General features: G+C 37.4%; 1 protein-coding gene across 9 annotated transcripts; it reads left to right on the forward strand.

The window, feature by feature from the left end:
• Window positions 1-82,314: 82,314 nt before the first annotated feature.
• TLE4 (TLE family member 4, transcriptional corepressor) lies at window positions 82,315-225,565 on the forward strand. Of its 9 annotated transcripts, none has more exons than XM_081281002.1 (20): window positions 82,315-83,180; window positions 84,023-84,120; window positions 85,224-85,287; window positions 86,423-86,467; window positions 122,954-123,016; window positions 137,240-137,314; window positions 158,397-158,601; window positions 159,846-159,862; window positions 205,990-206,109; window positions 206,992-207,045; window positions 207,530-207,682; window positions 209,025-209,157; window positions 209,493-209,686; window positions 210,185-210,261; window positions 217,913-218,162; window positions 219,242-219,489; window positions 221,237-221,384; window positions 221,611-221,761; window positions 222,127-222,203; window positions 223,801-225,562. In XM_081281002.1, the coding sequence occupies exons 1-20, from the start codon at window positions 83,136-83,138 to the stop codon at window positions 223,906-223,908; spliced, it is 2,325 nt and encodes a 774-aa protein (XP_081137128.1). In that variant the 5' UTR covers window positions 82,315-83,135; the 3' UTR covers window positions 223,909-225,562. The 9 variants fall into 9 exon arrangements, with proteins under 9 accessions (XP_081137128.1, XP_081137129.1, XP_081137132.1 ...); XM_081281003.1 differs by having other exon boundaries at window positions 158,400-158,601; window positions 223,801-225,561; XM_081281004.1 differs by lacking the exon at window positions 82,315-83,180 and adding an exon at window positions 83,514-83,725 and having other exon boundaries at window positions 223,801-225,565.
• Window positions 225,566-288,358: the final 62,793 nt, after the last annotated feature.

Raw genomic sequence — 288,358 nt, forward strand, 5'->3', positions numbered from 1 at the left:
CAATATAAACTCCTTCTGAATTGATTTCAATAACTGTCAATTTCTTTTCTCTACTTTCTTTTCTTGTTAATCTAATCAATGGCAAGGTTAAGAAGGTATTTTTAAAAGTTGAAAAGGGAATTAAGTATATAGAACGAAACTTTACTATTATAAGGGTATGTCAGAGACTTATTAACTGGACTCCAAAACACCCTCTCTGTTTCTTTGAACATAGTACATGTCTTCAGAGTCCGAAGAACAACACAGGTCCTATACTGTCGGATTGTTCACATGTTCTTGGGTATTAATGTTATTGATTGGTCTGTCTTCTTAGCTACCAATTTTGGTGGAAGAAGGACTTTTGCACCAACAAATGTAAACTATCAAAAATGTGGATAACTTCTATAACAGCCCACTCATCCATCATTGGTTCATTCTCATATTTTATTCAGAATGTGTTTTATGCCTGGCCTTCTGCTAATAGGAAGAAATTCTCAGGTCCTGGTCCCCACTGTCAAGGGCTCACTCAATAATCCAGGGTGAACATCTCTAAAGTAATGTTTCCAAAACAAAGTGACAAATTGAACAGGGAATTCATTCGAATAAGGGAATTCTGCATACTCAAGATAATGATGAGAGGGTATAGGATGGTTCCCCCAAAAAAACTAATATATGGCCAGGATTGGCGGCAAACACCTGTAATCCCAGAGGCTCGGGAGGCTGAGGCTGAAGGATTGCGAGTTCAAAGCCAGTCTTAGCAAAAGCGAGGCATTAACCAACTCAATGAGACCCTGTCTATAAATAAAATACAAAAAATAGGGCTGGGAATGTGGCTCGGTGGCCAAGTGCCCCTGAGTTCTATCCCCGGTACCAAAAAAAAAAAAAAAAAAAAAAACCCACTAATATAACAGCTGTACCTCAATCAGTAAAAGGAAAAATAGTTGGGCAACAGTTGAAGGAAGACAACGAAAGAGCTAAAGAAGACAAATTTTTTGGAAGAAGTTGAAAAGTTTTCCACTATTTCACTCTTAAATTTAAAAAAAAAAAATGTGGCCAGGCGCAGTGCTGCAGGCCTATAATCCCAGCGGCTCAGGAGGCTGAGGCAGCAGGATCGTGAGTTCAAAGCCAGCCTCATCAACAGCAAGGCACTAAGCAATACACTGAGACCCTGTCTCTAAATCAAATAGAAAATAGGCCTGGGAATGTGGCTCAGTGGTTGAGTGCTCCTGAGTTCAATCCCCAGTACCAAAAAAAAAAAAAAAAAAGTGTATGTGAATTGTGAGTAAATACACAGATGTAAGGAAAATGCAAATTTTCATTTTCTAATACTGCTATGATTTTGATTTTCATGAGTACTGAGAGAAGGAAAGACTAACTGTAGTCTACTTCATTTTAAAATCTAGTCCAATCCAACATTGAAGCAGCCTCTTCAGGTTTGACTCATGCTCTTTGTGGTTATTAGTCTTCTAGAATGTTCTTCCTTTCTTTGATTTCTTTCCTTTCCAACCTTCTATTATAGGATCACATAACTCTACTACAGAGAAATTTTGACCTTTGTTTAGTGTTTCCCACATCTCAAGAGAAAACCAGACTTCTCAATCCATCCAATAAAACTGTAAAGATAGGAGGACTAGGAGCCATCCTGACTCAATCCCTCCACTTTCTCAGTCTGCCCTTTTCAAATCAATAGGCTGGAAGAAAGAGTCTTGCCTGAGCTGCTCATCCATTCTCCTTGTTTTCCAGAGGTATATGTGTCTATGTTATAGTGGGAGAGAACTGACTGAACTATCAAGGAAAATAAATTAAGAGAGCATATATAATATATTTGAATGTTCCCTTAATTTATATTATATATATATATATACATATATAATATACATTCAAATATATTTTATGTATATTTGAATCCTCTCTTAATTTATATTTTATATATACATATATAATTTATGAAATATATATTTTAAAACCATGCAAATAAAATGGTTCTTAGATATGTGACTTCACTTTCTAAAATTGCTCTTTGAGCACTACAGAGGTAACTAGGTCAAGTTTGTATCTTGTTCACATTTTAGATAATCAGCCTATACACAAGACACTTGTCATTGTTTTGAGTTTTTACTCCAAATTGACAGATGAGAAGAGGTTCATTCTATTGAAACATATCCTTTTCTATAGCACTGATGAGATGGCCATATAAAATTTACACCTGACACAAATAGAATAGCACCTAACATGAATGTACTTCATGCTAAATCTTTTTTCCCAATGCCCAATTTGTAATGCTTATCAGGTCAGTGAAAACATGGCACAAAACGTCACAAGTATAGCCACTCAGAAAGTAATAGCATTTTTTTGAAATAGAAGTTTCTAGAAAAGAAACTTTGGGACGCATGCAGCTCAGAAGCACTTGTGCTTTAAGTCCGTAAATACTCTGATCAACAAAGTGATCATGAAAGCTCGATGGAGCTCTTATCATTGTGCTCCATTAAAGTGAGGCTTTCCCCAGAAGATAAGGAAGACTGGTCTTGTCCTCCAGCTGTTTTTTAAGAGTCTGGGACAAATTTCTATTTTAATTTCTATTTAATTCCAATAACTTCAATAACTTCTACTTTAATTTCAATGATTTTATTGGCATTACAAGGCAGACAGCACCCAGCTAGGAATTGTTTTCATAACATTTCTTTGTCCACAAATTTAATAATGTCAACAATAATATTCATATAGGTAATATCTTTTTTCACTTGTTTTTATGGACATCTTCCAAATATGACTCTGACTTAATTTTCAATGTGTTTATATTATGTGTGCCTATTTAAAACACCCCCCCCAAAAAAAACCCCAGCAAAACTTTAACAGTGGTTTTCTCTGTAAGATGAGTTTAAATATTTATTTTCTTCATTGTTTTCTGATTTTTTGCAATTTTTATAATATCAGTGTGTGTTACTTATATGTTACTTTCATGTGGAGAAAAAATTTTTAAAAAACAAAGTAAACTGTATATCTACACCACTAAATACAATATACTGGTAGGTGAATTATGACATAGATACATTTAGCTACTTGAAATACTGGATGTGAGGCTGACACATGAAGTAAATGACATGTTTTAGGAACTTAAGGAGGAAAGAAATAAATGAAAAAAAAAGGAAAAACAAGAAGCACCAGAGACTCCAAATATCTGTGCTCTGTGGGGGCATTTATAATAATCTCTGCATAATAATTATCTCCCATAGACAGAGATCCTAGGAAAAAGACAGAATTAGATAGATTAGTTTCTTTATTTTTGTTTTCAAAAGCCTTCTAGAAATACAATTAAAGCTCCATAAATATTTGTTAACTGACAAATTATGTAGACTATACTCTAAAGAGGCTACCAGAGTGAGATACATACATACACACACATTTTATATGTATATATGTACGTGTATATATATATATATACACATATGTATATGTATATATAAAATTTAATAATTATACATATATGTATATATATACATATGTACAAGATATTTTTAAATATGAAATAACAGAAAGAAGTTATTAGTTAGATTTATGAGGATTAACAGAATATGCCAGTGCTCGTCTATAACCAGTTCTGGGAAAGGCTTTATGTAACATGAGTGTGTGCACATAGAATTATTATTATAATCTGCAGCAATGTTTGGGCCCAAATTCCTCCATAATAATACAGATTAAGGTATGCAATATAATAACTTTGGGAATAGCTCTATCATGAAACTGGATGTGTCCAGTGATTTTTATATGGCTCAGACCTCTTAAGGATTGTTTTCTCTAACACAATTTCTATAGCCTTATAAAACTTCTCCTATGTTTAATCTGTACATACAAGACCCACAAGATGAAAGTCCAATACTGCCAAGGTAGCAATTGCTTTCTCTATAAGGAAGACCACATGTTCCCATGAACTTTAAAGATAGAACATAATTTTACTGTTCTGTATTCTTCATGGGATATTTCTGATACTTAAGTGTACAACATTACCTAAGCACATTTGAGGTTCTTTTGAAAGCTACTCAAGGATAAAACTGAATTTACATGGAGACTCAAACAGTTGTGTGTGTTGAAGAAGGACTGGCTGTTCCGTCATAGATCACTGACTTATGTCTCATTGGCATATGTGTCTCTTGCTTTCACAAAGATGACTTGTAGGCAATTGAATAGAAACTATTTTCATTCTGACACTAGCAGATGAAGCCCTACCTACTTCTCCCAAAATAACTACTACACCATAGGAGACACCACTAGGCCTCTGCTCAGCCATGTCTGAATTGTAAGAATGGCTCAGAGCAGTTTGGTAGGAAAGACAGTGTTGCCAGTTAATTCAGTACATTTTTAATAAAATTCTTTCCGCCTTGATCAATCCATGCTCTTCAATTTAGAGCTGAGATTAATTTTCCAAGACATATTATGGTACAGTATTAACACTTGAAATCATCTTATAACTGCTTGCTTTCATATTTGGCATAACTATTGTACTACCTTAGAAACTGCTTCTATTGACCTTTAGATTAAAAATATGTTGGATTACCATGATTGACACTTTTAAAATGACTCATTCTTGCCAAACACAGCATAACAACTTTTTAACATTCCCTTTTCTTTACAACTGCCTCCACTTTTATTATGTGAAATATGGCTGTATTATACACCTCCTCTCTCATTGCCTAACATGGTATTTTTTTTTTTTTTTTTTTTGCCAGAGTTCAAGAAGATTTACATTTGGAGCTAAATGTTTCAGTGATTGCTCTGTTGGGTTTCATTATACCAGTGTAGTTAATCAAAGCAAGCCTAGCCTTGCTACCATGATTCATTGTATGGTTTTTTGAACTTAATCATTTACACAGAATGAATATACACATTATCACCAGGGCTGGATTTCTTTAACAGCCTGCATGACATGGTACTGTAAAGCCTTTGTCAACTGTTGGTTTCTAAGAACCCCACAGTTGCTAGTATTTTTGATAAGATATTTTATTGATGAGCTTTTGATTAGACAAAAAGGGAGATAGGAAGCTCCTAGGTGGAGCTGCAGAGAGCTGAGGAAATGCTGACTGCTTATCACCAAGTTGGGTTAACTGGGAATCCTTTCATTTGTACATAATGTTGCTTTTCATAGTGTGTGTGGTCTTCACAATCATAATTAACAAGCAACCTTTCTTCACTCTCATCCTTAATCCTGTCATAAATTATTGGCTGTTGGCATCTGGGTAGGGTTTGGCAGACCTTGAATTTTAAGGACAGCCTGAAAGAATTACAGGGATTGTTGCTTTAAAACTGAAGAAGCTAATTGTATAAGTATTAACATATGTGAACCAGGCCTGACAAGCCTGACTTCTGAGCAGCCAACAATGATGCTCCTTTAGACATCAGATTTGGAGGGGGCGGGGGTTGAGAAAGAACTAGTGGAATCCTGGAGCCTGTTCTGGATTCACGGAATGCATTCATCCATTTTTGAAAAAATATTTTTTAGTTGTACATGGACACAATGGCTTTACTTATTTATTTATTTATTTATTTATTTATTTATTTATTTATTTACTGTAGTGCTGAGGATCAAACCCAGTGCCTCACACATGCCAGGCAAGAGCTTTACCACTGAGCCACAACCCCAGCCCCCCACAATTGTCCATTTTTCAGAAATTTTATGAGGCACGTGTTAAACATACCCATTATTTAAAGTAAATTAAATAAATTATATATTTTTTAAAAGTTCAAATTTTCAAAATTCACTAACTAGTTCCCAAATAATTTGCTACACTGTAGTGTTACCTATTCTCTTAAGGTTGCCGTTATCTGTTTGTTGGAAATACTACACAAGGCATGTTCTGCACATCTCTTCACACCTCTACATTCAGTAATGTCATATTGGAAACCTGACATCAACCATGATGTATTTACACAGTGAAAATCACAAATGCTATAAACTTGGACTTTATTTGCTAGTTTGCTTCTCTTATATATAAGGGAAGTACAACTGATCCCCTATATTTCTATATTCCAGAGCCACAGGTTCCACATCTGCTGATACACTCAACCACCATCAGAAACCATGTAGTTATGCCTCCAAAGGTTGCACCTGTACTAAACATGTACAGACATTTCTTCTTGTCATTGTTCTCTAACAATGCAATATGTCCACTGTTTACATAGCATTTGCATTGCATTAGGTATCATAAGTAATCTTGAGATGATTTCAAATATACAGGAAGATATGTGTAGGTTATATGAAAATCCTGTGCCATTTTATACAAGAGTCTGGAACATCTGTGGATTTTGGTATCTGGAGTGGTCCTAGAACCAATGCTCTGTGGATACTGAAGAAAAACTGCACTGTTTCCTTTTACCTACCAAAACTCTAAGTCTCAGGGAAGTTCAATAAATGATCTGGTCCTAGGAATCCACTGTAAGGTTTTCGTTTTTCTAAATTTATTCTCTTTAAGTTTCAAATTCTATACTATTTTTAGTGGCCTTTCCTGACATCGTATCATATACACTCATAAAAGCCCTTAGTGGCGTTAACTAGTGTTTGATTGGTACGTTCACTGCATTCCTTGAGTAAGGTACAACTTAAGAACATTTAAGTACACATTTTTTATGAAGTGTCAGTTACACATTTACCAACACTTTTTGTCCTCTGGAATTGGGAGTTTCAATCGAAACAATTCTATCATTAGGAATGACCAGCTCACCTGTAGCACTGCCATTGTTCAACTTCCACATTTCCATTGCCTATTTTCCATACCATTTTGTAACCCAAGAACACAATGAAAAGTATTTCCTGGAAAAAAATATTTCCATTCATCAAAAAATCCAATTACTAGAATTTACAAATCGGCAAATGTCTCACGGCTCTTCTTCCACTATTCTGTAAGTCGCCATCACTACCACCAACTTGTTTTCTCACACCTCCCCAAATGTTCTCATTTAGTTTTAAAATATGCAACATGAAGTCTCCAGAATCTGAAATGTGTAAAGGAGGCAGTTGAACAGACATACAAAGAAGCACTAGCCCAGGTGCCCAGTCTTAGCAGGCTTTGAAAGAACAGGATCTTGGACAACCTAAGAACATCTTCTATGTCATTCAGATTTGCTTTCCACAGGGAAAACAGTCTCTCTATTGGGGAACGTAGAATAATTTTTCAACCAAATACTGCATTTCTGAGAAAGGATGAAGGAAATGAATGGCTCAGTAGCTGAGAGAGAAAACAAGCCTGACAAAATCACATTGGGCCTACCACTTCTGTTTCAAATTCCCATACCATTCTTTGTGAGACTATTCAAAAATAGAAGTAAAATTTTGTGCGCTCTCTCTCTCTCTCTCTCTCTTCTCTCTCTCTCTCTCTCTCTGTGTGTGTGTGTGTGTGTGTATGTCTGTGTGTGTGTGTGTGTGTGTGTGTGTGTGTGTATTTAAACATCTTACCAGCTTTATGATATTCAGTTTTTGTTTGGGGATGAGAACGAACCTGCTCTATTATCAGCATATCTCTAATGGATTGTTTAATTTCCACTCTTTTCATGAAGGTGTTTAAATGATGATCCAAAAACCTGACCTTCTAGCACATCTCAATCGTTTTCTAACTATTGGTACCATGCACAGCTAGAACTACCTTCAGCTTCACCATTAACCCTAGATGTCACAGATTTCTCACAACTTTATCTGCTATGGCATGAGGATTGTTTCTTCAAAACCATCAGTCACAGCAAATGCTTTCCTCATGTGTGCCTCCATTGACATTTTTGCCTGTATGGTAATTTCTAGTATAAAGAAACTGACAAATTTCTGCCTCACTCCTGTCTTAGAAATCATCTGGTGTGTTGCAGTTAAATACAAATCATACTCTTAACTTTCCAAGATGATTTGTTATAAAAGGCAAGAATATAAATTATAGCACCCCTCTTTATGTGCTATAAAATTTCTATGTAAAAGTTATATCAAAAAAAGAATTTACTTAACTGCAAAACTTAAAAATTAAAGAACTGAAGAAAGCTAGTCACCAAATTATGTCATTGTTGAAATTCTCTTTTTATCCACTCATTAAAAATGCACTATGGCACTAGCTTTTTTCTATACACGTGTACATTTTCCTTCTTTGTTGGACTAAGAATGAAGTATTGTGCAAACTTGAGGTGTGTGAAAACACTCGTCCACTGGCGACATTAAAAGCTGTGGGATTCTACAAATTGACCCATTAAGCAGCTGCTCCCACCTAAAAGTTTGTCCTATCAAAACTAAAATGCAAGGTTAGACGTCACACAGATTTGGTAATGACAAATTTCATCTAGTGTTTAAATTCATTATGTCAGAATTCTAGTCAGGTTATAGGAAGCTGGGAACATAAGAGCTGAGATACCTAAAGATTTGACCTTTCATTCTATTTTATAAAGGAAAGTTTCTAGATCACTTACCTTGAGGTTGAACTGGAAGAATAAAGAATAAGCACTGATTGCATGCTGTAAACCCCTAGGAGAAAAAAAAAAAGACAATGTGCTTTGCTGAAATTCAATTTAGTTGAATGAGCAATTTCCATTCTGGAGTTTGGCTTTAAATTGCAGATACATTCTGTGACTTTGGCCAAGTCACTTTGACTTATCCACTGTCATACCCATGAAAAAAAAGGAGAAAGAATGCTTCATCAGAAACTATCCCTAGTTACAGAAGATAAAGATTCTGGCCTTGATATTGACACATGTTCAGAGGGCTTAGGTTACAAAGTTTTAGTACATCCCTGGCTTGATGGCAATAGGGGAAAAGTCATTCTGAAGAAAACAGGCAGAGCTGCGGAGAGAAGCTTTCTCAGCACATAGCAAGATCCTGGCCACTTGAGTCTCCAAAACACTCAAATTCCCTGAACACAGATGAGGAGGAGGACTATATGTATTTATATATTGATCTGCATGCTGGGGTTTCAAATGTGATTCATTATGTACCATTTCCTTTACCCTAATCCATCTGCTAAGGTTTTCTTCGGCAGTACAGAAGGAATTTGAAAAAGAAATGCGACTTTAACTGAGAGTAACAGCATGACATAGTTAGCACCACCTGCACTAAGAAAGATTCAAGATGGTATTTGTCAAATATTGGAAGATGTGTGTCTGCTAGCTGAGGGATAACGGGATGTTTTCAGAGACTGTTTTAAAGTTCTATGGCCAAGAAAAAAAAAAAGCTGCATTTGCTTCTCATAATAGTGGTTATCATTTCTCTTGTGAAATGTTTATCTACTGATGATCTCACTATGGCTTCCTCTGGATTGTCTTCTTGTTTTATTTTCTCTCACTAGAAAAAGCAAACATCTTGGTTCCTTTCTCTTTCTATTATAAGTACTAAACATGTGCAAAGTTAAAACAAAGACTGCACACTTCCAAGGAAGTAGATAAGTAGTGTCAGGTGGATCCCAATGGAAACAGCATGGCACGGGCACTCAGTAACAAATACTTGTTGATTCTGAAAGAGGTAGAAGAAGAGATGGATGAAGAGGAGGAGGAGTAGGAGGGAGAGGAAAGAGAATGAAATATACATAAATGTGTAGCCACTTAGGGAGAGTCACTAAAGCATTAATCTGATCAAACTACGCTTGTCAACCGAGCTTTATGTCTACATCCTATCTAAATGTCATCGGTTGAAATGGGCTTGTCTTCAGCCAGGAATAAGCAAAATTGTGGATCATACCTATGTGGCCATTTAAATTTTTAATCATGTAATTTATTATCCATATATTTTAGAATATATTAACTTTGGCTTGATCGAAGTATTTTTTTGTAACTTTGTTTTTCCCTCTTATTCCCAACTCAAAAAAGAAATTTCTATCATTAAAGTATTTTAGCCCTGATACTAAAATTTTGAAAATAGAAAAAAATGAGAACAAAGAGCTATAAAGTAACCTGTGGCTATCATAAAAATATTGGTATGTGCCTTTTGGCTTTTTTTCTTGTTTGTTTTTCTTCTTTTACTTGCATTTTTACATAATTATAATTATTTACACTCTAATATTTTATCCTACCTATTCTCTACATTACATTTTCAGAAAATAAATTTTAAAAAATAATAATTAATGACTGCATATTATTTCCATGTAGATTATAATTTATTTATTTGGCATAGAATAGTTTATAGAATATTATTTATGTTACTTCAAAATCTGGGGTCCAAAAATAAATAGATTGAAATATACTTAGTTGGTAAAAGTCAATGATATTACTTTATAACAACTCCTCTACCATTTTACGTACAGTGAAGTTCCAGAAGTTTCAGTGTGCCCTCTTCTCAAAGTTAATTAAATGCCATTTTTACCATGGACAGCATACAACATTGGTTTTCCCCAGAGCGCACTTTGTAAAATTATAGTTTATTTTCTTATTGTTGAATAGCTAAGTTATAAAAAAAATTTCACTCTAGTAAATAAAGAACTTAACATGTATACAAACAAAACTTTTCCATATTTAGAATTATTACCTGAGGATAAATTCTCAGAAATTAAAGCAAAATAAAGCAAAGTAAAAATGTTTGTATATTTTTAAAAGGCTTTGATATATAGTGCCAAATTTGCTTTCCAATTGTTTTACCAGTATATTAAATATTCTTTTGACAAATATAATGTCAAAATCACTACTGCTCTTGGATTTTAGATTGAGTGAGGAAACAAACTAATTTATAATCAGCAATAAATTTTGACACTATCCCTAGGGACACACACTAGTCTCCTGATGCATATGCCCTCTGAGGCTTATGGACTTAAAGAGCTTCAAAGTAAGTGCTCTGGTTTGGGTATAATTGAAGTTTGTTCTCCAGTTTCATGGGCTGAAAGCTTGGTCCCCAGTGTGATAGTGTTGAGGTGGTGATCCAGTATAAGGTAGTTTGATCAAGGAGGTTTCGCCTTCATGAGTGAATTACTGTAGGTCTTAGATAGTGAGTTAGTTCCCAAGAAACTGGATTATTATAAAGTGAGGCCACACCATGCATTTTGGCTTCTTCTGCCCAGGGCCACTTCCCTTTCATTTCTTCACCATGTTGTGACACGGCCAGGGAACCCCTCACCAGGACACCAGAACCATGCATTTTGGAACCTACAGCCTCTAGAATTTTAAGTAATTAAACCTATTTATAACTTACCCTACCTCAGGTAATTTATTATAGTGAAACAACCTCCTTTTGACTCTGATGTACTCAGATTATAGACCAAAATTATTTTCTACTGGTCATAAAGAGGCTGATGATTGTAGAAGGATGTTTTGGCGTACCTAGAAAGTAACTGACACATGTTATATGCCTAGTAATTTACCGAATTAATTATTAAATGCATGAATTCATACACAGAAAATGTTTCCTGCTGACCACCTACTTTGTGATAGGCTCTGTTCCCATCACCCCCTTTTCTGGGCCTCACCATGGAGCACTTAGGTAATGATCCAGGTTTGTCATGGAATTTCAATATGGCTGACTGGTACTTGAAGTACTTAGAAATGCTCATTGAAGGCATTATGGGAACAACAGACCTTGGGAGTTATATGTCCTTGTTTAGTTCTATGACCTCTTAGACATCTCTGGGTTTCAAAATTTTCCTATAGGAAATAGAGATAATAATGCCCTTCCCTGGGTGTCTAGAAGCTCAAATAGAAAAAAAAAAATAGCACTTAGAAAGGTGAAAAATACACGATACAATTGTTATCACTTTTACCAGCCTCACAGTACCCATCCCAAACAGTGAGAAAAACAAGAGAATAGAGCACTAGGGGTTTGTAGATTACGAAAGAAAGGTAATAGAAGCCTTATGATTTCATTTTCCCTCAGGTGGCAGGTCTCAAGACAACATCATTGTTTTTCTTAGAACGAAAGTCTTCCTCCCTGCCAGGTTTCCAGATTCTTCAGAAGGTGCTAGAAGCCACAAACCTCAGAGTAATTTGCTGACTTAAAAATACATTGTTGACACTTGGGATTATATGGTATCTCTTTTATCCTAGACGTTGAGGTTCCCTAGTTTCATTGGGTTTTAATCATTGAGATGCTTTGAACCCTGGTGTTAAGCAATATAAATAAAGGTGAGGGGGAAATAACAGTAGTGTCATAAACCTAATAATAAATAAATGAAAATGTGGTGATAATTATGTGTATTTAGAGCAGACACCGGAGATTCATGAAGCATACAGGCAAAGACCTTTGGAATCCCCCAAATTGCAGTAAGAAAAGCCAGAGAATAGAGCACATGCATTTCTGTTAAGAGTCATGCATTTCTTGTACATAATTTCATATCAAAGTAATAATTATTTCAAACTTTTGAATTTAAATCTTGCTCTCAAGTAGTAATTTTGGCACTGTCTGGCATATTTTTGTGAATAGTTTCATGAATCTATTTTCCTGGTTCCTGTATAGAATTTATGATGCTCTTGTCTCTTGTTATCTACTTATGTCACTACCAAATAGATAGTACACTCATTTTCCCCAAAACTTCTAGTTATTATCCAAAAGCCCATTGTTCTTTAGTTTTTACAGCTCTTTGTTTGTTTGTGTTTGTTTAACAGCACTGGAGATTGAACCCAGAGGTGTCCTACTCTTTTTATTTTTTTTTCTTTTAATTTTGAAATAGAGTCTTACTAAGTTTCCAGGACCTCAATTTTGTGCTCTTCTTGCCTCAGCCTCCTGTGTAGCTGGAATTACAGACATGTGTCACTCCACCTGGCCTATTTTTTTTAAGTTTTACTGAGGTGTAATTGATATAGAGAAACTGCACATTTATATTTTGATGAATTTGGACATATACATATAACCATGATAACATACCCTTTATTACCACAGTCAAGGTAACACACATGTCCATTACCTCTAAGTTTCCTATATTCTTTTGTCTTTAATTTTTTTAACTCTTTCCATAGTAAGAACACAACATGAAATATGAAATATACCCTCTTGACAAATTTTAATGATACACCATCATAGTGCCAACTACAGGTGCCATGTTTTATGCACATATTAGAATTTATGCATCTTGTATAATTAGCTTCACACCCATAGAACAACTCCCCGTTTCTCTCCCCTATCCCCAGACAACTACCACTCTTTCTATATTTGCTCATTTTTTTCTCTCTCTGCCCCCCTTTCTTTCTCTATTCCTCTCTTTTTTTTCTATTTCTTCTTTTAAAAAAATATTGTTTAAATGTTTTATTTTATTTATTTATATGTGGTGCTGAGAATCAAAAACAGTGCCTCACACATGCTAGGCAAGAACTCTACCACTGAGCCACAATTTCTTTGATTCTTTTTTTCTTTCCGCTATAATCCTGAGACAACCCTGGGTATATATGCTGGCATATACCCAGTAAATATTTGTTGAGTGCTTTCTTACATTTCTTCACTTCCAAACTAAAACTAACAATTGATTTTTGAGAGAAAAAAAAATTATTTTTACTTCTTTACAAAGAAGTAAAGTGGGTTTGTTTTGGTTTTATTTGTTTTAATTAGTTCATGACAATTACTATATATTATTCCTATCTCTGATGTTCCTATCTACATGGAAAACCATAATAAAATAACACACTTTGGCCTCTCCCTTTTACTCTAGGATAGTGGTTCTCTACCAGGAGTGATTTTTTTCTCAGCAGTATCTGGAGATGGTTGTCACCACTGGGCAATAGGAGGGACACTATTATCATCTAGTAGATAGAGGCCCAAGATGCTCCTAACTGTGCACAGTGTCACGGTGTACAGCACAGTCCCCCAAACAACAAAGACTAATCTGACCATAAATGTCTATAGCACCAAGAATGAGAAACCCTGATCTAGGAAGAATAAGAATAATATTGAGCTTAGGACTGATTGAGGATTCTTAAGCCAGTCTCTTGCCTTTTCTTTTTCTATTTGAGATTTGCCCGCCTACAGAGAATCTGCTTCCATCTGTTTGCACTATTCCATGGGTTAAGTGTTAGTGGGGCAGGATCTGCTGCCTGCAGGAAGGTCTGCAGTTGGAGGGGGTGTGTTCAATTCAGAAGAGAATCAGTAAGTCCATACACATGAACTCTCTAAACCTTATTAGTTAAGAAGATGAAATTTTAATTTCCCTGTGCACTTGTGTACTGCCTCCCCCCTACACACACACACACACACACTCTCTCTCTCTCTCTCTCTCTCTCTCTCTCTCTCTCTCTCTCTCTCTCTCTTTCCATTCTAAACATGAGCAGGAAAGGTTACTATTTTTGAGGCTCCCTCAGGCTTCACAATTGTAATGAAGAAATGTAATGAAGAAACATGAGATATGAATACTTAGCGGCCAGCTGGGTTTACTGACTAGTTAAGGATCTTCCTTCCTCACACCAGCTCCACTAATTAAGAGTTGAAGTAGTAAAGGTTGTAACAATGATTGCTGAAGTTCTGACGGTTGGGAAAATTAAGATTCCATAGAGAGATCTAGATAAATTGAAGAGTCTATTTATATAAAAATGGAAGAATGACCATGAATGGAAACAAAATATAGACATGGTCCCCATGAGGGGAAGGCCTACTAGTACACCTATCCTCAACTTGGTCACTAAAGTGGACATGCTTCATTTTGGGTTGTCCATAATACATATTTTCACAGCAGAACTTACATTTCCCCTGGGGAATCTCCTTCCTACAGTCTTTGTACAGGGGGGCCAGCTCCACACCTGGCTTCAGGGGCAGTCATGAGACATAAACACTGCCCACTGCAATCTCATCTAACCTGGGTCTCTGTGAATGGATCAACAGTGGGCACAAACCCTAATCAAATCCAATAACAAAATTCTTCTGGAGCAAACAGAAAAGAGACTGCTATACTTGGGCTATGAGAATGTTAGCCTGAGCTGTCTAAATAAGATTCAGAAGATAGAAAACAACATAGAGAATTTATAGAGGTGCAGCCAATTTAGAAAGAAGTATGGAGATTCCTTGGAAATCTGGGAATGGAACCACCATTTGACCCAGCTATTCCTCTCCTCAGACTATACCCAAAGGACCTAAAAACAGCATACTACAGGGACACAGCCACATCAATGTTTATGGCAGCACAATTCACAATAGCTAAACTGTGGAGCTAACCTAGATGTCCTTCAGTGGATGAATGGATTAAAAATGTGGCATTTATACACAATGGAATATTACTCAGCACTAAAAAGAACAAAATCATGGCATTTGCAGGTAAATGGATGGTATTAGAGAAGATTGTGCTAAGTGAAGTTAGCCAATCCCCAAAAACCAAATGCCAAATGTTTTCTCTGATATAAGGGGGGAGGGGTGACTCAAAGTGGGGTAGGGAGGGAGAGCATGGGAGGAAGATTATTTCTAGATAGAGAAGGGGGGTGGGAGGGAAAGGGAGGGGGAAGGGGAATAGCAAGGATGGTGGAATGTGATGGTTATCATTATACAAAATACATGTATGAAGACTTGAATTTGGTGTCAACATACCTTATATACAGAGATACAAAAATTGTAGTATATATGTGTATTAAGAATTGTAATACAAAAAAAGAGTACATGTATAATGGCATAATTTGATGTGAACATACTTTATATACAGAGTTGTGAAAAAATTGTGCTGTATATGGGTAATAATGAGTGCAATGCATTCCACTATTGTCATATATTTTAAAAATAAATAAATAAATTGAAGCAAAAGAAACAAAAGAAGGAGGAGGAGGAGGAGGAGGAGGAGGAGGAGGAGGAGGAGGTAGAGGTAAAGAAGACTCCAGGTCCTAATGGCATTATTTGATCACTGAAATACAGTTATGCCTAAACCTTGGATTTCTCAGTTACATGAGGCAATAAATTCTAGCCCCCTTATCTTAAAAAAAAAGAAAAGAAAAGAAAAAAAAATAGGGCTGGGGTTGTGGCTCAGTGGTAGAGTGCTTGCCTAGAAGAATTGGGTTTGATCCCCTGCACCACATAAAAAAAACTAAATAAACAAAATAAAGGTATTGTGTCCATCTACAACTAAAAGTATTTAAAAACAAACAAATAAAAATGAAACTTTACAAAAGAAAAAGTCTTGAATGGTAGAGACATTACCTCTGGACTTCCCATTTCAATCTGTCCCTAAAAATTCCTCCCAATTCTGGATATTTACCTTAGTGGCTATCTTCCCAAATATAATGCTCTTGCTCTCCTTCTTAATTTCATTTGTTCAGCTGCTTTGGTTGCATTTGAAAATATATCCTGTTTGTCATAGATTCTCTCTGACACTCACAGTTAAACAGATGCCACAAACCAGGTTACAGGTGAAACGCCCCATAAAGAGGTGATCTCAGCACTTACCTGAACAAGCCCTTGAACAGACAGACTCACCTTAACCAAATGCTATTCTAAAACAATGATTCAAGTAACAACAGAGTAATTTTCCATAGGTCCTACCACTGATGAGCATTTTACCACTTTTCATATTCAGCCATCCCTCAGTACCCATTGAGTGATTGGTTCTGGACTCCCAGGATACTAAAATAAAAAAGCCCAAGTCCCTTCTATAAAATGACATAACTTATGCACATCCCCCCATATACTTTATTTTTATTTTAATATTTTTTTAAGTTGTTGATGGATCTTTGTTTTATTTGCTTATTATATGTGGTGTTGGGAATCAAACACAGTGCCTCACACACAAGAAGCAAGTGCTGTACGGCTGAGCTACAACTCCAGCCCCCCATATACTTTAAATCAGCTCTGGGTTACTTATAATACTGACAACAATGTAAGTGCTAGGTAAATAGTTGCTATAATGTATTGTTTAGGGAATCGTGACAAGAAATAAGTCTGTGCATGTTCAGAACAGACAGAATTTTGTTTCAAATTTTTCAAGCCATGTTTGGTTGGATCCGTGGATGAAGAACCTATTGCTGTAGGGAAGGCTCTATTGTGCTAAGTGCTTTCTACATTGTCTCATTTGATCCTTTTCTCAACCCTGTAATATAGTCTTCATTTTCCCATTTTAACAAGGAAGGATCTGAGGTACAGCAAGGTTCAGCATCTTCTCAGAGCTAGCACAGCTAACTGAAAGTGGGCAGTACTAAGAATCAGATGGGACTCCAGACCCTCTGGTCTTAACCATTCTTCTCTCCTAGTTCTCATGAATACCCACTGGGGAGTCTTTGCAGCAAGGTCTCACAGAAGTCAAATGATGGGAATCAATGGTAGGCACTCTGACTGGTCTTTCCCAGGACATTCCTTCATAAAGTGATTCCTTTTTGGCATCCTCAGAGAATGATTTTAAGATAAAAGATTTATGGGTGAAAAATACTGTAGGAAACATGATGCTCAAACAAAAGATGCAGATCCAAAGTCACTTATCATCAGCAGCCTGTAACTTTCATTCATCTCTAACTCTCTGTCTCCTGCACTCCAAATAGAAGAGGTTGCAGTAGCATGGAATGATAATGGTGATCATCGAGGACCTACCGTGTGCATTATACAGACTCTATATCTACTGACTTTAAGCAATTGCAAATGTCCTATTAGATTCCAAACTTCTGTAATTACAGACTCTATGAATTAAAATGTTTTTGATGTTAATCTTCTTCTCATGCTCTTCGTCCCTACTCTGTTCTTAGTTACTCTCCTTATATCAAAGAAGACATTTGGCATTTGTTTTTTAGGGATTGGCTGGCTTCACTTAGCATAATCTGCTCTAATGCCATCCATTTCCCTCCAAATTCTATGATTTTGTCATTTTTTAATGCAGAGTAATACTCCATTGTGTATAGATGCCACATTTTTTTTATCCATTCATCTATTGAAGGGCATCTAGGTTGGTTCCACAGTCTTGCTATTGTGAACTGTGCTGCTATGAACATCGATTAAACAGGGATTAAACAGGGATGAGAGGTGGGAGGGAAAGCGAGAGAGAAGGGAAATTGCATGGAAATGGAAGGAGACCCTCAGGGTTATACAAAATTACATACAAGAGGAAGTGAGGGGAAAAGGAAAAATAATACAAGGGGGAGAAATGAATTACAGTAGAGGGGGTAGAGAGAGAAGAGGGGAGGGGAGGGGAGGGGGGATAGTACAGGATAGGAAAGGCAGCATAATACAACAGACACTAGTATGGCAATATGTAAATCAATGGAAGTGTAACTGATGTGATTCTGCAATCTGTATGCGGGGTAAAAATGGGAGTGCATAACCCACTTGAATCAAAGTGTGAAATATGATATGTCAAGAACTATGTAATGTTTTGAACAACCAACAATAAAAAAAATAAAAAATAAATGTTTTTGAAAGGGACATGTGATAATATAAAAATACAACTAATTGAAAGAGTTTGATTAAAAATTCTGAATAATACAACCTCCAAAAAGTTAATTTTTGTCTTTATTCTTCACAGGGCAGCATTGTTTGTACTTGGCAAGTGCACACACTGCAGCCATTATCCTTGTTCTGGGGCAGCAACCAATGACTTTGGTGTGACTAAGAAATAAAGTGCTTAGAGCTGAGCTCTTGGTGGCCTCCTGAACCTTTTGGCTGAGTCCAGTTGCCCTGCTGACACCCAAATGGACTTGTGAGAAGCCAGAGTGTTTCGTGAATATGCAGAAATTTTCCCCAGGGGCACGAAAGGCCTCTATGACTCAAAGAAAATTAGGTTCCTCAGCAGTAAACTGCCCTTTAGGGGGGAAAAAAAAGAGAGCAAGAGAAATTCCAGAGAGAAGGGGAAAAAAATGAAACAATAAACTTCAACTACTCCTCCCAATTATAATTAAAACAACAAGGGCAGTAAATGACAACTGCAAATTTTAGATATTTGTCTGCCTCAGAGTCATCTTCCAACTGGTTTCCTCTGCATGTATTTATTTTTCTTTAAATATCCCAGGATGTGCACATGATTATCTTTGTGGACATCTTTAGTAAACAGGGAGCTTAGGCATGTTTGCATTGTTCTGGCTTGTTGCAGTTATTGACCTCATTGGATCATGCACTGCTTTGATCACTTAAAAATGAAAGCAGTTTTTACTGCAAATTGCACTGGAATGATTTGAAAACTAAACAAACCAAAAGGACATGTTCTATTTATTCTTTATTACTCACACATTTAGAAGAACATACAGCCTTCCTTCCGTCACTCCCCCAAATATGAATATGTTTACAGCATACTTTTAAAACCACCTTCTTTTTTCACATTCTAGGCAAAATCTTTGGAGGATGCTTGGCAACTTTGGTGTGGAAAAGCACACACAATTACTTCAGCAGACCCTCACTCAAACCCTGTGATACAGACTCAGATTTTTCTATCAACTCCAGCACTTTCTGGCCATGTGTTCTTGGGGATAAGAGCCAAACTGTGAGTTTCATTTTCCTCATCTTTAAAATGAAAAAAAAAAAAAAATAGCTCAAAGTGTTACTTAAAGAACTAAATTATCTAATGTAATGTAGGTGTTCAAGGAAACAATGGATACAATCTTTACTTTGTGCTGTTACTTACAATTTACAAAAGAGGAAATTGGATCCCAAAGAAACTGGGTGACTAACTTTCAGCTACTCACAGCTTACAAGTGGTAAAGCTCAAAGACAAACACAGTTCTTACACTTTAATTTCACTTGTTCCTCTCTTCATATAATAGAAATGTCTAAGCAAAAACTCTGTGCCTGCTCTACACACATGACTTTACAGTGAGTCCCTTGTCACCCCCATTAGATTGTCAACACAAAGTCCTTCAAATAAAGACATTCTAAAGCTGTCATTTTCTCTACCATATTTTTTCTATTAAAAAGTCCCCTAATTAAAAGATACTATCAGGAAAATGAATTGAGATGCAATGATTTTAAAACCACTATTTGCATAATGATGTATCTATTGCTGTAGTTGCCTTTTCTTGTCTTTTTGATCAACAGCAGTGATAGCCTTATCTGCTCAATGCTACAGTCATGAGGTTATTAAAAGGGACCAAATACCCTAACAGCCTGTACCTTTGATTTTCTGCCATACTCTCCAAGTTAATGAGTAAGAGGGTCAAGGGAATTTATTCCTGTGCTTTAGGAAATCTACAAACAATATTAAAAGAGAAGTTGGTGGCAGATTAAGAAACTTTTAATAACCTTGTGCAAACCTTCCAGACACTCATTACTCAGCTTTGGTTAGCACATATAGGTGATTGAAATATGCAATTTCAAAATATGCCGTGGGAGTTAGGAGAGAGCCAGCGGCTGACAGAGAGGTAGTTTGGGCAAGAAAAAAGGTTTCAGGGCCAAAGAGTTCAGTGAAGGAATCAGCTCTCCCCTCACCCCCACAATACTATTAATTAAAACAACCACATAAGGAAGAATATTGAAAGCCTTGAAGGGTCGTCCATGCATAGCATTTTGAAATCACTAAATAAAGACCATTGGTTAATATATCTGAGGTATATATGCTTGGGTTAAAAGAGAACATAGTATTTCTCTCTCTCTCTCTCTCTCTCTCTCTCTCTCTCTCTCTCTCTCTCCCTCCCTCCCTCCCTCCCTCCCTCCCTCTCTATTTCTCCTTAAGACACTAACTTCTTCAAGCAAACAAGTAGTTTCCTGTTCTATCAGTTCCAGCCTAAGAAATGGACATTCCATGATATTTTGCTATTCATCTTTGCACAACTCTTTTATCTTCCTAATGCTGTTTGTTAGAGCTAACTCTAGATTTGTACACCAGTAGAGATTATCAACTAGATTCCAACTCTTAACTTTGGATTCTTTAGCTCTTTCTGGGAACCTGAACCAGACACATAATGGTTTAATAATTTTATCCACATTTCACAGACAGAAATCTGAGGCTCAGAAAATTTAAGAGACTTGTCCAAAGTCACACAGCTCCTGAGTGACTCAGATCGAAGTCTTTGATACCAAGCTGCTTCCTGGCATCAGTTTCTTCTTTCTAAAGTCATCGTCATTATTGTTGTTGTTGTTTTCCTCCTCACCATCATCTCTGCTCCTCCTTCTCACAGAAATTTTGCAAAAATCAAGTGAATATTTATTTGACTTATAAGTGCTTTATAAATTCAATGTAGCAATGAACAAATGTGAAAGATTCAGAGAGTAGAAGAATGTCAATCATAGTGGGGGAAACCGCATGGAAAGACAGAATCATGCCTTAGATACAGTCAAGATCACACAGATGGCAATGGAGATTCACATGGCAGAGCAGAGGCAGCAAATATTTTGGTATAAAGGACCAGTGAGTAAATATAACAGGCTTTGCAGCCCATCTTTCGCATCTCAAATACTCAGCCCCATAAAAACAGACTTCACTAATACATAAATAAATGAGTGCAGATAAATTCCAATAAAACTTTATTTATGGACATGGACATTTGAATTTCATATCATTTTCATGTACACAAGACATTATTCTTCTTTTGACTTTTATTTTAAGCATTCAAAAATATAAAAACCATTTGTAACTTGTAAGCCATCCCAAAACAGGATAAATTTGGTCCACAGGACACAGTTTACAGATCCCTGCTATCAAACAATGGAAATGATAGGCAGTTCAGTGTTACTAACATTCCTTAGCAAGAAAATTACAAGACTATCTCAATTTGGAGTGCTTTGGGCTTCAAGGAGCCTCCCTGGACTATAAAGGAATTTATCATATACTTAATCTGACTATAGGGATTTCTGGGTCCATTTAGAAGTTTAAGTGTCATTAGAGATCCAGATTTTTCCATCCCTCTGTTCTTGATACCTTGGCCATATTTACATGTCATCTGAAGGTGTAATACAAGGATCCATAGCTCAGAGCATCAAGTCCTTGCAATATCAGTGTCATCATGAAAGACTACTGGCCAACAGTCTCCCTCTTATCAGTCTCTTTCTCAGGAACCAAATGCTTTCTTGGAAGCCCTACTTTAGACTACCCCTTTTAAATTGAGCCACATAATCAGATCCTTGCATTACAAAGGAAAAATGGAATTTTTTGTGATTGACTCACATTAATTATCAGTTATAATTTAATAAAATTGACCCAAATAAAACCGGAATTCCAGGAGCAATGAAGAAGTGAATCAATGGCTGTGGGAAAGTCCTTCATGAAAATTCTTATGGGAAATTGGGCTAAGAGGAGGTAGAATGAAATTTTAATTTTCCCACAATATCTCTATATTACCACTTACCACACATAATGGTATATATTAATTAATACTTCTGTTTTGTAAATCAACAAAAAAATTGCCAAAGACCAAGCCCATATCTTATTCATTATTATGGTCCTTTCCTTATCCCTCCCTCTCTCTCTCTCATGCATGCCTGCAATTCTTGAGGCTCCAAGAATATTTGACATGTTTAAATGTAAGGGCTATAGATAGTGTTAAATGAGTGTTCCAGTTTAAAGAAAAAACAGAAATAAAGGAAGGAAGGAAGGAAGGAAGGAAGGAAGGAAGGAAGGAAGGAAGGAGAAAGGAAGAAGATGAAATAAAGAAAAAAACAGAAAATAAAAAAAGGAAAGAGTCTGAAGGGAAAGAAAAAAGAATAAATGGAAATAAAAAAAAGGAATTTTTATGAATTGAGACACATGTGACCTTGACTTATCCCTGTGGGTGACACTGAAGTCCTTTCCCAGGGCTCCTGGTATTGTTATCTTCAAGGGGATGGAGAAGACTGAATGTATTTTTGCATCACAGTGAGCTAGCCCCCCCAAAGATATCAGTGTCCCACTGTGAAAGGGCCAAGGAAAAATCTAAATAGATCCAAAAGAAGTTTCAATAAAAATGAGAAGACTGACCATATTGTGGTTATTTCATCAGTAAACAATGGGAAACTAACTAGAGATTTCATTTTTCTGCTCCCTTGTTTTATGAGAGAGATTTATAAGAATATTATAGTCTCCTCTGACTTGTAAATTGGTGGCCTTGAACTCTGCACCCATGGCAACACCTAGTGAGTAAGGTAAGTAAGATTTTTACATGAGCATAATATGAACTCCTTTTGTGTCTAATTTTTGAAATCATATGGTGTAAATTCAATGTGTCATCAAATAAAAAGTATAACAAAGTTATGCCATTAATAATCTGCTCATTATTTGTCATGCTGCATGGGAAAAAGAGAAAAAATAGTTCATATACCTGGCCATAATTATTATTATCTTATGTAGGAAAGCCAATATTTCATAACTCGTGGTTAGTCTACCATTATCTCTAACTATGTCAATATTTATTACCTTCTCTAACATGTGTATTATTTTATCCCTATCACACAAGAGGACACATGTGTGTTCACAGCACAACTCATATCCAGTCACACACTCATTTATAGATGAATGTCTGAGTTCTGCCTCCTTCACAGCCAGAGTTTCCTTTGTGTTTCACCTTCTAAGCCTCGATGTTAAGGCCCCAGTTCCATGTACCCTCACATTCTTGGTTGCTTCTTGTACCCATCCCACTCTTCTCCATTTTCCATTTACCTCAAACAAGGATGACAAGGGAGACTTCTCTAGAATATAAATTCCAACTGAATGGTACTAGTTGCTGGGGGAGCTGTATTGAGTAAAAACTGAGCGATGTCTACTGTGGGTCTGGAAGGTAAAGAGGGTTGGTGGGTCTCAGAAGCTATCACTGGAGCCTCCTAAGAGCTAAGGAGAACCTACCTTCAGTGTGGTCATCAAGGGCTGCTGCAACCACAGGGGCATTCAGCTTTCAAGGAAATATTGCTTCTGACTGCTGGGGAGAGGCCACTGAACAACTTCAGACTGCAAGAAGGATGAAACAACAGTGTTCCCAAGCAGCAAGAACATCTATTCAGTCTGTGATGAGGAGGAGGAGGAGGAGGAGAGAGAGAGAGAAAGAAGGATGATGATGATGATGATGATGGTGGTGGTGGTGATGATGGTAGCCGAAGAATGGACTGAAAGCAAGTATGGATGGAAAGAACAGACAACTAAACGAATGGACTTGAGAAATAAGCAGATAAAAGAATGAGGAGCCATTTAAGCCAAAGGAACTCTTTTCAGACATGATGTCTGATGCCAGCAAAATCCAATCTCCATACTCATGATCTTTATGGGAACAACTCTTAAATAAACCAGTTATAAGAAAAAGACATTAGACACATATATATTACACATGCACACGTGCACACACACTTACACACCCACTCATTGAAACACGCACCTAGACACACATAGTCCGACCTCTCTGCACCATTCATGTTCCTTCAGCCGGATCCCCACCCTTCTTTGGAAGCATCATCATTTTCTTGGATTCCCCTGTCACCAAGGGGTACGTGTTATGCAGCCTGGAGTGAAAAACTTCAGCTATTTTCTTGACAGTATGCTGACCTGGCCTAGAGGTTTAGTTTTATTTTAGGTGCGTGTGTTTCCAGGAGAGAAGAGTGGGCAGCAGATTACAAATAGAGGCCTTAGGCCAAAGTAATGGAGGGCTGGTGCAATTGAAGAGGTGTCCAGCTTCCAGGAAACAGTGCTTCTGACTGTTGAGGAGAGGCCAGAAATTTGTTACTAGAAATGGGAAATGCAGACAATAGTCAATGACTTCCAACAGCATGTGTTAAACTCTCTGGGGAATCTATTTGGAAGATTGCATTCAAGTTAAAGTCCTACTCCTTTTTATGGTTTTAATAGTGCATTGTGATCACCCATGATAGTGGGATTCATTGTGACATATTCATACATGCACATAACATCATCTGATCACTCTCATTGCTCAGTACCTCTCCTTTTCCTCTGCTTCTCCCTCCCCTTGATCCCCTTCTTCTATTTTACTGGTCTCCCTTCTATCAATATTATTTGTTAAATTACTGCATCATAATTACTCATAACAGTGGGATGCATTGTGGTGTGTTGTACATGGAAATAGCATAATTTGGACAGTTTTGTTCCCCCAAACCTCCCCCTCTTGTCCCTCTCCCTTCCTCTCAATCCCCTTCCTCTGTTCCACTGGTCTCCTTTCTAATTGTGATACATGCATTTCAGTTTTTTAGATCAGTACAATTTAAATTTATAATAGCAAGTAATGGAATCAGCCTACATGTCCATAAACAGACAAATGAATAAGAAAATATGGTACATATACACAATGGGGTTTTATTCAGTCATAAAGAAGATTGAAATTATGTCATTTTCTGGTAAATGGATAGAGCTGGAGAACGTCATGCTAAGTGAAATAAACCAGACTCAGGAAGTCAAGGGTCAAATGTTTTCTCTCTTATGTAGGAACCAGAGAGAAAAAAAAATAAAGAATATAAAAGTTGAAGTCCTATTCTTGAAACTAACCCTAAGTATTACTAGTATTGATTGTGTAGCCCTTCCCCAGCAGTTTACCTGAGGTCATTTTAAATGCCACCCTCCCCAAAACCTCTTCCCATCCACTTACCTGTCATCATTGATCCCTGGAATTCTCAAAACAGAACCTAAAAACTTCAATTCAGTTCACATCCACGGGCCATGTGTATTGTGCTAGGTATGGGTGTTTGGGGAGATGAATTGTGCTTGCCCCAATGAGTTTACAGTCTGTAAAATTAGGGGGGGGGGCAGTATGAACTAGAAATTTAAAATTCTTTCTTAAATAGACACTAAGGTGTTTATTTCTGTCACCATCATAAATGTCCTCTTTGGTCAATATTGTGCAGTAATGAGAATGAACACATATGGTTCACCACAATCACAAAAACTTTTTTGGAAGAGTCAGGCCTTATGTCAGTGAATCTTAAGCAAGTGTGATTTTTCCCCCACCCCACCCCAGAGGAATGTGGCAATGTCTAGAGATACTGGACACGTACATCTAGTAGGAAGAGGCCGGGGTGCTGCTAAACATCCTAAAACACACAGGAGAGCCCCACACAACAAAGAACTATTCTGCTCCAAATGTCAAGTGCTGAAAAAGGTTGAGGGCTCCTGCTTCATACTAAAATTCAGGCAAATTTTGCATTCCACTCAATGTTCAGTATAATATTTTATATGTCTTATTTTTTTTCATTGAGTATAACTGACACTATAAGAAAATAAGTCATGTGTATCTGGCATTCTGACCTGGGGCTTGGCCCACAGCTGGGCACCATGTTTTAGAAAGGATGACCTATTTCTCTCTCGTCATTGATTGCACTCATCCCTCTGCCACCTCCTCTGAAAGACATACCAGAGGTTCACAGCTGAAAGTTATCATAATTTAGCAAATAAAAATGCAGATGGTTGGTTAAGTCTGAATTTCAGCAAATCAATAAATAATTTTTTGAAGAAATATGTCCCTGCAAAATCCAGGACAATTAACATTTAGAATTTGAATTAGAATTTGGAATTTAAACTTCAGATTAACACTAAATAGTTTTTTTTTAATGTAAATATGTTCTATGCCATATTTTGGATACAGTTAAACTAAAATCTAATCATTTATTTAAAAACCAAAATTTAACTTAAATTGAGTATCCCACATTTTACCTGGCAATCTTACCCCAGATTTAAGTGTTCCTTGTCTCCTTTCAATTCCTATTATTCATGACTTTTATTCCTCCTCCTATACTCACATTAATGACTCTGTATGATCAATTATCTATAAGTGAACATATTTTAACCCTCCAAGTAAAACTAAGTTTCATAAAAGCACATTTAGGCCCCACAAGTTTGAGGTCATTTTGCCTAGAAAAAAAAATGTCATGAACATTGCAAAAACTCAATGAACACTTTATGGATAATGCATCGTGTCATTTTAGTGCAGTACTGGGAAACTGGAAATGTAATCAGATATCATCCCATAATGGGCACTCATAAGAGCAGGATTATAGCAGTGGGTATAAAATATATTAGTTAAAATAGTGGCAGTGAATACCAACAAACAACAACAACAACAAAAAAAAGGTCATCATCCCTACTGTAATCGTGTGCTTCTCTCTTGTGTAAAAACAGGCTGGAGAACAACAGGGCAGAGCTGGTGTAGCTTCCATGGCCAGAGACCAAAGCTTTTACCACCTTCTCACTTTACCATCTTTTAGAGTGTGGTTCTTATCCTCCTGTGCCAAATGGTTGCTGGAGATCCAGCTCTCATACCTGTACTCCATAAACCAAAAGGGCAGATAAAAAGAAAGAGAAAAAGAAAGGCTCAACTTCTGAATTGAAAAACAATTTCTTCCACTTGCATCTCACTGATAGAATGGAGCTATATGGCTAAACAGCAGCTAGGAAGGTGACTAACAAATGTGGTCTGTATTCGGGGAAGAAGTGGGTCAGGTAAATATGGGGTTAATTCAAGAGTAAAGCAGAGAATGTATATTTGATGGGAAAGGAACAGACTTTGACACTTATTTCTTCCAGCCTCAGTCACTAACTTCATTATTGTTTGTGTCTTATATTCTGAAAGTTACTGGGAAACAGGCACTGGAAGAATTACTGACCCCATCAAAATTTTTCAGATCCTTGCCATTTATTTGTAAATGCCACCTCCTTCACTGAGTCTTCTCAGGTTCTTCCTCTTGCTTGTTTATCTTCCCTTTATGTACTATCCACGCACTTTGATGTGCCTTCCTTGGGTCCATTTTTAATATGCATCATAGTTATTTTATGTGAGTTTGTATTTTCCCACTGGATTATAGACATCTTGAGGACAGTCAGTCTTGAAATCATGTTTGCATTAATATTTCATGTGTTAATACATGCAAGGTGTTTAATATTGCATGGGTGACTGACTGCTTCACACTTCTGGGGGAGAAGTGACAACTTGGCACATGCACACAGGCATGCAGCGTAGACGTCCATGTTATCTTTAATGGTTGCAAAGATAACATATTGTGGAGATTATTTCATTTTGTTAAGCGGATTTGGTAAAGGGGGAAAATGAGTTTGTTTGGGGACTACAGGGAGTTTTTTAATATAACTGATGTGAAAGTCTCAACTTGGGATAAAATCCTACCCCAGCCTGCTCATGAAAGCCGAGTGTCTGCAAAACTCACCATTACTGAATGACATGGTGCAGAAAGGCTGTTAGGGAAGGCTAATGCCTATACAGCTGGTGCAATGAAGAAATGGGAGGTTTAGGTGCGGGAAACAGCAGCTCCAACAGAAGGGGCTGAAAAGATATAGATAAGATTAGTGACATATGTAAAGGCCCAGATACTGTGTGACAAAGTCTACCCAGCTGAATAGGCTGAAGCCAGAAGTAATAGGCAGGCCATGTTCTCCCTAATCCTCCAAGATAAGCTGTTCCATCCAGAATTATCAGCCAACAATCTTCAGGGTATCAGGCTGAAAATGAAGTTTCAGACTGCTTTGATTCCTCATCCATAAATGAGAAAGTGCCTGAAGGATCTTTATTTATTCTCGCTCCCACCGAAACACTCTTCAAAAAGTGCCAATATACTAGCAACAGATGCATAAAGCCTCCCTTCCTTTGATTGACAGAACATGATATAAAGCAACCCTCACTTGACATTTCAGTTTCATAAGGCTCCTAGCAGGGGAAAAAAAATCTTGGAAAAAAAATCCACTAGAAAATAAAGAAGATTTATGCAAACTCACATGAATGTTTTCAGAATCAAATTTAACAGTTTTCTTTCTCTGCAGCCCTTATTTGATGTTTTGGGTTGCAGATAAAGAATTTCAGCAGGAGTAATTTCAGCCATGTGCTTATTAGTGTTTATGGCTTATTAAAACAAAGTATTTACATGTTAATGTTTGTTGATTACTGGATGTTTAAGTTGCTTAGTTATAAATGATTGGGATATTCACTCTGGGGAGGAGATGTTTAATTTGGTGTTGTGTGTGCTTTGATTTAGATTTTGAAATAAGTAATTGAATAAGAAAATGTCATCCACACCTTTGCATTTCAGTTTTGAAAGGTCATCCTGTGGTTAGTTTGTACATTTTCAAATTCTTGTCACATTGCTCAGTAAGATATTAAAGTCAACTGTACCCCTCTACATATTTCTCACAATTGACATATAAATGTTCCATTTGAAATAAGAACTGAATTTCATACCTACATACATCTTAAAGAAAAAAGGTTGAAGAATTTTCCAGATGAGTCCTCAAGAAAGACACTAATTCTTTTTGCTTTATCAAAGGGATTGCTTTATATTTAATTTCTCTCTGAGTTTCTTCACAGGTTCTCTGGAGTTGAAGTTATTCATGCTCTGTGGAAACCATAGTGTACTAGAACTCCAACATTTTCCTGAAAAACATCAAAGCTACGTTGGATCCCAGGATTGACCGAGTGTCACTCAAAGAGCATTTCAAATGCTAATCTTCATACTGCAAGAAAAACTTGAGGTGAATAAGAGCAAAAGATAGAATATAACATACTTGGCAAAGTTTGGTGAGATGAAAGTCAGATTTATTTCAAAGACAATTTACTTCTCTGCATCCTTTTTTTGCTTGTCCCACTTTCCAATAAGCTGAATAGTAGAAAGCAAACAGGTGTTGCTAATAATCATATTATTTTGGACTGTAATACAAATAGTATTTATGGTTGATTTACCAGAAGGAAGTGGAAACTTGAGGAACCTAAGCATGACAATATTTCTAATATAGTGTCTTTGCTGGCACAAAGATCCTCTCAAAGAAGCCAGAGAAAAGTTATTGAATCATTCCTCTATCCCCCTTGTTTTGGTTGGATGAGAGATTGCTATTTCCAGCTGTCAACCAACTACCAAAAGGGCTCTAGGGATGGTTTAATGAAGAGCAATCTTCACCTCGGAAGAGGAAACCTTGTTTGAATTCCTACCGCAGGAAAGGGGGAATTAGATTGAAAAGCCTGGCCAGAAACTATAGAGATAGAAGTATTTATGTAAATTTAAAAAACTCATTTTAAAGATAGACTCCCACTCTCCTTCTCATTTAGCATTGAAATAGTCATCTTTGGTGCAAATTCAAATTAAACATGCAAATGAAAGGGAACGGGATGGAGTGGTGTACTGGGTCTATGTAATTAAGCCCCAGGAAAATTACGACTTAACTAAATTTTACACATAGTTCAACTACAGACCTCCAATCATAATAAATGGTTAAATTTTAAAGTATACATAAAACTAGTTCTTAAGAAGATCAAGGCTTCACTACCAATGACATCAATGATATTTCGATCTATATATTGGTTCACTTGTTGATCAAATAAACCACATCATGGCACAGAATATCTTCTCTCTATTTTAAACATGACTCTCAGAGACACCTAAGACGATACAGACCAGGAGAGGGAATGTGGCAACAGGAATTTCCATCCTCTCTGGGAACTATGAACATGTCCTACAGTATTTCAGAACTATTTCATCATAACCAGACTTTAAATAAGGAGAAACACTCAAATTCAGCAGACAGCATTAAAATAAATCTGGTTGCTATAGAAGTTTCTTCTGAAAAATAGTAGTCCTCTTTTTAATGCTCCTGATGTGACTAGAATTCCATATACTTTTATCTCATTGATATTTCACGATAACCCAGGAGATGAGTAATATTATTATCCCCATTTTACATAGAAGGAAACAGAGTCTTCTTTTTTAGCCTCACGAGCAAGGTTAGGTAAATTGCCCAAGATTACAAGTTGCCTGATCCTTTTGCACATTCAGTTTGTCTGGCTGCAAGCCTAGCTGTGGACACTACTTTATGTTGCTAATTACTGTCTCTTTTGGTTGGAAGTCACTTCTACACATCTTTTGCATAAATATTTACTTACTATTGTAATTTCTGTAAAAAGATTTCTGGATTTTTCAGGAATGATTAAAATATTTCAGAGCCTACAGCATGCAAAGAATTGTCACAATATGATTATATGGTATCAATTAGTGTGTGGGGTGTGTGTGTGTGTGTGTGTGTGTGTGTGCATGTGCACATGTACATGTTTAAAAGAGTCATTATATCATTCTAAAATATATTTCCCATGCATAAGAAAGTATGCTTTGCTAAAGGCAGCATGTCAGAATGACAATTATAATTTCAGGATAAGCACAAATTAAGTCTAACACTTAAAATGCAAAAACTTCAAATACATAGATTGGATTCCAAAAATGGCCATTTAACATAGAATTGTTGAATAATTCATGCTGTACTATATAGGCAAAGCTTGCACTCAGTTGGCATTGGTACAAGTCACGTATAAGCTTATGCACTCCTGGTTACTATTTATTGCCCAAATTTCTTACAAATGCATAATGTTGGTTATAGAGGCACCAGACAGAAGTGTGGATGAATCAGTCGTGACTTCCTTAACTCTCTTACCAGACTTTCTGTACAAGTCAGCAATAAATGATATTTATAAATAAAGACTATTTTTCTTAAAAAACGTAACTTTAATCATATATTCATTAAGCAGAGAAACATGTATCCTTGGAAAAACGAATGCTAAAGCAAATCAGTCCCATATATGTCCACTGTGGGATAGCCCCTGTGAAGCTGTGTCTCTAAAAGGCAGCTCAATCATCACTCGTGCCTAAGACAGGCCCTGTTCAAGAGCAGGTACTCAGCAAATAGTTGTTGAATGAATGAATGGATTGTTCATTCACTTCAACTCCCCTGAAGTCATTACATGCCTTTGTTTTGTTCGGCTTTTTCATCTCTATGAACAAAACACCTGACAAGAACAATTTAGAGGAGGAAAATTTTATTTGGGCTTACAATTTCAAAAGTTTGGTCCAAGGTCAGCTGACTCCATAACTCTGGGTCCAAGGTGAAGCAGAACATCATGGCAGAAGGGTGTGACAGAGGAAATCTGCTCAGGACACGGCAACTACCAAGCCAAAAGAGAACTCTACTTATCAGGGACAAAATATAAACCCTGAAGGCACACCTCCAGTGACCTACTTCCTCCAGTCATACTTACCTGCCTACTCCTACCTCCCAGTTAATCCACATCAGTGGATAATCCCCTGATTAGGTTACCTCTCACAATCTAAACATTTCACCTCTAAAATTCTTGTCTTGTCTCACACATCAGATTTGGGGGATACGTCATATCTAAACCTTAACCGACCTATCTCATGTACATATAGGCCACACGTTTTAGTCTGTCCTCCTGTCCACAGGGATATCTATCTGTCTTCCACAGATCCCTATTAGGGCCTGATTGTTACCTTCTGTTTCCCCATCTGTTGGCTTTCCCCTTGAGAGCACCTCAAGCCACCATCAACCTTAAACTTTCAAAATTCCATTTGATGGTCTTCCTTGCACAGTTGCCCCATCTCTGGAATGTTTACACACCTTCTGTCAGTCATTGGGGGTAAAGGTTGTTCTGCTGAACACAATGCCACAACAGAACTAGGGACTCAGAAGAGTCAACAAATTGACTGGCAAACACTTCAGGTTAAGGAATGGATCTTGTGATCTGTTCCCATTCACAGATGGCACAGAATGCCAATGCTCTCTTTATCTGTACCAGCCGCCCTGTCACAAGGGAATTGCATATTAATTATATTCCTCAGATCTTTAAGGAGAATATTATTGAAACAAAGAGTAATATAACAAATCAGTTGTGTAGGAGGCAGTCCTAAATGCATGCCTGTGTTCGATTTAGATAATAACAGATTTGCTCACTCTGTCATGGAAATACAGCATGCTTACCAGAAAGTGCACAAGCCTAAAATATATACTCTGATGACTCTCCCCAAAAGGGATGCACCCACTGTATGATCCAGATATAGATCATCACCAGAAAATAAGAACCCTCCCTCAAAACCCCCTGGAGTTATCACTTGCTCCTTTCCTACCTCACAACAAAGAAACTCTGGAATCTGTTACCAAGATCACTTTGCTTCTCTTTTTACCTATTATAAATATATACTGCAGGGTTGGTGTTGTGGCTCAGCAATAGAGTGCTCCCCTTGCACATATGCAGCCCTGGGTTCAATCCTCAGCACCACACAAAAATAAATAAATAAAATGAAGTTATTATGTTCAACTACAACTAAAAAATAAAAATATTAAATATATATATATACACACACTGCAGACCCTTTATATAGAGGGAACTCATCTGTGTCTTCTTTCACTCAATCTTTTATCTGTGAGAGTCATTCAGGTTGCTGCAGGAATATATATATATATATATATATATATATATATATATATATATATATATATATATATGTTTTAGTCAACTTTTTGATGCTGTGACCAAGGGATCTGATCAGAACAAATGTAGAGAAGGAAAAGTTGATTTGAGAGCCCATGATTTCAGAGGTCTTAGTCCATAGAAGGCCAGATCCATTCCTCGGGGCTCAAGGTGAGGCTGAACATCATGGCAAGAGAGGGTGTTGGAGGAAAGTAGCTCATATCATGGTGACCAGGAGACAGAGACAGAGTCTCCACTCTCAAGATACAAAATATATATTCCATAGCCTCGACCTCAATGAACCACTTCCTCCAGCCACAACCACCTCCTCCAGTCACCATTCAGTAAATCCCATCAGGCATTAATTCACTGATTAGGCTAAGACTCTCTCAACTCAATCATTTCTCCTCAGAACCTTCTTGTATTGCCTCACACATGAGCTTTTGGGGGATACCACAGCTAAACTATAACTGTGTGTGTGTGTGTGTGTGTGTGTGTGTGTGTGTGTGTGTGTATGAAATTATTGGGTTACAGGAAAAGCAGATTTTTAATTTTTAAAAGGTAGTGCCAAATAGTTTATCAAAGTTACGAGAATTCCAACAAATTTATACCCATCAAATCCTTGGTATATCATGGTATGATTTGGGGGTTTGTTTGTTGTTGGTGGTGGTGGTGGTTTTGGTCTTTTGTTTTGTTTTTGGCTTGAGGTGTAGTCTTTCTTGTGGATGTATAAAGGTATACATGTGGCTCTATATGCATTTCCCAAATACCCAACAGTGCTGGGCACCTTCGCATATGCTCATTGACCATTTAGATAGTAGTTTTCACAAAATGCCTGTTCAAATTATTACCCACTATATTGTTGGCTATTTTTTTCTTATTGATATACAAAAGATGGAAATATATCCCATTTAGGAAAATTTCCTAACTCAAGTAAAAACAAAAAATACTCTCATATCTTTTAAGAAGCTAGATGGCTTCAGCTTTCCCATTTAGTTCTTCATAATCTTTCTGGAATTGATTTTTGTGTATGGTGTGAATTAAAGGTCAAGATTTTTTTTATTTATTTTTTAAAGTTGGGATATTGAATTAATCTAGCAATTTTATTAATGAACATTGTTTTGCATTGTACTACAATGGCATATTTGCTTTAAGTATTATGTAAATATTTTTTCTATACTTTCTTATTTATAGTCATCTATTTGTCCACTTTTGCATCTATACTATTTTAATTAATGTAGGCATGGCAAATGTCTAATGAGGCCTCAATTGTTCTTCCTCTGATTCAAGATTTAGGCTCCTGAGTGGTTGCACCAATTTGCAGTCCCCACATCCCAACCAACATGTATTGTTGAGTTCTGAAAAAATTTCAGGAATATGAAGGGATCTGGGAACTGAAAAGTTTGGGAATTGCAGGTTTAATTGGTATGACACTCAAGTGATCTGATCACCAAGGACCTCCAAGAAAATGATTGTTTTGTGAAAGACAGTATGAATTTCTATCGATGAAATCTGTATCCACGTGTTCCTAGTCCTTAACAACAAAATAACTACGTTAAAGTAATCTTATTATACAGTGTTATGGAATCTTATTAACTAACATCCTGTAATATATCATTACTAGATGAACTGCTGATTCTCAAGATGATATTTATAAAGTGATACCTGCCAACCCTTTAACTTTGGGCAAAAATTTCAAAGCATTTGCCTGGAAGCTGAAACATTCAAACATCTCTAATGTTCCATAAACCCCAATGTTTAGTCAGTTATGGGCGAAACATTCTGGGTATTGAGTGAGCGTGGGGAGGGGTCCACAGCCAGAAGAGTTCTCATCCAATTATTTGGTTCCCCATAGACCCAGACTGAGCATTTTCCATTTTAATTGGAAAACTTTGCAGCCTCTTGTTTATAGCACAGGGGATAGGAAACCAGGTATCCTTAAGTGAAATAAAAATAGATTCAACTCCTCAATTTTAACTTCCACAGTTTTTTCTTTGAAATGTTGCCTACAGGTCTCTCCACCCAATTATTCTGCACTAGGACTGTTCAGCCACTGTCCAAGATGATCAAGTCTGAACCAGACTCCATGAAATATTCAATAACTCCACACCTTGGCCTGCTCTCTGGACACCAGGAGCACAGTATCTCCATTATGTTTTAATCTAATTTTCACTCTCATTTATAAAAGTAAAAGTAATGAGACTGCCAAAAATAAGAGATCAGCTACTCAGGAAAAGCTTCTTCAACATTCATTAAAAAAAAAAAAAATCCTAGGTTGGGCTGAGGATGTAACTCAGTGGTAAAGCAATTGCCTAGCATGCTCTAGGCCCTGGATTCCATCCCCAATATCACAAAAACAAATAAACAAACAAAAACAATTTCATCTTTCTGTCACTTTAAAACATCATCTATATAATCAACAACAAAAAAGAATCTCACTAAAATATTTTTTTTTAATTGAAAATAGCTGAGCACATTGGCTCATGCTTATAATTCCAGCTACTTGGGAGGTTGAGGCAGAAGAATTTCAAGTTACAGGACAACCCAGTGAGACCATGTCTCAAAATAAAAAAGGACTGGAGATGTAGCTCAGTGGCAGAGTTCCCTGGGTTCAATCCCCAAAATTGAAAAAAAATATTTTTAATATAAAAATAATTGAAAATAGCCACATACTTTAAATTGGCAAAATTTTATACCTAATCTGTTAACCTTTTTTTAATGTGCTATACTCTAAGAAACACAAATGATTCCACCATATTTTGCAAGAAGAAAAAATTATCATATTACTTTGAGAATTCTGTTTAAATTTAACCTTTTGCAAGATTTGAGCCTACTTTTCCTATTGTAAATATTCCCATGCATATTTATACAAGGTAATGTATATGAAAGTACTTTACACTATAAATTTATATACTAATATTATTAGTACAAGAAAGCAAAGTAAAATATGATCTGTTTAAATAAAAGCTGTTGACAATATTCCTACCTAATCCTCTCCATCAATCTGTAAGAGTGCCTTCCTGAATCCAAAGTCTCCTTTTCTTGACTAATAGAACACTTCTAGATTGACTCTTTCAAAAACATATGCCATTAAGAAATCAATTGGTAATTTGGAGTCTTCTTTGTTTAAAGATCACCAAGTGCTTTTTGAATACTAACTAATCTATTCCCAAAAGACTCTTTTAGCAAAGTTCTACAACATGCATTCCCCCATCTACCTGAGTATTGAAATTAAAATAACAGTTTGTGGATATTATAATGGACAATAACCAAACTTCTGTGTTATATTTATAATTACTTATACTAATTTTTTAAGTGTAATGTAAAGAGGCGAAGGTCTGCACAGAATTGCTTATGAGTGTTATAATTCTTTATTCAGCAAAGCTTCTATATCCCATCTTCATTTCCTTGATCATTCTAAAATGAAGAAATGGAAAGAGGAAAGATATTAAAATATTTTTTTTCTTTAATGTTGTACCATCCTCCACCAAACACTGTTGAGAATCTCACCCCTACTGAGAAGAAGAGGAAGAAGAGGAAAAGGAAGAAAGAAAATTAATCACAGATATCCTAGGGGTGACACTTCCTATCCTAAATTACATCATGCTTAGAAAGAAAGGTGCCGTTCTGAAGAAAATAGAGACAAACATGAAATTTCAAATTTTATCTTTACAACATATGTCATTTTTGCTTTAGAAGAGAAAGAAGAACCAAATAATTTCAAGAGCCTTTACCCATTCCTGCGAAGCAGTGGCAAGTGGCATGCCCTATACTGCCCAGCTTTAATAATTACAACAAAGAAATCGTATGTTTTGCCTGAATAAATTCATCTGTCAATCATACATGATAAGTTGTATTATGAAATTATCAGAACATAGCTAAATGCCATTTTTACAGCTGACAGGAATTTATATAAATGTTGACTAGCCCAAGAGCCTTATATAGCAAGAGAAATGTTGCATTTAGTATACATCAAACAAAATATTTAGGATTTTGTGGGTTTAATATTTGATGGCATCTGAACACTTTTTATTAACATTTCAGGTCTTTTGTTCTCCATCTTATCTCTAGTAAATGTTGCTAATGAACAATGAGCCTAAAGTACCTGATCTTCCCATTCCCCTGGTTGGAACTCAGAAATCAGTTGACAGAGTCAAGGGGATAGCAGCTATTGTCAGGTCTACAGATCAAGATATGGGCTACCTGGCGGGTATTGAAAAGATAAGGAAATAAAAAATACTGGGAAGCAAGTTTCTCAGTATTGAGGAGTTACAAACATGGAAAGAGTGAATGATTGAAATATCCCTGTGGTGCTAAATTGGAAATATCAGGTATAATAATGATTTTTAAACATATATAAACAAATAAAGCTGTAATTATCCATCTATGGTTGTTTATATCCATGCATGAATTCCCTACCTCTGTCTTCAGAAAGGGCCTAGATGTAACCACACTATGATACCAAGTATCCAAAGTATTCAGGACTTGATTTCTAAGTAGCATTCTGTACCAAAGGAAATCAAGAGTCCTGGGGATGTGGCTTGTTTTTGAAGGTGGGGCAACAAAACAAGATGAGCCTGGAACATCTAGTGCCAAAAAACAAGAAAATGTTCAAAAAATTGTGAGGACAAGTCAAAAGAACAAAAAATCCAGCGAGAAGGGGCTTGCATTGACAAAACTGGGGATAATTCAGCTATTAAAATATATCAATAATAGCAATAATAACAACAATGGCAGGTTGTAAATAATTGAGAAAAACGGGATTTTGAGTCAATATTTGTATAAATGGTAGGTAGATACATCAGATCTAGGTGGAAAGCTCTACCTTATACTAGAATAACAACAGAAAAGGAATGTGAGATCTTACAAAATCACCATTTGCCAACTATTATAGAAACAACTGATTTAGGCAAAAGTCAGCAAAGAATGGTAAAACTACTGAGCATGGTGAAGCATATTTGTAATCCCAGTTACTCAGGAGGCTGAAGCAGGAGGATGGAAAGTTTAAGGCCAGCCTGGACAACTTAACCAACCCTGTCTCAAAATAAAATTCTTTTAAAAAGGGTGGGGATGTAGCTTAGAGGCAGAATGCTACTGGGTTCCATCCCCAGAAAACACACACACACACACACGCACACACACACACACACACACACACACACACACAACATGGTAAAAACAGTGAGTAAAAATTTGATAAGGAATAAGATATACATGTACTGTCAAAGGATTCCCCACAAATTATTTAATTAAAAATTAATAGGTACAGGTACTCAGTAAGTAACTTTACAAGGAAGAAATCTGGAAAATACCCATGAAACTAAGGGTTAAAAATTATAAAACATTAATAATGAAACATACTGGCACCAGGTACCTCCTGAATGCATCACTTCTATGATGCTTCTGCCCCAAATTCACAAATCTCAAGAAAACATCAGATGAACCTAAACTTTGGGATATTTCACAAAATAAATTTTCCACAATTTTCAAAAATATCAAGGTCATAAAGACAAAGACTAAGGAACTGTTCCATATTGAATAAGACCAAAGAAACATGCCAACTAAATGTAATATGTTATCTTGGATTGAATCCCAGACTTTACAAAAGATGTTATCATTAGGACCATTGGCAAAATTTGAATGGGAATGGGATCCTAATGTGGATTAAATGGCAATATTTTATCATTGTCAACTCCTTGGTTTTAAAGGTTTAACTATGACTATGTAGGAGAATGTTCTTGTTTTAGGGAAATATACATTGAAGTATTAAGAGGTAATGAGATAACATCTGAAACTTATTCTCTATGTTTTAGATAAAATATGTAATATGTTTAATGTATATATGTATTTGTATTGTGTGAGACACAGAGGGGGAGAGCAGAGACAGGGAGGGAGAGATTGGCCAAACATATGTACTAAAATGACAATATTTGGGAATGTAATTAAAGGGTACTATGGTATGAATATTCTTTGTCCCCTCTGAAACCACATTGAAATCTGCTTGCCATTGTGTCAGTGTGGGATGTAGGGCCATTGGAGGTGATTGGTTCCTTAGGTGGGATTAATGCCTTCCAAAGGCAATGGAATTAGTAACTACAAAATCAGGCTATCCTGAAGCAAAATTGCCTCTGGTACTTGTCTCTTCCCCATACAATTGGCTATACTTCCACTTTTTTGCCATATATGATACAGCTTGAGGCCCTGGCCAGATGCAGCCCATTTAATCTTGGACTTCCAGCCTCCAGAACATTAAGCTAGATAAATATCCTTTATAAATTAGATAGCAACAGAAAATAGAGTAAGACAAAGGGTATTTCAGAGATCTTTGTTCTGGGTTGCACAATGTCAATAAATTTAAAATAATTTTAATATGAAAAGTTAATTCAAAAACTTAATTTTTATCACCCGTCAATAAAAGAACAATAAATCATGACTTAAAAAAAGATGAATGTACACACACACACACACACACACACACACACACACGAGAAGCAATGGCCCAGAGAGTCTACAGAAAATAATTCAGGGTTCTAATAACCTATCAAAACATAAAAAGGAAAAATACTTGTCATTTTTACACAGTTCTGTCTCCCAAAAGATGGATCTTAAAATTTGGGTTCCAAATTTATATCCACTTTTCTCTATTTCAATTTATTGATTTTCAGTTTCTCAGAGAATCATTTTGACAGACTGCATCCTTTCCAATCCTTCTCAGTGAGGCCACTTCCAAATATCCTGCCGAAGGCACTATAAATGTTGTCAAGATTAGCACATATAGGAAAATGAAGATTTCTAATTCCTGGACAATACCTAATATTTTAGTTTGAGGTATTGTGCCTGAAATTTTATCTTATCTTTTTTCCCCCTCTAGCATTTTTGAACTTAAAGGAGGGGGCCTGGATGGGAGGCAGGGAGGAGGTATATTATCACAGAGGCTTTTTTTCAGGAGAGAGGTTTTATAATACCATTTCATGTTTTTGCTGCAAATTTCTGTAATTATACAGATTCAGTTTCATGGTTAAAGCTTAAAACTATTTTCTGGAAACTTGTTTGTTTGTTTTTGGTTTTCTTAGAAGGGAATCTTGGTTTCAATAAGCAACTCTTAGTATCTTAGTATTCTGATGTTTAATATCATTAGTAACAATTGTGTTTTATGATGTTAAAAAATTTTCCCCCAAAGAAATTACATACTGTCATGGGAAGATGAAATAATTGAGTGTAGATAGAAATCCAGTATTTAAAGAAGTCCCAGCTAGAGTAATGATGGTCGTGGTGGTCGTGGTTATGATAATCATGAAAAAGCAGGTTTTGGAAGAATGGTGTTAATGATTTTATGTGCTAACATGTAAGAACTTACTTAGGTCCCACTTTAAGTCTCCCACATTCTCTTTCCATATTTAATTATTAAACAACTCTGTGAAGTAAGTATTGTCATTATGACCATTACACAAATGAAAGAAATGGATTCCAAAGACAGCAGGTAAGTTCCCAAAGGTCACAGAACAAACAAAAGGTAAACTCATGCTCCACACTCTGGTCAGTATGTCTCTCTCACACTAATATGCTGAATTAGGACTTGCCCTCTTTTCCTGTTCCCCTCTACCTACATAAACTGACTAGATACCTGAGATTTCATAGAACCCGGAATTTGAATGGTAAGTAATTATGTTCCTGTTTACTCTTGTAGTTCAGATGTACACATACCTGTCTGACATACGTGTGAGGCAGGGAGACTATGTAAGCAAGATTATAGACAGCAACCAAGTAGCCCGTGTGTGTGTGTGTGTGTGTGTGTGTGTGTGTGTGTGTGAGAGAGAGAGAGAGAGAGAGAGAGAGAGAGAGAGAGAGAGAGATTGAAATTCCCAAGTGAGCAGCCTGGTAACTGCTTGAGGGGAATGAGAACATTGGTTCACCACATAAAGGAGACACAGCACTAAATTTCACACTAACCCAGAGTCAGGTAGAGGTATAGCTCTCAGCCCTGGGAAGATGAACATTAAACTGCAAAACCAAAAGAAATGCAACTGAAGGTTCAAGAATTCTGACAAGTGGCCCTATTTCCCAGCATTGCAACTGACAAAGGGGACATGTTATAGAAAAGGCATTACCCAGACACAGGGGTTTAAAGCAAATGATGTGTCGGCACCAGAGCCTGGGTAGCCTAAGCAGATACTTATCATCAGAGAACCCAGCACTCCACCACCAAGAGGAACAGGTTGAGCAAGAACTATAGCCAAGGAAGATAGAAGTACTGCCGTGTACATTTTACACCAAGCATCTTTTTGGAAACCTGAACTGAGACCCAAGAAAACTCAAGGACCACAATTTTCTATTTGAGAGATGGAAGCTCTGGAGTTCTGTGACTTAGATATAAAATCTTAAAGTGACCATTTGTCATATCTACACATTCTCAGCACCAAAGGTCACCTAAGTTAACTCTAATATTGAAGAAGCTCCTCTATTTTAATAAGAATCTATATTTTCTATCATTACATTCTTAAGATCCCTACTTCTACTTCATAACTTTCTGCTGCTATAAAAGATGAGCCATGGAAAAACAAACTATGATTCTGAGTATTTTCCTGACAAATCATCCAAGCATCCAAATGTGAAAACTGATGCTTTGCTATCTTTCATGCTGCTCTTCCCACACACTGGTAAAAGCTTGTTTAGACATTTAAACAGATCTGATACACTACCATGACTTCACTCATTCTCTCATTCAGCAAATATTTGTTGAGTGTTAAGACTATGCCAAGTACTTGATATACACACAGTGAACAAAGCAAAGATTCCCAACTCTTGTGGAGTTTATACTCTGAGAACAGAGATCATTAACATAATACATAATCAATAAGTTAATTATTTGGGATATTAGCAGATACAACTGATATGGAGGAAAGAAAAAGTAAAGTGCAGTAAAAAGTATCAGGAATGGCAGATGAGGGCTGAAGTATCAAGGTTAAATATTAAGTAGTATGAATAGTTTTGAGGTTTCATAATGGGAACCAGCCTGAATTGTTTAATCTAACTCATTCCTAGGTTGCCTCCAAATTTCCTGCCAAATAAGTCATTATAAAGTTGGATGAGAATTTCCAATAGGAATACTCTAACTAAAATTATTTAAATTATTAGATTTAATCATGTAACCTTGTATATAATGACATATTTGAGTGATACATTATAGAACTGTGTATTTTTAGAAATTAAAAATTTTTAAAAAGGTCTAATTAGAAAACTACTGGCTTTTTATCCCATAGATAAGAAAATTAGACCCTGAGAGTTTAAGTGATTTGCCCAAAATCACTGAGCCAGTAAATGGCATACAGAGAATCAAAACATAGTGACATCAAAAAGATCTCTTTTATAAACACCATTTTCAATCTTTTTTGTAACAAGTTTCATCTTCGATTTCCTGTTTGCATTTTATTCTTCATTCCCACCCCAACCCCAAATCACTCTGTTCCTCCCTGTATTGCTTCTTAGCAGTGTGTGTGTGTGTGTGTGTGTGTGTGTGTGTGTGTGTTCCCTTTACATGTTTCTTTATTCAAGTACAAAAAAAAGAACAAAAATAGCATGTAAACACTGAATATACTTTGGTTTACTTAGTTGACTTTTTGAAGAAATCCCTTAGCTCCTCACCTAAATTCTCCAGTTTCTATCTTGTAGTGAAGGACATAATACTAACAATGATCTTTTCTTAGTGGAGATTGGGACTATGGAACAGAGTCCTTTAATCAAGGTTTCAGTTAGAAAGGACACAGTTTGACTTCAGATAACAGAAAACCTGATTTACAGAGACTCAAACAAATAGGCATTTTATTCTTCTCTTAGAACAGAACTCTGGAGGTAGGTGTTGCTGGCATTGAGTCAGCAGTTCAATGATGAATCAGGGGCCTGGATCTTGTTTTTTCATGCTACCGTTCTTGAAAGTTGGCATTTATTCTTTTGCATTTATCTTGCAATTGTAAAAGGCTATTGCGCCTTTTGGCTTTATCTATTTGGGAAAGTATGGGGAGGAATGGTATTAAAAGGTCGTTCCCCACCCCTTGAGCAGATTTGCATCATTATTCAGCTCTCCCTAACTCCTGACCAGAATTGAGTCATATACCCACTCCCAGACCAGTCATGGGGCAAGAGGAAAAGTATGTTGGCCCACATAAATCAATTAGCCTTAGGGGTTGAGGGTCAGATCCTATTCTCCCAGAGATCCAGGGATCTTGTCTGCTATCTGAGCAAAACAGGATTCTCCAGCCAGAAAAAAAGCCAGGAATAATGATTAGGTGGGCAACTGCCACGAGCTGCTAAAAGTCATGTGGATTTAGACCTACATCTAATATTATAAAATTGAATATTTTTAAAATCATGAGGGTCCTATTAGCTGTTAAGGTTATGTTATCTTCTCACAACCCAGCTCTTGTAAGTGTGTCACTTGGCTTTCTGTTACTGTATCAAATACTTGAGGTAATCAACTTCAAAAGAAGAAAGATTTATTTTAGCTGACAGTTTCAGAAGTCCTACTCCATGGGACTGTTGCTTTGGGCCTGTGGTGAGGCAGCACGTCATGGTAGAGAGTACATGGCAAAACAACCTACTCATCTCATGGCAGCCAGGAAACAAAGAGAGGAAGAGAAAGGGCCAGGGTTCCAATATCCGATTCAAGGGCATGCTTCCATATGACCCAAACACTTCCAAAGATTCCACCATCTCCCAAAAGTGTCCAGGGCTGGGGTTCAAGACTCCAATACATGGACCTTCAAGTACATTTATCCAATAGCAATTAGGTAACTTTGTTTTAATATGTATTTTCAAGGACACAAATTCTTAAAAATTAAGAGTAAAAAAATTCATGAAACAAGAAAATGAAATATTTGGAGAGGCATAATATCTCAGATAACATATGTGAGAAGAAGAAAGGAAAGCAGAGGTTCGGTATCTGGCTAGTTTGAGATCATCCCAAAGAACACTATAAGTGTGTGTGTGTGTGTGTGTGTGTGTGTGTGTGTGTGTACATACACACAACTTCTGAGCTCTGCTCTTTTTAATACTTACTAGCTATAAAGGAGAAACATTCACTTCGAAGAAACCTGGAAGATATCATCGTAATCAAGGGATCAAAGTTAACATTACCAGTAATGAGATAAATCAAAACCATGTGCCACTGAATGGAATGTAATGAGAAGAATATCTTGCCAAATAGGAATAACCTATATCTCATCATGAGGAAATGTAAGACAAGCTCAAATGAAGAACATTCTCCAAATTAGCTGATCTGAAATCATCAAAAGTATCAAGATCATATAGGTAAAGAAAATAGAGGAACAGTTTCAGGGTGAGCATGGAGACCAAAACTCAATGACAAGCTAAATGCAATGCATGATTCTGTACCATATGCTTTGGCTATAAAAGCATATTATTAAGATAATCACAAATCATGACAGGAGTCTCATAATTATATGGCAAGAATGAATTGATATTAATTTTCTGATTTTGACTATTGCATGTTTGTTTAGGTGTTATGTAGGAGAATGCCCTTTTTTGAAGGAAATATATACTGAAGTATCCAGAAGTGATACAGCAATATAACAACAGCTTATTCTCAAGTAGTTCCAGAAATTTTAAAAAAATTATTCTTGCAAGTTTTCTGTAAGTTGAGACTATTCCAAAGTATAAACTCCTTCATTGCTCACTTAATTATCTATAGAGATGCCAGTTACTTATAATAGGGGAATAGTATTCCATTATATGGAAATAGCTAGTTGTCTATTGATGGACATTTAGATTGTATTCAGTCTTAAACTATTGCCACCTATGCTGCAATGACTTCTTTCTCTTGACCTCTCTTTGTCCTTCTGCAATTGGATGACCCTGCAAGAAAATCCTGGCCAGGGGCCGGGGATGTGACCCAAGCAGTAGTGCACTCGCCTGGCATGCGTGCGGCCGGGTTCGATCCTCAGCACCACATACAAAGAAAGATGTTGTGTCTGCCAAAAACTAAAAAATAAATATTAAAAAATTCTCTCTCTCTCTCAAAAAAAAAAAAAAAAAAAAAAAAAAAACTTAAAAAAGTGAAAAGAGCCGGGGATGTGGCTCAGTGGTTAAATACCCCTGGGTTCATTCCTGGTATCATACTAGTAACAATAAAATAAAGTAACTAGCCGGGCACCAGTACTGTGGTGCACACCTGTAATCCCAGCATCTTAGGAGGCTGAGACCGGAGGATTGTGAGTTCAAAGCCAGCCTTGGCAATGGTGAGGCACTAAGCAACTCAGTGAGACCCTGTCTCTAAATAAAATACAAAATAGGGCTGGGGATGGGGTTCAGTGGTTAAGTGCCCCTGAGTTCAATCCCCAGTCCCATAAATAAATAAATAAAGTAACTGTCTAAAAAAAAAAAAAGAAAATCCTGGCCAGATTCTGTCCCCTCAATCTTATCCTTCTGAGCTTCCAGAACCATGAATCCATAAATTTTTGTTCATTATAAATTATCCAGCTGGGCATGGTGGCAAATGCCTATAATGCAAGTGGCTCAGGAGGCTGAGGCAGGAGGATCATGAATTCAAAGCCAGCCTCAGCCACTTAGTGAGGCACTAAGCAACTCAGTGAGACCCTGTCTCTAAATAAATTACAAAATAGGGATGGGGATGTGGCTCAGTGGTTGAGTGCCCCTGAGTTTAATCCTTGGTACCAAAAAATAAATAAATAAAAATAAGTAAATTACTCAATGTGTGATATTCTATTATTGCAGCTAAAATGAATTAAGACAGAAAGATAAATAGTGCACAATGTAACTTGATAAAATATTTACTAACGGTATATTAGGTTGATGGATCTGGTTTAATACTGTTTTCATTCATTAATTCAACTATTTTTTGTTTGCTACCATAGGGCAAGTTCTGCATTCATTCTATTAAGAAATAGAAAATGCTGAAATTGATTAATTTACTTATTCCAATTTAAGGTACATTCTAATATTGATAATTGTTATATTGAGGACAAAATAATTAAAAGCCCTTTTCCTCCTTAAGATGCATATAAATATTTTTTAATACAGGAAGACAAAGTTTTAGATACTTTACTACACATTTAACAGCTTTAGTGTTGCTATTAACATATCATTTTTTTCATTCTTATGGTGATTTCAAATAAGTCCAGTTTGCAGTTTGACATGTTGATTCCTCTGTTTTTATTCTACACTTTAAGGTTTCAGTGTGCTTTCCTGAATGTAAGTTTTGTCAACCACCTCCTAAAAGATACAGAACAATAGCCCATCTCTTAAAGAAAAAAATATTTTCAAGGTTGTTTTTGCACATATTTCCCCCAAAAAAATCAGAAGCAAAAACATTCATAAAAATATTTTAAACATAAGTGGAGGCCACTAAAGACACTCACTCCAGGAAATTGATACTTAAGAGAGCTGACAAATTGCATAAATGGCCTTTTATGGATATTGATACCAGCTGTGCAGACAGAGGAGGCTCTCCACTAAGAATTTATCAAGGAGATTCACAAAATAAATAATTGTATAAATCTCAGGATATGCCTAGCCAGCATTGTCAAGTAATAAATAATAACAAACAATTAAGGCACCAATTACAAGGAAACAAATCTCTTAAGGTCAAAAAAGCAATCGCTCTATTGAGGGCCTTTGAGTTGTATCTAGAGCTGTCATCCAAATTTGAAGTCAATCTCTGGTCTTCACAGGGCCAGGCCACTCACTGGTTGCAAAATATTACAGTGGTTGGAGCATAGTGATGGCTTTGGGTCATAGCCTCAGTAATTTATAGCTGAAGCATCCCACGAGTGAGTAAGTTGCCTTATCTAAGTCTCAGTTTTTTCAGCAAGTTGATAGAAGCAGACACTAACTTTTTTTGGGTGTGTGGAGGGAGTAATCAGAGATTGAACTCAGGGGCACTCAACCACTGAGCCAAATCCCCAACCCTATTTTTATTTTATTTAGAGACAGAGTCTCACTGAGTTGCTTAGTGTTTTGCTTTTGCTGAGGCTGGCTTTGAACTCTCCATCCTCCTGCCTCAGCCTCCTGAGTCCTTGGGATTACAGGTTTGTGCCAATATCTAAATTTTAAAAAATCTCCAGTGACCTCTAGATGGTTTGCAACATGTTGCAATTCACATGTTAGTGTGCAGTTTGATTTTTGTTGGGCTCCTTTGTTGGCATTATCACTATAGACCTTCCTGGACTGGCTGGACCCTGATTTTTCAGCCTCACCTCTCTTTATACCTGACCTGGCAAATAACACATAAGGAAAGGAAAAGTTCCCCACAATGCCTCACTGTAGTTCTCCATGATTTTTCTCATCTTCATTCTTTCTGGCTAGAATACCTTCTCTATTTTCTTCATGATCAGCTCAAGGGTAACATTCACAAATAAGCCATGCCTTGTTCACCACTGGCTTTCCCACTGGACCAAGTCAGGCATGTGCGCGGGTACCTGTGTGTGTTGGAAGTGGGAAGAGGAGGATAAAGGGATAGGAAAAGGAGGAGTGCAGCAAATGGAAGATGAAACAAAAGAAACCCTTTGGAGCCAGATTGAGAAGAATCTAATGTGTCATACTGTTATACCTAAACTTATGGACAAAATCTTATGGAAGATAAGGGGAATTTTAGCAGAGGAATGAGTAGATCAGATATATATATATATATATATATATATATATATATATATATATATATATATATATATATTTTATTTTGGAAGAACTGCAGCCACTAGTGAGGAGGAGAGATTAGAGAGTACAGTAATATCACAAATTCAAATGGAGCCTGCTTGATGATGAGAAAAATGTTCCTGCAAACCTCCTTCTCTTCTCTTTTGAGGTTTCCAGGAGTTGGTAGTTTGTTGTATGGGCCCATCGAGGGTGGTTTTAACAGAAAACCTAGAAACTTCTAAAGTGGGCTAGTGTCAAGATCCCTGAGGAGTGAGTTTGATTGTGGCAGGCTTGTCTGTCCCCAAGGTCTGTCTCAGCCCCTTTCCCCTATAACAGAAAAGAGAAGACAAAGGCCATACTAATATATCCTATAATGAAAAAGTAGAGGGAGAGTTAAAGAAGATAATAAGTGAAGAAGGAGCATCCTGGTCCACAAAGATACCACTTTTGCACATTGACTCCGTGCCAGGGGCTTTTCTTGTTTCAATGGATCTCAAATTTTAGCCTGCACAGTAATCCCCTGGAAGGCTCATTAAACTTAATTGTTCTGTAGGTCTGAGGTGGGGCTAATTCTTCGAATTTCTAAGAGATCCCTTAGGAGACTGATGGTGCTGTCCAAGGGCCACACTTTGGGAACCATTTTATCTTTTCTGAGCCTCTCAATAACCTGGCAAGATGGTATTGTTGCAATAAAAGTGGAAACAGTTATTAAAGATTAAGTAACCTGCCCTCTGCCCTAGGTCAATTAGTAAGTAGAAAACAAAACTTGAGCTCTATGTTCAAAAAGCCCACTTTTTTTCTACCTTTCACTTCCCTCCCTGCACAGCTGTCTTGAGTCTGTGCAAGACAGGCAGAGCACCTCCCAACTATTTCCTTTCTATCAGTGTCCAAATTGCCCATAGCTCCTGAGTGTGAGGGTGGAGTTTAAAGGAACATCTGTTCTTTTGAGAGATTTTTTCTTTAGAACCATTTCAATGCCTTGAGTTGCAGATCCTCATTCTGGCCTTAAAAGTGATGTTCAGACACTAGGTAAGCAGTTGAGTTGCTCATATAACATTTCCCCTAATTCAGATTCAGAATAAATGTCCAGCTTGTTCTCACGCAATATGATACATGGAAGTGTGCAATCTGCCCACATGCATCTTTCCTCAGATGCCTTTCCCTGTGAATTGAAGCCTCCCTAATGTTTGCATTATTTCCTCCACACACTACAACTTCCAAGTGGTTTTATATGGAATTGCTCCACTGTGCTCCTTGCAGCTCTTTCCCCTTTTTATATATTTCCATATGCGAAGAATGTCCTGCCAAACCCTGGTTCTAACTTTGGATCATTTGTTGGAGTGTCTTCACTTGAAGTCCACTTTTGGAGGAAAAAAAGGAAAGAGAGAGATGAAGGGGGGGGAGGCAGAAATGAAGAAAGGAAGGAAAGAAGAGGGAAGGAACAGAGCAAAACAAAACACCCAGGAAAAGCATTCATTTTTTTACCTACCTGTGCTTTGAAATTAATTATTTTCTCTGCAGGTAATAGCTATGTAAAATGCTACAATGCTTGTTTTTGACCAAAGGCAATACTTAACCCAATGTTTAATTTTCATTGTTTTCTAAAAGGTTTTCGACCTGTAAAGGGAGCAAGATTTGCTTGAGGAATCTTATAAATTCTGCTGTTTACAGTGTCTATTTCTCCATATTGCAATAATCTGAAAGTTGGTGTTTGGTTCGTTTTCTGTTGCTAAGAACAAACAAACAAGCAAAAAAAAAAAAAAAAACCACTGAGTAAGTTACAAAATGAAAGGTTTATTTTGGCTAATGATTCTAGTTCAAGCTTGAGGGTCTATATTGGGTGATAGCATTCTTGCTGGCAGGACATAACGTGGCAAGAGACAAAGAGCATGCCAGAGACATAACCAGACTGGCTTTTATAGAAAACCCATCCTGTAGATAACCCATGAATCCATTAATCTCATGTTCATAAGGGAAGAACCTTAATCATCTTTTAAAGACCCATCTGGTCCTACCTCTTTAATATCTCATAATGGGGATTAGTTTTTTAATAGAAGATTTAGAGGAGACAACCATATCCAAGCCATAGCAGTTAGTTCATTTGAGGTTTGTTGTTGTTGTTGTTATTGTTGTTGTTATTTTCTGCATGAGGTTTTGGTTTTAGTTTTTGTCTGAATAAAGTGGTAGTAAAAATTAAAAATAAATTTTGCCTACCTAACTCAAAAGAGAGAAAAAATTAAGGGGTTTGGGAGACCAGGAAAATGTCAACCTACGTAAGCACAAATACCTTGAGAACTATGGGGACACTGTGGGCCTGTTTAATTCTCATGTTGACCCTGAGATACACTGAAAGTAAAAGGTAATGTGGCTAAATGCCCAGATTGCCTTCTCTACTTTATCACCTAGTCAGTATCATGTATTGGAACTGAGTTCTGGAAAGCTGGAACTGAGTTTCAGAAGAAGATGACAGTGCTCTTTAATATCTCTGAGAGGAGAGAAGTCCATATCAACCTACCCTAGAAAACACCCAGGAAGGTGAGGTTGGGGAGTAGGGTATTGAAGAGGGTGTAAGGACATACTTCATTGAGGTGTCATAAGAATTAATGATATCACCGTGTCTGATATATGGTAAGTGCTCAATAAATGATAGCTATTGCTAATTTTTTTTTAAATGTGCTTTGTCAACCATAAAACACTATACAAATATTTATATTGTGTAATTTTTTAAAGTACTGTCATGATTAGATGCTGGTTCTTAAGGCTTGCAATCTACAACTCTTTGCAAAACGCCACACTAGCTTATTTCATGCGCTATTACTTTAAATTGAGCCGTTTTTCAATAAACTGCATTATATATACTTGTTCATAAACAATATTTTTGTGCATGGGTGCTGTGTATCTTTCAGATATTTCCATAATACATACACACAATGTAACATGGAAACAGATTTTTCTTTTAAAGAGCAAAGCTTCAGCAGTTTCTCTTGAATTTTATTCTGTCATTTGACTACATTATATTTTTGATGTTCAATTTGCACTGAGTACATTATGGACTTCTCTAGGGAACAGAAAGAATTTTTTTAAGTAAACATAAAATGCTTTGATAAGTCAAAACATGTGAATGAAATTTCTACAAAAATGTTCCAATCTGTTTTGAGGCTTGAAATAAAGCTTAGTCTTTAACATAATAAAGCCCCTTAACCTAAAGGCAATAACAAAATAACAACTTATTTATTATAGAAGTAATACACAGGGCATATTAAAGCTTAAATAACATACAAACAGAATGTTGCTGTAAATTAATTATAAAGAAACTTAAAAGCTGTTAAAGTCTGTGCTGCCTGATTTAAGCTAGTAATACATAAGTTGCTTGGAATCCATATATAATCACTTATATTATAAATTAGCCATAATGGCTCTCATACTTTAAAAAGTCAATCACATCTAAACATCATGGAATCTCGCCTCAGTGTTGGCTCTATAAGAGCAGGGTCCTTGTCTACCCCGTTTGCAGCTATATTACCAGAAACTAGAATAGTGCCTCTTATATTAGGGATAAACAGTGAACAATATACATAGAAATGTAGTGATTTAAGAAATCCCAATAATCAAAATTACAATTCAAAATTTTTTAAAAAAACCCTCAGGTAATTGGGGAATGATAATTGAAAATAAGGAAGAGTCCTGTAAGCATATAAGTTTGCTCCAAGTCAAAGTGTACTCAAATTGAAATCTTAAAATCTCACCTCAGCTAATTAACCAGATCTAATTTGTAAGCTACATAGCTGTGCCATTTAACTTCTTTCAGTGTCAGTTTCTTCATTCCTAAGTGACCCGAAGCAGTAGGTGATGGCTGGAATTAAAGATTCTAAGGCCCTTTTCATTCTAAACTTCTATGAAACTTCTATGAACTGTGAAATATTAAGCTCCACCCCAAGGCATCTGTTTGTATGTTTATTCATTTCTACCATCAAAATTGGCAATGTGTTAGACTATGTAGGTGTCCTTCAATACCTGTTCTCAGTTCTTCCTGTGCGCATTGTGAGGCTACATTTCCCATCCTCCTGTGCAACATGTTGCTACCATGTGTTCATCATATTCTATGGAATGGTACGTTAGTAAGTGATGTGCATTGCCTCCAAGTAATGCTCACAAAATCTCTCATGTATGTTACTCCAAACTCCTGCTCTTTCAGCTGTCTGAAATGACCCCACACATACATACACTGACTTGCTTTACAAATCATATGATGAACATGATAGAGTTGCCCTCAGTCCGAATAGTCTAAATTTCTAAATAGCTTTATGCAATAGGACACCTATTCTCTGACTTGCCCCAGAAAACTTCAGAGACAATCCAATAGTCACTCATTCATCTGTACATCCCATGAGCAGAAACATTAAATGCCTTCATTCTAGATTATCTTTTCAAGGACAGTTGTGTAGTGAACAACCTTGTAAGAATCTCCCTTAGATTCAAAGGGCAGGTTTGCTTATTGTCCAGAATAATAAAGATAATGCCTCCTTCCAGGGCAAAGGGCAGGTTTGCTTGCAGCTCATTATTATAATTTCTTTGTTCCCTAAATTCAAGGATCCTTAGCTCACTCCAGGAGCAACATTCACCAGGGATACTTCAAATCTCCTTTATGGGACTTGAGGACATACATACAAATGTGAAGCTCTTGTTGCTTTCTGGAATGAGTAATAAAGTCATTTGTCTCTGACCCAGGAATTTCATGTCTTTCTGCCAGCTTCCATGAAACTAGGATAGGCAAACTTGTGAATTTGCAAGTAGAATAAGGCCTAGGGCTGGGGTTGTGGCTTAGTGCTCACCTAGCGCGTGTGAGGCCCTGGGTTCAATCCTCAGCACCACATAAAAGTAAATAAATAAAACAAAGGTATTGTGTCCAACTACAACTAAATAGTAAATATTTTTTAAAAAAAGGATCTACAACATTCACAGTTCTTCACATTCACTCACTCTCCCACCTCAGAAATGCATAGGACTTTTATGTGAACAAGCCATTACATCTTAGATCTCTTTTTAAGCAATATAGTATAGTCAAATTTCTACTTTAAAAATCAATAAGTAATTAGAGTAAATCACTTATATTTATCAAATAAGAAGATGAAAATAAGAGACATGATTCTACTAAATGAGGTAATTGGGTTAAATAAATATTATCCAAAATGTATCATAGATACTACTATGGTTTGAATATATGTGCCCTTCTAAAAGTTATATGTAGAAATTGAATCTCCAATGCAATGGTATTAAGAGGTGAGGCTCTTAGGAGATGACTAGGTCATGAAGACTCTACTCTCATGAATGGAATTAGTGACTTTATAAATGGAGTCTAGGGAACCCATTTGATACATTTGCCTTTTATGACCTTCTGCCTTTCTGTCATGTGAAGACACAGCAACAGGCACCATCTCGGAAGCAGAGAGTTCTTCCCAGATACTGAACTTTCAAAAATATGAGAAATAAATTTCTATTATTTACAAATCATCCAGTTTAAGGTGTTTTCTTATAGCAGCCAGAATGGACTAAGATAGATACAGTAGTTGCAAAAGAGATCTAGAGAAAATAATGCTCATGTTCAGATATTTTGTAACACATTCACTATTTCATACCTTATCCCTCCTCCTTGGAAGTCAAAGATACATTAGTTTACTAATGATGCTGAGAAATCCTGTAGAAAAAAAAAAACTATTTGCATTATTTAAACAGCAACACTTCCTGAATTATACTGAATTTTTTCAGTATAATCCATATTGATATTCTATAAAATGAATGTTCCATGTAATGCAAAGTGGTAAATTCAGGGTTAGATTATTTCTAAAATAGCTTTATGATTCAACGGTATAAGAATATTTAAGAAACACATTTATCCATTTATTAGACAAATGTGAGTCTATTTTGGTGTTTGTTAAACCTTAATGCACAAACAGGTCACCTGGAAGCTGGGTGTGGTGGTGCGTGCCTGTAATCTCAGCAATTTGGGAGGCTGAGACAGGATTGCAAGTTCAGGCCAGACTCAACAATTTAGCAAGGCCCTGAGCAACTTAGTGAGATCCTGTCTCAAAATAAAAAATAAAAAGGACTGAGGTTGTAACTTAGTGGGAAAGCCCCCTAGGTTCAATCCCCAGTCAAAAGAAATAAACATATAACCAAAACCACAAATATGTCCCTTAGGAATCTGGTTAAAATTACAGATTCTGATTCAGAAAAATCTGTGTATGGCCTGATATTCTGCATTTCTTACAAGTTCCCAGGTGATGTTAACACTGCTTGGACCACAGACCATTTTTCAAGAACCCAGACAATTCAGGATCTAGAAAAATAATAGTCATACTTGTGATGATTGTGTTAGGACCTTTAGCAAATTGCTGGATAAAGATATGTTACTGCAAATAAGTTTTAATTATATATTTAAAGAAACATAGTTCTAGTGTGTTGTCTTATAGTGCACAGGTTGGGGGAGATTTCAGAATTTCTCAGTATTGCCTAATGAATTCAGGTACATTGTTACTTAAGTAGAAAAATGTATGAAAATAAGTTTGGGATTCTGCACCATCATGAAGCCTACTCTCAATTTAGAAGTTTGAACCGAGTCAGGGCTTCAATAAAGACACCGAGAAATATAGTTTGTGCGCTAATCCAACAGAGGTGACATATTGTTACTTACGTGCTCTGGACCAAAAGTGACTAAAATTTTATTCTCTCCAAAAAAGAAAGAAAGAAAAGAAAAAGTTGCGGGCTGGGATTGTGGCTCAGTGGTAGAGCATTTGCCTAGCACGTGTGAGGCACTGGTTTCAATCCTCCAGCACCCCATTAAAAAATAAAATTGTTTCCATCTTCGCCTAAAAATATATTTTTTTAAAAAAAGTTTTCCTCTTTTCTTTCTTTTGTTTTCTCTTAGATCAGCCTTGAACTTCCTTGGCCTTCATTTCAAAACCATCTTTTTCACTTTGCTCTAACAGTTCTATAGCAGAGTTTTTTCAATAAAATATAAAGATGTGTGAGATCAGGTAGAAAGGTTATAAGGAGGTGAGGCTCTGGGAGCATAAAAACTTAATATCAATGAAATGACTTCCAGGAATAAAAATAAAAGAAAGTTTGGCATGTGCTAATTAAAGAGTTTGATATGTGTGAATTTGTTTCCAATTATGAGATCTGAGTCCAATAATGAATTCTTTGAACCTGTTTCCAAAGTAACATATTTGGTGCTAGAATAAAATTTCATACCAATCCCTAAAAAAAAATAATAATAATAATTTGCAACCTTCATGATACGCAAGAGGAAAAAAAATGTCAAAGGTTCACTGCACACTCTCAATGGAAAAATAATAAAAAAACTAAAAATCATAAGCTAAAAGGAATACTCATGATATAATATTACATAAAATGAAAATGAAAGAAAATGCATCTTTCTCATCTGTAGACAATAAAAAAATGAAAGACGTATGTGCCGTCACTAAATCCTGATTCAATTTACCTTTGCAGTCACTAAATGCTGATTGAATTTACCTTTCATTTGGATTTCTTTATCTATCTATCTATGTAGATAGATAGATAGATATCTGCTATTATATAATTATTTCCACTATTAATGGACACTTATTTAAAATAAGTCTGTTAAGAGAGCTTTTGCTAATGAATCTATGGAAATAATGCTAGTAATGTCAATAATGCTAGTTATGTTGTTTTCTAATAACTGAATTGGAAGAAATTTGATTGATCAGCTTTTTGTCAGTATATGAGATCAAACTGTATGTAGTAAATAGATAAGAAGTGCAGCCAAAAAACAGATGACAAACCTAAAGTGAACACTTTAGGGGAGTTTAATAGACTATTTACAAAGACATGAACAGCAGTATCCCTGCTCCTTCTGATAATCCAAATTTCCCAGTTTTAAAGAAATCAGCAAAGAATTGGCAGCTCCAGATGGAAGGGAGGAAGCTGAGAAAGACTGCTACACTTGGGCTGAGAGGGGCAAAGTAGGAGCAGTCAGTGGAATGCAGGTTGGATTGCTTAAAGGAAAGGATTACCAAAGGGAGGGAAGTAGCTGATGAATGGCATCCTGACAGGGGGAGCCAAAAGAATAGATGCCCAACCTCATGTTTGTAGATCCCAACCAAAGTTTGCACCTGCTTAGTGCAGGTTAGCCTCCCAGTGCAGGGACAGAGAAGAGTGGAACGTGGAAGTGAAGGGACATGTGGTTGAGAGGTAGAACAGGTGTATAAGCAATGCAGAAAGAGCATCTGTGCTTTACACAGAGGTTCACAAAGGGCTTACTTATGCCAAGAACTTCAGGATAATGCTAATGAATAAAACTAAGGCTAATGGCATTTCTGAAAACCTAGAGCAGTGCATAAACATGTTTATTTCTCCTTATGTGCAAGAGTACCCATGCTGTGTTTGCTTGGCTGAAATAAAATGTTCCAAGACATCCTGCACTCTCCTTTGCATTAAGAGAAGTGCTAATACATCTTTGAAAGAAGGCAAGCATATCAGACCTTTGCTTAAAAATATCTCTTCTATGGCAAATTTTATATATAATGTATATATTATTTATAAATTGTCCTTATTTTCTCATGACTTTCTTGACTTCCAAATTTCCCCCCAAAAGATATCTTTTTTTTAAAAAAAAAAAAAAGAAAGTTGGGTGTTTTTTGTTTGGTTGGTTAGTTGGTTGGCTGGTTGGTAAAAGTATAAATTGTTGGGCTGAGAAAGGAACTTAGTGGTAGTATACTTGCCTAGCATGTAAGACCCCATGAGTTTAATCCCCAGTACTGGAAAAATAAACAAATAAAAAATGAATTGTTGGTGATGATGTTGATGTTGGTGACTATAGTGATTCACTTATTGAATATGAACTGTGTCAAAGTTCCTAAGAGGTAGGAACTATTGTTTCCTCCATTTTAACATTTTGTGGATGAAAAGCTAATTCTAAAAGAAGTCCATTAAGTTCTTCAAATCATATCACCAGAACAAAAAAAAAATCAAAGACAGTGTGAATTGAGCAGAGATGGCATACGAAAAAGATTCTAAACTGATTTCCATCTACATGCCAGCTCCTTTAATTTAATTAATAATCCTGTTCTGTTTTTTCATTTGAACTGGATGTTTGTCCTTACCTTTTCTGAATGATTGCTGTGATATTTAGGGGTTAAGTTTGATAAGTTGGTTGAATCTCTGTTAAAGCCCTACACACAAAGCTCAGAGCGGTTCAGCCACAGGACTGACGTTTATCTAATATCAGCTTTGTTCAGTGAAATTCTTAAAAATATGATGGAATTGTGTGATTTGTATATGGCCACATCATTTCTGTCACTGTAAACCTTTTTACACTAACATGTTAAAATAAGTTTTTATAAAGCAAAAGTCATTACTTAGCTTGAAAGGCCTAATCTGGCCTCTGCCTTAACTGGGAGGGAGCTTTAGGTGGGAAGTTGTCAGGATGCTGTGGCCTGCTTGAGAGGGAGCAGTTGTCTGACAATACTGCCTTGTGATCATTTCTAAAATCAGGAGTAAAATAAAATGGAAGATTAGAGACATGAAATAAATAGTTCAGAGACAACACTCTGGGAAATCTGGGTTATCAGAAGGAGTAGGGATACTGCTGTTCAAGGGATAGGTGAGTTTCCCTGTCCTTTGGTTCTTAAACCTGGTAGGAGTCAGGCAGAGAGCTAACCATGTGGTTGAGCCACCAGAGCTCACTCTGGAGAGCAGTGATGCTAATTCTACCTGGAAGTGGAAGGTAGGCCACTGCTGAATGCACTAACCCTGTTGATATTTACTCAAGAAAGCAGATGGTCCTGAGCCAGAGTCCATGAGCTCTTTGGTAACTTCAGCTGGAGGAGACAGAGTCAAATAAAACAAAGTCCTTGCCAACAGGTGCAGCCTGAGTTCCAGCCCCAGAATAGGTCACACGCACCGGCTTGGAGATGAACCCAGAGCTGGGCCTAAGTCCTTGGTTGGCTAATTGTATGACCTTAAGCAAAGGTTTAAGTTTATCTATACCTCAGTTTTTTCATCTAAAAAAAAAAAAATAGTTCTTTCCCCAGAATGGAACTTTGAGGATTAAAAGACAAATGTCAGACACTACTTTCCTATATGCATATATGAGCATACAACCAATGTAATTCCATCATGTACAAACAGAAGAATGGGAAGTTATATTCCTTATATGTATAATATGTCAAAATACATTCTAATGGGCTGGGAATGTGGCTTAGTGGTAGAGTACTTGCCTATCATGAGTGAGGCACTGGGTTCAATTCTCAGCATCGCATATAAATAAACAAAATAATGTCCATTGACAACTTAAAAAATATTTTTAAAAAATACATTCTACTGTTATATATAATAAGAGCAGGATGCTGGAGTTGTGGCTCAGTGGTAGAGCACTTGCCTGGCATGTGCAAGGTGCTGGGTTTGATTCTCAGCATCACATAAAAAAATAAATTAACTAAGTATACATTTGATGTTAAAAAAAAACTCTCTGATACCAGCTTGTATATTTAAAAAAAAATTTAAAAAACAAGACAAATGCCTGTCAAACATTTAGCACAGAGTACATTCTCAGTACATGCTATTTCACCCCCACCCCATACCCCTATATAGCAAATAAGCTGGATGAACCATTTCCTACACACACACACCCAGGGCTTTCCATGTTTACACATTCCATTTTCTCCATTTATATTTCCCTACTGAAATTCTACCCATCCATTAAGATTTAATTCAGAAGTCACTGCTTTCATGATGCCTTCCTCCCAACTAGATGGAATCTTTCCTTCAGCTCTGGCTCTTTGTAACACAAAGAAACCACATACAGGGCAGTGCTTCTTAATCCTGGCTGCATATTAGAACCACTTGGAAATCTATTAAAAATATTGATGCCTGGGCCCCAATCCCAGAAATTCTGATTTAATTGGTCTAGGGTGAGGCTCAAGCATCAATATGTTTAAAAAGCTCCCCAGGTGATTCTACTGTGCAGCCAAGATTTAGAGCTACTGATGGGTGAATGAGTATGTTCTTAAGTAATGTTTATCAACGAATTCAAGCTAAGATATTAATGGCTTAAAGTTTTAATAGACTAATCTTTAGAATACTTGCATTTTTATTAAAAGCAATGCAATACTGTGCTCCAAGAATACAAAGGTAAATAATATTTTTTAAATATCTAGCCTAAAGAAAGGAATCACAATTTAACTAGATAATATAGATACAGCTATGAGCACAGAATGTGATGTATGAATGGTGGTACCCTAGAAATGTGTCTAAAGCATATTAGGAACAAAGAGAGTAAAAGCCCACTAATACGGAGTTCGCAGGAAAAGGTCTTTGAAATAGTGGATGACATTGACCTGAGCATCAAAGGAGGTGTCAAAGTGCATGGCTGATTCCAATTCATATGTCTTCCTAACACAAAAAAATGAATTGCTAATAGAGGGGAATTGCAAACACAGTGAGAGTCTGCTCTGAGGCAGGATGGCTATTTCCCAAATCTCATATATACTAATCTACTTTGGTTGCAGTGGATCAGCTCCCAGCTTGAATTGTTTTGAAGGAGAGAAAGACCATTAAAATCAACTCACAGGAAGAATGGGTGTGACATGGTTCAGGGATAACTGAGAATGACCCCCAACACCCTATTCTCCCCTTGTCCGGGAACTGCTTTTCTCTAGTTGTCAAATTCTTTGTCATAGATTTGCTTTGTCCATGCTGCCATGGCTGATGCCAGTCTCTGAATTCATGGATTCTCACATCTTCCACTTATGCGTCTTGAGTGGCCTTAATTAGGCCTTGTCCATTCCTAGATCAAGCACTGAAACATAATATTGGGTAAGTTATTCTATTAGATTGAGATAGCTGTGGCAAGGAAATGGAGTCCATAGAAACTTTTCTACTCCCGTTTAAGTAAATCCTGTGTTTGAAATAAGTATTTCTTAGAAGAAAGGAGGTGTATGCTGCTTGTAAAATAATGGGAAAGAGGTGGGAAGATCTTAAAGATGACTCTCCACTGTCCATCTCTTGGACACCTAGTTCTCTCAAATACCGTCATCTTATTTAAATAATTTCCCATATGATTCTGTGGTTGATTGACTACAAAACTGTCTCCAATTCTCCACTTTTCCCTCTATCCACATCCTCTGCAATATGACTTTGCAGCAACTTCCACCAAGAGATAAAGTCTATTTCCCCACGCCTCTTGTGACTTGCTATGGCCAACAGAATAGAATACAAGGGATCATGAACCAGTTCTGAGCCTAGGCTTCAAGAGGCCCTACATGCTTCTGCTCTTCCTTTTAAAACCCTGCCATCAACGTTAGAACAAGCTCAGTCTAGTCTGTGGAAGATAAAAGATATTGTAGGCAGAGCCAGATTGTTCTAGGTGAGCCCATTCTAGGCTAGCCAGCCAGCAGCCAAACCACCAGTTGAGTCACAGTCCCATGAGTAAGCTCAGCCAAGATCAGCCAAGCCTACCCAAAAGTAGAGGAACTGCCCAACCAAGCCACAGACTTATGAGCTAAATAAATGGTTGTTGTTTTAAGCTACAGGATTTTGTGGCTACATGTTAACAGAATTTTTGTGGAAATAGATAACCAGTATAGCCACCAGTTTACAAAACACAATAATCCCACATATAACCACAGATATAATCAGCCCACCTCATGTCACTAGCTTCATATCCCGCATCAGAGGGTGAGGTCTGTACCTGTACTTTATGTGTAAATAATGGCTTTTTCTAATGCTAATATTTAATTCTGGCAAAAATAGGATAACATCAATCAACATTCTGCTTATAAATGGGGGGAAGAGAAGATATATGCAAGGGCAAATGCTATGATCAAATGCATTGATCAATCCCTATAGATCCTTGCCCCTGAGTGCTCCAGTTTCCTTTGGGAATTTCCCTCAGGCTCACTTGTTCTCTCCCTCCCTCCCTGTGTGTGTGTGTCTGTGTGCATAGGCATATATGAATGTGTGTGGTGTATCCTTGGCAAGGAGGTTGATTCCAGTCACCCCATCTACACACAAAAAATATTTTGCTGGACAAGGATAATAAGATAAACGATGGCTTTATTAGGTCTCATTGGCATCTATGTGTTGAATCATTGTCCTGGCAATATATTGAGTTCTTTAATTGGCCAATCTGGTAGCTCTGTTTCTGCCAGCTGGGTGGTTTTCCTCCTCCATTTTCTTCAGCTGAAACCCTGAGAGAAGGGAAAAGAGCTTTGGGAAGCTTAAACACCGCAACCCTTCAACTTACCTATAATTGATGCAGGGACCCTTAGAGGGCTAGGAATTTCCTTGGGGTTAAGCAATCGCTGGTTTCTATATTCAGGTTTGGGATTTCTTCTAGTCATCATTGGTAGAAATGTGGTCCAGCCTGATATTTGAACTATACATGAAATCATTTCTTTCTCCTAGCCTCTGTCTGCATGGGTCTTACTTTAAAGAATTAGATCTCTGCCTTTGGCTTATGTTTGAGAGGGTGGGTAGACAAAGCAGGCAAAACTAATCTCTCCTCTAGCCTCAGGTAATAATTGGGAGGGGCCTGGGGGATCAGACTTTCTAATTCCCCTGGTTTTCTCTGTTATCTCACTTCAGTTTGGGCTGAGAAATAATTTTTGCGATTTTCAAGTGCATGAATGCCAGACCTTTGGCAGGACAGGACCACTGCCGAAGCACAGGAACAGATTTATTTAACAATGCTATTTCTCTCCTGCTAGTCTGTTTGCTGCATGAGCAAAGTACATCTTTGTTTTGCAGCACCACACTGAATGCCCCAGAGGCAGGCCCACCCTCCACTCTCATGCCATTTTTCTACCACATCCTCCCAAACTTTAGCCTTGATGGACATGTGGTTTAAATTCCAAGAGACCACAGGCTACAGTTTAACCAACAGCTTCAAATCTACATAACCACCCAAGATTTGAACCATAAGCTTGAAAGACTGTTTCCCAAAGCAGAGTGCTCTTCTCAGAATACCAACATACTGGGTAAACAGAACAAATCCCTGACCACTACAACTCTATACTGACTAGTGCTTTAGAATTGCCAAGTCTGATTGATTGGTAGGGGCTGCATTCTATGCTACACTGAGAGGAATTTTGAGGCCATGTCTGGATTCTGTGCAAAAGAATGCCATGATTAATTAGTTATATCTGCTAAGATAAGAGGTAGGAAAATAGCAAGATATATGTCTTTTTTTGCCATTCTTCTTCTACACCAATTAAGCTTAAGATCAAGTCTCTTACGTGGCTTTTTTCTTTACAAAATAAGAATCTGGGAGTTTGATAAGCATTTGAGATAAAAATCTGAAAACAGACTAATATAAAAAACAATCACCTTAACTTCCCAATAGAAAGACTTCACTTCAGAAAACTAGTTCCCTTGTATATATAAATCAACACAGTTCACAGAAGATTTTGTTTGCACTTCAAATATGTCATAGTCATCCCCAGTTGAAATTGTCACATAAAGTTACACATCTTTTTCTTTTTAAATAAAAATTCATATAATAACAGAATACTTTATATTCTATAAAAACAATCTCGACTTTTTGAGGCTCAGATATAATACCTGCTCTGCCTGAATCTCAGTTTGGTGAAGATCAAATATGCTTTGAAAATGTTAAATTACGAAAAGAGTTTTTTTCCCCCCTGCTTTGGACTTTGAAAATTATAGTACTCTATGTAAATTGTTTTTGCCATCATTCACTTTTGTGTTTGGGGCTATCTAGCATTGATCCTTCTCCCCAGTGTGCTCTAATCTCCTTGAGAGGTTGTTCTCAGATATTGGGTGGCCTTGGTAGATTGGTGATTCTAGCACCCCATCCACAAAACCAGAGCCAGGGTGGAAGCATTGGATCCTGATTACACTCCTTCTCTGAAATTGCCTGTGTGTAGGCATGTGAAGAAGCTAGGCAGAATTTGATGCCTGCTCCTAAGATTCTGGCTTTCGAACATCGGCAGAAGTCAGCAGCAGCCCTAGATGTGATCACAGTCACAGTGGGGACTGTGATGGTGGCAGAGCCCTGGTTCTTACTCAACCATTCCTAGAAGTCACCCCTAGCTGTGCCTCTAGGTGCTTGGTCTCTTTGTCTTCCACCTGTCCTTCAAGTCACATTTTTCAGTCTCCCAGTAAACTTCTCTCCATCCAGTTTTTTTCTATGAATCCCTTTCCCCATTTTATATTTTATGCATTTGTTGCTTAAACCAGAAGTAATTTCTATTACAAACAGGAACTCTGAATCATACAATACCTGATAACAGTAATGAACACAGACACTTTATCCAGTCCTATGCACTAGACCTGATATGTAGCAGGTGTTCAATAAATAATTGTTGAATAAATGCAAACAAGGTATATGACTGGCCTCTGACCTCTGTACTGTAATCAGCGAATGAAGCTCCCAACCATGTGTCTAAACTCAAGGCAGGAAGGGACAGGCCTCCTGAGTCTCTTTTCTTTGATGAAGGAGGTAAAATCTTTTCCAGAAACCATCACCCAGTATTCTTTGGCTTACTCCTCTTTGACCACCTCCAGATGCCATGAGAGTTAGGAAATCATGTTTCTCATCTGGAGCTGGGTACTTTGTTGCCACAAAAAGACATGAAGTTCTGTTAGTAAGAAGTACTTGAATGGCCGGGCATGGTGACACACACCTGTAATCCCAGAGGCTCAGGTGGCTGAGGCAGAAGTACTGCAAGTACAAAGCCTGCCTCAGTAAAAGTGAGGCACTAACCAACTCAAGGAGACCCTGTCTCTAAAAAAAATACAAAAAAATAGGGCTGGGGATGTGGCTCAATGGCCGAGTGCCCTTGAGTTTCATCCCCAGTACCCCCCCCCCCAAAAAAAAAGTCGATGAATGAATTGGGCCTATGACTAATAGAATACCAACATACTGGGTAAACAGAACAAATCCCTGACCACTACAACTCTATACTGACTAGTGCTTTAGAATTGCCAAGTCTGATTGATTGGTAGGGGCTGCATTCTATGCTACATTGAGAGGAATTTTGAGGCCATGTCTGGATTCTGTGCAAAAGAATGCCATGATTAATTAGTTATATCTGCTAAGATCAAGAGGTAGGAAAATAGCAAGATATATGTCTTCTTTTGCCATTCAAATTAGACAATAATTCTGTCTCTTGAAGAATTAGAAATCATGGGAATCTGGACCATTAATCAACATGAGCCTTTGTCCCTGTAGTCCAGCCTCTCTAACCCAGGATAAGCATAGATGTCCCTACAGAGGACCTTTTAAACTTGAGGATGGGACCCTATCTTCAGATGCAAGCATGCAACATCTGCTGGAGTGAACTTGTTTATTTAGAGAAAACAGAATTACTACAAATGACCAAGGTCTTATAGGCCAAAGGAGTTCTACCTGAAGGCAGAGGTGGTCTTCAACTGTCCACAATGAAAGGCTCAAGTCTATGATGTATTTCAGTGATGCAGCATTCCTGGCCAACTATTTACTCCCTGTGCCACCAGAATCCGGCCAAATCCTATACTAGCTGCCTTATAGGGCTGCTCCAGGCTCCTGATGTGCCCTGGCCTTCTACTTTAGGATTCACAGTCCCATGAGACCCAACTAACCCAGCAATGACCCTTGCCCCTCTAACCTTTCTCTGAGCTCCTCATCTCTGACCACAAGAACTAAACAGTCTCATACTCTGCCCCATGAAGGCTCCAAACACTGGGCCCAAGGAGGAGCTAATTCGTTTTTTACAAGCCCAAGATAATCCAGACATTTAAATATTGATGTTCATTTCTGGGTAGCTATAAACACAGAATGGGGGGAAAGAGCATGTTTAACTGCTTCCTCTCATTCAGTCTCACCATGATAATGGCTTTGAGTCAATAAGCCCAGCTTTATGAAGAAGGGATTCATTTGAATACAAAGGGATGATCCAATATACTCTGCCTCATTATTACATAATGATCCATCCACTTGATCTCCTCCATTCTGTTCAACAACACACATCCCCACCCCTCCACCCACGCAAACTCTCTCATATACACATATAGCCACACGCTCACACATGTTTCGAAGTAGGAGGAGGGCAATGGGAATCCTGAATCTTGGACTGAAGGAAAAATAAAGCAGACTATATTCAATGCTCTATGAAGCATATCCCCCATGGCTGATGGGTCAATTCCAGATCAAGCTTGGTAGGCCATGGCTTTAGCTGTGAGGGGGACAGAGGTGGGCACTTAAGATGCCAGGGTTAGACCACTGAGCTGATATGACCAAGAAGGAACCACAGTGCCATTTCTATCTCTCTCCCAATCTGTTTATCTCCTCCAATATAGTCCTTCTATGCTTGCCTTGTTAGGTCCTCAAACACACTTTTTCCATAAGACCCTGACATCTGTTTATATTTTTTTCCTATTATTTCTTGAAAAGGCCCACCAACAAGCAGACAATATTTTGTTCCAGTGCTAATACTTCTGTTTTCATATGTATCTGGCTGTTATCACGAATGTTGTATAATCTACCCTTAGGATCTGCCTTCTTTCTAAACCAGGACAAGGCATAGCATTAAGATATAGTAACAATTGCTGGGCGCAATGGCGCATGCCTGTAATCCTTGCAGCTTGGGAGGCTGAGACAGGAGGATCACAAGTTCAAAGCCAGCCTCAGCAAAGTGAGGCTGTCTCTAAATAAAATATAAAATAGGGCTGGGGATGTGGCTCAGTGGTTGAGTGCCCTTGAGTTCAATCCCTGGTACTCAAAAAAAAAAAAAAAAAAAAAGAAAGAAAATATAGTAATAATCTTAATAATGTAGTATCCTTTGGTTCAATGAGAACTCTATTAATATTATAATACAGGTCACTGAATCACAATTTGTCTATGTATACATAATTGAAAGTTGATAATAGTTTATTTTATTTTTCTATTAACTGATAAACACCTAATTTTGCAGCAAGGAAAATTTTTTAAAATATTTTTTTAGTTGTCAATGAACTTTATTTATATGTGGTGGTGAGAATTGAACCCAGTGCCTCACACATGCTAGGCAAGCACTCTACCACTGAGCCACAATCCCAGCCCAGGGAAAATATTTTTTAAATTAAATTTATTTTTAATATTCAGGAAAATTTATCTTATTCATTTATGTTTACAGATTTTCTTCCAAACACTTGAACGATTTTGGAAGAAAAGCTCAGTCTTAGATTTCTGCTTTTGCTCCCTGTTCTTCCTCAGTATGGCTTCTGGGTACAGTGGTTTTATGGTAATAGTGGAGAGACAGGGTCTTTAGAAGAGCAGAGGCCACTCTGCATCCCGTGGCCTGCAGAAGATCCTTGGGCTCAGAACTAATGGCCATGGAAGGAGGTTTAGTAGTTCTGTTTTCAGGACATTCTGCTGGAAACTGATCCTGAAGTCTGGGCTTGTGTAAGTGATGGTCAGTATTCTCTTTCAGTTTGATTTAGAGCTGGTCATCTCTCTAGTGACTTAGTCCCATATGTGCCTTTGCGGGTGCCGAAAGCTCCCAAAAGCTCCTTGTCAGAAAGTCTACCTGACAGTCCTCTATTGCTGTTCCTAACACAGGGACAACTTCTTTTAGAAAGTTCCTACCAGATTCTTCATTAAGTTTTCAGACCTTTCTTAGGTATCTGGGTAGAATCTTGCTCATGCCACAGTAAAGAGATTGCAGAGAAGAAGTTCTCTGCTTTGGCTCACCTTGAGGTATATCTGAACTTATTTTGATGTGGCCATTCCTGGTTGCTGGGTCAAGTCACAGGCTCTTGTCTTCATAGAGCCCCAAGTGGAAAGAGAATAGAAGTTCCCTCTCTTCCTTTTTCTCTTCAATACAATACATTTCATTGACTCTATGATGCCACATTTCTTTTTATTTTCTTGTGTAACATTAAAGATAAATAACATTGCCTAGGAATCATGACACATCCTGATTCATCTTGATTTCAGAGATGGAAGAGTGTGGAAATACAGGTATATGAAAACAGTAAAATAATGTATGTGTCTAATATATGTTCCTACCCAAGGAACACTAAATCTAAGAGGAAAGATGGTAGCCTGACCACCACTAGCCTTTCTCTTGCTTCCTTTTCTTCAAAATCTCCCTGGGCCAGGGAAACTGGCTCTTCATAAAAGGGGAACCTAGCTCTTCATAAAATGATACAAAGGCTTTTCATTTCTTGTCATGGTTTCTCCCATTACCCCAAAGGAGCAAGCTGTATTTCCCCCACTGTGGAGGAAATTCAACTAGTGAGATTTTTTTTAGTATGAAGAGATTGAATCCAGAAGCACTTAGCCACTGAACCACCCATCCCTATTTTATATTTTACGTCTAGAGACAAGGTCTTGCTAAGTTGCTGAGAGCCTCCCTAAATTGCTGAGGCTGGCTTTGAACTTGCAATCCCCCTGCTTTAACCTCCAGGGCTGCTGGGATTACAGACATGTGCTGCCAGAATGCCTGGCCAGAACCTAGCTTGCTGAGAGCCATAGCCAAGTAGGAATGATGCATGGCATTTTTGGTTGAAAGGTGAAGCCAGTAAGCCATTGAGATGATAATGATTATGTTAAGATGTGCATTCAATTGGAGATTAGACCCCTGCTGTCCACCTCCACCTGCTACTTTGGAGCTCTGGCAGGACTCCTAGAGAGTTCCCATTGGTTGGGGAAGTGCGGTAGGAGGGAATTCCGGAGGAGGGATTTCCTGTTGGTGTAGTGTGTCCCGGGAGAAGGCCGCGTGCGTGGCATTCGCGGGAGTTTTGGAAATAAAGTTTGTTCCTGCTTGAGTGGCTCGTGATTTTGTGCCCAGCCAGACTGCAGCACTAGCTCTTCATAAAATGATACAAAGACTTTGAAAAGAACTCTCTGTTTTGACAGAGTCTGGCTTTCAAGACTACATGGACTTGAGGCCAGATGCCATAGTGCAGAGCTGTAATCCCAGTGATTTAGGGGGCTGAGACAGGAGAATCATAAATTTGAGGCAATTTAGTGAGGCCCTAAGAAATTTAGCAACCTATCTCAAACTTAAACAGAAAAGGTTGGGGTTGTAGCTCAGTGGTAAGATCCTCCTGGGTTTAATCTCCAATACCACCTCCCCCCCCCTCCCCCCCTCCCCGGCAAAAAAAGCATTGACTTGTGACAAAATTCTCTTTTGGATATCAGAAATCAAATAATAGTTGTGCTTTGGAACTGGAATGTCCCCCAAAGGCTCATGTGTTGAAGACTTGGTTCCTGATGCAGCAGTGTTCAGAGGTGGGACTTTGAGAAAGTGATTGGATCATGAAGATTCTGATTTCATCAATGGATTAATGTATTGATGGATTCATAGCTGAATGAACTATTGGGAGGTGGTAAAAATTACAGGAAGTAGGACCTAATTGAAGGGAATGGGCCATTGTGGGTGTGCCCTTGAGGTTTATATCTTGTCCCTGGAACCTTCCTGTCTAGTTTCTTCCAGGCTTCTATGAGGTAAGCAGCTTTACTCTACCATACCTTTCCCACTGTAATGTTCTATCTCACCATAGACCTGTGGCAATGGGGTCAAGCTACTATAAATCGAAACCAGTGAAACTGTGAGTCAAATTATATCTTTACTCCTTTAATTGTTTTTCTCAGGTATTTTGTTACAGCAATGGAAAACTGACTAACATATTAGTTTTTTGTTTTTGAAACATTTCTGTTACAATGCTAAATTTTTCTGAAGCATGTTTTTTGGATGCCTCTGGCAAAATGGGGAGGAGGATTCAGTTAAAGAAAATACAAACAAGGAAAAAAAAAAACTAAGGCACATTAAAATCTTACCAAAAAAATATATACTGTTTTGTTTTTATCTTTCCACAAGTCCTAGCATAGAGCAAGGAGCAAAATGGACATACAGTAAATTCTAGCTAAAAAACAAAGGACAAAAATATTTCAACTTGTTCCCTTAGTTTCTTTTTGTGAATAACTTGGAAGGCAGAATTCATATCATTGAATATTTTGATAATTTCACACAACAAAAGCATTATAGGTCTTGTTTTCAAGAGATTCAATGTGGATGCTGACTTAGTAGTTGACCCCTTTGCTATTTCCAAATTGATAATATCTCTCCCACCAAAAATAACTCTGAAACCCTGTACACTTTTGTATTCTTTCTGTTGCAATCTTTGGGTGAGGAGTGAACATTTGCTTCTTTTTGCTATTCTAGTATTGATATCTCTCACAGGCAGAACAGAGGTTATACATGAAAATTGATACTATTATCCTGTATGGATATTACTTTTTTAATATTATTTTGGAGCAATCCAAAAGGGAAACTCCAGGGGCAGATCTTATTGTACTGTAGAATTCTGGTCTGTGACCAAAGCTTTTTTCTTCCTGGCATTCTTTAAAAAAAAACCTTCACTGAGATGCCTGTTGAGTTTATAGGAGTGGCTTCTCTAGTCAGGACTTAACTGTTTGGATGAGGAACAGATATCTCATAAGGGCTTGGCTCTTTTGCTAACATGTTCTCTAGATACTAAAATCAAAATCTAATTCTAAAGTAATTGGCAGGTCAACAGTTGATAGTATTGCAAGTATTCAAAAAAGAACATAATATGATTGCATTGATATAAATTGGTAGCTGAAAGGAGAGAAAAACTTTCAGAATCCCCTGGAATTTTTCCTTCACATTTTTCTGCAGCAAAGCCTCATTCTTTCATACATTTTCAGGTGAAGTATTTTAATCATATAACTTGAATTTAAAATAAAATTTTGGGAAAACTATCATATATCTTTAATTGTGCATTTTGAAGTATATTTGCACAATATTCAGTGCAAAATTCTCTCTCTCTCTCTCTCTCTCTCTCTCTCTCTCTCTCTCTCTGTGTGTGTGTGTGTGTGTGTGTGTGTGTGTGTGTGTGTGTGTGAATGTGCATGCATGCAGCATTGTGTGCAGCAGTGAATCTCTACTAAACCTAAGTTTGATATGAAACTCATCAAGAGTGGAAGTGAAACTGGGCATGGTGATACACACCTGTAATTCCAGCAACTCAGGATGCTGAGGCAGGAGGATAACAAGTTTGAAGACAGCCTTAGCAACTTAGGCTCCAGATAAGAAAATAAAATACTGGGTATATAACTTCAGTGGTAAACTGTCCATGATTAAATTCCCAATACAAAAAAAAAAAAAAAAGAGTGAAAGTGAGTGGATATTTCTGAAATTCACTTTACAGATACAGATACCAATGATAATGCCAACTTATTACCAGTTTTGCAAACTGATTTTTAGAATCCTAAAAGAAAGAAAAATGTTAAGTTTGAAGATTTTTGTTATATACTGGAGAAATTACTGGAAAGGGAGCATTTCTTCTTAAAGTTACAAACTTTTTTAGCATCAAATGTGATCTAATATTTCCTCATCAGTTTTTCCTTCTGTTTGCAATAGTTCTGAGCAGGGTTTCCCACCAGCAGGTTAATAGGATGCAACACAGAAAAAGGGCCGGTGAATCTGTTTGTTACAGTCTACTTAGGAAAGCTATGGCTACAATGCTCAGTGCTGAAGTCAGGGGAAAAGCATCATCTAAACACAATCCAAGGAAAATGCAAGCTGATACAGCACAAAGATGCTTTGTTTAAGAATGGCAGAAATTTCCAGCAACTATCTGGAAAAAAAAATTTGCAGGATGGGAGGGAATGTAATCAAATAACAAAACAAACCCAAACTAAAAGAGAATCTTTATAAACCAGCACAAGGACACTTTGTTTTTAAGTGCACACAATGAATTTTAAAGATCTTTGTTCAGAAGGGAAATAAAGTATTATGAAGGACTGACACATTTGATGGATGGATGGTTTCTGAAAAACCACATTATCAATTACTTTTTCCTTGTTTGGCTCCAGTCCAGTAATTTTTATTTGAACAAGCCACATGCTAGCACAGTTTTGATTGCAGGAAGTGACTGGTTGTTGTTAGAGGATACTATTTCACTGGTGGGCTTATCTCTTCCTTACCCCCCCCCCCTACTTTCTGATGTGACTCTGATATGAAAGGCACAGCTTCAGTTGTTATAAACAGAGTCTGGGATTGTTTGATAGACCCACCCGTGTTTTGCTTTCAGTTCTGTGGTACAATCCAGACAATGTATTCAGCAGTGCTTCAGAAGACAAACACTTGAATTTGGTATATTTCTGTCCTCAATTATGATATGAAATTTTTATTTCTCTCAAGTTTGCATGTCATATAAATGTTAGCAAAAAAGAGTTGTGAATATTATACCATTAAAAAATACAGATTACATACTATCTCTACTGAAGAAAAAAGGATCATTATGAAATAATCAACCTAAAACTTATCAAGGATATTTTCAGACAATACAGTGCTTTGTTCTAACTTTGCTTGTTTTTTTTTTTAAATCTTATTAAAACAAGTGCATCAGAACACCATTTATTAGTGAAAATATAAGAAATACAGGTAATTATGTTATATTATTAAGTACTATCAGTTTTCCTCTGTAATTAAAGAAAGATTTAAGGGAAGTCATCAATGGGCAGGAAATTATCTATTTGCTCAATGGAGGAAATATAAATTAAGCAACCATTTATTGACTCATTGGTTCTTATCAAAATTCTTCTAAAGAAGAGCTCATAGCCCATATATATACATATAATACAATATCTATATATATTAGTAACTACAACTTATTCCCTGAAAATAAAATAAAGAAAACAATTATATCTAAATGTCTTATTTCTTTCTGGTATGGAAGAAAATGGCTTGGAAAATAGCAAAATAACTTTCTAGAAAAATAGTCTTGGGTTTGAATCTTACTCCGCAATTTGCTGATTGGGTGAATTTGGGCAAGTTAGGGAAACTGCCTTAGTTTCCATAGACTCCTCTGTAAAATGATAATGAGAAGGAGACTAAGGTATTATATTTAAGCATTTATATGACAGTATGTGGCACATTCAATGTTAGTTACTGACGGGGTAACTTGGGGGATAAACAGAGGTCATTTTCAGGATACAACAGAGCTCAATGTAGCAAGGGTCATCATCTGAACTTTTCAGTGCTCCAAGTCTTTACTCTTATAATGTCAACAACAAAATCACACATACCTTTTATCATTGTTAAGTTTCCCATTGAATTGACTAGTTAGAACTTGATTTGGCAACTCTTCCTTCTGAAGCTATATCTTTGTATATATTTGGTTTTAATAATTAGTAAAGTTCTAGTTGTTCATGCAGTAGCTTTACAGATAATAAAAATTTAATTAGAGTTACTTTGATGCAACTTTGATTATAATTTCCCTAAGCATTGCATAAATAATTCAAAAATGAATGTGACTAACATACTTCATTCAACACAAATCTAAAGTTCTCTTGAATTTTCAAAAGCTATGAGTTAAATGCAATTGTTTATGTTAGGGTATTGTAAACATTCTGCTCTCAAATTGATGGAAAATGTACAGTTAGCATACCTTGTGTGCAAGTACAATTGTTATTATACAGAGTTTTTATAGCTTAGAGCTGATCTCTGAATCTCACTAGTCTTTACAACACCATTCATATGTTTACTGTGTTCAGTGCAAATTGTTAGAGAATAATAATTGCTACATAGAAATCTAAATGCTATAAAAAGGTTGCTAGATTCATTTGCAAAAAAAAATGACGATTTTTTTATATTATCAAGTTTTTATTAAAACATTTATACAGGAAAATCACCAGCATAATAAATAATTTTATAAATGATTAATTATATCCTAAAAATTCAAAAAATAAGATCCTCCAAGGATTTAAAAATTCATTTAAGAAAACCTAAGTACCAAATTTCTAAAGCCTATAAAGGAAAAATCATCTCTACGGTATTGCTATTTAAGTCCTGGATGAATGTAATTCCTGGAAAGTATAAGATTATTTTCGGCACAACTTTCCTTTTAAAAACCTTAATTTCTCTTTAAATTCTCACTGGATAATTTACAAAAGGTGCCTTGGTTTGAATTACAAATTGAGAACGGAGAATAAGTGACTTATTTTTGCCTCTTTCCCTTTCATATAGATGTTGCAAAAAGTAGTCAGATTTAGAAATATACACTAAACCATAAAAACACTGCACAGTAGCAACTGCACTGGAAAACGTATGCCAATCATGCTAATCACAGATGTCCTATGAGATGAGGGTAAATGAAGAAAGGAGAGTTTTTAAACTGTTTAGTGGCTTTTGCCATCAAGCAATTCAAAGGGGTAGAGATAACCAAGGACAGGATAGTTAATATTACAATTTCAGCAAGTGCACTCTGATTTGTGACTCCCTCCATCACCCAAACTTTCAGTAAAAATGTTTATCACACACAGTTTGTGTCAAGGCACCTCTGAGAAGTAAAGATATCTAAACTGTAGTATGGGAAATGGGCAGATCGGCAGAGGCATGTGATGGAGATCAAGCTTTCCTCCCTCAGAAAAAAGAAATCACAGCCAGCAATGATTCAGAGAAACAGAGACCTCCCAGAATCCCTGGAGCTACTGAGAGGATATTGGGTTTCTGATCGTACATGGGTTGATGGTGAGTCATCCTTGTTTAAAGCTATAAAAACAAGAAATCCAGCAGTCTGGTAGATGAGGACATCCAATTAGCTGGGTTATGCTGATAATACTTCCTATTTTTTCTAAATGTAACTATCTTAAAATGTGAAATCATGATTTTATATGGCTATACCTATAAATTTACAGTCAATATATACTTATACTTACTCATGAGCTGGGCTAGTTACTTTTTTTCTGAAGTACACTTTTCACATTTATAAGATGGTCAAAACAACACCTGCTTTCCCTACCTAACAGGGTTTAGTAAGAAAGGAAGAGGTATTTGGAAACACTTTGTAGGACACAAAGCATTATAATTACTGTAAGGCATTAACATTAAAGAAGTGGATTCTGAAAACTCAAGGTTTTGATTCCCAACTTGTTCACTTACAGTCTGTATAATATTCAAGGGGCTATTGGTTTTTCTAAACCTCTGTTTCCTAGTCTATAAAATGGGGATTATAATAACCACCCTATCTCTTGGTGCCATTATATATTATCCAACATAATAATAAGTCATGGAACTATGTAAATACTTTGGTCTACACAGAAATAAGGTGTTAAATATTCTCTTTTTGCAGGCATTTAATAAAGAAAACAACCCCTATAATTAAAGCAATCAAATTTTGTTCTGTATAAAACCAAGCAGCAGATGCAGAAAGTGTTTCCATCAATGAAAACATCTCAGAATATCAAAGCCTTTTCTAAAAGTAGTAGTGCACTGGACTAGATAGTGAACTGTGAATGATGGCTCATTTACAGTGTTTTACACAGAATGCTATTAAAGGAAATCATGTGATTTGCCAGAATTGTTTCAAGATATATAATATTGAGAACAGCTTTTGAATTGAATAATAGCAATGAGAGCCCACATGCGACTAGAATTAAGATTATATTCCCTTAGAGTTTAGTTTACTTTATAAGATAACTGATCAATTTTCAACAAAAAGTTATCTGCAGCTGCTTTCCTCCAAACCATCTTCATTCCAGGGATTCATTTCTTGGGAAGTTTAAAAAGGTAGAAAGAAAAGGTCGTCAAGTTTAACAGATGATCTTGAATAAAAATCCTCTCCATTATGACTAATTCAACTCTGAGATATAAAAAATAGGCCAGAAGCAGTGGTACATACCTGTAATCCCAGCAACTGGGGTGACTGAGGTAAGAGGGTGGCAAGTTCAAGGCCAATCTCAGCAACTCAGTGTGACCCTCGTCAACTTAATGAGACCCTGGTTCAAATTCCAAAGTACAAAGTTCTGGGAATGTAGCTCAGTGTTAAAGGTAAAAGCTCAATCCCTAGTACCAAATAAATAAATAAATAATAATAATAATTGTAGAGATGCAAACTTTGCATTTAGGGTAGAAAAGGGTTTAGAGATTATACTTAGCTCCATTCTAGTTGAGTCACCATATAAATGAGATCAGAAAGTTTAAAGTTACCAAAGTTAACCAGATAATGGTAAATCACTACGTGGACTCCAGGTCCAGTGAAAATAACAGTGGACTTTCACGAGTTACTTTCTTGTACAAAGCAATACGATTTATAGTTATATGTTCCTACACACCTACCTAGTTCCCATGCTACCCATTTCAGAAAGTAAATATGCAGTTTTTCTCCTGTAATATCTGCCCTGCAGGCTGTTGTGATAGTTAGCAAGAGTGGGAGCTTGCATAAGGCACAGGGAGAGCAGCTGCATAGGTGTAAACCTGCTGTTCATTGAAAGTAAGAGGAATAGAACTTCAGCACCCTTCATCTCCCTTGAACCTCTTTTATCAGACCTTCAGACACTGCAGGATGGGGCTGGTTTGCTTGCTGCAGCCGTGGGAATCCTCAGGCTCAGCTTTTACCCAGAGGCAGCTGCAATACAAGTCATTCCCTGATCTACCCTCCGCCCCCATATCAGCAATAAAACATCTGCTTGAAAAGGCATGAACCAAGCAGGTAAGTTGAGTAGTGTTTAAATTACCTACTTTAATTGAATACACACTTGTGGAGTTCAGGTTCATGCAAGGTATGAAATAAGGAGGTAGACAGGAGTTCTGATCTCCCCTTCAGTACTTTCAAGCTGTAAAACCTTGGGCAAATAACTTCTTTCTGATCTTTAAAGTGGAATAATGATACCTTGTTTGTTTAAAGGCAGATAAATGAAACAGAAAAATCTCTTAGAGTTCTGCTCTAGATTCAAGGAAGGTAAAGATAATATGAGCTAATAGGAGCTTTTCTTATGGAAAGAAATCCTTTTTCTGTTTTTGTTTTCCTAAAATGGGGTCCTGTTGTACTGGCCTTAAATGTGCAAACTTCCTGCTTCAGCCTCCCAAGTAGCCAGCATTACAGGTATGCATTACTGTGCTGGGTGCCTGGTCCAAACACCTTTTTTTTTTTTTTTTTTTTTTTTAAAGAGAGAGTGAGAGAGAGAGAGAGAGGGAGAGAGGGAGAGAGAGAAAGAATTTTTTTAGTATTTATTTTTTAGTTCTTGGTGGACACAACATCTCACAACATCTTTGTTTGTACTTGGTGCTGAGGATCCAACCCGGGCCGCACGCATGCCAGGTGAGCGCGCTACTGCTTGAGCCACATCCCCAGCCCAACACCTTTTCTTTTTCTTCTTCTTTTTTATTTATTGATTTATTGATTTTTTAGTTTGTTTGTTTTTGGTATTGGGGCTTGAACTCAGTTTTAAATTTTTTTAGACAGGGTTTCACTAAATTGTTGAGACTAGACTCAAACTTGTGATCCTCCTGCCTCAACCTCTGGAGTTGCTGGGATTCCAAGGCCTGCACAACCATGCACAGCTTTTATTTATTTTTTTAATAGTGTCATTCTTGAAACAACTTCCTACATTCAGCATAGAATATAAATAAATTCACAGGTCTTTTTCACTATCTAAGACAATTGTTCAGACTAGTAAAAAGTCTAGGGTCTCCTTCGGGCCCAGAGAAGTAATGCTGACAGATGTGACTATTGATGACAGAGGTACCTATACACACCTTTATCATCCTCACACACTCAGTCATTTGTCCCATCTCAAAGCACCCCATCAGTGCTAATGTGATGAAGGTGAATTCCAAAAGGGAATTCCTACCTGCAACCAACAGATATTTCAGAATGAGAAAGACTCCCACTTCCTGTGTTGCAGCTAGTGGATCATCAGGTCGCAGGCCCATATTTATTCAAGTGAGTTCCAGATGGCCCTTCCTCCATTACACACGCCACTCCTGAGGGGGAGAGAAAGGCCTTAGTGTTCCTTCCAACAAGCAGACTTAACTGGGGACCATCTCAATGGTTTCAAATAATATAGCATTTCAGTAAAGAGGGTTCTTTTTTCTCTGAAGTCTTAGTTCATATATAAATTTTTCCATTCCACTTCCAAACCAATACCTTTCACGCTCTACCCACCCCAAAGCCAAAGGGTGCCCACTTGCCTTTTATCCACCAAGAAAGGACATTCAAACACATAAAAGTTTTGTCAGTCTCCACCACTAAACATAGAGGTAACTGGTGATGACAGCTCTATCTCATCAGATAAGTTTAGAAATTTGGCACTCTCTTAAGACACTGATGTAGTAAATCTTTTCCATCTTTTCTTTTTTAAATTATTAATTAATTAATTAATTTTAATTAGGTATATATGACAACAGAATGCATTTTGATTCATTGTACACAATTGCAGCACAACTCTTCAATTTTCTGGTTGTACACTATGTGGTGTCACACCATATGCGCAGTCACACATGTACCTAGGGTAATGATATCCATCTCATACTACCATCTTTCCTGCCCCCATGACCCCTTCCCACTCCTCCCTCCCCTTTGCCTAATAAAAGTTCCTCCATTTTTCCCACTCTCCCCCACTCCCCATTATGGATCAGCATCTACTTATCAGAGAGAACATTCGGCCTTTCGTCTTTTGGGACTGGCTTACTTCACTTAACATGATATTCTCCAACTCCATCCATTTACCTGCAAATGCCATAATTTTATTGTCTTTTATTGCTGAGTAATATTCCATTGTGTATATATACCACAGTTTCTTTATCCATTCATCTGTTGAAGGGCATCTATGTTGCTTCCACAGTTTAGCTATTGTGAATTGAGCTGCTATAATATTGATGTGGCTGCGTTATTATAGTATGCTGATTTTAAGTCCTTTTATCTTCATCTTTTCAGAGATGAAACAGTAACGAGTCAGCTACCAAGGAAGCCTACTACTGAACTAGAAATGGATCTGCATGTTCTTGATTTTCTATGACCATTGCTGTTTTAGTTGTATATTCAAAGCAGAGTCTGGCATTTCTGAATTGTGTACACAGCCTCTGTCTCAATTAAAAGTTTGCTATCAGTCATTAGTGGGTTGAGACAGTGGCAGAGCCAAAGGGATGTAGGGACGGGAGGGTGTGTGCCTCTAATCATCAGCTGCCCCAAAGTAAAAGAAAAAATAAAAAGATGGAAAAAGGATGCGTTCCTAATTTTAGGTTAGGAATGAATATGGGTTCCTTAGGACCCCTTTAAGATTGGTAATCATCCTGTCACTCTCTGCCTATAATCCTTTCTCCCTCCACAAGTGCTTTCTATTACACTCAGAACTGAAAATAAATGCCTTTATCACACATAACAAGTGATATGTGACCCAGAACTGTAGATGTGGTCAGGATTTAATCTTTTTTTTTTATTGGTTGTTCACAACATTACAAAGCTCTTGACATATCATATTTCATACATTAGATTGAAGTGGGTTATGAACCCCCAATTTTACCCCAAATGCAGATTGCAGAGGATTTAATCTTATATTACTCTGTCTTTGACATATACTAGTCTAAAAAAAAATTCCTCACAGTTATCAAAACCCTGAAATGGGGCCTTTGCATTCACCTGAAATTCGCTTCTTGGTATTTTTTCCATGGCTGACTCTTTCTTTGCATTCAATTCTCTGCTTAAATGTCACTTCCTCTGAGAAGCCTTCTATAACTTCCCATCTGAGCTATTTTCATCACTGCAGCACTTACCACCACCTTTATATAGTACCCCTACTTGCTTAAATCTCTCTCTCTCTCCATTAGAATGTAAGCTGCACAGTGCATGGTGACACTCCTCTATAATCCCAGCAGCTCAGGAGGCTGAGGCAGGAGGATCACAGATTCAAAGCCAAACTGCCAAATTCAGCAATTTACTGAGGTTCTAAGCAACCTAGGGAGACCCTGTCTCAAAATAAAAAAGGGCTGGGAATGTGGCTTGGTACTTAAATTCAATCCTTGATACAAAAAAAAAAAAAAAAAAAAAAAAAAAAAGGAATGTAAGCCCCAACAGGCTTGTATTATTTACTCTATCAGTGTCTGGGTACAATCAGGAGAGAAAATAATTTGAACAATAAAGTTCGGTGTAAAAAATTATCACCTATTTAGGGAACTGGAGCAAAGAAGGACTGGTAAATGGAAAGAACTCTAGAACATACAGAAATAGCAGATAACAGGAGCAACTGACCCTAGGGCTGAGATAGATTTACCCCCACAAAAGCTCTTTCAACATCCATACACATTCTAGGGCTGAGATTCAGATCCTATTGTAAGGACACAGCTGTAGCTCTCTGAATAATAGGCAGAAACTGCAGGAAACCTGCCTTGTGGAACTTGCCAGAAACCCACACTCCCGAACTCTCTGGAAATTCATTTTCTGCAGTGCAAGGGGGAAGATGTTCAGGGAGTTGTGGGGGTTCTGGAGGAAGCTACTGGGTGCTACATCATGGCATTTGTGCTTTAGGAAAATGCCTATCATGCATTCTACAACCAGGAAGCAAAACCTGTTCCTCCTGCAATGCCTCTCCAGTGCCCTCTATTGACAAAACTTTTGTTCAAAGATGGAAAATATTTCAAGGGCCCAGATCCATTTTCACTGAGCCAGAAAACAAGTTGAGTTTAGAGCTAAGAGGCAATAACTAAATAATACCCACATTTGTTGTTAAATTTCCATATTATGGCACATAATAGGTGCTCAGTAAATATTTTGGGAAGTAGGAAGTAATTTACAACATCTAACCCTGAGTAAAAAGTGTACCTGCTTGGCATATATCAGAGATTAGACATCCCCCAGGTCTAGCTCCAACTTGAATAATGCTGCTGGATCCCTCCCCCCAGTAGGAATATGACAAGTCTTCGAATGATTTCACAGTTTGGCTCAATAATTCATGGGCGCAGAAAAGGAGACAAAACAGTCATGAGCCCTACCCACCTGCTGTGTCTGGGCCAGAGCTGGGCATGGTTGCCTCACTTGGCATCTTTCTGAGACACTGCTATCAGTTATGTAGATCTACCACATGGCCAAAATGTGGAACATATCCAAGGACTGTAGTTTAAAACTGTACTTAAAAAAAAATTACTGATTTCTCTAACCACTTTTTTGTTGACATACAGTCAAGAGAGATTAGGGGAAAGGTCTCTATATAAGCTATTTGGTATTTCTTAACACAGTGTAATTTCTCTTCTGTTCATTAACCCTTTCAATAGCTTTCCAGGTTCTATAATTAGAATTCTCACTTCCTATCCTGGGAATTAAGTGCATAGAATTTCAATTAAAATGGTCCAAATAATGCAACAGCTTTCTATATTGACACAACATGGTATTATTCATTAATGCTATCAACAAATATTTACTGAGCACCTACTATGTGCCATTCATCATTCTGGGCATTTAGAGTGTAGTATTGAATACAACCAAGTTCCTTTTCTCATGGAACTTGCTAATATTCTGATTGAAATAAAGAACATGCAACTTCCTACAGAGGCACTATGATGATTTAACAAATTATTGTAAAGTTCCAGTGGGAATAAATAACCAACTTCAGAATGAAAGATGGTTGTTGGTATTCTTAGAAAATTGAATGTTTTACTGTATCACTCAATTTTTCTAACTTTTGATACTTGGGAATGTTTCAGAACAGCATTGTCCAGTGGACTATGTGAGCCACAGAAACCAACTTAAAAAAATTCTTTAGTGGCCAGGTTAAAAAAGTAAAAATGAGGCAAAATAAATTTAGAAATATATTTTGTTTAACTGATATATCCAAAATGTTATAATTTCAACGTGTAATCCTTATAAATTAATGAGGCACTTTATTATTATTATTATTATTATTTTTATTTTACCAATTCTTCAAAATTTCCTGTGTAATATGCACTGAAAACCCCTCTTGTTTTGAACTGACCACATTTCAACAGCCATACATGCCTATATTTGAGGTGGTGAAGGTTCTGAAAACAACCAAAATATTCCTTTATTCTCTTACTTTGGGGATAGAGGAGAAAATATTTGTTGAATTGCAACATTCTGCAAACGTCAGTTCTGGATTTTTAGGGGGAAACTGGAGGCAGGTGGAGGCCAGCTTAGCCCTCCTTTGCATTATCCTCCACAGTGACCAGCCCAGAAGTCCAATAGAATGTGATAGGTTAGACTTTAAATCCTTGATTCATCCGCTGAGGAAAGGATATCATTAAGCAAAATGGCTTTCCATTTTTGTTCTAACAACACCATCTCAGCCAAACTCAAGTTAGAGTAGGAAAAGGACGCTCAGAAATGGACGTCCGCAACCCGGTTCCATTAGCTAATCCTCTACTTGACTTTTTCTGAATCCTTCCGAGTCCCATTAGGGAAGGCTGTGGGCTCCAGGAGACTCTCCTTAAACTGAGAAGCTGCCCCCGGCTGGATGGGCACCAAGAGTGGCTTGGCCCTTTCCCTAAGGACGTCCTTCCTAGCTAAGGCTGATCCTACTTTCCTTTCTGCAGCCTTTGCCCACTCCCCTCCCTCCGGTAGCCCACCCTCCATCTTTCTGGGTCTTTCTGGGTCCCCCCGCTTTGTTTCAACTCTGCACGAACTTGACTTGCTCCTCTAAAGACCGGAAAAAAAAGAGGGCAGTCTTCCGACGGACCTTGGGGAGGGAAGAGCCAGGGGCTTACAGGGACGTTTTCTGTGTCCGACACCCAGCTTGCCTGCTGACCTTTAATCTGCGGGATTCGGGTGACCCTCGTGGCAAGGATTTTTTAGAAATGGGGCGACCCTCGCCCCCGTGCCTTTAGCCCCACAGAAGACTCCACGGTTAGGCTCGCGCGACCCCTGGGCAGAGAGTCTTGGTCGCTTTCTTCCTGAATCACTGGGGGAGGCAGCCCTGCTTCGGGGTTAATCTGCAAGCACAGACCCCTCGAGGCCAGGCAAAGGGGGAAAGCGGGGGACACGCTCCCCACCCTCGCCCCAGCTACCATCTAGCGACTCCGTCTTCGGCTCTAAACAAGAACAGGGGCCCGAGTCCGCGTTCACACGGAAAATTATGCCGGCTCCAGCGGCGCGTAAAATTGATGTGAACCGAACGAAGTGGGATCAGCGTGATCCTCCCTCTCTTGTCTCAACAGGGGTTTCGGCGCGTTACACAAGGCCGAGCTTGTCTCTTTAAGAAGACATTGGACCCTAATTAGTCTACCTTCCTGGAGCGGGCGCGGAGCGTGGGGCCGAGGGTGTTTGGGTTGGGTTGGTGGGAGGATGAGACTGGAAGATCTTCTGACCAGCCACCAGTCTCACCGCCCCTCCACCTTCTTTATTTTGCCGCCACCACCGCCACCAACACCTAGTTCTGAAGATGCAGCCAGGGCAGCAGCAACGGCAGCCGCGGCTGCTACTCCCGGCCCCACGTTACTTTGATTGACAGCTGAACAAATGTTTCCCCGGTTCGAACGCTCGCGCTAAGGAACGTCAGCCAAGGCGAAGCTCCGCCTTGGGCGGTCCGTCTCCTCCCTGCCTCCGCCAACTCCATCTCTTTTCGTTCATTGGTTAGAGCGACCCGCGACGCTCGGCCCCCACGTGGGTTTCAGCACGGTTGGCTCCTCCTCCCTGGCTTACCATTTGTCAGCAGTGAAATGATGGGCAGTAACACAGAACGGCGATTAATGTTCAGCCATCTCTGATTGGTTGCTGAAGACGCCTACCGTGCCTGGGGAGGGCGGGGCGCTTGGAAAGCGCCCCAGAGCAGTCGCTTGGCCGGCCGGTGATTGTAGTCAATCTGGCGGGCTATTCAGCCACGGTCGCTCAGGGAGGACTACATCTCCCGGGATGCTTCGCGGTCCCTCCGCGGAAGGTTGTGAATATGTATCAGAATGTTAATGATTAGCTGCTGCTAAATTTGGTCAAAGAAGTCACCTACACAGAGCGTGTTGTTAGAGCTGTTCTGAGCGGGTGTTTGGGCTGTTGGCTGCTTTCTACCCCCTCTCTTACACACTTGTATATTATTTTGAGGTGGTGTTCGCAGAGTTTGAAAGGAGAGAATTTTTTTAAAAAGCCGCAAGCGTTTCACTCTTTATTTTTATAATCCCCTTCAATTTGGGGTTAAAAAAAAAAGACAAGAAAACAGGAAGGAAGAAAAATAAGGAAATGAGATGTGGTAAAAGAAGCTAAAAGGTGCCTTTTAACATCGTTGTTCTGAACTGAAAAATTCTCCAGAGAAACCAAAAAAGCACCGCCGAGACCTCTTCCGAACCAAAGGAGTTTGTGTTTGCTTTTAGGGAAGAAGAGAGATCATTCATTCGGAGGAATAACAGCCAATTAAAAGACAAATAAAAAAAAAGTTTGGAGTGGGACGCAGAGCGAGCGGGCGGCGGTGCCGGCGGGCGGTGGGCGCAGAGCTCGCACTTTCCCGGCCGCAGCGCCGGGCTCGGCGGGCGCGCCTCGGCGGAGCGAACGTCGGAGCGTTGCCGCGGGAGACGCGCGCCGGACAATGCCCGTGGCGGGCCAGTGACGCCCGCGGGGAATGCGGAGCGGTCCGGCCGCCGGCACCCAGCCGCAGCGCGTTCCTACCGCCCGCGTCACGCGAGACCCGGCGGGGACCGGGACCGCCCGAGCCTCCCCTCGGACCCGGCCGTCCGCCGTCACTACCACCACCTCCACCACCGCCTCTTCCTCGGGGCCATTAAAGCCAATGAGCCGCGCGCCTCTGCCTAGCGCAGCCAACTAAATCGGTTTGGATGATTCGCGACCTGAGCAAGATGTACCCGCAGACCAGACACCCGGTGAGTGCGGCGGCCCAGGCGCGGGTGCGCCGGGGGATTCCCCGCGTCGCCCCCCTGCGCGCCGAGTTGTGTCTTTTGGCCGGAGGGGCGTGGAGAGCTGCCCGAAATGGGCACTAAGCTCCCGGGGCCGCCCGCCTACCACCAGGCCGCCACCACCCCTAACCTCCCCGGCTTGGTGGCACTCTCCGAAGGGGTGTAGAGAGGCAATTGAGTTGTGGCCATTTTCTTATTGTTGTCTTTGAAGCCCCTGGAAGCCGCGCGGAGCGGTTTGCCTTCTCCGCGCCTCGACTCCGGGGAGAGGGGGGGTGGGGGGCGTTCAGCTATGAAGGAGGCGCGACTCCACGCCTGGGCGGAGAGGGCGCCCTCGGCGGCGGCGCTGCTGGGCCGGCTGCGGCTCCGGAGTGCGGGGCGCTGGCCCCTCGCGCTGCGGGCCCCCGGGGCGAGTGAATGAGCCGCGAGGGTGGCAGCTGAGCCTTGCTGCCCCCGACTGACCGCGGCCCGACGCCATGGCGCGGGTCCCCCCGACGGGCCAGTTTCGATTGCGGGTGGGGAGGCAGTGGGCGCGGCGCCCCAGCCCCCCGGCGCCCGTCGTTGGCCAGGGAAGGGAGCCCGGCTCAGACCTGACGGGAGCGGGTGGCCGCGCGCCGCGTTGGGGGCTACCCCGAAACCAGCCCCTGCCGGGCTGAGGGGGCGACCAGAGTGGGCGGGAGGAGACTTTGGATCGTGTTCAGCCTGCCTTTGCGATTAACCCCCACCCCCTGCCAGCGCCGCTCGGAATGTTTTCTCCATCTCTGCTTCGCCTGTGATGTGGGCTAATTAAATATTTTATTGTTGTTCTTTAGGCACCGCATCAGCCTGCTCAACCCTTTAAATTTACAATTTCCGAATCCTGTGATCGGATTAAAGAAGAGTTTCAGTTTTTACAGGCTCAATACCACAGGTAACGATATTGACTTTAGCTGATCCTCCTGTTTGCTTAGCTCTTGTCGCCTACCCCCCGCATACACACACAAACACCCTCCTTCCTTTTTTTTTTTTTTTTTTTTTTGGCCTCCACAAAGGTATTATTATCATTTTTTCCCACTCTGGGCAGAAGGGCATGTCAAGGCCTTTTTTCCTTTAGGCAGGTGTAAAGAAATTAAGCGTATCTTTTTTTCTCCCATTTAAAAAAAAAAAAGGCAGAACAATCGAAACTGGGGAGTCTTGGAAAATGCTGAGACAAAACTTTCCATATTGATTTGTTGGAGCCAGGAGAATGGAACGTTGAGAAGATTCTGAGGCCTTTTGACTTCCTTGGTTCTTTATTACTCTAGGCTTGAATCCTTCTTTTTGCTACTCCTCCGAATAGCCAAGAGCTAGTGAGCGATTTCATTACTTTGATGCTGAACAAAATGTTTTCATCTTAGAGGCGATTATTAGACCTAGAGTGCCTTTGAGACGTATTTCTTTTGCTGGCTTTTTAATGATGCATAATTCTTATTTCATAAATTCAAGAACTAAAAACAAGTCACTGAACCAGATCAACACTTTGCCCCTGGGTGGTGGTATTCAACTTCTCTGTGTGTTTTGGAGGGAAAAAACAAGACATCATTCATAAGACTCCTTGATTCATATTTTCATTAATCTCTTCGTACAACATTAAAGAAAAAAAACTTCTTGTGAAATTTGGGAGGAATTATTTGTGTGTTTATGTGTAGTCATTACTGACGTTTATTTCCTTGTTCTTGTTTTATTAACTGAATTTAATGAACATTGAATTCTGGATGAAGTTCCAGAAATAAATTGACTCGAGGGTTTATTTCTTCAAAACTTATTTAAAAGGTCAAAAAGAAAAACCCACATTTGATCCTTACTGAAGGGGCATACATGTTCAGGCTGGTTCTAGTCTAACCTTTCTTTCCTCCCTTTCATAATGAGGTGATTTTTAAGATTGTTGATTTGGTGTTTGTAGGTGAGGATTCAGAGGAAAGCATGTGTATTTAGATTTGAAGGATGTAAATTAAGTTCTACACTGTACTTAAGATTTTCCTATGTCTCAAACAGTCTGAAGCTGGAGTGTGAGAAACTGGCCAGTGAGAAGACTGAGATGCAGCGGCATTATGTCATGGTAAGAAAACTATCACAGATTCTAAGTGTCTAGTAGTTTGGGATACCAAAAACGAGACTAGGTTGAAATTGCTAGAGGCTTCAGGATAGATCACAGTGGCCTTGCCAGTGTAGTTGAGGTTGTGGGAATGTGAACATTAGTAACCTGTAATTCTAGGATGTTAGAACTTGCTTTTGACAACCAGCTTTGATTTGAATTTTCAAAAAGTTCAGTTGCATAGGGTATAATTTTCTGTGCTTTGTTTTTACAAATTGAAACAAAACAAAACCAAACCTCATTTATGTTTTGTTCAGTTGCAAGCAAAATGTTTTTGTTAGTGGTTTTCTTTGTTGTTTTATTGCTCTTGCTCCAAACAATTTTAACCAGTTTTTCTATGTACTCTTATAAAATTTTAATGCCTTATTTTTAAAGAGTGATGGCTTAGACACTGAAACTATTCTCTAATTTTTGCCTCATTATTTGTTACTATTATGTGTGCATTTTTGTGTGTGTTTTCAATTTCTGTAGTGTTATATTGGTTTGAAAAGTGTTGATTTGTTCTGCCAGAATTTCTGTTATGCCAGTTACAATACATGTTCAAAAAAATTAGATCTGCTTTTACAAAAGTATCATGAAGCATATTTTTAAGATTGTTCCAAAAGGCACCAGAGTGATGCATTAATTCATTTTCTCTCAAGCTTTTTGCTTTGAATGTGTGAATGTGAGCAGTACCCTTAAAATGAGAAACAACTCTTCAGTAATAGTACCTTTTCTAATCATTCAGTGTTTGTACAAGACAAGATTTCTGCTGTACTTAGGAGTTAGTCGTATGGTACTGAATTATCAGATTTTTTTTTGATTCATCTGCTTATGATGTATAAAATAATTGCTGCCAAGAATGCTGTGTTTGAACATTAATTTTTTTTAGTTTTGAGTCGCTGTCTTAGAATCTGTGTCTTAAGGTGGCTTTTAGCTTATTAGGCTAAAGATAGTAATTGGGCATCTCTTTGACTTATTGGCATAAGAATTAGAGATCTTTTGGTTACATTAGGCTTTTATGTTTGTTGTTTGTTTTGAACGTACTTGGGGCATTTTGAACACGAGGCAGATTATTTGATGAAAGGCACAAATTTAATTGCTTTTCCTTCTTTGACAGTATTATGAAATGTCCTATGGGTTGAATATAGAAATGCACAAGCAGGTAAGTTATTATTTCTTTATAACCATTTTAAATGAGTAATACTGATGCACTTTGGAAACAAAATTTTGTTTTGTAGTTTTCTGCACATTGTTGTGGCTACCTGTATTTTAAAAGACTGGGTATTGGAGAGAACATTATTTGTTCACAAGTGGTTCCCCATCTTTCGTCTGCATTAACCTAATTTTAAGCATTTAAAATATCTTTACAAAATCTGAATACAGATTAAACTTTGTTCATTTTCAAGTCTGGATGCTAAATTTTAAAATATATCTTTATCTTTTGAGAGACTTGCTTTATGTATTTTGGTCATTGCAAACATGTCATATAGAAAACCTTTTCTTTGAAAATATTGAAAAGTAAAATTATAAATTATATATAGTCTTCATTGGCTTGGTGTAAAAGAATAGATACAGGGTGAGCAGGGAGGGTAAAAATGAAATCTGTGGAACTACAAAAGAAATTGATGTAAAATCCTTGTATTGGTCCCCTGAGGCTACTTAGTTGGGTCTTACCAGGAACTGTAACCGTTACTTCCAAATTTGTACAGAGTAAATGAGCTTGATAGGAGGATGTGATAATGTTCAACACTGGGTCTTGAAATCTAGCAATTAGTTCAGCCAAAAAAGGGTGTGGGGGGGAAGTTTATGATTAGTTGAAAGCATTGAAATATGTGACTCAAATAGGCTTTTTTTTTTTTCTTTTTTCTTTTTGCAGGAGAGCAAATGAAATAAATGGTTTACATTTTCTAGACAAAACGATACTGTGTGTGTGTGTGTGTATATATATGTATACGTGTCTGTATATGTGTATATCATGTAGGAGTAGTAATTCCTTTAGGAAAGTATTTATTTTTAGTGGTCTGCTAGTGAAACTGCCTCAGGTCTCATTAACCATTTCAGAATAGGTGTGTATATGTTTGCCTGCTGAGAAAAAGACAAGAGAAAAGTTCATGGTCTTTCTTATTTATGGTCAAGGTGATTTTCATTACCTTCTAAGTTTAGAAATGATGAAATGACCATATATCATTTAGTGTATCTTTAAAAGATGACTGATACACAGTATAGGCAATCATAGTATTTGAAAACAAAAATTTGAGGAAAAAATGTGATATTACTTACACTGGGGACTTTATTTCGGATACTCTTTTACTTTGCTATTTGGTTATGCTAATATTAGCATTATAATATAGTTTTCCAGGTGTTAAATTCTTATTTTGACATCTTTACCATTTTTGTTTAGATTAGTAATATAAATATCTCCTGCTTAAACAAAATCCATTCAAGCTTATGGATGGACTTAGCTCTACTTTACAGCAATAAATTACATGAGAGATATTGTTTGTTAATCATGCATTTAAGGTTTGGATCTTGTACATGTCTTTTTTGTTGGTGGTGGTGTTGTTCCTCAGTCCACCCCCTCCTCCCAGGATTAATTAAAGATCAAACCAGACTAATGTCCCTTTATTTCTCCTTCTGTACCTTGTTTACCCTAACCACTTAGTTTTCAGATCCCCTTGTACCACTTTTGTTTCTGAAGAGCACATAACTTGTATTTCTATATGTATGTATTTCTTTTTGCTGTTGGTGGGTTTGTGAGATCCCTTAATTTTACACATTTTGTACCTCTATAATTCTGTCATCTTCTTGTCCAGCTGGCCTCAAATGCTATCCATTTAAAATTGAGAAGAGAACATTTTCCCTTTTTTTCTCTTGCTTTTAAATTCAATCATATCAAGAATCCTGAGGGCAGTTTATCACATTATGAAATACAGACAGCCCTGCAAACCACCTACTTATTATATTTTCTTTCTTTCTCCCCTTAAGCACAGAGGCATATCTGTCTTTATTTGTTTTCCTAGGCAGACAGTCTTAGTTCCTCTTAGCCTCTCTTCCAGATGCACTCACTGGATACCCCTGTAATGGAAAGCAGCAATAATGCAGGGAAGTTGCCCTGCAGCATAATTGGGACTGTTCTCAAGATCGGGTTAGGCTTATTCACTTATTAGATTTGTGTCTCAAAGGGTTCAAGAGTAGGAGTCCCAGGAGTCCTTGGAAGTACCTTAGTAATTGGTGGCCCTGATATTTGAAACCTTTGTGTATTTTTTGGTTAACGTTCCTGTTCTTTAGGGCTGCAGCCAGCCACAGATTATTTATTTTTACAGAAAATTTTCACTAAAACAGAAAATGATGGTTGTGATGGATTCATGACTCTGTGACTTAGCAAATTGATAAAAAGAAAAGTATGACACAGTGACAAGGGGAGAGGGGCAAACATTTCTCCTCCCTCCCCTTTTGGTGTGATGCTCATCATCAGCCACCCTGTGTTGATTCTGATAGAGAACTATAAAGTGAAACCTATGGGGAATTTGTCATTCTGAAATGAAAGCTAATGTAATTAGTACCAATTAAAGTACATTTAGTAAATTGGATTTAATCTTAATTAAGCCTGCATAATGTTGCCAATTTTTAACAATTATGTTTGAGAACATAATTAATTTAAATTTTGGTAACTGAGTAAATAGCATTAGTCTGGTAGAATTAGTGGATTTTTTTCTTTTTAAAGGGGAATTCAGTGACATGACATGGAATTGGAGCATAAAATATGAATCTAATTTCTGGTAATCTTTAGTAGGATTGATAGAACTGAGCAGATGAATCTGGAAAGCAACCAGAAAAGTTAGGGTGAAGTATTCTAAGCTATAATTGGAATTAATGCTTCACCACTGTCTTAAGTTCTATTGTGAAAATGAAGATGATAAATAGTACATGGTTAAAATGGCATGTTTCATTATGATGTCTTCAAAATGGAATTTTTAAAAAGTGAAAGAACATTGGCTTTTATTCCTTAAGGATTTCCCTTAAGTGTGGGGTTTTGTTTTTTGTTTTGGATGAGACAGGGTTTAGTTGTTACTACCTTTTGCTGATTGTTCTTTATAAATATAGTGTGGCTTCTAAATGGGTCAGCCACTATGGACAGATCAGAGTGATGCATGCACTTGATACATTACTAAATGCTGCTTGTTTGCATCCTTCACCTGTAATTAAAAGACGGCCTCCCCAATGGAATCTGACAGCAGTGGTTACCACTCTAAAAAGTGAATATTGGATGTAGATTAGGAGCAATGGGTATGTGAATTCAACTTACGGAAATTAAACAGATGACCATGCTATATTTGAGAATGAGAGTATCTCCGGTTTTCTGTAGTCTGAGGTCTCTTTGCTTCTAAGTTTTTATTATGTTTAGTATATGAATTTTAGAAATCATTAGAAAATTTTAGAAATCTGTAACACTTAGAATCTAAAAGTGAGTGCTACACATTTATATATAAATATATATTTATGTGTATGTAGTCTGTGTGTTTGTGTGTATTATTTATTTAAAATCAAAGCAGGAAAACTCCTGTTTCACTCCAGGCCATGTAAATTTTATTACAAGACGGGCCACAACCATTTGAGTGCTGCTAAAATATTAATTGAATAGAAATGAAAGGGCCTTGCCAGCTGATAGGATATCATAATCATAGCCTCTTTGGTCGATGGTAAATGATGATAAATGACATTAGGAACCTTTTAGCAAACTGTAATAACTACAAGGAGGGAAGCAGTATGGATTTGCATTATATCTGATACCCTCTAGTACCAAGTGGATTGCCAATACTGCTTGTTTAGCATTTTCTAAGGGCAATAGGATATTGATTTCTGACTTACAAGGAACAGCTCTATTTTCACCATTGAAAAGTATTGCAGGTTGTTAAGAAGAAATTGACTTGAAGAGGCCGACTGCTGCCCATCATGGAGCAAATAAAGCAAAACTGCCGAAGCATGGTGGAGCAGCGAGACGGGCCCTCAGCAATTTGTTGCTATTAATTTACCATGCTCGACAGCAAATCAATCGGCATCTACTTCATCTGCTGGAGAAAATGCTGTCCAGGGCAGATAAAAGGCTCGGCATGGTACAGAGAATAGACTGGATTGGCCAAAAGGAGGCTGCAGATAATGTGTAAATAAGTGAAATCAAGGCCACTGTTGCAGAGGAAGCTGTTGTTAATTAGGTTGGTGCTTTTTAGTGAACTATTTTAGAAAGCAGCTGAGGATTTGGAAAATAAGAGACTTATTGAGGTTTAAGTAATATATGACTGGCATGACATTCCAGCCTTGAGTGTACTTGATTCAAGGATGCAGTAAATTTATTTGGGGGCAGTGCTTGCAGTGGAAGTCAATTCATTTAAAGTTCAATTTAGACCAGATTTTTCCTTAAGATAATTTTTTTTTTAAAGAGAGAGTGAGAGAGGAGAGAGAGAGAGAAAGAGAATTTTTAATATTTATTTTTTAGTTCTCGGCGGACACAACATCTTTGTTGGTATGTGGTGCTGAGGATCGAACCTGGGCCGCACGCATGCCAGGCGAGCGCGCTACTGCTTGAGCCACATCCCCAGCCCCATTAAGATAATTTTTTTGAGGGGAGCATTACTAACTTCTTGCACATGTCTTGTGTTGGAAGAGTACACGGAAAAGCAGGTGTTAAGAGTATATAGGCAAAAATGTTTTTTTACGTGGTGATTTTCTTTTCAGAAATGGATGTGTTTGAATTCTTGTATATTAATGAAAGGAAACTATTATCAGATGTGGATTCTTCTACTGAAAGTAACCCACAAACCAGTGAAAGTTTTGCTGTCTTAATTTCGCTTTGTTGTATAAACAGAATAATCTAGAGGGGCTGAACAGTGGTGGATACCACTGGATTGCACAAATCTCAAAAAGATAAGTGAAATTTTGATGAATGTATAGATTCTATAAAAAGTTAAAAGCTGGGTTTGTGTGTTTGATATGGGGGGTTTGTGTTTGTTTTGTTTTTTTTTTTTTTTTTTTAAGATTTAAAGCCACCAGTCAAAACACTACTTATCCTCTAATAATATTCCACAATTAATATTAACCAAATGGAGGTTTTCGGTGGTATTTTTTCCCTCTTACCTCTCATTTTGTTATTTTAGGTTAGGGGACAAACTTCACTTTCTTCACTAGATGTATGTGGATTTTAAATAATATCTGTCCCCAAACTGTCACAGGGTCTAGCATTAGGTGGTAGCTCTCGGCAAGACCCAGTGAGCTGTCTTATTAGTTGTCACAGGCCCTGAAAGAGAAGCAGATCTAGAGGAGGAAATGCAGCCTACCAGAGTGTGTATATATGTTAATGGGAAGTATTTTCTGAGTACTGTGTATTTCCCCTTTTCACATATTAGATTCTTAATGTCTTTCTTGAGGGTATTATAGGAGAATATCTGTCGATTTTTAACTTAAAGCAGTGATTATTGAGTAGAATTAGAGTTTTCTTCCAGTGGAAGGGAACATTTATTATATATCTGGCATGTGCTCGCCATGGATCTGGGCATAGTGCCAAAATTCTTTCTTTTACTTCTTACAGTGACCCTAAGAAAGGGATTATGTCCCGACAAAAGGTGATTAAACAGGGTCAGTTTTGTAAAAGGTGATATAGTTAATGGGTAGTAGATTTAGGACTCAGATGAATTTACCTGGGAGGTTGTCTCTTGGGAAATGTCACCCACAAAGTATAAATTTAGACCCCAACTCGTTCCTGGAATGAGGAAGCCCTGGGGGGCTGGGATAGCCTTTCAGTTTATCCTTGAGCCCCAGAATTTGGGGCTTATACCCAGCACCCCTGAGTGAGGGGGATTTTCTGTAAGGCCTGGAGTCTAGGACTAGAAGGCTGCTCTCAGTGGTTGAAAGGGGAGGGTGGCTTTTACTCTTTCCCACATGTGGGCTAAGAGGGCTGCTTACTTATCAAAACAATTTGTTTCCTCCCTAGGCAACCTATTTCTCATTTGTTTACAAAGTTGTTCTTCTATTTAACTTTTATCTTTTCCTTGTGGTTTCTAAGACTATGCCTAAAGACAAGGGGCTGTTTGTTAATCATCATCTTGTGGGTTTTGAAAGGAGAAGCTGGGAGGGGAAAATGTGATGTTTTGTGGCCTCTTTGTAGTTCAGAAAGAAGTTCATAGATGCAGGAAATCACAACTCAAACTTTTAAATGAAGGCAGATGTTTTGCTTGTAATGTCAAAAGAATTTCTTTGCAGCATTTAAACAAGGAATATTTCCTTCTAATGCCCCTCAATCCCTGCTACATATTATTTATCATTTTGATAAGTTCTTTGTATCTTAGTAGGTAATATTGCTCTGAGTAGTTTGGACTGATGGACTAAAGACGGAGCTGCATCTTTAGGAAATGTTTCTGTAGGCTTGAGGAAGGTAATAGTACAGGACCATTGTTTTTCATGTTTTTTCATTTACTCTTTCCTAGAATTTTGCTTTTTTTCCTCTCTTTGCACTATGTACCAAGTCAAGGAAGCCAGTTGGGAATTTAGTGTTAGAAATGTGCATTTGGAAGTTATTTGTGCCTTTTTTTTAAAAATACTTTTTAGTTGTTGATAATCCTTTATTTTATTTACTTATTTATATGTGGTGTTGAGAATCTAACCCAGTGCCTCACACATGCTAGGCAAGCACTTTACTGAAGAGCTATAACTCTAGCCCCTATTTGTTTTTAATGAGGAAATTTTTAATGTCTTTGATGTTACTTGATAATCTGGTTTGTCACTTCTGGACAGCAATAGAGTTATTTAGTGGCTTGAAAGAGAGTGAAAGACATGTGATTTCTAGAACATACTTTCCTCGATTCCTTCCCACACTGTTGAAAAAAATTGCAGTTATCTGGCAATGGTGACTTATCTAGTGGTCTTAAAAAAGGTAAGTTATTGTTGCAATCTATGAGAAACAGCAGGCTATATATTTCAGCATAGGCAACTGAGTACTCTGATAATGACAGTTTGCAAGGTTTATGATTTGTCAGAAGTAAGTACACTGTAAACAGTTTACAAAATTATTACTTTGTGGGGGAAGGGCCTCAGAAGTTTAAGTCAAAGTGAAAGAGCTGTTCTGATTTTGCTGTTTTAACAATGGTCAGTGGTAGTTGCTTTCTTTCTGTAAAGGGGAATAGCTGGCACTCGTCACTACAAATCTATATATCCTCTCTGTTTTCATTGGAATTGACCCAGTGTTGGTGCCAGGCACTTGCCATCTCTGTCAGTGAGCCAAAACTTAACCTCAAAAAGGTGCAGTATGTAACCTTTCCTCTGTCCAGGGGCATAAACAGACAAGGTGTGGATTTTCTTAGCTGGCTCATCAAAGAATAATACTCCAGGACATGTATGAGGTACTCTGTCCTCTGGTGAGTAATATTATCTTGTCATCCTTTTTGAAGATTTTGCTCACATACACTTCAAAATTTATACTGTGGGGAGAACATCGTCTACATTTCACAGAATGAAAGGATAACTTCTTCTCTTGTGGATACCAGATTATTTCTCTGACCTGGACTGATTGTGGTGCACTTGAATCTGCAGAGCCCTGTTTTTTGCAGGCAACCTAGGCAAAAGAGCTGTCAGGGGAAGGAAGAAGGATATTGGCTTTCTGATTTCTTAGCAGACTTGTTTTTCTTTATTGTAATCAAGTTTCATTTGTTATTGTTTTTTTAACTGCATTCTGCTTCTGAAGGTTTGTGGATTCTCTTAGTTACAGAATTTGGAAAGGTAAGGAAATATAACTAGGAAGAATAGTGATAGTAGAAATTATAAGCATGAGTTCTCTGTAACACCCTTTCTTTACAGAGAGCTTAAAGTATTTTATATGTTCTCCTTAATCTTCTTGATGTTCCTGTAAAGCAGGTAGCAAGCTTGGATCCATGTATTTATTTAAATAGCTTCTGTCAGTGAAGTACCCGACAGTTTGCCAAGCAGTGTCATTCCACTGGCCTCCTTTAACAGATGACACTGAGGCTTAAGGGCTTAAGAGACTAGCCCAGTGTCACAGTCAGGGAGGATCAGCATGTGGGCGGGGATACCACAGTTCACTTAGGTTGGTGAATATGCCGGAGGTCACATAGTGAGAGTCACTGACAGAAGAGGAAATAGTAGATTTCTTGTGTTCCCTTCCAGAGCTTCCTTCACTGACTGTGGCTGTGTTCAAACAGCAGACAATGCACTTGTTTCTGTGATGCTCTTAGCTTTCTGCAACATGAGGAGCATGGTAATGCTACTGGCAGTCCAAGGGTATTACACTGTCATCTCTAGTGAGAGATCTGATCTGTGTGTTTGTGTTTGAAGTACAGCTCCTCCCTCTACTTCACTCTACCCTCCAGTGCCAGTGCCCTGTCCAAAAGGAGTCTGGGATCTGCAAATTGAAATATAAAGCCAAGTTCCACTTTTAGCAAAGCATTTAATAAAACTGTCTGCTCCCTCATTCCTAAAATGTACTACTCAAACATACTATTCTAGATATATACTAATTTATTATTGCCTGTCTCCCCTCTCCAGCTAGAATGGAGCTTCATAAGAAATAGTTTTTTTTTTTTTAATTGTTTTTGGCTTTACTGGTGCTGAAAACTGTCACAAAGTTAGGTCTTGGCACTCATGAAATATTTGGTGAATAAGGGAATATTTGGATTCATGCAGAGCGAGGCAAAAACATTTGTGTGATTTAATGTTTTCAAGGTTGTATTGAAGTTGCAGGATAGAAAACCAGTGCTAAACCTTTAAGTATACTGAGGCATGTGTTACTGGGTAAATTTGTGGAAAATGACATGGGAAAATAGGAAGTAAAAGCAACTGAACTTAGGTATCTTTCAGGAATGAGTTAGGATAGTTAAAGTAGAATATATATATTTTGGCATGCTGAGTCTGCCTTTTTAAAGATAAAAATATAAATCTTTCCTAACTGAGTTTAATAAATTCAGTTTGAACATCACTTTTATCACTAGTCAGAATTCTGAAGAATTCTTTGCTATTAATAGGTCTGTGTACATGTAGTTTGAAAGATTGTGGGGAGATTTTGATCTTAACTATACTGTGGTGTGTTTAGCTAACTTCCAAATCAGTAAAATGCAAGCTTTTAGTTCTTTTAAAGGGACAAGGAACTTTGAAGATACCATAGCTTTTTCATTAGTAGAGATGGCCTTGTGTTATTGAAGAGAATCATAATATTAAGCAGTTTTAAAGAGCTTATTGTGCAGGTAATAGTTTACTTATTCTCACAACATGATTATGAAATTACAGCATTGTTATTATTTATTTCCATTTTACATATGAGGAGCCTGAGGTACAGAGAGCTTAAATAACTTGTTTTGAGATCAGTCAGTTAAATAGATCCTGGATTTGATTCAAGGTCAGAATGCTGGTGTGATAAATGCACCTGCCTAATTCCAAATTCTGTTTGTAATACTATACTGCCTTCCCCAAAGTACTTGACCAAGTAAGGAGCCTCAGATTATAATTCTGTCCTTGCTAATAACCGGTGACATGAGATGAAAAGCACCTTAACTTATCAGGGCCTTACTTTTCATAGCTTAAAATTTGAGTGTCAGTGAATGCCTATTGCTTTTAGACTATTTTGATCTAACATGATAGTGAACCAGAATTAAGACTTGTCCTTTCTTTTTAGTTTCAGAAAGTTTCTTTTACAACTTTGAGATTTTTAAATCCATAATTGCCTAATGGAGCTAAAAGTAGAAATGTGTATTTATTAAGAACTTTTTATTTTAAGAAAGTACTGTCATATTCACTTTTCACTTATGCTTCAATAATGTCAGTAAAACATCCCTATCTTATGCATCAATAAAATGGGACTCAGATTTTATGTGACAAAAGTTCCACAGTTAATTAGTAGATGATTCAGAATTCACCAGTTCTTTTAGGGCCGGTATTCAGGCTAAATAAAGTTGATGCAGAACTAGAGAGGTTATTGTAAAACATGTAATATAAATATATCCAAGATAAATTGTAATAACAGTGCTTTCTTTAAAGTGACCAGTTTATGTACTTTGTTGTGTATTATATAGCTTGTGAAATTGTATGTTATAATGTGATGCAATAGTTTTCTTCTAAAGATGTGTGTGCAGAGGGAATATGTAGTCGTTTATTACCTGTTGTGTAATTAGCCCCTGGGATTAGTTATCCTTCCGGAATTCAATGTAGGTAGATGTCAGTTTCTCTAGCTAGGGTTTACCTCATGACACTTAGGATATCTATATGCTTGAAATGGGCTTGACATCTCAAATCCTCAGGGCTTTCTTGCCTTGTCCCACTAGGAATTCTTAGAGAAGGTCTAGACTTTTCAACTTAGTTTATAATGAGTTTGTCATAAACAAGATTAAACATCTTGACCTTACTTATCAAGACCTGAAGAAATCTATTCTTTCCATGAAGTAGAAGCTCCAAAAAGGAAGAATGTGTTTTATTCATTGCTGTACCCCTAGTACCTGGAACATATTAGAGGAAATGAATGAATGAATGAAGAAAAGTTAAAGGAATGATTGTTTTCATTTTATTGTATATTCTACAGTATCCATAATTCTTGAGTGTCAGTTACCTCTATATAAGTTTTCTTTGGGAAGACTCTTAGGGAGGACTTGACTTTATTATGACCAGGAAGACTAGATGGGGTATTCACAGGTTGGAAGATCTTATCCCAATTCTGCCACAGGCCCTTGAACTGGTGATTAGCCATTTTAAAATATAGGTTTATATTCATTGTGGATGACTTATTTCTAAGGTAACTTTCAACTCTCTCATATGATTTAAAAATGATCAGTTTTAACAAAAGATCTATCCCTAATTTCATTGTTTGGCACGAGAGACATGCCATTTCAGCAAGTTAAGGTTTAATAATATTATGTTATTTAAGAGAAAGTGTAAATTTTTTTTTCCCGTTTAGGTAGAACATCACTTTGAGCAGTGTTAGACTTTTACACAGCTAAAAGTGTCTTATACTAATGTTTAACATCCTAGAACTATGTGCTGTGGTGTCTTTGGTTGTCCATTTGTTGAAGTTACAGCCACATCTTCCCAATTTTTTTCTAGGGTGAGAGCTTATTAGAAACTCTGTATAGTTACAAATTTTTGAACTGATGAGTCTACTAATGTAGAGCACTTGTTTACCCAAATAAAATAAAATCATATCCAAATGAGACCATTGTAACATTGAAGTTTCATTGTGTAGAGAGCGCATCAGCAGACTATCTAGATATATTTAAAAAACAAAGACAAAACATACCATATTAAATTGATCATGATGTAGGAATTCCAGTGGTTCAGATCTAGGACTCCGAAGCCAGACCAGCAAGGATGGGAAGAACTTGGTTTCAGTTATGACAGGGTGCTGTGCCTACGGAGGAGGAAGGAGTGAAAGAAGGAAGAGGAATAAATGAATGCCGCAGTCTGGCTGGGCACAATTCAGGAGCCACTTGTCAAAAGAAGTGAACTTTATTTTTAGAACACACACCACACCACACAGCTCCTCAGGAAAAACCCTCAGAGCCCAACTGCCACCACCGGCTTCCCACAAGCCTCTCAACCTCCCCCACTCCTCCTGCTCTTGAGGCCAATTGGCTGGGTCGTGTGGGTGGAGCCAAAAAAGTCCCCCCAATGAGCAGTGGCCTGAAAGGGCGGGGAAACAGCCCAATGAGCATCACCGCAGAGGAACCAATCAGTTGGCAGCTAGAAGTTTGCTGGGGCCGCTGTGAGCCAATCATCAGCTGGCAGCTGGAAGTTTGCTGGGGCCCCTTCGGCTGTGGCTCTCAACAAATGAATGAATTTGTTGCTCCTTAGACCTTCATATCATGGCTTTCTTTTCATCTCTTCTGCAAGAGCTGTGCTCTTGCTAAGAACTCTAAGGATTCTTTTCAACATGACCTCTGAACTTACATTCTATACCCAGAGCATAACATATTTTTCCAGGAAGTTCTTTGTGGGCAGTGGTTGTAGGAACTGTTCATTGTATGAGTGTATGAGTTTCTGTGAATCATTTTGCTTGATTATCATCATTACCTTTATATTGGTTTAATGAAGTTTGTAAATGATTTTAGTTTTTACTTTTTGCTCTTTATAGGATTTTTACAAATAAAGATAGGGACAGAATCCTCTACTTTTTGCTCTTTATAGGATTTTTACAAATAAAGTTAGGGACAGAATCCTCTAAATTATTCATCACCCAGTGAAACTGTGCTTTAGTCGTTCTTTTCTTTCTCTTGTTTTTGGTTTTGCCAACAACTCTAGATAGGTTAGTGTTAAGAAATTTCAAGTAAACATGAGGCTGAGTCTATAAATATCTTGAAAAACTACTGTGTTTCAAACGAAATCATGAATTCTCTTGCTCATTATGTCCCTGATGAGCTAAACACCAAAATTACAATAGATGCTTTAGTCATTGTGAATTATTTGTGTATGGCTAATTTTCTTCTCTTTTTTTTCCCCCTAATGTGAGGCATACTCTGTATTTTAAAACTTCATCCTTTTAGATACTTGTCTTAAGCTGCTGTAGCTGAGTGATAGTAAGGAATGTTAAGTAAACATGAAATTAAAATGGCCATAGAGTATATTTTGGTAAACCAAAATATTGTTTGGTGGCATAAAGCCACATATCCAGTCCAAAAAAGAAAACATGCAGAAATGTGGTTTTACTGTCTGTCATTCAGTCTGTTTCAACTGTCAGAAACATACGTTGCTTTATAGGGTGTTTTTTTTTTCAAGTCTGACCGCAGCTTTTAATTTCCTTCATTCTACCCACACCTTCTACCAATACCCTCATGTATCTAATGCTAGTTTATGGACGATTTGAATGTAATGACATAATCATCAGCAAGCAAAAGGGTCAGAACGTGTGGCAAAAGTATCCTTCCCTGGAAACTAATTATGAGTTCTGCGCATTTGGAAACTTTTACAATCATGACACAACAATTGTCTTTGTTCTTGGACTTCTCAGTTTAAGGTATATTGAGGGCTTTAAAGGTGTTTTTTAAGTACTTTTTCTCAAAAAAGTGACATTTAAGAAAATTAATAATTTAAAGACATTTTAGAAAGCAAAAGCAAAAGAATCACCGATGGTTCTGCCACTCTATACTAAATGCTGACCAGGCAAAGACCAAAGGCAGAAGCTTCGCTGTGTCTCCATCATTAAGTGCTGTGGCTGGTGGAGATAATGCCCCCCTCATCAAAAGAAGTACTGGTCAAGATTAAAAGGAATAATGCATAAATATCATGTTTTTATTTCTTTTTAAATAATAAAAATAGATGAAAACTTTCAAATTGTTTCAGGTATTTTGATAACCATGGCTTCTTCAGTTCTTTATGGACAACACATTCCTTCTAAATATTTTTTTAGGAGCCAGTCCTAATTCAATCAGTAACTTGTTTTGGGGAAATTATTTTAACTTTTCTGAGTCTCATTTCCTCATCTATAAAAGCAGCATGGGTAGGACTGGATTAATGCTTTTTATAAAATGATGGTTCCAGGGCCCCATAACGGGGGACTTGGGCATTGGAATTTTTCTAAAAGGTTCAGAGTGATTCTGATGCACAGCAGGGTTGAGTGCTAGTGAACTGGAGCAGTTTTTCTGAAAATTTAATAAATATACAAATATTGGTAGGAAATTTATTAAATGCAAGTTAAAGAAAAACTCAGTTTATTTTTCTACATTATTTATTGGTCCATTGTAGTTCTACATGTTGATGAAATTTGTTTTACATGTGTGTACATGTACACAGTACAATAATTTAATTTGGCCAATATCACTTCCCAGTACTTCCCCCTTCCTTTTCCACCTCCCACCCTTTGGACCCTTTCCTCTACTGATCTCTCTGTTAGGAGATCCACCCCTACCTTTGTTTTCCTTATTCCTTTCTAGCTTCCAAATAAGAGAGAAAAAAGACTTGTAAGTTTCTGAATTTGAGTTTTACTTTGCTTAACACGATGATCTCTAGTTTCATTCATTTTCCTGCAAATGCCATAATTTCATTTTTATTTAGGGCTGAATAAAATTGCATTGTGTATATAAATTTTTTTTTAATAGTAACAGGGATTGAACCTAGGGGTGTTTAACCACTAAGCCACATCCCCAGCCCATTTTTATGTTGAGATAGGGCTTCCTTAAGTTGCTCAGGTCCTCACTAAATTGCTGAGGCTAGCTTTTAACTTGCAATCCTCCTGCTTCAGCCTCCAGAACCACTGGCATTACAGGTGGGCACCAGCTACACCCAGCAATATGCCACATTTTTTTATCCATTCATCCATTGTTGGACACCTAGGCTGGTTCCATAGCTTGGCTATTGTAAATTGTGTTGCTATAAACAAGGGTATACATGTATCACTGCAGTAAGTATTTATCCTTAATTCTTCAGGATTAATACCAAGGAGTTACATAGCTGGATCATATGGTGGTTCCTTGCCTAGTATTTTCTTTTTCTGAGTGGGTACCGGGTGATTGAACTCGGGGAACTGGACCATTGGGCCACATCCCCAGACCTATTGTATTTTATTTAGAGACAGGGTCTCACTGAATTGCTTTTGCAGAGGCTGGCTTTGAACTTGCTGACCTCCTGCCTCAGCCTCCTGAGCCCCTGGGATTATAGGCATGTGCCACCAAGACTGGCCCTCACCTAGTCTTTTGAGGAGCCCCATAACTGATTTCCATAGCAGTTGTACTAATTTAATTTACATTCCTACCAACAATGTGAAAGTGTGCCTTTTTCTCCACATTCTCTCCCATATTTTTTATTATATATTCAAAAATTAATTTTATTGAAAAAAAATACTGTGATCTCAAATAGGGAATATAAAGTATAACTCAGCCAAGGTTCAAAATTATATACACGCTAAACATGTTTTTATTTATTTATTTTAATCTAAACAGATTTTTAAAAAAGCATTTGACAAAAGTAAGCAACAATTCGTGAATGTGTTTTTTGCCTGGTGGATGGACCTGAGCCACAGGGCCTTCTGGAATAAAAAGACCCGATCCCAGTGGGGGTGTTATTCCATGAAGGTGAACCCATTGCATATTATCCCAGAACTGAGGGTACAGAGGCTCAGAGTGGACCAGTTACATTCTCAAAGACCCATCGCTGGTCTCTGGCACCACTAGTATTCAAATGGTTTTTGTTTGTTTCTAAAGCCTGTCTTTTGCGAGTGACATTTTGTCTGGATTTTTTTATTATTTATATTCTTGATGACTGTCATTCTGACTGGTATGAGGTGAAATCTCAGTGTAGTTTAGATTTGTTTTCCTAATTGCTAATGAGGTTGAACAATTTTTTATGCATTTGCTGGCCATTTGTGTTTCTTTTGATAACCTTCTGTTTAGTTCATTTTCCTATTTGTTAATTGGGTTATTTGATTTTTTTGGTATAGTTTTTTTTAAAAAATATTTTTGTTTTACTTGTAGTTGGACACAATACTTTTATTTTTATTTTATTTTTTTTATGTGGTGCTGAGGATCGAACCAAGCGCCCCACACATCCTAGGCGAGTGCTCTCCTGTTGAGCCCAAACCCCAGCCCCTTGGTGTAGTTTTTTAAGCTTTCTATATATTCTGAATTTTTTTTTTTTTTTTTTTTTAACTAGGGATTGAACCCAGGGACACACAACCACTGAGCCACATCCCCACCCCATTTTTATTATTTTTTAAATTTTGAGACAGGGTCTGACTATGTTGCTTAGGGCTTTGCTAACTTGCTGAGGCTGGCTTTGAACTTGCAGTTGTACCAGCACCATTTGTTAAAAAGGCTGTCTTTTATCCAATGTGTGTTTTTTTGGCACCTTTGTCAAGAATCAGATGACTGTGTGGGTTTGTCTCTGTCTTCTGTATCATAAAAATTCCCACTTTAGAAGTATATTATGTTGTGAAAGAAGCTCAGACTAATGTCTTAAACTGTAACATTTACCATATCATTCTCTTAACCCTGTCATTTTTTGGTTTTTAGAAATAAGGAAATATTTATAGTTTGTGGTCCTTTATTTTTGTTTGCTGCAGCACAGCCCTTCAGACTAGCAGATGGTGCTGACCTAGTGGGAAACTGAAATGGGATTATCTGAAGAATTAATTTCCAGGCTTTCATTCACCCACTTGATAGTTTTATAACTGATTATTTAACTTTTCTAAATTAGCCAGAGAGGAGACGAAGGAATGCTCTTTTCATAGGGTTGTGTTGGTGACTTTTGTTTCCTGGAGGGAACTTACCTATCATCTAGAGTCTAAGGTAGTAAGAAATCATAGATTTGAGATTTAGGAGTGCTGCATTGAAGTTGTACTATACTCAGAATGTAGTTGGTGGACTGGTGCATCTCTGTGAACTATTGCTTATAAATGGCGATGAGATAGGAGCTTGTAGCATAATATAAATGAATACATTACATCCTTCATGGACAGTGTCCTTTACAAAACAAAATTTAGGAAACCTACCTAGCCAAACCTAGCAGTTGTTGATTTATGTCCTGGCAGAAGCCCATTTTCTTCTTGCTGTTTGGTAACAGTTTGGGGCATGACAACTTTCTGTATCACTGTTTTAAAATTTGTAATCAATCAAAAAGCTTATTAGGATTACTTACAAATTAGGAATTGACTAAAGTTCATAACATACAGTGTAACCTCAAAAATAATAATTTAAAAAGCAAAGTGATATGGCATGTTGCAGCGTACTTAAGGCAGTTGACAGGGATTCACAGGTTGGAAGCTGAAAGAAGCACTGCGCTTGGTACTTTGGTTAATGTAAAATCCATTTAAGTTGTTCTTAAAGCAATTCTAAATTCTCAGAAAATTTTTGTCTTTCTTCTTTTTCTTTTTTTTTCACCATCTGCTGAATGGGAAGAATATATTTCAGTAAGTCTCACGGAACTTTTATTCTGTAGTCTTTAATTTCAGGACCTATATATATATATATATATATATATATATATATATATATATATATATATTCAGAGAAGCTTAAAAATTAAGCCTGAATTACCTCCTTCCCCCAGCCTGCTGATATTCTTTACTCTTTACTCCTATATATAAATTTTATTGTATCCAGAGCAAGTATCTGTATACCAAGAAAAGAGGAAGAGAGATCTTTGCCAGTAGCAAAACATAAATACCAAGAATGTCTTTTCTGGGTCACAGTGCAAGAAAGTGGAGAAATAGCAAATTTCTGGGAGTTAGCCTGTGACCTCACTCCTTCCAGTCAATGAAGAGGCACTGTCCTCTGTTACTGTACCATTGAGTCTAGTATCCTTTTGCTCCTTGGATCTGTCTCCAGCTACCTCTTGGACCCTGCAGCCCTTCTGCTGTATAAATTAGTGAGGGATGCTTTCTTAATTGAAAGATAGAAAAAGCCCTAAGCTTGAATCGATACCTAACAATACAGTCACTCAATTTGTAGCAGTATCCAATCTCTGTTCTGTCTTAAAACAGAACTACTTACTTACCTTAAGGGATTTTATTCGTATGTCTTTCCTCATAAATATTTCTGAAAACTTGAACTGTGGCTATTTCCATTTTTTTCATGGTTGTAGAAATGGAGTTTGGAATCATTTGGGGGAGAGGTTGTTTAAGGTCTTTGCTCAACTAGATTAGAAATTAGCCAGTCACTCTGGGATTTGGGATTCTATAGTTGTATCATTCATAATAGATGTGTTTTTTAGAATGTTGGTCACTTGAGTCTGAATTCTTCCCATGCTTTTCCAAAACTGTTCCTACAACAAACCTTGCCCATATGCCTATGACTTAGTATTTTAATGCCATAACTAGGCTTCACATTCTGGAATCATGAATTTCTTACTCTTCAGTTATACAAATCTAGTGAAGCCACCACATGTTGCTGGTCCTTCCTGTGTAGAGTATCTCCTTTGCTGTGACTATGGTCACCATGCTTGTCCTTATGCTAGGGTCTGTGTGTCCCCATATCTGTCTCTTGTCTACAGCCTTTGCCGCCTTCTCTCTCTCCCTATAGGGTCATTTTTAGGGGCTTTTCTTCGTACCTGAAAATCCTGCCAGTATTCCCAGAATGGCTCTACCCTCTACATCCATTTTACCCTTTTGTTTAGGTGGTCTCATCTATTCTGTTAAGTAGGTTAATCTCAATATCTCTCTCTCTCTCTCTCTCTCTCTCTCTCTAATAACCCAGACCTCTCCAAGACTATTCTCATAGGTACTTAAATTCAACCGGTTCTAAAACTGACATCCTCCCCTGCAAGCTTGCTTGAGGTCCAGAGATCCTATCTGAGGAAATGCTAGCTCTATCCATCCAGTTTTTCAAGTTAGGAAACATGCAGGGGGAGGCAAGTGATTATTGCCCTCATGTCTCCTTCATTTGCTATACCCAGCCAATCATAAGGTCTTCTGGAATTTGTTCCCTGTTATTCCTACACATGTTTACTTCTCTTTAGCTATCTATGTCATCATGGTGACTTCGTAACACTTGACTCTTCTTAGGCCTTATCTATAAAATGGGGACAGGAGTAATCCTTTTAAAATTGCTTTGAGCATTAAGTGAAGTATCTGGCACATTGCAAGCTCTCCATGAATTTTAGGGTGGATATCATGATCATAATCTAACTCTGCGTCACTATATTTAAAATGACTCTCACTGTGAGTAATATAGTAATATCCTAACTGGTCTAATCCAGCTGGAGATAAGCCTGATCTACTAGGCTCTTCTGGAGTTACTTCTTGAGCCTCATCTTGTGCTGTCGCTGCCACTGCCCCTTTCCCCTTTCATTCTTCCTCTTCTCTGAATTTATGGTACAGCAGGCTCTTTTTGAAATGGTCTTTCTTTTCCCTACTCTCTTTTTTGTCTCAGAATCCTTTCACCCTCATTTATTCAGGAAAATAGTCCTGTGTTAATAATTTAAAATACAGTCTATTTTATATATTCATAATCTTTATAAATCCTATCCCCTATTCGCTTTCAGACTAGGACACATTACCAGGGAGAGAGTAGTACACAGTTATTGAAAATTGGGTAATTAATATGATTTCCAAAGTACTTTCACCAAAACCAAAAGGGATTTCTCCCCTTCTAGGACTTCTCTGTGTCCTACCAGGACACTTATACATGACATATGTTATTGGGTGTATTTGGTCTTTTCCCTCAAGTGGCCAGGTGTGGTGGCGCATGACTGTAAACCTAGTGACTCCATAGGCTGAGACAGGATTGCAAGTTTGAAACCAACTTCAGCAAGGCCCTAAGGACATACAAAGCCCTAAGGACTCTGTTTCAAAATAAAATGTAAAAAAGAGCTGAGGATTTGGTCAGAGATTAAGCAACCCTGGATTCAGTTCCTGCTACCAAAAAAATAAAATACATACTTCAAGTTTTCAGATTCATTCTGCATTCACTACTCTTTCTACCATAGTTTCTAGCTTAGAAGAGTAGCAGCCAGTACCTGAAAATTCTTTGTTGAATTTCCTAAAACTGGAATGCTTTGGGAATTCAGTTTGCTCCTATTTGAAGTTAACTTTCATTCTCTTGTCTTTCCTCCTGTGGTATGTTTTGTGGATAAAAATCTCTTCTTTCACAGCCATTTAAACATAATTAGTGGCAAGAAGAGGGTGGAGGACAGAGTGCACTGAAGTATCTTTCGCCATTTAGTGTTAGCATAGCTTTCCTAGTAATTGTCCTGGATAGATCCTTGCTGCCTTCCAAGTAAAGGACAAGCTCTTTAGTGTGGCATTCAAGACCATTCACAGTCTGACCCCAGTGGATCTTTTCCTACCCTTATTTTCCACTGTTTTTTATTGTGTATACCCTTTGCTCTATCTTAATGGCTTTCAATCCTGCCTGCACATTAGAATCACCTAGGGATCTTTAAAATGAAATACTGAAGCCTGGGTCCCATCCTGGAGATTGTGAGTTAATGGGTGTGGGGTGAGGTCTAGCATCTGTTTGTGAAAGGTCTGCTGGTAATGGTGATGTAAAGCCAGGGCAAGAAACCACTGACCAGCCCTGTTTCCTACAGAATATGATTTCCTCTGAGAGCTTCTAGGAGAAAGGGTTCCATAGTCAGGGAAATTTGAGTAGTATTGCTTTTGATGTGCTTTTCTCCAAAGATGTAGAACTAACAGTATCAAATGAAAGCCTTTGAGATGTCCAATAGGAAACAAAGCTGTTTAACTTGCAGAGGCAAAGTAAGGCCATCCAATCAGAGAGTTCTTTATGTATATAGTACTTGTTACTAATATCTGCAAAATGTAATATAGAACATGCTTTGGGAGATGATGTTTTCAGCCACATTTCAAGTTTTAAGTCACTTTATTTATCCTCGACTGATCATGTCATTCAAATCAGACTGGCCCCTTGCCCCAAAGTTCTCTTTTATCTTATTTGTAGCACTTCTGACATTCCTCTTCATGTGTTTGTGTACTTGCTTCTGTGTCTCCCTGTCCTTATGATGTGAGTGAACTCCACACAGTAGGGATTTACTTGTCTTCTGCACTTCACTCCTTTGTCTTCATTTAGCAATTAAGAGTCCAAATAGTCAGTAAGCACCTAATAAATATTTGCTGAGTGGACAAAAAGGTGATAATACATTTATGATTTGGGCTTTTTTTTTTTGAGGTACATGTGTTTTTTGAGGTACATGGAGATAAAATATGTCTTGTTGCTTCCATGGATATATAGGTATTCTTAATGAGAACTTGTTAAAAATACAAAAAATAAATTGCTTGCATAATTTAAAGGCAGCTTGAAGTACAGTTGTCCCTCTATGTATCCATGGTTTTTACATCTGTGGATTTAACCACGGATTGTAAATATATGGAAAAATATCATGTTAGTACTGAACATATACAGATTCTTTTATTGTCATTATTTCTTAAAGAATATAATATACATATATCACATGTACTTTGTATTAGTTATTATAAGTAATCTAGAGATCAGTTGAAGTATTTGGGAGGATGTGTAAAGGTTCTGTACAGTACTGTACCATTTCATATGAGGGACTTGGGCATAGTCAGATTTTGGTATCTGTAGTGGGTCTAATTCCTATGGCTACTGAAGGACAATTGTATATTTTAAAAGTAACAATATTGGAACACAAGTAGATGACAGTAGTTTCCTTTACCTTTAATTTTTTCAACTTGGTAGTGGATTATTAAAAAAAAGGAAATGAAGCAAAAGTAGAAGCCTGATTACAGAGAAAATGGTATTATTTTTCTGATCATAAAGAGCTCTCAGTCTGTGGTACTGAACTTCTTTTTTAATTTTTTTAAAAATATTTTTTAGTTGTAGTTGGACATGACACTATTTATTTATTTATTTATTTATTTTTTATGTGGTGCTGAGGATTGAACCCAGTGCCTCGCATGTACTAGGTGAGCACTGAACCACTGAGCCACAGCCCCAGCCCCCTTCTTTTTTGTATTTAATTTCTTAGCCTGCCCCAGGTGGCTTTCTATACTGTATGTGAATCACATTTTGTGAGCCATGAAAGAAGAATTAGGATTGGATGAGGATTCAGTTAGTGTATGCCCACTTTTGTGTGAGGTGTAGCACCCCAAAAACAACAACAACAAATAGAAAGGAATTAGTTTGCTCTTGGTAAAACTTCCCCGTTAGGAAACTGTCTAATAGTGAGAGTATTCACATAGATTTGTCAGGGACAGTGAGGAGGCAATTTGTGTACCAGGATATATATGTGGGATGTTGAATCAGGTTATCTGCTGCCCAGGGATGAAGCAGTAAGTGGTTCCTATAGCAATTCCTGGCTTGTTCTCTACAGGTGTTATACTGCAGCTGTCCATGGCTGCCCAAGCCTGACTCTCATGGTCCAGGTTTTGAACTGAGTTAGTAAGTATGAGCTGGGTCTGCACATACTATAGTGGGTATAGTTCCTGATATATACCTTGAATTAGTGGAACTGATCTTTAACTTTCTGTGAGCCCAGTGATGCTATAGCATGACTAGGGTCTTTCCTTGGGCTGTTACAAATCATCAAATTGGTTCACTGTAGGTCCCATTCTAGAGATTTATTCTGAACTGTGTATATAAAGTGCTCTCTCTGTGTGCTTTATAAACACGTACACTGAATTCCAGTGACTCAGGTCCTCAGTAATCCTGTATAAATAATTTTAGACAGGAGATTGAACTGAGAATCCTTCATTTTGTTTTCATAAGAATTGTGGCCTACTCCTAATGAGAAAAGGAACAAAGTGATAAAAGGTGTCTAGTTGCTTCCCTGGATATCTAGGTATTCTTAATGAGAACTTGTTAAGGTCCATCAGTCTGGGTTGTTATGTTTGTTTGTTTCATTTGTTTTGGGTGGTACTGGTGATGGAATCCAGGGGCTAGCACTTGCATCCCCAGCCCTTTTTTATTTTTTAATTTGAGACAGGGTCTCCCTAAGTTGCTGAGGCTGGTCTCGAACTTATGATCTTTTTGCTTTAGCTTCTCAAGTAGCTTGGAATAATAGGCATGTGCCAGCTTTAGTTTGTTTTGATTTATTCTTATATCCCAGGTCCTCCATCTTTAGACATTTTTTCACATCATTTTGATCGCATGTATCATGTTGGGAAAAAATCAAGATGATCTCCATCTACTGTGGACACAAGGAGTATATGTCCCATTTACTGTGGCTAAATATGAAAATACTTAATTGTAAATGAACATTCAAAGATACCTGCACATTTAAAAAGAGGGGAGTAACAGGGGAGAGGGAGAGACACAGAGAGAAAGATGGCACATCTGAGCTGGGGAGAGTGGGAGCATTCCAGTGCTCAAGAGAGAGGAGAAAAAACAAAGTGGCTGTCGGCTTGCTAGGGCACATGGGCAAAGGAGTTCTGAGGAAAGAAACATTTGCAGAACTTGGGTATCTTATGAGTAGTCGGGTTCTCTGACTAGTTCCACTATGTTTTGTGAACGCCAAAGTTAAATTTACCAGAGAAGTAATTTTCTTTGCCTAATTACAAATAACATCCCTTTCCCCCCTCCCATCCTTTTTTTCCATTTTTCTTGCCTCTCCTTTTTGGTGGAGTGGAGTAAATCACCATAGGATGAGTTACAGTGTTTTTCTTGAAATTGGAGAACTGAATTGATTTGATCTTGTCTGAGTAATTATGGATGCTTGACAGCTTTTTCAACTTTGATAGTTTATCATTTTCTTCATCAGTTTTCACACTGGAAGAATATTAAAACCCAATAATCAGAGCCCAGATGTATGTAGGCACTATTTTAGATTTGCCTTAATGAAATACTTTCTAAAAAGGTCACCTGGTAAAAAAGGAAGGGTCACCATTTTTTAGCCATTTATAAATATCCATCCACAAAATACCTATACCTTTTGGGATAGTTTGGAATAATTTCGTGAAATGTACGTATGCTGGGATACTTTTTTGAGGAACATTGCCTTATATATTCCTTTATGAGAACCATAAGCAGTAGCACCATATATCCTGTTAGGACAAACAGAGTACTTCTGTGTATTCAGTTAACTGAGCTGGAGACTGGGTACTTTAGCATACTTAACATGAGTAAAATAACATAATTAAGAATTCAAAACACAAACCTTGTTGATACTGCTGGTATTACCCTCAGTAGTATGATTGTTTTAGTTAATCTCATTGGTGTGGAAGTAAAAAAAAAAAAAAATGGAATTTTCTTATCAAGACAACACTAATTGAGCACTCCATAAATGATACTCTTTCTCACTGCAGGAAGTGGGACAGGCAGAGCTTTAAAAAACAGCTTTAATACTTTGCAAAAAGTTTCAGTAGATTTAACCAGTCTTTTACGAAACTGATAGATGTCCTGTTGTTAAAATGTTCCTTATATGATATTACTTCATTTTATTATGCAATCTTAAATATATTACATAAAAATAAGGACTTGAACTCTAAAGTAAAATTTAGGACATTTGGTTTACCAATTTGTTAGTTATGCTGACAGTACTGTTGGTCTAAATCTCTCAGCTTAGACTGATTTTTTTTTTTATTGGTTGTTCACAACATTACAAAGCTCTTGACATATCATATTTCATACATTAGAATCAAGTGGGTTATGAACTCCCATTTTTACCCCAAATACAGATTGCAGAATCACATCGGTTACACATCACATTTTTACATACTGCCATATTAGTGACTGTTGTATTCTGCTACCTTTCCTATCCTCTACTATCCCCCCTCCCCTCCCCTCCCATCTTCTCTCTCTACCCCATCTACTGTAATTCATTTCCCTCCATGTTTGTTATCCCATTCCCCTCATAACCTCTTATATGAAATTTTGTATAACAATGAGGGTCTCCCTCCATTTCCATGTGATTTCCCTTTTTTTCTCCCTTTCCCTCCCACCTCATGTCTCTGTTTAATGTTAATCTTTTCTTCCTGCTCTTCCTCCCTGTTCTGTTCTTATTTGCTCTCATTATATCAAAGAAGACATTTGGTATTTGTTTTTTAGGGATTGGCTAGCTTCACTAAGCATAATCTGCTCTAGTGCCATCCATTTCCCTGCAAATTCCGTGATTTTGTCATTTTTTTAGTGCTGCGTAATACTCCATGGTGTATAAATGCCACATTTTTTTTATCCATCCATCTATTGAAGGACATCTGGGTTGATTCCACAGTTTAGCAATTGTGAATTGTGCTGCTATGAACATCGATGTGGCAGTATCCCTGTAGTGTGCTCTTTTAAGGTCTTCAGGAAATAGTCCGAGAAGGGCAATAGCTGGGTCAAATGGTGGTTCCATTCCCAGGTTTCCCAGGAATCTCCATACTGCTTTCCAAATTGGCCGCACCCGTTTGCAGTCCCACCAGCAGTGTACAAGAGTACCCTTTTCCCCACATCCTCGCCAGCACTCATTGTTGTTTGACTTCATCATGGCTGCCAATCTTACTGGGGTGAGGTGGTATCTTAGGGTGGTTATGATTTGCATTTCCTTGACTGCTAGAGATGGTGAGCATTTTTTCATGTACTTGTTGATTGATTGTATGTCCTCCTCTGTGAAGTGTTTGTTCATGTCCTTGGCCCATTTGTTGATTGGGTTATTTGTTTTCTTATTGTCTAATTGTTTGAGTTCTTTGTATCCTCTGGATATTAGGGCTCTATCTGAAGTGTGAGGAGTAAAAATTTGTTCCCAGGATGTAGGCTCCCTATTTACCTCTCTCATTGTTTCTCTTGCTGAGAAAAAAACTTTTCAGTTTAAGAAAGTCCCATTTGTTGATTGTTGTTATTAACTCTTGTGCTATGGGTGTCCTATTAAGGAATTTTGAGCCCGACCCCACAATATGTAGATCGGAGCCAACTTTTTCTTCTATCAGACGGAGAGTCTCTGATTTGATATCTAGCTCCTTGATCCACTTTGAGTTGACTTTTGTGCATGGCGAGAGGAGGGGATTCAGTTTCATTTTGTTGCATATGGATTTCCAGTTTTCCCAACACCATTTGTTGAAGATGCTATCCTTTCTCCATTGCATGCTTTTAGCCCCTTTATCAAATATAAGATAGTTGTAGCTTTGTGGATTAGTCTCTGTGTCCTCTATTCTGTACCATTGGTCCACACGCCTGTTCTGGTACCAGTACCATGCTGTTTTTATTACTATTGCTCTGTAATATAGTTTGAAATCTGGTATCGCTATACCACCTGATTCACACTTCCTGCTTAGAATTGTTTTTGCTATTCTGGGTCTTTTATTTTTCCATATGAATTTCACGATTGCTTTATCTATTTCTACAAGAAATGCCATTGGGATTTTGATTGGCATTGCATTAAACCTATAGAGAACTTTTGGTAATAATAACATCATCATTTTGATGATGTTAGTTCTGCCTATCCATGAACAAGGTATATTTTTCCATCTTCTAAGATCCTCTTCTATTTCTCTCTTTAGGGTTCTGTAGTTTTCATTGTGTAGGTCTTTCACCTCTTTTGTTAGGTTGATTCCCAAGTATTTTATTTTTTTTGAGGATATTGTGAATGGAGTGTTTTTCCTCATTTCCGTTTCAGAAGTTTTGTCGCTGATACACAGAAATGCCTTTGATTTATGTGTGTTGATTTTATATCCTGCCACTTTGCTGAATTCATTTATTAGTTCTAGTAGTTTTTTTGTAGACCCTTTTGGTCTTCTAGGTATAGAATCATGTCATCCGCAAATAGTGATAATTTAAGTTCTTCTTTTCCTATTTTTATGCCTTTAATTTCTTTCGTCTGTCTAATTGCTCTGGCCAGTGTTTCGAGAACTATATTGAATAGAAGTGGTGATAGGGGGCATCCCTGTCTTGTTCCGGATTTTAGAGGGAATGCCTTCAATTTTTCTCCATTCAGAATGATGCTAACCTGAGGCTTAGCATAGATAGCTTTTACAATGTCGAGGTAAGTTCCTGTTATCCCTAGTTTTTCTAATGTTTTGAACATAAAGGGATGCTGTACTTTGTCAAATGCTTTTTCTGCGTCTATCGAGATGATCATATGGTTCTTATCTTTAAGTTTATTGATGTGGTGAATAACATTTATTGATTTCCGTATATTGAACCATCCTTGCATCCCAGGGATGAATCCTACTTGATCATGGTGCACAATTTTTTTGATGTGCCTTTGTATCTGATTTGCCAGAATTTTATTGAGGATTTTTGCATCTAGGTTCATTAGAGATATTGGTCTTTACTTTTCTTTCTTTGAGGTGTCTTTGTCTGGTTTCGGAATCAGGGTGATGTTGGCCTCATAGAATGAATTTGGCAGAGCTCCCTCTTTTTCTATTTCCTGAAATAACTTGAAAAGTATTGGTATTAATTCTTCTTTAAAGGTTTTGTAAAACTCTGCTGTATACCCATCCGGTCCTGGGCTTTTCTTGGTTGGAAGTCCTTTGATTGCTTCGTCTATTTCATCTATTGATATTGGTCTGTTTAAGTTGTGAGTTTCCTCCTGACTCAGTCTGGGCAAATCATATGACTTAAGGAATTTATCGATGTCTTCACTGTCTTCTATTTTATTGGAATATAGGTTTTCAAAATAATTTCTAATTGTCTTCTGTATTTCTGTAGCGTCAGTTGTAATATTGCCTTTTTCATCCCGTATGTTTGAGTTCTCTTCTTCTCTTCGTTAGTATGGCTAGGGGTCTGTCGATCTTATTTATTTTTTCAAAGAACCAACTTTTTGTTTTGTTAATTTTTTCAATAGTTTCTTTTGTTTCAATTTCATTGATTTCTTCTCTGATTTTAATTAATTCTTGCCTTCTGCTACATTTGCTGTTGTTTTGCTCTTCCTTTTCTAGGGCTTTGAGATGAAGTGTGAGCTCATTTATTTGTTGGTTTTTCCTTTTTTTGAGGAATGACCTCCAGGCGATGAATTTCCCTCTTAAAACTGCTTTCATTGTGTCCCATAGATTCCGCTATGTTGTGTCTGTATTTTCATTTATCTCTAAGAATTTTTTGATTTCCTCCTTTATGTCTTCTGTAACCCATTGATCATTCAGTAACATATTGTTCATTTTCTATGTGATGTAGGATTTTTCCTTCCTTCTTTTATCATTGATTTCCAGTTTCATTCCATTATGATCAGATAAAATGCATGGTATTATCTCCACCCCTTTATATTTACTGAGGGTTGCCCTATGGCATAATATATGGTCTATTTTTGAGAAGGATCCATGTGCTGCTGAGAAAAAAGTATATCCATTTGATGATGGTTGATATATTCTATATATGTCAGTTAAGTCTAGGTTATTGATTGTGATATTGAGTTCTATAGTTTCTTTATTCAACTTTTGTTTGGAGGATCTGTCCAATGGTAAGAGAGGTGTGTTGAAGTCACCCATGATTATTGTGTTGTGGTCTATTTGATTCTTGAACTTGAGGAGAGTTTGTTTTATGAACGTCGCAGCGCCATTATTTGGTGCATAAATATTGATAATTGTTATGTCTTGTTGGTGAATGGTTCCTTTTAACAGTATATAATGTCATTCCTTATCCCTTTTGATTAACTTAGTCTTGAAGTCGATTTTATTCGATATGAGAATGGGCACCCCTGCTTGCTTACGAGGACCGTGTGCGTGGTATATTTTTTCCCAACCTTTTACCTTGAGCCTGTGTATGTCTTTTCCAATCAGATGTGTCTCCTGGAGGCAGCATATTGTTGGATTTGTTTTTTTAATCCATGATGCCAGCCTATGTCGCTTTATTGGAGAGTTTAAGCCATTAACATTCAGAGTTACTATTGATATATGGTTTGTACTTCCTGCCATGTTTGATTATTTATCTCTTTTTTTTTTTTTTCTAATTTAGTTTGTTTCTCCATGATTAGCTTTCCCCCCATCCTCTGTCTTTACCGAGGCACTTCCCGCTGATGGTTTTGGTTATTGTTTTTCAGTTCTTCCTCGTGTAGATTTTTGCTCAAGACACTTTGCAATGCTGGTTTTCTGGCTACAAATTCTTTTAGCTTTTGTTTATCATGAAAGATTTTTATTTCGTTGTCGTATCTGAAGCTTAATTTTGCTGGATACAGAATTCTTGGTTGGCATGCATTGTCTTTCAGTGTTTGAAATACGTTGTTCCAGGATCTTCTCGCTTTCAGCGTCTGTGATGAAAAATCCGTTGTTAACCTTATTGGTTTACCCCTAAATGTAATCTGCCTCTTTTCTCTTGTAGCTTTTAATATTTTCTCTTTGTTCTGTATATTGGATAGCTTCATAACAATGTGTCTTGGCGTTGGTCTACTGTGATTTTGTGTGCTCCGTGTCCTGTATGCATCTACAATTTGTATATCTGTTTCCTTTTTTATTTCTGGAAAGTTTTCTGTAATTATTTCATTCAGCAAGTTACTCATTCCCTTGGCATGAATCTCAGTGCCTTCCTCTATCCCGATGACTCGTAAGTTTGGTTTTTTTAAGTTATTCCAAATCTCTTGGATGTTTTTCTCGTGATTTTTTACCAGCCTATCTGAGTTGGCTAGACTCTTTTCAAGATGATATATTTTGTCTTCATTATCTGATGTTCTGGCTTCTACTTGCTCCACTCTGTTAGTGATACTCTCGATTGAGTTTTTAATTTGGTTTATCGTTTCCTTCATTTCTAGAATTATTGTTTGATTTTTTTATAATATCTATCTCCTGATAAAGATGCTTAACTTCTTCTTTTATCTGTTTATGTAATTCATTTTCAATGTGATCTTTAAGGTTCCTTTCCATCTGTCTAAGGTGTTCCTTGAGTTCTTTATATGGCCATTTTTCTGATGACTCCGGGTCCTCCTGAATATTTAGGCTGTCCTTCATTGTTTGTACTCCTTTTCTTCCTTGCTTTTTTATGCTCATGATACTTCTTGTTCTGTTTGACTGCTGAGTTACTGTTTACTCTTATAAATTTATTTGATGCTTGGGAGGAGAGGTATTAGAAGGGAAGGGAAGAAGTCACTAAAGAGAGTGAGTGTAGGCAGGTAGAATTCAAGAAAGGGGGAATAAGAAAATTGAAAAAAAATGAAAAGACAAAAGAAAAAAAGTGAAAAGAAAGAAAGAAAAATGAAAAAATAAAAATTTATAATGATAATAAACAAATGGAAATTAAAGTTTAAAAAATAATAGTAATATAATAGAATAAAAAGAATTTAAAAAATTGAAAGCATTAATAAGAAAGTGAAGAACAACAACAACATCAACAACAAAAAGTGAAAATAAAATAAAAAAAAATACCAATAATAATCATTAAAAAAATAATAATAATAAATGCAGTCATAGAGCTCAATTAACTTCTCTTCCAGTAGGTGGGAACTGGGCCAGGCTTCTCTTCTTGATGGGTGGGAACCAATCACTGTTCCTTAGCTTTTCTTCCCAGACTCTGTGGGTCTCCAATCCTGAGTGCCTAGGGCCTTCTCTTGTGGTTCCTCAAGCCAGGTCCCGCTCACCTGTGAAGCTCGCCACAATACTGGCTACACGCCGGGTCTGCTGCTCCTGGGAGCCCTGTTTCCATGGATGCCTTACCACACCCTTTCTGTTTGCCTCCCTCAGACCCTAAGTTTGTAGGGCTTGGGGCTGAGGACCCCCAGCGAATTTGTTTGCCCTCAGGTAGCAACTCCCCTGGTAGCTGGTGCAAGGGACCTCTGTTGTCAGCAGAGGGATACCCTGGGTCTGACTATCGTGCTCAGTTGGCTTTTACCTCTGTGAGTTCAGGTGGGCCGACTAGTTATTTCAGCGGGATCGTTAGTGCTGAGTCACGAGAAGCAGGCGAACCAGAACTAGAATGCAGCCCAATCCGGGCTCGGTGTGTTTTGAGAGGGGCAGACTGTTTGCCCGGGATCCCCTTCAGCTCAACAGTGCCTAGTGGTCCTGAGCGAACAGTATTTTGACAGTTTACTTCTCCCTATGCTCGCGCAGCTGAAGGGGTTAGAGACTTGATCTCTCCGCGTCCGCTGCCATATTGGATCACTTAGATTTTAAATTGTCACTCATCAGCTGTTCCATTTAATTCGGCAGCTCACTCGTGCGGTGAAGAGTCTGCTCTATGGTGCTCCGCGGGAAGCGGCGGCGGTGGCGCGGTGGCGGCCCAGCTGTGGCCTTCGGGACCCCCGGGGAGGGGGTGCGGGCTGGGGGAGGGGAGGCAGCACCTCAGGGCCCGCGCCGGCCGGGTACTGGGCACGCGGGAGAGCGGGCGGGGTGGGGGAAAGAAATTGAGATCTAGATTTAGGGACTGAGCGTGGGAGGAGAGACGGCGGAGGAGAAGCAAAGCGGAAAGGCGGAGAGGAGAAGGAGAAGGGGCCGAGGGAGCTGGGCAGCTCGGGGGCTGCAGCCTTACTGCTTGCGCTGAAGTTGTGATGGACTCACTCCACCTTGGCTGGAGTCGTGGCAGATTCACTCCACCTAGGCCCCTTTCATGACACCGTCCTGAGTCTTTGTCGACAGATCTCCTTTAATGATCTTTACTTCATCTTTTAAGACCGGCAACATACGCTGTGGGCGCAGCGGCGCCTAGACTGATTTTTTTAAAAATGTATTGTTATGCTTGAATTTGGGACCCCCAAAAGACCACCAGAGACCAAGATCCGATGTAAGCAGCAAAAGAGGTGTTTATTGCGAGCTAGCTTGGTCCTCCGCGCATACACAGCAACAGGTGATGCCGAGAGGCCCCAAGCCCAGAATTTGCAGTAGTTTTATACATTCTTTGGAGAAGTCAGGGACCTCCACATACATCATAGCGTCTCTTAGCAAATCATCACACACCACGGGAAAATCAAATAACAACTCTAAAACATGATTAGCGTATCAAGTGGTGGGAAAGAATCTGGAAAGAATTATTGGTTAGTTCAAAGGGTTGTACTTAAAATTGATTGGTTTAAATTATGAGGATGTCGCAAGGGGGGTACGTGCCAAACTGCAGGGCTTCTAGTTTAGATATTGGTCACCACACCTAGGTGGGGGCCATCTGGAATTTCAAATATTTCGATATCTTGGCCTATCTTAGGTGATCACCATCTGCGGCTTTTCCTAGAACTGTTTCCACAGAGCTTTTCTGTGGTATTTTCCTGACTTTAGGACTACAGTAGGTCAGAGGTTAAGTTTCAGAGCAAAATGAGGTCCCAAGTAGAATGAGATTGCTTAGGTCTTTCAGTATAAAATTTGTTTTATAAAGTTTAAGTTTGATGGCAAGGTAAATATTGAGTTTTTAGTTGTGTTAGCTTGCTTTTGCCATAACAAAACACCTGAGATAATTAACTTAAAAGAGGAAAGGTTGGTTTTTGGCTCAGAGTGTTGGAGGTTTTAGTACAGGATTGGCTCTGTGGGTTTTGGGCCTATTCAAGGCAATATATCATGGTGGGAATCACATGGTGGAATAAAACTGCTTACTTATGGATTCTAGGAAGTTAAAAAAAAAAAAAAAAGGAAAGTTCAGGGTCCCAGTATCCCCTTATCTCCTTCTAGGGCATGTCTCCAGTGACCTAACTTCTGTCCTGTAGGCCCTGCCTCTTTAAGATTTCACTACTTCTGGATAGCTCCACAGGTTGGTAACCAGACCAAGCCTTTAACACATGGGCCTTTGGGGAACACTTATCCAAACCATAGCATCAGTTTAGAGTAATATTACTACTTGAATATTTTCCCTTATTTCTAGTCTGGACTTTTAGGAAAGAATGAATTTATTAGTACTCTGATTAATAATCTAGGGTTAGGCAAGATTAGTTTTCAAAGATGCATAGGTTCTTCAGAAAGATTGGAATAAATCAAGATAATTTATTTTTCTGGTGAAATAAATTTTAAAAATGTTAGAGAGTTCTTCAGAGGTGAAGTATGGGAGAAGGTTGCAAAATTTATTTGTGCTTATTCCAAAAAGGATTTCAGGCAGGGTGAGTAGGAATTTTTTTATTTTTTAAGTGATTATATATACTGGGTGAGTGTATATTTTTGATAAACATTTAATAAAAAGATTAATCTTTTAAAATTTTTTTGGCAAAGAAACCTACTATAGAATATAAATTAATGGTAGAATGTTATTTGTCAAAAGTGTTTTCCTTAAATTGTATTTGCTCTTTTTTTTTAAGCTGACTGCTGAAATGGTTTCCTAATAATGCTTTATTATTGATTTATTTCAACAGTACATATTTAGAAATGTTGTTCCTGTTTCAACAAGAGTCTAAAAACTTTATGAAACATTTTTTAAACAGATATTTGGTGTTTTTTTGTTCAATTTTTGGGGATTGAACTCGGAGGTGCTTTATCACTAAGATACATTCCTAGCTCTTTTAAATTTTATTTTTGGACAGGGTCACCTTAAGTTCCCAAGGTTGACGTTGAACTTACTATTGTCCAGACTCAACCTCCTAAGTCACTGGAGTATAGGTGTGCATCACCATAATTTTTGGATATGTTTCTTTGATTGCTAAAATTGTATCATACTTTCTCTTAAGTTTATTATGTTATTTAAATAGGTTTTTTTTATAAAGAACATATATAGGTATAAATAATCGAAATAAAAATTAGGTTTTTATTATATCAGGTCCATGTGAGGGATTCTAATTGAATTCAGGTATAGTCTTGACTAGTTTTTTTGTTTTAAATAAGTAGTGTAATTTATAAGGGAAATATATATGTGATATTGTGTGCCTTACACTTTGTTACTTTTTAATCTGTTGAGCAGCATTCTTTTTGGTGCATGAGATTACTTTTTTTATAATGTAAGGTAGTTCATAAATTTTCCAATAATTCTTAAGTACTGGAGTATGAATAAAGAGGAATGAAATATTCTTCATGGTGTTTTCTCAGTTCATTACTGACTGGTCATGCTACTGTTCCACTGTCTGTCTTCACTTTTGAGTTAGCCTGTTGGCATTCATGTGCCAGGTGTTTAGTGAATGGCCAAAGGATTTTCATAGAATGCTTTTTGTTGTTGTTGTTACCTTTTCCTAAGATATTTTGTCCAAACTGAGTTTTTTGTTTGTTTTTAAACAGGGATGGTCATTTTTTTATATTCTTTTTATTGGAATATGATGTAAAGGTAGATAAGTAGAAAGAGAAGATAGAATGGTGGTGAGTTGAGGGTAGAAAACGTATCACTTTTTTTTCTTTTAAATGAATATATCTATAGATAGGGGAGGACATAATAGCATTGTCAAAAATTGGGAATATATTTGACAAAGTGTGACTGCCAAAATGAGTTTTTTGTTTATACTTGAACATAAACAATTATCCTTTCATTGAGGCCATTAATGCTATTTTGGACTACTATGAATCTAAAGGCAATAGTTTAGTAGTGTCCATAAAGCATTGAATACCATTATAACATCGAGTAACCCTAACAGCAGTTATGTCAGAATCTCTTCCTGTGTAAATGGGCTATCTGTGAATATACTTGCTCAGGGATGCATGACCCATATTACCTATAAATTTGATTGGAAACTACAGAGCTGGCATAGGCTGATGGATAGCAGATTAGAGCCCTGATTAACCATGTGATTCGAAGGCTGGGAATATATTGTCTAAGCAAGATTCATCAGATGCAATCAGAATTTCAAGTGGTCAGATGAAATTCAAATATGTGTTGTGGCTTTCCCTCCTTGGTTGCCTTTTTTTTTTTTTTTTAACTTCTCATTCCCCAAAGCTGAAAAATACTTCTTTGATGAATCTGCTCCTTACCCTAAAGCTGTCTGTCTGTTATTCATCAGAAAGCAGGTCGCAGTTCAGTGAGCAGAAGAAAAGATTTTAATAGAAGCTGTGCCAAGGGCTGTAATGCATCATTTTAGGGCCCTAATTACATTACAATGACAAATATCAATGGTGACAACAGCAATAACCTACATCCTTTAATGGCTGTGCTGGAAAAGGAGTTTGGGCCCCATGCCATTAGATTAGACTCAGTTTCAAAACATAGGCCATTAGAAGTGTGTGTCCACAGTATTATTGGCTGATCGCTGAAGCCCAGTGGAAAGGCTTGTAAATAAATGATGCCTCCCTAAAGCTGGGTCCTGTGGGACAAAAGAGGCAAAATTAGATGACCATGCAAGCAGCAGTGTTTCCGAGGCAACTTTAGCTTTCAAAGTGAGGAATGACCTGCTTAATTTTATGAAATCACACACACATCTCACCCCACCCCCCACTGCCAATTAGCCTGACTATGAAAATCCATTGGCATGACAACTTAAATAAATTAAGAAAGTCTTTTAAATACAAGAAGACCTTTAAAGGAAAAGTTCCTTCTTTTTTCTTTTGTTTTGTTTTGTATATATGTTAACATATATGTTTTAGGTTTTTCGCTTTTTTATACTGTTTTTAAGAAAATGTAGAATTTTTCTTTAAATAGTTGGTCAGACTTAAAATAACCTAGATCTAAACTTAAGGAACCAAATACCTTTTTGGTCTTTATTTTGCCAAATGAGTAAGTTTCTTGAGTAGATTTTATTGTCTAGGTTATGTAGGCAGACTAAAGAACTCAGTTTTCTTGTGGGCCCACACATTTTTCAACCCTCCTAGCAAGGGACTATTTTATTTATGTAAACAACATAATGAGGAAAATATGCTTGGCAGATGGTTCTAAGCATTAGAATCATCAGTTTGGTCTGCCCCAAAGTGTCTCATTATCTTTTATTCTCTCCCCCTCCACCTTTCCCTACAAAAAGCTTAACAGCCAAATGCCTTTGAGATGTATTGCTTTCAGCCTTCTGACTGCCACTCTATTTTTTTAACTCACCCTGGAATTTCACCCCATATCCACTGTGGTATTTTTGTCCAGGTGGAGAGTGGTTTGGTGATTCCCATTGCATCTTTTCATGGTGGTTTAAGCATTCTTAAAGGATGGCTAAGTGCTCCATGGGGCTAGTGCAGTAAATTAAATCGGGTCAGCACAGTTGGGTCCTTATTCACTGCTGCTTATTGGAGTTGGGTTTTTGTCCATCCTTTTAGGAATGCAGGCCAAAGTGGAAAGCTTGCTTTGAAACTTCATGGTGAATTTGTGTTTTCTGTTGGCTGGCAAAGTTTTTAAGGTGTTGGCATTTAAAAAGATTGCATAGCTGCAAAGTCAAAAGGGTTACTGATGAAAGAAGGAAGCCTAGATTGCACAAGTAGAGTGTCACTGTCATTCTGGTAATGACTTAGCAGGAAAAAGAGCATTTTTGCCCTCTTATAAAATGAGGAACTGACCCTAGATGGAACCTATTTTAAGAATGTCTCAGGAATAGTAATTGGTTAAGGTTTTTTGGCTTTCAACGCTTCTTCCTCTCATATTCTGTACCCCATCAATAAAATATAAGCTATTTTGTATGTATGTCTAAAAAAACTATTTGCTAAATTAAACAACATATCATCCAAAAGTACAAATTAAGATGAACATTGCTTAAATTTGAGTAGCTTTTTATAAAAAACATGTAGTGGTAGTATTTTTCTGCTTCTTAAGCTTCTTGTCACATCATGTTGGTATGAGGTTTCTGTATTTACTAAAAGTGTTATAGAATAAATTCTGATTTCTGACAATCTTGGGACTTTTGCAGATGGACAGTAAGAAGATAAGGTTCCCAAGATTATTCCCTAGATATACTCTGATTACTTTCTGCCAAGTATAGTAAGATGTTAGCATGTTTCCAAACCTCTACCCACTGAATACCCTGATGGGACACATTTGGAAATTTTTACTGTGGTTGAAAGCATCTCATTCCTCAACAGTTTATAACTAAGAATCTGAATTAATCAAATTACTTGGTTGCTTGGGTACTACTCTTTGAGGAGGTTGGAAGTTTAGGTATAAAATCCCAGTGCTCCTGTTTAAAAGTAAAGGCCACAAATGTAGCAATCCAGTGAGTTAGTAATAGAAAGTGTTGGGTTGTAGGAAAGATGTTTATCATGTAAATGCTTAAAGACTTAGTTTTATGAGAAACATGAGAATGGGCAAGGATCATGATGAAGCTTTTGAAAACTGATTTCTACTAATGAAAATAAACTTTTTTATATTGCCTTGGTCTTTGAAGGTTAACTTTTAAGGTACATGCTGGTTAATAAATTGTGCTATTTATGTGGCACTGTTATCACTGCCTCCTTTTAATGGGCTTGCTGACAACAGTTTTCCTCTTAGGAAATAAATACTCAAGCCAGAATATAAAGTGTGTTTTAATATCATCCTGTTAGTATTTCAAGAATTGGTAATCAGCTGACTCTTCTCTTTATTGCTATCCTCTTTTTAAAATTTTATTTTTATTTTTTATTTTGCAGGCAGAGATTGTCAAGAGGCTGAATGCTATCTGTGCACAAGTCATTCCTTTTCTGTCCCAAGAGGTAAGGTAGTTGATTTTAGGCACTGGACTAGAAGTTGGCATTTTAGTGATTCTTTAAAGAAGACATTGTGGAACTGACTCTGGCCTTGCCAGTCTCTTAGTATTTGTATTTCACATTTCTAAGATACGGTGTTCTCGTTCCAACTTCTATACCTTATTAAAATTCAATGGAGTATAATTTAAATGTGTTTATATAATGTGATATTTTCTAATGTGCTAAGTAAAATTCAATTGTTAAAATATTTTGCTGTCATTATATGATGTAGTGTTTCTCAAAATTATGCTTGTTTATCATAATGGCATCTAATAGGAAAGATCGAAAAATTGCCAGGAAGACAAGAGCTTGTTCTACCTTCCTTGTCACTAGCCATTAAGAGTCTTTACAAGACATATCAAACGGAAAGGCTTCACATAGTAAACAAATGAATGTAACTTTTGGCTAGCTGTTTTTAAAAAGTTACTTATTCTTACCTAAGTCTTTATATTATCTGTGTATCTGGGAAAAGATATTCAAGATGGACTCAATGGACTAGTTTCTCAGAGTGCCACTTTCATCAAAATTAGGTTTTGTTTAAGGGGCCTTCACACATTGCCAAGACCTGGCATGTGGCTCACTAGTTGTGTCTTGTTCCTGACCATTAGGGGAAGTGCACATTATTGACAGATACACATACATTGGAATGAGGAGGTGCATTTCTAGAGCTTGGTCCCTTCCTTGTGGCATCCTCTACCTTCTCTTTCTGTCTTTGCTTGCTTGCTTTTGGTAGTTTTAAAGTTTAGGTGAGAGTATTGGAAAGAGATGATTTTTGCTTCTGGATAACTTAACCTTCCTTTCCTTGAGTAAGATGAGCTATAAGGAGGAAGAACTACTAACAGAGTACCCTGCATGCTTTGTTTTGGGGGCTCAGAAGGTATTGAGCACATTGCTTCCACTTTTTCAGTTGTGTCAGCCTGTTGTGTCATTGCTTTTCAGAAGAGCTGTTCATCCACCTGCCTACTAGTGGCCATGTGCTGATGTTAGCATTAACATTATTTGAGCATGCATGTGTGTTGTGGATATATGGATTGCTATTTGTGACTTCTTTTTTGGTCTGAACTGGGTTGGACATCAAAACCATGAGTATCCTTAATTGAGCATATATTGGGAAAGGGCACACATATTTACAGCCTTACCTAACCTCAAGAATCTTCTGGATCACAAAAAGCAAAGGCTCTATTGCCTTTTTTCCCTTGTTGCTGTGGCCACAAAACTATCACCAGTCATATCCCAATTTACCTATTTTTACTTAGGGTTTTCTTGTGTTTGGATTAGATGGCAAGTTAGTAAGAGTTGTTGCATATTTTGGATTTCTTTAGGAAAGCCAACTACCATTTACTTGATTCATAGTAGTATGTATTTCTTTAAGCAGCTCAGCTTTATGAAGATAGAAGTAGGAAGCATGTGTGATCCAGGGAACTGTAACCAGGATGGAATTTCATACCCCAAGGCAGCAGGAAAAAGTTAGAATTATCCCCAGGGTGGTATTAGACTAGGCCTCTGCAGGTACAGACCCCTATGTATAATTACTGAAACAGCTTTGGTTTCCATGGCATTTCTGCAGGATATGTGGATTATGTTCAGAAATGGAAGGAGGTCTTGGGGGTTGGTGGAGCTGATTTGCCAGTAAGTTGTTTTCCCACATGAGTTATATGGTTTGTGTGAGCAAGCCCAATAGGAATGGAATGTGTAATGGTAGTGGTGCTGAGCAAGACTGGACTGGAATTAATTGGCCAAGGAAGTTGTACCTGTACAGGAAAACGTAGGGAAATATACTGGTAACTCTTTTGTTCTTCAGACTAGGAGAGTAGGTGTCATATTCTGACCATTTATTTATTTCCCCAATGCTTTGACATTTCTTGGTTGAAATCTTTAATTCATATGTAATGTCCTGTGTCAGGATTTCCTAAATCTTCATTCTGTGCATAACTTTTCTTCTTTTTTCTTTGTATTTAATTTGCTCTTTTTCTAGTTCCTTAGATGTATGTATATTTTTAAATATGTGGGCTACAAATGTTTTTGCTGCTGTCAAATCTGGTCCTCTCTGATGTTTTGTGTCTGAACATTGCCCACCTTGTTTCATTTTCAGGGCATTCTGTGAGCATTAGACTCCTCAATTCTTCCCTGAGGCCAGATGGACTGTAATCTGGAGGGAGTGGGGGAGGCAGGTTATTAGAGGAAGATGAATTCTATTTCCTGTCTCTTCAGAGGCATGGAAAATCACTCTTGCATGGCTGCAGGCGTCACTCAGTGCCAGGACTGAAGGCTCTTAATCTGATCTTTTAACACCGGCTCTCTGTGTGACAGTTTCACTGCCAAAACAGCAGCTGTGGCATTAGAATTTATTTTAAAATGTTTTTATTTAAAAATTAAATGATCTATTTAGAAAATAGAAAAACATTCTCTGAAGACTAGTGCATAAGCTATAGGACAGTGGTAAGTGGGATTTTGAGCTCCTAAAAGTCAGGCTTTTGGGAGTTTGACAGGAACAAGAGGTAAATTTACATCTAGGTGAAATCTGTTTTTAATTAAGCCCCCAAATGCTGATTAATGTACCTGCTCAGTATTGTTTGTTTGTGGTTTACCATATTCTTTAGATTTGTGTGTATGTGTGTGTGTAGCGTATGAAATGACTACTGTTAAATAAACTTAGTTTTTTAAGACTTTTTTCTTCAGATGTGTAATTGTAGCTCAAAAGTAGTTGACCAAGGTGTCTATATATAAAAATCACAGAAAAATTTTTTTTATTAAATTTCACTATAATGTTAAAAAATTATAGCCAATATATATATTTTAATGTTGTACTGTTGCACCTTACATATAACTACTTTCAAAGTCCTAGTTCTAGGCATTACACAAAAGATATTACTAACTCTTGTCATTAAAAATGAAGATCCATCACTTAAAATTTCACAGTATTTCTAATATCAGAATTTAGAGAAACCTTACCTCATCTGTCTGAAGCTGTTCTTTTCTCCACTTACTTTTGGCTGTTAGGAATGGGTAAGATATATTCTTCTGTTTGTCAATTTTTTTTCTTAAAAAGGCACCTGTCAAGGTAGTAAGTATGGGAAGCTTTTCTCTTAAGTTGGGTCTCATTAGCAGGAGAACTATAAATAATCAAGTTGGCATTTCCATAAACAAGAAATGTGGGGATGAAGTCAGTCAGATCTGGGTCAAGTTCTGGTCTCTTAAATTGGATGGCTTACTCTTTTAACTAAGCTAAGCTGTGTGACCTTTAGCAAGTGATTTGCCTAAGTCTCGGTTTCCTCATCTATAGGATGACATTAATAATATCATGGAATGCATTCAGTGACTGTGAGGATTACTTGGGATTATACCTGAGCAGTTTAGCACATAGAAAGCACCACTTGCTACAGCAAGTCTTCACTGCTACAGCAAGTTTTCACTGCCACAGTAGTACTGGCTGTGGCAGTGAAGACAGAGCTCTTAGTTCCTTTTGGGAGTACCTGGAACCAGCCCTCCCTCCCCATTTTGGAAGAATATGAGTTGGTTATCTTCCTTTTTAATATCCTTTTTTTTAACTTTTTTTTTTTTTTAAGTTGTCAGTGGACCTTTAGTTTGTTTATATGTGGTGCTGAGAATTGAACCTGGTGCCTCACACATGCTAGGCAAGTGCCCTGAGCCACAACCCCAGCCCTAGTATTCTTCTTTTAGAGGGAAAAAGTAAAAGTGACTCCAGGATCTGAACAAGCTGAAAATCTCAGTGTAGTTTCATTAGTGATTTCAAGATATAGCTTGTAGACCCTTAGTCCTTTTGGGTCCTCAGCAAAATTTGAGAATGCCAGTAAATATTGTCTTGGCCACCCCCACCCCATTCAAGGAACATACCTTTAAGGTGATTCTAATGTGGATTGAAAACTCTACATCACGATGGCACCACACACCATGGCAGTAGGGACAGCATTTCAACTGATTTGAAATTGGATCAGTTGTGCCATTTACTGGCTTTGTGTTAGGAAGTTTGATCTCTTCAAGCCTTAATATTTCAATGGAATGAGGAGAATAAACCCCATCTTTATAATGTATATTATAGTTTTAATGTTAAGTACCTGGCATAGTAAATACCCTCTTTTCTGCCTTCCTTTCCTATTGTACTTTCAGGGAATTGGATTCTATTCCAAGTTATTTTGGTCCTAAGACATTGGAGAGGAAGAACTTAGTAAAAACTGAGAAGCTCAAGGTAATCTTCCAGAATGAGGTGGCTATTGGTCTTCCTGGGAAGTTTGCTAGGTCTTGCAGCTCCAGCAGTAGGCAGTTAACTTTATTACAGATCCAACTTGAAGAAAGAAGGGAATTTTTTTTTTTTTTTGTAAGTCAGTGTTTGTACTAACATTAATTTAAGTTAAATATTGGGCACATTATTTGCAGTTCTGTTTTAGGGGACAGTTGTTTTTTTGGATACTCCTTTTTCTTTATAAGGTTCATTGTTGAGACAGACAGGGTATGTGTGTTCCGTATAGTTGAAAGTCTTTTCCTCAAGATATAGTAGTGTTTTTCAGAAACTTGTGGCCCTGATTAAAAAGTTATAGAATTCATTGGAAGAGCTATATTATGTGAGAAACAGTGTGATAAGAACCTGAAGTTAGGGAAACTCAGGAGCAAATCCTGGCTGGGCCACTTGCTTCCTTTGTGACGTTGATCAGAATACTTAGTTTTTCTGGGCCACAGTTTCCTCATCCTTGTATAGGGATGCCACATAATAGGGTTGTTATATGTGGTTTAGTGATAACGTGAAGGACCTGGCTGGATATTTGGCTGCTTTGACAGAGATCAAAGGAATAGTAGTTAATCGAGATAAAAACTTGTTTCTCTTTCTCGTAACAGTTGGCCTAGAAGCACCTATGGCTCATATGGCAATTCTAAGATTTTTGAACTCATTTGGCAATTCTAGGACGTTGTTAACTCAAGTTTTGTGTTGATGTTCATTGTCCCTAACATCACATGTCCTGCCTCAGCCAACAGGAAGAAGAAAGGAGGAAAGGGCATATTCCTTTTAAGGGCATGATGTGAAAGATCCTCTCATTTCTTGACCCCTGGCAATGTTCAATACCTTGATTATCTATCTACAACCAGCTGCAAGGACACTTGGAAATTTAGTCTTAACTGAGTAACTGATATATCTACCTAAAACTTAAGAAAAAGGGTCTTAGGAGACAACTAAAAAACTTCTACACACAGTGGTATGCACAAAATGAAAGTAATGGTGATTGTTACTGTCATTGTTAATGGTGTTACATGATAAACACTAACTTTTTAGCACAACTCATAAGATGTAAAATAATGCATAGTTCTTTTTATAGAAGACTCGTCCATACTTGAGTCTTTTATAGAAGACTCTCCGTTCTTGGAGAAGAATCATCCATCAGATATTATTTATCATTCATATATTTACAGAGGATAGAAAGGAAACCACATGAATAGTTATGGGCTGTCTTAACAACCCACGGAGCCTATATAACTGTTCATGTTTGTGCCCATTAGAAAAAAGGAGAAGAAGAATGTACTAAGATCCTTGAAAGATATTTCTCAGTTGAAGAGTAGATTATAGTAAATCACACATGGCCAGCTATATTGTAGTAGATTTGCTGGAAGTAAATTGCTAGTTGATAGAGAAATTGCTAAGGAAATCTCTCCTCATTTGAGGTCTTTCTTTCCTCGTGTGTGTGTAGGTGTATTTTAGTTGTAGTTGGACACAATACCTTTATTTTATGTATTTAAATTTTTATATGGTGCTGAGGATCAAACCCAGCCCCTTGTACATGCTAAGCAAGCGCTTTGCCACTGAGCCACAACCCCAGCCCTCACATGTATTTCTTTGTAAATATACATTGTCCTTGAACTACAGACAATGGATTCAGATTTTTGACCATTGCCTTTCCCAAGAAATCATTGTCATTCTTGACTTTGTGGATTTTATGATGTCTTAGAAAAATTATCTCAGGTTTATTGTTTTGCAGAGTAAAGTTTATCCACTTTAATGGCTTGGGCCATAGACCATTTTGATGCTACAGCTTGAAGTAACCTGACATATATCTATTTTTGCTGGAGAGAATAAAAAACAGAAAATGGTTTCTTACCTCCAGTGGCTTGTCTTTTGTTGTTGTTGTTGTTCTGGGGATTGAATCCAGGGGTGCAATACCACTGAGCTACACCTCCAGCCCTTTTTTATTTTTTATATTGAGGCAGGTTATCACTAATTTGCTTAGGGCTTATTGTTGATGAGACTGGCCTTGAACTTGTGATCCTCCTGCCTTAGCCTCCCAAGTCGCTGGAATTACAGGCCTGCACTACCAAGCCTGGCTCCAGTGATTTCTTAATTTCTGTTTCTTAAATCCATTGGTCCTTGTTACTCTTAAGAAATGGCCTTCATTTTTAACCTTGCCATCAACTTGTGTGTAGTCATTCAGCAGTAGGGAGGGTGGACATCTGCCCCCTTCCTTACTCCTTTAATTCCATAGCTGGTTTTTGTTGTTGTTGTTCTTTGAGTTACTTGAAACAGAAGTAGAGGGCTGGGGCTGTAGCTCAGCATTAGGGTACTTGTGTGAGGCACTGGGTTCAATCCTCAGTACCACATAAAAATAAATAAAGATATGTGCCCATCTACAATTTAAAAAAAGTTTTTAAAAATATTAAAAAACAAAAACAAACAGAAGTAGAACTGTTTAGGGCTGGTGGAGGAGCCCTGTAGGTTAGTCCTCACACTTACTGTGAGAGTGGATTTGGGAACTGAGATTATAAGAGAGCAGAGATGGTTTTTCCATGCATTTATTATTAGATACTTAGTTTAACAAATGAAACACAGGATTAAAATTATTCTGTTTAAACATTTAACAAGAGTTCTCTGATTATTATAATTTTTAGAATATAAAGGGAAATTAAGAGAAAAATTTCAGCCTATTTTAATTCTAATATTTATGTAGGGGAAAGGTAACATTCCAACTTGGATGTTTTCTTGTGCAACAGTAATTTTAACTTAGGATTTGTTTTTAGTGCCATTAGCTTCTCTAGTAAGTAGTACCAAATAGTGTGTATTCCCCCCCCCACCCCAAATTCTATTGTTTTGGGCATTCTATTATAGCATTTAATTGTAGAAAATAATACATGATGACCAAATAGTGATAATATGCACTTATTTGAATCACAATTATAGTAGATTAAAATTAAAATTGTCATACCAAATGATACATAAATTTCTGTTTTGAACATGCCATAAATTTGGTCCTTATAAAGTGATGGGAAACAAACTCCTCTACTGCCTTTTATGAGATACAGGTATATCTAAAGTGCTATTTGGGCAACTGAGTTAATATGGTACTGAGTTTCTCTGAGCCATGTTTTGCATATATAGAATAATTGTGAAATGGAAGTTAAAAAATGTCATCAGTCACTTTCACATTGTGCCTAGGGAGGAAATGAACAAAATACAGTGGTTACATGCACTGGTGGCAGTGCTATCACCTCATAATGGCACCAAGTTAACTCCTTTTACTGCTTGTAAACTTTGAAAAGAATCAATGATTTGTGATAACATAGTTTGATGTAGGTGAGCTTGGCTGAAATCATTGGAAATGCCCTGATAAGCATGTAGTGAAACCCCTAAGACCATCTTCAAAGAGTGTTCATTAAGTGCCAGCAGCCTGCATAGAGTGTGTCTGCTTCCCAGTTGGGGCCATTTTGTTGGTCTTGGCATAATGTGTTATGACAGCCCTGTATATCAAAAGAATGTCATCTTGAACAATACAGATGGATTAGGGCCTTAGAGGATTTATCCTGGTCCAGATTTCTAATTTTTACATTAGGTGTGGGCATGGGTAACCTTTCATTTAAAATAGTTTTTCCCTCATACTACTGAATCCACCATCGGAGAATGTAATTCTGTCCCATGTTTCATGGTTGACTAATTGGCTTACTTTACCAGATCCTGCAATTGAACAGTAATAGATCATTTGGTGGGACTGCTGTGATGGCATTACGGGTTTTTGGACCTCAGGAAGTGAAAGATGATTCTAGGAGGTAGAACTTATTTTCCTACAGGTTTTAAATGTAGGTCTCTGTCCAGAAGCAGCAGTGCCAACTTTTATCTGCACATGTGTCGAGAAATTAACATGTGTTTAAGAAACCAACCTATTTCTTTGACTTTTAGTTAGATAGTGATTGGATTATTATTACTGCTGAAACTGAACTTTAAAGTACTTTAAGTAGGAGCCCCATTGTCCAGTATAGTAGTGGTTATGTGGATTTAAATTAAATTTAAAGTATAATAAAACAAAACATTCATTTTCTCAGTTATACTAGCCACATTACAAGTACTCAGTGTAGCTAGTGGCTTCCATATTATTAGCACAAATAAAAAACATTTCCAAGTGCAGGAAGTTATCTTGGACAACACTGAACTTGTAGAGCTGATTTGACATGGCAGTGAAGAATACTCTGTCCCCCTTTGAAAATCAGAAGGCAAGTCCAAATGGTCAATTGGGAGAAGACTCTGGCAGCATATCTAATCCCATGTTCCACATCCAAAATTGTTTAGGGAACCCTGCATACACATTCATCCTCTCAAAGCTTTGTAGTTCTGAGAAGTCATACAGTTGACTAAAAGTTTGCCCAGTTAAACCTCTGGGTTGATTGGTGGTATTGTTGTTTTGTTTTGTTTTTTAATCTAATTTTTGTGATACTAACATTTCTTTGAACACTGTCTAGGACAGGCAGACTTTGGTGTTTGGGTTTGGGTTAACTGTAAAGCTGATTTGTGTCCCCCCAAAACCTTCAATATAGTTGCAGAAAAAAGCATAGTAGAATTTTAATCTGACTTCATTTGGATTTGATCTGCTCAGCACTACTTGGTGTATTGTGTTATAGTCATATCAAATCTCACTGGGAGGGTAGCTAAAAGAATGACTTCAGAGCCATTTGCACAGGGAAATGGTTGAGTGACCTGAGGATGTTTAATCTGAAAGAAAGGAAACCAAAAAAACATGCCTTATGCCATTTTCAGATACTCCAAGTATACTTGTCCCACTGAATCTTTTTTTTTTTTCTCTAAATTCTCCTCCATGATTCCGTGGTAATAAGTTATGGGGAGGTAGATTTCTACTCAGTATTAGATCTCATTAACTCAAAATAGAAAAAAAACTTGACCTTAAGATATAGTGAGTTCTTTTCCACAGGAGGTGTTCAGGCAGAGACTGACTGATAGCTGGTTAGAATGTGACAGAGGACATTCACCCACTGTATAGTAGTGGCCTTTAACCTGCGGTTGGTACTGGAATTCAACCATCCCAATTCCCTCACTCAGACAGCATTTAGAAGTCTGTGTGCATTTGAAAATAGACAGTCTTTTGTTTGTACTTGGTTGTTAACAATGCCTGGGGTACTACTGGCATCTGGGTCTCATGATCTCTAAAGCCCTTTGCAGTTCTGAGTTTCTATAAATGAGTAGCTTTTTATATATATGTGGTTAATGGTTTCTATTAGCTGGGAGGGTATTCAGTCCAATTTCAGACCCAAGTGTCTTTCACTCTAGAATATTGCATTCGTTCTAACTGTTCTCCAATCTGGTTTAACTCTGCCACTCAGCTTCTTTACTAATCCAAGATCCATCTTATTAACTGCAGAACTGATAGCACTCTACTGCTTAAATTTTTTTTTATAATATCTCATTCCTACCAAGATGAAGTCCAACTTCTTTTCATATTATGCAAAGCCCTTTACTGTTTGGCCTTATGTTGTAATTCTTCTCACCTTAGCCATTTCCCACTGATCTGTGGTTCTGTAGAGTATGCCGCTCTGTGTGCATGTCCTCAAGCTTTGCCCTTGTTGTTCTTTTTGCGTGTGTGTCTACATAAGAAGGCTCTACAAAATTCTAACCTGCCTGTCCCTCCACTCTGTCCCCCTACCTGTTCTCCTTCCACCATGCAGATACTCATTCTTTTGGGTGAAAGACACAAGCTTCCTTCTGTTTCAGGAACTTTACCCAGTCTTTTTCTTCTTTCTGAATTCTTTTTTCCTGTTTCTTCGTACACAGAACTGCAAATCCCTCAGTCTCTGTTGTCAAGTCAACTTTCTTAGGAGAATCTTCCTTAATCCCCAAGATTAGATTGATATTTCCTTGATAAATGATTGCACAGCGTCGTATAATTTTCTTATGGAATTTACTAGAGACTTTTTTTTTTTTTAGTATTATTAATCCATTGACTGTTTTTCATGGTAAACTTTAAACTGAGATCATCAAGATCTGATCTAGTTTGATATTGTAACCTCAGTGTCTACCACAGTGTGGTGCATGTTAGTGTTAGGTACTTAATAAATATTTGAATGAATGAATTAAAAAAAATGACTTTTTCCCCAAGAAGTAGGCTTGCCATTCTCTCTTAAAACCTTTGCTAGTATTTTATGTCTTATGTTACTATTATAAGATGTGTCCTGTGTCTATGAGTTCAATGAGAACCAGGACTGGTCTGTTTTGCTTTTACATCCCCACATGATAGAGATGTTAACTAATGTTAGTTATAAGAATCCTAGTTCATTTTATATCTGTGCCTTTACTATTTCTTCCTTAACTAAAACTTTTTCAATGGGGGGAGATTTTTCTTTTTTCTCTTTTTGCTTCTCTATTGTAATAGAGTTTTTTATTGCTATTTTAATACTGTAATATTACAGTATCACATCTTTTGTTAAGCACTAAAGTATTGACATGGCAGGTATTATCATTGTACTCTCTTCTGAGAACATACATCAAACATCTACTTTATACGTGCGAGTTCCATTCCTCATTAGGTAGATTTTGATGCAATCATCATGGACTTACATTGTTTTAGTCTCTTGTAGAAAAAAAAATACTTGAGTGAATGCTAAAAGTAATTTTATGATGAGGAAGTAAACAGGAAAGTGATTCAGTATACAGTTTATTTAACTGGCTGTTTTTCCTTCTTCCAGCCATCCTTATATTCTTTACATCACAGTATTTTTTAGAAAATTAGTTTTATTAAGGTATATTTACATGCCATAAAATTCACTAATCTTTTGTACAGTTCAGTAATTTTTCAGTAAGTTTATGAAGTTATATAGCTGTCACCACAATCTACTTTCTTTGTTTTAGGATTTAAAAAATCATAAATCACAATATATTAAAGAATACAAAAATTCGATATTTTTCATTTCCTTCAAATCCTGGTCAGTCCTCCCACCCCTACCACCTCTTACCCCTGCTTATTATTATGTCCTTGGTGACATTTTATTTGGTAGTGCTAGTGGGATGTTGTCACTTATATCTGTGTGAGCAGCTTGAGCAGTAAGAAAGGCAATAGGATTATTACCTTCTGCAGATTGGCTGGGACCAAAGTGGCTGTCATCACTTGTGGTGTGTTGGCAGGGGGGATAAGCAGGAAGTGGGACAGGAAATGTGATGAGGGTGGAGTAGAAAGAGAGGACAGATGGGGAAGGGGAAGAAAAGCAGAAAAGATGATAGACACAATGGGAAAGCCATCAGGGCTCTAAGAAGATGTGAAACACTTGATATATTTTCTGAGTCAGAGAACTTAACTATTGAAATCTGAGAATGGAAAAAAAAATGCTTGCTGGGTCAGCTTTTTGGGAATACTTCAGGCTTCTTTCTCAAGTGTTCATTTTTCTCTTTTGTGATGTTTTCACCTTCTTCCTGAGTTTTGATTTTCACACCTACCTCATGGGTGCTTCTTTAGTCTGTGGTGTCATATGTTTGCTGTGTGTTAGAGTGAGTAATGTCAGGGTGTTTCTGGCCCTTTCAGGGCACATGGAGGAGGGGCAGGGAGGCTTGTTTGCCTTAGGTAGCTTCAGTTCAAAGAGTCCTTAAATAGTGAATGATTCACTAATTGTGAGTAGAAATAAGGAAGTAGAATTCTGAACTACAGGTAAAGTATGGATGCCTTATTTTAGTCTATGGCTATTGCCATCAAAGAGGAGTTGAATCATGACTCTCATTGTCATTTTAACTTTCAAGCAGGTCTCATTGGTGAGAGTTTCTGGTTTTCTCAGAAAATATGCTTGGTGTTAAAGCCGAATCACAAAGATTCCCACTGTCTAAAGCGTCTCTGCCCATTTTAGCAATAGGAATCCAGTATATGAAGCAGGAGTTGAATAAACTTAATAGTAGAGATATCCTAAGTAGAGGTATTTTTCTTATCTCTTTCTCACGTAACTATTTTTTGAATGTTTAATAAAAAAAAATGTCAGTAAGATGGAGAAATGGCAGAGAAAGAGCTTAAAAATTTAAGTTGAGTGAATGAATACATGAATGGAATGAATGATATGCATGTTAGATGTCTGTACAAGTGATTCTGTGTTTCAGTTTCTAGCAAGTTTTAAGTACTGTTCTTGAATATCAGAAAGCAAAAGGTAGTAAATTGTGTAATAATTTCTATCCATAATTTCACGTTAGAGTATTAAGTAAATCTCAAGAGTTTTCTTACACATTGCCTTTTTTTCCACTAAGAAAACTGTCAGTTTTTGCTATTCCAAGAACCAGCTTGACTTTAATCATGAGCTCTGTGTCATAGTAAGTGCTTAATAAACACTGAACATGGTCAGTCTGAGTTTAGGGGAAGCTGATGTTACTATTAGTGGCCATTATATTTACTACTTCTCTATTCCTAGTTTTTTTTTTTCCCCACAGAATTTTCACTTTCTTCAGAGAAAGAAACAAATTATTCACATAGGCAAATATTTCATTAAAAGTAAGAGAATGAACAGAGATAACTGTAAGGGCTAGGATTGCTTTTTTTAAGTTCCTGTTTTGAAACTGAAACTCCTACAATTAAAAATATCAAAAGATCCCATTAAAAGCTTAAAATGCAATGATCCTAAAATATGATGTTTTCTTTGTTAGTAGTTATAAGCACAAAATACACATTTCTGCTGAGAAACCAAAAATGAAAACATTAATTATAGATAACTATTTAAGACAGTTTTCTTTCCTACTTTGCCTCGACATTCCCACTACACAGTTCATAGGTAGAAATTGTGGTCACCCTCATTAATCTCATTTGAGGGTTTTGAAATGGTTTTGAAATAGTTCAAGGGGAATTTCACACTTAATGGATAGCTCTTTGTATGTATAAAGCAGTATGATAGTTGAGCTTCATAGATTGACTTCAAATAAGTGAAGAAAGCTAAGTTTCTTGAGATCAGCCAAAACAAGACTCTTCCATAGAGGAGTGCTTGTTTCGTAGCACAGTCCTTTGGTTCTTCATTCATTAAATCTAGTTTAAAGAAGTAAAGAGACCTATTTTAGATCAAATTTGAGGCTGTAGATACTAGAATGCTCAAGTGCATTTAGTTGGAAATTATAATTATTTACATTTTAGAGGTAGTTGTATAAGCAGTTGTATATGTCCAGATGTGAGTGCCCCCTTGCAGAGACATCTGTACTACTTGATTTTTCTAATATTATGAAAGCTGCCAGTATCAGTTTTTGCCCATTATCTTTAGAACAGAATCATGACTTTTCCTGTACTATGCATCCTAGTTTTTAAAAATAAATAAATTTGTAGGTTTTAGTTTTTCTGTTGAATTTAAAAGAAATACCTGACAACCTTAAACTGAGTTTTTTTTTTATCTCTTATGTATGCAACACTTTATAACAAGGATTAAAACATGAACACATTTCACATTTCCAGAAGAAACATAAATGAATTCTAAATGACCTTCTAGTATTTAACAAATACCAGGAGGAGAAATACAAAAAGAAGGATATAATTAAATACAAAAAGTAGGATATAATTAAAAACTTTTTTAAAATTTTTTTTATTTCTGTAGATAGCAAAGAGAAAAGGGGATACTAAGAAAACGAGTGAGTTGGGTTCTATTTTTTAGTACTAGTGGAAGACATTGGTCAAAGTATATCACTGACTTGAAAGTGAAATTTAAACTGATTCTACCGCATATGGGGGGGAGCATCCTTCATAGGCATAGTCCAGATACCTGTGCTTGATTGTTCAGTTATTCCTAACCAGTCTGCACCCAGACATACCCTAGACATTTGGTCATCCATCACCCGGGCCTTGTGATTGGAAATCTGGAGGCCCCAAATGCTATTTTGCATGTAATTAAAGTTAGAGGACATGTTAGGAAAAGCTGTTCTGAGTAGAAAACAAATAATTGTATTCTGTTTCTGATCTTCATTTATAGCACCAGCAACAAGTGGTGCAGGCTGTGGAACGGGCCAAGCAGGTGACCATGGCAGAACTGAACGCCATCATTGGGGTACGTGGCCTTTCCATTTTAGCTCTGATCTTAGTATTTATCACCAGTTCTCTTGCTGTCTCTAAGTTTTGTTCCACCAAAGGGGCAAAAGGCAATAGTGACCACAGAGTGAAATTAAGCACTTTTCCTTAAATCTCATGTGAAATTTGATGGCCGCCTCAGAAACTTTGGATCACCTTCTCACCAATTTAAGTTGATGTTTCCGAAAATTCTCCCCTAAGGAGAGTGTTCTTTTTCATATTTCTTCCTTTTTGCATTCAGCTTCTGCTGCAGAGCTAGGCTAGGAAACAAAGATACAAATTACCCTGATGTTAAAATGATATGATTTCTTTTTATCTGTTCTCCAGTGATGTGGAGTGTCTTAAAATCATTTTTAGTAAAATGTATATTTTCACATCTCCCCTGCTACCTTTCCTTCCCTGTGATGAGTGGTTCTTGAGGGCTAGTGTCCATTTGTGGTACAAATAATAGATGAACTGCACTTTTTCGGAAAATCAGTGGCCTAGTTAGAAAATCATTCCTGGCAATGGTGATGTTATTGCTGCATAGAAATTCTGCTGCACTTCATGGGTTTGGGTAGTCACTTGAACTCCACTTACTTTTTTGTTTTCTCAAATTAAGGTAAAATAATCTGCTAAAATTTAGAAATAACAATAAAGGCAAGAAATCCTGGCTATAAAGTGTACTGTATACACCTCTGTGCAGATAGTAGAAGCAGTTCCTTACTTGAAGACACTATTACTGTACCTTCCTCTTTCTGCCCCTCCCAAATGCTTTCTTTTGTGAGTAGATTATACACAGTCTTCCCTCTTTTTTCCCTCAGTATATCAAACACACTTTGAAATGCTAATTATTCCATTTACTTTCATTAAAATTCAAATTGCTGAGTGAAGATGCAGATAAGGGTCGGCTGATAATCAATCTGAAGTGAAGATATTGCTCCAATTATGCCTCTGTCTTTTTAGAAGGAAATCAGAACTCTGGGATCATTGCCACTAGTGGGGGCGCAATAGTCTGATTGTAGTTTGTTTTTAATGGGCTATTTGGATCTCTATTTTGTGTCCCTCTGACCACAAGAAAAAAATGGTACCAAATTATCAGGCATAATAAATGGAAAAGAGTAACCTTTATTTCCTCTAAATGCCCCTTGGAAAAAAGGCTGCATCCGAACAAGCCACATAGAATCAGGAATAACATTTATCATATATTTTCTGTGTTAGGTGCAGTTAGGATAGGTATTAAGAGATGAAAACATTTCACAATTAGATTTTATTTCTTAAAACTCCAGAAAACAGCAGTGCTTGAGCTTAATTGTTGAGGACATTTTTTAAAATTAAGTATATATGTATACACCAACTATGCTTGCATGAAACATCCTGTGCTTGAATGTGTTGTATTCATGTTGGGATGGTCTGCATCTTTTTGTTATTAAGTCTTTCACAGGTCAGAAGTGGTAGAATTTTTATTTCACATCCACTGTCCAGTTTTATGTGTTTGCTGTATAAGGAAAAAATATACAGAGTAGTGCCTTATAGGAGAGCTTGCCAGGGTCATGTCGTAGTGTTTATCATTTTTGTGACTAGCTATAAGACAGTCATTGCCTTCCCTTACCTCTCATTGGTGGCCTTTTCTAGGAATGCTTCTTCCCCACCACCCTTTTTTGAGTCTTTTAGTGAATGTACTTGTATACAGTGGAAAAATTAAGTTAAATTAAAAAAATGCATTGTTTTGTTTTGGATGTTGTTTAAAGATATGAGGGGGAGGGTATAAAATCAAAATAAGTTCCCCTCTTTGTCACATCAAATACATTTTTATACTGTTTTCTGTTTCATTTTTACCTAGTTTATTTTGAATGGGATGACAGATTGCCTTTTCTCAGGGAAATGAAGATTTATTAGATTGTTACTGAGCTACTGAAAGACATATTGTGTATATCTGGATTTAATTATTAAAATAAAGGTAGTTTAATTTTGTGATCTAAAAATTTGAAGAATTAACACAGTAGAGCTACATGCTATCAAAGCAGCATGTGCTGTATTGGTGGATCTCGAGGAGTTTCAAGCTAATTGTATTCAGGTAGAGAATGGACTCAAAATCATATAATCTATTTTGAAAAATAGATTGCAGTAATAGACAAATGTAGCAGTTTCAGAGAACCACAAACCTTGTGAGGAAGAAAGAGCCCAGTTACAAACTCACTTGATGAATTGTTGCTAAGGTCCCTCTGTCTTTTCCATCCCTGGTAGTGTCTTGTGGGTCCAGTAGCTTTGAGAGTTGTAACATTTTGGAATGTTAAATGGACCAGTTGTGTATCCTCCTGGTGATGGCTGTGAGGTGCTGGTATTTTGACCTGCTAACAGAAATGATGATTATTCAGGTTTAGATTTTGTTAATTTGATTTTTAGAGTGTAGTTTGCTGTGATTTTCTGCACTGAGACAAGTTTTTCTCCTAATAGGTAAAGACCCTTCTAGGACCCTGGGGATCTTCATTTATTTATTAGGGCAATGTATCTATTTTATATGTATACACACTATCCAGACAAGAGCAAATGTTCTCAGATTTAATGAAATCTGATGAAGCACCTTTTTAACTCTGCAATATTATTCTAACTTCATTGGTAAATGAGCCAAACCAGTGATCCATGCAGTTTAAATGCAAAATGCTGAAGTGAGCCCAAAAACCTAGAGAGGCGGCTGTTCTCCTGACAATAAGCTAGTTGTGCTTAATGGAATGAAACACAGTTATAATGATTTCTTTCACAGGTCATGTTCAGTTTAAGACTGTTGATAGATTGAAATAAGTTAAATACCATTTATCTTTTATTTATAAGGAAGAAAACCGGGAAAATTCCTGTTTTATTTTCTTTGTACAGTTATTTAGTATTTTGTGTTTTAGTTTTATGCTTGCTTGAATTTTCCCTGAGTTCCCCCAAATAGGCTAGGGGAATATAATGTATCTAGTTTGATCTTATCATGTGTCCTACTCCAGCCACTGTGTTTTTAAATTAGAATCTCTGAGAGATCACACTGTTGGAACAACACACAGCTTTAAATTAGTAATATGATCTAATTAGAAATGATGTTTTCATTTCCTGTATTATTAAATTGAATCATCTGACTATCTTAAAATGCTTTTTAAATCCATTACACAGTGCATGCTGTGTGAATGTGGTTATGCTTAATAAAGGAGACTAAGTTAGAACCTTATAAGAATTTCAACAAAGCAACTACCATTGAGAAAGTTTCAGTATGAACATTCGTGGAAAAAAATGTTTCCCTGTAAAATAGAAGAATGTGGTTCTTTTGGAACTCCACTCCACCCCTTTAAAAACTCTTGAAGAAAAAAACAATGGTAGGAATGTATGCATTAAAATAAAAAGCCCCGCCCCCCCAAAAAAACCCTTAAGAACAGGTATGCCACGGTGTTGTAGGAAAATGTAGTTTGGCACTAGAAATGCTGAACCTCAATTTTCAGCAGTGACATTTTAATGATAGGAAGTCTGCAAAATTATTTGCCATCAATTGTGAAGGCAATAACAAGCCTTGGTGGTTTTTCACACTCTCTGTGTTAAGTGCTTTCAGAATGACAGCGTAAACTGTGTTAGAGAACTCCAAGGAAGTAAAACTGATTAAAATGTTCATGCTTGAATGGTGCTGATGGAATAGTTCATTTGGACTTTCTCTACCTCCTGCAGCTCAAGCTGAAATATTAAAATTCAGTGGATTTAAATTTCTCTCCTCTCAGCTCAGGAAAAAAAAACATTACATTTTAATAGGTTTTAAACCCATAATTCATTGGTTTGGAGCAGCACTGTTAAATCTATTTAAATATTACTTGTATTACTAAGGAAATGATTTAAATGACTTTGCCTTTACCATCCTATATGTATTTGAATTAGTTTAAAAAAAGAAAGACAATACCAAAGGGGAATTGTTCCCGCACCCCCTCCCCCTTAGATTTTTCTTTCATTGTCCTTGTCATATGCTTGACCCTTAAATTAATGTGTGTGTGTGTGTGTGTGTGTGTGTGTGTGTGTGTGTGTTCCAGATTGACTTTTTGGGAGAGGGTTTTGCAGTATGACAACTTAAAAATGTATGTTCCTCCTTTTCTATTGTAGATTTCAAAATTGCCATTTTAACTTTCAAAGCCATTTGGGCAGTGAGCCTTTATGGTAATTTCCCTTGTTTTCTTAAACAGATTGGCCATTAGGCAAAAATTAGAAAGGTATAAATGTGTGGAGGTGTTTAAAAACAAATGGGTGTGTTTCCCTCCATCAAAGGTGTATGATGTATACTTCTGTGGACACATAGCCTTCAGTAATAGAAAACTTGAAATAAAATAAACAATACAATTTCACTTTTAACAAAAGCAAAAATATATTAAGTATCCAAAAGCAGTATTTTCATTCCTCTGCATTGGCTAATAAAAGGTCTTCTATGCATAGAATTTAGTCCTCAATAGCTCAATTTTTACAACTCATTGTTTACATTATTTTTTAAACCTGTGCTTACAGGAAACATGCTGCTGAATCTCCTTGTCTTGTGTTTCTCTCAACTCATTGATATTTTCTAAATGTATGTAATATGGAATGGAATTTTAAAAAGCTGTAAAATTGATTTTGTATTTTCTTGGAGGTTGTTATTTCAGCTTTGTGGAAATTGTTATTTCATCTTTGTGACTGTCTTTACATGCCTGAAGTTTAAAGGCTTCTTAGGCTATGCTGGCCACAGGCTGCATCAATGTGTAAAGTCTAGGGGCAGAGGCTGGCTTGAAGATGTCCTATTTTTTATAATTGTAGGGCTATGCTCATCTGCTCTTAAAAAGCTGTGATGGCATTAAAACCTAAGGAGTTTTGTATCACATCCTTCTTTATCTTCTGTTGGTATGCCTACCCATTCCCCTCCACTTTTAAACTGGCTCATTTGCTGTGAAGCAGGAGACTATTATTGAGTGATGTAATCATAATCTAATCTTTCTGCTGCAATTTGATGAAGCTCTAAGAGGCAATAATTTCCCTTCTCATAACAAAGACTAATATATTTAAGTAATATTTCAACTCAGCTGTACTTCAGAATTGTGTCCTCCACCCCCCCAACACACACACATACATCTCAGGGGGGAAAAAGACACAAAAGCACTCCTAAGGAACAGGATTTCTGATTTGAGGTATGCACTCAGTTATTTCCATTACAAAGGTTCTCTGGGAGAAATATCTAGAAGCTCTTCCCTTAAACTAGTGATGATCTGAAGTGCTGATATATTTCTGTTTAGGAAGGAGCCTGCCTCCCCTTCAGTAAATGCACTTCCATAGCTCACTTCCATAGCTCAAGAGAGAGTCTGGCACAAAGTGTTAACAGAATTATAGAATATGGGTGGGTACATCTGTATCACTTAAGGCCTGTGGACGTTATATTTCCTAGATCTGCAAATGTGCATTCATTTACATAGGAGCACAGTGTGCATCAAAGGGGAAGCACTGTTACACAGAAAAGCAGGTTTCACTTCAGTTAGCTTGCAGGGAAACAATTGGAAATTATTAACCCTATTATTGTTTTGTTTTTGTTATTTGCTTTTTATAAGTCAGTCTCTCTCTCTCTCTCTCTCTCTCTCTCTCTCTCTCTCTCTTTGTGTGGTACTGGGGTTGAACCCATGTGTGGTTTTTTGTTTTGTTTTTATCTTTGATTTTATAATTCTCTTTCTTAATAGTGTTCCTCCAAGCAGTATCATCAGCTGCCATTTAGTCAAAGACTTTTATCCTTGTGAACAGTGCCTGCCTTGTATCCCTCAAAATTGAGAGGGAGGGAGGAAGAATGGACTATAAGGGAGGCATGCTTACCTCAAAGAGGTAAATAAAGGGCTAATGGCTGCTTGACTCTTAGCATTTAAGTGAAGTTGTTAAGACTTCAGTTTTGTGTTTTCAAAGCTTCATAGGAAATCAGTTTAAAAAGGCTTCTATCTCAAAATGCATTTGTTGTCTTAAGAATTCGCTTAAGGACTTTTGTGAAAAGATTAGAATCCTTTAATTTAATGAATAATAAGAATGACTTGATTGTTATATCCCGCTTATTCATTCTTTCAAATATTTTAGTACCTTCACCAAATCCTGTTGCAGAAGGACATTTTATTTTGTTGTTTGTAATATTTTAAAATGCTTCTGAAATGTGTTTTGAAATGATTCCTTTTTTAAATATTTATTTGTTTAGTTTTAGGTGGACACAATATTTTTATTTTTTATATTTTTATATGCTGAGGATTGAAACCAGTGCCCCCTGCTTGCTAGGCGAGCACTCTACCACTGAGCCACAACCCCAGCCCCATGAAATAATTCTTCAATTACTTTTAAATAATTTTATTAAGTTGGTAAGCTTTTTGGTTTTACATTTTACTACATGTAATCAACACATTTATCTTATTTTCAATAAGAGAAGTTTCCAAGGATATTAGAGTGAAAGAAAACGGTAGAAAACATGATAAAATGATACTACAGGCATTTGCAGATTTTGTGTATTTTTTTTTTTTTTTTTATGTTTTCAGGCATATTTTAAGATACTTGGAATTGGCAGTTTAGAAATACACATTATGGGTATTTGATGTTCCTTTTAAGTCAGATTTATGGAGGTAAATTTATATAAAGTAAAATTTATCCTTTATAGCATAAAAGTTCAGTGAGTTTTGATAACTAAATATAGACACATGTCATCACAACTTAAATACAGAATAGCTTTCCTCCACCTTCAATTCCCTAGTTTGCCGACAGTTCTTTCCCCTATCCTCAGCAACTGGCTACCACTAAAAATATTTTTTCTCCCAAAGTGAGAGAATGTCCTATATACATGGAATTATGCATTGTGTAACCTTTTTAATTTTCTTTCATTTTGTATAAACATTTGATATTTGTGTGATTGCCCATATCAATAGCTCAATCCTTTGTATTATTGAATGGTATTCCATTGTATGGATATACCACATTGTTTATCCATTCTCTCTTTGAAAAGGACAGTGGGATTATCTTCAGTTTTGAGTAATTATGAGTAATTCCACAAGAATATTCACATTGAGGCTTTTCAAAGTAAGTTTTCAATTCTTTGGGGTAGATTACCTAGAAAATAAGATTGCCAAATAAGTAACATGGTAAGTGTGTATTTAACTTTCCAAATAACTGACATACTGTTTTCCAGAGTAGCCTCATTATTTTGTCGTCTCCTGCGTATGAAAGAACCTATGCTCTGTATCCTTACCAGTACTTGCACTTGTAGATTTTTGAGGTTATTTCAGCTGTTGTAATAGGTGCATAGGGATATTCATCATATTTTTATTTTCCCATAACAACTAATGATACTTAATGTCTTTATGTGCTTATTTGCCATCTCTGTCTCTGATAAAGTATCTGTTCAAATCTTCCCTTTTTTTTGAGTTTTTTTAAATTGAATTTTGAAAGTTTGTGAATTTTGCAAATATATAAACTCATTCTATAGTATATCTTTTCATTTTTTTAAACAGTGACTTTTGAAGAGCACGTGTTTTTAACATTGATTAATTCTAGTTTATTATTTTTTCTTCTGTGGATCTTACTTTTGGTGTTGTTTCTAAGTAACATTTACTTCAACATTTAATTCAAGATCACAAATAGTTTCTTAATATTATTCCTCATGAAGATTTTTAATACTTAGCCCATGATACAGTTGTGTTTTTGTTTATGGTGTAAGATACAGCTTAATTTTTCTTTCTTCAGATGGACATCTGATTAAATTGTTCCCACGCCATTAATTGAAAAGACTGTACTTTATTGAATACCCCTTGCACCATTTTTTGAAAATCAACTATATGTGTGAATCTATTTCTAGACTCTGTTCTCTTCCATTAAATTCTTCATTTCTTTCACCAGTGCCACACTGTGATTACTGTAGCTAATTAGTGATGTTTCTTTCATTAGTGATGTTTCTCTTTCCCTTGTAGGCATATTTTTTCTTTGTCTTTATTGCCCTTACCAATACCCCTCAGAACTTCAGGTCTTTGTTATCAGTATTTTAAAAGACTGGCTAATATGGGGGAAGAAATCCAAGCCCACCACTTTTATCAAAAATGGTGTCTTATCTGCCTCCTAATTGTTTTTTTCTACAATGAATGCATCTTCCACCTGCCCCCAGTTTCAGGCACTCTCCCAGCTTGTCTCCTGTGGTCTACTCCTATAGAGATATTGTTTGTGCATTTGTCTTCCTATACTTTATTCTATACCTGGTAGCCAGAGTTATCTTTTTCTAAAGTGATCTTTTTCCATTCCATAAGTGGAATCCTTTTGTTCCTCTGCTTAAAAACCTTCAGATGGTCAGCTTTTATTTAGGAAAAATTCTTGAGTTTCTTACCATGGTCTACAGATAACACGGATTCAGCATGAGCTGACCTTCCTCTCCTCTACCTTTGTGACTTCACATGCCACTCACACTCCTCATTTAACTGTCATAAAGCCATGTTGGCTTTCTTCTCTGTCTGTGGATCATGCTTAGCATGTTCTTGATTGGAGTTCGTGCACCAGTTCTTCCATCTTTTAGAGTACTCTTCTCCATGTCTTGATGTGGTCTTCCTCATGCTCATCTTCAAAGATTCAGCTCATTTGTTTTTTCCTTAGGAAAGAATTCTCTGGATTGTAGCCCTTTTTATGTGTTGCTTCATCTAGTTCATTCACTGCTCCATTAGACTGTTTTATTTTCCTCATAGCATGTAGTAGGATTGATTTGTTTGTGTATTACTTTTCCTTCACTAGCTGGAAAGATCTTGTTTACTTGTGTAGCCATGGTGCTTAGAATAATAGGTAGCTCATAATTTTCAGTAAGCATTTGTACAATAAAAAGTAACTATTTGTTCAGTAAACATGCAATAATTTGTCTATAATATTGTTCAGTTAATATTGATTAAGTGAGTAAATACTGTATTTTGACCTGTTTTTTTAAATTTAGTTCCCCCCACCCCACAGTTTTGGGCCCAGACTGAGGAAAAGCATGGAGTAATAGAAAATACACAAACCTGAGGGTCACTTATATTTTGACCTTAGGAATTTCATTTAAGTTTTCTGATCTGTCAGATGCAAGGCTAGCAAACTATGGAACCAGCCTAGGTGTCTATCAGTGGACAAATGGATTTTTTAAAAATGTGATATATATGAAGTGAAGTTTTATTTAACCATAAAGAAAAATGGATAGAACTTGAATGATACGTTAAGCACAATAAACCAAGCTCAGAAAATTAAGGACTGTATGTTTTCTTTCATGTAGAAGCTAGAGAGGAAAAAGGAAGAGAAGTGTGTAGGGGTGGGGAAGGATCTCAGGGAAATCAGTAGAGAAAAGGGACCAGGAGGACGGAGGAAGACATGGAAAATACTAGGGAATGATATTGGCCAAATTTTATTGTGTGGATATATGACCATGTAATGATGAATTCTACCATTATATACAAGCTCTAATGCATCAATAATAAAAGGAAAAAAAGTATAAATGAAGGGAAAAAATGTAAGACTGGTGCTGATAGACACTAAAGTACTATCTAGTCTAACATGACTTTGTTAGCCTATTTGTTTTGATCATTGTGGAATTTTCATTTTAAAACTTGGTGTCCTTTTGTATCCATTATTTGTCTAGATTTATCATATCTCCAGGCTTTTATTTTTTTCCCTAAAAGGGTAACTAAAAAGAGTGAATGTTTATTGAATATTTGCTTTGTATTAAGTACTGTGCTAAGTAAGCATTTATATGAATTATTTAATCTTCACATCAACCCTGGAAGGAAATACTATTATCTGAACTTCACAAATAATGAAACTAAGGCTCTGAAGGGAAAAGTAGTTTCCTGAAGCCACATAAGGGGGAAATGGCAGAACTGGAATCCAAATTTCTAGTGAGTTCAGAGCTTACCTGTGTAATCACTGGGCTGCTCTTTTCCTTTATTTGTTCTCTTTATGCCATGTTCTTTTTTTTTTTTTTTTTTTTTAAACGCTGGTATCATATTTCCTTTATCCTGAGATCCACTGTTAGGATTGTTCATAGCTTAGCTTTGGGAGGAAAATGAAAATTGGGTGTGCTTGAACCACATGTGAATTGGTTAGCCATAGATTGATTGGATATGCTTGACTCATACTGTGTTTTATCTTCCTGTTAGTATAAGAACCAAAAGTTATCATTAGGTAGGTTTGATGATACTAGGTCTTTAGATCTAGGATTTCAGTCTTGGGCATTGGGCTGTCCATTAAGACCCCGAAACATTTGCAAAATTGGGTGTATGTTTTTTAGGGGAGAGGATAGTATACACTTTTTCAATAATAGTGTTTGTGGTGTTTATATTCACAAAGGGTCCAATGATTTAAAAATATTTAAACCTGTGCCTTTCGAGAATAGAATAGATCCTGATATGAAATACTAAAATCATTTGTGGGATGCATTAGAGAGAATGTTATGCTCAAAGATTGTGTTGGAGGGAAGCTACCCACCTCATGGCAAAGAGTGAGGGAAAAAAATGGCTGGGGACAGGATATAGTCCCAATGGGCATATCTCCAGTGACTGACTTCTTCAAACTGGCCCTACCTCCTACCAGTATCCACCACATCCCAGTAGCACCATCAGATAATAATCCATCAATGCAGTAATTCATTGATGGGGTCAGAGCTGTCATGATTTAGTTACTTCCCAGCCCTACCTCTGAACACTGCTGCAGTGGGGACCAAACCCCACATAAGTCTTTGGGGGAAGTCTCTATCCAAAACATAACATAATCAGTGAAATACTCAGAAATAGATCTACACATACATGTCAGAATGGGCAAGCAGATAAGTAGGGAGAAAGCTGGATCCTAGTAACTATTAGTAGGGGGACAGTTTTTCTTGTATGCATCTTATCATATGCAGAAGTCAATCCTAGAAGCATTAAAAAACAGAACTTTAAAAACCTCAGCAAAACAAAAAAATCTGGAAGAACTTTTTTTTTAAATCTCTTATAGTAAGAGTTCTTAAATGGATCACAATTCAAATCATAAGGAAAAAATTGATAGTATTTATTACTTAGTTAAAATGAAAAAACTTGTACATCAAAAGATACCTCACAGAAAATGAGAAGACAAGCCAGAATACTAGGAGAAGATATTTTGCAACATATATAACAAAGAATGATTATGATACAGATCATACCAGATAAAGAGCAAATAAAAATTCAGCTTTAAAAACAACCTGAAAACCACACTGTAGACAAGAGCTTTCATTATTCTTAAAATTGAAACCCCTTAGTATGCACTGTCTGATTCCCAGAATACTCATATTCTAATTTCCTCCATGCTTACTGGGTCATCAGTCTTACTTTCTCTTACTTGATCCCAGCAGGTATCTGTTCTGTTCTAGGCCTTGCAGCTGCCTTTTCTCTTGCTTCTGATTTGTTCTCTTTGCTCTCTGCAAGGTACTGTCATTTGCATGCTGCAGGTCTCCATTCAAGTGTCACTTTCCCAGAGCTGTTGCCTCCATTTATTCTTATGAATGATCAGACTAGTTGAGAAAGGGACCTGCCTGATAGGGCTGCTGGTATATTTCTGGACCTGGATAGTGAAGGCTATGTACTTCATTTTCTTGAGCCAATGCCATCTTTCACTGACTGTTCCTTTACTTCACATGGGCTGGTTTGGCCCACATTAGTCTTCAAATTTCAGAAGATTCATGAATCTGGAATGAAATCAATTCACTACTCACAGTCAGTATTTTAAAAAAAATATAGAATAGAAAAATCAGTGTGTTACACATAATAGTATTTGGCATTATTTGCTGAAATTTGATTTAAATTTATATTCTATGAAGATGTGTGCGTGTGCGCGCACACACACACACAGGTGCAATACATAACTGTTGGAAAGCAATTCATGTTCGTAACATCTGAGTTTCATTAATCTCTCAAGTAATAAGAACAAAAATCAGAATTACCTAAGAGCCTAAAGTAGATAGTCTTTTCAAATGTAGCCTTACTTTTAAAAAGTAGTATGAAGTAACTATAGAAAGCTTTTCTGAGCACATTTCCTTTACTTGATAACTTAATAAAACTCACAAAATAGATGTGTTGATCTTAGTCCCTACATTTTTTTCCTTAAATAGCATAAAGAAACCTTCAAGGAATTGTACTTTTATTATTAATTTGCTTAGAAGTACTCTTTTAGTAAGCTTTAGACCAATTCAGAAAAAGTGCTAACAAGATCATCAGTAGAAAAGTTAAGGGTTTTTTGTTTTTTTTTTTCTTCTTCTTCTTCCCTTGTTATTTCATGAGCTAAGTAGCAATTTGGGACGGTGGAACCCTTGCCTTGGGTTTCCTGAGATTTGGTTGCTTTGCTCTTTTTTTTTTTTTTTTTTTTTTGTCTGTCTTGCTCATCTGAGACCAGCCCAGATATCTTGAGATCTATAGAAATCTGTGGTTTGTTTAGCATGAGAAACTTAACCCTTTCAGTAATAATCTTTCTAGAATTGCTCTAAATGCATGTCTTTCTCCTACAGTAAATTCCAAGTTTTAAGTGATCATAAATGAGTTATAAATAAACTTAGCTAGAAGGAGATTTTTTTTCTTTCTTTTTTTTTTACTTGTGTATCTTTCCATATATTCATTTAACCTTTAGCTTTTGCTAGAGATGTTATTAAAATCAAGAATTTTTGTCTTATGGCAAGAAGAGCACATCTTATTTTCCTTGCATCTCACAACTTCAGGGAATTTGAATAGTAAAACAGACACTGTATACTCATCACCTAGATTCACCAGTTATCATTTGCCTACATCTGTGTGTGCGCGTGTATGGATTTTTTAAGTGTGTTGAACTGTTTGAAAATAAGAGGACGGTCATTTCATCCGTTAGTACTTCAGTGTGTATCTTCTTGGAGCAGGGATATCTTCTTATGTAAGCACAATACTGTTAATACATTCCTATATCCAGTAGTACCATTCATAGTCATATTTCTCTGATAGCACTTTTTTCTTCATAGCATTTTCCCCTACAATTCAGAATTCAACACAGAAAATGCCTTTGTTGTCATGTCTCTTTAGTCTTCTTTAATCTAGTAGAATAAATCCCAAACCATTTTGCTTTATGACATAGGCATTTTGAAGATCTCAGGCATGTCTTGTGGAATCTGGATCTGATTGTTGGAATTTTTTCTCAAATTTAGATTCAGGTTATGTATTTTTAGTAGGAATGCTACATTGTAGATAGTGGTGTGTATTTCTGGTTGTATCACCATGTCATTGATAAAGCAAGGTGATGTGTGATGTGATATTTTAACAGTGAGTAACGTGTTTCCAACAATGTTTTAGCTAGTGGTTTTACCACCTGTCTTAGAGGAATCAGTTCATAAATTAGAGTGCTGAAATGGTACATTTTAAAATAATTCTTTCCTTTTAAATTAAAGAAGAACCTTTCCTGTTCTCTCTTTCCCCCCATCTTTCTCCTTCCCTTCCTTTCTCCGTGTGTTTGTGTATGTGTAAGGTGTAGGTGAATACCTTTTTTTAATACCACGTGCCATAGAATTGTCCTAGTAACATTGGGAAGTAGATTTTATAATTGTTTCCACTTCTACAGGAAGAAACAGAAGCTCAGAAACATTGACTGGCTCTTGCTCATATAAATGATAGAAACTCTATCTGATTGGCCCTGCTGTCACTTCATTGTGGTGCTTCATCAGTGTTAAGGAGGATCTCCTTTCTCAGACTCCATCCCATCTCTACAGACAGAAGCCAGGTTAGCAGAATTGTCCATATTGAACAGTATCTTCCCAAGCTAGGGATTGCAGATATCAGACCAGTCTTTGCTTGTGGCTCCGTTTCAGAGTCTCTTACCTCTCCCTCTGACTCTTCTGAAGGTCTGTAGAGTCTACCCTTTACTTCTGTTCTGGAATAGTGAGTCCCATTTGGATCAAGACTCAATGCACCTGGCTTGGTCAGCTAGTGTAAAGGTGGGAGTCATCTGGCCCTGGAGTTGGAAAGTTGGCACTGGCTTAGGAGCTAAACTCTACCTGTTTTCTTAGGGTACCAGGGACTTCACTTCTGGAGACTTTTTTTTTTTTTTTTTTAATGTTTTAATCTATGAGAGTCTTCATTCTTAACAATGCTGGGAAATTGTTGCAAGCTTCACCTGCAGCAGGGACCTGTTAAGTTTTGACTCATTGTCTTTTTGATACTACCCATTAGTCTAGATAGCTGTCTTGCTTTCTGGCACAAGATGTCGCAGGTTCATTTTGTACTTTTAGAAATCAAGGTTCAGGCATTTAACTGCTTTATTACTACTGAGAGGTAGCAATTGCTTCTAAGAAAGATGCCTATTTTTTGAGGATTCTTCTCCTGTTAAGAGCTTAATGGAGATAAGGAGTAGCCAACAAGAAAACCTCTACCTGAATTTCAGTTGGAGATGTCCAGAATTCTAGGAAAGTGTAGTGAGGGTAACCTCACCAGCTCCTCCTTAGTCATGAACCAGTCAGTCCTTAGTGATCTAACAGTTGAGGACCTTCCATTAAGAGGAATTCCTATTTTTGCTAACAGAAAGACAACAATTTCTAAAGACATTTCCTGTGAATTCCATTCTCTAGTGATTCTTTTCTTTCTTTCCTACCAGATTTGAAGCTCTAAGGAAATAATTCTTTTGTTACAGAAAATCCAGTAAAAAGCTATTAACAGAATTGAGGTTGTGTCTACCACCTCTCTGCTATATATTTTCAGACATAATTACTGGCTATTTTTCAGAATTAAATTAATTATCTTAATGGAGTACTTACTTGCCTAAGTTCACTCCATTTTAATGTTTATTCTCTTAAGTGGTCCATCAAGAGAATAGAAGAAAGTTTTATTTTATATTTGGTTTGAGATAAAGTCCCCGCCCCCCTTTGCTTCTTTTTTTAAAGGTACCTGAAGGTAGTATTGGTCTAGGAAGATCAGTAAAAAGTTTTTTTTCCCCAAGATACCTGTTTTCCTCTATAGGTGTTTCCTCAGTTATGCTTCCATGGAGTACATTTATTTTAATGTGTAATTGGCACTACAGTTTATGCCCTCCACTTTGATATTTTTGGATTGAATATTTAGTTTTTTTATGAGCATTTTTTTAACTTGCTGATTTGTTATTATCTTAAATTATTTTAATAATAGATTGGTGTGAAACTACTATTCTTAATATCCATTTCCCTTCCTTTGATCTTTGAAAATGAGAGGTAGGTTTTACCAACCTAGATGCTCTTCAGTGGATGAATAGATACAGAAACTGTGGTACATATACACAATGGAATATTATTCAGCAATAAAAGAGAATAAAATCATGGCATTTGCAGGTAAATGGATGGAGTTGGAGAATATAATGCTAAGTGAAGTTAGCCTATCCCCCAAAACCAAATGCCAAATGTTTTCTCTGATATAAGGAGGTTGATTCATAGTGGGGTTAGGAGGGGGAGCATGGGAAGATTAGATGAATTCTAGATAGGGCAAAGGGGTAGGAGGGGAAGAGAAGGGGGTGGAGGTAGAAAAGATGGTGGAATGAGATAGACATCATTACCCTAAGTACATGTATGAAGAAACAAATGGTGTGAATGTACTTTGTGTACAACCAGAGATATGAAAAAATATGCTCTATATGTGTAATGTGAATTGTAATGCATTCTATGGTCCTATATAACATTGGAATATTAAATAAATTTTAAAAAAGAGGTTCTAAACCCTTGTTGATTATTTGCTCTGTAATTAACACAGATGGGTCAGAGATCAGAGGACTGTGGGCCTTCACAGTGTTGTAGGGCAGTCCATTTGATTGTGGTACTCTCAGCTCCTTCAGTAATATCCAGAGAACCCGGATCCTTTTCCAGGGAATCTGCTTTGAGTTTCCCTCTGTTGACTAGACAATTAGATAGAAATTCTTTTTGAAATTTAATTCTGGAATGTTATTTGATGTTTGATAAATTAATTTTTTAATGGAGATAAAGGGTTAAAATTTAGTTCAGCCTTTGATGACTCACTGCTTTTATTTGAAGAAGTAGTCTCTGATGTTTTTATTCACCAATCATTATCAATTTTAAGTACTTCTGGGGTGTTTCCTGGGTGAAAATTTACAAAGAAAGTTAAATATGACCTCTAAATACAGAAACAAGTCTGTTTTATTGATTAAAAACATTTTAAAACCAACTATAATATTTCAACATTTATATTTTTATGAAATAGCTCTTGGTGCTATGTTAAATCTCATTTTGTCTATACTTTTATATTTTAAAAATTTCATAAAAAATCTTTCCTTTCTACATGTTGCCATACTGAGTATGTTTTTTGTTTGGTATTTTGTGTGTATAATGGGTGACTTATGACGTGGGTTTATGATAGCACCCTCTCATTTTCTTTTCTGCTTTAAGTTCAAGGCATATTCTCTTAACTAATATGGCTATAATTTGATTGTTTCTATTCATAAGATTTTGAAAGGACTTTTGTTATAATGGGTAGAAAATTAAAGCTTAAATGTGATATGGTATTTTGGGACAGAAAAATAACATTAGTGGAATAATTGGGGAACTCTGAATTAAAGTCTATATTTTGGTTGATGGTAATATGCTGGTGTTAATTTCTTCGTAATAAATTCTATGGTTGTTTAAAATTAGGGGAAATTAGGGAAAGCCAGGTAAAGAGTATATAGGACCTCTATATAGTAGAAACTTATTAAAAGCTTAAAATATGTGGATATAGGATAAATAGTTTTCTGGTTTAGAGAAAGTTTAGTGATAGTTGTATTTGAACCCACTTTTGACTTGTAATATTAAGAATTAAAAAAAGCCTAGCAATAAAAATAAATGCATACTTTTCATATTGAGGGCCAAGCCCAAAGTTTGATCGCTAGAATATCCATCCTGTACTTTTTAGATTATTGCTGCTTATTTTAAAATTGTCCAAATGAGGGATTATTGCAGAAATAGTTAGCTTTTTCATTTCTTCTGGTTCCTTTTTAAAATTTAAAGCTCGAGAGGTCACCAAGAATAGAACTAAACCTTACCACTTTTAAGATTGTTGCTGATGTCAGTTGATAATGTGTTTGAACATCTACTCAGGAGTATCTAGGTACCGTGGAAAATTTTAAAGACACACACTAAACCTTTTATTATTTTTGCTTGCTAAGTGTCATATAAATGATATTGGCCTCAAGTACTGTGAGAATTTAGAGGCGATGATAGAGATTACTTTGAGCCAAAGTGATTAGGACTGTCCTCATAAGAGAAGGTAGACAGGAGTATGGCATGAAAGGACAAGCAGAACAAATGAGAAGGCTACATGTATATGTTTGTCTTGATTATTAGACTAGTATTATAGGCAAAGAGCTTCCTGGATGATATTGCACAGGGATGTGCAAAAGTTAGGTTGCTAGTTTATGGAATGTCTTTAATTCTTAGAAATTTGAACTTTTATTTTTAGATAAAAGAGGTCTATTGTTTCTGGAACCAGAGAGTAAACTTTCAAGGATTTTATTTGTTTTTACTGGGTCTCTCTTACCTCCCTTCTCAGACTCTAAATTTTGTTAAGTCTGCGTCTGATACATACATAGCTCTATGTGACTAGAGACTCTGAAACATTTACAAATTATTTGACACATTAAAAATACATTGTTTCTTTATACATTAAAAAAAAACTCATCCAAAACCAATACCTTCAATGATTTAGAAGTATTGTTTTTATTCTCTCAGAGGATAAAAAAGAACCATAACTACTCTCATTTTTCCACTCAAGCAGGACCTTTTTAAAGGCAGAAGATATATGCGGTGTCTGTTTCCACGTGACATTCATAGTAAAGACTTCCTGGGATCCTCAATTTATTTTGTTCCACCTCTGCACTGCTCTCAAAGGACCTTATCTTCTCTCCTCCTTTATGTCTACCTTAGAGGAAGAAAGTTCTTTTCCCTTTAAGGTTGACCCCTCCCCACCTGCATAGCCCACATCATCTTCCCTTCTTTGCTTTATTATTGCTCCTTCAATTCTCCAAATCTCTGCCTTACATCTCCAGGTGTTCTCTGTTACTGATGTGTCCTTCTGCTTGGAAGCTTAATACCAGAGCTTCTTAACATTTTGTTTAAGATGAATTGTCCATGTAAAGTCAAAAGAACTTGAGGCAGCACTTTTTCAGGGGGGATAAAAATATCCTATAATTGATTTTTTTTGGTCTGCATAGTGCTTTACACACAATAGGTACTTGATAAATATTTGTAAATTTAATTAAAATAACTTTGTTTGCCCTCTTTAGTACTGCCCTGGATCTATACCCTGTCTTCATACTGCCAAACTTTTTTAACAACTCATGTCGTTGTGTGTGTAGAGGAGATATTAAGAAGTGGAAGTACAAACACATACTCTTTATACCCTGAAATCTGGACCCCAGGTACACCATTCTTTCATATTCAGAACCCAAGGCCCACCATTCTCATGAAACTGAGCACTACTAAGACTAATTTAAATATGTCAGTTTTTTTTTTTTATCTCTAAGCCATTTGCAGCCACAGACAGCATTATCTTCATTGCTGCTTGCTTGCTTCAAATATTGAAATGATCATCATGATCAACCTCTTTATAGCTCTCTGAATGCTCCTGTTGTATTTCCTTCTTGTCTTTTTTTTTTCCTTTTGCTCCTTTACTCCTGTCTAGCATCACCTACCTTTATGCAAATGACTTCTACCTCTCTCAAATTTCCCTACCCCTAATCTAACTTCTTGCTAGCCAACTCCACTTGGAAGGCCAGCACTGACTGAAAGTGAAAAATGTTCACCACAAGACCTATAGGTAACTTACATTGGTCACTATCAATTTGTTTTTCTTCTGTGTCCTTATATCTATATCTCTGAGTCCTATCAATCTTCATAAATTTCTACTGCCACTATACTCTTATTACAGGCTCTTTATTACTCTAGACATTAATTACTGCAAGCCTCCATAAGCTCATTTCAGTTCCAATGAGCCTGTATTGAATCATAGTGGCTTTTACCCCCACTAAATTCATGTCATTCTTTGTGTTTTAGAACAACCCCCACATTACTTATCTAAGTTACATTCACCCATTTCAGATCAGCTCATGTTTCAGTTGTCTTCTAAAGTTCTCTCCAAATATCCTGTGTGTATACTGTCTTGTAGGACTCCTGTATCATTTGTTGCCTTATAAAGTCATTGTTGTTCATCTTTTATAAGAAGACCCTGACTTGCCAGAGACACTGAGACTGTGGAAAGAATAGACCACAGTCTTAGGCCTCTTTGTATCCTGGTTTCCATCTCAAGTCCCTCTACACATATAAACAGGCTCTTATAAACAGGCTTTTCATTTGAACTCAGACAGTGGTTGTGTGCCTAAAAACCATACACCTGAAGTATTAGGGAAATATAGAGGAAAAAGAGAGTTGGAGCAATTTTCTGTGAATAAGTTGAACAAGAATTTGAAGTCAGTTTGCCAAACAAAATAGGATAGCAAAGAACCAAGCCTTGCTACCCTATTTTGTTTTCTTCATATTCATTTAGAAAATATAATTTTATACTCATACTTTTTGGTCATGTCTAAATTACAGTATGTAAAGAATTATGGGTATGATTTTAGCCACTCAGATGAAGAACAATCTAACCTAAAAACTACCCAGTTAGGAAAAACTTTGGCATGATTTTGTACATGGGGCTTGGTTGGTGGAGTGTCTAGGTACTATTTCCATTTTTATTTAATCTAAACTTGACAAAAGTGTTTGTACTTTATTTTATTGATTATATTTTAAATGCACATAGCCAGAAAATAGATGCAGGTCAACAAGAAAAAAGAGCTAATTAATGCTATACTTTTGACTTCAGTCAAATATATGAAGACAAGAAGAAGAAAACAAACAGAATTTGGAAAAGAGAGAAAAATATTCACTTTTTTCTTTGAAGTGTTTTATGAAGGCATTTCAAGATCCTTTTTACTAGGATAATTTTTTTTAAAAAACTATTTTGTGAAATCTTGCTTACTGTCATAAGTTAGGCCTAGATAGTGATTCATTGGAAGACAGTAATATTTAATCACTACAAACATTAATCTGAGAATTACTCAGCACTTGTTCTGATAGAAAATTGGAGCAGGGTTTTGAGTTGAAGAAATTTCTGTTGAGGGACATGTTTAACTTAATACCCTCCCTACTCCTTTCCTCCTCCCCCACCTTCCTTTTCCCACTCAGAAGAGGCAACCAGGCCGCCCACAGCAGTTCTTGTAGTGGAGCTTGGTGCAGCCTCAGCTGAGGTCAAGCACTCCCATTCCAGCCTCTCAAGGGCTTTCTCTATGTGTTGCCAGTGTGCTGGTAAAAATGACTTTAAACTCTTGTCAGCGCAGTTACTGGTGCATGCATCACAGTCCCACTCAAATAAACCTGTCACAACATAGAGTCGGCCGCTAGAGAAGAGTACAAGGGCAGGCCTCTAGCTTTTCATTCGAGCATCACTAAACGTGCACAGAGTGCCCAATTATTTCAGCATTATTGAGCAAGCCTACAGGAGGACCCAAGCCTTGCTACATTAGATTTTCTTTAGTAATTTGCTCAAGTACCGCTGAGGACACTTAAAGGGCTTAAAACGGTGGCTGCAACCAGTTTCCTTTTCTGGGTTGTTAATTCAGGTTTTCTCTTTCAAATTAACTCTCCCTGCATGCTGTGCAGTGGTTCTGGGAGAACTGTTTAACACTAATTTTCTCAATTTTCAGCCTTTTTTGTTCAACATAACTGCTTTAACAGTTATTCACATACATGTTTTGATTAGAAATGTATGATAGCCAGCCCCCCCCTTTTGGGAACAAAACAGGCTTTTTAAACTCTAAATGTTAAGTTAGATAATTTTACTACTTAAAAGCTAAGTTATTTACTGTACATGTACAAAATCCCCAAATATAAGTAAGAAAGGAAGCATTTACCATCTATACATTTCTTTTTCTCCTCCCCCCCTTTGAAAACATGTACATTATAATTATTTCCTTCATGTTACTGGATTTTTCATTTTCTATTTCTGAGTTCTTTTTGCTGGGGTGGTGGATTGATAGAGGGGACAAATTCAATATCTGTGTCTAATTTTTCACAGCAGCAACAACTCCAGGCTCAGCATTTATCTCATGGACACGGTCTGCCTGTGCCTCTGACTCCACACCCTTCGGGACTTCAGCCCCCTGCCATTCCACCTATTGGTAGCAGTGCTGGGCTTTTGGCCCTCTCCAGTGCCCTGGGAGGTCAATCCCACCTTCCAATTAAAGATGAGAAGAAGCATCATGACAATGATCACCAAAGAGGTGAGCAATCCTCCTGTGTTAGTAGTCTGAGATTACCTACCTGCTGCTGAGGGTAGGTTCCAGATACCATTGTTGAGTCTATCTCTGAATTTAATTTTACCAGTGACTAAACAAAATAAGATAAATTCATTATTTGAAGCAGTCATTTGTCTAGTGACACCCTAGTGGTTGGCAAGAGTAAATCTATTCCTTAAAGGCAAGGGATCTGTTTTCTTGATTATTGCCTTTGATCCCCAGCTACCCTATGTTTTCTGAGACTAAATCAGTAATAGTCTTATGATGTTCTGTATTTGGAGTAGTGTGTTCCATTAATAGCTAATTTTGATCAAATTTATTTTGGGAAAGACTAATAAATGTCCACTTGATATTTGACTAAATCAATTATTACATATAAATCAGGTGAACAAACTCAGGGCAGTAAAAATCTTACAGGTAAGAAAACAGTTCTGGTGGTTTTAGTAATTGAGAAAGTACAGCACAAATTAGTGACATCTGTTGATTTAACTGCCTCTCTCACCCAGTCTGTTTAAAAGCATAAAAGTAACTTATTTCTTACTATAAGAATAGCACAATTATTTATGTAATTACTTGATTTAAAGGCCAGTTGTGCTTCTTTTAGGTTGACTACTTCCCTCCTGTGAGAAAGTTGATAGTATAGAGACATTTCAGTGTGACTATATGTTTGTATGATGCTTTACTAATAATTTTTAATAGTTAAAGACAAAATAGATGAAAAAGTCTCCCAGCATTCCTTTGTCAGAATTTACTTAGCACGTGGTGGTTCCTTGGTTCAAAGGGTGTGGTTCATAATTCAAAGCCTGTTTCTACTCCTGTTTCCATGTCATGTCCATGAATTATAATCTTGGATAAATTATTTTTATCACATAAGTATAAATTTACCATCCCCGACATGAGAACCACTCATTTTTCTTTCTGTTATCTTAATGCTATGGTACAGAGTTGACTCATGATTATAAACATTTTTATAAGTGGAAAGGTTGACAAGGTACATAAGTAATAAGCATGGTCAGCTTTGGTCCTTCTGAAATTGTGTCAAAGGTAGACTTGCTTTGTAAATCTGGTAATGTTAATAATTAACTTACAGCAAAGTTGACATCTGTGCAATTTATTATTTAACAGAGATCAAGTTTGATAAATATATGAGTTTGTGTAAACTAACAAGTACTTTTTTTTTCTTCTTTCCACTACTTTATCTGCTTGTGTTGCTGCTGTTTTGCCTACAGACAGAGACTCCATCAAGGTAGGACTCAAAATTCACAAAGAACTAGCTTAAAAGGGCTCTCTAAATGATAGGGGTAAATCTAGTATGTATTCGTTTAAGTTTATGGAACAGTAGTTAACTGACTTTTTAGATGTGTGGTTGATATTTTTAAAAATATAATCCTGTTTCTCTATAAGAATCATATTTGTAGAGCAGGATTGAATCATAAACTCTGATTTGCATTGTTCCTTATTATGTCTTACCACATGAAAAAGAATAATTACTTTCTTCACTTAAGCTTTGGCTGTAAGGTGACAATGAAATGAAGTACATAAATTGATTTAAAAGGAGATACATACAAGTTTCATGTTTTCAAAAAATTTCATCCTACAAAATTCTTTATCAGAATTCTTAATTTTGGGGGGCTACACAGAGATGTAGTTCAGTAGAACATCATGTGCTTGGCACACGTGAGGCCATGAGGCCATGGTTCAGTTCCAAGCACCCGGAAAAGAATTGTTAAAAAGCACTTCTGTTCACCAGTTTCTTTTCCTATCTCTCTCTCCCTCTTTCTCTGTCTCTATCTCTCTATCTATCTCTGTCTCTGTTTTTATTCAAACCTGACAGTTGACTTTATTATATTAAGCATAAAAATTAGTTTATCCTCACAAATAGTTAAGAGAAGGAAAGAAATTTTTACAAAATTAAAATGCCTGATTTGTGTTGGACATGGGAATCAAATACACATATTTGATATATGTTTAACTGGGCATGGAGGCACATGCCTGCAATCCCAGCTGACCAGATCATTGGGATGCTGAGGCAGGAGAATCACCAGTTTCAAAGCTAGTTATTTTTAACATCTTGATTTCTAGTATGGCAGTTCTCTTTGGGTTTTACCTCTGTCTTATCTGCCTTCTGTATCCCTTTATAGACAAGTTATAAGGAAATACAAAAGGTATTTAGGGGCTAATGATTTGTATGTGCTTTATAATGCCACAATGGAATGTACTCAGGATATTTGAATTTCTTTAGGAAGCAAACAAGGTAAAATAGACTGCCATGGCAAGAAATGAGTAAAGTGTGAATGTTGTTTTAATCGTTTTTCCACCCAGTACAGTGTAAATATGCTATTATGTTATGCATATTTTTGTTACATATGCCATTGTATTATTTACTGATTTAGAAGGAAAAGACAGTTTGCAAGTATTGGCCAAAGTACAAATGCTGCCTATTCCTTTTCTTATATTTTATAGTAATTCAATGTTGTGGAGTATAGGTAATTACATCTCTTGGGGTTTTTAATTAAACTTTGTATATGAAGACTAATATCTTCCCTGAAACAATCTGTGCTGTCACTTTGAATGCTTCTGTAAAAGGCTCCTTGTCTTTTATAATAAAAGGGGAAATTTTTTTTCCCAGAGTCCTTAAATAATGGAAGATAAAAATTGAGTATATCTATTTTACTCTTCAAGAATCTTTGTAATTTGAAAGGGCATCTGCAACCTCATACAGATGTCAACATTTACAATTGGAGCTGCATGCATTAAATTATTTAATTATGAATTTATGGTTGTGTATTTTGTTGGATAATATGCTTATCAGTATCTAGATTTAAAAAAAAAATTCTTTATAGAGTCTATATAGTGTTCCACACATGTGTACTTTGGAAGTAGTAAGTAAATGCAATGACTAGATAAACTGATAGCAGCACTGTGAAAGCCTGTGTAGTTGTTCTGAGGCCTTCATATAAACATTTCCTGGTTTCTTAATGATAAATATACACCTTTAGGCAGGCCAGTGAACTAAATTAAAGCTTTCTCTCAAGCCCGATTCCCAGCTGACTGTGAAAATATTTATACTCCAGTCAGTGCACATTTTTGTGTTAATTATGTTTTATATTCCCTTATTCGAGTAGTGTGTATTTTGAAACAATCTATAATCATGCATGGAGAGCCTGGAAGTTGGAAGAGTCTTATGCAGCTAGAAGACAGGGGGAAAACAAACAGGAATTAGAAGCAGATGATTTTAGCTTGATTTATTATGGAATGGTAGCTTATTATAAATTGATGTTTTTATTGGGTTGGGTAGCATTCTGAAACTTGAAGTTCTGTTATGTCAGGTCTGGGGCTGAGCTAAAAATTTGCAAAGTGAAATAGTTTGCTGATTTTTTAAAATGTGTTCCATGATGTTCAGAGAAGTTGTTAGTTGCTTGTTCTTCCATCGATCGTCCTTATTCTCCTCTAAATGGTTTCTGGTTAAAAGGAGCTTTTTATGATTGTTGGCTGTGGGACTCGAGATGGTTTTTATCAGCCAGAGTGTGTCAGTTGCCTGCAGCTGGAGTCAGGCTTGTATGAAATAATTTATTCATGCAGGATAATGCTCCTTAACATTTAACAGGTAATGAACATGACATAAATTTCCTTCTTGCTTTTAATTTTTCCCTTTCTTCTTCTAATGTGCAAACAGGCAGCTCTGGTACTCTAAATAATAAGTAATTTTTGGCCATCTGTCAAAAGGAAATTTCAATACAAATTTAAATTAATGGTGCCTGAAATTTTTTATAGCTCCTCTAAAAGCCTCTAATGTGCACAAAATTCTGAATCTGCTGGTAGTAATTAGTGTTGCATGTAATGAGGATGTGGGCAATGTTATACAGCCCCATTGTAACATTTTGATATGGTAGCAAAATTTTGATTTATACATGGTTGTGGATGGGTTTAATTTGAGAGACACTTTAAAAATGTTTTCTTGACGTTACAGATAATTAAATAGGGCATATTTCAGAATAGCTTATAAAATATAAATTTGAACTTACTCTGAAGAAATTAAGGTGTTTTACCTTTAGATGCCAAGTGAAATGAAAGAAATCATTTGGTACATGATCGGTTCTTTTTCTTCTTTTTCCTTTCTCTTCTTGAAAGTTCTGTAGCCACTAAATCACATGCTATTGGTTTTATTGATCTTGTTTTCTATAGCTGCAGTAGCCAGGTTCATTCCTAAGCCTGTTATTTGCAGACCTCTGTTTGAAATTTTTCAACAAGGGTTGAGAATGTAAATATGGATCTAAAGGAGAAAGCACTATAGGTGTCCAAGAATCAATTTCCTTGGTGATGAGAAACTAGAACCTTGTATGTAGTAGGGCTAAAAGTAAGGAGCCACAGCACCTGCAGCTTTCCTGTGGCTGTCCAGTGATTCCATGTGCCCAACTGTAAGACCTACATTTGAGGCTTGAAAACAGAAGCAGACCACGGTCTACTCTCACCCTTAATAGTAGAGTGGAAAGTTCAAGTTTAGCTTTCCAAAAGGCCCAGAAATTAAGTTCATACTTCATTTTCCTTTATTTAGAACTCTTCTCCACATCTTTAGAAAAAGGCCTAAATAAAACAAAGCAAAGTGTTTTCTAAGGTGGTGGAACTTAACATGCCCATTCTTCCCACTGAGGACTGAGGGAGAAAAGTGGTTGGCTCTAAAATGCCCTCCAGAAAAGGACATTTGAAGTACTGCCAGGAGCTTCCCAGTTCCTGGAGGTACCAGTTCATGAAGAAGAGTCAGTTGTTTGACCTATTAGGTTTTCACATCACTCTTTAGTTTTCATCTGAAAGACTGAAATGAGTGTAATGGTTTAGAGCTGTGAAAGTCAAGATGTCTAAAATTTGATATGAACTTGAGGTTGAGAAATTAGCCTTATTATCTTCCCTCCCAGTATTTAAATAGTTCTAATACCACCCAGCAAAGTGATAGGCACCTAAATCCAGACCCAGGTTATATATAAATAGCAAAATTCATTATCAAATATTGATTAACTCCATAGCATTTCCCAAGTTGCTACTATACTATTGCATTTTTTATTATGTCCGTTTTATGTGTCTGCATAGTCCTCTCATGTTTTATCTTGAGTGCAATAACTCTCAATCCGTATCTTTGAGGAATTTTAAATTTTTTAATCTGTAACATGTATTTAGAAGTACATTTTTTTGCCCTCTTAAGTGTTGTATGAGTATGATGGTACACTTTAATTTTTTAATTTACATATAATTATTTTTCAGACTGAATGCTTTTTTGTAGGTGTATATAGTGTGTTGTGTTGTTTTGTTTTACAGTGGGAGATTAAACCCCAGGCCTTGTACGTGTTAGGCAATCTCTCTACCCTTGAGCTGTGTCCCAGCCTCTATACTGTGGTTTGTCCTGTGAATTCTTTTGGTTTTCATTCAAAGGTTTTCATAATTATCTACTCTTTAGTTGTGTTTAGGATAGTGCCTGTTTATTTTGTTCCATCTATATTTCAGTGTTTATTCTGTATAGATGGTAAAACATTATATGTTGCTGTTCTCTTTTCTCTCTCTGCTATTTTCTGTTGGCAGTAATGGTTTATCAGAGGAAAATTAGAATAAGGTTGTTTTCATGTTCAAATTAAAGTGTGTGATTCAGGCCAAGAAAATACTTTTGCCTTATTAGTTGAGTGTTACAGGTGAAAGTGGGGTTTTAGCTGAATTAGCAGAATGATTACTTCTACTTGCACTTAACTTTGCAGGATAAGACTAAATGGTCAAGGTTCTAGTCCAGGATCTTTTGTAACCTGTGTGACTTGCCACCACCCTCCAACACCCAGAGCTATTTTTTTCTCTCTCACAGGAATATCTGTCTGAAAGAAAAATGCTTTTAGCATGTTTAACCTTTTGAAATGTCCTGTGTGGGACAATAGTAGAGGAGATGCTTTGAAAGTCTTGTGAGATCAGATGTTTATAAAAAGACAAAGGCATAAAGTTATGGAAAGCTAAATTAAAAAGGGAAGAGGAAATGAAATTAAAACACTATAAAAACCAAGTAAACAAACTAGCAAGCAAAACAGTAATGCACTTGTGTTAACACCTGTTTTTCCCTCTGTCATCAGTAATCTGAGAATAGGAGCTATCTAATAAGGGGCACTCCAGTTTGTTCATTCTAATCTTGGAAAAAGTAAGATTAGTATCCACTGGACTCTTTCATCTCCTCTGAGACTACCCCTGTGCTCTTACAGCTCCTAGTTTACAGTTCACCTGTGAAAATAGGTGTTATGCTTACCCTTAGGTTATTTCCAGGGAAAGGTTTAGAGGTGCGAAGGTCCTGCCCAGAGTCACATAGCAGGTGCTATCCTCAAAGGAAAGCTCTTTGGATGACTCAGTCTTATTTTTTGTTATTGAAAATTAGACACATACTATCAGGTACACAGAATAGTACAAAGAACTCCATACAGCTGACATCTACGTACAGGAGCTATAATATTTAACCATGTTTTTATCTGTTCCTTTTGCTTTACTCAAATACTGTAAAGCAAATTCCAGAGAGCATGCATTTTGCCCATACATATTATATTTCATTGTGTAAAATCATCACATTTCTTTAAATGATGAACGTATCTTTTAGATAACCATAATGCCTTCAGTCACTTAATAAAGATAATTGTCTTCTATTATGCAACCTATAATCAGACTTTGATTATTTTAAGTAATTGATTTGGTGCTGGGATGTAGCTCAGAGATATAGCACTTACCTAGCATGTATAAGGCCCTGGGTTTTATCCCCAGCACTGCCTTCCCCCTCAAAAAATAAAAAAAAATTGATTTGCTTTAAGTAAGATCCAGATAGGGCCTATTCTGTTTTGTCTTGATAACTCTTAGGTCTCTCTTAATCTTAGTCTTTCTCACTTTTTAAATTTTTTTTCTTAAGAATTATAATTCTATAATTCCCTTCTGATATTAATCCTTGATTTGTCGTCTTGTATGTTCCCACAAAAATGATTAAGATTCTTGTATCAAAGAGCTACAAGTATGATGGGAAAGACCTTGGGGAACCAGGGATATTATCCACAGGGAATGGGTGTACTTAAATATATTTTTTAAGTTAGATTGAAAAATATACTTTAAAAAGCCTATGGTAACCAATACTTATATTTGTAAATTAGGTTTTTTTTGTTTCCTATTTCCATATTTATCTTCATTCATTTTTTAGTGCATTATAATTACATATAATGATGAGATTAATTATGCCAAATTCCTACATGCACATAATTTGATCCATTTCATTTCCCAATACTTCCCCTTTTATTCTCTCTCCTCCATTCCGCTTGCTCTACTCTACTGATCATTACCATTATTTCAGTTAGGGCATTATAACTTTAGATATATGGGATTCCTTGTGATATATCCATATTTATACATGGGCATAGTGTAGATTTTGTTCCCCATGCTCTCTTTTCCTCCCTTTCTCTCAATCCCTTTCTAGTCTTTTGGACTCCCTTCTATTTTCCTGATCGCCCCCCCCCCCACCTGCTTTATTCCATTTTTCACCCTTTCACTCTCTCTAAATTTGGACATTGATTTTGAATTTCAAATACAACATAGTTTGTGTGTAAAAGATGAAGGATACAAATAGAACTCTGTTGAAGATTAATTTACATTCCTAGATGTGGTTGTTAATAACATTGCCTTCACTGTTCACCACCAACATGCAAACTTAGACTTCATTCTCCCATCTTAAGAAAAAGGCCCTTCCTGGTTTGATTCAGGTATTCCTGACATTTCAAGGAATCACACAAAAACCTCTATATATGAGCCATTCTACAGGAAGGTTGTGCCAGGTTCGTCAAGCATCCTCTCTGTTTCACTAAGTAAGCTGTGCATCTGTGGGCAAGTCACTTAACCTTCATGGATCATACAGATAAAACTCTAGGTCCCACCCTAGAAATGAATTTTGAAATAAAACTATCACACCGAATGGTAAGTTTCAGCAATAAAGCTGACCATACCATTAGCCAAATTAACATAGTGGAAGTTGTATTTCATTTGGGAGGTTAGGTCATATTGAGATAGATGAATGTTTAAAGCATGCTTTGCAAACATCTGATGTTTTCCAAAATACAATGGTAATTTAAAATTGTTTGAACATATTTGTTGCTTTTTAATTCTTTTAAAGGTATTTTGTTTTTACTATGTATCTGTTTAGTTACCTTATCAGAGAACAATCAAGAACTTTGGTTCTGTTTGTTTATGATGCAGAAATTTGTTCAGTATTAATTGATTCCTGCTGCTGGGCATGTAAGCTGTGTGAAATGTAACAGGTGCCCTAATTCCAAAAAAAAAAATGTATTGTAATTGTTTGTTTGTGGAACAGATGAATAAATGTCTTTAGGGCATAGCTGGTCCTCAGGTGGTGAGTATGAATGGATTAATGATGTGACTGGAGGGACACAGGCTTATTTTGCTGTACCCTCCACTGATTGCTGAAGCAGAACAAATATTAATTAACAGAGTCCCACTGATTGTCAGGCCTGTCTTCCCCAGCTGATTTTGGCAAAGGTGGTTTAATTCTTTTCCCCTTTAAACCAATACTTAGTTACTGGACAAACATCTTCATTCTGATATTTATTGTCTCTGATTTCTTAATTAGAATGTGTTTTATCTCTTGGAAAGTATGCCAGTAAGCTTATGTTTTAACATTTTAAAAACTTAGAAGGGCCCAAGACTTGTTTGTTATAGTTTGCACTTGAATTTCAAAAGCATTTGTTTCTACAAATGTAGACAATTCTTCCAATAGAAATATTCCCAGGAATTGTTCACCATCTGTTTTCCCCATCTTATGATAACACTAACCTACTATGGGGTGGTGGTGCAACAAACATAAATTAACCAAGGGAAAGGTTAGTAATACTCTTACTTCTTGCTTTCTTGAATTTTTGCAATATTACCTCTGTCCACCATAATTATCATATTCTATAGTGATATGAAGTAACTCAAGTTATTTTCTGGGTTCAAAAAAACTGTAGTTGGGGCCACAATTAATAGGAGTCCTAATTTTGGACTTGAATAGTCATGTCTAATAGTCATGTCTGGCAACTGCCTATTAACAGCTGAACAGAATTTCACAGGCTTCATAAAGGAGTAATAGAAAGGAAGTTTGCTGAGGGCTGAATGGTAGTACTTTCTGCAAGAGTTTTTAGCTTTTTTTTTTTTTTTAATAAACTTGCTGTTAAGTGAAGATAATAGTCATATCAACATCAAATAATGCTGCTTAGATCTGGCACATTAAAGCCTTAAATGCTAGAATTGAATACTTACTAAATATTAAACAATGTGAGTCACATTGTTTTAACTTTATCAGATTATTAATTAATCAGAACCATTCCAATTATTTCTGTATGTAATAAAATGTACAACTTTAAAATCCATTTTAGACTGTGAGTATTGGTAGTGTAGGCTAAGAAATTCTCATTTTAAGAAGTACCATTCTTCCTCTACCCTGAGTTCCATGATGTTCTAGTTCTGCTTCACTAGAAAGCAGAACAACACCATACACACCCATAACCTGCTCAGGCGCACGGTCTGCTCCCCCCACACTATTTAATATTCCATCTCCTCTGCAACCACTAAATGTTCTTGAAAAGCTTATACTTACCTCTACCTCACCACTTTCCCTTTTTACTGAATTGCAGGCAATGAGGTGGAAGTTAAGTATACTTGTTGTAAGTGAACATTCTAAGATATGGTGATAGGGTAAGTATGAGGAATTCTTTTTCATGGAAATGGATTCATTAATTGTATCACATTCTTAAGGATTCTTGAATTTTTTTTTTTTTTTTTTAAGATGCCTTTTGAGTCTCTGACTATTCGCATTGGAGGAGAAAAGGAGATGGTGGGAGATGGGGAAGAGTAAACAAGTTACTGATGCCACCCAATGAGAGAAGCCCATAGGCAATGTAACAGCTCCTCACTTTTGTTTATTCCTCCTTATGGTCATTTTAATTATTTGGGAAAATTTTGAGAATTGTATTTTTTCCCACTTCGTTTTTCTTGAGCGACATTTGGCCTTTTGAACAACAAAATAAAATTGGAAATGCTAATGTTTTGAGCCAACTAAAGGAGGAAAATAAAAATGTCACCATGGTAACAAAGCTGCTTTCTAGATGGTTTCCTAAGATATGCCTGAACTAGAAGCAGATGTCTGATTTGAGAATCTTGCCTCCTTCAATGTAAACAAATAACTTCTGGGCAGGTGTTGGAAATAATATGGAAATCCTATTAAGGGGCCCTGGGTTCCTGTCAGTCAGGAAGCCCATGCCACAAAAGGGTTGGTTGTTGCATAAAGGAGCAGAGTAAATTCTCATTAGGCTTGAGCTTTTCCCAGGAAATGATTGTCTCAGTGTGTTCTTTCTCCTGTGAATCTGAATGTAAGCTGTTGCTTCTATTGATCTATTCACTGGCTTTATTTTTCTCTTCTTCATTCCAGATCTTCCATTGCCCCTGCCAGCCGGTATTCTCCCTTATTTACCCCTTTCCTTTAGATTAACACTTGATCTATGCTACTGCCCTGGGACTTGTGACATCTGTGATTTTAACCTCACAACCTGATAAGGGGTTGAGGAAGGGTGGGGATCAGAGGGGGAAGTTGTTGTGCTTTCTGGGCCTAAGTTATAGAGATCAGAGATGATGGACCCAATACTAGGGGCTTTTTGGAACTGGCACAATGAATAATGGTAGCAGTGGTTATGAATACCTTCCTGTGCACATTTATTGAAGTTATATTTTTATGAATTAATGTACAATTTACTTGGAGTCGCTTTTTTTGTGAATTAAGCAGAAACAAGAAGCAAGAAGAGTTAGCTTTTTAGCAATTTTTAAAAAATGTGTAGTTATCCAGTAAACCTTTAAGACTGTGCTGTCCAGTACTGTAGCCACTGGCCACACACAGCTATTTAAAGTTAAATTTGTTAAAATGAAATACATTTGGGGAAAAAAGCTTCACAGTTGCATTAGCCACATATTAGGTATGCATAGCCACATGTGGCCATAGAAACTACCATACTGTAGAGATAAAGAATATCTTCATAATTGCAGGAAGTTCTGTTGGATGGCACCTAGAAACTCTGATCTCATGATCTGTATTTTATCTGCATAAGTCTAACTCCTGATATTCAAAAGCAAGGTTCCTCTCAATGCCTTCAAAACAAGGGACGTGTGTTTCAGTTTTGTAATGTCAATACTGCCCAGGGGTAGTTGGTATGGTTGACTGCACTAAAATAGCAATCTGTAAATGGTTATAGTCCCCCCCCCCCAATCATGGGACTAGTTGAGCAGTTTACAAGGGTCTTCCCAAAATGGATCCCCAGGAGATGCATTTTAATGTTTTTAGTTAGAAAGTTGTGGCATTTTGGTAAGAGGGTGGGGGTTGAAGGCTGTGCATAATGATGTTCTTTATAATACTCAGAAGGTTAAATGTGGATAAACACAAAACAAGGCTTCAGAAAAGCCACACTATTATTATGCAGCATTTCTCGGACTATAGTCCCCGAGATGCACTTCATAAAGCCAATAAAGCGCACACTGGTGGTCTCCTGTTGCCCTAGCAACGGACCATGGGGCACAGTGTATGTGAAATGCATGAACATCTGTGAATTAATCTTTTTTAGTTTGTTCTTTTCTTGGCACTGATTGGGCCACTCGGGCTTGTGCCTGTGACACTGCGTGTGGAGGGGTAATCTGGAGCAGTCCCAAGGGCCTTGCCCTAAAGTGGATGGTGGAATGGAAAGTGAAGGGAGATTTATCCCAGTAGTGCATTCAGCAATGGAAGGATTTAGCCTGACAGCACTCTCAGTGGGATGTTATTAACTTACTTTCTGGTGCATGGGGAAATGAATAAAATTTTTTCTAGTAAATCTGGACATTATTGGGTTTATTGGGCTGCCCTGAAAAAAATAATCTGTAAAGAAAATTGAAATAATCACATATTTATACCATAGTTATCAGGACTTCAGAACTGAGTTATCAAACATCCTTGGCCCAGCCCCCACGTGGGAGGTTATAACCCGACCATATTGTTCTGTCACTGGTCTGAATGAGACTCCTGAATTGAATGCTTAGACTAGTATCTGTTTTGATAATAAAAATTTGGTAATAATGTAGTCTGACCTTATTTAGGGGAATTTTAAACTAGGCTGGTGACATTTTTGCCCTTGGGAAAATAAACTATGAATAAATACACAAGCCACCAGAAACAGGACTTTGGATAGATACACCCCTTACAGGAGTGACTTCTTCATATCTTCCTCTTTCTCACTCCCCTCTCCAATTTTCAAACTGCCACCCTCCCTCTAGATGTTGGCATGACTCTACAGACTTTTCAGTTCCTCCTGTCAATACCACATGCTCACTTTTAAAAATTATTTCGCTCATCTTTGTCACTTTCAATTTCCTTTTCTACCTTTTTTCCTCCTTGTCTGTTCTTCTTTATGGGGCCATGTCTTTCCATTCTGGGGAAGAATGAAAGAATAATGATACATATGAAATAGTTTTAGGATAGATGTATTCTGTCTGTTTAACATTTAGAGTAAAACACTTCTCTAATAAATTTATTAGGACAATTCCATGCTGTATAATAGCCCACTTGATTTGCTTGATTGCCATTAATACTGAAGGGTTTGAGTAAGGGAAATTACTTGTCTATTTGTATATTTTCCTTTAATATCAAAAAAGGTGCAGCTGTACCTCTGTAGCTGAGAGATGGTCTTGATTTTTTTTTTGTTAGATCACTAACCAAACATTATTTTGATGGTTCCTGATTTTTGAAATCTGTGGGCATTAATGGATGAACTTGAAAACTGAGCAATGCACTCTAAATAAAATATTTAAAGTTAGTCATTAGGTATTGATTTGGCAGCTGGCAGACAAACAGGCCTGCACTGTGTCTTTGGGGTTCATAGTAAGGAATAGATGCAATCCCTTTCCTCAAATCATTTTCCTATTAGAGGTATGGAACGGGAGATACTCGATCATTCCTCTTCATTTCTCTGAGCTTCCTGTGAGTCCTGAATTCTTAAAAAAAAAAATGTGCATATAAAACTAGTTTATGAAGATTGGAATGCTAGCTCTGAAGATAGTCTTCCCAGGAAACTGCCAAGGCTGATGTGCAAATACATACAGACGTGGAAACTTTAGCAAATACTGACAGGAATGCTAGTGGTAACATTCGGTAGGTTTCCAATCTTGATGTATTTCTTTTACTTGAATTCAAAAAGTATTTTGTAGGAATAATCAAAACAATTGGTCTATGGAGCTAAAACTTAACTTTCAATTTAAACAAAAAAGTAGTACTTTTTGTTACTTCTCCCATTCAGTTTAGGTAGTATTTTCATCTTTCAAAATTAGCAACTTTTAGTTAGCTAGCTTGAGAATTAGCCAGGCTTACCAGGCATGGTTGCATATGCCTGTAATCCCAGTCACTAGGGAGGCTGAGAGGCACAAGAGTGTCAAGTTCAAAGCCAGCCTCAGCAATTTAGCAAGACCCTCTCTCAAAATAGCCAGGCTAGTTAACCTGCCTTAGAAATAGACCAGTTTTAAAGCTCATTAGAAACCTTTAGAAGGAGGTATGATTCTCAGATTGAATTTTCATGTCCTGGACTACTATTTGTTTTTTTTGTTTGTTTTTTTTTTTTTTTTTTGAAAGCACAATTTTTTTATGCAAAGAACTAAAAATCCATAGGTCTCTTGGTAAGCAGCAAAATTTCACAGCAGTATGTGGCAGTGAATAAGTTGGCTTATTGTATAGTGTGGAGAGGAAATGAATTCAAACAGTATGCATCTCTACTGTTTCCTTCATGTGTGTTTGACAAAATGTCTTTAAAGCAGTCATCTTGTGGACTGGATGTTTGAGAGCTACAAAAGGAAGGAGAGAACACAAATAATCTAGAAGAGAAAAAGTATCTAACATTCAGATATTTTATCTCTACTATATGTGCTAGCTTGGCAAACAACAATTCTTAATTTTTATTTTTAATATTTTAATGCTATATTTTAAAAGTAGTTATAGAAATAAAAACAGCAATTTAGTTACAGTTGTGGATATGTGGATCTATAAAAGTATTTAAGGGAAAAATTCTCATGTGTTTTTATTATTGTGTGACATGTTTGGTAGGAAGAATGATTTCAATATTTCTCAAGAATAGGACTACTGAAAACTATACCTCCTATCATGCTGTTGGACCTACCATATATTTGCAGGGCCAGGGACAGAATCCAAACTCATATCCTCATGCCTTATGTTTTAGCATTTAAAAGTTGTATATCTAATTGCAAGTGCACCTTGAGGAATACCAGGTTTTAATTTAAAATTCTCAGGTCTTTTGGAGTTAATTGCTGGAACCAGGTGCACCTACCCATATTTTTTGGAAGACTCTAGTTCTTATTTCAAAGCTTAATTTGCACCCTAATGGCTGCCCTCAAGTCTAGGTTGCATTCAAAGCAACAACAGGTCTACCCCTAGGAAGCCCAGGAAGAAGTCTAAGTAAACCCTGGAAGTGGGCCCATGGCCTTTTGGTGGGGAATTTCTGGGTTCTGGGTGTCCAACTCATACTATAGAGGGATTGGACAAAGGGTGATGGGGATATGTTCCCTTGAATTCAGGAGGAGGGCCCAGGCCGAAGTTAGGGGTGGTTCTTGCTGGGATGCTAATTTATATAGAATTTCAGAAGCTTTATATATTTTAAAGTAAAGAAAAGCAAGAGATCATGAAACTGTTGCAACATCTCAAAATAATTTTTTGAGTAAATGTCAACATTTTAATCACAATTAGGTCAGGGAATTCTAAAATAAAATATAACTTTAAGAACAGGTTTTTAAACTTTGTGGTTTGTTTATAAATGTCTAAGTATATTTTTAAAAATATTCCATTAAAATCCCTAAATGTATATTGTATACATTGGCAGTGCTTGTGAAAGGGATAAGAGGCGCTTTTCAAAGTTGAGTAAATTAAGAATAATGGAACCCCAGGAGCTCCTCAGTGATGACTTTCCAGTTTGCTCTATCCCAAGTCTAGACCATGGTAAAACTCTGGCAGTAGTAAAAATGCCAGACAAAGATTAAACCTAAAATAAGAAGACTAGGGCTTCTTATTCTAGAGATTACCATTGGGAACTAACTTGGGCCATGATTTCTCTTCATCTCCCTTTGTTCCTTTTATATGCTTCCACATTGGACATCTCTGAGTGCCACAGAAATATTGAAGAGCCCTGTTTAGTAGTTTATGTGAAAAAGTTGTTGAATAATTCACATAACAAATGATTAGACAAGCATTTGTCCATCTAACTGAATTATTTTACATGTTTGCTAAAGTAGCAAAGAAGGTGAACAGTGTTTCCTCCTCTGGAGGGTATACAGTGGCAGTATTGACCCATCTAGTTATTGGGATTCAGCCTTTTGTTGACATTGTTGTAAATGAAAGCAGTCCAGACGATCTCTGAGCAGCTGGACTGGATAATTGTGAAGGATTCATGCTTGTTGCTGTTACCCCCAGTGTTTGCAGTGGTTTGTTTGCTTTGACTTTTGTTGAACTGTTGACAAAAGCATTAGATACAAATGGGAACAAATAAAGTGGTGAGATGCCAGGAGGGCTTGGCAGGAGCAGTGGTTTTCATTCTGACTTAAATGGAGGATGGCGGAACTTATCTAGATGGGAAATAGAAGGTGTATTTTGTGTGTGTGTGTGTGTGTGTGTGTGTGTGTGTGTGTGTGTGTGTTCTTTCCAGATATCCAACTGGATAATGGTTTGCTGATTACATACTTTGGCTCACAGAGGTGAGAGAATCAAGGAGGCTACCATACTATATTTATCATGCCTATAAGATGTATTGCTGGCCAGAAATGTTACAACAGAAATATTTAGTTTCTGATTCCTCCTACTCAACTTAAAAATATATATACATATGTTTTTTTTTTTTTAAATAATGGAAGTATTTTGAATCGGGGAGATGACAGGCATGACATTGATGTAGGGAGGATTAAGAAGAACAGTATACGCTAAAATAGTATAGCTAGCAAAATGGAAGTCATTTACTGGAACGCTTTTAATTTGGTTTAAACAAAATACTCTTTTGTATATTCAAATGGGGAGTAGCTCAGCTGTTGTGAAGCCAGAAAATTAATGATATTTTTAGTGAAATAGCAAAAGCATGTCAACAACATAGCTACAGATGATAATGCTGGCATTTTATTCATGAGGAATTATTAATGCAGGTTACTGGACAACATAGTGTGACTGAAAATGATTGAGTGTTGGAGAAGCTGCTGTCCTGCTCACAGATTTCATTTTGTATTTAGTCTTCCCTGGGCTTCATTTGTGCATTTATTTTTTTCAATCACAAACCAGAATATAGTCATCTTGGCTGGGGATTGAATGCATATTTCTTTTTTTTTAAATATGTCCAAGTGAAAGTTCCCTTTGAGTATTGACTCAGAAGCTGAGGAGTTTGTTTTCCATGCAGATGGTCAATGGAGGTAAGCAGACTTCAGAGAAAGATCCTCTGAAGAATTCATCTAAATAAGTTTGTGGCAGTGGTCTGCACTGACCAGAAAATCTCTGTACAGGGTAGTAGATGGAACCTGTCACGGAATTTGCCTTTCCTGGAATGTAAAGGATTGGTGTAGGTATGGAGAACAGAAGAATGCTTATAAAACAGGAATGGATAAACTGCAGTTAAAATACCCTCAGAACAGTGCATTTCAGTGATGTGGTAATGGAAGAGTAAAAGAACTATACTAAAATATATATTGAATGGACAGAAAAAAATCAAGCCATGTCTTATTTTGTTTGATCTTCACTTTTGCTCTAGAGTGCTCTGGATACCATCAGCACGACCATTTTGGTATTAACTATTTCTCAGCACTACTATACACCCAGTGTGTGGGATGGGATCAGCCTGTGGCTTCCTCTTCCCTGTTCCATTGAATTCTTTTTCCCCACCATTCCAAAAAGAATGGATTGTATCTTTGTGTAATTATTTTTTGGTTCATATACTTATTGAGGCCAAATCTTGAGGAATTAATTGTTGTCAGGCAGAATAGTTTATAATTTAATAGTTTATGAGTTTGTTAGAAGTGGGAGTGATTGTTTTCATCTTTGTACTATTTGTGGTCCTAGAGTATAGTAATAAATTGGGAGGTCAGGACTTTATAAAAAATGAAGGTGTGCATTATTTAACAGTGCCTCCCTGCAGTTTGATAAAAGGGAATGCAAAATGAACATTCCCTGGGTTTCAACTCTCAGGTGATACTTTGCTTGTTTCAACAATGGCTGGTTAATCCAATTGTTAGGGATCTAGATCTAAAGTTCCCGTTCTGAATGGGAATAAGGGCATTTACATGATTGAAGAGTTGATACTTCTCCAAAAGTTTAGTACTCAAGGGAGAGGTGGCAAAATTGGGAAAGTTAGAAAACTTGAAAAGATAATAAGGCAAGAAGTTTATCATCCTTAACAAATTAAAATGAAAGGGAGAGAGTGAGACATCACACACTTGACTTAACATGACAAAAATTAAGAGAGACCCTGGGCAAAACACAATAAAAACTTACAAGTAAAAGGAGTGAGTTCAAGAGAAATATACTTAGGCCATGGAAAACAATTTGGTATACTGTACCCTCAGTCAGTGGCCAGGGCTGCAAGGGTAAAATAGTATAGCTAGCTATAAAATAGTATAGCTAGCATAGATTCTAGTAGAATCTATACAGATCTGCCTCAGTCTTCCCTCCTCTTCCTCTTCCTTTCCCACTGCTGCAGTGCTGTTGAAGCTAAAATAACACTCTTGTAAAAGGTGACTCATGGTCACTGCTCACTGTACCTCATTTTTTCAGGTTTGGAAGCTGGCATGTATTGGGACCTGTTCTCTTTTGTGGATAATGATACTCTGTGAACTCTTAACTAGCATGTAGGCAGAAGGCAGTGCAGGTATGCTGGTTAGACACTCGGGCTCAAGAAGCAGATGGTTCAAGTTCAAAAAACCTTTTGCCATTTATAACTTTGTGACTTTTTAGGCAAGCTCTTCAGTGTTCTGTTTACTGTAACATGGGGGTGATTAAGATGACCTACACTTAATAGGTGTTTATTGTTACTTTTTGTTTTATTGTACAACGTGGGTTAGGTAATTTAAAAATGACTTTGTTTCACTTTTTTCTTTGGAGGTTAATATTTAAGATGTCTTTCACAAGCAAGTACCAGACTGAACAAAAAGAAGCAAACTTGAAATGTGCCAAGCCGTGGGATAAATTATTCTAGGATTACAATTTTTGGTGCTAAAAATCTACAAAATGGATCTTGTACATGCAGATGATTGAGAATTAACTTTAGCTCATTTGATCACATAATTACACAGGAAATTTTGTGTTTTCGGATAGTTCTGCCTCATCTGAGAATGTGAATTGTGCATATTTTACAGCCAGACCACTTGCCACTCATTGAAATCAAAGACCAAACAAGGTGAACATTGTGAGTTCCTGAGAGTCCAAATTTTGGTTTTAAAAGATATTCATTTGCTGTACTCACACTCTCTGCTTCTGCTGGTAGGAGACACTTTTAACTACTCTTGCAAGTGCTCAGTGGCCTGAGGACTGTGATCTCGTGGTTTACCTTGTGTTTTCAAGAGAACCTCTTTTATTTTCATGTCATATTATCTGTAAAATGGACTTCTCCCCCCAGTGTTGTAAACCAGAACAATGCTGACATTCCTCTAATTGAGTAGGGAAGGAGTATACCCAACAGATGCTTGTAGAGCAGGAGAGACTCTTGCCACTTTTCATTATTTGACTATACACACATCTAATCCCTGTCAATAAGTCAGCTATGTGGGGAAAAGAACACATCTCTGCACTGTAATACTGATTTATTTGCAGTTCCTTTTCTTTAGGCTGAGTTAACATAGGAGTCTCACGAGGCATTGGGAGTCAGTCTTTAGCAGAGGTGCCTCTAAAGGGAAAGGGGCTTTTGCAGCATTCAGAATGCTGAAGGACAGAAGATCTATGTCCAGCAGGGGAGGCTACAGACTGTATCCATAACCTTTATTTGAGAAGTGAATTGAATAGTTCTAGTATGAACTGATTGCTGTGTTTTCAGTAAAGACTAGCTTCACTTTCTCTATCAGAATTCTGTATAGACGATCTTGTATGTCCTGTTTTATAGGCCATTGAAACAAATGTGTTGCCTTCTCTTATTTTTTTTTTTTTGGTCTGTGCCCTCTACTGCATAGCTGTCTTCTAGAGTTACAAAATGAGGGATTCTTCCTGTCACACAGGAAGAAGATGACCAAAATGTAAATTCAGATAGCTCAGATTCAAGCAGATTACATATTTTCTTAGTAGGGGGTTACAAAGGAGGCACATTTCTGGTGGAGAGAGTACAGTTTTCTGATAGGAGAACCTGGGACAGTAAGCTGACATGGCCTTATTTTTCCAAGAGATGGCACCTAGGTAGATAGGATTTCAGCTTCCCATGTGGACCTGAGATATTCTGGCAAAGGCATAGGAGAATAGGAGGTTTTTTTTTTTGTTTTTTTTTTTTTTTTTTTGTAAATCTAGAACAATCTGTTGAAAAATTGCCAGTTACAAAACAAGCAGTTTTTTACAGTAGCTGGTTCATAAACATTATTTAATACAAGTAAAATTCCCATTTGCTATATTATTAGACTATTAGTCCAATATTTCTGTAGAATGGTATGAAATTATATTATTAATTTAAAAGGTAATAGTAATTTTCAGGTATAGTTAGCCTCTTATACAGTCTGGTCAGTGTTGGGAGAAATCTTTTATAGAGATCTGTTTTCTAAATGTTATCTCATCTAAATATTATCTCATCTTCCTGGATGGTTTTTGCAAAACAGGAGCTGGGAACCATCAGGCCATACTTGGTGCAGTCCATTCTTAGCAACTACTACTGGAACTTTGTTTTTAGAAAAGTGCTATCTCTCCTGAAGGCCCAGGAATCCTTTATGGGATCCTCTGTGCTTGAGACTTCTTGAATCTTTATTATTTCTCTTTTTGCATGTTTACTTCAAGTTTGGAATTAAGAAGGATTCAGGGGGCTGGGGTTGTGGCTCAGTGCTTGCTTAGCATGTGTGAGGCACTGGGTTTAGTTCTCAACACCTCATATAAATAAATAAAAGGTGCATTGACAACTAAAAAATACTAATAAAAAAAAGAAAAAGGATTCACATTTTCCATAGTCATGAAAACTATCAATTTGTTTTGTTTTTTGAGATTTACTTATCTTAAAAGATAAGGGTGGGCTGGGGTTGTAGCTCAGTGGTAGAGCACTTGTTGAGGCACTGGGCTCGGTCCTCAGCACCACATTAAAAAAACAAAAACAAAAACAAATAAAGGTATTGTGTTCATCTACAACTAAAAAAAAAGAGAGATAAGGGAAAGAAGGAGGATACATTTTTATAGCTTGGAAAACCATGAAAGGAAGGATTTAGATTAAGTGGAAACTTCCCAAAACCACAGTTAGAGTTACTGCTAAAGAAACAAGGACAAGGGGAAGTCAGAAAATACTCACTCAGCCCAAGGACTCAGTTAAAAATGCTTTTAAAATGTAATTCCAATCAATTTGGATAGTCTTAGAACATTGTGAAATGTGTGAAAACATGCTTTAAATGCCAGCAACCAGTGAAAAGGGCATGATTTCAGAAACCCTGCTATAAATTATGTGCCTTTGGCTTTCAAGAAAGTGGAAGACACATCACTGAAATATTTAGAATAAATACCAGAGTATTGTACAGTCTTTTCATTCTACAAGGAATGAAATATTTAAAAAGCTAGTTTTGTTTGGTTTTCCATCCTGAAATTTTTTTCTGGTTGTCAAAACATTTATTTTGGTAGAGGTACAAGTCAAATCTGATTATGACAAATATCATTCAACAAAAATATCTTTATAATCAAACAATTTTTAGCCCCCAACCCATGGTTTGCTATGGGCCCATCACCCTGGGGTCTTCCTTTTTTGTGTATGTGGGGTGGGTTGATTGTTTTTTTTTTTTTTTTTTTTTTTTGATTGAACCCAGGACCTTGGGCAAGCAGTCTGCCACCTAAGTACTTCCCTAGCCCACTTAATGTTAATTACCCTTGCCTTTTTTAAAAAGTCACCTCATATGACATGTGCCTTAGGCTTCCCTTTAGGGAGCCCTTCACAGATAGAATAATTGAGAAATAGTCTTTTGCTTTTTCCAATACTTAGGGGGAAAAAAAATAGAAGACTGCTTAAAAGTGTGTGCTCTGTAACTATTGTCATGGTTTTGGAGGTAGCTCTGCCACATATCTAGTCTTATGAGCTTGAGTGATGTTGATAATAATTACAAGAATTAAACAATTATAAAGTGGTGTATTTGCTTTCTGCTGGCTGGGTCCTTATAGCCACCATTCTGTTTAGTTGTTATAATAGTCCATTAAGGTGGTGTTTGCTGTTACCTCCTATTGCAGATACTTAAGTAATTCATGGTGAAACGAAGTAGCTAGCCCACAGTCACTTAAGGTATAAGGGATGAGCTGATTAGAACCCAGTTAGTCTTCAGAGCCGTCTTCATCGTCTTGGTTATACGTGAGTGTAGGTAAAGTGTGAATTAGAAATACAAGGAGCCCCAGAAGAGTGCCTGCCACAAAGGAAGGCACTTAATATTATATGAGCTTCTTCCCTTTGGTGCCTATCAAATTAACGAAAATCCACAAAATAAAAGGATATTGATTTTGTATAGTTTAATTGCTGTTGTGATATGTTTCTTTTTTGTGACTTATTTGTCCTGTACTCTTGGAATGTAAGCTTACCTTGTGGCACAGAGGTTGTTTTAATATTTTATATTTTGTGGACCTTCAAAGTGGTAGCTCAAGGCCATTTAATAACAGCATTTTAGAATGTCATGACACAGTACTTGTGTGTTTTTGTGTTAGATTTCTCATGTCCGACAGACATATTCTCTTCCCTTTACAGCTCTGAATCTGTTATGTGATTAATTAAAATAAATGTATGCAAAGGAAAAAATTCCGATAGTTTAACTTTTAATCTCATCAGTTTCTTGGAGGTTAATCAGAATAATCTTAAGAGTTATAGGCTATAAAAACCCTAATTTGGTTTTACAGCCTTGTAGTTTGATGTCAGTTCCGTATCATGGATAAACAAAGGATAGTTTCTTCATAACATTAAGTATCCATCATAACTCATAATTTTAAAATCTGTTCATCTTTTCTGCTTTTTCTTAATTGAATATTTATGCTTTCAATATTTGGCTGTTTTTTCCTCTCAGCTGACTTTTGGAGACCAGGGCATGGGTTAAGTAGATGTGTGTCATACTGTGGTGAGTTTTCCTTTCCAGTCCTTCCATTACCTCCTTAACTCCTACTTCCTCTTGCTCCTCCAAAAATATGTTTAGAATAGAACAGATGGGATATTTTGATGGCAGTCACAAAAAATGCCTAATTCTAGTGCTATATCAATTCGTGAGGGTGACTTAAGAAATTAAGTTGAAGTCTGCAAATTATGGTGAGTTAGACTTTTAGAATACCAAATTGGGGCCAATGACTTGACAGAAACATTTGTTGTGTTGGTTTGTGAATCTACTTAATAAGAATTTAGACATAAGAATTAAATTTCATGGATTCTTTGCTTAACCAGCCACCTTTGGTAAAACAAAAATAAAGTATGAAATCAAGGCTGTCTTTTAAAATCTAAAATTTAGTCATTAACCATCATTTGTGACTAGGGCTTCATCATTTTTAAGATCCCTGTTTCATTCACTGTCAGTGCCACTCTTGTTTTTCATTTTGGTTCTCTTTCAACTACAATTCTCAACTTTACTTTAGCAAAGTAAGATGAGGTGAGAGATGATGTCTTTAGAATTCTATACCAGCCACTTTGATCTGATTGGATAATAGGGTCATCCAAGATGCTTGAAGCTAGAATACCTGGTGAAGTGGCAGTAAGCGATTGCTGTTTTATAATACTTCTATGTTTGATGGTCTGTTAATTACCAAAGATATTTGTTTTAGATACTCTAATTGATTTGATTCTTTGCTGTGTTTGTTCCCCAAGGCCTTTCTGGTAAAGGGCAATACATAAATAAATTAGAGCTTTTGTTAGTACTGAAACTGTTTTGGTTTAGTGCCCTAGTTCATTGAGTGTATTATTTTCTTACAATGTATAGAAAGAGAAAAAAGCCAACTAGGCATATAGTTGAAAGAGCACCTTACCTAGGATTCCACCATTGTCTGAGCTCACCCATGTCCTCAGCTGTTTCAGAGCTTCAGTTTTCTCATAAACGAGGATTTCAGGGGCTGGGGTTGTGGCTCAGCAGTAGAGCACTCGCCTAGCATGTGTGAGACCCTTAGTTCGATCCTCAGCACCACATTAAAATAAAGGTATTGTGTCCAATATTTATTTAAAAATATTTTTTAAAAATTATGGGCTGGGGATGTGGCTCAAGCGGTAGCGCGCTCGCCTGGCATGCGTGCGGCTCGGGTTCGATCCTCAGCACCACATACCAACAGGGATGTTGTGTCCGCCGAGAACTAAAAAATAAATATTAAAAAAAAATTCTCTCTCTATCCTCTCACTCTCTCTTTAAAAAAAAATATTTTAAAAAAATTAGGATCTCAGATTGCATGATTTCTGAGGTTCTGAACAACCTAGAGAGTTTATGATGTATTATATGGTGAGCCCTCTTAAATATTTTGTTTATTTAACATTTAATAGTAGTGCTTTCCTGTGCAAAAGCCCCAACATACTAGTTTGAGCTAAATGCTATTTTGTACATATGCGTATTCTGAAGGAAGTAATGGAGCTCTCCACCGTGTCTCTGCCTCAAACATAGAAATCAAAGGTTATTTGGTATTTTAATTTACTTTATATGTTTGAAGGTACATCTTCCCCCACACACCATATCCATGTGAGAATGATGGTTTTAGACATGAATAAAACATTATGTAAAAGAAAACATAGTAGCATAATATCCAAAGGATAAATCTGGGATCAAGTCAGTCTTTCATTGACTAGAAATAGATGACTTAGCAAGTGGCTCAGTTTCTTCCAATTAAATTATTTTTATAATAATGACAATAGCAATATCCATTTTCTTGAGCTCTTAGAAAATTAAATGATACAGTGTGTATAGTACCTTGCAAAGTGCCCAACACTATAGTCAATTCAAAATGCTATCAACTTTTATTCAAAATAGTATTCTGGCTAATTCCAGACAGTATTTGCATGCTAAAAGCAGTGTTCTGTAGCATGAATTCAGTTTGTAGAATCTTTTTGATTTTTTTTTGTCCTTTTGAAGATATAGCCATCATAGAAGAAACTAGTAGCAAGGTCTCCTACAGCATCTTGAGCCCTTATCCTGGGCCAGAAATTAAGCATTTTCTCACTTTAGGGCCACCTTTTTCTTCAAGATGGTAATTTTAATACTGGTAAGTACTGGACAATTATAACTGCAGGAGACAGCATGGTAGAAATTTTTATTTTTTTTAATTTGTTCATTAAACTTTTATAAAAACATTTCTCTTTTTTGAATTTATATATAATCAGGGATAAACTTTTTTTTTTGAGTGGCAAATTGTGGCTGCATTTTTACCTATAGAATCAGAAACAGGTGGTTGAAGAAATTCTTTACATTTATCAAACTCTGAAATGTAAGATTACTGACAAGTAAACTAACCACATGCCTTTGGTACAATTGTTTTTTCTCTTTGAATGCCTGTTAGAATATCGAACCAGTAGCTTGTGAGTAAAGCAAGTAGTGATATAATTGCTAAACAATTACAAGTCTCTGATACAGAATTTAGAAAATGTGTAAGCTATCTTGTGAAATACATGATGAAGTGAGGCAGAAAAGAAATTCTTATCAAACATCTAGGTTACTGAGGTCTACAGATGATGATCTATATAAAGTTATATGTGTGATTCTATGTCTTTGATAACTAGTGCCTTTGTTTCCTCTCAGTCCTGACTCTGTGATGAGCCTAGTGCAATAAGGCAAAAAACAATGTATAGTTTTTAATCTGTATGTACTCTATTAAGTAGATATGCCTCTTTATCAGGAGAATTCCATCGCATGTTGACAGCCACATGCAGACCTTGCTTTAGGAAAAGTCCCTTATCTGTTTTTACTCAGTATTAACACCAAAGAAGTTGGACAGGGAACATTTTAAGTTTGTATGTACATCAAAAAAGTTAACGTTTGATCTGGGGAAAATTATGTACTGACAAATTAGAATAATTCATGGATATACCCACTCCTGGTATTAAAAGGCAGTCACCATCAACCAAATCATTGTACAATGTAATGTTTTATTCTTCATGTTGTGTACGGTGTACATATAAAAGTAGCATATTTATGGGAAATGTATGTATGTTAGATAAAGAACTTCCTTTACATTGTAAAGAACTCTTCATATATAGTGCCATAGAAAAGCAAAGGCTGTCAGCCATTTTTCTCATAATAGGACATACATATTGAGAAGACCTCTAGCTTTCTTATTAGGTGTGGGCATGTTTTCCAATACTAGTAGATCTGATGTCCACGATAAGGTAGTACTTGTAAGTGCATATTATCATTTTTAGTCACATAAACATAAGTGTCCAATGATTTTTCAGCTCATTGGTAACAAAACTGAACCTGGCCTGAATTGATTATAGAAATATTAATGTTTGATTATAGGCTGTTACCACATTGCCCATTTTCAAAATGCCCCAAATACTGATTTCCAAACACATCTGGTTGATGGTGACTGCCTTAACAGTTTCTTGACATGCCTTTTCCAAGTCTTGCCTCAGAATTTGCTTATCTTATTCTAACCCTTAAATTAAAAAGATGTATCGAGGGCCAAGATCAGATCCTTTTCAGCTTTTAACTTTTCAATATTCCTGTGAGGGAACTCTCTTATAGTAGCCATTTGTGCACTCTTGACTAACTCAGTGAAGGAAGGAGGAATGTTCAGCCAGTGGTTTCAAATTAGTCAGCTAGCAGTTTAATATCCAGCATCCTAAGCATAAATTAAGCCTTGAAAAGTCAGTTGCTTGATAACTAAGGTTATCCAAAAGCAATTTAGGACTTTTCCCTTGCATTTGAAATCATGAAAACTAAAATGCCCAAGCATTTCTGGGTGATAAAATGACTCTTCTTGTGGAATTGCAGATCATGCCATGCCCACACCATCGTATCACCTATCTTGGGTCCCAATGAATGCATCCTGAGAGTGCCAGAATTGTGGTGATAGTCTTTATAGTACTTACACACACACACACACACACACACACACACACAATATTCTTTTTTCAGTTATGTAAAGGGAGGGAGGGGTAAACTATAGCCACAGGACAAATCTGTTTCCTAGTTTGCTTTTGTGTGACCTGTGAGGGAAGAGTAACGTTCACATTTTTAGTGCAAACAAATGAGAAAATGCAGCAGACCTTATGTGGCTTGCAAAGCCTTAAAGTGATTACTACCAGAAAAGTGTGTCAACTTTTGATATAGAGTATTAATTTAACTCCCATCTTCAACTTCTCCATTTTTGGATTTTTTGCTTCTTCATCCTTTCAAGAGTCTTCTGATTCTGTGGTCATTCATCTAGGGCTTATTGATACATTTTTTTCCTTTTTCATGAAATAATAACCCTACAAGATACTTTCATCCAGAGCCTATAGAAACAAGTAAAAATGAATCATAGAAGTTGAATATAAACATTAATCTGAGTTATTTTGATATTGAAATATAGAGAGAACCAATTATAGAGCTTCTATGATGCCTGTCTTAACTAATTTTATAAAGACTGCATTGTTCTTGCCCCTTTATCTTAAAAATTCCCTTGATTCACAAAATTATGTATATATTTGAATACTGAGAATTGTTTAAAAATATTTACTTGGGAAATGTTCATTACTCTTAAATACTTTTACAATAATAATACATAAGTTATATAACTCTGGAATACCAATGTAATTTAGGAATCATACTGTAAGCCATTATTTTTTCTAAATTATTGCAATTTTATCAATATGCAGTTTTTTATATCTTGCCTTTTAACCTGTGAATCAGTGAAATGTGAGTGGGCTCATTGACCTTGTCATGTTCTCCATATTTTGTGTCAAGAGATTAGTGAAAATCATGGGAGGTCAGAAACTCCATGCTACTTCATAATACTTCATATGAGTTTCATTTGCTCACCACTAACATAGTGGTAATAATACTAGCCTAAAAATTAAATTTGTGAAAGCCAAATATAATGAAGCATGTGGAAGTAGTGTCGATGAAGTAGTAATGAGTTTGTTTTGATAGTTGATCATTTTTGCACATATTGATTTGTGCAAAACAAACAGATGAGAACCAGAAAGAATGAGATTGTTTAATTTACATTATCGTCATCTATTTTTAATATAGATGTCCTACTAGGGTGAAAGGGCATATATTTCTATAATGCATAGTTTCAATTATGTTATCAATTGGTTGTGTAGTAATACTTTCCAAAACTTGGTGGTGGTATAAAGTGAAAAACATTTGCTGCATCTCATTAGTCTTTGCATTGGCTGCAGAGGAAGTTCTGTATAGGCTGTACTAATCTGAACTGAATTTGCTCATGTGTCTACAGTCAGCTAGATGGTCTAGGAGGTCTTCAGTTGGAGTAATCTGGCTCTCCCTCATTTATTTTTGTTTTTAGCAAGCTAGCCAAGGCTTATTCTTCTGGCAGTAGTGCAGAGAACAAAAGAGTTTCTCTGTATCCTTGGCTACTGTACCAATGACCAAAGCATGTAGTATGGCCAAGGCTGATGTCAGTGCGAGGAGGCACTACTAGATGTGGACAAGAAGGTGTGAAAAATCGTAGGTACTCTTGCAGCCGACTAACCACAGTGGTATTGGAGGTAGGAGAAAATTTGCCCAAGTGGGAAACCAGATTAGAAACTGGAGCATGAGTCTGGTAGTCTCATGTCTGTTTGAACACCTTATGTAATTACAGTGTCTTCACCCTCCCATTCCTTCTTACTGAACTAGAACTTTGGCAGCCTCACCATTTGACTGCTTTGCAAGGAGTAGCCCACGCCCAAATATGCACCACCTCTCATTTTTGAAATAACACAAAGAATATTGTTTCCAAGACAACTTTGATGAATGTCAGCTTTCTCTGGGTTTTAAACCCATCTGAGAAGCATTGTTATCCTCATTCATGCTGGGTAATTTGTATACTGCAGTAGTTTGTTTGGAAACATGCCTGTTGTTCTTAAAAATATGCTTAATGCTAGATTAGAGAACAGATTTTTTTTTTCTGTTTATGCAAGCTCATTTCTAAACGCATTTAAAATAAAGAGCTTGGCCATGTATGGTATTTAAAAACCCTTCACATGATGTTTTTAAAACAGATCAATTTCAGCATTAAAATGTTAGGAATTCAGCCAAGGAAAATTCAGCTTGGATTGTATAGCTATAATGATAATGTATTATAACCATCCTCTTTGAAAGTGATTGTAGCAGCAAAGTTGAACCTGGTGAATTACATAATTTAAAATGTTTGCCAGAACACTGTTGTAGGGGGATTATCCAAGCCTTTTCTAAAAATCAAAGCAAAATGAAAGGTGGATTTTATTATGAGGTACTTAAATCACAAGAATAGTCATTACAGAATATCTAAAGATAACTGATTTGAATTGAACAGAAGGTCATATGTCTGAATGTCAGTTATCATGCTTAACTACTTGGCAGAATATTAGTATGTAAAAGAGCATGATTTCTGGTTTTAGCTACTTTGGCTTGAATTAAAATGTCTTGAGTTTGCTTATTACCCCCAAATATTGTCAAATCACAAGTAACTTTGTGATTGAGATGTTACTGATTTCATAAATTAATTCCCAAGTAATTGATTACTATTTATAATCACATCATTTAGCCATAAAATTAAATGTTTTTTTCCTTTAAGAAAAAGTTTGTATTCTTGCTTCATCTTTAACCTACTAACCCTGTGTCTCACAGGACCATCCACTGAGTAAGATACTTTTTTTTTTTGTAGGTCTGCTACATCCTGTCTGCTGTAGTCCTCATTCATTCAAGATTTCGAGTCAGAACACTTTAGAGGGTGAAGTTCATAATTTTGCAATGTAAATATTACTTTGGAGAAGTGCTACAAATTGAATTCCATAAGTCCTTCCTTAGGTGGAGATAAGGAAACACTCCTGAAAGAAATGAGAAGGGCTGGGAAAACTTTAGTTTAGAGATCCTGTCTTTAAATAGCCAGTGCCTCTAACCAGGTGCAGTGGTGCATGCCTATAATCCCAGTGGCTCAGGAGACTAAGGCAGGAGGATTGTGAGTTCAAAGCCAGCCCCAGGAAAAATGAGGTGCTAAGCAACTCAGTGAGACCCTGTCTCTAAATAAAATACAAAATAGGACCGGGATGTCGATCAGTGGCCGAGTATCCCTGAGTTCAATCCTTGGGTACCAAAGGGGGGGAAAAAAAGCCAGTGCCTCTGCCTTGACTGATGCTAAACATGGATGTGGTAGGAAAGTTGTCTAGGTTGAGGAGTTACAGAAATACTTAAGTGACATTGTGACTCTTACTGGAAGAGTGGGTAGGGGCAGGGAGGTACACTGAGAGGACATTTTTCAAGTTGTCTCGTCTATAATGTTAGGTGGTCTTATGGATTGAATTGTGTCCGTCAAAAAGATGGGATACAGTTCTGGTTTCTGCTGTCTGTGAATGGAACTTTATTTGGAAATGGGGTCTTGACAGTTGTGATCAAGTTGACATGAGAGTCATACTAGAATAGGGTTCTAGCCTCTAGAACTATGAAGAGAATGGATTTCTTTTGTTTTAAGCCATCTAGTATTTGGTAATATTTCTGGCAGCTCTGGGGAACTAATAATAGCTCCCACAAGGGAAGTTTATCTGTCAATGTTTTTTTTTTTTAATCTGTCAGTTTTGTTACATCATCAGTGTAGTAATTGCTGTGTGAGGCTAAATTCAGTAAATATCTACATATAATAATCCACAAAACTATTATATGTTTAAAACTTGTAAAATTTTGTCATTTAGGAACTGTATTTGGGATTTGGGGATATAGTGTTGGTTAAAGATAAGGAAGTGTCTGCCCTAATGGAGCTCATATTTCACTGGAGAGAGACACGTTGATGTTCAGTTAATAATTATAGTGTTTCCTCAGCTTGCTTTTATTTAGCCGTCAGTCTTGATTTTCTCCTTAATTCCAGTTGACCTTCAGTCTCAACCATAAGAGAGGCAGCTCCTTAATCCCTCATGGACTTGGATTAGTGTGGCTACATACAATTTTTCAGAAAGCACAATTCACATGGACTCTGATGTTAATGTTTATGGTCCTCCCCAGGGTTGTGCAGTCCACATCCTATACAGTCATCTTTGGAGGTCCTATGAATGTTAAATTTTCTCCCTTGCCTCCCTTTCCCTTAAATAAATCTCCATGTGGAGACCTCAGAGTTTTTCTTTCTCTGGATTTTTTTTAAGTATTGTAATATTCTTTCCATCTTTCATAATTACAGAATTTGCAAGTTTTCACTTTACACATGTTTGAGAAATTTTTTGGCCCAAGTCAAATAGATCTGAACCCAGATCTATCAGCCTTATAAAGCAAGCCCCCTCCCCGCTCCCATCCCCAACTCCTTCTTTGTCCTCTTTTCTTGATGTTGCTTTGCTGTTCTAGGTGCAGGTTGGTTTCTTTCCACAGTACATCCTTACCTGTGCCTTTTATGGCAGCACTTAAAATCATAGGATTGTCTTCTAGTATCAGTCCTTTGTAACCCTGTATGACTTACCTCATACCTTAAGATTTAGGTTTCCAGCTATATAAAATGAGGCTAAAGTAAATGAGTCCTTCTAAAAACTTCCATTGAGCATGAAAAGCACATGTGTTGGTTACAGTGCAGATTCTGATTTAGTAGGTTTGAATGTTTAATAAACTGAAAGTCTGTATTCCTCATGAGCTCTCAGAAGATGCTGATGTTGCTAAACAGTAGCCCACACTCTTGAGTAGCATGGGGCTGAATTATTTCTCTGATCCTCTTAGCTAAAGATGAGAATTTTCCTGTAGTAGCTGGGAACTTCATGTTGAGAAAGCTAGTCTTGCTGGTCTTCACTTTCCATTGTCCCCATCATCCCTTTGAGCAGTGTAAAGGAAAGATCAGAATATGCTAAGTATTGAATGATGGTGCTTGAAAAGACCTGCTTGTTTACTGTTTTATGGTTTGGACTTTTGTTTAGTTTTTGTTTTGTTTTGGTTTTTCAGGCTAAAACCTGAAACAAAATTAAACCCCATTCCTTCATCTCACAGTAAAGGTAAATTTATTACCATTCTCGTAACTATGATTAAATGTCAATTCTTTTGCTTTATGTGGTGTTCTTGGCCACTTAATTATACTACATTAAATGTTATGATGTTGCTGTCAGTGCAATCAGATTGTAGTATGGATATATCTTTGGATTATTTTGAAAAATGTTCCTATCGTATAGTTTGAGCTTGAAAATAGAAGTGCTGAGTTTGCATAAATGATTTTAAGAAATTATTTCTTTATTACTGTTTCGTTGAACTTATGGTGACACTAAACATTGAGACTTTGATGTTTTATACGGTATTCTTCCCCACTAATTAACTGGACTAATGAAGTTAATTAGTGGGAAAGAATGCCGTATAAAACATCAAAGTCTCGATGTTTAGTCACAACTTAAAAAGGAGTTTTATACTCTTCGATTGCCAAACACATTCCAATTAGCAGAAAGAAGGTCAGAAATTCAGTTTTCCCTCTTATGATCTTCAAAGCCTTTCCAGACTCTTCTTGTAGGCCATTGGTTACTTGAGCCTGTGTGTTAATCTAGAAAAGCTGACAGTGGCATGTGGAAGGCAAAATATTTTCTTGTAAGCTAAAAACCAGCCCAGAGACTCAGTTTCTGCAGAAACAGAGACTTCATTCCTGCAGAAGGCACTGAGGACTTCTGTGTACTAATTGGAAATAAGTACATTTGGCAGAGTAATGGATTATAATAGTCCATTTTCTGTTGTTTGTAACAAAATACCTCAGGCTGGGTATTTTATAAAGGAGTTTTATTTGGCTCACAGTTTTGGAGGCTGAAAATCTAAGATGGGGAGGGCCCATTTGTTGGCTTTCGATGAGGTACCAATGATGGATCTCATCACATTGAGGGGAGAACAGGAAAAAGGGACCATATGGTGAGACAGGAAGTCAAGAGGGATTCAGGGGCCAGGGTTGTTCTTTTTATAACAACTGGCTTCTGCAAGAACTACACTAATTCCTTGCAAGGGTGGCCCCCTCCGTGACTTATTTACATTGAACTAGGTGCCACCTCTTAAAAGATTTCACCACTTTTCAACACACTGGGGACCACGTCAGCACATGATCCTTTGAGGGACACACTTAAACCATAACTAAACCATAGCATGGGTTTTTGTTTTTCTTTTGTGTTCTGTGATTTTATTAATTTATATTCACTTCATTTTTCTATATATTACCATATATTGCTGTTCTAAAGCCACTTCTATAATGTCTGATAATTAAATTTCCATAATGAGCCAAGAAAACGTGTGTAAAAAGTCTTTGTATATAAAGTCTTAGAATATTAAATGACTGTGCTGAAAATTGATTATAAGAATTTCTTAATGACCAGTAGTTGAGTAACAAGAACTCCTCAGGTCATTTCCCTGTGGTATGTGTTCTAGTGTTCTGTTAGTTTTTTTTTTAATCAAGCTGATTTTACAATAGCAATAATATAATTCAGATAAGCAATTATTGTAATTGACCTTGGCAATGAGTGTCCTTGGCTTTTACCACAGTTTGCTTAAATCCTGAGGATGACCAATTATCTCATAATGCTCACTTTATTGAGATTATTGTTTTAATTATGGCACTCAAAATATATCAGTTTGTCAGCATTATAGAGTCACTCATGGAAACAGGCTTTTAGAAATGCATAGAGTGTCTAACCTCATTTTATGACAAGGTTGTGATTGTGTTTTCTTTTTCCCAGCTCCAACGTGATTTTGAAATATGTTATTTCTTACCAATTGTTCATGACACAATCAGTTTTACAGGGAGATAAATTCTGTGATCTATCGCTGAGTTCATTTTGCTCTTGGAACGTTCTTTAAGGTGACTTGGTGCTAATAGCTAAGCAAGTGTGTTGATTAGGAATTCTAATTGGCAGCAATCACAGTGGCTTGTTGATTATCAGATTACGCCTTAGGTCAGAGGTTGTCAACTTAGAATCGTCTGAGAGCTTTTAAAATAGCTCATACCCAGCCCTTGCTCCGACTCCTCCTCTTTATGGAAAGAGAGTGATTTAATTGGATCAGTTCAATTTCCTTCCTTTATCCCATCCTTTCCTTTCTTTTCCTATCCTTTCCTTCCTTCCTTCCTCCCTCCCTCCCTTCCTCCCCCACACCCCTTCCTCTATAAGTAAATCCCGTAGCGGAGAACCACTACCCAGAGCTTGCATTGTTTGTTCCTTCTGATTCATCTCACCTCCACCATGACCCCACCCCAGACAATACAGTACCTTTTGGGGTGTCTTTGCTGTTCTGTGTCTTGCTGTAATTCTGTTTACCCCTAAACTTAGCTCAGTTTCCCTTGTGTGTCTGAAATAGCCTCATTCTCTGCAGGGTTGGGTCCTGGAGCTACTTACTCCTCCTTCCCAAGAGGTTCACCAGTGGGAATTCTCCATGGATAAATCTCACCCCTTTATAAATCTGAGAGCACTGTTTCTTGCTAATGGCTCACTATGCTCTATAATTATTTTTTTTGGTTGTTGATCGTGTAAATATATTATTTTCGTAAGTTTTTTGAGTAAGTATCAGAATTCATTCTTTAGCATCCAAAATATTTGGGATGTCACTCTGCTAATTTTAATTCTGCTTGATGAGATCAGTATAGTGATAAAAGGTTCAGTTGTTTTTTCCTCCTTCTGTGATGACTTGGAGGTTGCTGTTCATGTGCATTATACAGTCCAATGAGCCCTTTGTGGTTAGCATTATTCTCCTAGGATACCTAACACCCCTCCCCTTTTTTAATTAACCTATATGGGATTGCAGGTGCATGAAGATGACATTATTGTTGAAAAGCTTGATTCCATTTTTTTTTAACACAACACACATCTGTATGAAGGGAGTCACTACTCAGTTAATACTGCAAAGATCTTTCTCATATCCATTCTCTTTGCTCTTTTCTCCATTGCTTATCCACTCATGAGCTACCATCTTCCTGCTCTGGACCACCACATTAGCTGCTGACCACTCCCCTGCAGACACCAGTAATGATAAAAGCTTGTCTTTAATGACCCAGTTTCAAAATTTGCTATTTTAATTTTAGTGTACATGCAAGATTTATACACTGCACATCTATTGTTATTTTTAATTTGCTAAGGATGGAGGTAAGGATGGAGGTAAGCAAGGCAATCTTTTCCTTTCAGGGCTTTTGAAATTCTTATCCTGATTTTAACCTTCTTAACATCAAACTTTCAAAGATTTCTGGGTGTTATTTAGAACACAAGAATCATCACTATCCTTAAGTGGCACTTAGAATAAAACAGACCTCACCATGGCCTGCTGGGCCTAACTTCTCTGGATCCCCCTCTCCTCTGTGATGTCTTCTGATGCTCCCCCACACTGTTCCTTCCAAATTCAGTACCCAGATCTCATGTACAGTGTCACAGCAAGCTTCTCCTCCTTTGGTATCTATGTGTGTGCTATTCTGTCTAGAATAATTCTCTCTTGTCTGCTCTTGCTTAAGGCATTAATCAGAGTGTTTTCTTTTTTGAAGAAGCCCTTCTGGACCACCCAATGGATAGTCTAAATTTCAGCCTTTCATTTATTGCCTTTGTAATATATCACCATTTGCAATTGCTGTATTAATTTTTACTAACGTCATAACTTATAACTTATTTATTTTATGTCTTGTAACTAGAACTAGTACTCTGTAAGGGTGGTCTTTAAGATCTGTCCTTTTTCTTGTATTCTTAGTGTCTTGGGCCCAGCAGAGTATTTGGCACAAAGTTGGGAATCATTGTGTATACCTCATGCTTTTTTAATTAAAAAATTACGTGCTACACACACCTGCCCCAGCTTCTACCATTAGACCTGATGTATCACTCCAGAGTCATTTGTCAAATTTCAGTGAAGAGTAGGGGATGCAGGTCTAGACCTCACTAATGCTGTCATAATTCAAGGTTCTTTTAGGCTTTAGAGACTGCAGTTAAAGCATAACTTCTGAAGAGGACACTAAGCCAAGAGGGGAGGTAGAGATGTGGACTGGAAGTATGCTCTGAAATGTTTGCATCTGTAGAAATAGAATGCCTCTTGCCCAACATTAAGGCTTGAGAAAAATACCTGTTACCCTCTATCCAAAGTGAGTAAGTAAGGAGCAGAGGAGAAAGCCTTCAACTTCCCAGATTGGTTTTCTGGCAAAGGCTTGGCAATTGGCTTTTTATTTTGGAATAAGAACAAAAGGAAGGGTGGCATGTCAGCTACTTCCATCTAGTTACCTCAGTTGTCTTGACACTGTTTTGCTCTTAAAACAACCATAAACTGGGTAGTTTAAACAATAGAAAATTCTTCTCACAGTTCTGCAAGATGGTAGTTCATGATAAAGATGCCACTGGTTAAGTGTCTGATGAGGACCTGTTTTCTGGCTCATAGATGGTGCCTTCTAGTTGTGTTCTCATTGGTGAAAAGGGCAGAGGAACTTCTGTGGGTCTCTCTTATAAGCATGTCAATTCCATTCATAGGCTCCTTCCTCAACCTAATGTCTCCCAAAACTTCCCCTTTGGGATTTGGGTTTTAACATAAGAATGTTGGTGGGACACAAACATTCAGACCATAAAAATGAGGATCCTGTAGGACAAATGCCCTTGTCTCTACAGGTATGAAGATTAAGACCTGGAGGTGGGTTGACTTGCCCAGAGTCTCACAGTTGATAAATGTTAGAGTTAAAAATTAAAACCAGAGCATTCTCTAGAGCACAGGCCTATTTCATCCCATCCCCTTTCCTCTATACTCTAAGGATGTAAAGCAGGAGCCTTATTCACTTCTGTGTCCTCAATGTCTAGCATATTGCCAGAGTAGACTAGACTACAGAGTAGCTATTCAGTTCAAGTTGTAGGTTTTAACTGACATTACAGTCCCAGACTGTGCTTGCAAAGTCTTGGTTATTCAGATGGAGAAATAAACCTCATTTTCTATCTACCAGCTAGTATTGAAAGAATTTATTCTGAATCATTCCCACCTACTGGTCTGGGTGCCCTTATAAAGGCTGCTCACGACCTCTCTGATCCATTATTTATTTACAGCAGAGGGATGTCAGTGGGTATCTGTTTTGGCAAATTTTGTCAGTGACTTAAACATCTGTGACATAACATTTGATTAATACCATTCTCCTGGATCCTTTCTTTGAAAGCACTAGATTGTAAGATCTTCTGCATTTTGATTACTGCTTCCTGGGTACTTAGAAATCACAGAACTCACAAAGATAGACTGTTGACTGTGTTAGCAAGAGGGATACCTTGGAATATGACAGGAGAATTCCTATGGGCACATGTGAAGAGAGAGAAAGACCAGAGTACAAAAATCATATGTGTATTTTGAATTGTTTTCATCTTCATTCATTGTGCAAACATTAATTGCATTGTCCTTGCATTGTAAAATGAAGGATTTCCATTAAGCTGTATTTAGTATTTAACAGCAAAAGCATAAACAAACACTGAGCTAGTGTTCTTTCTCTTCTAATAAAATAGTGATTGATTAAATGGTGTCCACTTCATTTTTCTGTGTGGTGAGTGAGAGTATTTTTCTTCTAGTTCATTTTGAGCAGGCTGCTATTACCACACCATTTAGCTCAATGCCAAATTGCAGTTGGCTCCATTCAGTTCTGTTTACTGAGTAGTGCTGTAGTGATTAAATGTCACTGGGTACACTGAGTATACAAAAGTAATTAACCTAAAAGGACATGTTAGAATAAGGGTCAACAACCTCTTTAGCCCATAGTGCCACCAGCAAGACTAAGTATTGACAGAGATATTGCTGACAAGGCTGGGGCAGAGTGAGGAATATGTAAAAGGGAAAGGAGAGAAACAAATGGCAGTGAAGTAGGAAGGAAAAGGTCAAGAAGCAGGAGTACTTACACTTGTCTTAGATGGCAAGTAGAATGGAATCTAAGATATTTTTCATCAACCTTTATAATTTAGCTCTCTGACCTATAATTGTTTGGGGAGAGGATGAGAGAATAGACCACAACTTGAATTCCCTATCATTCTTTCAGCACTGGTTAGTGGAGTGTTCTTTCCTGGTTAAACCAGGGTAATCCTGACACTTGCTTAGTGAATCAGATTGTTTTGCAGTGTTTTGTATATATTGTCAGACCCTTACATTTTTAGATCTAGTTGTCATGCTATTGCTTGAAATAATTTCTTTAGAATGATTTTGATATAGACCTCTAAGGGTCTATATCTCATTTGCTTTTTATTCCTCAGTATATTGAAGTCACTGTCAGTCACAACTGATATTAATGCTTTATGTTGCTTTACATACTAAATTTTTACATAAAACTCTAGGTAGCCTGTGACTTAAAAATCAACCAGTATAAAACACCTTTTTTTAAACAGGTGTTGTATTTTATTGTCTTATATTTGCTTTTTTCTTTCACTGTCTTTATGTGGTAACTTAACTACCCGGGGCGGGGGGGGGGGACTGGGAGTGCTGAGAATTTTTCTTTTTACCACATACTGCTTGAGGAATAAACATTGCCAGGAAATCTCCAGGGACCTCTTTTCTATAAATGTGTGACACAGAAAAAATGCTGATGGCAGCATTCTTCCTGTAGTGGGTCTGTCAGGGATGGTTCCTTTAAATCTTGTCTTCTGTAAATCTTGTCTTTTCACTGGTCAGTTTTCAGGAAGATTTGATTCTCCCTGGTCACAGACAGCTGGCGAGTACATGATGAGAAATAAGGAAGGGAGAGGGACAACAAGTTGAAAGTAGTCTCTCTTTCACTAAAGTTTATTACTTTTAGAAGAAAGAATAAAAATTAGTGGCTTTGATACATTTATTCAACAACAATGTTTACTGTATATGCAGGCAGAGGACGAGCCTGAAGCAGACCTTGGAGTGGGATCTGTGCTCTCAATTGGTGGAGAGGCAACAGGGAAAGGCACCGAGTTGGACTCGGCTACTCTACCTGGCACTATTCTGACACACCTGTTTTAGTCTTTTTTTTTTTTTTTTTAAACACTGTTTCCTCTTACTGTCTTTTTAGCATGATCTTGAAAATTGTTTGTCATCCTATCACTTGCCGCAGTCTGGCTAGACACAAAATCACGAGCCACTCAAGCAGGAACAAACTTTATTATTTGAAAATGTCGCCAATGCCCCGTATGCCCCCACGCCCCGCCCCCCCCCCAACAAACCCAACCCACTCGACGTTCTCCCGGCACCCCAGAGGAAGTTCCTCCCCCCGGAATTCCCTCCTACTGTACTTCCCCAACCAATGGGAACTCTCCAGGAGTCCTTAGCAGGCTGAGGTGAACAGCAGGAGTCCAATATCCATATGAATGCAAATCTTAACATAATCATATCATCTCAATGGCTAGCTGGCATTACCTTTCAACCAAAAATGGCATGCATCATATTACTTGGCTGTGGCTCTTAGCAGTCACTTCCCAAATCACCACCTTGAAGGCTTTCTCCTTTGGTTTGTATATATATCCTTCATATACCACACACAGCTGTGTTACTACAAGAGTCAGTATAGTGAGTATTGAGAATACAAAGAAAGAAGATAAAATAGTACATGCCTTTAGGAGTGCATAATCTCAAATTGCAATATAACAAAAATAATATGAGAATGAGTTAAAAGTATGCATAAACAGCTCATACTTTGTGTTCTTTTTTGTTGTTGTTCAACAGCTGTTAATTAAGTCATTAAAATGTTGGACTGCCATGGTGATCAAAGCAGGCAGTGGTCCCTGCCTTCACAGAGCTTCCAGTCAACGAAGAGCAAATAAAATACTGGCGGTGATAAAAATGCTAGGAAGGACACACATATACAAAAACCTATTGATAGGATTTAGAGGTGGGGTCCTTGGTTAACATCACAGATGAAGCCTTTCTGAGAATGTCACATATAAGCGGTGACTGAAAAGATGTTAGGCCAAAGAAGACAGTTTTTCACAGAAGCCTGAACAAAGACTCTGAGGGATTTAAAAAAAAAATTTTTTTGGATGAGATTGGAAGTAGACAAACATGGATCAGATCATGCTTGTACTCCTATAAAGGGCTAAATACTTGTTTAATGGGTGTTGAGTTCCATTATAACTTTAAGAACTTTTGGACTTAGAAGCCACAAGTGGCTTTTCCAGTCACAGAAATGTAGCTGGTCCAAATTGAGATGTGCTATAAGTATGAAGTAGATACCAGGTTTTTATAAAGGTACATAAAATATCAATAATCTTTATATTTGGTTAAATATATGATTAAAATTAATTTTACCTGTTCATTTTATATTTTTAAATATCTGTTAGAAAAAATGTAAAATACATGTGCAGCTCACATTATATTTGTCAATTCTGTTGTAAAGAGCAACTCATTTTAATATTGAAGGACCTTAAGACCAAATAAAAGCTATAACTGATCATTGAAAACTATTCAGCCATTTTGTGATGGGATAGAACTTCTGATTAGCCACCTTAAAATTGCTAGGCAGCCTTGCTTTAAAGGGATACATTGTTATTTCCTTTTCTCTTCTTGCTGAATCACCCTCTGCTATTATAGAGTATATTTGCATACATAATACATAAGAATATATATGAGGTTCTGTGGAGTTAACACTCTTTGGAAGAAAAAAATGTTGAGCCTTTCAAATTGATTAAAACAGTTTACTGGAAAAAGTGGCAAAATGAAAAGACTTCATTTTCCAATAAATTTTAATAGTTACTAAAATGAGGATTCTGGTCCATTAAGATGTAGCTTGCCAAGTCTTAAAGCTTAATCACTTATTTTCTTTGAACCACTACACTACATCAGCTTTTTTCAAAGCAGTTGTTAGAATTATGTTGATATTTTGACAAAAAGCACAGTGTAGGAATAGGTCTTCCAAAAAAATTCAGGAGAGAAATTTTTGCCAGCCTTCCTCCACTTTTGTTTTTAGGGCAATTAAATTTATGTACCCCACCGTTTGCCAGTGAGACTTGGTAACTAACCTAGGTTATAAGGCAACAGGTAAATAAGGATTCTAAAGTATATTTTATAAGTGCCAGGCTGGGAGGGAAAATCCCAGAAGAAGGTGGTCAATACTGTATAATTTATACAGAGGCAAGACATAAGACTTACAGATTCCATATTAATGAGGTCAGGGAATTCTTGGGAGGGGACAAAAGCACATGGAGTGTTTGGCTTTTTGCAAACTTTGAGAGTTCCTTTGGATTGAAGGACAGGAAATAACTTTGGTCAATTAGATAATTTAAAAGATGTATGCAATGTAAAGTTTTTGCACTTTGCTGATTTTTATTACCATTTCTGGTGGACTGTTAATACTATACCATCAGAAGTGAAATTACTTGGTTAATTCAGCTTGTGTCTTGGATTCTCACCTCCATAACAGTGAGGAGTACTTGTTTCCTCTCATTTCTTCAGTTCTTTCCTCATGTGGCCCACAGCTTGGACTGCATGCAGACTATAGAGAGGGAAACTTAACTGTGTACACAAGAATCAAGCTTCTATCTTTGGTGTCAAAGCATCATGTTCCAGCAGCTGAATTTGCCAGCCTAAGTAACTGTATTTAATGAAATTTTGGGGGCAAAGCCAACAGCTTTATTCCAGGAAGAGGAAATAACAGTCAAGAATCCCCAAGAGGACATTAAGATAACGTTCTAATTTAAAATCAATTTTATTGATACCTTATAAATTATTAGGGCATTTTATCCTGGACAAAGTAATGCATACTGCTGAGGCCACTAAAAGAAAACATGAATGACTAAATATTGAAGGGAAGTAAGATGTTTGTAAGATGATGGAGGGCAAGGTGTAGATTTCATTTATATTTATGTTTCTGTATTTAGTAGATACTCGTTTGTAAGATGATGGAGGGCAAGGTGTAGATTTCATTTATATTTATGTTTCTGTATTTAGTAGATACTCAGTAAATACTTGTGTAATTAGCACATAAGTGAACTAAAATTAAACAGTGGTTCCCACATTTTCCAGTGAGGAATAGAACTCTTCATGGGGGCTTATAATATGCTAAGTACTGTGCTTCACAACATGATCTCCTTAATCCTCTCAACAACCTTGAACTGCTACTATTGTCATTTTATCCACTGGGAAATGGAAGCTTTAGAAAGATTCAGTAACTTGTCCAAGATCATACAATACCAGCACTGTCTGACTTCATTACTCAGAACATGAGAATTATAGGTATTGCCTCTCAATCAGTCCTCTGTGAGTTCTTCTGGTTAGATAATATTTTGGTTATCTGCAAAAGAAACTTATCTTGACCCAAGTTTGTATTGCTTGAAGATATGCAGAAATACAATAATTTAATACAATAATAGAACATTTTAAAGAATACATTATTTATGAAAGGTTACAGAGGATGAAACAGTAAAGAACAAAGTTATTATTTCATATGGAGATTATATTAAATATTTTTTTAATAAGGGCAAATCTTCAGAAAGTCCCAATCATTTTTTAAAATGAGTTTTGATTTATGCTAATATGAAAAAAGCAAATTCTGTGAGGGTTATATACAGATTATGCTTTTAATGACTTCCTTAATCAAGCAGGTTATAAGGAAGGTCTTACTATAATAATAGTAAACTGACACAGTGACTGAACTCAAAAGTCCTGCCATAGTCACCTTTCAATAGCAGCATGCTATAAATTTTAGATAAACTTACATAAATTTGCATGCGTTGTGAGTTGACATGTGAGACTTTTGTGTTTTGACCAAATAATTTTCATCTTAAAATTTTTATATTTTTCAAAATGAGAATTATTTTCACCATCTATTCTCATTGTTTCCTTAAATGAGATAATGCATGTTATAATGTTGTTTTAATACTTATTTTTTAGTTTTAGGTGGACACAATATATTTTATTTTTATGTGGTGCTCAGAATCGAACCCAGTGCCTCATGCATGCTAGGCGAGCGCGCTACCACTTGAGCCACATCTCCAGCCCCATGTTATAATGTTTTATCAGTTATAAGGAGCTCTGTGAATGAGAATATACACATTTTGTGTTAATACTATACAGTAAAATCTCAGAAATGCCACCAGAATATGGTACTGGGTTTGGTGTACAAAAATTTTATTAAGGCTATTACTTGTACTTCAAAATCTTTTGAAAGTATTTCCAAAATGTGTAATTCTTTGAGGACTCTTTAGTTGATTGATTATCAAAGGCCTTAATCTTCCTTGAAAGTTGACTCTGCTTAGTAGGAAGAGTACCTTGAATCCTTGTTTATCTGCAAGAATACTTTGGCCTTTCAACAAAGTCACCAATATTTATTTCTGGTCCAGACACAGGTCTTTTTTCTAAGGGGCTGCAGAGGAAATTGTGATAGAGCACTTTGTTGTGGCATCAGTAAAGGTTCTAGATATCTTTAATCTTCTCTGTCCTCCCCAAGATAACAAATGCCCCATAAATTGTCCCTTATAGTCATGATGTCTTCTGCCTCTTCCTTATCCCCTTTATCTGTTTGAAAACTGATTTACCCTTTTGTACCTAGGAGATGGTGTTTTTAAACACCAAAGCTGATGAACAAACAAGCCACAGCGAATGGGTTTTAGGATTCTTGATCTTGGCTGTCCACTAGACCTTTTAACATATCTGTTCTGGTTATAATCAGGGAAGTCTGAGCACTGCACCTGTATGAATGAAAGCAGAATTAGCTTTATGTACATTTGAATTCAAGTTAGAAAGTCCATTGTGCAGATGGTATTTATAGCCCTGCCTCAGTGCAGTATTGAACCAAAGCCTTATTAAATAGTGATTGTTGGAAGGAGTTGTATTTTGGTTAATGACAGCCTATTGAAACCCTATTATTAATGAACTATCTGAATATTTACATTGAGGGGGAGTGCTACACAAATGCCTAGAATAGTTTACATGAGGCTTAAAATAGAAAAGCCATACTAGCTTACCATCTAGATTTCTGTAGTAAATAGAATTAGCTAGACTGCAATACACAAGGATAGGATCAGAGTTGCTATAGCTGAGGAGACTAGGCTTGTACTTTATGTGGATTATTTTTGTTAGTCCTCAAAGCAGCCCAGGGTTGGGATGTTGTTATCCCAGACTACAGAGAGGCTAAAACTAAGCAACACCCTACGGCTACACAGCTATTAAGTGGAAGACTCTTCACTCAAGACAGTCTGACTCCACAGAGGTTCTCTTGCCTGCTATTAAAACCTCTGCTCCTTGTTATTAAAATTAACTAATTATATCAATACTACCTTCTTGGGGGAGGGGAATACTTCATAGAATTCTTTCACATACAAGGTCATCTTTGATCTTGAGGTGGTAGAGGAATAGGAGTGGAGGTGTGGGACAACTCCTTTCAAGTTGCTAGAGGTGTCACTTTTCCAGGTGACTTGATTAGTAAAGTCTAGGATAGATTTCAAATTTGAATCTAATACTTTGTTATTTTAAAACACTCTGGCATACAATATTAGGAATAACTGTATTTTTTTTTTAAAAAAAAACTTTTCTTGGGCTACCAATGTAATTATTTTTAAATATCCCAGTAAAAGTGTGTAGCTTTAAAAAATAAAGAACTTTCAGTAACCATTCACATTCAAGGGTGTTTTGCCTTTTTTGAATGGCCATTGCTTCTGTGACTCTCCATTTATAACATATGTGCTTGTATGTGATCAAACTGTAATGAAAAGATTTCCGTTTAATGTTTCTAAATTTGTAGGTTTGCACAGTGTTAGCATATAGCTCCAGTAAATTTCTTTTTTTAATGTTTATTTTTTAGATATAGGTGGACACAGTATCTTTATATTTATGTCGTGCTAAGTATCGAACCAGTGCCTCACGCATACTAGGCAGCACTCTACCTCTGAGCCACAACCCCAGCCCCTCCAGTAAATTTCTTATAGTAAGCAATAGAAATAACCTAGCCAAGCTTTTAAAATAATAATAGAGATATTAGAGAAATAAAAATTCTAGTAAAAGCACAAACTGTCTTTATCAGTATTTACTTAATTTTTTCTATTCACATGCTCAGAAAAGATCCAGATGGATTTCCAGTGACTGAATGGTGGACTTCTAAGATTCATGATGAGAATCTGTGCCAAGTTCAATTTGATTCCAGAGCAATTATGTTATTAGAACATTGCTGATTACCCTAGTGCCCATTGTGCAGCTTAACCCTTAAATGCTAGTGATAATTAACTACTTTTATCATTTTACTAGCAAATTCCGGGTGTAATTCTGCTCTACATAAAATTCAACAATAAAACATTTGTACAATCAGAAACAACCAGCTTACGGAAAATAACACCATTTGATTGTACATGTATGCAGATAAATAAGCATAAGATTTAAATAGACATTACCATTTAGTATTAATTTTTAAGAAAGTGTTTCATTATTTAGAAATCAATAAAAAAGGGGCAGAGCTTCCATGTTACCAATCCCAGGGACAACCATTATGCATATCTTAACTGTAGTGAATGGCATCTGTTCTGTGGCATTGTTCTTCCAGTGGACCTCTGCAGTGTGTCACATGAATTTTGGATTAAGATTGAAGAATGTGTTACAGGGGATGTTCAGTCATATTGTGTTCAAAAATATTTCTGGTGCTCACTATGCTGGGTGCCTCCACCCTCAGGGAATCCACAGCCTGAGGTGAGAAGTGGCCTTGTAAACAAACAGCATTTGTTGCACATGCTCTATTCCTTGAGTGAAGGAAATGTTAACGAAACGAGGACTGATTAATTCTGACAGCATCAGAGGAAGCTTTGAAAAGTGGCATTAGAGTTGTTTATTATGGGTAAGGATGATTTAAAAAGACATACTGAGTGAAAGGGCATTTCCATAAGCCAGGGTAAAAGGCTGTGGATGTGGTGAACATACATATATCTCTCTGGGGAGCATAGGCTGTCAGCAGTGATACGGGAGACAAGGTCAGTGGATTGGGGTGTGGAGTGAGGACTTTGTAAAACTTCTGTAAAATATTCAGAAATTTATCCTATGGATGGTAAGAAACTGTCCTTATTAAGGAGGAGTAAGGATAAGTGGTTGAATATGTCTTTGATAAATATAAATTTCAGACATATGGAGGACAGACTCGAGGGATAAACTAGATATCACAGGCATGACATGGGTGTAGTAACTCGTGGATAATGTTTGTGTGCAGGCTTTCAAAGGTCATGAAAAACCTGATTGATTGGGTTGTGATATGAAAGCAAAGTAGGGGCATTGAACCAAGGCTTGGGATGAGGTTTGCAACTCAGTGGAGACAGAAAAGTCAAGTAGTCTACTTTTAAAAGTTGTTAGAGCCTGAGGATGTAACTCAGTGGTACTGTTTTCTTAGCATGTCTGAAGCACTGTGTTCTACACTGAGCTCCACAAAAATAAATTATATAAATAAGTCAATACATAGTAAAAATTGAAAGTTATTTAAATTGTGTGGGTTTACAGAAAGCATACAAAATAATGCCCCAGAGTCTTTTCTGATACTTAGCTTAAAGTCTAGTAGGGTTAGTTATAAGGTTTGGTGAGTGTACTTTTAGAGTGTTCATATAAAATATTGTGGGGCTGGCACATTGGGGACAGATTCAAAAGATACATAGTCCTTAACAGTGGGTACCCATTCTTTGGTCCCATCTTCCTCTTCCACTAAACACCCACCTTCTAACAACATGTTTTGAAAGTTTAGAAATGCCCAGCAAGTATGTGGCATCATGCTTCAGTGGAAATAAAATGGAACTTACATTCAAACATTCTAGAAACCGAACTGTCTTCAATAGTTAATTTAAAGGCCCTCATAATGTTTGTACATCTTTATAAATGTTAATTATTACCAACCAAATAAAATAAAGCAAAAAGTTTTCAAGAGTTAGTTTTATATGAGATAAGTAAAGCTGTAAGTGAGGAGAGCTCTAGTGAAAATTTTTCTGAATTGATTTTGGATGCCAGGCAAAGATGTTCTCATGGTGATTTTCTTCTTCTTCCTAGAACGTTTTTCTTTAGATATTTTATTTCCAAATATTTTTTCTCCTACCCTCCAGAAATAGTCCATTCTTAACCAGGCTGGGTTAATTTCACCCTTGGGAGTTCTGCCCTTGTGCCCCTCTGAGGGACTTTGCTACTCATGCCTTACTATCCATCCGTCCTTAACAGGGCAGTCCTGCTCCAGACCTGGCTCCCTCTCACACCTCACTTTTATTTAGCTCTTCTGTTGATCTGTAACATAGTCACTAGCTAATGGTAGTTCCAGTTTTATCTTCTTTATCCATGGTTTTCAGTTTTCATACCATCCAAATATGCTCAGTAAACCATCTGGACTTCATGGCAAAGAGAAACATTATCTGGCTTCAGATTTCCTTGCTGGTGTTTGTTTTCTGTGGGGGACTTCTCCAGTTGGGAGCTTCTTGAAATAGCATAGATAAAGGAAGATGGCCTCAGACTAATCTCCCCAGGCATGGACCCTTTTCTCTACTATGAAAGCCTGTGTGTTCTTCTCAGGTTTCCAGAGATTAAAATAAAAGGAGCAAGCTCTAGGAGTCAAAAAGGAATGAAGTTCATGTTTCCTGCCCCTCTGCATCTCCCAGGCTCTCAAGATGTAGGACTGAGTAAAATTCTGTAAATATGACCTTTATGTCACATGACCACTGTTTTTAGTTGCTCCGATCCCTAAAAATTACCTCTTCCTTTTTAAAGTACTGAGTGTCCCATTAACCAACAAACGTTGTCTCCTTTTCTTCTTTACCTTTTCTCCTGTGTCTACTTCCTTTCCCAACTTTGGGTTTAAATAGTATAAACACAAATGTAAGACCAAATTCATTCTAAGTTTATACTCTTCCCTGCCATTCTTTTTTGGTTTGTACTCTTCCTCCCTCTGCCTCCTCTTTTCTTTTATTCTTTTTCCCCCATTCCCTTACCCCTTGTATTTTTTTCATTGTTTTTCCCTGTTTGCCTTTGTTTTCTTATTACTTTCATCTCCTGCACTCTCTCCTGTCTCCTCTTAATAGCTTTGCAAGTATATACTGTGGAACAAAAGTTGTGGGGTGTCTCAGGCATTTTAAAAAATAAATAAAAGCTGTTAAATGGATAATCAATGCTTCTCAACCTTGCTTCCCTTTCTAATTCCAGAGCTCTTCAGTATCCCCATCAGCCAGTTTCCGAGGTGCTGAAAAGCACAGAAATTCCACAGATTACTCCTCAGAAAGCAAAAAGCAGAAAACTGAAGAGAAAGAAATAGCAGCTCGTTATGTAAGTTCATTCACCTTTGTTTTGGGGGAAGGCCAACTTGCATTGCTTTTTATCAGCAGCATCTCTACCTTTTGATTATTACCAGCCAATACTAGTACACAGGATAATACCTTTTAAGAGAAAAAGTATTTATTGCATTTATAACTCTGTCTCATTTGGCTAGCTGAAGTCCTGTGTGTGTGTATGAGAGGACACAGTGCTTCACTCAGCAGCTAATAGGAGATTTGGGTGTTCTGTGTTATTTGTATGTATATTTACTTTCCCCAGTGTATTTCAAGAAGGTTGAAGTTTCTGTGGTTAGCTAGAAACTCTAAGGAGAAATGTAAAATCAGAAGATTAGTTAAAATGCCTCAATAGACTCATGTGCTAAGGATGTATCAGATTTTGCGAAATTTAATTTGCAGAGATAACCAAATGTCTCTACTTTGAATTGAAACTCAAACCTACTTTTCTCTAGTAGGTTACATAAGAAAAGGTAGAAAGCTGAATGGAAACTGGAGCCAAGGCACGGCCTATTCACAGACTTCATGAGAAGTGGAAAATCTGGATTTTTTTCACCTCCCAGTTTATATATCTACTTAGTCACATTTTTTAAACAGTGACAGACCAAATCATACCCATTTGTAGGCCCAATTTAGCTTGGACATGGGACTCTGTAGCCTCCATTTCAGAGTTATAAGCAAGCCATCATCCTTTTTGTTAATCTGGACAATGAAACCATTATCTACCTCTTAACATCACCATGAAGATTAAAGAAAATAATCTTTGTAAGGTATTTAACATTGATATAGAGGAATTAATCTGGAGCCATCCAGGATCAAGCTAGCTTTTTTCTTCTTTTTGGCTGTGGGAGGAGGTAATGCTTCTCAATTGTCTATGCAGGACAGTGATGGTGAGAAGAGTGATGACAACTTGGTGGTTGATGTTTCCAATGAGGTAAGTTTATGGTAGTTCCTGCTCCTACCAAAGACCTTTTTGTATTCATATTATTACCATCCAATTTGTGTTCTTATTTTTAAATAGATCCACTTGTTTTTACATAATAAATATGTATTACTGGTTTATATGTTATTCATTATTTTTTGTTGCTCTTCTTGTCTGTGAAGTACATGACATGTCTCTCTCTGACCACAGTGAATCTGTAGTCAACCTACAGATCTCATTGACAACCAGCTTCAAGTTTAGTAGGGTTTTGATTTGGGGTTTTGTTTTAAATAAATACCATAAATGTTATTTGAGGGTGGGGGGGGGGGCTCCATACTGAATATTTTCTTTGGCATTGTCAGTGTAACTAACTTGTTACCTATTCCAGAACATTTTGTACTTTTGTTAAATGCTTTCAGCTAGAAATAACCACACCCAGGGACCCCAGTCTCATGAATGTACTGTGAGCATTATTACCCTTGGTGTTCCTTTGTAGGATCCATCTTCCCCTCGGGGGAGCCCAGCACATTCCCCTAGGGAGAATGGCCTGGACAAGACTCGCCTGCTCAAGAAAGATGCCCCAATCAGCCCTGCCTCCATTGCATCTTCCAGCAGTACTCCTTCCTCCAAATCCAAAGAACTTAGCCTTGTAAGCTGCTGTTTTCCATCTTTTTTTTGTATTGCTAGTTTTACAATAGTTGGGTTTGATTTTGATTTTTTTTTCAATTTTTTTGTATTTTTCACATTTTTCTATAGGACTTTGATTTACAAATGTATATGTATATTCAGTAAAGTTTAATTGACAAAAGTATTTTTGGAGCAGAATGAGTTTACTAACTTGTCAACAATTCAGTGTTTGCTTTGTGAGTCTTTTTGTAAATATAGGAGAGGGATAGGGAGAAATTGAAATATGTGTTAGATGAAAAATATACACTGGGGATAAAGAGATGGTTTTGTTGCTGTGGTTTATGGTAAACTTAGTTTGGGGCTTTGATGTGATTTTGTTTGCTAGCTTTGAATTGCCAAACTACATATGGCTGCAGTAATTTTCCCTTGCTATCTAAAAAATAATCTGTCATTTACAAAAGTCTACCTTGATTCACACCACAAGTCACAAGTGCAGAATTGAACTGTTCACAAGTCAGGATAATCTCTCTATACCTCCTCCTGTGGCTTTGTAATGAATTGCATTTTTGCATGGTACATCTTTTTCTTAGCAGTTATTTACTTGTAATACATCACCAAAACAAAACAAAAACCACAACTAAATGCAGTTTTCAAATAATCTTTTGGACTGGGGATATAGCTCAGTTGCTAGAGTGCTTGCCTCACATACACAAGGCCTTGGGTTCAACCCCCAGCACCACAAGAGAAAAAAAAAAAAAAAGAAATCAAATAACCTTTTGAATTCACAGCTGAAGGAAAGGAAGTTCTACAATTTATCTGCAAATAAGGAAGATGTACCTTGCAGAAGGCTAGATTAGGGTTTTGTTTTGTTTTTTTTTGTTTGTTTGTTTTGTTGTGTCTGTGTTCTTCTGGCCTTCTGGCCTTCTTTTTAAAATAACAACTCCTCTGAGTTTCTATGACAAGTCAAGCTCAAGTCTTTTCTAAGGGGACCTGTTAAACAAGGAACCTCTGGTGGCAAGAATAATTCACTCAGAAGTCTAACCAGTCTTAAACCAAAGACACCAGCAAGTTGCCCATCTGCTAGGACATCATGATTTATCTTATCTATCACCTTTCTTGAAGCCTTTGTCTACTAGAAATGATCTTCTCTCTTAGGTCCCCTTTAGTTCATGTGTTCCTGAACCATGGGTCTGATTTTTTTGCTAGATCTTTTTAATTAATGCAAGAAAAGATCCAAACTAAAGAACCACTTTTAGTTTTATTCTTCCTTTCTTTATTGTTTTCCCTTTACTATTTTTCATCTTAATATCATTATTTAAAACCATGTTCTCATGGCTGGTTTATTTCATTACATCTCTTGATAGAATGAAAAATCTACTACTCCTGTTTCGAAATCCAATACCCCTACTCCCCGAACTGATGCACCCACTCCAGGCAGTAACTCTACTCCTGGATTAAGGCCTGTACCTGGAAAACCACCAGGAGTGGATCCTTTGGGTGAGTTATGTTTTCCTATGTTATATTTATGTTTCTGTTTTTAAAGAATCTAAAGCAACTTAAATAGTGTAATACATTAAAAGTACTAATAGCCAGTATTGAATGGCTGTTAAACAAAGTTATTTAACCTATGCCAAGTCATTAACCATATCTGGTGCATAGTAGGTAATCAATGCAATATGGTTAAATGGACCCCTGTGAAGGCTTGGGGAATATTAAAATTAGTTCATTTGAACTGTGGATTGTAATTTTTTAAGCATGTTAGTAAGAATGTTTTCAATATTATCTCCTATATTCTTCATTAATCTATTTTCTCCTTACATGTTGGTCTGCAGCATCCAGCCTAAGAACCCCAATGGCTGTACCTTGTCCATATCCAACCCCATTTGGGATTGTGCCCCATGCTGGAATGAATGGAGAACTGACCAGCCCTGGAGCTGCCTATGCTGGACTGCACAACATCTCCCCGCAAATGAGTGCAGCCGCTGCTGCCGCCGCTGCTGCTGCCGCCTATGGAAGATCTCCAGTGGTACGTTTGCAGGCTGTTATAAAACAGTATTTCAGAGCTCAGAGGATTGTCATCCATATTTGTATGTGAGTGTAGTTTGTATAATGTGAGGTATTACAGAGAGGTCTGATGTATTTGTAAATAAGCTACATATGATTATATCTTAAGATCTGTTTTCTTTTGGAAAGTGATTCTTATTTTCTTTTTTTAAATTAGTATTTTGGAGATGTTTAACCTATAAATTAGACATAGTGTAGTGAATGTAATTAACCTCTTGTTTTTGTCATGGACTTCAGTAATCATTAGTATCGTTTTTTTTTTTCACCCCAAGTTTGTGACTGTAATATCATAAACATCCTGTCACTTCATCAATAAATATTTCTGTGTATCTAAAATCTTATATTTTCAAAGGATCTATTTCTGTATGTTTTACAAAAGAAATTGAGTAGGATAAAATTATAGTTAACAGTTAATATTAACTATGTTCACTTTTTTCATTTTCCCTGGGAAATATTCTAGGTGGGGTTTGATCCACACCATCACATGCGTGTGCCAGCAATCCCTCCAAATCTGACAGGCATTCCAGGAGGAAAACCGTGAGTACCTTTGTGCATTTTGTACTAATTATATACCAAGCCCAGCCCCTTGTTGGCCCTTTAGAGTTGGACAACATTGGACTGTTCATACTTTCTTCCTTGCAAAGTATTTTTTATTTTCTCTTAGAACAAGAAAAGATGGGATAAATTGGGGTCTTGTACTTTCCATTTAAAATATCAGGCTTATATATGGAAACGCAAATTGCAGAGGCAGCTCGAGTAGTCAGGTCTTCTCCATGTCTAATGATGATTTTAAGGGGGTTCTTTGTTCAGGAAGCCTTGTTATTATCTGCAAACCTGGATGCTCAAAATTTGAACATGTAGGAAAAAGACATGCCAAACTTCAAAGGCTGAAACAAAATAAGGGCAGTCTGAATGCTCAGTTCTGTTTCTGGAAAAAGTGGCTTGCTCAGTTGGTTGTTTCTGTTGTAACTAGGCCTTTGAGTTATAAAAGACCAAACACAACCCATTGGTTGTTCGATGGAACATTGAACATTCCACTTGAGCATTGTAATCTCACAATATCTCATTTCAGTCTTTATTTCACTTTTTTTTTTTTTAACTATCCAAGCTCAGTTCTCTCTGCTAATTGGCTTTATATTCCTGGATACGAAGATTTCACTATACAGTAGTGCTGGCTCTACCTTTAAAATCCCAGCTGGCTTTACTACTACTCTGTTTTGGGAAACATCTCCTGAAGACCCTCATTGCCTTGTTAGTAATGTATATATGTTTATCCTCATCAGTTCTTTCTTTGGCATCCTCTCTGTCGATACGTGCCACATATATGGCACCTCCTCAGTCTCTGTTGCTGTCCATACTAGACCTCAGTAGCAGCTTCCCTAGTGGCTTGCCTACCTCAGGACATTTACTCTATTAGTCTTTTGGCAGCACATTTTTATGCTGCTGTCTCACTTCTGGTCTCTTAGATGCAATCTTTTCAGCATTCTGTCTGAAAATATCTCTTTTACCCTTCCTCCCTATTGTTCTACTCTCTTTATGCTTATTTATAACCTTTATATACTTCTCCCTGCTTAAATATTTAAGTTATGTGAGAACAAAACGTTTTTATGTTCAGTTATAGAATTCCAGTACCTTATATGGTACCTAGTTCATAGTTGATGATCACGATATAAATTTATTCAAAGAATGAATGAATATGTACTGATTCCTTCTTTCTCTAGCCCCTCTTTGCTTGTTTCTTTACTGCTATGTACTTGGACACTTGGTTGTCACCTGGTATTTCCTGGGTATCCTCTTTTTTTCCCAGTGTGGCCTGCCCTCTCAGTGTTGAACATGTCTGACTTTGACCCTTTCTTCACTTTTCATCTGATCAATAAGCATCTTGGCTCTTCCTGTAATAAACTTCACTACAAACTCTACCCTAAACTTCCCCCATTGCATCAAATGCAGTGCTGGTTCCATATCCAAGTTGCTCAGTAAATATTTGATGTATTAATAAGGGAAACAAGGCAAATTAGACGGAGTTCCTTGAGAGTTGAAGGTAAAATATCAATTACCATAAAATTCTGTGTACCTGTGTGTGTTCTGCAAATAGTTGTTGACTGGCTGACGATTCTTGTTGACCAAGAACTCTTGATATATTTGAAGGTGAAAGTTTGATCTATTTCACACGGCGACTAAATAACAAGGTCATAGGATTAATCAAATAACAACTGAAATACCTACAAGTTCCATGTGACCTGGTAAGATAAATGGAGGTGGGCCTTTAGGGAAGAGTTGCCTTCCCTTTTTTCTGGTGCTGCATATTTACCATTAAATGGTAAAGGTAATTAGAGGTTGCATCCAGAGCTAAATAAGTATATGACCACTAGAGCAGTGAAGTGAGGCTTCTTGCCTTGTTGGCTGCTGCCTTGAGGCACAGGTCTGTAATTGTATTGTCTGTATTTAAAGAAATAGTGATAGACTTGGTTTGGGAGTTGGACTAGTGAAAACTACCATAACTTTCATGGTACTTCTGAGCCTTGTGCTAGTTCCCTTTCTCCCTCCAGTTTTGACTCTTGTATTATAAAAATTTTAACACTTTTTTGGGTAAGTTGATGGATTAGAAGAAAGTTGAGAATTTTTGTTTCTGCAAGTGATGGAGTTTCACCTAATGCATTTGGCGAACAACTCTTCACCAGGAAAACCAAAAAGCATATAATATATGTACTTAGTTGGTGTGGTTGACAGAGTCAGGTTTCAGGAAAGTAACAGACCCAAGTTTAAATGTTGAGTAGGAAGGATGACTTTACCCATAGTTTCTTAACTTTGTCAGCTCCATTCAGTTCCTGTGTACCAGAGATGATACCTCTTAAACAGGAAGGAATGAGACTGAGCATTCTGATAATATGTACATATTCAACACCGTGCTTGATAATGTGGTGGTTGTTTAGTCACCTTCAGTATCATTTCCTGTTCTGTATATTATCAAGTTTGCCCCAGAGTATTAGTTTTTCAAGTACTTGTGCAAAAGAAGATACAGTGTGTTGTAGGGGGCAGAAATGATGAGGAAGATTGGATTGAGTAAATTGAATTCCATATGTTCTATTGGTATGTCTTCATGTAACAGCATCAAAACAGAAATCCACATTCAATTATACATGTAGAGATAATGCAGTTTCACTATAGATTATTTGGCATAAAAGAATATAACATTTATGTGACTCTCTAGATCATAAGATACAGAATTAGAATTATGAAACTTGTTTTGTGCATATTTTCAACAGAAACCCTTATAAAGTGTTAGAACATAACATACTAAATCACCCAAAAGCCTCGTCACCACATATACTCAAAAGGTAACTGCCTTTCTCCACAAAGACTTAAAACAGTTGTGCATCTCTGTCCAAATAATTTTTACAAAATGAATTAGTAGATATTATCAAAACTTATAATGCATGCATGTCCCAAGTAATGAATAAAGTAGAATTTATTTGATAATTACATTAGATCCTCTTATTTATTCAGGTGATTGGCATGATTGCACAGTTTAATCTCTGTAGAACAAAAGTGGACTTTCTTCTTTATCTGCTTCCTAAATGAGACTTAGACAGTACTAATTGTATTATGGGATATGGCATATAAATGTAGCAAAAGGTTTATGGGTTTCAGGCTGCTCATGATTCAGAAATATTTTTGTTGTTGCATTTGTTTGTTTTTATAAAGATTTTCAAAAGAAACAGGTTACAGGTTAAATAATAAAACCTCCAATAGCTGTGATTTTCTGGTTGGCGTACGGGTGATCTAATTTGGTTCTCTAGAACCAAATTTTATATTATACTGTATAAAGTACAACAGTTATGCTTTTAATTGCGAATTCAAAGTCTAGTCCCATCCTATGAGGTGTTGAAAACTTGAAGATATTTCAAAGTCAGAGAAATTAAGGCAACATAACAACTTGTCCTCATTAGTGAGGTGGAAGTAGGAAGGCCAAGAACCTTCTTTAAATATGCTTGGTCTTCATAGAAAGATGATTTAAATAAAACAACCTCAGTGCACAAGTTTTAAAAAGAGATAATTGCAAGTGCCTATATAGTTTGAAATATAGTTCTGTCAGAATGTCTAAACTTGTCTCAGCTGTCTTCTGCTTCCTTCACCCTATCTGTTGGATAAATTACTCTTTATTCTTGTAATTCACCTGCTGTGTATTCACATGTATAGATGAATGCTATGTGCTTGTGGGAAAATGTGGGCCACTATTAGTCTGATTCCTTAAACCCTCTCCCTTCAGCCTTGTTTCTGATTATTTGTTGGACTTCTCAGCTAGACATCCTTACACCTCAAGTTCATTATATTCACCAAGTACTATCGCATATTAGGCCTCCTTCCCAATTCACCCTCATCTTTTCCCCATAACTGATGTTTCTGATTTCCTAATTCACAGAAACTCAGTTATTGGCTCTCTCTTCAAATCATGTTAGTTAACTCCTACAGGATGTAACATCCACTCTTACTTCCAACTTTCATCCTTGCACTCAGGTCCCCTAATATTCTCGCTTAGATTATCAGAACCATTATTTCTTATTTCTTCTGTTCGTCTGTGTTAATCATCTTTTCATCACTGTGACACAATACTGAGATAATAGATTGATAAGAAGGAAAAAGTTGTTTCAGCTCAAAGTTCCCAAGGTTTTAGTCCATCGTCAGTTGGTTCCATTGCTTTTGAACCTGTACTGAGGCGCAGGATGTGATGGTGGGAACACATGATAAAGGAAGCTGCTCACTTCATGGCAGCAGGAGGCAAAGAGAGATAGGAAGGAGCCAGAATCCCAATATCTCCTCAAAGGCATTCCCCCAATGGCCTAACTTCCTCCTACCTGGCTCTTCCTCCTGAAAGGTTCTACCACCTCCCAGTAACTCCATAGGCTGGACCAACCTTCAACATCTAAACTTTGGGGGAGGGCATTCAAGACCCAAACTAGCACCATTCTGTTCCTTACTACAAAGTTTATTCTTTGAATGGCTTTGTCCTAGCAATGTCCTGTTTCTTTTTCTTCAAAAAATCCTTTAATGAATCATATCTATGAAGTTCTTAGGCCAGAAATTCAGCTCTCCCCTTGTAACATGGTAAAATAAATATCTACTATATTTTGTCAGACTGTGCTTTGGCCAACTCCTCCAAACACATTGTTGAATGATTTTAGAAATAAATAAAATAAATGAATTCCTGGATTATACCCAATCCAGGGATTTCTCTGGTCGTTTAACCTCATCCTTTTGGAGTGCTTGTCTTCTGCTATTCCTACCACCATCTTCCTCCCTCCTTGGTGAAATCCTTCCAGCCTTTAAAACCCATCTCCAGGTGTTGTAGCCAGTTTTGTACTTTTCTCATTATTCCTAGATTATAAGGCATATGTTGGCAGGGCCAGGTTCCTTGCCTAATTTGCTATCATAGTACATGGGTAGGAAGTACTTAACTACATTTTGGAGGCATTTAATTTTATAGAGAGAAAAATAATTCTCTGAGCCTGAATTTCTTTGATTCCTAGAAGTGTTGACTTCCCTTGCATAGTGCAGTACTTTTTGCTAATTATCCATTAAAGAGCTTGATAATATGTTTTTTCTAGTTCTGAATATGATATGTATACTGATAACAAAGAGCTGTATTATATCCTTCATGCAACTGGCTCTTGAAGTTCATTTGGCTTCTCTAAGAATAAAGTGCCAGGACAGTAGTAGGTGCTCCCAGAGTAGTTAAGTTGAAGAATATCCTAATGAAGACCTTGAAGGAAAGTGTGTGTCTCATTTCTTAACTATTTAAATTCTCAGGCTCTTTAGAGATTCTAGAGGGGAGAAGGGGATATCTTCTCAGACAAATTATCATTAAGAATGTATAACGCCATCTGAACTTAAAATAACCTTCCTTTTCTTTCCTTTAAGATTTAGTCTTCATGACCTCTTAATTGCTAAATCAATTAGCCTTTTTCTGGATCACCATCCCTTCGAATCTCAGCCTTTCTCTGCAAGCATCACTGCTTTCCCTTCCTTGTCTGAACTGAAACCTGACTCTCTCCTACCCCTTTTCCTGAGTCTTTTAAGCCGGGAATGACCTTTCATTTTTTTCATATCCCACAATCTGTAGGACCAGTGCTAATGGTAATAAAGGCTATGGTTCTCCTATGCCCACTTCCCTAGATTCACTCAGAATGGTACTTCTCTACCCTTTGTGAAAATTCTGCTTTCTTCAGACAGGTGCCATTTGACTCTTCCTTGTCTTTCACCCTGTTGGGTTTTACCAATTTACTAAGACTTGACAATGGCTTAGAGTCTTCTGCTCAGAGCCTGCTGTTGTTTTGGTGACTCTGGTGTCCTCAGGGACTGTTCCCCAGTAACTTCTTATATCAGACCAACTCATCTCTCATGAATGGCTGACCTAAGTGGACTCTGTTACCGCCAGAATCTAAACGTCTCATCCAGAATAACCTTCTCTGCCTCTACCCAGCCAGAACCTTTGAAGTTCAAATTTGATTCCCAACTTTCTATCTCCCACGCCCTAGACAATGACTTCTCCTGTGTAGTAGGCCCTGACTAGTGACATGCTTCTTTATCCTACCACCTACAAGACATTCTTCACCCAGCAACCAGAATGGTCATTTAAAGTGTTAACTTTGTGTTAACATTGTTATAACATTCAAAACAGTCTCCTTTGTGAGTCCTTTACTCAAATCTCTAGTGGCTTCCCATTTGGCTCAGATTCATCACATTTTTCATAACAGCTAACAAGGTCCTTATATTAACATGTCTGCTTCCCCTCTTTTCAATTTCTGTCACTCTCTGTGAATGCATTCTGGCCTACTTTCTTAGTTCTACCCCAGGACCTTTGCATTTGTTCCTTCTGTCTGCACATTTTCCCCTAAATATGTACAATGCCTGTGTCCTTCCTTCAGGCCTTAGCTCATGTGCCATGCCGCCTCCTCACAAAGGTGCCTTTGACTACTCTGCACCTTTAATCTCTTTTATCTGAAATTCTCTATGCATGTTTAATGACATTTACTGCTACCTAATATAACTTATTTAATATGCTTTTACAGTACCTGTTTTCCCCTCTAGGATGTAAGTTAGTGTAAGAATAAGGACTTTGTCAGTTTTGTTGATCTGATTCCCCAGTACCTGATAGTACCTGGCATGTATGAGGTAATTAATAAACTTACTTTCATCCTAAACCTCCCAGTGATTTTAATTCAAGCTTCTATCCTTTGTGTACCCAGAAAAAGCCCTTCACTTGGTTTATCTTTTGTAAAACTTCTTCCCATAAACAACATTCCTAAACTCCATGCCAAAATATAATGACGCAATTTCCAAAATGGGCGATGGCCCATGATAACCCCCAGGGAGCCTGTTGCTGGCATCTTTTGCCTTCAGAAGTCCAACCTGCATGCCTGCAGCCTCACATGTCCCCTTCCTGAGTTCAGTGCCCTAAAAATAGAGGTGAGTTTGTTGAAGGAGATGCTTTAACTTCAATTAATTGCATTATTAGACCGAATGCTTTCATAATCGAAGTGTTTTCACTGGGTATGAACTGAATATGGAGATTCCAGATACTCACATGTATGCCTTTGGGGCTGCACAGGATGCTTTTTTGGATTGACTAGGATTTGTGATTGTCAAGTCTGATCAAGGTGTTAAGATGGGACTTTATTTTTCAAAAAATGTTTGCACATCTGAAATTTTAACATCTGTGCTAGACACTCTTACTCCTTAGAGGTTCATAATTTTATCTTGATTTCTATTAGTGAGTCACTTGATTAGAAAGCTATACACAAAAATCTGTTATCAAGCCCTTCCCCCCAAAGGCAATGCAAGTTTTACAGTGCCCCTGAAAGAGTAGTTACTATATTTGATATTGATTCTCTTATTTAGTTCTCTGTGAGATATAGGTGCATTCTCTTCCATTTAGAAAGTAGAGCTAAGGTTCAGAGAGGCAAATAATAATAATTGATGTCACATAGGAGCTAGTAAACAGCCTGAGATGTCATGGCTCTAATGCTCTATAACTTTGAAACTTTTGTTATTTTCACTGTAGTAGGTGAATTTGACTTATTCACACATATCAAGTGGCATTGACAATGTTTTCTTTCTCACTACACTGAATAGTTAAATAACATTTTTTACATTCTCTTTCCTATCTTTTTTCTTTTCATTGCCCTAGAGCTTACTCCTTCCATGTCAGTGCAGACGGTCAGATGCAGCCTGTGCCCTTTCCTCCCGATGCCCTTATTGGACCTGGAATCCCCCGACACGCTCGCCAGATCAACACACTTAACCATGGTGAAGTGGTGTGTGCAGTGACCATCAGCAACCCCACGAGGCACGTGTATACGGGTGGCAAGGGCTGTGTCAAGGTCTGGGACATCAGCCACCCTGGCAACAAGAGTCCTGTCTCTCAGCTTGACTGTCTGGTGAGTGAACATGGATAAACCGGACTTAGACCTTCACTCAGAACACAGTAAGGGCTTAGTGGGAGAGCTGTATATGATCCAACCATAAAATACTGATCCTAGGTGGGTAGTTGATCCTAAAGACCTGTCTTCTTTCAGTTCCTGACGCAGAATGATCTAGTTCTTGATGCATAATACATGCGTATTACAGTTCTCATTAATCCTGCCTCCCAGTGGAAAAGGCAAACCACTTGTTTTCCTCTTGGTTAAAGGGGCTTAAGAAAATCAGGATTTCACACATGGTTTCTCTGAAAGTGTTACTACAAATATTCAAGTGCAAAAAGTAACTTATATGTCATGTGGCAAATACTATAACCCCCATTAGCTGTTATCTTGGTATTTGTCCTTCAGTTGCATAGGAAGTTTCAGCCTGGTTTTCTTCCCTTATGCCAACAAAATCTTTTGCCTTTTTTTGCTAAAGCAGAAGGCTACGTCAATTAAACATAATTAAATGATCTTAGATTCCCATAACTTCATGAACTAGGAGGAAGTTTTTGTTTTTGTTTCTGTCACTTAACACTCCTTGATTGAATCTTGTCTTCAGTTGATCCTGCTTTATCAAACCCCTGTTTCTCTTTAGTTATATAATGCAGGGCCAGGCAGAGGGAACAGATGTCCTCAAGTCTTTGACCCCTAACATCTTGGCTGTAGTAGCATGACAGCAGCAGTGGACAGTATGCCAACATTCCAGGTTTAGATGTTTTAGGACTATAAGAGCTTCTGCAATAGTGTGCATGTGTATCTCTGCAAATGATACAAGCAGTTGGTTAATTTGGTGTTGGTGGTGGGAGTGGGTGTAGATCTTTGCATTTTGATGCTAATTAAGATTAAATATCTCAGTATTAAATTTTGTAGATCAAGTTTAAGTACTTCCTTAATTTCATGTAATTCTCTAGCATTAATCTACTTTATCATTGTCATAAGTATAAATGGCTCATTAAACAAGGAGGGAACTCAATACTTTTATGGATTTCTGCTCTCATGTTAATGCTGTTTTCCTTTCCTCTTGAGTAATCTCTTGATGGTTTTTGTTTCTACAGAACAGGGATAACTACATCCGTTCCTGCAGATTGCTCCCTGATGGTCGCACCCTAATTGTTGGAGGGGAAGCCAGTACTTTGTCCATTTGGGACCTGGCAGCTCCAACCCCACGTATCAAAGCAGAGTTGACATCCTCAGCCCCAGCATGCTATGCCCTGGCCATCAGCCCTGACTCCAAGGTCTGCTTCTCATGCTGCAGTGATGGCAACATCGCTGTGTGGGACCTACACAACCAGACTTTGGTGAGGTAAGTCAACAGGATTTGTTTCTAGGTTGTGGGTAGGAGCTAATTTTACCACATTCTGCTCCAGCATTGTGTGTGTGTCTAAATAAATGGAATATATTTATTTTACCAAAAATTATTAAGAATGGGTCCATTTTCAGATGCTAGTGACAAATTATTGATTTAAAATCATGTTTTCCATATTGCTTAAATTATTAAATGTGAAGTTGTTTTCTTGCCATTAAACTGAGCATCACCAATTTAAATTTTTCCAAATGAGGTCACTTTGACAATAATGTACATAGGTTCCCAACACCTCATGAGCTCATTGGACATCTCTAATTTACCATCTGTACTTGCTAACAAACCTCTATTGTTAATAGTTCCTCATTGAGAAGACTCAGTGGTACTATCTTAAGTATTGATGCATTTAATCTTTCACCAAAAAATATTAGCATTTATCATGGGTCCAAGCACCATTTTGGGTGCTGCTCACTCTGACATGGTTTAGCTTACCTGTATGGATAGATAGACTGTATGCCAATTTTTACTTAGTAATGAGATGAGATTGTGTAGGGTCAATATTGGTAGGTAAATCTCTGAAATGATCTCCAGCTATCAGCACCTATCAGCCAACAAGAGTATGTATGATCAGTTAAATAATATGAGAAGGTTATAATAAACCCTGATTATAAGGCAAAATGAGTATATAAAAAGAAGAGGCCTTTACTGTACATCTCTTATTTTGAAGGACTGAAGTCTGTTTACAATTCCAAAAACAAAATGTTATCACTCTTGTTGCTAGAACTGGTTCTGACTTTTCCTTCCCCCATGGTCTGTGTTGTACATTTTGCCAGGAGTGATTCCTAGGGCACTCTGGGTGTCTTTTCTTGTTCCTTCCTTGAGTGTGGCCTTTTCATTCTGCACAGATACCCACAGATGCATTGAATCTCACTGGCAGGACTTATTTCCCCATTCCCAGCTCTCTACAGAAAGGGAAATAAAACCTTACAGCCTCTTTCATCTTTCATATCATACTCATAGAACAAGTCTCAGAATTATCTCTGATAAAGTTCACACACACATTGGTGTGTTTTCTTTATTTAATTTCAGTGAGAGAGACTTTTCCATCAGTGTATTATCATTCATGCTTTCATGTAAGAAGAATTTGGAGAACTTTCTAAGTGTTTAAAAAATAAAATAAAAAGTGTAATGAATTCATCATCTCAAAATTTAAATCCCTTTCTAAAACCATCTCTGTATTTATGGAGGATTAGTTCTAAGAACCCCAGAGAATACAAAAATCCATGTATGTTCAAGTCCCTTATGTGAAATGACATAGTGTTTGCATATGACCTATGCAGATATTTCCACATATTTTAAATCATCTTTAGATCACTTATAAAATCCAAAGCAATGTAAATAATCACTACACATTGAGAATATTGCCAAGAAAAATGTCTATAGGTTTAGTACAAATACAGGTTTTTTCCCTGAATATTTTCAATTCATGGATGGTTATTAAGAATGGGTCCATTTTAAGATGCTAGTGACAAATTATTAAAATTTTAATTTAAAACTATGGATGTGGGACCCATGGGTACAGAGAACCAGCTGTATATGTTTCATTATTGAATAATTAGAAAACATAATAAACCAAAATGAAATCTATTGATAAGAACTACACTGAAATTGATCACCAGGGAATTCCAAATTGATTTCAATTAAAAATTAACTTTTAAAGGGTTTTCCTCCATCTTGATATTTTCAGACAATTCCAGGGCCACACAGATGGAGCCAGTTGTATTGATATATCTAATGATGGCACCAAGCTCTGGACGGGCGGTTTGGACAACACAGTCAGGTCCTGGGACCTGCGCGAGGGGCGGCAGCTGCAGCAACATGACTTCACCTCACAGGTACTGACTGTGTACCTGTAACATTTTAGAAGTTTTATGAAACGTGACATGCTGAAAGATGGAGTGGACCTTTTGATTGTAGATTACTTTGGGATTATCCATGTTACTTTAGTTTCTTTCAGTATAATTCATATTATCTTGATTTCCTTCATAATTTAAGTAGTACCACCAGAAGATATAGTAGTACCTCCTGGTTAAAAAGCTTGTCTACCTGTTTTAATTCTAGATCTTTTCTCTGGGATACTGCCCAACTGGAGAGTGGCTGGCAGTGGGAATGGAAAACAGTAATGTTGAAGTTTTGCATGTTACCAAGCCGGACAAATACCAGCTACATCTTCATGAGAGTTGTGTGCTGTCACTCAAGTTTGCTCACTGTGGTAAGCAAGCCCCTTTTGTTCATTTGACTGTAAACCAGAATTTTCCTTCTGTACTGCTGTTCGTTCATTCCAAGTCAGGTTTTTTGATTCATTAATGTGCCCCTCTTCAGAATTGTATTACATCCTTATTCGTGCCTCCTTCCATAGGATGCCATGTAAATTTTTTGCATTGATCTACTTTATCCTTATCGTAAGTATAAATGAATCTTTAAATTCAGGAGGATAGACTTTATTTTTGAAGTTAAAAGAAACTTGTTGGTTATAATGGGATGAGTTTCTGTGAGTAGTTTGATGCTCTGTAAAACAAATCTCAGGTATCTGACCAACTCACACCAACACTCCCTTTTCAAAACTTTTTTCTGTAGGCAAATGGTTTGTAAGCACTGGAAAGGACAACCTTCTGAATGCCTGGAGAACACCTTATGGGGCCAGTATATTCCAGGTAACACCTAACTTGTGTAGCAACCACGTATTTTGTGCTCACTCCACAGCAGTGGTTTAACCACATGCTGTGTGCATACACTCAGATAATAATATATATATATGAGGGTTCTGGGAGTTTAGAGCTAATATTATTCTCAATGTGCAGAGAAGGAAGCTGCCTGAAGGAAGTTAAGCATCATGGCCACAAGCCCTGGAGCTGGGAATCTTCTCCAGTGCCTCTGAACCGGGAACCAAGGCTGTACGTGGTGTACCCGCTCTTCGTGCCTTGATCCCTAATTTTACCTGTTAGTGGAGATTTTAGTAGATCTTTTGTGTAATTTTCATGTGTTTTTCCATAAATTTTTTATTTTAAAACTTGAGCATTTTGCTTTAATACCCTCATTAGTTCTTTGATTTTTTTTCAAAGATTGTTAAAGAAAAGTTAAATAACTGTCAGTTAATTTTATAAATTTTTATTCTTCCTGTTGACTCAGTGGAACCAAATTTTGTAGTTTATGGAATTATTTGTAGAAGGAACAAATTATAGAGGTGGTGCAAATAAATACATGCAAACAGTATGTCTCCTCTCTTATTGGTATGTCAGGATTTAGAAGGCAAGATAAAGACTCTTTTTTAAAAAAAAATATTCTGTATTTAGGATGGTATTAATAAGGTATTCGTTTTAGAATTAAAATACATTTGCAGTTTCCTTGACTTAGTGATATATAGTCATCAATGAGTAGATCAATTCAGTTGAATCCAAAATATATTGAGTGAAAATATCATGCAAAATAGTCAGTAGGACAAAAAAGTAGCATATTATTGCTGTCATGAAACTTAAAATTTAAGTATTCCAAGTATTCTTCAAGAGTCCTGGGTAAAATCCTGTGGGTTTTTTGTTTGTTTGTTTGTTTGTTTTGTAGTGAGCACCATTCAGTTACTGTTGAACCCTTTTGGCATAGTTGAACATTGTATACAAAATGCTTACAGTGGTATTTTTTTCAACTATTGTAAGTTTGTATTATATTTTTACTCTGGAAATATTGGACTTTTTTACTAGATAATTTTATATTCTCTATCTCAAAAGATGCAGTGTTGCCATTTTCCATGTTGCTTGTACTTTGTAACATCCCCCTGAGATGGTAGGACAGGTAAACTAACTGTACCTCTTTGCCTTTGAAGGAAGCTAGGCTCAGACAGGTTGAGTGATAAGTGGTTATGTCTGCTCTTCTGCAGCTCCACCTAGATCCAGGCTATCTGGGAGAGGTTGAGGGGCTTCCATACCACTAAAGCCCTACTCTTCACTGAAGAATAGGATTTGAAATAGGGCCTCGCTTCATCAGCAAAGCAGGTCATACCACTGACTTGCCTGCCTCCCTGATTTCCCCAGGGCAAGAGCTTCCAGGCTAACCTGGTGAGATGTCTCTAAAGAATGGATCTGATCCATTTCTGCCATTTTCGGGGATGCTGTAACTGCCTGTCCCCATTGAGGCTCCTTTTTGCTCCACAGCACACATTGCCTTTGCATCTACTGCAAGTCCTCCAGTCCTGCCTGTCAGTACTCATGGTTTTTTCTTTCAGTATTTAACATTTTTGATTATATGTTTCTTTCCTAGTCCAAAGAATCCTCATCGGTGCTTAGCTGTGACATCTCTGTGGATGACAAATACATTGTCACTGGCTCTGGGGATAAGAAAGCCACGGTTTATGAAGTTATTTATTAAGGACAAATCTTCACTCAAATTGGACTCCTTTTCCTTGTAGCACTTTGCGCTCTCATCCTTTTTTGTTCACCCCACCCACTCCCACATCTAAAACCAAGAATTTCAGATACTTATTGCAGTTGTGGAGTTTAATCCCCTTCCTTAACCCCAATTCTCCCACCTCCTTCTCGCTATTGAATTGTGAATACTCATTAAGAACCTGTGATACCAAATCTTCAGCTATCTACTTGGAAGAACATGGAATAAGCATACTTAACAGTGAACGGAATCTTTAATTATGTATTATACCTGTAATATATTTATTTTGTTTAAAGAAGGCTTTCTAACAATGACTGACTAAATAAAGCTGTCTGCTCCTGCATTGATGATGAAGGTGCATTGTATTTGATACCCCTCCCCCTCTTTTTTGGTAAAGTGGGGGAAAGGAAGGTTTAAAAATTATCGATTAAAAATCTCACTAAATGTAGACTATTGACTGTATAGAGATGTGAAATGTATAATTACACATGGAAGCAATATGTTGCTGTGTTACTGGGTTTTATGTTTTTATTTTCTACTTATTTTAAAGATGTTTTGAAATTTGGCTGAACAATTAGAACGTGACAGACCAAGTCATATTCATTTGAGTTCATTTGGACAACTTTAACCAGTACATCTATAGCTTTAGATTATATTCAATAAAAGTAATTAGACTTTTTCCTTTTTCTTTTTTTTTTTTTTTGACTTGTTGACAAGTATATTTGTAATGTTTTTAATTCCCTTTTTTATTGTATTATAAACAGATGAACAAATTTAATCGGGCCTCAAAGAGAGAACTTAATCCATTCTGGATTTTTTGCCACATTTCTTTGCAAAGGGGAGATGTATATCTCTGGGCAGTTTTGTTGTTATGAGAAATTATGGGCTGCCTTGTGGTGTTCTCTTTGGGATCTGCACAGATAGGGAAGGACTCCTACTGCTGTGCAAGTCAAGTCTTTTACAAAAATAAGGACAGCAAAGGAGAGTTTTCAGAGACCTCCCTCTGAAAAACACAAACAATGGACTCTCCTGGGATGAGGACTTGCTTTCTTTACCTCCGGTTCTTTCCATGTCTTAGTTGGATGTCCCTGAAATGGACACAAGCTGTGCCATTGTGCCAGAAACATTGTGTTATCTTTTATGTTGTTGTTGTTGCTGTTAAACTATAATATGTGACTCTTTTTTTATTATTATTTTTGTTTGAATGCTTTAAAAAAAAATCCTTTAAGTCTGTGGATCTGCTGATGTATAGTGCCTTTGCTGCTATGGATCAAAATCAAAAGAACCGTGTAGATAAACTTTATTGTATAAGTAGAAAATTACTTAATTTCATACTAGAAATGGATGGATGCTGCAAGTTGAAATGGACTGTCCATTGACGTTCCTAATGTGGTAGCAGAAAAAAAAATGGTGTCTTAAGTGCTTAGTGTTTGATGTCATTAACAGTTTCGTAAAACTCTACAGTGTAGAAAGATTTTGATACTAAACTGTGCATTGTACATAGTTCTAATGCATTGTATTGACCACCAGTACTTCTATAATGGTAGATTGTTTGTGCATTCAGACTTTTAAGCATTAAACATAAATAACTTCTAATATGCCTATTTTTCTAATTCTTTGTTTTGCTGGCTTTAGTTTATTTCTTAATCTTTGAGTATACCACACCTATATATTAAAAATTACTAGTTCTTTTCAAGATAGGCTGGTGGTAAAGCAGTGTGGGTTTTGTATTGTTACTGTTTTGATTTTGTTTTTATTTTCACTTGAGCTAAAAAGAATAGGAGATAGAAGTAACCAATGACAGGTTGTCACCAAATATTTGAGCACCTCTTTGATTCATAAAAATACTGTCAAAAAGTCAGTCACTCAACACCTTATTCTTTCAGGGTTGTACTATTCTTTCTAGTTACCATTCTAGTAACCATTGTGGAGATTTAAACTTTATTTAAATTAAATAAAAATCTGAAATTCAGTTTACCAATAGCAATAATTACATTTCAAGTGTCAAGTAGGCACATGTAGCTTAATGGTTATTGTAAGGGACTGCAGTAATTTATAAGACATTTTCCTCATTGCCAGAGATTCTATAGGACCAGCACTGCTTTCAAAGTTAGCTCTACATTCTGCTACCAGCTATTTGTTTGGGAAACTTTTTCCCTATAGCTTGCTGAAGTCTGGGGAAGCACCAGGCTTCTTGGGCTTCTACTGGTTAGGTTTATAATGATTCTGCCAAAGAAGAACTTTAAAAATTCCAAAAACCTGGGACTCAGAAATATGACACTTTTTGGGATCCGCTGGGGAGCTGGGAGACCTGAGGTTATTTTGGCGGCAAGCTGGAGGGGATACCAGCTCTAGGTGCTGTGTAAGAGGAGACCAGTAGTGTTCAACCATTTGGCTCGGAAATTCCACAGTACCATGGGACACACTGCATCACAGAATGACGTATAAGTGATTTGAGGCCTGCAAGAAACGACAAAGAGAAAATACAGAAGCAAGTGGTCATCTTTAAAGATACATCTCTAGGCAGGAGAGCAGTGTTTTTCTTGAACTGCAGAAAGGAGGAATGTGGAATATCTGCTGTATATAGAGCACTGAAATGACTTCTGTTACATAGTCACCTATACATGAAATCTTGGATTTGTCACAGCTTATATTATGTATAGTTCCAAAGATGTAGAGAGAGAGAATAGAAAACGGGTCAGAGGATGGATATATCTGTACACACCAGAAAAGGTGGGCAACTAGGAAGTAAGGTGAGGGGATAGAGGTTAGCCCAAGTAAGGCACATCAAGTTGGCCTTGGGCACTCTTGTGACATGATGGACCAGACAATGTCCTACTTAACAGTATCTGATCCTGGATATCTTTGAAGAGAAGGTGGCAGTCCCTCATAGAGTAGCTTCCTCAAAGTTGGACAGCAGCGTCACCATGGCCAGCACTGCAAAGTTTCATTTCCCTTCCTCACAGAGGACACTGTTTCTCCTTCCCCAGACTAGTACCAAACTATCTGTAGTATTTGCAGAGTTAGGTTTGGGAGGATAGTGAGTGTATACATGCAGTTCTTTCCATTTTTATTCCTTTATCAGTGTGTGTGTAGCTTTATTAAGATTTTTTTAAGCTGATAAAGCTTTGGAGTTAAAACTTGCTTTGGCACAAAAAGCATTATAATGTGCACAGTGTGTTTTTATCCTCTAGGAGGGCAAAGTTCCTTAAAAAGTCAAAATTAGTTTTTGGTGGCTGATCATTCAAGTCTGATCCCCTCAATTCTCTTAAGAGTAATCAAAAAATTGGTTTTTGAACTGAATAAAAAAATTGAGAAAATGCATAAGTGGAGCTAACTTTCTGAAATAAATGGGCATCTCTTTCCTCTCATTGCCAATGTTTTATCAGATGAGATTTTTATATCTGAGGCCTGGCTTGTACACAGAAGTCTTGATGTTGTAATTAGAAATTTAAAAGTAATTGCTTAGGGACTAGGGATATAGCTCAGTAGTAAAGCATGTGTGAGGCCCTCCATTCAATTCCCAGCAACAGAATAATAATAATAATAATTGTTTAAACCTTTCTTGAGCTTACCACAGGTTTTGCCCCAAAGTATGGTCTGTCAGAGTCTGAAAAACAAGTATAGGGAAAAAGTAGTTTCAATTGAAGAATAATCACATCAAGACAGAAGGAAATCCAGAAAAATGGCATCAAGATCTTCCCAAGACTGATGGATCAAATGGAGAGTGACAAACTCTAAGATCTTAAGTTTTTACAACTGCCTGCCTCACTTTACAAGGTGGCTTCACCATTGGCAAGCTGCAAAAAGATCCAGCTCCTGGAATGGAGAATGTGGAAACTTTCAGCTCCGTAACACCTACAACTAAAATTAAACAGCCATGGGATATCCAGAAATTCAAACTTCACACAACCAGGAAATTCTGGGATCCTGCAGAAATAAAATGTCCATTGTAAGGTATTTGTTGACTGATATTTTTGGAAGGTGTGAGAAAATTAGTTTGTGGGATTACTTATTCAACATTGAGTAAGCAATTACAAAAGTATAAAATCGGTAACCCCCAAATTATGTTTTGATACTCATTTCTAAGCTAACTCATTTCTGGGCAACTCATAGAACGTTTCGCTCTTCAGTTTCTCACTGAGGAGGCATCAGCAGTAGAAGAGCAGCGCACAACCATCTTCATTTTAATTCAAACATATGCAGAACTGACAGTGGGTATGGCTCATTTCGGATGACCTGAGTCCACCTGAAAACCTCTCTTGTATTAGAGAATAACAGCATGCTAACATAAGGGCAGAAATAATTTTTCCCTTATAAGATGCTGTTTCCATTTTAATTCTGTCTTGGTTTTTCACAATAGGTTGGTAAAATCTTTTAGGTCCCAGATGGGCAATAATGAGGGAGCTGGGCTCAGGTTTGCTTCTCCCCAGAGAAAGGAAATTTCTAGCTGGGACCTTAAGTATTTGGCCTGCTGAAAAGGAGAATTCCCACAGGGCTGCCCTTAGTCCAGGGAAAAAAGTGTTTTCATAAAAGTCACATTGATTTCACAGCAGGTCCAGACAGTGGCTAAAATCCTGAATTAACACAGAAGTGCACAAAGGATCAGAAGAGAAAAGTGATTTGTCCAAACTCCATTATCTCTCAAGGGTGATAGGTTAACTTGGAACCCAGGGCTCCTACTTAACAGTCCAGAATTATGTGCAGCATAGCAGATTAGAACAGAGATGGAAAGGTAAGGTTCCAGATACAAGTAAACAAGCTTGAAGTTTCAGCATCACACAGCCTATTGAAAACTCCCTAAACCAACCACAATTTATCCCTGTGCTGTACCTCCCATGAACTGAGCTACCTAAAATGCACATACTTCTCATGTGTGAATAGATGTCTCCTAGGGAGCAGTTGGCTATTTCCCAGTCTTTACTGGACACTTCTAATGTCCCTTTCTAAGAGAAACTACCATTCTTGGTATTCTGACCATCATTTGTATTATGTAGCTGAAAGTTTGAGTTGAGCTACGGATTTTTTCCTCCCAGGAGTCTGGGAAGTTGCAGGAGCAGTGAATTAGTGCTAGGAACTACGTCATTGGTAAAACACAGCAGGCCTTATGCTCCTGAGAACTCTAGGCCAAGCTGCACCCTACAAAGAGGAATCTTTGTAGGCCAGCAGCACAGGAACCCTAGCAGGAAACCTCAAAGGTCAGAGGAAGACCCCAGGACCACTGAGCTTCAAGCAGAGTAGTTTTCCTTAAACTTACCATTATTTGAAGAACTTCAGTCAGACACCTCTTTGCCCCAGCAGAGTTTAAACTTGAACAAACTCCTATTCACTTAAACACCTGTTGGGTCACATTTTAGTAACATCCTGCACCAAATGCTAAGAAGCCTGGTTCTTCTGGAGGAAAAGCACTGGCCACAGAAGTCTGTTAGTCCTTCCCAGACAAATGAAAACAAATTTGGACTAAGATTTAACTTAAAAAAAAAAAAAAAAAAAAGCTGTTAAACCTGGTTCTTTTCTGTCAGAAAATTCAAAGTTAATGGTTTCCATGCAGAAAGCATCTTGGCATATAATCTTTAGGCATCAAGGTTTTTATGTGAATGTGAAGACATCCCTGGGTACAAGGTTGAAAAGGTTACTCCAGAACAAAGGCTAATGGTGCAGACCTTTTGTTCTGCGAGCCGATCTTAAAAAACAAAGCACAAAGTGGTGCCCCTAATGAGAATTTTAGTGTCAAATGATTAAAAGTGAAAGGATTTAGCCCAGTCCCTGAAGAGTAGGCTTCTACCTTTGCATTCATTTTGAGAAGTTCACTGTGACCTGAGGTGGCTGGCCTGGGCTTGGCAGACAACTGTTCTGTGTGCAGCATTGCTTTTGACTGGGGGCTACTTCATCTCCTTCAGACTGCAGACAGCATTTCCACCTCACACCATTTTGTATGTGTGTGATTGTTTTTCCAAAGTTTTTTGCACAAGTTAGAGGACAGCACTGTGTTTTTACTTCATATTACACACTATTGGGTTTGTAAAACTCAAGACAATTTCTAACCTGAACACAGACTTGTGGATTTGAGTTTGAGCAGCTTGATGTTGCTCAAGCTTTTAGAGACTTGTTTAAATTTTTCAAAACTCCTGTTCTTGCTGTAGATGATGTTGTTGTAACATAATTTACTGTAGTCACATAGCATTTTCAGAGAGTGAAAAGTTCTGTGTTATTTAATTTTCCATATAACCGACATTTACTCCAAAGAACCAAAATTTAATCTTTTGGGGGAAAAAAAAGTTTGATGATATTGAACTTTCTTCTACCTTTAATTCCTTTCTGAAGGAAAACACTAAAAATGTTTGACATAAAGTCAAAATAACTATTATTTGACTGTGCTCTATATATCTGCTATGCTTTCATTAGGTTTTTGTTTTGTTTGTTTGTTTTGCTATTGAGGATTGAACCCAGGCTGCTCTACCACTGAGCTACACCCCCCCCATTTTTTTTTTAATAATTTTGAAATAGGGATTCACTGAGTTGCTGAAGGTAGCCTTAAACTTTTGATCCTCCTGCCTCAGACTCCACTCCTGGAGTCACTGGGATTAGCAGCAAGCACCACTGCACCCTGGAGTCCTCACTCCAACCCTGTGAAATGAAGACATAGATCCTCAAACTGTGTTTGAAATTATGAGGGTCACAAGTATCTCAAAATGCCAATTGGTTTTGGATTTTAAAAAGATAATATGAAGTTTGTACTATACATTATATCCATCCAGTGACATCTCATAACCAAGCCCATTAATACTTTGTCATAATTAATTTCTGGAACAAAACATCTGAATATTCAGTTCATACTAAGTGGAGTAATAACTGTAAACTTTTATAGCTCAGTTCAGATTGTTTTTGTCTCCAAATGCATCATGAAAAACTTTGTAGTTTCCTTTGAATTTTGGAATTGAAGAGAAGGAATTTGTAGACCTATGTTAGTCCCCAAAGAAACCAGATTCACAGGTTAAATACCTCAAAAGGCAAACGACAGAAGCCTACTGTGTCTGATGCCAGAACCTGTGTCCTCAGCCCCTGCCCTCTGTCAGCGTGTGCTCCTCAGTGACCAGCACAGCTGCCTAGAAGATTCCTTCACTTTCTTTTACATTGTCTCACTCCCACATACTATTTCCATATGCTGCTCTCCTGTCTTCTTATTGGTTACTAAAAATTGCCTTTTCACTGTATCCAAGCAAAATTCCACATTTTCTTAAAAAATACTGTATAAATAAAGTGAGACATGGGCTTTGTTTGCTACAATGTGTCCTCAAGTCTGAGAAATGTCTTTTTTGGTTTGTGACTAAAATGGTCTATGTGACTAAAAAGTTGAATCTTTAGGCAAGGGGCATTATTAAAAGCTAACTACATTAATAATGATAAAGACATAAGCAAAAACAAAGTTACATCAAAAAATCTCTTTTTTAAATTTTCTAATTGGAAATGTCCTAAGCCATGGTTCCCCCCACCCCCCACCTTCTTCCAAACTTCAAAATCTGGAAGCTTAAAAAACAAAACCAAAAAAACTTTGTATTAATCTTTTGATAAAATGGAATGTTTTGTTCTGGCTTTGTCCCCCCATCACCTTTTTTAAAAAGTTTTTTATAACTTATACAATACTCATTTTATATATATATATATATATATATATATATATATATACACACACACACACACACACACACACACACAAACATACACACACATACATACATATACATATATATATATGACAGCAGAATGCATTAAAATTCTTTTTTTTGAAAGAGAATTTTTTAATATTTATTTTTTAGTTTTCAGCGGACACAACATCCTTATTTGTATGTGGTGCTGAGAATCGAACCCAGCGCTGCGCGCATGCCAGGAGAGCACACTACTGCTTGAGCCACATCCCCAGCCCCATTACAATTCTTATTTCACATATAAAGCACAGTTTTTCATATATCTGGTTGTTTAAAAAATATATTCACACCAATTCATGTCTTCATACATGTACTTTGGATAATAATGTCCATCACATTCCACCATCATTTCTAACCCCATGCCCCCTCCCTTCCCCTCCAACCCCTCTGCCCTATCTAGAGTTTGTCTATTCCTCCCATGCTCCCTTTCCCTATCCCACTATGAAACAGCCTCCTTATATCCAAGAAAACATTTGGCATTTATTTAGTTTTTTGGGATTGGCTAACTTCACTTAGCATTATCTTTTCTAACTCCATCCATTTACCTGCATATGCCATGATTTTATTTTCTTTTATTGCTGAGCAATAGTCCATTGTGTATATATGCCACACTTTTTTATCCATTCATCTACTGAAGGGCATTTTATATAACATATACAATACTCATGTTTGAAAGATGGGTCACACGGGAAGCTTTTCTTTGATTACTATTGTGGGTTTTGATTCATGAGCTCTGAAAGGCCCCACCATGGTAGTTAAAACAAGATTGTTTACAATCATGTTCAAATTGCACTGAGATAACAGGCCCTGTTCAAAGGATTGATGAGCTTCAAGGCAAAGGACACAGGTTTCTGTGATCCTGAGCACCTGTGTTCTGGGTTCACAAAGACATTTTGATCTATTGCTCAAGTTTGGGGACATTCTAAGGACTTAATATCACACACCTGTGTTAAAGAAGTCTCATACTCTCACACCAATAAAGGATTCAGAGATATTTTGCAGAAGTTTAATTAAGATCTCATCACAGAACTTGGACCATTGAAGTTGCTATCTGAATTGTTTTTCTGTGGCAAAACAAGGGCTGCCAGAGATAGTGTAGGATGCATAGCTACTTAGACAAGTGCATAATTGGCTCCCGAGGGGAGAACTGGGTAGCTGAGTTTAAGTAGGATTGTATTTTAGGAATGTTGTATAATCTTATTTCTCTGTGGTCCCTCAAAAGTCATCCCTGACTTCAACAGTCTAGGAAGCATCACTTAGGTCCAGAAATGAATGTTGACCCCTTGCTCACCTCACCCTCTCTTTGGCAATAAGGATATGCCAGTGGCTGGCACTGCAGGCAGTAATAAAAGTTCACTCTTGCCCTGACTCATCCCACTCCTCCCCAGCTGTTAGATAAGATAGCATTGTCAGCAGATATTTATTCTTGGAACTATTTGTTGACTAACTTATATGGATAAAGTTGCCATGTAAAATGTAATAGTGAAACAATTTGGCAACTATGTTTAAAAAGAAAATACAACTTTTTACAATGCAGATAGATGGGGAAACATTCTGAGAAAGAAAATTTCATTTTCATTCTCATGTTTTCTAAGACCATATCTTCGTATCTAAGCAGATGTACATATCATCAGATGTATATCACTACCACTACTAGAGTCAAGACTCAGGTTCAGGTCTCTGGCTTGGTCAGCTGGGCAGATGGTGGTGACACTCAGGAGAGGGAGCATGTTTGAAGTGAAGGATGGGAAATGGCATATGAAGAGTTTTTGGAGGAAAGTTAAAATACAACCTTGGAACCTAAGAGAAACATCTAAGCTGTGGAGATAGCAGAGTTATCAGTATTTCATGGGGATAGAAGGCACGGGTATGGAGATGGCCGAACTGTGTATCTAGGGAAGGGAGAGAGCATCTTGAGAATGAAGACTGGCGGATCTAAAAGGAAACAGCTAAATTAAGTTGGTAACTGTAGTTACCAACCTCTAAGACAGAGATTGGTGACCTCACCTCCTGGTATTTATACTTGTATACAGCCCCAACCCCAGTGTGCCAGGATTGGTCTGGGTAGGCACTAGAGTGTGGCAGAAATGATGACACATTCGCTTATATTAGACTATAAAAGATGCTGCAGCTTCTTTTGCTCTCTCTCTCCCTTCTCATTTCCTTTGGGAAATCTCCTGCCATGGCATCAGCATCCTGTGGAGACGTATATATGATGAGGAACTGAGGTCTTTAACCAGCTGCCATGAGTGAGCTTGGAAGTAGATTCTCTAGCCCCAAGTCACATCTTATTTAAAGATTTATTGGAAACCCTGAGCAACATCCACCTGGCTAAAATACTCCTAGATTTCTGAGATAATAAATACAGTTTTGTGGTTTTAAGCCACTATGTTTTGAGACAATTTGTTACATAGCAATAGATAACTAGCACACAGGTTTTCTGTAATTCAGATCTTGTTGATAATTTTTCCTCAACACTGAAGGAGAAATTTGGGCTGGGGTTGTGGCTCAGCGGTAGAGCACTCACCTAGCACGGCACGTGCAAGGCCCTGGGTTCAATCCTCAGCACCACATAAAAAAATACATGAATAAAAATAAAGGAATTGTGTCCAAATACAACTAAAAAATAAATATTACAAAAGGAGAAATTTATTACCGGCTTCTCTTTGCATCACATTTTTTGTTCTCCAGCCAAATTGTTATTAAATCAGTAATGACTCTCAGGGTCACTTGTGTTCATTTTTTTTTTATTTTCTGTTACCACAGTAGTCTTAAAACTTCACCTTCTTGAAAGTTTTATTGGTTAAAAATGTATTTTGAATCCTATGGAGCAAGCTGCACAGGATGACTTACTTTAGTTATAGTAAAGAGAAGACCTGGGAAATTGACCTGCTAAAAAGAAAGAAGAAATGTTGTCAAGATGGAATGATATCAAGTCTGGGAAGAGAGCTGCTTGAGCTTTCCCTTCATGCAAAAATGGTCAACTCTTAATAGGTAACTGCATTATTTTTTCCCCAAAAGGGTGGGAAATTAAGTGAAATCTGGATACTTTCAATAGTTATAGAAAACTTAAAAATGCTGATTATATTCTGATTCTATTCAAATTAGTCGATGATATTTAAGAATTGGGTAAGTGTTCATGTTTATAGCAGCACAATTCACAATAGCCAAACTATCAAAGGATGAGTGGATAAAGAAAATTCGGTACATATACACAATGAAGTTTTATTCAGCCATAAAGAAAAATGAAACTATAGCAATTGCAGGAAGATGGATGGAAGTAGAGACCATGATTTTAAGTGACATAAGTCGAATCAGAAGGCTAAAGGGCATATGTTTTCCCTCATATGTAGAAGCTAGAGGAAAAAGGAAAACAAAGATCAGGGTGCATCTCCTAAAAAATCAAAGGGAGATGAGGAGAAGAAAAGGGACCGAGAGGTGGGAGATGGGAAGGGTAGGGCAAAGTGCTGGGGAGTGATATTGGTCAAATTATGTCGTTATCTTGTGTGCATGTTTGAATATGTAACCACAAACCCCATCATTATGTACAACTACAATGCACCAGTAAAAAATGTGGGGAAAAAGAATTGGTGGGTATTAAAACTTCTGAGAATACCCTAAAGTAGCAATTTGAGCACTATTTCTTGAAATAAAGAATGGGGATTGTAATTATTTAGCCTACAATTTACTCTTATGTAGAAGAGCATAACAACTATGCAAATAACAAAATTTCATGAAATATTTGCAACATCTGACAAGCAGAGTTTTAATATTTTTATATATAAAAATAGATTTTAAAAATCAACAGGAAAACATCAATTAAAAAATGGACAAAGGATGCAGATAGAGAACTCAGCAAGGATAAGAATTTTAGAATATTAAAATTTATAACTAAATACAAATTAAAGAGAGTATTTTTCACCTATTAATCAGCTGGGAAATGAATTGTTTTTCATTCCAGCATTGGGGAGGAATTAGGAAAGAGTGAATAACAGATATTCTCATATAGTGCAGGTGAGAGTTGAAATTGATAAATTTTCTGAAGACTTTTTGGAAATGTTTTTAAGTTACCATAAGATATATAAGCCTTAACACAACAGAACAATTTCTACTATTTTACTATGAGTAAATATTTGAGGTTGAATACTGGTCATTTTTTTTTTTTTTAGAAAAAGGATTGAAAATTGAAAAATTTTTTTGAAAACCAGTTACAAATGATAGAAACCCAACATCAAAAGGCTCAAGTAAAAACACAGTTTATTGACTAGGGAAATGTAGAGGCCTGAAGAACTGAGCTGCAGGAAGGCAGAGATGCAGCTGGGTTTCAGGAACAGTTGAGATCAGATGGGGTAAGGTTGCCAAATCTTACCCCATTGTTCTTACCTGCCATCTCAGCATCCCTCTGTTTTTAAGACACACTGGCTTTTCCTCACCATGGGAAACATCTCCATTGCTCTAGTGGACATTATAATTAACAAAGGAGAGGCTGACTCATCTCCAATTCTCTGAGTTCTAATTCAAAACCAATTATATGAAAAAACTCTGAAGGTCCTGTCTGGATCAAATGGTCACTACTATGTATTGAATGTGTTCCCCCAATATTCATGTGCTGAAAATCAAAGCCCCAAATTTATATGTTAATCATATTTGGAAATGGGACCTTCTGGAAGTAATTAGGACTGGATGAAGGGTTTAGTGGTTTTAAAAGAGGAAGACAGACTCCAGTTCATATGCTTGCTCTATCTTGCCATGCCCCGGCCTCCCCCATGCTTTACTGCAGGAAGAAGGCCATTACCACGTGACAAGTAGATGCCAGAGCCACACTCTTGGATTTTTCAGCCTCCAGATCCATGAAGTCAAATAAACTTGTATTCTTTATAAATATCCCAGCCTCAGGCATTCTGTTATAGAAATAGAAAATTGACTAAGACCTTCACCCATGAAATAATCACTTTTTTAAATTTTTTTTATTTTTTTAATTGTTGGTCGTTCAAAACATTACATAGTTCTTAATATATCATATTTCACAGTTTGATTCAAGTGGGTTATGAACTCCCATTTTTACCAGATTAATACAGATTGCTGTATCACATCAGTTACACTTCCATTGATTTACATATTGCCATTCTAGTGACTGATGTATTCTGCTGTCTATCCTATTCTCTACTATCCCCCCTCCCCTCCCCTCCCCTCCCCTTTTCTCTCTCTACCCCCTCTACTGTAAATCATTTCTTCCACTTGTATTATTCTTCTCTTACCCCTCCTTTCCTCTTATATGTAATTTTGTATAACCCTGAGGATCACCTTCCATTTCCATGCGATTTCCCTTCTCACTCCCTTTCCCTCCCACCTCTCATCCCTGTTTAATGTTAATCTTCTTCTCAAGCTCTTCGTCCCTTCCGTGTCCTTGGTTACTCCACTTATATCAAAGAAGTCATTTGGCATTTGTTTTTTAAGGATTGGCTACCTTCACTTAGCATAATCTGCTCTAATGCCATCCATTTCCCTCCAAATTCTATGATTTTGTCCTTTTTTAATGCAGAGTAATACTCCATTGTGTATAAATGCCACATTTTTTTATCCATTCATCTATTGAAGGGCATCTAGGTTGGTTCCACAATCTTGCTATCGTGAATTGTGCTGCTATGAACATTGATGTAGCAGTGTCCCTGTAGCATGCTCTTATTAGGTCTTTAGGGAATAGGCCGAGAAGGGGAATAGCTGGGTCAAATGGTGGTTCCATTTCCAAGAAATCTCCATACTGCTTTCCAAATTGGCTGCACCAATTTGCAGTCCCACCAACAATGAACAAGTGTACCCTTTTCCCTGCATCCTCTCCAGCACTTGTTGTTGTTGGACTTCATAATGGCTGCCAATCTTACTGGAGTGAGATGGTATCTTAGGGTGGTTTTGATTTGCATTTCTCTGACTGCTAGCGATGGTGAGCATTTTTTCATGTACTTATTGATTGATTGTATGTCCTCCTCTGAGAAGTGTCTGTTCAGGTCCTTGGCCCATTTGTTGATTGGGTTATTTGTTATCTTATTGTCTAATTTTTTGAGTTCTTTGTATACTCTGGATATTAGGGCTCTATCTGAAGTGTGTGGAGTAAAGATTTGTTCCCAGGATGTAGGCTCCCTGTTTATCTCTCTTATTGTTTCTTTTGCTGAGAAAAAACTTTTTAGTTTGAGTAAGTCCCATTTGTTGATTCTAGTTGTTAACTCTTGCGCTATGGGTGTCCTATTGAGGAATTTGGAGCCCGAACCTACAGTATGTAGATCATAACCAACTTTTTCTTCTATCAGACGCCGTGTCTCTGATTTAATATTAAGCTCCTTGATCCATTTTGAGTTAACTTTTGTGCATGGAAAGAGGAGGGGATTCAGTTTCATTTTGATGCAAATGGATTTCCAGTTTTCCCAGCACCATTTGTTGAAGATGCTATCCTTCCTCCATTGCATGCTTTTAGCCCCTTTATCAAATATAAGATAGTTGTAGTTTTGTGGATTGGTTACTGTGTCCTCTATTCTGTACCATTGGTCCACCCACCTGTTTTGGTACCAGTACCATGCTGTTTTTGTTACTATTGCTCTGTAGTATAGTTTGAAGTCTGGTATCGCTATACCGCCTGATTCACACTTCCTGCTTAGCATTGTTTTTGCTATTCTGGGTCTTTTATTATTCCATATGAATTTCATGATTGCTTTCTCTATTTCTACAAGAAATGTTGTTGGGATTTTGATTGGCATTGCATTGAACTTATAGAGAACTTTTGGTAATATCGCCATTTTGATGATGTTAGTTCTGCCTATCCATGAACAGGGTATATTTTTCCATCTTCTGAGGTCTTCTTCTGTATCTCTCTTTAGGGTTCTGTAGTTTTCATTGTATAAGTCTTTCACCTCTTTTGTTAGGTTGATTCCCAAGTATTTTATTTTTTGGGGGGATATTGTGAATGGAGTAGTTGTCCTCATTTCCGTTTCAGAGGATTTGTCGCTGATATACAGGAATGCATTTGATTTATGCGTGTTGATTTTATATCCTGCCACTTTGCTGAATTCATTTATTAGCTCTAATAGTTTCTTTGTAGACCCTTTTGGGTCTGCTAGGTATAGAATCAAGTCATCTGCAAATAGTGATAATTTAAGTTCTTCTTTTCCTATTTTTATGCCTTTAATTTCTTTCGTCTAATTGCTCTGGCCAGTGTTTCGAGGACTATGTTGAACAGAAGTGGTGAGAGAGGGCATCCCTGTCTTGTACCAGATCTTAGAGGGAATGCCTTCAATTTTTCTCCATTCAGAATGATGCTGGCCTGTGGCTTATCATAGATTGCTTTTACAATGTTGAGGTATGATCCTGTTATCCCTAATTTTTCTAGAGTTTTGAACATAAAGGGATGCTGTACTTTGTCGAATGATTTTTCTGCATCTATCGAGATGATCATATGGTTCTTATTTTTAAGTCTATTGATGTGGTGAATAACATTTATTGATTTCTGTACGTTGAACCAGCCTTGCATCCCAGGGATGAATCCTACTTGATCATGGTGTATAATTTTTTTGATATGATTTTGAATCCGATTCGCCAGAATTTTATTGAGGATTTTTGCATCTAGGTTCATTAGAGATATTGGTCTGTAGTTTTCTTTCTTTGAAGTGTCTCTGTCTGGTTTAGGCATCAGGGTGATGTTGGCCTCGTAGAATGTATTTGGAAGTTCTCCCTCTTTTTCTATTTCCTGGAATAGCTTGAAAAGTATTGGTGTTAGTTCCTCTTTAAAGGTTTTGTAAAACTCTGCTGTATACCCATCCGGTCCTGGGCTTTTCTTAGTTGGTAGTCTTTTGATGGTTTCTTCTATTTCCTCTATTGTTATTGGTCTGTTTAGGTTGTCTATATCCTCCTGACTCAATCTGGGCAGATCATATGATTTAAGAAATTTATTGATGCCTTCACTATCTTCTATTTTATTGGAGTATAAGGATTCAAAATAATTTCTGATTATCTTCTGTATTTCTGAAGTGTCTGTTGTGATATTGCCTTTTTCATCCCGTATGCTATTAATTTGGGTTCTCTCTCTTCTTCTCTTCGTTAGCATGGCTAAGGGTCTGTCGATCTTATTTATTTTTTCAAAGAACCAACTTTTAGTTTTGTCAATTTTTTCAATTGTTTCTTTTGTTTTGATTTCATTAATTTCAGCTCTGATTTTAATTATTTCTTGCCTTCTACTTCTTTTGCTGTTGTTTTGCTCTTCTTTTTCTAGGATTTTGAGATGAAGTATGAGATCATTTATTTGTTGGTTTTTTCTTTTTTTAAGGAATGAGCTCCAAGCAATGAATTTTCCTCTTAGAACTGCTTTCAATGTGTCCCATAGATTCCGATATGTTGTGTCTGTGTTTTCATTTAACTCTAAGAAGTTTTTAATTTCCTCCTTGATGTCTTCTAAAACCCATTGATCATTCAGTAACCTATTGTTCATTCTCCAAGTGATGCATGATTTTTCCTTCCTTCTTTTATCGTTCATTTTCAGTTTCATTCCATTATGATCAGATAAGATGCATGGTATTATCTGTACTCCTTTATATTGTCTAAGAGTTGCCCTGTGACATAATATATGATCTATTTTTGAGAAGGATCCATGTGCTGCTGAGAAAAAAGTGTAACTACTTGATGTTGGGTGGTATATTCTATATATGTCAATTAAGTCTAGGTTGTTAATTGTGTTATTGAGTTCTATAGTTTCCTTATTTAACTTTTGTTTGGAAGATCTGTCCAGTGGTGAGAGAGGTGTGTTGAAGTCTCCCATGATTATTGTATGGTGGTCTATTAGACTCTTGAACTTGAGAAGAGTTTGCTTGATGAACATAGCTGCACCATTGTTTGGGGCATATATATTTATGATTGTTATGTCTTGTTGGTGTATGGTTCCCTTGAGCAGTATGTAGTGTCCCTCTTTATCCCTTTTGATTAACTTTGGCTTGAAATCTATTTTATTAGATATGAGTATGGACACTCTTGCTTGTTTCCGCAGTCCATATGAGTGGTATGATTTTCCCCAACCTTTCACCTTCAGTCTATGTATATCTTTTCCTATCAAATGCGTCTCCTGTAGGCAGCATATTGTTGGGTCTTGTTTTGTGATCCATTCAACTAGCCTGTGTCTCTTAATTGGTGAGTTTAAGCCATTAACATTTAGGGTTATTATTGAGATATGATTTGTTCTTCCAGCCATATTTGTTTATTAATGTTACTAAACCTGATTTGTTTTCCTCTTTGATTACTTTCCCCCCTTTACTGTTCTACCTCCCACTGTTGGTTTTCAATGTTATTTTCCATTTCCTCTTCCCGTAATGTTTTGCCAAGGATTTTTTGAAGAGATGGTTTTCTAGCTGCGAATTCTTTTAACTTTTGTTTATTGTGGAAGGTTTTAATTTCATCTTCCATCCTGAAGCTTAATTTCGCCGGATGCACGATTCTTGGTTGGAACCCATTTTCTTTCAGTGTTTGAAATATATTATTCCAGGATCTTCTAGCTTTCAGAGTCTGTGTTGAGAGATCAGCTATTATCCTGATTGGTTTACCCCTAAATGTAATCTGCTTCCTTTCTCTTGTAGCTTTTAAAATTCTCTCCTTATTCTGTATGTTAGACATCTTCATTATAATGTGTCTAGGTGTGTATCTCTTATGATTTTGCACACTCGGTGTCGTGTAGGCTTCTAGGATTTGTGATTCTGTTTCATTCTTCAAATCTGGGAAGTTTTCTCATATTATTTCATTGAATAGATTGTTTATTCCTTTGGTTTGGAGCTCTGTGCCTTCCTGTATCCCAATGACTCTTAAGTTTGGTCTTTTAATGTTATCCCATATTTCTTGGATGTTCTGCTCATGGTTTCTTAGCAGACTTGCTGAGCTGTCTATGTTCTTTTCAAGTTGAAATACTTTGTCTTCATTGTTCTATCTTCTAAGTGATCTACTCTGCGGGTAGTATTCTCAATTGAGTTTTTAAGTTGGTTTATTGCTTCCTGCATTTCTAGGATTTCTATTTGTTTGTTTTTTATTACCTCTATCTCCCTGTGAAATTGATCTTTTACTTCCTGGATTTGTTTATGTAGTTCCTTGTCAATGTGATCTTTCATTGTCTGATTTTGCTGTCTCATGTCTTCCCTGAGACTCCAGATCATCTGAAGCATGTATATCCTGAACTCTTTATCTTACATTCCATGTGTTGGAGCTATTACCTCTTCTAAAGTTGAGTTGACCTGCATTGCTTGTGGTCCTTTCTTTCCTTGTCTTTTCATACTGCTCGCGTTTCTTTCTGCTTGGTGAAACCGTTGTGTTTTTGAAATTTTCCCCCTATTTATTTATATTGCTCTTGTATAGTTGGGAAATCTCCCTTGCAGGGCGGGTAGTGGCTGTGCTCCTCCTCTAATTAGGGTGATCTGTCTACCACGATGGTTGGTCGCAGGTCGGTCGCAGGTCTGCCCACCCTGCGGGCGCGGGTGGCGGCTCTGCTCTGCCCCCACTCCAATTGTGGTGATGTAACTACCACACCCTCGGGTCGTTGGTCCTGATCCGGATGTGGGCGGCGGCTCTGCTCGGCCCCTACTCCAATTGGTGTGACGTGTCTACCATGCTGGCAGGCCTCTAGGCCTGTTCCGCCGGTGGGTCGCAGGTCTGCCTACCTTGCGGGCTCGGGCGGCAGTTCTGCTCAGCCCCCAATCCCAGTGGGGGTACCTGACTGCCTCTCCAACGGGTCGCTGGGCCTTTTCCGGACACGGGCGGCGGCTCTGCTCCACCCCCACTCCAACCAGTGTGACGTGACTGCCTAGGTGCTACTTGTCCACCACGCTGGCAGGCTACCGGGCCTGTTCTGCCAGTGGGTCGCAGGTCTGCCTACCTTGCAGGCTCAGACAGCGGCTCTGCACAGCCCCTACTCCAAATGGGGTGACTTGGCTACCGCGCAGTCGGGTCGCTGGTCCTGTTCTAGGCGTGGGCGGCTACTCTCTTTGGCCCCAGCTGCAGTTGGGGTGACGTGATACCACGCCGGCGGGTCACTTGGCCTGCTCTGGGCGCAGGCGGCAGCTCCACTCTGCCCCCCTGGCCCCCACAGCACCCAGCAGGACCCAAACCGAGAAGCAGTCACCGCAGGTTCCCCAGCCCTGGGCCAAAGCAGCTTCGGGAGCCAGAACCCGGCCTCTCGGATCCCAGCCACGCTCCGCTAGGAGCAGGCTCCAAGGAGCGACCCCCTCGGGTTCCCCAGCCCCGGGCCAAAACTGTTCCGGGAGTCAGGGCCCAGCCGTCCCGAGCTCAGCGCACGCTCCACTTGGAGCTGGCCTCAACACGCAGTCTCCGCAGGTTCCCCAGCCCTGGGCCAAAGCAGCCCGGGGAACCAGAATCCGGCCGCTCAGAGCCTGGCGCACGCCTTGCCAGGAGCGAGCCCCAAGGAGTATTCTCCACAGGTTCTCCAGCCCCGAGCCTGAGCGATCTGTCTGCGAGACGCAGGCAAATACCAGCCTGAAATCACCTGTTCCGTAGCTGAATGAGCTGAGATCAGTAGAAAACAGGGATGATTACATCAGCTCTCCAAGCTGTCCTCCTCCGTGGTCCGACCGGTGTCGAGAACCGAACTGGACCGCTTCTCTCCTCTGTCTCAAAGCCGGAACTCAGCACTAAGCACGGCCATTGCACCACTGGCAGGAGCCCCCAGAATCCGCATCGCTGCACTCCCGCTCTGGCACCTTGCCACTTCCCAGCGCGCACACCACAGACTCCAGCTGCGGGGCGGTCCACAGAACAGGCAATGTGACCCTCCGTGCGGAGAAATCGCCCGCGACCGAGCCCCCGCAGCCGAACCTCGCGCAATGGAAATCTGTCCACTAGATTCTGGAGCACCTCAATTTCACTGGAAATTCTCAACAAGACAGCCTTTAGCTGTTTCACCTCGTCTTTCTCCCACACAGTGACGCGGCGCACTGGGGTGATGCACTCCCTTCGCCGCCATCTTCCTTCATCTCGAAATAATCACTTTTGCTGGTGGTTATTGACCATATTGGTTCAGATGCCTGATTCAGATTAATTTATAAGTGGCCCCTGTGGTGAGGATATGAGAAAACACCAAAGTCTCTGTCAGAGTCACATAGTCTGGGAGAAGTGGGATGTGGTGACTGAGCAGGAAACTTCATAGATATTCACAAGAAATGTTTGTGTTTTTTTTTTTTTTTTTTACATGATTAGCCAAATACTAGATGGAGTCTGATAACTAAGATTTGGAAACAGGTGCTATATGAGAAACATAAAGTGAACAGAGACAGCCATTCAAAAATGATAAAAATTAGGTGTGTCATTGGATCTCAGTTACTTTTTTAAGGTAAACTTACCTGCATGTGAATGGAATGGAGAAACTAATATTTTTATCTGCTTACAAATGCCTGATAATGGGGGAAAGTGCCTAGCTGCCTAAATATGTGTATATATGAAATCTCATTTAATTCTGATTTCAACTCTATGAGATTTGGGAGACCCTTTGTATATACAAGGGCATAGAAGGCCTAGCGAAGTTAAATATCTTACACATAGTCACATAATGAGTCAGCAGCCCAGCCAGTTTTCAAAACCTGACTTCCACGTGCTGGCTCGTTCATATCACCTGACCTTCCTCAAAACTTCATTCCCAGGTGTTTCAAGAGGTGCCCTATCTTTCACTTAACTTGCATTTTATACATTGTTCTTTTTGCATTTTATAGAGTTTGAGCTTATGCTGTTTGATTTTCTCCAATATACACTTTATGTCATTATTTCTGCATATTTATAAAGCATGCCAAAATAATCTGTAACTAAATCTTTCCTAAACAATGTAAATCCCTTACCTAACTTAGCCTCAGCTCCTGGAGGAAGTTGGCTTTTCATACAGGAGGGGAAGATTCTCTCCAGTGTGGGGGTCTCTATCCACCCATTCATTCTAGAGTTCACAAAGCAACTGTTCCTTATTGATATTTCTTGTTACTTTTTCTTTTCTTTTCTTTTTATGGTGCTGGGATCAAACCCAGGGCTTCACTCTGTCGATCATTCTTTCATTGAACAAGTCCTGATTGAGCACATAACCTGTGCTAGGGCTATGTTTGCAGCCGGTGAGACACTCACTCCTGGGCCGGGTTCCAGGCCAACATCCTTCCCAAATCCTCACCTGCCAGGTTAATGCTGAAACACTGAGAGCTGTGCTTTTTAGTAAACCATTACATCCAATTTCTTCTGGTCTGAAGTCATCTGTTGATGAGCATATCATGGAAGACAGAATCAAGAGCTCTGTAAAATTCAAGCTGTACTACATCTATTCCATCCCTCTGATCTACCAGGCCTGTCACTCTGTTTTAGAAGGAAATTAGATGGTTCTGACAAGACTGTTCTTCACAAAGCAGTGTTGATTATTACCTAGTATTCTGTGATCGTATGGGTGTTTGCAAATTGATTTTTTGATGATTTGTTCTAGTATTTTCCAGCTAAGAAAACTAAACTGACTGGTCTATGATTTTCAGGGCTGTCCCTTTCTCCATTTCAAATATAGATCTGTCTACTTTTTACTGTTTTTTAGCATCCTCGCCGATCCCTGTCGAATTTTTTAAATTGCTTCTGAATGACATTGTTAGCCTTGCCTCAAAGTTATGTAAGGACAAGCACTAAAAGGACATGATGATTTGAACATTTAGAGTTAATTTTAGAAAAGAAAACATAGTAACAAAGAACCGTAATACAGAGTATTTTACAAATTGGCAAACTCCTGAAAGCTTTGCTAGGCCATCTCACACAGCTCGAGGATCAGCCTTAAACAGTATCCAGAATGTATCAAAGTGTCATTCTCTATAGGGGCATAAAAATGGGTAAATGTTTAGCAAAATATGTAAAGATGTTTAAGGAAAATTGATTTAAACGTTTCTTTCCCCTGGCAAGTTTCTTTGTATAAGATACACACAGATCATAGTATAAATACATACTTTTGAGATGTAAAGAGATGTTTAACCCTCCAAAGAGAATACTCATCAAAGGAGAGAAGCTTACCTGCTTTTTCCTGCCATGAAGATAAATTTAATATTGAATTAGAAGCACTGGTGAAATCTCCTTCTAACAACTCTATTATTAATATGTGGTCAGCAACCAGCTTAGACTGTAATTGTGTGGAAAACATATAAGACAACAACTTTTAAGGTAGTACTTGATGTACTGTATGAAAACCAGAAGGCAGATGTGAATATCAACCCCCTCCCCCGAAACAATTGTGGATAAAAACAAGGTGAATTCACCTGAATATGATCTGGATAGAGCAATAATGGGATTTTCTTCTTTCTCTAGTTTCATTCTTGGCACTATTGTAGGCTCATTGGTACACTTAGCTTTGGAATCTAAAAGCAATAGTTCAGTAAAGAGAGCTTTGCAGCTCCAAGGCAGACAGAACCATTTTTCAATTGCAGAAGCACTTAATTCTTTCTCACTTTACGTGTGAAAGCCATTTGGGCGATAGCCCAGGCAGGGTATTGCAGACCGGGAGTGAGAAAACTCTTGGCCTCTGAAAAGAAACTGTAGGGGGAAAAATTCAGTTACCATTTACTAAGAGACCAAGAAAAAAAAGAAAAATACTGCATTTAGAAAAACTTGCTTTTGGCAATCATGCTTAAGACTCACAAATTTGGAAGTTAAACATGGGAAAATGTTATAAACGGGTTGCACCGTATTTGTCTATCACTCTCTTTTTGAAGTGGCAATCTGGGTGACTGGAAAGTATGAACACATCTCTATTCTGGTGCAGCTTGCTGAGAACTGCAAGTTACCGAATGAAGCCTGCCTGTTGGGCTGCTGCTTATAAATAGAAGGAATTTGGTTGGTGCCATGGAGGGGGAGCTTCCATTTGATTTTCTGCATGTGTATGAAGGCAGCTAGTGTGTATTTGACAGGAGAGCTTGGCTATTGTAAACCAGCAAATAGTGACAGAAGAAAGAAAGGGGCCCAGCAAATAGCCTTTCTTTGAATGTGCCCCCTGGATATTTCCTGTAGCAGTAATCCTCATGCTTGAGTCAGGACTTGGGGACTCGCGTCTCAGAGTTCTGTCAGGGAAGTCAAGGGAGTTCTAAAACATCCTAGAGCTGCCGAGCTGCCCATAGTTGTCTATGACTCATCAAAATCATGGGCATCTTCTAATTCCTCCTCTTTTGATGGTGATAGTCAGTTTACAAGCTGGTAGGCCTACAGGAATTATGAAAGGATTCAAGTAGGAGAGTAATCTTAGAAAAGAGATACCAGTATAGTCATGTGGAAAGCAGTGTGGAGGTTCCTCAAAAAATGAAAAATAAAACTACCATATGATCTAGCAATTCCACTACTGAGTTGAAATCCAAAGGAAACAAAATCAGTTTGTCAGAGAGAGATTTGCATGTGTGTGTTCACTGTAGCACTAGTCACAATAGACAAGATAGGAAATCAACCTGAATGTCCATCAGTGAATAAATGAGTAAAGAAAATATGGCATATATATACACAGTGGAATACCTTAAGAATACTCTTAAGAAGAAGGGGATTCTTTTTTTGACATTTACAAACAACTTGTTTGAAGCTGGAAGACATTTGGTAAGTAAAGTAAACCAGGCAGAGAAAGACAAGTACCACATGATCTGACTTATATGTGGAATCTAGTTCTTAGGGATTGAAGGTAAATTGGTAGCTACCATATTGTTAAAAGGGTACAAAATTTTAGTTAGACAAGAATAAGTCCAGGCCAGTTGTGGTGGCGCATGCCTGTGATCCCAGAGGCTTGGGAGGCAGAGGGAGAAAGATCATAAGTTCAGAGCCAGCCTCAGCAACTTAGTGAGGCCCTGAGCAGCTCAAAGAGACCCAATCTCTAAATGAAATATAAAACAGGCTGGGGATTTGGCTTAGTGGTTAAGCATCCCTGGGTTCAATCCCTCATACAAAAAAAAAAAAAAGTCCAAAGGATTTTACAACAGTGATTATAGTTTATAGTGATGAATTGTACATTTTAACATAGTTCAGTAGATTTCTGATAACTATCACACACAAAAGAAATGATAACTATGTTATACATGACATTGATTTGCCCATTTCATTATGTATACATATATCAACACAACATGTTGTGTGCCCTAAATACAGACAATTTTTATTTGTCAGTAAAAAATATTTTTTTTTAAAAGAAAAAGAATGGGGCCACAGTTTGTGGCTCAGTGGTAGAGTGTTTGCCTAGCATATGTGAGGCACTGGGTTTGATCCCCGGCATCACAGAAAAATAAACAAATGAAATAAAGGTATTGTGTCTGTCTACAACTAAAAAAAAAAAAAAACATTAAAAAAAAAGAAAGGAAAGGGAAAAGGGATAACAGTATCTGCTGAGGATTATTACATTTACCTTATTTATTTATTTATTTATTTATTTATTTTAACTCTGAAAAGGAAGTTTATTTTGATTTTTTAAAAAAATCTTGTAAGGTGGTTGTTGCTTATTATTATTGAAAGGTTCTATGGAAACAAACATGTAAATAAAGACTTCTTGGAAGAGAATATGTTTTCAATTGTCTAGAGATATATTGAATATCTTTGACCTGAGAAGTCAGCCAAATTGAAAAAAAAAACACATTTTTTATTATTTTGAGCAGTTCTGTCCAGAGGCCATGTATGGTGCCTGGGCACCAGGCCTGCTTTACAGAGGGGGTTATCAGCCATTTGTCAACACTCCACCAGCCCTTCAATCTTCAGGGTGAGCAAAAAGCCCTTATTCATGCCTCCAGGGATTGTTGTCACCCAGCTGTCATTTGCGCCCTTACAGTCCAAGAGCTTGTGCTGTTCATCTGGCTCTATTTCCCATGGTCACATGTGTTTCTCCCTCTCTTCTTCCCTAGTCTCTACTTCAATTTAGAGAAATATACCACTATTATTTCTTCTCCTTCTCCTTCTCCTTCTCCTTCTCCTTCTCCTTCTCCTTCTTCTTCTTGTCTAAATAAACTAAAAACATCTTGATGGCTTCATGTTTCAGGGCTGCCATCCTACGAATCTTTGAAAACTATGCACTCAGGAGTATTTGATGATTTCTAGACAGTTTGACTAGCAAACTCCTCACCAGCCTACCCACACACACATTTAAAAAAAACAAAAAAAAAAAAAGATTGCTGCAGTGCTGCAGCTCTCGGATTTGTTAACAGTCTTGTGAGAGCTTTACTGGCTCAGCTTGGCTAGACACACCTAGACAGTGGGTCCTCAGAGTTGAACCAAGGACAGCTTCGTGTTCCTGAGGAAGCTTTTACTGTGGAAGCAAACAAATGAACAGCCAAGCAACAAATGAATAAGTAAATGCGATAAATAAAAAATTTTAAGAACTAATCAATTCAAAGAAATAGTCTTTAAGTTTACATTTTCATGATGGCATCTCTGTGAATTACAGATGTCTTCTTCCTGAATTACAGACGGTTAGTTATTGGCTTTCAATGTTGTATTTTACTCCCCACCTCTGTAAATGATCGATTTTGTATGGATTCCAAAAATTTCCCAAAAATGTCTACTGTTCCCTGAGATCTTAAATCCGGAAACCAGTAATGCCAAATATGATATTTACTGTTTTTACTGTCCTCTACCTGCCATCCCCAAACTCATCAGTGGAAAGATTCTAAGAAAGGTAAAAGCAGGACTGAGGAAGAAAAAATGGTCACGTTTGCTATCACTTCCACCCCCCAAAGAAACAGAAAGAAACACATTCGCTACAGAGAGAGAGAGAGAGAGAGAGAGAGAGAGAGAGAGAGAGAACATGTATATAGGTATTTGTGCATACATATGTAAGATCAGAATATATTTTATTTAAATATTTAATATTCACATATATTTGTGGAAACTCTGAATACAAGTGAACTGAAGATCTCTTGTGGGTGCTTTAGTGCTTAAGGATTGTTCTTTTTTTCCCCTGAGATTGTTAAGATCAGAGAGGCTTTAATTTCTTGGGAGTATAAAAAGTAGAGTCAGGTTCTTCTCATCCATCTTCCTCCTTTTCCTGTCTCATTTCCTTCCCGTTCTTCATTCTCCTTCCTCATTCTCAGCACTTAGACTAGGCGAGTGGGGACCTTCCCCAGCTTTGGACCTTAGAACGCCCAGCCCTACTTATTACTAAATGTGAATTCATAGACTGAAGAATATGTGGGCACCCCTGTCACTTGGGATCCACTGTTACTTGCTGGGATCATGTTAGCCCAAACATTCACCCCCATAACTAACACTATTCAGGCCTCAGAAATCTGTCTCTTCTTACCCTCCATCCAAATTCATGGAGACTTCAGGGGCTGCACGGCTGCTACTTCAATACATCAGAGATGAACACTAGTTTGAAAAGAAATTTGAGTGGCAGAAGTGCTTAGGTAAGAAAAAAGACAAATTAATTAAGTTGTCAAACCATTTTCCTCTGGTAACGTGAATGGGAGTGAGTCTGTGATCAAGTATCATTTAAGTTGTGCTGAACATCAACTTTTCTTCTCTGTGGTACCAGAGGTATTTGCAGATTAGCATGGAGTCTGAGAAAAAGTTTCTAGAATTAATCCAAGTGACCCCGAAATCTGTACAGCTGTAGATATAGACATGATGTGAGAAGTCAAGACTTTTTTCTGTTCATAGCTCTAGATATGCTTTAAGAGTCGATGAAAATCTCTTAATTTATGGTGAAATGAAAGTACTTTGTAATATCATCAGTGGTAAAAGTAATGTATTGTGTGCCATCCGAACACAGTGTTTGAACGTGATATATAAAGGAACTTTAATGACAAGGGTACTTGGTATGGCTTTGGCAGAGTTTGCTCTCCAAATAAAAATTAGTAATGAAAAATTACTTCAGAACAATAATATTTCAAGAGAAGTGCTTATTTTGGCATTGCTGTCAATAGAACACAAAATATGTGAAAGTGTTGATTACAACATAATTAGTGTTTTGCCGAAACAAAGGCAAGAAAATAAATTTTATGGGCTATATTTGCAAATTAATGAGAATCATTTTATTACTTATCAAGCCTCACTGGCCCATCAAGCAAACACTCAGACATGCACAATGTAATTAAATCCAGTCATCGCTGAGAGTTGGATGACTCTCAGTCATGCAAAACCATAGCATTAAATACAGTTTTTCATTTTATCATCAAGAATATATACATTTTTTTTTTCAGGAAGGGGAAAGAACAGCTCTGCGTGGCGATCGGTTGGCTTGCTCTGCAGTCCACAGTCACTTGTCCCCATGGCATGTGGACCTCCACTGCACTTTCGCCACACTTTGCTTTTGTTCCCTTCTCCCTTCTTTTTCTTTCTTCTCCCAAGATAGGACTTTCTCTCTTTTTCCTTCCTTCTTTCCTCTTTGTCCTTATAAATCTCTAGTGCTTATTAAGCGTGAGATCTCTTTATTCTTGTTAACTCCATCTGAGTCCCCGTTTCTCTCTAATGGCAAGGAATTCCTGCCCCGGTTATCATGAAAGGAGGCCATGAGGATGGAATTTTCTTTCTCTTGCTCTAAGGCCACCTAAGAATCAGGGAGCTTCCAGAGAAGGTCAGGAGCAAGCCCTCTCACTTCAGAACACCAGACTGAGCATGGAATTCCTGTGTCCCAAGCTGGACAACTCTTTGGAGGTGGGCAGTTCTGCAGCTGTTCCTGCCATTGCTGCTGATGTTCAGACTCTCCTGGACACCGCACCCATAAAGTACACCTTCTGAAGTCCCAACACCTTCCAAGGTGCTGGCAAGGCCAGGTATGAAGCTCACTGTCTGAGAAATCCAACAAACTTTACCCTCTTCTCAGTCTGGGGAGATTCCCTCTGCTCCCTTTGTTATCTTCAACATCCTCCGCCCTCTTGACCCCCAGGCTCATTCCTCAGGAATCTTACGCTTCTGGAAAAACAAGCCTGGGAGTCAAGTTGTCCAAAGGCAATTTCTTCTTTTATGGATCACAAACCTCTCCAAAACAAGGAAGTGAACACAGATTCCTAGGTTAGTGTCTGCTTAGTTCTGGAGACCTAATGGGGCTGAAAGATAAAAGCAGGGCCCCCCAGCCAGTTATGTTTGATTTTGGATTTTTAGGGGAAATTTTAGGTTTAGATTCATTCAGCTCACAGAAAAAGAGATGGAGACAACAACTCAAGATTTTACTTCTGGTCAGAAATGAAGTCAGTGTATTTGATGCAACCCCTGAGGTATAGCTCTTTTTTTTGGGTGGGGGGGCACCCAACCACTGAGTCACATCCTCAGCCCTATTTTGAATTTTATTTAGAGACAGGGTCTCCTTGAGTTGCTTAATGCCTCACTTTTGCTGAGGCTATCTTTGAACTTGTGATCCTCCTGCCTCAGCCTCCTGAGCCACTAGGATTACAGGTGTGAGCCACAGCACCCAGCTTCCTGAGGTATATCTCTTGAAAAGTAGTGTTTTCTACAAACTCCAGCATCTCCCTCCCTCCAACATCGGCCTGCTGCCCCATGTGTGCTTAACATACAGCCAAAATCAAATATGCTCAAAGACGTAACTGAGATCCTGGGAGATTTTATATAGCACTCACTATGTATCAAGAACTACTTTTGAAACTTGGCATTTATTCATCCTTATAGGCACTATTATTGTCCCCGTTTTACAGATAAGGAAACCAAGGCACAGAGACATGTACATAAATATTTAGTAGTAGCTACATCAAAGGGAAGAAATGACTGCAACTGCGATATTCTCAGAATTTAAAACTTATTTGTTTCAGAACACTCTTTAAATGGCTTTGATTTAGAGATGTGGTTCCCACCCCTCAGACTCCTGTGGCTGTTCTCCTCCTCTGAGACAATGGTCCTCATTTTGTGTAAAAGCAGCTCTCTAAGTTGTGCATCCCTTTCCAGAATAATTCTAAGGCACTTATTAAAACAATGTAGATGAAACTAGATAATTGGTCAACAAGAGTAAGTATGTTTGTAAGTGAGCAAATGGATTATTACATGGGCCCCATAGAGAATTCATCATTTTCTTTCCGTAGAATAGTAGTTTAATCTCTTTAAAAGCCTATCACTCCCAGTGGTAATTGACTTGGCAGTAGACTTCTTCCTTTCTATGGCAGAGCTGCTGATGGAAGTCTTAAAGAGGCCAGGAACACCTGGGTTGTTCTTCCTAGACAGGCACAGAAGGAGAGAAGGCGGCCACTGTAATCTGCAGCTGTTAATTTCCTAAATGCTACACTTTGTTCATTTTGAAAAGAACATAAATTGGCTGGTATTCTAGAAACCACAACACATCAGCTCAGGTGAGGGTTTAAAAGTTACTTGAGCATCTTTGTGGTTTGAATCTAAAATGTCCCCTGAAGCTCATGTGTTAAGAAATACAACAATAGTCAGAGGTGAAATGATGAGATGTGACCTCATCAGTGGATTAATCCATTTGATGGATTAATAATTCAAATGGACTAATAGGTGGTAACTGTAGGCAGGTGGGGTGTGACTGGAGGAAATAGTCAGTGGGGAGGGGGACAGTGACATGGGCTATGTCTGTCTATGGCTCCTCCCTCTCTTTCTCCACTTCCTGGGCCATAAACTGAACAGCTTTCCTCCACCATGCTTTTCCACCATGATGTTCTACCTCACTTCAGGCCTAGAGCAATGGAGTCACCAGCCATGGACAGTCCATGGATCAGTTTGAGTAGCATTTATTTGGTCTGAACTTCTCCATTGCACTGGACTTTCTACCCCAAAATGGCTACTGTTGATGCCGGGAACTCCTGGATCATCACTGAGCTTCACAGAGAAAAATAAACTGGAAATGTGAGTTAATCAGAAACCACCTCTTATATCCAGATTGGTCAGACATTTACTAACCACACTTTCAAATGACCCTTTCCATCTGAAATAGATCAGGCAAAGTCTTAGTCATGGATGGTTCACCTCTTATTTCATTAAGATGCTGAATTACAAAGATTTGCTCTTATGTATTATTGCTGTGGTTCATGAAACACATGGTTCCCATGAGTACATAGATATTATGGAGCAAAGAAAATTTATTTTCATGTCTCTCTTCTAAGTTTATAATTTGAGTGTATAATTTTCTGCTAAAGGACTGTGCTGCTGAATTTGACTGGTCAGACAGCATTTGTAGTCCATCAAACTCTAATTGGTGAATAAACACATGGAGACTCTCTCTTTCCTGGACTTAAATGATGGAGTTGTTTTTGTCATAAGAGATTGTGGTGTTATAAAATTTTGCTTTAATCTGTGTTCCATTTGACTGTTCTCATCCCATAGCCACATATTTTAAAATCTTGTTAAAATGCATTAGGACTTATTATACCCCTTGTTTATATTAGGGATTCACTAAAAGAAGGTGTCAACGATGTAAATATTACATAAAAGTAAAGCCTGCAGAGATGAAAACAGTGCTTAATGGAGCTGCTGGGTCAGTGGGAAAGGAGTCCTGATGTTATCCAGAATGGGTTCTTATACTGAGAAGCTCCCTGACCTTGCAGAAAGTGTCAAACAGCCTTTTAGCGACCTTAAAAAAAAAAAAAAAACAACCTATGGTTGTTTATATGAAAGTGTTTCAAACTCTTCCTCTGCTATAAATTGTGTATAGCCAAGTGGGTGCATTAGGATTTATACTAAATCTCTTTATCTGGTAAGATAAAAGGGATGTTTATGATTTCTCTGAAATGTATTTGCTTTTCTGATGACTTTTGATAATACTGTTAACCTCCTAAAAGGAGCCATTTAAGAAACAGCTTTTCAACCTACAATATAAGCAGTAGCCCAAGCCTGTTGCTATTTTTCTATTGTCCAAAAAATGTGAACAATTATGACTTGGCCTCTTCTCTAAGAAGGGGCCTAGATCGTGCATTTATCCAGTTCTTAAAGATACCTGTGGCAAATTATTTTAAATGGTTTCTCACCTTGGTTTCTTGAATTTACATATAGTGAAAGTATGCTTTAAAAATAATGCAAATCAAAATCACAGTGAGATACCATTTTACATCCACCAGAGTGGCAAAAATGAAAAAGACCAATAATGTCAAGTGTTGGTGAGAATGTATCACAAAGAGATTTCTCCTTGAGCTGGTGGTAATGTGAACTGGTTCAGCCAATTCAGAAAGCAGTTTGATCTTACATAATAAAGTAGATCAACTCATCCTTTCCCTTCTTAGATGTACTCTTTAAAGAGTTTATTGCATATGTACACTAGAAGAGATACCAGAATCTTTTTATTAATGTAGTTTCTGAGAAAGGAAATACAGATGACTATCCGATAGGAGAAAGGGTAAGTTCATGTTGTTAGATTCATACAACAGAAATTATGCTAAAGCAAAAGTGTATAAAATAAAGCTGTATGGATTGGAATGGATGAATCTTCAAAACATATTAGATTTAAGAAGCTTGTTCTAGAAGAATATGCACAAATTTTCATTTGCATCAAGTTAAACAATCTGCAACATTAAGAAATGTATATATGAGATACAATTATTAAGAAAGACAATGGATTATTAAACCAAAATAAGATAGTCACTATCTTCTGATGGAAGGGAGGAGCAATCAATACAGGTAAGTCACATGCTAGAGATTGAAGGGACTGGTTGTGTTCTATCTCTCAGGTGCAAGGTAGTAGGTACATGAGCACATTTTAAAAATCTGATACATGTAATTTTCAAGCATGAAATTTTTCATAACAAAATGATACTACATGGAAAAAAATGGAACCCTAAAAAGGAATCACGTGGGATCCATGTCTTTTATGTCATTAGATTATTCTTAAAATTCTTAGTGACTTAATAAAGAAAAATACATTTTTATTTTTATTTTATTTTTCCTTCCTTCTTTGCTTCCTTTCCTCCTCCCTCCCTCCCTTCATCCCTCCCTTCTTTCCTTCATTCCTTTCTTCTTCTTCTTCTTTTTTGTATCAGGGATGGAACCCAACATTACTTAAACACTGAATCACATCTCAGCCTTATTTTTTGTTATTTTTTATTTTGAGACAAGGTCTTCCTAAGTTGCTTAAGTTCTCACTAAGTTGCTGAGGCTTGCCTCAAATTTGAGATCCTCCTGCCTCAGCCTCCGGAGTCACCGGGACTACTGGCGTGCACCACCGTGCCTGAGAATATATTTTTCTTTATGCTACATGTCTAATAAATCACTGGGGACCTCTGATCATTGTGATCTCTTGGGCACCCAGGGTGACAGACCTTTTATGGAAAATAGCTGCTGTGCCAATTTTTGGAAGGATAAAGTATCACCAGATCATCACAGGATGGAGGGTGGTGATAATGGGAGACACAGAAGAGCCAAGTAGTGGTTCTTCAGATTTCTAACTGGAACTGATATATTATTTCCACTTTTATCTCATTGGCCAAGTCAAGTCTCAAAACTCCACTGACTTCAAGGTACTAAGGAAGTGTAATCTTACTTTGTTTTTGTAATAAGAACTCATGGATCTGTGAATAGTTCTAGGGCCATAATAAGTACTGTATTGCCATAGCCAACGTTGAGTTTATTGCTGCTGCTTCTATCCCAACCTCAGAGGATCATGTGTTCAGAGTGATCTGCCATTACAACTCTGATAGGTTACAAAGTGCTGGACTGAAAAGGCCACTTTCTTGAAGGTCTTAGGAAAGAATCCCTCCTGAAGACAGGACACTCTTACTGAAAACAAACACTGGAGTAGAGTCAAATCTTCAAATCAGTACAAGGGTTTTTGGGTTTTCTCTGTTCTCTATGGAGGTCAACAGATCACTGTTTTACTTTCCAGAACTGTGGAAAGGCATGTTGTGGTGGCATTGGAGATCAGTGGGGGATGGCTGGCAGGAATAGCAACAGAAATTGAAGCTCATTGGAAAACACTGCAACTGGGGGTTGCAAATTCATGGCCAAGATCCTCCTTCCTTTGTATGTGGTGCCTCATAGTCACTGGACATATGCAACTGAGGGACTCAAAAATATAGACCAACAATCTGATCCAGGTGTTGAAACTAAATTTGATGTCCTATCCTCAAGGTTGGGACAGAGACTGGCTCTTGGTCTCCAGCCCTACTTCCTTCTCCAAGGCCATGCTGGAAATCTACACTTCCCAGATTCCTTTGTAATCAGGTTAGAGCCATAGGTTCTTGATGATAGGATATGGTAGGCCCAATGTAATATCCAGGTTAAACACGAAATAGTAGCATAATAATTTGTATTTTTTCCTGTCTCTTGTCTTTTGGTCAAATGTAGAGGAACTATTCTGTGGAACTCCTACATATTAGGAGTCTGGGCCTCCAAATCTCCACATTGAAGGCTGGTCAGTAAAAGCCCAGTTGGATGATGATATGAACAAGAAATGAGCCTTGATTTTTGTAAAGCCAGTGGGATCTGGGGATTGTTAGTCTCTTTTATTAGTTAATCATAAGTAACATAAAAAATCAGGGTCCCTTCAAAACTATCTATGGCAAGGACCCCTACAGGGCTAAATGTAGGTAATTCTCTGGGACAAGTCATCCTGGTATATAAGAGAGTTTTGTAATTTTTTTAATTTTTATTTTTTTGTAGTTGTAGATGGACAGAATGCTTTTATTTCATTTATTTATATGTGGTGCTGAGGATAGAACCCAGTGCCTCACACATGCTAGACAAGTGCTTTACCACTGAGCTATAGCCCCAGCCCTCTTGTCATCTTTTGCACTACCCTTATAGTGGGGAGGCAAACCAGGCTTTTTGCTCATACCTTGGGTGATCATCCAGAATTGGTATTATAATTTGAGCACACATAAAAGCTTTAATTGATTTAAAAAAATTCATTCTATGTAATTAAAAAAATTTATTCCATGTAGACTTTTTGGAAGTCTGGAATTTTCAACATTGGCTTACCTTTGCAAATGATATAATAAGAGTCGGGTATTATCACAAAGTGTGATATGACTTAGGAGATGATATAATTCTACAAAAACTTGGGCAAGCTATTTTGTATGCTTCAGGGTAAATTAGTCATAATAAGCCCATTGGATGAAGGGAAATAAAGGTTTCAAATGCTATTTTATGTGTGGAATATGGGAAGAAAAATGCCCAGAGAAAAAAAGACTCAAGTCCCAAATGAAACAGACAAAAATGATACTTAAGAAAGAAATTGACCAGGGATTTCTTTTGGGCAGTGAGAAAAAGAGATAAAATGCAGATTGCAGTCATAGTGTTGGAACAAGTGAGGTGACATTTTTGTGTCCATGATGTAGGTATGGTGACCCTAACTTTCTTTTTTTTTTTTAAGAGAGAGAGGAGAGAGAGAGAGAGAGAGAGAGAGAGAGAGAGAGAGAGAGAGAATTTTTAATATTTATTTTTTAGTTCTCGGCGGACACAACATCTTTGTTGGTATGTGGTGCTGAGGATCGAACCCAGGCCGCACGCATGCCAGGCGAGCGCGCTACCACTTGAGCCACATCCCCAGCCCAAGTGACCCTAACTTTCTTATAGTTGGGGGAGGAATAAGCTTGTGCTTGATTTAGGACACATAGTGACATTGGGAAAATTACAATGCCTAGGTGGTCTTTCAAGAGGAACTAGTTACACAAAAGCAAGCATCAGATATTCTTGGAACTTGTCATATACAGCCTTGCATTCTTGCTTTTCATGTAGACACCTATGAAGCAATCTGGTGTACTAGTTGACTCATGGCTCAGAAATATAACTCTATATCTTGATTAGATTCTTCTGACAAGGACAGCCCTGGGCAATTCCCAAAGAGCTTTGATGTTCACATCTACTAAGAATTTTGAACATTGGCTTATTTTGCAAATAATACAACAGTAGCTGAATATTTTTAGAAGAAGGTATTATAGGAGTTAGGTGATGTATAGGAGGTCTCTAGAGACCTGAAGAGCATACTTTTAATGATTTAGGGTAGATAAGACATAATAAACCCTTTGGATGAAAGGAGAGATAAAAATGATATTAAACATGTGAAAATCACCACAGTAGTGCCTGGTATATACTCAGTATTGCACACTTCATTATTCTATTTCATATGAAGTTTTTTGAGGGAAGGGATTAGGGCACATTCTTTCTATATCATCTAAGGGGCCTGGCAACCATTGGAAATATTACATATGCTAGACAAATGTTTATCAAATGCATAAATGAAAAGGGTTAGTGATGAGAACTTGTGGGTTATCAACATTTTTCCCCTCATAAAGTTTCCTTTGATGTGGGTATATTAGATACGATTTCATTTCCACAGGGTTTAGCAGAAATACAAAGGACAGCAGCTGAAAAGATGGAAGTTTATTTGTCTTTCATGTAAAAGCAGGCAGGAGAGGCTGTTATGGGGTCCTGGTGGGCTTTGACTTTCTTGTCCAAGATGGTGTAAAGGAAAGGAAGAAGTTGTGCTCAACTCCTTCTTTCACATCCCTTTAGCCAGAAATTCTAACTATAATGGAGACTAGGAATGTGATTTATAGTCCAAGTGGTCATGTGACTTCTATTAGTTTAGAAAAGAACAGGTATAATAATCCAATGTTTGAAATGACTGCTGGTATCTATTCAGGACCATGTGCTGGTATCCATCGGGGACTACAAGGATACAAACCACTTCTCAGTGATGGAAGAAAGTCTAGAGGCATCCTGAGCTCCACACAAACAAGAAGCCACTTGATAGTCTTGAATTGCCCATTTATGTGTGAGAAAGAAATTTCTTTCTTAGGACCTCTATTATCTTTTGATCTTCTTTAACTTATGTATTGAGTAATACAATAGGACTGGTGTGCATGTGCGTCCCCCTGAGTGGGGGAACTTTAACTTTTCTGCCCACACTCAGCCTTACATTGCTGCCCACTGGGGAGTGACTAGTAGTTCTCTCTCCTGACTAGGCAGCTACATAGACTGGCAGGAAACCATTCTTCTCTCCACCCAGCTGTGACTTCATTCTATTAAACTGAAATTTAAATCAGAGGTGAGTTAATATACCGAATTGTACCCCTGTGGCCTCCAATTTATTCTCTTCTCACTTATAGGGTCAGGCCCCATATACTTAAGCTTTATACTAGCAATACAAATTGTACAAGACTCTTTTTAAAAAATCAAGCCAATCAGAAGTAGTAAGATGATAAAGCTCAGTCCTGCCTTGCTGTAGGAAATCTCAGTACGTGAAAATTCAGATATATTTGAAGTGATAATGCCTTCATAAAAGGATTGATCTTTTTACAAATAATTTACTAAATACCTAATAATTTGCAGTAAACCTAAATCCCTTCATAGAAGGACATTTTCTTATACATTTGGGCACTGTGCCCAAATTCTTTCCACTTTAAATTTTCATGTAATTCATCTGTTGCATAAAGTGGGATATGCTAGCTCAAACACCATCTTGGAACTTAATGAAACAGAATTTTATCAGTGTAACTGCGTTGACATTAGTAATCAGAATGAATAACCTGGAGGAACAATAAAGAACCATTTTCTAAAGAAGTAGTGAAGGAAGTAAAATGGTGTTCCAGTTTGAACAAGATCAAGCCTTCCTTGTTTTGTTGCCATTGCATTTTATCATAGTTCTGATGCATCTTTTTTTTCATATTTTAGAGTCAATGCCTTACGTACTTTATATTTTTATATCTTATATACTTTTGATGTCATTTTAAAAAGTCTCAACTCTAGGCATTTCCTTTCTTGCACTGGAGCTAAGATACTACAGCAGGTTGGCAAGACCTCCAGCTTTTAAAGAAGGCCAGACTTTATGCCTAACAGTTTTAACCTCTAATAGCACAAAAGGATAGAAAAAGAGCCTACAATGAGAAGCCAGCCTTTCATCTGGGCTGTCTTTTCATTCTGAGTCCTTAAAAAGGGCTACTTTACTTATCTATTCTCTTGCTTTTCTTAGCAGGAAGAATATTTCCTGCATTCAAATGTATCATCTTCCTTTACCCATGAACTTATGGACAAGTCCACTTTTCACAAGCAATTGAATATCTCATCGGCTTTGCAGGCCCAGTTCCCTGCAGTTTCATGGGAGATCCCTGGCAGGTGTCTGAGTCTGGACACCAGACTAGATAACCAAAGTTTGGAAAGTGTTGTGTACCTTCTCTATAGGATTATTCCATCTCAAGTGAACCATTCAGAACTGCCATCAGGTTCCTAGTTCAGGTTGATGATCTCCTCCAGATAGGCAGCACCTCTCTCAGGTAGGCAGGGACTGGCAAATCTCTTGCCAGCACTCTAAATGCAAAATTATAGAGAGAAATTCTATTCATAGAATAAAGACCATACATATAGACAATATGTTTCTACAAACATCTTTTAAAGTTGTAGGCTGTTTCTTCCCAGAATGAGTACCCCACAATCCATTTTTACTCCCTGAGGAAGCTCCCTTTCCAGGGACCTGTTCCAAAGCTATTTGATCTAGGTATTTACTCTGTGACTTTGACAGTGAGCTTTTACCCGGCCAGAGATCCTTAGGGACTTCTCCCTGATTCCAATGGGATGACTGAGTCAGGAATTTTGCTTGCTCTGCTTTACTCTTTTTTAAAAAAAAATTTAAAAATATTTTTAATTAGTTGTATATGACAGTAAAATGCATTTATGCACTTTGATATATCATACATAGATGGGATACAATTTCTCATTTTTTGGAGTGTACATGTTGCAGAATCATATTGGTCATGCAGTCACATATATACCAACAGTAACAATGTCTGTTTCATTCTACTATCTTTCCTATTCCCATATCTCCTCCCCCCCTCCCATCACTTCCCTCTACCTAATCTAAGGTAATGCTATTCTTCCCTGGTGCCCCCTCCTTATTGTGAATTAGCATCTGTATATTAGAGAAAACATTCAGCTTTTGGTTTTGTGGGATTGGCTTATTTTGCTTAGCATGATATTATCCTGCTTTACTTCTAAATTAATTAATTAATTTGGTGCTGAAGATTGAACACTGGAGTGCTCTGCCTGGATTTGTATCTCCAGCCCTTTTTTATTTTATTTTGACACAGTGTCTCTGTAAGTTGCTGAGGCTGGTCTGGAACTTGCAAGCTTCCTGCCTTAGCCTCCCCAGTTGCTGGGATTACAAATGTGCTCCAATGCACCTGACTTTGCTTTGCTTTGATTTTGAATTCTCTGTTTTGGTTCTAAAATATAGTGCATTCCACTAGGAAAAAGAATATAGAAAAAATCCTGTCAGATTCATTCTTGAAGTTTTGCCTCACTTTCTCTTTTTGTCACTGTGCGGCTGGCCCAGCCCCTATCTCCATCTGTCTTCCTGCTGAACAAAGCAGAAAGCCCCCAAAGTCAAACAGTTCCAAATCAGCTTCAAGTGACCAGCAGAACTCTACCTAGACCACCAGAAACACCTGGCTTGTGTTCAGTACTACAGGCCTCTGTGGTGACCATTTTCTGTCCTGCCTTGGTTCTGTTCCCTCATGAACTCTAGCCCTTCAGTGGACTACAGTGGACTGGGTGCTGAATGGGAGGCCAACATCTAGCACTGTTATGTCCTGGCTCTGAGCTTAGTGTTGGTGTGAACTTCAGATGTTATTTAACCTCACCAACACTCAGTTTCTTCCTCAGTTAAATACATAAGGAGGAGCCAACAGAAATCCTTCCCCAAGTCCTCACACTTAGTTTCATGTACCTTTGTAAGGACTGACCGACCTCAAGTGTTGTGCAAGCAAGACTTTCTTCAGAATGCAGAGATGGGAGCTGATACCAAAACTAAGAGATTTTCCAATAATGTATTGTTGTGGAGTTTAGAGAAATTTCATTGCTAGAAAAGAGCTCAGCTGGAACTGTTCATCAGGGGCCCAGCAAGGTTAGTTTCCTTCTCTTTCCAACAGGGACTTTCCTCATATCCAAAGGCTCTGATGGTTGAGTCCTCATCTCTAGCTTCTGTGCAAAAGTCCCTAGGAAATCAGGAAAGAGAATCAGATCCACATTGCAACACATCCATGCTATCCTAAAGCAGAAAGAGTAACTCTAAATGCCACTTGCTTAATTCGTTCCAGGAATGATGGGAGAACATTTGTAAGTGGCTCAGTTGAAGCTTCTCTAAACTTCTGAGGTCTCCTTATTGATTATGATCAGAGACAGCAGAGCCTCAGATGCCTGACCAGACATGGAGGGGATTCCTGAGGCATGTGGTCATTTGAAAAGCCAAATGACCACACTTGTGGTTAAAGCTGAAAGGGCTCCAAGGGGCAGGTTTGGATGTGAAGGGGAGAGCTATGGCTATTAATAAAGAGGGACTCTTTCTTTAGAAAGGCCTTCCCTTTTTTTTGGATGTGTGGTTTTGGGTCAGAAAAGAGGTGGGAATCAGATTCTTTTCAACCTCCCTGTCTCCTTGGTCATATAGACAAGAAATTCTTAATTGGAATTAATACCAAATAGTATATTTTGGATTAATTCCTATACCAAAGTTGCCACAAAGAGATTGACGACTGACCTTTAATTCCTGTGTCCTGTGGGCACACTCACGAGGTGCTTATTATGTATCACATACTGTTTTTAAAGAACTCTTCAACTCATTTATTCCTCATAGTACCTCCTTTAAACTGGCATGATTTTTATCCCCTTTCCATAAAGGAAGAAACTGAGACAGAGGGAGGCAAAACTTTCTTAATGCCCTTCAACTATAGGTAATGTTTCAGTGTTGTACCTATCGACATGAAAATAACAATTTCCAGAGAAATTTTCCTAAGTGATCTAGCCTGAACCATTTGATCACTAAGAATGAGCATATTTGTTTCACATAATGATTGACATTTCAGAGTGTGGCAAGGTTTGGGAGCGCTGTCCAATAGGGAGGCATCACTGATGTTTGACCCTTCAACACAATGAAGCAGTTGGCTTGGATGTTCACATTTATAGAGGACACCTGTAGTTTTCAGTTTGTTTCTCAGTCTCTGACTTTATAATTGTGGGTCTATAAAATATCTCACATTTCTTTCCCAAACAAAGGCATTAGCTGCAGATCTTCTCAGGTGACTTTTCAAAGAACTCTTGATAGCATATGCAGTTTATATATGCATTTGTAGAGAAAATTGATAATTGCCTATGTTATCTTTTCATATGATTGCCTTAAAGTAAAATAAAGAAGATCTTTTTAAAAAAATGGAATTAAACATCCAATAATTTAGGCAGGGTAATAGTAGCTGTCATGCTACATTTGGGATCCACTCCTGCCTTTTGAATCCAAAGAATCTGGTTCAGATTTAACTGCTGGCTTTAGTCAGCTTTTTTATTTTTGTTACCAAAAGACCTGACAAACAACAGAAGGGAGGAAAAGTTTATTTGGGTCATGGTTTCAGAAGTCTGAGTCCACAGATGGCTGACTACATAGCTCTGGGCCCGAGGTGATGCAGAACATCATGATGGAAGGGTGTGGAGGAGGAAAACAGCTCAGGACATGGCAATCAGGAAGCAGAAAGAGAGTCACATTTGCTCCTACTATCACAGAATGGGGTCTGATTCTCTGTTCTGATCCTACTCTGCAACTATAATGATAACATATCCTGCGTTTCCAATTTCCCCTCGGTACCATCATCTTTTGGAATTTCATCCAGTTGGCCTCTTGGGATGGGTTAGTTCAATGAAGGTTGGAAATGCTAGTGTTTCAGTTATCCTCAGGCCGTCGAACAGTCTCTTCTATTTCATTTCCCCCTCCTTACCTCTTAATTTAACGCACATCTCAGAAGCCACTGTGTCTATAAGGCTCTCTCAACACTCTGTTTCCTTCGGTCTTGGCTGGATTTAATCTTTTTCTTCTTTGTGTTTCTTGTATTGTAGCATATACCAAAAAGTATTTTGTAGTTATCTATATTAATCATGTTTGTGTCCTTGATCAACAGCCCTCTGAGGGTAGGATCCATGTTTTCTTCTTCTTTGCCACCATGCATCATCCCTGTCCTAAGTGAAGGCTTAATAACTTCTTGTTGAATTGAAGTGGATTAAACATTTGAATAGTCCAGATTGAACCGAGAACATGAAACAATTTTGGAAGTGTGTGGATTTGTGTTTGCGGATGGAGGTAGCCATGGCTGAGTCCTCCAACAGGGAAGAGACATGTGCAGGCTGAATTTCTGAGCTACGCTAGTCCAGATCTATCTCTCCATGAGCAATTTCCCTTTTGCATTGTTTTCTCCTGTGTGAGTTTTGGGTCCTTCTTGCTTTTTCAGAGATAAAGTAAATATCCCTCTTTTTTGTTACACTGTCTTTGCTTTATAGCAAATGATTTGTCAGGGGCTTTCCAGGCTCCAGTAGGGCTGCTCTCTTCCCTCCTCCACTCTCCCCTCTGTCAGGCTTAGTCTGGGGTACAACTAAGAAAGGATCTCATCTGGCCACCAGGTTTGGACTTGTGTGGCGCCACGAGGAGACAGGAAAATATAAGCAAGAAGTTTCCTTTAATGCCAGCGGGTTGAGGATTAGTCTCACCAGCCCAAGTAAAAGCTAGCCTTGGCTGTTTTAAAACAATAATTTATGTTCAATTTATTTTATATCTTAAGAATGAGATCCAACAGCACACAAACAAAAAGTGAATAATGGAGATTCTTCTCTCTTCCTAATGTTTTCACTTTATGTGGGGACGTGTTTTAAAATGAAGGGAATTTTCTATGTCTGCAATGCCCACGAGCTGTCAGACAACGGGATTCTGATGCTAATTGCCATCTCCACTTTCTCTAGTGAGCCTTGCTTTAGGCTATTTCATCGTGTTCTTGCAGTAACTCTTAAAATATATAAATGGAGGCTGAGTCTGAGGCCCAGGAAAGAGATTTCTTTTTCACTTCTGGAGACTGAGCTGGGTCAGCTGGGGTGTAGAAGACACAGAAGAAAAGATGTCCCTGGGAGTAGAGAATGGAATGTGCCCCATCACGACTCATTCAGATCAGATGGCCAGTAGAGACCTGAAGGCTACGTGAAATGCCCCCTAGTCCTTCCAGTTCACCTTACATATTTTAAGCCCTGATGTTCTTTGATCCCTGAGAATTTTTACCCTCAATAATCTCTTTCTGATCACAACCAGGATCCAGTGGACTGAAAGCAAAAAATTTCACCTATTTCTAAGTGCAAGCAAAACACTAGGGGGAGGGGGCGGAAAACAACCATGTGTAAATCATCAAGGGTAGAAAACACAGCTTCAGCAATATGTAACCAGCAAGTTTAACAAGCATCACTGTGACATAAACAAAATAGGCATTATAGTCTTTCACCCAACATACCTTGAAGCTTGATTCAGTGGGATTAATTTTCCCCTGCCCTGGGACATCAACTCTGGCAGATCTTACTGCTTTTGCCTCCATTCTAATACAGAAGGCACTCCAAGGTCACTTTAGGTTGCAAACACAATCTCAATTCAGTAATTAGAATGTCACGGTAGAGATGTTAATCAAAACTTTGAACGTGATAGCATTCAATCATTTCCATTTCTTCAGGAGCGATGCTCCGGTTTACTCTTTCTCCGCTGCCTCTCCTTGCTTACCTCTCCCTCTCTGCATTTTCCCTCCCCTGCTGGTTCTCTGCCAGAGTCAAGGTGGGAGGAAAGGTACAGAAATATGGTTCTTACAGGGCTGGGTTCATTTGTTACCTAGGACCTAAAGTTGCCATCCCTAGCTAGATCTCTGGTGAGTCAAACAGACCCTTTTTTCCATGGGTGCTTTTTTGGGCTTTCAGAGGGATGCTGTTGAGTTCTGCTGCCTGCAGCTTCCTTTACCTATGTAGATTTATGTATATTTCAGGTGGCCATTTGAAGCTCCTCTGTCAGCTGGTATGGATCCATTGAAACCTTTACAACCCTGTTGCTGTGGTTGTCCAGCCAGCTGGATTTCCACGTTGAACAGGACCCCAAACAAGATTAACTTGGTCTCTCTTTGGCATGGCTCCCACCAAATCCCAGCATCCTTTGCTCATGGAGCCCTAAGAATGCAAGTGTCTCCTCACCATCTCTGAAAGAGTGAGACAGCTCCTTGGATAGTTCTTTGTTCCCCACGAGAAGGCAGATCTCAGATAGTACCTTATTTTTGCTTTTTCAGTCATGAATCAAGAATTGGTCCTCCACCAATTGTAGGGAACATATTTCAAAATTTTCTGAGACATCCTTGAAATTCTCTTTAGTCTGTCCCTATACCCTTTGGGCCACCAACATCCTCCCAGGAAAGGGGGAGCCAAACAAGGTCTTGGGGTCATTTCTTTTATCTATTTGTATATGAAGGTGAAGGTCTTGTCTTACCATCATTTCTATAGATTGCATCTGTTCAATTATCCCAGTTGGAGCTGAAATGCAGGAATTCAGCTCTCACATGCTACTGCACACGTAACCCAAAGTAACTCTGATTAGATAGATGTGTATCTTTAATCTTTCCCTTCCCTGGAATATTAAGCAAGCTATTTGGGTCTGTGATCTTCAGAAGCCACAGAAGAACAAGCTTGTCATAACTGGCCCTTGTTATTAGGAGCCCTAGGCAATGCCAACATGTCGACCTAATTCGTAGGGGTCACGGAGAGAAGGGCAATAGGTATATAAGAGGGGTTTCAACTCATTGTTCAGAGGGAAGAAATAGATAATTGGGGGGCTTTCTCCCCTGGTGTTTCAATGTACAGTTTGAGGTAGAAAGGGGAGAAGTACATGGCATTTATAGGAAAATCACTAGATTCTGTTTGTATCAACAAGTTCACAAGTTTCATCACAGCCTGTTTCCCCTGAAGGGCTATTCTGGCTATTAATATCATAATGCTGCATTACAAGCAGCCATGGGTTCGGAGGCCTGTAGCAAGCAATGCCTACTGTTACGGGGTTCTATTGGGGGCCAACCAGACAGTTCTGCTGATCTGGCAGGGATTACTCACTTGAACGAAGATTGGGGGACTGTTGACTGAACCAGAGGACCTCAATTAGAGTGACAAGAGAGATCTGGCTCGGTTCCTTATGACTCGTCTCCAAAAACAATCTAGCTCAGGCAGGGAGAGGCACACAAATAAGCAGAAACATGCAAAGATTTTTGGGGTCTAGCCTTGAAATGCACCTAATTTCTCTTAGAATATCCTATATATTTTTTATTTAATAAATCTTTCAACCCTATACTTCATTTTACTGGCTAAAACAAGTCACATGGATGAACCCAGAGTTAGACTTAAGGGAAATCACCCTGCTTACCATGGGAGGTCATGAAAAGTTACCCAGTAAAAGGCAAAGATATAGAGATAGTAATGAAACCAATCTACCACGTGGACTGTTCTGCAAACTTGTCTTTTTTTTTTTCTTTTTTGGGTAAGGATCATCACATTCATGGGGATCCTCCTCATCTCTTCACTTGCATTACTAGCAGTAGATGTGGGCTTTATTTAGAGGATCACAGATATTGCCTACAGGCACATGGAGAGCATGTGGAGAAGCCAAGTAGAAACACTTCCTTATTAAAGCAACTTCCATTCTCACAGCAGACTTGTAATATATAGGAGTCCAATTCCTGCTTTGGCAATATGGACCTATTTCTTCACCTTTCCGCCCCTTTATGGTTCCAAAGAGTCAAAACTGTAAATGTTAATTCTGAGAATATCAGGGTATTATAATGCCAAAATCATGAGCAGAAACATGAGTGAGAAACATGAACTGGGAGAAAGAAAGAAGTACAGAGCCAAAAATGGAGGTTATGGGGTTATGGGGGTTGGAGAGCTGGGAGACAAGACCCAAGGAATAGCAGGAAGAAGTAGCTCAGGTTGTGATTTCTTAGTCTGTGTAGTCATCTGCCACTCCATGTTCTAAATCCCTTAGTTCACTAGAAGGACTGAGGGACTCTTGGTCAATACCAGTTTTGGAGATAGCAATCCAATTCCTTAGTCTGTCTCTTGATAAGTTTAGACACATGTTAATATAGGTGGGGTAGTTATTCTCGATAGAGGAAACTTGGGTTAGAAAATCTTAAGTGAAAATTAATTATGCATAAATATTAATCTCTATTTTTCTCAGTTATATTAATTTTATAGCCCAAGTTTCTAGGCATTAGAGAGAATGAATATAAACATTGTATTTGACTCACCAGATATTCTCTTGCATTTCTGAGTTACAACTCCCCCAGAGAGAACCCACATTAGTGCACAATATTCAGAATTTGGTTTCTGCATTTGTTAAATGCAGTAGCTTCAAAATTTTTTTTAATGATATATGAGTATTTGTTTTGTGAAAATAATAAGATCTGAAGATTGAAGGAAGAGAGGGCAGCTATTAGCATGATTTAATTTTATTGCTTTTGATATTCATTGACTTGAGGGTGAATTGTTATGTTTCTCTGAAAAAAATATAGTATATGATGAGCAAGGGCTGATGATGTATTTTCTTGACAAGTACTTTTAAGAAGACTATTTCAAAATGCAAAATGCCAAGCAAAATTCTGAGAAGCACAATCTGCATATTTCTTAAGTTCATCGAGAGCCACTGTGCCCTTTTTTGGTTTCCTCTGTGCTCCTTAGGAATTCTTTCTTTATCTATCGAGGAATTCTTTTTTTATGCTTTGAATTAAAATGCTTAGTGGGGAAACCACTTTATATATCTGTTTTAAATCCTTCCTTGGCTCATTAAAATGCATATTTAAGGGTTATATTCTGTGCAGCTTAGATTTATGACCCTGAACACTTAAAGTCAATAGTGTATCAAGGCTGGTACATTTGATTGAGCAGAGAGAATATTTAGAGCAGAGAATTGAAATTTGTAAGCTTTGGTAATAAAGGATAAATATCTATATTCATTTAAAAACTAGTATTAGAAAACAATGCTTTGTATTTTTTCATCTAGGTTGATTTTCAGAATCACTCTGTGTGATACAGGTAACTCAGGTTTTCATACCCCCCGTTAATGTTGACAAAATAAAGTTGGAGAGGTTACCTGGTCTGGCTAGTGTTGTTCTGCTGGTGTACTGCAGAACCAGGATGGGGACCCGGGTTCTCTGTATCCAAATCATGACTTTTGAAATACAACATTATGGTGTTCAAGACAGAAAGGATTAGTTAGAGCTAGGCTTGGGGATATTTCCAAGGGCTGCTCAGGGTTTTAAATGAGAAGGCCAAGAAGCCTTTGCAGAACAGTTTGGTAAGGTCAACTGTTGTGGTTTGGAGCTGGAATGTCCCCTAAAGGCTCATTTGTTGAAGGCTTGGGCTCCAGTGCAGCAGCGTTCAGAAGCGGGGTTTTGGGAAAATGGTTGGATTATGAGGGCACTAACTTCATCAATGCATGAGTTCAAAGCTATTAGGAGGTGGGCCCAGGTTGGAGGAAATAGGTCACTGGGGGTATGCCTTTGAAGGGAATTTCTTATCACTGACCCCTCCTCCCACTCTTCTTGAGTAAGGGCTTTGCTCTGCCATACCCTTCTGCTATGATGTCTGCCTCACCCAGGTCCAGAAACTATGGAGATAGCCTACCATTGACTAAACCTCTAAAAACACAACTCAAAATAACTGTTTCCTCCTGTAAGTTGTTTTTATTAGGCATCCTGTCATAGTAACAGCAAGTTGGCTATCACAACTCTAAGAACTATGGAATGAAGTATCATCGTTCTCCATTTTAAATCGCTACAAGAGAGCACTTCGACTGGGTAATTGATAAAGAAAAGAGGTTTATTTTGGCTCATGGTTCTCAAAAGTCTAAGAATGTAGTGCCACTATCTGCTCAGCTTTTGGCAGGTGCGTTGTATTGTTTCAACTCATGTCAGAGGATGGAAGGCAAGTGAATAGGTGTGAAAAAGAGGAAACTGGGGGGCTGGGTTTGTGGCTCCATGGTAGAGCACTTGCCTAGCATGTGTGAGGCCCTGGGTTCAATTTTCAGCACCGTGTATAAATAAATAAAGGTCTCTCAACAACTAAAAAAATATTAAAAGAATAAAAAGTTAAAGAAAAAAGGGGGTTCAACTCCCATAATATTGAACACATTTTCACACAAAAAAGCATTAATCCATACATGAGGGCAGATCCTTTATGACTTCAAATTCCTCTTAAGGCTTCATCTTCCCTGATCTTTGGCAATGAGACTTTCTATTCCCTTATCAAGAAGCTGAGCCCAATTCTCTTTCCCTTGAATCTGGGTAGATTTTTTCCTGATTCAACCAACTGAGTATGTGAGGGATGGTGTGTGACCCAAGGCTCATCATACAAGGGAGGTAGCTTCTGCACTGCTACTGGAACTCACTTATTCAGGCCAATTTCTATAAAAATTAAATTGATACTATCAAGGATGATCTAAACATTTACGTATCTTTTATCTCTCTATCCTCTCTCTCAGTAGGAAAGAAAATGTTTTCATAGCAATTACTTTTAATTTACTACCTGTTTTATTTATGGAGTCAAATTACAAATACATGAATTTTTTATAGAAGGATCAGAATGAAAATTGAAGTTAAAAATAAGTGTATTCATTTTTTAAGAACACAAAGAAAGGCCAGTATTTAAAAAATGTTTCTCAGAAGTTTCTTGTTTTTGAGAAGTTTCTTTGGCTTCTCCTGATCATTTTCTATTTGTATGTTCCTCTTCCTCCTCCTCCTTCTTTTTCCTCTGTTAAATATTTTTGTTTTCCATGATTACTTTTAAGGTCCTCTTTCCTTTACCTGCCTGTATTCTCTTCTTTTCCCCTTTTCCGCACCCTCCATGGGTGATCTTACTCCTGTTCTCCGGGTTTTAATTCTATTTTTTGTGGACAGTCATTAGTTCTGCAAATATTTACTGAATGCTTTCTGTGAGCCAGGCATTCTTCTAAGAGTGTAGGATACAGTTATAGCTCAAATTTAGTGGTTTTATGCTTGGGGAATTTTATTTTCAACTGGAAGTAATCACTACTGAAATTCAAACATTATTGTATAAATTTACATTCACTTGAAATATGTGTTCTAAAGATGATGAGTGTTTAGGAAAGAGTGAGTAACGGGTTATGGGCTTGAGCCAGCAAAGAATTCTTACCTCTCTTAACTTGGAAAGAGTACTTGTTTATCTTTGTTATTAAGGTAGCACCATTGGTGAGAAAATAATTTTACCCTTTGACACATGCTACACTGCGTGGGATGAAATTGGGAAGTCTTCTACAATGACAGCTATAAATGGCAGAAAACCCGCTCCGGCAGATGCCAAGTGGAAAGCAACAGGAAGTATCCTCTTACTCCTTCTGGTCTACTTGGCCCTCACACTACTGATTGAACCAGATCATTGTGAGCAAGTTTCCCGGGCATTGGATTATCTTAACTTTTTCTTGGACTAGAGTTATTTGGTAATGTTAATAGAGACTTTCCAGTGCAACAACTAAGAAAACTATCATAAAATCATGCGTGCAGTTGAAAGAAGACCTCTTTGGTGTTGTTTATATTGGGCAGATTATGTCTTATTTGGGTTATATACAAGGACATTCTTGGCACCCAGAAAATTCCACTTCTAAAGTAATTTGTAAAATTATTTGCTTTGGAAAGATGCAGAAAAACACATTTTCAGTGGCCATGTAGTTTTTATTTCTAATCCACTGAAGAGCTTAAATATCAATATATAAAGCCATACCCCACCAATACTGATATTTATTTATTTATTTAAACTATAAATTTTCTTTTTGGAAAAATTCATCTAAGCTGAAATAAATAGCCAACATCTTTTTATAACTGCTTGTGGGCGTTCAGAGTATTTTTAAACATTTTTAAATTTTATGATCATGCTGTTAAGATCCTTTTTTCTTTTGAATTTAAGATACCCAAAAGCTTTGCTCTGACACTGCCCTCTAGGAAAGCAGCTGTGGTGGTGTTACACAACAAGAGTGCTTCAGTTTATAAAGCTTAGCATTTGTTTTCTCAGTCATTACTCACTCTCTTCATCTGTGTTACTCATCTCTTGAGGTGCCCTCTGGTATTAAAACTTACAGGCTAATTACTGAATCAGACCTAACTAACCACAGAGATGGGTTTTGTTATTTACGTTAGTTATTGCTAGTTTGACTTCCCTTTTTTTTCCTGCTTGGTCAAGAAGTTGTCAGCTAAACTAAAGAGAAGTGCAAGTGCATCCTCGATAGGGGGATGGGATAGAACAAGGTGAAATTAACTGTGTAATGGAGTGTGTCTTTGTTTAATGACAATATCAAAATCCATAAAATTTCTCATGAATGTGGTAACTGCTGAATGTAGTAGGGCATCAGGATTCATGCTAAGAGTCTCTTAATTTTCATATTTAAATCTCAACAAAATTCAGAAGTAATCATTATCCTTAACTCATATGTGAGAAAACTTAAGTTCAAAGACATGAATCAATTTGTGCCAAATCACACAACTAGTAAATGGCAGGGCCATGATTTGAATTCAAATTTGAGCCCCAGAGTTTTGCTTTTTTTCCAGTATTCGGTACACATCATATTCTATTTGGTATCCACTGACTATTTTGTTTAACAGCGTCTCAAGAGTGGGCCAAGATAACATCAGGATTGCTTCAGATGTGACCTTTGACCTTCATGAGTGAAAAGAACCAAAGAAAATACTTTTATAGTAAAGGTCTTCATATATCAGCCCAATAAACCATCTTGATGCTCAGATTAAAGATCATAGGCCACAAAATAAAATAATCCCCTCAAAACCTGAGCTTCTTATTCTGTTACAGTCATAGAAACCAGAATAATTATGTGACTTTTCAGTGTATTGAGATGAAAGTATAAGATGAATGATTGCAAAGATGTTGTACTTTGATGGCTCAATTCTCCCCTGGCCTTTTGCTAACTGGATTTTTCCAGGCCAGTCTTAGATAGAAACTCCCTTCCTGGTACTTTAGAAATGCAAAGATTTTGTTGTTGTTGATCAGTGCTTAAAAAAGAAAAGAAAAGAATGAAACTTAATTTAAAGATTAATTTCAATATGGTTGAATTTTAATCTCACATTTCTTAGCTGAGGCACATTTTTTTTTCTTTTGGATCAGAAAGCACTCCTGGCTGCTATTGAGAGTATGAGATACCGTCCTGAGACAGACGTCTGTTTCCTCTGCCAGGCTGGTGTGGAAGCCGACCCATGTCTCCTCCTCCATCTGAATAGCGGGAAGCAGCAAGAGGTATCAAGTATTCCACCCAAAACATTTTTTCTCACCCTAGTGCTCTTGCCACATCCAACATCTTTAAAAATAGCAGCAAGATGGCTTTGAAAGTAGGTGACTTTAGCCTGAGATGGGTCCCTAAGGACCCTAAACTTGTGACTTGTGCCCATTCTGAGAGCTGGACAAACTTAGAACTAGGTTAGATTTGGATTTCAAATCTTATCTCTCTAATAGTTTATCAGCGACTTTGCCTTTGGATAGTTATGGGATAGGAAGTAACATGTGGCCTTTCTTGTGATCTTGGAATTTCAATTCAGGCTAATAAACTGAAGATAATGAGTGCTACTGTGCAAGGAGAGTCACTAGCCATTTCTTTGTAGACTTGATCAGGAAGTGGTCAAATTAGCCTTTTGACTCTTTTCCTGAATTGCCCAGCTCCATTCTACACAGAGAAAGTTAGTTGAGATAGTAGAGAGGACAAGGGTTCTATGAAGAGTATGAGCAGGATTAGAATATGCCCAGGCATTGCTCCTGCACTTCCTTTTTCGCCCCAATTCCTGGAAAACTATTGTTACAGACAGGAGCCATCTGATGTAAAGGAAAACCAGCATTTCACAATCTTGCTGTTTGCTTGATGACCCAGAGCAGAACTAAGCAAACTTTTTCCGTGAAGAGCCAAATAGTAAATATTTTAGGTATTGCAGGCCACAGGATCTGTGTTGCAACTGCTCAGTTCTGCTGTGGCAGAATGAAAGGAGTCACAGTACGTAACTGTAGCTGTATGCCAGTAAAATTTTTTCTTAAAAGCACACTTTGCAGATTTGACCTGTCATAGTTTATTGACCCCCGACTAACGTTTTGCCCTTTAGTTGTTTGGGTGAACTCACAAGTGAATTCCTGGAATAATGTCTGATGGGCATATGGGAAAATAAATACTAGAGTCTTCATGATGACCTTGTCAGGAAAAACTGTGAAAGACTTCAAAGTGGACAAAAAGATAACTGGGTCTTTTCTAATGGAAAGGTAGACATTGTCCATAATGGTCTCCAGGTTTTATAATTCTCTAGGATCTGCACTTTCTATTTTTTATGAGTTAATTTACAACTCTGTCAATTGAGAAAACTGATAGTAATGCAAATTATTTCTATCCACAGAGATGCAAGTGAATTTTGTCTGATGGAAATGCAATCGATTCCTCCCTTTTTTTCTTCCAAATGAACCAGTTTTATATCTATTAAGCAAATGTCTTTTCATTTCGCTATTTCCAAGGACGGAAATATGTGTCTGTTCTTTGTATTCTCCTTTGAACTGGGACTAACATCGTAATGGTTCCCTCATTAATCCATGAATTTAAGATAACCTTGATGCATGATGTAAGTTCATCTTATCTTTGCTTGAGAAACATGAATCTTACATATTTTTAAAAGAAATTATCTTCTTTTTTTTTGGTCATGCTGAGGATGGAACCTGGGCCTTGGGCATGCAAGGCAAGCACTTAGCAATTATCCTCTAACAGCTAGGAAAGGAACAAGGGCAGTAGAAAAAGTGTGCCAGGTGCTTCCTGCATATCATGTTAAAATTGCCTGGCCACCTCCCTGTTACTACAGTTCCTGCAGCTGTCACCTACTGATACAATGAGAAGACAGGACCTGGCCTTAGGCCCACATGGCATAGCTTTGTCTTCCTGGTCTGGAGTTTCTCTGATAGAATGACAATGGATTAATTTATTCTTGATTTGGAATTGAGGGGAGTGAAAACCAGAGGGGCCTCATTTTGCCAACCAGGGATGGGAGGTAACAGACAAATGCTTTTATCTTTTTTCTTCAGATCCCTCCTCCACCTATCCACTCCAGTTCTGAGACTGTTTATAAAGGTTCATAGTCCTAACAGGATAACCACTCTGTCCCTCATTGGGGCCAGCTTCCTAAAGCATACCTGATTGTATCCTGCTGTTTCTCTCTCCCTTGCCTGGGATCATGACCCAAAGATCCTGATCTGCATGCCAGCCTCTGTCTCAGACCATACTTTAAGGGTACATTGGCAACATCGGGGAGAGACCTGAACTTCAATTGTTTGCTGGAAAAAAAAACATTTATAGTGCTTCCTGAAGGCCAAGTTCACTGAAGCAGGACAGATTGGAGTAGGTTCTGTTGGAACTACCTGGAAGGATGTTTGCTGGAATCATAGGATCCTAACAGGAAGAGATTCCATGGAGGATGGGGGTGGGAGGAGATGCACTGAGGTGAAGTAAAAGACATCAACCTGAAATTGCATCTACCTACTGTTCTTAACCTTGGAGGAAACAAAATCATCAGAATGCGTAAGTGGGTACTTGGATTAAGCAGAGTTCAAAAAGAGACCACGCCAACTCACCTCTTTACTCATGGTCTGTGAACTTGAGGGTTCAAATCAGGGAGGATACAAATTAGGGGGAGAATAGGGAGTTCTTAATTGATTGAGAGATTGGGACATTGAAGTTTGGATTTCTTTTCACTTTTTGTTGTGGTGGGGGTGGTCCTTGAGGTTAACCCAGCTCTACCACTGAGTTACATCCCCAGCTCTTTTCACTTTTAGACAAGGTCTTGCTAAGTTGCTTGCTAAGTTGTCCTCAAACTTGCCATCTTCTTGCCCTCAGCCTCCCAAGTAGGGGAATAGAGTGGATTGGATTTAACAAGTGAAAATGATACTCTTTTAATGCCTAAGAAAGACTGGAAAACTAAAGAATCTTCCTCAGGTATTGTCAAGAGGCAGGGAGGGAAAAACAGATGTTATAGAAGGGGGTCTTTCCTGAGTTTGTCCTTACCAACAAGCTAGTTACGGCTATTAGACTTCTCTGGTTTTATTTTTCTTATCTTTAAAATGGGGCTATTAAACGTGTCTATTTGTAAGGATTAAATGAAATGCTTGGTGTGGTGTATGTTGCCTTATTTATCAAGAGAGGGAATGAAGGCGCACACCTGCCCCTGCCATGGCTATTTTTAACTTGGTGCTCAGGACTCCATTGCAGTTATTTTTACTCCTCGAGTGGTCTCAACTCTAACCATCATCATGTATTGCTACCTCCCAGTCCTTCCTGTCACTTTTGCTTTCAATCCTGTGCTAATCATCTGAGTGTCTTCCTCAACTGTGGCCAGGATGACATTGCTCCAGTTTTTTATCCCTCAGGGTAGCCCCGCACTTTTCTCCTCAGCTTTTCAGATGGTTCCTCTGTGTTACTTCCCCTCTGTTACCTGAAAACGTTAAGGGGCATCTCGCATCTCTGGCAAGCTTAACCACAGTATTAGTAAGCAGCAAGGGGCTGAGGTATGTATATATACATATATATATATATATATATATATATATATATATATATATTTTTTTTTTTTTTTTTTTTTAATTTTTTTTTCCTTTTCAAATGTTTTATCCTGAACAGTTTAATCCTGGGAGCATATATACAAATTTCTGCTTTAGTTTGTAAGATGTTATTTGTCATTCAATCAAAATAAAGATGTCATTTTAAAAATGAATTTACAGAATTGCTGGGAATTTTTTTAAGTGAAGCAGGAGATATTTCCCTCTTTGATTTGGGCTTCATTCTTTTTTTTTTTTTAAGAGAGAGAGAGAGAGAGAGAGAATTTTTTAATATTTATTTTTTAGTTTTCAGCGGACACAACATCTTTGTTGGTATGTGGTGCTGAGGATCGAACCCAGGCAGCATGCATGCCAGGCAAGCGCGCTACCACTTGAGCCACATCCCCAGCCCCAATTCTTGTTATTTTATAGAAATATATATGTGCAAAAAATTTCATCTGTGAACTATGTCCAAATAAGATTAAGAATGTTTACCAAAAAATTAGTTATCAACAGGAGAATGCCTCTCCTCCTTCCCTATTGTTTCCTCCACTCAAATTTACTTTGTAAAAATTTTCCCAAGAAAGAATAATCATATTTAGGGGGATCATAAAATAAAATTTCTTCTGTGATATTGGTGATTATACCAATTGTCCATAAAAGATTAACAAGGGAACTAGGAGCATTCCAACTTTAATTCCATGAATGTGCAGAGGCTCATGAACACCAGCATTAGCACATACCTGAGGCTTGCTACAAATACCTGTCTCCTTTGATGCAGGGAAGGCAGTCCAGGAAATGACATGTATTTTGGGTGACAATGAGGAAGCATAGTTGGTGGCAAATGTCAAGCCACTTAGAGACTTGGAACTTCACAAAATGTCCAAGGCCCACAAATTTGGCACAGATTCATTTTGGTTATTTTAGCTTTCCTTTTCCTATTTCCAATCCCAGCTCCACTGTCATCTACCTGAGCTACTTGCAGTGCCTTGCTGTCCCATGGGTCCTAATCCCTTAATGTGGATTGTGTGTAGTCACACAGAAGTATATTTTTTATTGGAAATAGCTAATGATTTGAATATATTCTAACATAATTGTTATAAAGGTAATTAACACTTTAACAAAATTTTTCATATGCCTTTTTCTTTTTTCTTTATATTATTTTAAATTATACATACTTTCTAGCTGGCAGTGATGGTGCACGCTTGTAATCCCAGCTACTTGGAAGGTTGAGGCAGAAGGATTGCAAGTTCGAGGCCAGCCTGAGAAATTTAGTGAGGCACTGTCATAAAATAAAAAATAAAAATAAAAAAGGGGAAAGAGCAGAGCCAGAGGACTTGGGAGAGAGGAGAAGAGGGAAAGGGGAAGTCCTGGGTAATGAGATTGATCAAATTATGTCATGTGCATGTATGAATATGGCATAATGAATCCCACTATTATGTATAACTATAATGCTGTGCCAATAAGAAACAATATATAGTTTCACTCCTCCCCCAAATGAAAAGGGTTGGAGTGTAGCTCAGTGGTAGAGCACCACTGGACTCATTCCCCAGTTCCTGCCCCACTACATATACAAAAATAAAGGAAAGAAAATACATCCTTTCTATAACACTAAATTGATAAAGAAGGGAATCCAGTAGAAATTGAACTTCCCCCTTTAATTTCTCTCCTCCTCGATAATCACACATTCCTTCTTGGAAGTAATTTCTTCTAAGAGTTTGTGTCAGTGGCCATACTGCCTTTTTTGGCTATTGCTTCTGATCTTCCCTTTTCAATTAATTTAACGTTTATTAGCATGCCTCCTGGAAAACCCATGAACAAGTTTAGGAAGATACCTCCGAATGCACATATGTATGCGAATATTAAAGCGGGGTTGGTGGAGGGTAAAGAGCTGTGCCCTACGTGAATTCTGGCTCCTTTTGAGAGCTTTCAATTAATTATAACAGGCCAATATTTCCCCAGTTACCATGGCTAACTCAAAGCTGACTGTCATACAAATTGGTTTTACAGATCATAACATTGGGTATCAGACTTTCAGAAAGATCATTTTAAAGAGTTACCTTGTGTTCTGTGCTAGGGGAAAGATCCAATTGGGAGAATAAGAATGAGATGAAGAATCTAAAGTGACACCCAAATGAAAGCCTGTGTGCTGTGAGAAGCATTCAAATAATTTTTTAATGAACTGATTTCTTTGACTTATTTTAAGATCTATATGTAGGGGAAATAAAAGCATGACAGGAATAGAATAGATGGGGAAAAAATTAAACAAGATTCTTTCCCATTATTTATGACTGACAAGGAAAAGATAATAGCCAAAAAGCAAATGGAGTTTGTTAGCAGAGGGAGATAATGATGATGGGACTTTTACAAATATATCAGGGAAGTAAAAGATGAAAGTTTTTTAAAAGTTCAGTAATCCATAGAGATGGGCCTAACATGAATGTCTCTAGAATGTCTGCAATACTAATGTTTGAATTATGTCATTACCCAGAGAAAGAAAGAAGGGAAGTTTAAATCACTAATGAGTAATGAAGAACATTGCAAGCGTGGCTCCTGAAATATAAGCAACTGGAAAATTTGAACTTAGATATATCAGCACATCTAGTTGACATGTCTCCTCTTGGGTAATATAAAAAGCAGCTAATGTGTTTACAGTTGGGCTGATATAACATGATCTAAATCTCTAAATGCATAGAACCCTGGAGCTGCCAGTTTTCAAAGAAGAAAAGCAGGGAAACTGGGGTAACACATATTTGAACATGTGTGCTTTATGATTTCCATCTTCAGGTTGACCCTGTTGGCCAGTAGTTGAAAAGGGTTTTGCAAGATCTTGTCTCTAATATGAATTTAAACTAAGAAAATGTAGGCTCACTGTGCATCTCATTTCATTTTCACCTTTACTTGGTGAAGAAAGGGAAAAAAAGGAAAAAATAAAAGGAAAAGTGAAAAGAAAAAAGAAGAACTGGTTCATTAGTAAACTCAGGGAAATATGGTAGATTGTGTAGTTTCCAAAGCATGTCTCCACAGAAAGTTCTGTGGAGATGGAGGAGAAAAATAGTAGAGCTTCTATTTACCAATCTTTTAATTCCAGTAATACATTACCTAAACTAAAAAATAAATTGTTTGCTATTATTTAATTTATTGGTTAACCCTAGTATCTTTTATTTCAGAGTGTTCCACAAAAGAGTCAATACTGGGGCTGGGGGTGTAGCTCAGAGGTAGAGCACCTGCCAAATGTGAGTCAGTCCCTGGATTCCATCCCCAAACAAGACACATACACACACACACACACACACACAATAAATAAATAAATAAATAGAGAAAGAAAGAAAAAATGAAAATAAAAAAGCTTTGTTGATAGAAGGTTGACCATTTGTTTACTTTCAACACTCTGACACTTTTTACAGCCAACTTTTTAAGTGGTTTTACAGGACGATATTATGTGTTTACATCTAAACTTTTAGATAGCAAGTGAACTAAAAGATTCTTGCAAAGATTCCACTGAAAAATATGATTAAAGTGATGATGTAAGAACAGGCAAACATCAAGGAAATGGAGGAGCTGACATTTTACCCATCCCTAATATAAGTTCATGAACAGCCACTAAAGAGATAAAAAGATTATTTAATTCTTGGACATTGTTTTAGCTACTTTTTTTTGTCCCTTGGACCAAAACACCTTATAAGAACAACTTAGAGGAGGAGAAGTTTATTTAGAGCTCATGGTTTCAGAGGTCTTAGTCCACAGATGGTTGTCTCCATTGCCCTGGATCCAAAGATGGGGCTGCAGATCTCGCTCGGTGCATGGGCCCAAAAGAGAAAAGCAGCTCAGGTCATGGTGGGGTCAGGAAGGAGAGAGAGAAAGTGGGGACAAGGGATCTGATGACCCTTTCAGGGTGTGTCCTTAGTGACCATCTCCTCTAGTCGTACCCTACCTGCCTATAGTTATCAGTCAGTCCTTTAAAACGAGGATGAACTGATTAGATTACAGCTCTTATAATTCAATCATTCTACCTACAAATATCCCTGCATTTATACAGAAGATTTTGAGGGGCTTCTTATCTCTAAACCATAATATACGTAAAGTATAAAAATTATGAAGAAGGCTTTTGAACTTGCAAACTTACAACAAAAACAAAGGTATTAGCTCTTGATGTATGAAGTCATCATGATTCACAGAATGTATGTAAGGAATTTTCTTTCACTTTGTATCGTCTTTTAAATCTTACAAATTTACTATGTGCATAACATATATAAATAAGTATATTTTGGGAATGCTTATTAGAAATTTATTGATGGCATACAGTACTAAAATTGCTTGAACATGTGAGAATGTACATTTAAAAAGAGCTGCTGTAGTGATTCTCCCAGGAGTGCTTTGTAAAGTTTAGGTGGGTTTATTACCTCGTATGTCATATTTAGGTGTAAGTTTCATGACATACATTTTGTAATTTCTAAGCTCCTTTGGCTTTTATGGATTCTTCCATAAGTTGGTCATGCATTTTCCCAATTTTTCCATAGTGTGGAAGCAAATGAAGACCAACTAAAAGCACAGCTTGCTATAGTGAGAGTCAGCCACTTGCCATTTGCACTTAAATTTTGGCAAAGAATCAAAGGCACTTGGGGGAGTGGGAAAGCTTAATAAGGGTAAGAAGGTCTGCCTTGATTGGGGACTGCCGGCATGGGGAAGCTGTAGGCATGTTAATTACAAGTAGGACATTCTATGTGATTGGTTAGGGTGCATCATTGACTTTTTCTGGTTAGCCCTAAGTTGGGGGCAAAAAAAAAGTGTCAGTTGTTAACAAAGTCCTGGCCATTCGGGGCTGATTGCCATAGAAGTTATTGATCAGCTTTCTGGTTTGTTTCTAGAAATAGTGGCCTGATTTCCACAAGTCTTAATGACTGGCTTCCCAAGCTTCTTATTATAAATGTTGGTTTCCTAAGCAGGTTGCTGCAGGTTGTGGATCAAAGTTCTGTTTTTATGTATGGTCTGTCCATTGCCCGTTTGTGTACTGTTGACCTTTCATATCCATGAGTTCCACATCTGAGGATACAATGAACTACAAATTAAAAACATCTGAAAAAATTATGACTGTACTTAACATGTATGGATGTCCCCTCTTTACCATTATTTCTTAAATAATACATTGTAATGCCAACTTACATGACATTTACATTGTATTAGGGATTATAAGTCATCTAGAGATGATCTGAAGTATACAGGATGATGTGTTTAGGTTATGAAGGTTATAAGCAAGTAATATGCCATTTTATATAAGAGACCTGAGCATCCACAGATTTTGCTCTCTGTAGGGTCCTGGAACCAATCTCCTGTCAATAATGAGGGACAATTGTATTTAGTCTTTCAATATCTATTTAATTGTATAATGTTCCCTCTACTACTCCACATAAAAATGACTTCTGGGATATTGCACTAATACTTTCTGTTTTGACATTTTTGTTAAAGATTACACAAAATGACTTAAAATAATTGGAAAGCCATCCCTTTTCATCTCCTGAAGTTTTCAGAATGAAGGAATAGAGCTGACATCACGGCCAAACTGATGGGAGCATGTTAATTCCCAATTTTTTCTTGGCTTCCAGGGAAGTGGGTCTATAGCATGTCATAAAAGAGAGGCAGTGGTCCAGGGGTGCTGGGTGTTTTCTAACACTGGGCCTAGGTAGAGCAAGGTACCAAGCTTCAACTGTAAAGACATTCATTCCAAGAGACCATGTTCCTCTCATTTTCTTAGAATAAATGTATGACATTGAGATGAAAATCACATTCCTTATTAGGAAAGAAAACAACATTTTTAAAGCACCCATTTTAAAGTCCACTCAAATCACTACCCACGCTGGTTCCTTAAAAAGTACTTATTAAATTTAAAGTATATATATATATATATATATATATATATATATATATATATATATATCTCAAAAGTTTTGAGTAATACTTGCTTATCCTAGGGAATTTGGAATAAACAGAGTTGTGAAAATAAGATAAAAAGGACCATCCAGAGTTATAAAACGCAAACATATTGAGTCTTTTCTGGGTGTATTTTCTTCCAATGCTCCCTGTCCAGGGAAAAGATTTAAAAATAACATGTAGATATAACAGAACCATATTGTCTGATCCAAATTAAATTTTTTCATTTGTCTTTTTGCTCATTATGTTATACAGAAAGTTCTGCTTAAAAAGAAGAAGAAAAAAAGTTCTGCAAAGCCTCCTCCCTGATTCTGTCCCATTCATTTTATGCTCATTTTCTGGTTTAAGTGAGGAAATAAGGGGAGAAGGTGGCAATTCACTTACTGGAAATTCACATTGGATTCTGTTGCTTTATTTCTATTCCCTAACTTTCATTAACTCGGGAGGAATTAAGGCAATATGGCACAATTGACCATTTAGCAGTATAAACCAGCCAAGTTGTATGATTGTCACTCAGTGAGGACATTGCTTCCAGGACTGCCCTTCCTTATCCTGCCACTGATACCATCCATGGATGCTCAAATTCCTTATATAAAATGGGATAGGATTTTCATAGAACCCATGCACATCCTCTCAGTTACTTAAATTATTTTTAAATAACTTGTAGTACCTAATACCATGTGAATGCTATGTAAATAGTTGTTATGCTGTATTGTTTAGGGAATAATGAAAAGAAAAAAATCTGTGCATGTTCAGTACATACTAAGTCCCCCCTGCCCTCAAATATTTGCAATCCAAATTGGTTGAGTCCATGGATGTGGAGCCCATGGATATGGAGGGCTGACTGTATACATATTTTATTAAGGCTTGCCTGGCCTATAACCTGTCTCAGCATTTCTTTAGTGGCAGTGACCATGAAATTGAGTAGCCTGAAATTTCACAAAAGAAAATAAAACGTATTGTGCTTTGATTCAGGAAAGGTGTGTCTAAAAATTCTTCTATCATGTGAGAAGACAAAACATTCTTATAAGTGAACATATTTTGCTCTTTAATTCAAACATGAAGTCATTGAACATAATGTGAAGTTTGACTTTGTTGGTACATGTAATTCATGTACTCCCCAACCTTTTATGTCCTTCAGGATTATATATAGCTACTCTGTGTTAGTCAGCTTTTCATCACTGTGACCAAAACACTCAACAAGAACAACTTAGAGGAGAAAAGATTATTTAAGGTTTACTATTTAAAAGGTCAGTCCATGGTTGGGTGACTCCATTGCTTTGGGCCTGAGGTGAGGTAGAACGTCATGACAAAGAGGCAGTGTGGAAGAAAGTTTCCTACTCATGGTGGCCAGGAAGCAGAGGGAGAGAGGGAGACAGGAAGAGAGGTCATGTTCAAGGAGCTATGGGCAATGACCTATTTCCTCCAGCTTGCCTATAGTTACCACCCAGTAGTCCATTTGTTAATCCATCAAGCGAATTAATCCACTGATGAGGTTACACCTCTCATCATTGTCTAAAAGACAACCTCTGAAACTTTGTGCATCAAGGATCATGCTTTCAAACCACGAGTCTTTCAAGTACATACTAAGTTCAGTATGTACTAGTAGGACATTTCTAGTTCCAAACCATAACAGGAGGGGTTATAAGAAGGAATTTAGAAATGTTGAATCTACTGTAGTTGCAATAGATTTGTCCATCAACCATGGACATAGACTTCGTAACACTCAGGCATTGGAGTCCTTATCCATGGATGTCCTTACCCATCTCTGAGGTTGTGCCCCTCCATAGTTGCCATGGAGAAAGGAATCTCTTTCTTCACAGGCCAGGAGCATCAATAACATGGTGATGTCATCAGCATCTCTCTGGAAGAGGGCAATTAGGTAGATGAGTCAGGACAGGACAAAGCGGGGTTGGTGGACCAAGTATAACACCCTAATCAAGTTACCTTGTTTAACACAAGAGACCTCACTATCAAAGCATTAGATGGGGAGAGAAGATGGGAGTAAGAGATTCTTAAAATTCCAAAATTGAATTTCACAGAAATTCTGATTTTCTTTTATTATGCATGGATTCAAAAGGAATTTCTGAGTTACCTTTACCACCCAAGAGACAATAAACTGCTGGACTCAATTCAATTTAATCATCAGTCTTTTTTAGGGGGGAGGGTACCAGGGATTGAACTCAGGGGCCCTCGACCACTGAGCCACATCCCCGGGCCTATTTTGTATTTTATTTAGAGACAGGATCTCACTGAGTTGCTGAGCACTTTGCTTTTGCTGAGGCTGGCTTTGAACTCTCAATTCTCCTGCCTTAGCCTCTGGAGCCGCTGGGATTACAGGTGTGTACCACCGCATCCAGCTTAATCATCAGTCTTAATATCAAAATGCAAAGGTCACCTAAAAGCAACAACTTGGAAACATGCAACAAATACCTGTGCTTTCCTTCTTCTTTGATGTTTGCCCGTTTTCTTTTTTGTTTTCCACAAGCCAAAACTGAACTCTTTATAGGAACCCCCACCTCCTGCCTTCAATGTGTTCCCTTCCCATTTCCAGTGTCCAGGTAACTCATCAATACAGAGATAACAATATCCGGAGCATTTTTTGTCCTTTGCCAATTTTACCGTCTATCTGCTCATTGGGTGTTAAAGTGTCTCCATCTTTACTGATTTGTATGAGGTCTGCAGAAAGCTGGAGGGGTGAGATGATGAAAAGGGAGAAGAGCTTTGGATTCTGAACTGTACTGTGAATTTCTTTAATTTTTGATAACCTTTCTTCTGGTCTTGAGAATTTTTCTTTTCTCTGTTAATATTTTTTTCCTTATTCAGTGTGAACTAATACTCTTGACTTTGATCATATGGTAAGAACAAAGCTAGCAATATGTAGAACAAAGCTCCACTACACTAATGGACCATGAAGGTATCCTGCCCCAATCACTGATCATTTTACTAAGCCAGAGAAGGGTCAAGAATGCTATTCTAACCTGGTAAGTTTGAAGAGAGATTCTTTGAGTATTGAGGAACTTTGTTGATTATAAGTATTTTATGTTAGAATATAACAATCTTATTTTCAAATTATATCATCATTTCATCCATGTTAAATAATTTGCTAAGTGTTCCAAACCATAGCTAGTACTTAGGTTATAGTTAATTAAATAATTGTAAATAAGACTGCTAAGAACATCTTGATGTGTAGTTTCCTGAAATTAAGATAAAATTGCATCCCAAGGGCTTGGGCTGTAGCTCAGTGGCAGAGTACTTGCCTCACATGTTTGAGGCACTGGGTTCCATCCATCCTCAGCATCACATAAAAATAAACAAAGTAAAGTCATATTGTCCATTTACAACTATAAAAAAAAAAAAGCATTCCAGGGGGTAAAAAAAAATTTCTTTAAAAAGAAGATCTACAAGCACAGAGTCTTTTTATCTTTTCACTTTTATTTACTTTTTAAAATCTATATTAAGTCTTTTTTTGGTATTATTATTAAAAATAATCCAACAAATATTTGCTTCATTAAAACATTGGTTAATAAATACTGTATTTATTCCCTTCACCTTGCCTTTCTATTTGTGTATTATGTTAGTCTTTAACAGAACATGCTGATAAAACTTAATTTCTTTTTATTTAATTAAAAGTGCATTCTTTTAATTGAAAATTAGTTAGCTAATATGGCTGTTTAATATTGAAATGCTTTGAATTTAAGAAATAAATTGAGTTACGTGATTTCTTTATTGAATACATTTTCTAAAATGCTAATAAACTAATAGGCATTGTGTTATATATTTTTCAAAAGATTACAACTATGGGTAATTTCAAGATATGAATCAGTTTATGTAATAGCAAATTAAAATTTTGTTTTGGAAATAAAAAGAATTACTATTTGATTACTTCAGAATTGCTTTATGTACATGCACACTTCTGGTAAAAGTACATAATTCTGCATAGTTCTTTTTAACAATTAGTTTAACTTTTGGGAAATCTGGTGAATAAATCAAGAGAGTAGGAAAGGAAATCATTCCTAGGTTTTAATTTGAAAGCTTAACAAATATTTAATGATCATCAATGTTGTGTGGTAATAGAAAGATATACAAGGGAAATTCATAAATTCAAATAATAATTTTATGTGAACATCAATTAAATGAAAAGTCAGATCATGCTAGTGTCACAAAGAATACTACATAATTATCAAACTTGTTTTAAAATATTTTATTTTAGTTGTAGATGGACACAGTATCTTTATTTATTTATTTATTTTCACGGGGTGCTGAGGATTGAACCCAGCGCCTTACACATGCGAGGCAAGCACTCCACCACTGGTTATACCCCAGCCTCCTTAATTACCAAACTTTTAATCCAATTTTGAGATATACTTTGATAAAGAGAGAGAACTTGGAGACATACCATCCTAGAGGTTATATCTGAGGAAAACACCCTGACTGCTTCGGATGTGGACTGGAGGAAGGCAATTTGTATGCCACTGAATTTTCCCCAGTGGGTGGCTATGTGTGGAACTCATGGAAGGAATGCATGGCCCAGAGCTTTCCTATATGGACAGTCAATGCAGTGTGTCCTGTCCAAGTCACCTCACATTCTACCAAACTCTAAGAGGTTCTAGAATGTTTTTCTTGTTTGGTGATTCTACAAGGAAATTCCACACATATATAAGAAGATTATCCCACAGGCAGAACACTGATCCTCAATATATGATCTGTGGTTTCTTAATGGTACCAGGGATGGAACTCAGGGCTGCTCTACCACAGAGCTACTAACCCCAGGACCTGTCCCCATCTTTCTTAAGACAGGGTCTTGTAAATTGTTCAGTTTGGCCTCAAACTTGTGATTCTCGGGCCTAAGCCTCCTGAGTACCTGGGATTATCGGCATGCGGCACCACATCAGGCTTGTGGTTTCTTTAAATCAGAGTTTGTAGCACATAAAGTCTTAGCGAATGATAATAACGATGGCAGGCCATCTTCATGGAGATATAGAAATCAGAGAAGTTATTGGAATCTAAGCAAGTATCATGAAATTGATTGGACAAGGATATACAACTAAATGACTAAGCTCATTTTTACTGAGCATGTTGATTTGAATGAATCCCCTGAGACCAAATTAGACATACTGGAGATATATTGGGGAAACTGTCTATGAAAGATAAAAAGGACAGGTGGAGAGATCCTTAAGTTCATGTTAATAGTTGATACCTATGAAAGAAGAACAAGAGGAAAAGAAGATTGGTTCAGAAGAGCCAGAAAAACAATCTCAACCAGGCATAGATCCAAATCAAGGCAGAAGTGGACAGTACTGACTCCAACCACAAGGAATGAGGACATCTCTAAGAGTATCGAAAGGAAATTCCATGTGAAAGGATGCTTGAACTTGAGCAGCAAATATAAAATACTAGGTTTTAGAGATAGTTGACTGGGATTTCAATTTCTGGCAAATTAGATGACATAGAAATAACAACAAAATTTTGGGTGATTAAAC

Source organism: Spermophilus citellus, assembly GCF_964194105.1.
Source record: "Spermophilus citellus genome assembly, chromosome: 2".
NCBI classification, from domain to species: Eukaryota; Metazoa; Chordata; class Mammalia; order Rodentia; family Sciuridae; genus Spermophilus; species Spermophilus citellus.

Excerpts from the sequence above, each read along its gene's own strand:
- TLE4 (XM_081281002.1), top strand. The coding sequence starts at position 83,136 with ATGATTCGCGACCTGAGCAAGATGTACCCGCAGACCAGACACCCG. Across the intron at positions 218,163-219,241 it reads TCTCTCAGCTTGACTGTCTG|AACAGGGATAACTACATCCG; the intron begins GTGAGTGAACAT and ends TTGTTTCTACAG. Across the intron at positions 219,490-221,236 it reads CACAACCAGACTTTGGTGAG|ACAATTCCAGGGCCACACAG; the intron begins GTAAGTCAACAG and ends TGATATTTTCAG.